Consider the following 288358-nt stretch of genomic DNA (forward strand, 5'->3'; position numbering starts at 1 on the left):
TGTTTTGATGCAAGATATCTTTACCTGGGTAGCCTGCCAGGCAGCCACAGGAGCTGATCCACTCTGTCTTCCACTAAACAGAAAGATAATTTCCTACAGCAGTCATCCACAGAGTTAAGTACTTCCACATACACTCAACATTATTACAAAACTCCTTATTTGTCTTCAGCAATAGTTCATCTTTATATATGTTTCAGTGTTCTCTAGTCTCCTAAAAACAGGAATCTCAGTGGGGAGCAATGTGGGCTTTTCTTCATTTACTGCGCTTGTGAAATGCCCACTCTGATGCTGTGATAGGTCTACATAAGCATCACAAATAGAGCTTTGTAATTTTTCACTAAATGAAACTCTTCTTCTTGCCTTCCCAATATTTTTCTATTGATCTGAAAAATGCAATGTGGTTCAGTGTGGATTTTTAGGGATAAATGAAACTACGCTGAATGCATGCCCTCAGCTAAATCTCCTCACCATCTAACTGCTCAGGAAATTAGTATATTTCTATCCACAGCATCGAAGAACAGGTTTTCTGATGCAACTTGTTTGGAGGGTAAGATGACACTGCCAGGTCCTGGAATTCAAGGCATTGCTGGCTAGACAAGCTGTTGTTTCCTTTTTCCTCCCATACAGCGTTTACACAACTGTGACCCTTTTGTATTGCGACTAAAAAGTTTTCAAGAGTAACTTTCAGAAGTTAAGACAAGAGAGTGGAAAAACATACATGGGTTAAAACAGATCCCAGGTTTTAGACAACAAAGTAGCCCTCTGAAGGCGCTGGTCCTTGTAGGATCTGTTGTCAGCTGCAATTCCACCATGACACACCACTACAAAGGACCCTTCTTCCAAAAAGACAAACCATCTGTCCTGAGTCCCAGACCCAAGCCTCCCTTGCCTTGCTCTATTACAATGAAATCAAAGTCCCAATGTGATTTAGAAAAACAATTCCCAATGCAGGATTAGCAAGTGCTTTTGCAGTAGCAGTAAGCATTAAAAGGCTGGCTGGCATCCCATAGAGAATACCATTATTCAGCCTCGTTCAGCACAATTCTGCTTGTATAACACATACTCACAGAATTTTTGTTCCCACATTTCTTGACTATTGGCAACATTAGCATGAGAACAGGATCTCTGTCAGTTAGGACTGTACAAAAAAGTACAGATTTTCCTCGCAGGGCATCATGCTAGTATTGTCTTTGATTTTATTCTGATTTATTCTGTGTCTGCTCAAGCTTTGTTTTGAATTCCCAGTCAACTTCATTGAAATCAACCATGTCTACTAATATAGTGAAAATCCGCAAACAGTGCATTCCTTTTCATCTACTTTGCTTGAAAAAAAATGTTACAAAATTCCTGAAAGATCCTCCTGTCTTTCAAGAAAGGCCCATCAAATCAATTAGTGCCCATTGGCAAGCATCACCTGCCCAGAAAATAGGTGGAAGTTGATTTCTGTCCTGGGAGCCTTGAAAGGAAAGACAGAGCTCAGACTGTGAGCTTTGACTATCTATAATGACTGCAATAACAGCTCAGAAGCAGTCAGCTGACATTTTTGTTCACTCAAACGCAAAGCTTATCATTCTTGCCTGTTCATAAATATTCAGAAACAAGAACCATCAGGTAACATGGCAATCTCTGAATGCCAAATATCATATAATTCCTAGCTTTACGACACAATTATTGACATATATAATTCCTAGTTTTATGACACAGTTATTGACATATATCACTGCTTTATTGTACTTTCAAATAGTCATTTTTATTCAGATGAATGTAAATAGCTGTATGAACTCCACATTCCAGGTTCAGGCACATATCTGAGAATGCAGAAAATAAAAGCAAAGTCTAGTAATCAAAAAAGTTTTGGAAGGGAAGGCCTATCTACCCTAAACGAGGATTATCAAGGACTATCAATAGGATGTAACTTGTTCTGCTCTATTGCTTTCTATTCCCTTCTGACTTAAAAAAGATTTTTTGTGGTGTGGAATATTTTTTTTCAAATTTATTCTGTTTGCCAGTATTGGAACTTGTATCCTGGTCTATGACAGAGCTGAAATATTTTCTAAACATTGTTATTGGGGGTCACACAGCAAAAGAGGAAAGGAAATTTAAAACCCAATAGGTTTCAAAGCATCAAATGCACAAATTTATTTTTAAAAAAGACATATTTATTAGTTAATCTGGCTTTAAGGCACTGCAATGGAGACAACAATCCTGCAGTGAAACTACATCCAAACCAGGTGTGAATTCAGCACCTCACAAGAACTCCCTAGAGCCTCTGACTTGTGTTCTGCACCCTGGGGATGCTGGTGTGCCCACCAGATCCATGACTAAATAGTTAACAACATTGATTTGTCTGTTCTTTAGGACTGATGTCTGAGACTAGTCTGAAGATGGAAAAGCTCACTTTTATTCATAGAAAGGAGTTAACATCACAATTACAAATGCTGGTTTTGGTTCTGCTCTACATTCAAAGCCAGCTGACAAGTACAAGATGCATGAATTAAAAGAGAAGGAACAAACATTTCCTTAGGATATTGTGCTGTTCATGTTTTCCTAAAAACATACAGACCTCTGTTCATCTGCTCAGACAAATGAAAACCTCTTTCACAAAGAAAACATTCTTCTCTACAGAACATCTCATACATTCACTGTTGTACATTATATAAATATTTAGACCAATGTAAATAGCTATAATCACAACAAAGTTAAGTAACACATAGGGCACTCCAATGAGTTTACATAAGTAGACAAAGTTTTGACTATTCTTTTTATGTTTTGTACTAAACCCCTCAGGCTAGTTGCTTAAAAAGCTGGCATTTCTGAAGTTCACCAGATCTAGTGAAAAAATTCCTATACGAAAACAAAAATAAAACCATAAAAATCCTGGAGAAGTATCTCTCCATCATCTAAAAAGAAATCCTAAGAAAACAGTTTTTACTAACATATCCATACAACTTTGGAACACATAAAACTACATCCCTATATATAAGTTTCCTGAAGTGTTTGCTCAAACACAGGACAATGTTACAATCTTGTACTACTGATTTCACATTTATCCACAGCTGTGACACTCTTAATCAAAAAGTTTTTCAAAGAAAGTTATAACCACTCAGAAAGGGTTATAAAGAAAATTGAATGCATTGGGTGTCTTATTTAGCATTCCCTATGAACTAGATCTTCACCTCACAACAACAGGACTTCAATGTTTCTTATGAACAGGAAAATATGAAAAGCACAATGAGAAACTCAGCTTCCATTTCAAATGGATGAAGTCTGGGAAATCTATAGACAGAGAGGTCTTGTTTCCAAGATCCAATGACAGTCACTACAGAACCATTGCAATTACATAGATTTTCATTTCTCAGCAATAGCAAGGGTAAGGTGTTAGAAATTCTGTTACACCAACTGGCACGGTTGTATTTGAGTTTTTTTTTTTCCAGGGCCAGAGTTGCATATTTGCCTATTTAAAAATCTGAATTTCTGATTAAGCATGTCCACTTTGGCTGAAGTCTGCAGAGACACATTGAGTGGAATAGGCAATGTTGGATAAGTAAGGAATATGGTATTTTGTAAGACAAGGGAAGGAAAAAAAATATTATCTATGCCAAAAGTAAATTAAGGCAGAGGAGAGTCTCAAGTAAGAGATAAACTTGCTTTACCTATTAGGATATGGGACAGATTTGGAGCGGCCCACAATGAGATCACTACACAAGATACAAAAGTCAAGTACTACCACTTCATTTAGTTTAATGAAAACCTAATTGGTTTTGGATAAATATCACCTGGAGAAACACTTCAGGAATACTCAACCATCTGCAATGCTTTCTGGATATCACTTGCCTCCCCTTTTCTCCTTTTCTGTGCATTCACTGATACACTGCGTTACTCAAATATCTTTTCTAAGTAGTTTTTCAGATTTATTTTTTTTTATAACATGTTCAGCTTCACAAGCTAATGATTTTCTTTTGCCTTAGTGCAGGGTACTCCAAGACACAAATCCAAGACACAAAATTTAAATCCAAGACACAAATGCATCGCCCCTCCAGCACCCTGAATTGACTGTGTTGTGAGGAAGGGCAGAATATTGAGTGCAAACTACACCATCCCCCTTGAGTGTAAAAACAGCTTTGTGCCACCAGCAGCCATGGGAGGGAAGCTGAGGCAGAAAATGCCAATGATATCTCAGAGAAGACAATAGTTTAGTGAGGGTTTGGCTGGATTTCTGGAGATCCTGCAACTCCCAAATTGCATACAGGGTCAAAGTAATACTTTCAGGAATTTTTCTGGTTTCAAAAAGCACATTACCCATGTTCATTTTGTCTGTGAGACCCTCACCCATTTATAAAGCTTTCTACCTCATGAATGTCACAACATCTAATATTAGAATTTGTCAGAATGGCAGAAGTCTTTCACAAACAACTTAAAAAATAAGTAAAGGAATTTCTTCTACTGCATGACACTAGCCACATTTTGGAACTTCAAAGGATAAGGCTGTTTCTACCTCTATATGATTGTTGATTTTTGTGAAAGACAGTCTGTAGACAGTGTGATATATTTGATTATATTAGATAATATAATCAGAAAAAGTACATAAGGCTTTCAGCAACCAAAAGTCTAGTCTTCAAGTCTCCAATAGCAGCAGTTGCTAACAAAAATATAAATACCAGCTAATAACAACCTCATACAGGTCAACTAAAAAAAGTCATGGTCCAGACGATAGAACTGTGAAAGTTCTCAAACTATGGTGGCAAACACTGTCACAGGGAAAGTAACACACCCCATGTACAGGAGCTTTACAAGTATTTACCACGAGCACGTAATAATTGGCTGAATAATTTAATCACAAATATATTACTATCAAAATGTCAACAAATTTACTTTCATTACACAATTGTCTTTTCTGTACTATTCCATTAGCTAGGAGAAAACCAAGGTTTTAACAAAGCAGCATAAACACCACTAGGGTTAATTACAGCTTGATTCAGGATTGGCTTTTTTAATTGGATAACACAGATATGATTACAGTTGCAAGTTAAAACACAATCAACTGCATAAAATTAAGCAATGTTCAAAACTTCTTAAGTATTCTACCAGCAGACCATTATCAAATTTACTATCTAGTGAAGCATAGCCTAGTGGTCAGGATACATGATATATCAGCTTTACAACTTAAAAAAGTTGAGTGATTTCTGAATTTGGAGGTGGACAGTCAGGAGGTTAATAAAAAAATAACAAACATAATACAACGAATAAAGCACCTACACAAAGAAATGCATTTATGTGCACTACATCTAAACCCCTACATGTTTCCAAAATTAAGAGAACACAAAAATATTAGACAATTTCAAGAATAAAAAGAGGGGGAAAGAAAGTATTCTTAGTGAAAGTGTGTCTTTTAGTCCAAAGCTGCTTTGAGTCACTGATTGCTATTTTTACAAAGCTAATAAAATAATTACATGAAAATCACCTCTTGGAACCTCCCCTTTAGGTGAGGAGAAAGCCATTATTCTCTTCTTAGCCATGCATGATTGGACAGCATGCATACCTTCAGTCAACCAAACAACTCTACTTTTCAAGGCAGCTACTGCCTATGCATGTACTAGAAGCCTTGTCTGGCCTTTCAAGTACCCACCCATGTTTACCAGCCAACAGTTTCTGAAATCAAGATACAGCAAAGAGGGGATGTTTCCTACAACACCATGCTACAGGAATTTCACAATCTGCAAAGTCGAAAGAAAGGCTAACAACATGCTTATTCCTACAGGATTTTGAAAGCATAATGAATTACAAACAGGTTGAAAGCTCGTGGGTCAAAATTAAAGACAGAAGAACCAATGGGAACCTTGTGGTTGGCATATACTACAGGCCACCTGATCAAGGAGAGACAACTAATGAAGTCTTCTTCCTCCAGCTACAGGAGGCTTCATGTTCACAGGCTCTCATCCTACTCAGGGACTTCAACTACCCTGACGTGTGCTGGAAAAGTAGCACAGCAAGATGCAGGCAATACAGGAGTTTGCTGGAGTGCATTGAGGATAATTTCTTAGCCTAGTTGATAGAGACCCCCATCTGAAGAGGTACAATACTGGACCTGATAGTCACTAATAAAAGTGAACTCATCAGTGAAATTAGGATCGGAGGCGGATCACTAGTGGAGTTCAAGGTCCAGAGGGATATGGGACAGGTGACGTGTGTAGTCAGGGCACTAAATTTCAGGAAAGCAGACTTCCAGCTCTTCAAGGAATTACTTGGAAGGACCCCCTAGGACATGGTCCTCGGGGACAAGGAAGTGGAACAAAGCTGGCAAATATTTATTGATGCTTTCCATAAAGCACACGAGCGCTCAGTCCCCAAATGTAAGAAATCAGACAGGGAAGAGACCAGCATGGCTGAGTCAAGACCTGCTGGTCAAGAACAAGGGGGAACTGCACAGGCAGTGCAAGCAGGGACAGGGAACCTGGGAAGAGTATAGGGATGTTGCCTGGTTGTGTAGGGATGAGGTAAGGAAGGCCAAGGCGCAGCTGGAGCTGAACTTGGCAAGGGAAGTAAAGACTAACAAGAAGGGCTTCTACAGGTACGTCAATTAAAAGAGGAAGGCCAAGGAGTATGTATCCCCACTGATGACTGGAAATGGTGGCCTCATATCAACAGAAAAAGAGAAGGCTGAGATAATCAACTTTTTTGCCTCAGTCTTCATTGATAATTGCTCTCTTCACCCCTCCTGGGTCAATGGACAACAAGGTGGTGACCAGGGGGGATAAACCCCCTCCCACTATAGAGGAGGGTCAGGTTCGTGACCACCTGAGGAACCTGAACATACATAAGTCTATGGGACCTGATGAGATGCATCCCAAAGTCCTGAGGGAATTGGCTGATGTGGTTGCCAAGATATTTTCCATGATATTTGAAAAATAATGGCAATCGGGAGAAGTCCCTGGTGACTGGAAGAAGGGTAACATTGTGCCCATTTTTAAAAAGGGTAGAAACGATGACCCTGGGAACTACTGACGTGTCATCCTCACCTCTGTGTCTGGGAAGATCATGGAACAGATCCTCCTAGAAGCTATGCTAAACCATATGGAGGACAGGGAGGTGATTAGTGGCAGCCAGCATAGCTTCACCAGAGGGAAGTCCTGTATGACCAACCTAGTGACTTTCTATGATGGGGTAACCACAGCAGTGGACATGTGAAAACCTGTGCATGCAATCTATTTGGAATTCTGTAAAGCCTTTGACACGGTCCCCCACAACATCCTCCTCTCTAAATTAGAGAGGTATGGATTTGATGGGTGGACGGTATAGTAGATAAGAAGCTTGTTGGAGAAAGATATTCAGAGAGTAGTGGTCAATGGCTCAAAGTTCAGATGGAGATCTATGCCTAGTGGTGTCCCTCAGGGACCGTACTGGGACTGGTGCTGTTCAATATCTTCATCAATGATATTGACAGCAAGATTGAGTGCATCTCAGCAAGTTTGCAGATGACACCAAGCTGAATGGTGTGGTTGACACACCGGAAGGACTGGATGTCATCCAGAGGGACCTGGACAGGCTGGAGAAGTGGGACTGTGAGAACCTCATGAGGTTCAACAAGGCCAAGTTGGGTTGGGGCAATGGGGGATGATGTGATTGAGAGCAGCCCTGCTGAGAAGGACTTGGGGGTGCTGGTTGACAAGAAGCTTGATGTTAGCTGCAATGTGTGCCTGCATCCCAGAAGGCCAACCATATCTTGGGCTGCATCAAAAGAAGCGTGGTCATCAGGGTGAGGAAAGTGATTCTGCCCCTTTATTCCACTCTTGTAACACCTCATCTTGTGTATTGTGTCCAGTTCTGGAATCCTCAACATGAGAATGATATGGAGCTGAATGATATGGAACGGGTCCAGAGGAGGGCTACAAGGATGATCAGAGGGCTGGATTATCTCCTATACCAGGGAAGGCTGAGAGAGTTGGGCTTGTTCAGCCTGGAGAAGAGAAGGCTCAGAGGAGATCTTATAGCAGCATTCCAGTACCTGAAAGGGGCCTACAAGAAAGCTGGAGAGGGACTATTCATAAAGGCTTGTGGTGACAGGATGAGGGGGAACTGGTATAAAATGGAAGGGGGCAGATTTAGGCTTGATACAAGGAAGGCTTTCTTCACCATGAGAGTGGTGAGACAGGTGAACAGGTTGCCCAGGGAAGTTGTGGCTGCCCCATCCCTGGAAGTGTTCAAGGTCAGGTTGGATGGGACTTGGGCAGCCTGATCTAATGGGATGTCCCTGCCCATGGTAGGGGGGTTGGAACTGAATGATCTTTAACATCCCTTCAAACTCAAACCATTCTATGATTCTAATCTTTAGCTATGCAAAAACTAATTTCAGAGACAAAGATTCTAGTCATATCATCACAAGTATCCTCAAGAATTACTTACTTGCCACACTTTGCTCTAGTGGAAGAACACATACGCTACATGCCCAGAAGTAAGACTAGAGAAAATACAACCCTACAGGGACTGTGTAGTCCTCAGCCTAGGATACTTCTTTTTTCCGCAGGCAACAGGAAAGTTTTACTTACTTATCATCCAGCTTGTCAAAAAGAAGTTTAATCTCTCAACAGAGTCTCAGGTAGTCTGAAAATACTTTGACCTTTAAGTCTCTATCTTTAGTAGGCAAGGGTTAGAAATTTAACAAGAAAAGGCTCTGCCTGTATTAGTAAATCAAACATACCCAGGGACATAAATTAAATGTGCTAACTGTCATAAAAGAGCCTATACTTATGCTGGAAATTCCCTTTGCCTCCAAATACCACTAAACGTCTGTTGAGGATGGGCTTGCCCATGCTCAATTCAGAGCTGTGAGAGCAAATTTTAGCAAGACAGTGCTAATTATTAAGTGACAAAATCACACCAGTGAGTGGTCTGTCACTCTTCCAGCACAGACAATAAATCACACTTTATTGTAGCAAACACGGACCAAGTTAATTAGCTGACTACCTGGGGGATAGCTTCGTTGCAGGCACTGGTTCAGCAGCACTCAACGCTGAGGCAGTGTCAGACATGGAGAACCTACTCAGATGCCTCCAAGAGTATATGATGCATCAACTGAACTGCATTTCAGAACAATATTTCCATTTCAAGAACATCACTACATTACAAAGATCACAACACATGACCTGAGTGCTCAAAGTACAGAGCTCAGAGTGGAGGCCAACAAGCTGAATGCTTCGAGCACCAAGTTAAAGCTGAGAATATTAATTGTCCAGGTAGTCAATTACACTCTACTGTTACTCTATTAGAGCTTAACTCCATATTATTCTAAGACCTACATCCATCCAGCATAACACACAACCGAATGCCTAAACCCTCATCGGTGTCATTTTTCTGCTCCAAGACACACTGTTAACACCACACAGAAGTATGTCGCTTCAAAGTACAAAGTGCTAAACTTGTTACCAAACTCAGTCTCTGTTTTGATCACATCGACTGATACAACATCCCTTTTAGATCACCTTGCAAACATTTATATTTGCTTTTTTTGTTATGCAGCAGTTGCATTGCAGGTTATATTACAGTACATCCCAAGTATTAGACTGCGTTGCCTCTATGAATCAGGAAGGCTGCAGGTAATACTGTGTTTGGCCTAGCCTGGATATTTGACCTAACCTCTACTACTTTTTCTAGTGGGTTACAGACCTCAGCTGGTAGCACACACCTCAGTCAGAAAGGACAAGTAGCAGCAGCAGACACCTGCCACTGAAAACCTGTGCCTGTTGTCACAAGAATTTAACTAGACTTGTAGACAGAGCACAGAAAGACCTTTATGGCAAGCAAGAGCAGATGCATTGGTGTTCTGTTTGCAAGACCTCCCAGAAGAAAGTCATACCTATATTCATATGCATAAGATAAACTGAATGTAGTTCAACAAGGCTCTAGAAAAAGAGAAAACGTTAGAATAAACATTTTATTCACTCCAGATGATATCTTCCCACGTTGATTTGCCAAGTCAGCTCTATGGAAGAACTTCAGAAGTACTGCTCTATCTCACCATTCAAAAGGGGAGGCATGCCTTTATTCAGCAGCTAATAACACTTCTCCAGACCACCTCTGGAGTCCTGCAAATACCAAGGAAAGGAAGAACAAGTTAACATCTTAGGAGAAGTTCTACTGACTAAAGACAGACAAAAAAAGCTAGCAGCTAATAGCGATTCCCATGGATTAATTCAGTATCTTCTACCTCCCTTCACCAGCTGTAGGACAGCTCAAGCATCTTATTTCCTCATCCCTCTTCTGAAATAACAGCTATCTGGTGGCAGCTTCAGAAAGTGCATCTCAGCTAAGTCCTACCATCTAATCTTCATTTGGCCTGGCAAGGGCTTTAAGAGAAAAAGCAAGGAACATTAGTGCAAGCGCGTAGGCATCCAATAATATAGATACAAAGATGACTACAGCACAGAGAAAGGCTTGGACTTTACATGAAACTGACAGTCTCAGAAATTGTTCCCCACTGGGGCATCTTTTCTTAAAAGACACCCAGGGTACTTATACCTCCCTACTTGAAGGTAACACTAGGACCAGAGAACATACAACCACACATTGCAATGAGGGAGTCTTAACTGTTATGAAACATCGCTAGTAAGCTTTTAAAGCAGGAAAATCTCTCAACGTTCACAGAAAATAAGACAAAACCTTGAGCTGGCTTCTGTGTCCCTTTATTGCAAGAATCAAGGTTATCAGCAGTGTCATGGGCAATGTTTTTGAAACTTTTCAATTGATTCCCAAGGCAACCACATTTCACCCATTACAGACAGAACAATATTCTGCATTTTTCTCTTGGAAGGAATGAATTTACATGTTTTTATAAACACCTTCAGTGTTAAGTGTGAAAAAAATTGAAATTACAAGCTAGATCTGACCTTAAAACTAAGTGTCTCCTTCCACAGGATTTCAAATAAGAATGACACTGGTAAACAGAGAAGTCTGTATAGCAAAATTGATCTATCCAGGGACTAAAACTTGTTTTACAAGTTTCATTATTTCAACCAGAATAATATCACAGCCTATTACTAGTAGTATATACTAATATTGATGCAGTGATCTTCATCAGAATAAACAAAAAGAATGTATAGTGGCTTGTTCAGACTGACCCTGGTTGTCTAAGGCAAGGTGGGGATACAAAATTGCTCAAAAAAATATAAGAAACAGTTCAAATTTCTGAGCATAAACCTCAGCTTAAGAAATGATGCAGCATTTGATTTAACAGTAGCATTACCCAGTGATGGGGTTGTTAATTGATTAGTAATGTCACAATAATTAGTGGCATTATGTCAACAATGTTTGAAATTATTAGGGTGTTTTTAGGGGTTTTTTATTTGTTTGGTTTTCATTCTGGTTTTGAGTAAGAAGGGAATATCTTGTTGGCTTGATTTATGCATCTAACATGGTAACTACCAGGTACAATTTAATATCATGACAACAGATACACACTAATACTCATTACTCAAGAAAACACAACTCAGAGTTAAACATTACAAAATTTTTAAACAATAGAATTCATCTGTGATGTGTTTAACTTCAGACATAAATTTTATGTAGAGCAAAGTATTTCATAAGGTTAGCAAGACTGGATATCAAAGCCAAGAAACACATACTACATCTGCACCTTCAAGAAAGATGCAAAGTCAAGCATGTTCTTGATTTACTATTAACAGAAAAGTAGCGCATGATTATTAGCTGCCCATGCCTAAATACATATATATATGTGCATATATATAGTCATGACAGTCAGCAGAAACACTTCATCTTCCTTCAGATAGTGTATGTTGATGTGGGAAGTCCTGTCAAATAAAAAATTTTGCTTTAATTTATGTATTTTCCATAAAAATTAAGTTGAACACATGTCCTTCCACAAAACAGAGAAGGAAACAGAAGAATATGGGGATGAAGGTGTATTTATTTTTTAAAATTAAAACAAATCTCAGAACCAGTTTTGCAGGAGACTATTATACTTCAGTTTTCCACATGATGTAAATGAAAATGAAGCAATAACCAAGATAGCAGTGTTAATTGGAGTTTACTTGTTTGAAGTGTTGTGTAGCAGAGATTACCAGAGCTCATTTTACTTAAGGGCACTACTAAATATAAGTACTGCTTAAAAATAATTTTTAAAAAAATTTTACACATGGTTGTATGTGAACCTTGTCCTTCAACTGCTGGAATATATGCTCCTGTCACCCGAAGAAATATTACTCTCTTTCACAGTTCTAACCGAAAGCTTAAATGGTTGTGAAAGTGTGCTTATACTCCTGTAAAGCTAGAATAAACCTAAACTTGTGACAGAACTGTAAGAAGCAGCTTGGGTTTTGTGAGCAAATTACTACACATTTGGATGCTACAAAATGTAGCATTACTGCTGACAATGTGGACTTTGTGACAGGACTTGACAGATATATTTACTAAAGCAAAAATTTAAAATTGATAAAGAAACAGAGGAAGCATCTGCCATAAGAGAAAAGAATACTTGAGCTTGAAATATCACAGACTTTGCATCAGACTTGGTGAACTCCCCAGAGAGCAGCAACAGAAATAGTGATCCTTCCTGTCATGTCACTTGTACAAACACTAAGTCATCCAAACCCTGTGTAAAAAACAAAAAATAAATAGCCAAGTAAAACCTGAAGTTCAGGACTACAATGTCTATTCTTCCCTAACAAGAATGTGTGAAATTAACAACAAATGTAACATCTTTGGCCTATCAAACCACTCAGGTGAGAAATAGGGGTAAGAGGAGGGAAGTACTGCACAGAGTTGAAAAGAGTAGTTAGCAATGCAATGTTCTGGGTAGACATGAATCGTAGGATTAGAGTGAGAGAGGCAGGGGGCAAAGCCAAGAGGGGATGCTTTTTGATGTTCAGAAATGAAAGGCATGTGTCAAAAACCTTCATGAAATAAAACAAAAGAAACAAGAATGATTTAATTAATAAATGCACCTTTTTCAGCATCCCCAGTGCTGTTTCTTTTTGTCTTTCTGTTACCAGGGAGAGGAAAAAAAAGGCATGATGTTATACCAAGGAAAACCTTATAAAGGTTTTTGTGCAAAGTATAACACAAAGTGATCAGTCTTAGGAAGTATGGTGATTGCAGGTATTTAAAAGAAGTCATTTAATATTAATTACTAAATTTGGCTGGAACAGAAGATGAAGTGAGAAACCACCTGTAATTTGGCTGTGATTTTGTTTCATAAGAGGAAAGTAAGGAAAATAATTTCTATTCTAGTGAACAGGTGAGAATTCCATTTGCTCTATCCTTAGTCATGCACCTACTTGAAAGAAACAGAAGCATGGATACGTACAGTTTTCAGTACTCTGGCTTTCATTTGTCTTAAACCCTCCTTAACACTTACTATTTCAAGATAAAATAATTTAGAAGGAAAGAATTTTCAACAGTTCAAAGGGAACAAATGAAACTTAGAACTGTTCATTTACTGTTAAGGCAAGTTTTCTTAACTGCATTCAGCAGGAGAAAATGACAGCGCTAATAGCCAATCATCTGCTGCAGTGGTTGATCCAAGAAAGAACAAGGGATACTGGAACCTTCTATTCATTGTGCCTTCCAGAATGTGTTCCATTGCAGCACACAATGATTTTACTCAGAGGTTTGTTCACTGCTGGCAGGGCTATTTTGCACCCAAGAGTCTGCTGGAGTACTTAGTGCGGCATCTCCCTTTAGCCTGCTAACATAGGGCATGCCTAAAAATAACTCATAGATTCTGGATGGTCCAAGCACGTGGCCTTTGAACCCAAATTTTAGCAACCCAGATGCCCTTATGAGAAGATGACAAATTGCTAGCTACAAAAACAAACAGATAATACCCCTGAAATTCACATTTGTGTATCAAAGTCTTGTATTTTTCCAGATACAATTTAACTGTCAGGGAAAAGCCATCATTTGATAGAAGTAGAAAGAAAATTAGAAAGTTAACTTGATTACGGTCTTTTTCTTCCTATTGCCATAATTTTAGTTTTTAAGGTTTCTGGAGTACAAAAAGCGATCCAAGTGTCTGAAATTTAAAAGATAATAGAAGATAAAGCAAAGATACAGTTAAAAAAATGGCACAGTGATCTGATCAACAAATCTTAAAGAAAATAACAGGAAAAGGTCATTTAGGAACATAGATGTGCCCTACTGGGCTTTTTGGCTGTTATTTTGTTCAAATAGTGTGTTAACATTAAGTGTCTTTCAAATGATTCTTCAATTAAAAACATTTTTCTTCAGTTGTTATCTATTTTCCTGCACCTTCACACACTTATTCAATTTTTAATCTGATGAGCAAGATCAATTACAGCACATAATGTACTCACCTGTCAGAGATACAAAGTTGCTCTTCATTTTTGATTATCTTCTACTCTCTCTGGCCTTTTATCTCATTCTCCTTGCAAAGATCACATCTTTCTTATTAAGGGAGGCCAGTAGAAATACACCTGCAATCTGAGTAGCAAACTATTCTAGTTTATCTCATCCCTAGCCAATCCAGCCAGAGAAACGTGACTGATTTTTACCCTTTGTTACACCGATATATGTAGGAACTATAGAAACCAAGTTGGCCTTTGTCTTTTTAAGCTTATGTAAAATATTTACATCTAGATAAAAGATGTTTCTGACAACACAACAGCAGATGCCCTATCATTAACTGCACACACGCAACTTGTTCCCCTGGTAAAAACACCAGCGTGACAAAATTAAATCTCCAAGCAGATGGTTTGTGGGTAGTGATATCAGACTGAGTGCAAACATGGTTGAAACCAATGGCATGTTGTTCCGTATCACGGCTGATAAAACCCAATAATGAGTTGAGATCCTTTTGTTACTTGATTCCCTTTCTAAGCACTGTGCTATTCCCATGCCTACCAGCTGAAGTGATTCAACATGATCCATACTGAAATTAAGGAAAGAAAACCAAACTCTGAGGTAAGCAAGATAGTAAATGCATTTGGTAGGTCTGGATTTGAAAGAAAATTACAACACAATTCTTCTTTTAATGGAAAATTACTGGCAGCTTCAAACATGAAGATAGATCTTGTACAACTGTACTAATTCCATGGTCAATTTCCTTTCTGCTGGGATTCCAGAATATTTACTATTTATATTTTTTAGACTACACTCTTGCACACTTTTCTATTCCCACCTTTCCTTTCTACAATGTAGGATGAGTGCTGGGAGATGCAGAAGGAGAGAGCAGAACTTCATAAGCAGGTGCAACTTTCTACCATTATTACTGGTATTCCCGGTAAGGATACCATTCATTAGCTGCATGCATAATTGTCCATTTGCTGGTTTTTTACTTTTCATTATAAGGCAGGCACTGAATAATAGCTTCTGACTTTATGCAGATACTAGCTAAACAGAAAAATACTCAGAAGTGTTCCGACAATATTATTTAGGCTCTTTAGAAGTTGGGCAGTTGTATAAGAAAAGTCACTTTCTAAAATTACATTTCAGCACTTATGAATGTTTAGCAGTACTTTAAAAACAAGCTATTTGGCTTAATTATTTTGGCTTGCAGTATGTTCTTAGATTAAAATTTACATTTATTCTTTTACATAAGAAATGGCCAAAACTAGACTAAAGAAAGAAGTAATTGGCTACATATGTCAACAATAATTTCTGACAGCTCCCAAGAATTTTTCTCTGAATTTGAAGTCTATTCTTTTGAAGCCCATGTTCTTCAGTTGCACCTGCTTATGAAGTTCTGCTCTCTCCTTCTGCCTCTCCCAGCACTCATCCTACATTGTCTTCATTACCTAGACACAACCTAGCACTTTAGCAAGTAATGTTCTTACAAGACGGACAAATCTCCTCTAGCATCTTGCATTACCAGCCAAGAGATGGGGGCAGCTTGCCAAAAATCCTGTGCTTTTGTGGTAAAGTTTTTTTCACATCACTACATAACCCCTACCTGAGTACTCAAGTCAGCATGCTTAATATAGATGCAGATAAGTCTAAACAACTTCTAAACTACCTTAACGGACACTATTAAACAAATGTAGAATCGCAATTTAGTTATGTCTGATTTAGCAAATTGCACCAGTGGACAGAAGCTCAGTCACTCAGCATGTAACAAGGAGCCCACCATGCAGGAGTGCTTTGTGTTTATTTACTGAGTGTAGTTTGAGTAAGAAGGCTAAAAGCAGTCACTGAGTAGCTACCAAATGAGAGAGACTCCTGTCTCTGAAGTGCTAACACAACTTTTGCCTGTAGTTTAACAAACGCTCCAAACCAGCAGAGTTATTTAACGAGGCAATCACACATTCAACCTAAATATTTCTGCTCATTTCAGATTGAGCTTCCACTCTACCCTCCCTTCTATGCCAGAAGACCCATCGTGTGGGTGCATGGTAAGCCTGGATCAGGACCCTGATCCTACTTGATCGGTTTTAGCATGGATGAACTCAAACGTTTTCACAAATGCATGTGGAGAAGGCAGAGGAAACAGCAGAAACAAGAAACTAGGCAAGGGTAAGAAGGGTGACAAGTGTTATTGTTGGTTGTAAACTGTTATTTATCATTTTATGATACATCCTAAGTACAACCTAAAGGAAACTGCTCTTAAATCCAGTGCTCATTCTATCAAAGAATACAGTAGAGCACTCCACAAAATGAAGAAGCTGCACTCGAGGCTATAAGTAAGAAACTGTAGTATTTTAAAATTTGGACACCAGCCTCATAAGAGCCATGCAATGGAAACCTGGTCTTGTGCTAAAATAAGAGTACGATTTCCTTCTAATCTTACTTGCAAAGAGTTCAAAAGTGTGCTTATACTTTGAAGTGGGTGATTCAGTTATAGATATGAGTTTATTTCAACAAACACCCATGAAGCACAAGTGCAGCAAGACCATTCTCCAAATCTTATCAGCTAACAGAGAGAAGGAACAGAAAAAATAAAAAACTAAATTATTTTTCCTTTAATAAGGTAGGACTGCTCACTCTATAGATCAATACCGAGCCATGCCTTGTCTGGACTGCAAGAAATTACACAACAAAGAAAACTCTGGAACCTTTACATTTTACTTGTAAGAAAAAGAAATCTTGAAAATAAAGAAAATAATCCTGCTTCTTAAAAGTCATTATATTCTGACTTTGTGTTTAGAGTAACATTTTTCATGAAGTTAGAATACAGCAAGGTATGGCTTTTTGCTTGTTTATTTCACCTGTAATAAATTTAACAGACATACCGAGTTAATTTGTGTGGCCAAATATCATTTTGAACTAGCCTTGGCCAAAGGGTTGATGAACATGCTGTAAGAAGTAAAGCCCAGGGTCGTGTTTTGACTAATACAGACCAAGTCTTTCAATGTTTAGGTAATAGCCTTCTTTCTAAAGATCCAATTTTCAAGGCAGAAACTGAGAAACAATTCAGGGTATAATTAAAAGTGAAGCTTTTGAGAGATTTTATTTACACCTCCCTACAGAGCAGCTATAATGCTCTGCTACTCTGCAGTGTAGTTTTCTTCCCATCACATCGTGTCTGTGTGGCTCCTCATGGTCTGCAAAACTACAGTTGTTGGTTGTCTGTTATAGTAAACAACTTGGAGTCCTTCACACACTGGAACAGACAATTCTGTCCCTGAGACTTCCTTCAGGTTCACAGAGCGGAAAGTGGCCTAATATGAACATGAGGAGACAGTGGAGTAAAGAGATGTCTTTGCACAATATCAGCATGGCCTCAGATGGTAATAGGATAAATAAATTTTTAGGCTACATAAAAACACAGGATCCCATTCACATTCTTTTCACTTACATGTTGTCATTATTCATTAATAATTGTCAGGATATTAAGACAATGCATTATAGAAGCCAGAAATTCGACTGAGTACACTCATTACTGACAGAAAGGCACTATATTATGGAAAGCCCTTGTCTTTGAGCTTCTTATTAGGTACATCAGCTTCCCTTCTAAGAGCTTTCCATTAAGATTTGCATTCCTACCACTATCATCATCCGCCTTCTTAGGAACAATTTTATAATGGCAATTACATAATGTATGCATAATTTAGATCAAATGATAGTTGACCTAAAAAATTAAACTCGTTCATTGTAAATCTTTTCTGAACCAGAGCTAACTGTATTAATCACTAGTCAAAAAGCTCATGATTTTTTCTTCACCAAATTGCTTTGGTTATTTAACTGAAGTCAGGTTCAGTATTTTCAGTGAGGAATTAAGCTGAGTTTACTCAGAAAAATACTGCCATCAGAAAACATCTATCGATAACTGAAGCATATGAGATTAAGATCAATCAATACCCTTGTTATTTTTTCAAAGCTTACAAACTAGAAAACTTCAAGAAACATAGCAAAATTTGAGAATATTTAAGGAATGAGCATTTGGGGCCTGACTTGGAATACTTGTGGGTTTGGGTGGTTTGTTTGGGGGCTTGGTTTTTTTACCTTCTTCAAAACCCTTCTCTCCAGATCTTCTGAGCACTGTTCTGTAGTACATGTACATCAAAAAAGCATGACAGTATGAAAGTTGCCAGTTTCCAGCATAACATTCTCTACAGTATTATTTAAATACAGAGATATGAAGTACCTCTAGTCATAACAGAAATTCATTTTACCTAAAGAGCTTTAAATAAACATTTAGCAGACCATTTTAACATTCCACATATTTTATTGCATAATGGTACTAATTGCAGTACTACTTTCAGCACTTTCATTTGAATAACTTAACATCCTTCGCAGTTCTCTGAACTGTAACAATCTCAAAAGCCTCCAACATTTGACTGGAAGGAAACTTAATACACTTGTACAGGTGAGCAGCAACCCAAGTCAATTTTTTCTCATCTGAATGATGAGTATGGAAATACTAATTGGGATAGATACAAGCTGTAAGCTGGGTCAAACAATCTAACCATATGCTTTAACTCAGCATCCTATATTCTAAAAGCCATAACGTTGCAAAACCATGCATCTGACCTCTTGGGTACTGCAAACCAAGTGAGTTCAATACTTTTGACTGAATCAACCCTGCAACTCAAAGAGATGTTCAAGATAAACAATTTTTCAGAGGTTAGAGGAGTTTAAAGTGAAGATATCCAAAGTTAAGTCATTTCAATGCTTACTTACCTTCACTGTTAAATACATTGCTCATTTCTAGACTCAATTTGTCTCTGTTCACCTTTCAACAGCAGAACCTTACCACTTTCTGCTAAATTAAGAAAGCAGTCAGAAGACTCTTTCCCTGAAAAATATTTATATTGGAACAAGGTCATCTTTTAATCCTTTCAAATAATATATTTTAGCCTCTGTAAAAGGCATGCCACACTTTTATTCTTTTTTGTTCATGCCTTGCAGGTTGTTTCTGTCTTTTTTCTTCAGGCTCCTGATGACGCCACGCCTGTACAGCTAACATGATAGACTGTTTCATATTTCCAGGAGTACAAAATCAGGAGTTGCAACTTTTCCTTTCAGCAGTGGCTCAAAACAGGGAGCTAGTCCTTTTGAAGACTGACACGACTGGTGCAGGCTTGGGTGGTGCTGCTTTCAATTTTAATTATAAGAAACCAAAGAATAATAAGAAATTCTTTGGTTTAATTACAAGAAACCTGCTATAAGAAACCAAAACCACATTCACATGGGATGTCCCGCAGCAACTTCTCTGGATGGGTCCAACAAAGAGGTCTACACTTAATTATTGCTTTCCCAATTTTGCCTAGTGTTTCCAAGCCTTTCTAACATGAAATAATCCAAGAGCAAACACATTCAGCAGAAGCATTCGAGACCCCATAACTGCAGGACCTACTATAAAACCACATACGGAATGATTCCGTACTTAAAAATCACTTATGCATTCCATTATGCAAACATCTTTAATTGCTTAGCTTGGAGTGTTTCAACTGCATATTGAAACTTTTATTCAAAAGTCAGATGAGCTAAGTCATATCTTATGAGCACTTAAAACTATGTAACAATGATCTGATTAACAACGTTTACTTTCTATGAAGTATGCTGGCCAGAGTAATTATATTTCTTGAAAAAGTTATTAATAGAATTTTTTTGTACATCACTTCCTATCCAATGCCTTCCTAAATTTTTAAAAAAAGGATCAATTTTATTTTCTTTACGTCACAGAAATTTCCCCTGGAATTGAAAATTATGCTAAATGCAAACTTTAAAGAAGTCCTTGCCCCATTTCTTGGTGCACGTAAGTCTGACTCAAGCTATACTAAATAGAAACTATTTTAACATCCCTCCAAATTAATACTGAGGACAAATGCTTTGCTTAACGATTATAAAAATAAATTAAAAAAATCACATTACTCGTTTTCACTTTACCAACAGGTGACTTGACTTCTCTGAAAGGTGGTGTAGGACTGGAAGGTTTAGACAACTACTGTTCCATGAGGCCTGGTAAGCCATACAAGCAGTTTAAGTAGTTTGTTTATATGAATGATTATATTTTACTTCAGGCATTATCCAGACTGACCAGTGGGGAATGGCTAGGGTACTACTTCTCCCTTCCAGCTGTCATTAGGAAAAACCCAGTATTTGCCCCCAAACATACTATTAAGTCTTCACCTGGCCCATCATGAGGCATTGCAAAGTATTTGTAAGGCTTTATACACCATGACTTGATGAACACTGCATCTGAAACCAGCAAGGACTTTATTTAGAGAAAGAACCACAGAACAAATTGAATAGTTTTATTTTTATAAAAATTTATGCAATTGTTTTATCAGGTAGCTAATACCTTACTCCATTTTCAATTACTATTTATTATTATGTGAAATCTGATACCATATGGTAATTTCCTCATTCTGATACATGGAAGGCCTAGAAGGGTTGAAACACCTTATTAAGCAATAAAGAACAGGAGTCACAGTGGATCTGTTCAGTGATGAGGAGAACGCAGCTACCACAAGGGAAAAATAATAGGATATTTATTGAATATTGAATGTAATAGGACTACTTACATGCTGTATCTGAAAATATCAAAAAGAAATAGGAGGAAGGGTCCACTTTCAGAAGCATGTGTGCTTTTACCAAGGAAAAGCACTTATGCAGTACCAAACAAAAGGTCACGCTGCAGCTCTTCACAGGATATATCTTAGATGTCTGGGAATCCTATAGTTGAACTCTTTCAAAAATAAAATTCTGTTATGCAGGGTACCACATTGAGAGCCCTAACAAAATACAGGCTACAAACAGACAGCGTTTTAAGGAAGGAAAAAAGCTGTTTCTAAAGGAGAAAGCCTGTCATTTGTTTCCATGACTTCTGTTCTTAAATCAATCAAATATTTACTGCCTGTTGTATAATATTTCAAAACGAGAATCATATTGCTTTATCCCACAAAAGCTTAAAAATATATCTTCTAACACTGAAATGCAGATGCTTGATATAACTTAGAGCTATACAGATAACCATCATCCAGTAAAGACTTTCATAATTATCCCTAGTTAGTACTGAGATGATCCTGAGGGGATGGGACTGCCTTGCTTTAGACATTTCATAAGTATATTGATTAAATATTTTTGATCCAACTACTTACACAGCTTAGAAAATATGAGTACATGAAATTAAGTACTACCATCATAATACAGTATAGGAATAGAGGCAAGGCAAGATTTCTTAATTCAGACCAATCCTTTGAAAGATCCTGCCATTCAAGTGAAGCTTTTTCTTGGACATATCAAACATGCTAAATTTCATTTCTCCCCTTGTGATTTTTTAGGTACCCAAAACAGTTCAATAGCACCCAGAAGTAAACAATGTTTATACATCAAAACAAGATCTGCATGGTTTCTAAGGGAACTGAGAGAGAGTTAAGACTTTTTTTAAGGACTTGCAGTTATGAGGGGACAGATTCAGAAAAGAATGCCATAGTGGACTGAACTGTGCAACTTCTTGATCTTGGGAAAGATCCTGAATGAAATTGTCTTTATAGAAATGACAACTCTCAAAATAGCCAGTGTGGTCATTCCCTTGGCATCTCTGACTAGCTCCTAACTTTAATGTCATCTTGTTTCCTAGAAACTCTACCACAAATGGACGGGAAACATGAAGAGCCAGAACTCTACTGGTTCTCATGGGCAGGTCTTCTGGTCTTGTCACAGACGTGTCTTGATAGTTACTGTAAATTCTTCCCTGTCCTCACTGTTCCCATTTTGCTCTGAGAAACAGCTACTAAAAAGGTCTTCCCACTCTTTCAACATATTCAGACCCCCAAACTTAACACTGTTCTTCATTAATTCTTCCCCTGCTACTTTCATCTTTTTGCTATCATCACAACAGTGACACAAGCACCTCTTCCTACTGCATTTAAGTCACATCTTTGAAGGCCTATTGGTTTTGTTTCAAGCCATGTGTTAACCGCAAAATTGTTAGATGTTTTGTCTATAAAGAAATCCTGCAAAATGTTACAAGAGAATAATTTACTGCCTCCTGATCAGCAAGTAGATAACTATTTGTTAAGTAAAAAATTTTTCCCAAGTTTTTTCGTGCCGTTACCCTCATCACCTATACCCATCAGTTATTTTGCTTATCTCCCTGACTTGGAGGTTTTTGCTCTGCTCTTGCTATTCATATGCAGCTCTTCTCTGATGAGGCACTTCAGCTTGATGCTGCATTTTATTCAGCTACAATTTACAGGATTTAAGCTTCTGAATATCATTCCAGTAGCTGTGGCTTAAGAGATGCATTACTCATAATTCTTGAGAATAACACACAAACAAACCAGTCAGACCTTGAAATGAAAACTTATATAACTTAATCTTCTAGCTCCCTGCCTGTACATGTAGCACAGAAGTCTCATCAATGTGCAAGATATTATTTAGGTGAATGCTACTTGTGATTACGTTCTTTAGCATTAGATACTTTCTGAAACTTAGGAAAGACTGACAAAACTCCAAGACTAAAAATAAAACAATCCGCCTCCTGACTTCTGACTTACAAAGCAACACTATTTCAAACCTTTATGTCATGTTACTTCAGAAACTCATTACTGGCGTAATAGCCCAGGCATTAAGCTCTGAACCCAACTGTGCACGCGCTTTACCATATCATTGTCTTAGGTAATGGCATGAATCTCGATGCTCACTGCATCTGAGATCTTAAATCATTGTTCCAAACTCCAAATTTTCAGCCTACCTAATGTCAACTAACATCTTTCTAACATTAAGGAACTAAGAAACATGTAAAGGGGAAAGTAAATGGAAAAGTGTTAAATTCTATTAAAAATAGGGAAAGTCTTGAATGCAGTGAAATATCTTGGATTTAAGCACTGTGTCATCCGTCAGCTTACTTAGGAACACTGCATGCTCTCAGTTAAAGAACATGCAAACACTGAAACATCCTCAAATGTCCAAAGATTTCTACTTCAACTTCTACAATTAAAATAGCAGTATCCAAAAGCAACCTTCCTTAAAGGGCATCCATCCACAGTTTAGTAAAGGTTCAACTTAACAGATATATCCTAGCAAGCCTGAACATAGGCAGCCTTCTGTGCACAGCATCATGGGTTTTTTTTATTGTTTCTGTAAAGGCTAACCAAGAGAGATACTTCCAAAAACTGCAATTTGTTACTTTCATGCTTTAAAATCTGACCTGAGTTTCCATACAGCTGAGTTGATGTTTTTTCTCCAAACTAGTTTGAGACATTTGATATACCCTTATTTATAGTACAAGCCACCCTCATTGTCATGTTAAGTTACGTATGCTCACATTATAATAGAAATCCACTTGTACTGAAAATAAGCAGCATGTCCATTTCAAGAGGCTACTTGGAGACATTTAAGTAATGTTGTATCCCTGATCATTAGTAACAGATGTGATTCTTTGAACTACAATATAAAAAAGACTTCTGAGATAAACAGCAACTACACTCTGGCAGCTTAAGGAACATATTCAAAAGTCAGGCAAAGAGCATGCCAAACTTGCAACAACAGAAAAGGAAAAATGAACAATTTATAAGATTAAACTGGCAAACAGAATTTCATAGCAGAAATGTAAGACTAATACTGAATGTTATGTTTCAATTGTCATGCATACAGTATACTAAAGCAGAGGGTTAAGATGTGACTATAGCAACCATTGTTGCTATAAATGCAAGCAAGCACTTATATAATCTTTTTTCTGCAGTTTGATACAAAGATCTCAGAAAGGGTTTTTACTGGAACTGAGAATACTTATGAATTAGGATATTACCAAGCATTACATATTACATTAATGCTTCAAACTAGGAGTTATAAATCTTATTTGGATGAAAGCTAGGGATAGCTCTGTCTTGTTCCTCACCAAAAAGTCCCTATGTTCTTTGTTACCTTTCCAGAACACCTACCAGTAATTTGAGCTATAGGCTTGAGTTTAATGAATCCAGCTGTCTTTCACATTATACCAGCCCCTTCAAAAGTGAATGGCTTGAACGTCTCAAGAAGATGCACGTAGTCAGGAGCAAAATTGCTTTAAGTCACATCTAGAGCTCAAATGTAATAATATCAATTAAATCAGATGGATATTTATACAGGATAGTAGTAGCATCAACAGCAGGCTCTTGCCCTTTTCTCTGCTTTTCTTGGAAGAGACCAAGAGATGAGCAGAATCTTGAAGCATCATCAAATCAAACACAAGAATAATCGTGCAGCTCCTTCAGCTATCAGTAGCTTTCCATAGCACTGAATTAGAATAACATCAAAGATAGTTGCTCCTGCTGTGAACAGAGGAGGGCTGGTCAGTACCCTGAGCTAACATCTATTGTCACCACACTGGAGTGAGGGTGATATGCATCCAGTTCCCTCCCTCCCTAATGTAATTAAGATCCAACACAAAACAGAACACCCTGACAAATACAGAGTTCTGACATAAGAGTGGCTTACTACATTTTTAAATGCTCTTGAAAGAGCTTTGCAATCTCCAGAAGCAGTACCTGTTTGACAGAGAAAGAAGAGTGCAGGAAGCTGCCATTGTCAGGACATCAGGAGAAAAAGCTTTGAATTACAGATATCTCATTTGTCGTTTGAAAGACTGTGGGCAACTGAGGTTTTAGATTTTCCAAGGCACATCTCATGTGCTCCCAAACATGATGCCCACCATTTCAAAGTATAAATAAATAAGTATAAATAGGTGAATTTAAAGAAATTCTGAGCAGGTCACAGTTTGTCATCAACATTATTGGCATATCTGGCTCCAGAAAGCTAAAAACATAATATAACAGAAAGTTTAAAATTAAGCCCCGTTGGTGAGATTTTGTCCTCAGAAAGACAGCTTTTAATCAAGATAATTTCTAATGAATAATGGTTACTTGCACTTTATGGTTTAAGTCCACCTGTGGCCTATTTTAAGACTAGCTGTATGCTTATAGATGTTCCATTCTCAATCAGTCCTACGGTGTTGCTCTTATTAATTTATTTCTAATGGATTTTGTATGGGATTTACAAGAAGGAATTCATAAGAAACCCGCTCATATAATTGCACCTTTGTGCAAAACTCCTTAAGCTAGGTTTACCATTACCTGCTAGACTGTCAAAAAAAAGAAATATTTGATGAAGTCTTATTCTTTTGTAACTATAAAAAAAAATTTATATTCCCATGATACAAGAGATCACAATATTGAAAATATAGTCCCAGATGTTCAAAAGGATAGTGAAATAACAAAAACCACATTTTTTCTTGTAAGAAAAAAATAATTTGCAAAGATTGGCCTGAATTTAAATTGCACATAAAAATTAAGAAATCTGAGAAATGTTTGACACAGAAGATGTGTCAACCAAAACAAGCAACGTTTTTCTGATTTATGAAAACAGCGCAAAGCATTAAGAGCAAAGACACATTTTAACTTATGTCAGATAAGAAACTCTGTTCTATTCAATGTGTTTTTTCTGCCTTTGTAGTAGCTCACTGACCAAAACACCAAATGTTATTCTCATAAGACAGTCATCAATTAGAGAGAAATTCAATTTCCTTCGTTTTTTTTATCTTTTCTTCGATTTTAAGTATTTTCTGTACTATATTTACATATTAGCAGCTACTTTCAGAGACTGGCCACCACATGTTTCAGATACTCTTTCTTCCACTAGTAGTAACTAGATGAGCTTCCCTCATTATTAGTCTTCTGGAAGATATAGCAGTTTCCAATGTTCCTTAATTTGAACACAAGTTTGAGATAGGTAATAAATGAGCAGAACATAGGAAGAAGTATGGATTTTACAATTGTCTTTGGATTCTAGCTTTTTTATTAGCTCCTCGTAGAACTTCAAACATATTTTCTAAGTCCTACGTAGGTGGTAATTTTGAAAATTATTTTTTTCTGTTTAATTCTTTTTAATATGCCCACATATTTTATAATATCAATGGTAATGAAATTCTTTGATTCATTTAGGGAAAAAGTTTTTATCACTATGCTCAATATTCAAGAATAACAGAAGAATAATGAAGTAAATTATACACATACACAAAAAACACTAAGTTCCAAATAAGCAAAGTACAATCTAAATGCTGATTTTAGCTAGCATTTTGTAGACACTCTTCCAGTTAAAGAGTGAAGGAGCTGCCAAACCACTAGATTATATTGGGTGAAACTTAACCTTAAAATCACATATTTGTATGAAATTAAAAAAAAAAATATTCCCTTACTAGCAAGCAACTAAAAACACACCACAGCAGCATGTAAAATAGGAAACTTAAATCATGACAGAACGAAACCATACTTTGGGACAGAATCAGGTTAAAAAAAAAACAGCTCAAACGCTCAAAGTGGCTTTGGCTAGCATTTAAAGCCACACATTTGTTCTTGCTAACAAATTCACTTATACAGAAATAATAGAATTTCTATGTTTCATTTCTTATTAGGGTTCTATTGCAAGCTTCTGATGAAGAAGGATGAAGTTCAATTTCTGCAGTCATTTTGACCTACTTTCTGCTCTTAAGCTTTAATGGTTTCCAAACATCTAATCTAGTTTCCACTCCTCGTGATTTACTTGAATCTTTTATTATATGTTATTTCAACATACCCTACCTATTACTGCCATAGAGAGAAACATTCTAGTATAAAACCAACATTTTACTCATCGTCGGATAGAACTATATACTGCAGGAAGCCATCAACTCTTTCATAGAATCATAGAATAACCAGGTTGGAAGAGACCCACCGGATCATCGAGTCCAACCATTCCGATCAGTCACTAAACCATGCCCCTTAGCACCTTGCCCACCCATCCCTTAAACACCTCCAGGATAGGTGACTCAACCACCTCCCTGAGTAGCCTGTTCCAGTGCCCAATGACACTTTCTGTGAAAAATTTTTTCCTAATGTCAAGCCTAAATCTCCCCTGGTGGAGCTTGAGGCCATTCCCTCTTGTCCTGTCCCCTGTCAGTTGGGAGAAAAGGCCAGCACACTCCTCTCCACAACCTCCTTTCAGGTAGTTGTAGAGAGCAATGAGGTCTCCACTCAGCCTCCTCTTCTCAAGGCTAAATAACTCCAGCTCTCTCAGCTGTTTCTCATAAAGCCTGTTCTCCAGCCCCTTCACCAACTTCGTTGCTCTTCTCTGGACTCGCTCCAGAGCCTCAACATCCTTCTTGTGTTGAGGGGCCCAGAACTGAACACAGGATTCGAGGAGCGGTCTCAACAGTGCAGAACACAGAGGGAGAATAACCTCCCTGGACCTGCTGGTCACGCCGTTTCTGATACAAGCCAAGATGCCATTGGCCTTCTTGGCCACCTGGGCACACTGCTGGCTCATGTTCAGTCGCTGTCAACCAACACCCCCAGGTCCCTCTCCTTCTCTTTCTGTCCTCTTAAACTAATTGCCTGTGTAAACCCAAAAAAGCAGAATGGCTGTTGAGGAAGTCCAGCAGATGGTAAACCAATCAAAGAAACATTTAAAAGAAAGCAAAACAGGTGCCTTATCCCACCCACTATTTTGCAAAAAAAAAAAAAAAAAGAAGGACTAAGTACATATGAAAATTTTAACTTGATATTAAATCTTCTAGTTTTAAGGTTACCAGGAGCTTCTCAACAGTTCGTAAAAATATCTTTAAGAGTTAAATTTAAGTGAGTGCACTGATCTTTAAACAGTGTAAAGTACAATGATAAATATCTATGCTTTGTCCCACTGGACTCTGTAGGAAATGTTTTAGTATTCCTTCAATCATTATTGATATTAGATTTGGTTGATGTAGTCATAGCAGCTTAGATGAGTAGCTAAACAGAAAAGACCTTAATCACCATGAAAACATATTAAACATATGCCTGAAAAAGCAGTAATTTTCTTAAATTCAAGTGCTTATTAGCTCTTACTGTCATGGAAAGTACTAAATTGAAAAGTCATCGTACAATGAGTTCAGGTACTATATTTGTGTTGACTTCCACTGTCATTTTGCAGAAAAGCCTTACCATCACCATGGGTTTTATCAGATTCATTATACTAGGAATAACTAGCTTTACACATGTTTGGAAGAATTAACAAAATATCATCTTTCAGATATCCTACCTAAGGAACTATCCGTTTATATGTATGAAGTGATTCTATATATCTTAATAATCTGATGATAGGTAAAAATTATGCTTTCTTTTTTTTTTGCTGTACATGGAAACTCTAGCATTATCTAATTTGTATTATTATGTTAATATACTTTCCAAATATGTCAATAATTAAGTTAAATATTTCATTTGAACTATTTTGATTTTAACAGTCTCAACTCACAGAAGAACTGTTTTTCTCTTTATTTTTTTCTTTTCAATCCCATTACATAGAACAAATACGAAAAGTATAGATTTTCTTAGCAGTTACTTAAATTCGACCCAGGCATCCATAAATACACTTTTGTACTTTAAAATCGTCAGTAGCCTCTACAGCCTATTGTATTAAATCAGGATAAAATTTGACAGGACATAATGAAATAACTTTCTAAAAAAGCAATGTGTTCCTTTTTTCCTCCCCTCCAAATAAAGATGTTTAAAATTTCTTTCCTGAATGCTTCCCCTTCTGTGACAGAACAGCCCTCTTGGCTTTCTTTTAGACATACTTATCCTTTTGCTCTCTAGAGGAAAATCTGTAAAGAAACAATCTCAATCTATGATAGAAAATTTCATGTATTTAATTATTTAACAGGTCTTTAGGTGGTTTCATAGGAAGATGCAACAGATAAACCTCAGCATTTTCTTGTTTTGGCTGCTAGTGATGTAGCAGAGGATCCTGGTAAACAATATCCATATAGTCACTCAAGATGAGTATAATGCAGTCTGCCTTATGGGCACTGAAAGTCCTGTACCTATTACAAGAAGCAAGCTGCGCTACATTTTAGTATCAACATAATCCATCCATATATTTCTTTGTCCTCCTGTATAGCCTCACCAGATATAATTGTATCTAGTGGTCTCACTCGTCTTAAGCAAACACAGCTAGAAAAATGTTTTTTCACATTCCCTTGGAGACGCTGACAATGGTGATCTTGTCTGTGATACAACTAAAAGCAATATCGCTATGTTACTAGAATTTGGTTTGACACATTGTCAAACCAAACCAATATATGTAATTGGAACTCATGTGGCTAGCAGTTGAGGAAATACATACAACATGAAACAGCCACACTCAGAAAACTGAGTCAAAGTATCCAAAGACCCATCTTTTTCTTAAAGAGTTTAAACAGAGCATAGGGACTGCTCTCTTGTTGATTAAAAAAATATGCAGAAAATTGGGTTAGAAACATGTCAAACATGTCACAGCCAAGGGCTACAGTTGACCTGTGTCCTCAAAGCCAGTCTCTCTGCCTTTTTTTTTGCTGAGCATTTAAGGCAGTAAATAAGTTTACATTGAACAGCTGATAGACATACTGAACAATTTATTTCATAGAAATGCTGCCACTACCAATGAGTATTTTAGGTTTGTTCTAAACTCGAGAATATCTGTTCAGGAGTTTCAAATTACTCAAGTAATTGTACGTAGATATTCAAAGAGTGAAGTTAAAATTTTCAGGGTTTTACTCTTCTGGATTCCTGTATTTAACCTTTCAGTACAATTAGCTATTCCTGAAAAGCTTCTGCTAGAATCTGGAGTAAAGTTGCATCAAATTTAATTCTGAAAGGTTAAAAGGCAATATTACATTAAACAATGCCATTTCCTTTTTCTTTCAGTGCTAAGAAAAAGGTTTTCCTTACAAGTACAGGAAAATAAGTTGTTAAAACAACCAAGAAAGTGTCCTTCGAGAAAAATCCCGTTTTACCTTAATAGCTTCCCACTTCTCAACTTCATAAAGTAAAATCTTCTACATTAGATAAAACTTAATTTTGGTCCATTTTTATACATCAAGTTCCTAAGACTATTAGCAACCTTCCAATACCTGAAGGGAGCCTACAAGAAAGCTTGGGAAGGAACTGTTTACAAAGGCTTGTGGTGATAGGACTAGGGGCAATGGGTATAAACTGGAGAGGGGCAGATTTAGACTAGACATAAGGAGGAATTTCTTCACCATGAGGGTGGTGAGACACTGGCACAGGTCACCCAGGGAAGCTGTGGCTGCCCCATCTTTGGAGGTGTTCAAGGCCAGGTTGGATGGGGCCTTGGGCAGCCTGGTCTAGTGGGAGGTGTCCCTTACCTATGGCAGAGGGGTTGGAACTGAATGATCTTTAAGGTCCCTTCCAGCCCAAACTACTCTGTGATTGTATATAGAGAAAAAGTTGTATAGGAGTTTTATCCTAAGGTAGTAAAAGTAAGGAATGGGTGTTACTTTTGTAGCTAAACCTTTTGCTTTTGAGAATCTGATTTCATCGGTTAAGTTAGGATCACTGCAACAGGAAGACAGTTTGATCAGGAAATGAGAAAGCCCCTACAGACTACGAGGAGTGGTGTTCCTACCATGACTCAGGTAGCTAATACCACAGCCATCTGCTTTCAGACAAACCATATTCAAAGCTTCCTCACCTATACTAAAGCATTAGACCAAATTTTCCAATTCTGACACAATGAATTTCAAGCAGTTATTGAGCTCCCTTATATACTATTATGCAGGCTGAATAGTCTCACTCGGAGCCGTTGAAATTTTAAACATTAGTTGGATGGGCCCTTAGGCAGCCTGATCTAGTGGGAGGTATCCTTGCCCATTGCAAGAGGGTTAGAACTAGCCAATCGTTAAGGTCCCTTTCAACCCAAACCTTTCTATGATTTGCTTGATATTGATCCACTGAAGTGGCTTGTCATAACAAGAAAGCTTAGCCAGCTGTTGAACATGAAGGCTTTCCAAAACTTGCATCACCGTAACAGGCTGGTAAATACTACTCAACAGTAAAATTTCCTAACTGCAACAGAAAAAAAAAAGTATTCTGTCACAGGAAGTGTGAAAATAAAACTTCAACTAGGTTATAAACTCAAAATATTTTTCTAGATTATGACTATGTGAGTTTAAAGGAAACAAGGAAACAGACCCTCCTAAAGTTCTAAAGCACCACAATACCATCTTTTTTTCCCTTCAGCTCAACTTATATTTCATTACATATGGAAGATACTTCATGAAACTTCTTGGGTTATTTCAATCATTCATAAACACTTGCAAGAGATTTTAGTTAACTTTGCATGTAACTCGGGACAACAGGAACAAAGTTTTCAAAGGAAAACGTTGTGAAAAAAATAACTAAGTATCTCATCCATGTAAATTTATTGTTCAATTTAAAGTAAAAAGTAATGCTTTCATCCACTTGTAGTTGTTGTAGTTACCACAAACATACTTAAAGCTTCTACTAAGACAGAGGCCATTATTTCACTGAGGATACTGAGAGTTGCAAGAGGAACAACACACAGCCTTGGAAGTTGTTCCAGTGCACCTGTCATCCTGGGCATACCACATGCATCCAAATTATACCCACAGGCAGTAGCTCAACCTCTTCTCCCAGTGATTTTACTAGAAGTTGTAGCTCTGTAGAAAACTGAACTCCCTACTTAGTTAACCTAATCCTTGAAAAGTTTAGGTTAATATTAGATTAGACATCTTTTGGTGCAGTTCTAGCACGTCTTCTTTATCCAAATATGTAGGGCAAGAGTAGGTGGGGTAGCCCTCTTTGTAAGGGAGGACTTGGACACCATTGAGATGGATTGTGGTGATGAGGAGATTGAGTGCCTGTGGCTTAAAACCAGTGGAGCCCACCAGAAGGTAGATTTTGTGATGGGAGTCTGTTACAGACCACCCAGCCAAGGAGAAGCAGCTGATGAGCTCTTCTATAAACAGCTGCGGTCAATCTCTAGATCAATGCCTCTTGTTCTTGTGGGAGACTTCAATCTTCCTGATATCTGCTGGAAGCACAATAGAGCAAAAAGGAAGCAGTCTAGGAGGTTCCTGGAGTGCGTGGAAGACAACTTCCTTGCACAGCTGGTGAATAAACCAACAAGGGAAGGTGCCCTCCTGGACGTGCTGTTTGTGAACAGAGAAGGCCTTGTGGGGGATGTGGCAGTAGGTGGACGCCTAGGACAAAGTGATCATGAGATGATAGGGTTTTCTGTTCTAGGTGAAGTGAAGAGGGTGTTTAGCAGGACAGTAGCATTAAATTTCCAGAGGGCAGACTTCCAACTCTTCAAAAGGCTGGTTGGCAAAGTCTCATGGGAGAGAGTACTTAAGGGCAAGGGAGCCCATAAGGGCTGGGAGCTCTTCAAAAAGGAAATCCTAGCAGCTCAGGAGAAAGCCATTCCCATGTTCCATAAAAAAAGCCGGCAGGGGAGAAAACCAGCTTGGTTGAACAGAGAGATCTTGAGTGATATCAAGAAGAAGAGAAATGTTTATGGGCTCTGTAAGAGGGGACAGGCCTCTTGGGTGGACTACAGGAGGGAAGTGAGATTGTGTAGAGAAAAAATCAGAAGGCTGAGGGGAGACCTCATCGCTCTCTATAACTACCTGAAAGGAGGTTGTAGAGAGGAGGGTGCTGGCCTTTTCTCCCAAGTGACAGGGGACAGGACAAGAGGGAATGGCCTCAAACTCTGCCAGGGGAGATTTAGGCTGGACGTTAGGAAAAAATTCTTTACAGAAAGGGTCATTGGGCACTGGAACAGGCTGCCCAGGGAGGTGGTTGATTCACCTTCGCTGGAGGTGTTTAAGGGATGAGTGGACAAGGTGCTAAGGGGCATGATTTAGTGTTTGATAGGAATGGTTGGACTCGATGATCTGATGGGTCTCTTTCAACCTGGTGATTCTATGATTCTATGATCTCTCCCAGCAACATATTACATTTATTTGAAGGCCCACGCTTTCCTTCCATCTTTTTCTTAGTCAGCAAAACCTAGCATTTTCAGTATTTCCTCACAGCCTGTATTTTCTTGACCTCTAATCTGTCTCTTTGCTGCCAGCTGGACAGCAACCAGCTCACTTCCCTCAAAATGGAGTACTCAGAATTCGTGGTGAAACTGAGGTCTTACAAGCATCTGGTAAAATGCATGCTGATGTTATTTTATTCAAGATTGTCCATTTTTAAACACAATAGCAAAGCATTTTCTTTTGATGAAATGGCAAGATATTGAGTACTTGTGTAGCGTGTGATTTTGGACCAATCTGCAAGGCAATTACTGCTCATTCATGTTTGGAAACCTTTGCAATAATAATCGGACATCTGACCATTTTTTCCCAGATGGAAAGACTCAAACAAAATTCTCAAATACTTTCAGTGTACTGCTCATGGACAGGATTACTGCTACAGAGAACACTTGCGATAAATTAGAGAATGACTGGTTAACACAACAAACTGAAGACTTGTTAATGATTTCATAACGTTCCTCACAGAATCTAAGCTCTCATGAACAACCTGCTTCTGGGTTCACTTGAAGCTTTTGTAGGTCTCTTCACCGCACAACACTTCACTGCTCAGATAAACCTTCCACTAGCTTATTGGCAAGACCATAAGCACATTTTCTGAGAAACTTCTTAGATCTTGTATGATCTTAATTTATATTAGCAAGCATCTGAGACGCTCATTGATATTTACCCTCTAAAAAAAATACCAAAATCAAAAACTCTTGTGAAGGAGTTGTTAATATTTGAGGTTTTGTATTACTTTACTTGTTCTCCTCTTCAATGCAATTTGCAGAGGATGACTGAGCGAAACAAAATCTTTTGTTGAATCGTGTCCTTCTTGGCTAAATTATCCCTAACTCATAGAGAAGGGTTGTTCCAACAGATATATCACTGAAGCTATTGTGAAAAGTGTCAGAGTGACTTAACTAGGAAAAATACCCTGCAGTATTGAACTTCTTTCCTTCCCTATTTCCAGTTTTCTTCTTGCATTCTAAAACAACACTATCTTCTCCCTCTTCAGCTGTGGCCATCCTAGAGAAATGCTGCATCAGCCCAAAGAACACAGCAGCTTTCTGAACACTTTGCCCAGACTTGTCCTGCCATATCAATACATGTTTAATTTCATGGCATTCTTCTTCTTTACCAAGACTGTTCCTAGTAAACACCCAAGGCATAGTTTTTCTGCAACTTTTCTCTTTCTAATCAATTAAGACCACTGATATTTTAGAGATGGAACTTGAAAGTTTCTATGTGAACAGCACAGTCTATGTATTTATTCTCAAACAAAAAGAAAACCAAAAAAAAACCCAGAATGCTCTGTCGTAGACAGAAACACCTTGCCAAGACCACACAGTATGTCCGTGCCTGTAAAGCAGGCCAGCTTCATCAGCCTACTCCATTTAATGAGCGAAGCAGGGCCTGGTGGCAGGACCACCTGCCTTGTACTGCTGATTGGAATTAGGGCTGGATGCCGTACATCCGCAAACAATTACTTCTTTCATGTTTAAGAGCCTGGCTTATTAGAAAAAGCCCTCATTCCAGGCTGTTCAATGACAACCTTCGCAACTATTTATTTCACTTAACAAAACTATATGGTTGGTCTCTTCTGTTCATATCTTGAACAGCGTGCTGGATTTTCCCTCTTTTTAGTTAACAGCCCTTGCACTGGAGGTGAAAATGGAACATGGTCATCAACTCAAATAGACGCCCTGAATTTTTTCCTCTTATGAGGTTTTTGTTTAATTGTCCTTTCCTGCCATTACTCTGGGAATGAACATTGTCTCTTCCATAGTTATAGAAGTATAATAAGGATCAGTAAAATAGATACAAGTCCTTTCACATTTTTGAGCAGAAGTTGAGCTTCTTCAGGTAACTTCTCCACAAAGTTCACACTTTTTCCTTGCTAGTCAGATTACCTTATTTATAATAAATCCTTCCCTTATAATTTAGATTAATTCACAGAACACTGGAAACTTATTTCCCTTATAGTCCTCATTCATTACTGGTCGTACAATTGCCTACAGATATCAAATACAAATTCTAGGTTTTGGAAACTGAAGATTTAGGTCTAGGTGAACAGACAACTTGGACCTTACACAAATCATACAAAGTAAGAATGGGAGAGTAAGACATTTCTCATTCTGCAATGAGATGGCTGAATTTAATGACCCTGTTCTTATATTCCAGTGTAACAACTGCACAAAAAACTCCTAATACAACTACCTATGTGGGAAAACTGGAAAAAGTTGAAGTATAAAATTGTTCAGAGTGTAAAAGCCTCATTTACCTCAATAAGCACCCTCACAGATATTGTTTAGAGAAAGAGGGTGAACAATTTGAGTAGTTGTTCCCTCAGGTTTCCATCCAATCTTCACTCTAATCATTCTTAACTTGTTACTGATAGATTTTAACAATATAAGCCAAAGCTTAGACAAGAACTTTTCTGACACTATTTCTCTTTTACAGGAGAACTGATGACAATACAAAACTGACATAGTCTGCTTTTTTGCTTTTAATCAGATTCTGCTTCCTTTATAGCCTAATTTCCAGGATGATTTCAAGAGGAGACAAGTGGCATTAGACATTTTCTGCATCAATGATAATACACACTGTTGTCTTCACCTTAAGCCAATGTGACCCTGCAAGTGTAGTTCACTGTACCACAAACCTACCCCAACTTCCAGGCAACAAGCCCAGCAGTCACATGGCCCAGGCTGAATATGACTGCAGGTCTTGAGTCTCAATTTCTCTCACCAAGAACTTTAGAAGTAATTGAAAGGAATGGTTTCTGTGTTGATAGAAACAATTAAGAAGAAGAAACAAAAAAAAAATCCAATTTTTGTATTTAGATCTGTTTTGTCTCTATCTGAGGTTTGTTTTACAGTTACAAGTATCTTCCAAATGCCCTTCATCCTTTAAAATGTCTTACTTTGATCAGCAGAAAGGTTTTTAGCTTTAGATTATCGATTCCAGTTCACACAATACTTGAAGAACTACTCAGACTTAACACCCAGGAGACAGTACCACAGAAGAACTGTAAGTCTTTGTAGTACGGTTTTCCAGGTAGTGTTTCTTGTGTCAGCTAAACCACTGGATGTCTTTTCTTCTTCTTCTTTTAGAGTACATAACATTTGTCCTTGCAATATTTGAGGACATACTTATTCAGGGAAAAATGGTTAAGCACAAAAACACCAACTGAAGAACACTAGGAATATTTCTGTAATGAGTATAAATTGCCTTTCTTAGTACATCCCTTTTTCAAAATACTTAATTCTCTGTCAGTTACCACACTGTATGGAAGGAATTGTACTTTTTACTTGCAGAACACCTCTACGTACTGCAAAGACACTGCTGTCATTTGGTTAAGGTGGTATATTAACCATACTACAGTAAGCTTATTTTCATACAAAGGATGAGTATTTTTTTAATCTTGGACTACTACTAACATTTATCAGTTGGGATTATTATATTTTCCAGAGCCCAGTTTATCCTTTAACAGCTGTATACATATACCAGCTGCTTATCTTCCCTTTGTCCTTCTCCAGCTGCCATAGCAGCAGATGTCTGTTACTTAGTTTAAGACTGAAAAAAAAAAAATAAAATAACTCTCAAAAGAAATTGAGATTTCTTGGTAGCATTAGTATTTAAAAGATTGATTTAATCTTTCTATTTGATTGTTTCTGAAGCTAACACATATGTAATAAGAAAAAGTAAAAAATCCAGTTACTAATTGAATGTGTCTTCCATAGTAGTAGCAACTGGGGTTTGAGTATCTTCAACTAACAGGCTTAGAAATTGAACAAACTCAGATGGACTTTCCTAGGTTAACAAAATACACACCCCAAAAGAAACAAAACAGTCATTCCTGTTTTCTAAAAGTGGAGTTAATAGACACCATAAGTTCTAGCCCTTCCTTCAATCTCCTCGATATATTAAGTTGTCTAAACCAAGGAACGAATCCCAAGTGGGGCAAAGCATTTTGTGATTATTACTACCATATGCTTCTCAGACTTAAGCTGCAAGCCATAGAAGACAACTCTGCAGCTCGCACGGCTTCCTTCCCATCACTAAAAGCCATAACATCAATGTAGTTATAGAAAATATAAAATGCAATACATCAAACAAGTTAATTTAGTCAACTAAAAGAACTGCTTTAATCAAGCTTGGAAATGTTGCATCCAAAACAAACTATATTCAAACAATACTATAAGTTTGACTGTGTCAGGAGTACCTATTAATCATTTAATGAACACTTCAAAACTACAACTGTTTAACTTAGAGTGTGTGTTTCATCACGCATGTCATAATTCACAGGTCAGGTCAACAAGAAAAAGTGTTACCACAATTTAAAAAAAAAAAAACCTTCCATTTCAGGCTTTATATTTAAATATAGAACTTAAATTCCATATTAACGCAATGGCTAGTATGATTTCATAACACATTCATCTGCTATCTGAAGACACTAGTATGCATTCTTTTTTCATAAATCAAGTCAAGGGCATCTTTTCCTGCCAGTGAAAATACAAACACCATGATAAAAAGTGCAACCTACCATCATACTTTGATTCCTACAAAAAAAAAATAGTGTAAAAGTTAAGAAACCCCACTTCCTGCGACCTACTCAGAGATCCATTCTTAAGAAAAGACATTATGAAGAGTATGTAAACATTGTATAGACTTATCCTTCATACTTGAAGTCTTGTGGGAGGAGGAGGGAGGGAGGGAATAAAATAATACAGTACACTTTTAGACATGTACAGAGTGCAGAACTACTGCATTACAAGATCTGAACACTAGATTTTAATTAAATGGATGCTTTAATTCTATATTACATTTTATTGAGAAACTAGTAATAGTATAAAACTATTCTTTGCCTTGCTTTATAATATTTGTGGGTTTTTTTTTTAAACGTGATTATAAAGAAGAACAAAGAATGCTCTACATTCTCTAAAACAGTTCTCATTATAGGAGTGTAAGCATATGTGAAAAAGTGGACCAGCACAAGGAACGTCACATTAACAGAGGAAAAGGCAGAAATACAACTTTTCAATTGCTAGGGCCTTTTTTTTTCCCCTCTCTCAGCATATTGATAGGCAGCAATTACTACTTACACACTAATGAGTCAGTATTTAGAAGCAATTTACCTGGACAGTTAATGTGGTAATAAAGGGGTCATAGAGTAAGCATTCAAGATCTATCAATGAACCTAGTTTATCAGTAACAATTTTCCTAAAGTGGTTTAAGCAGACAGGCATTCCAGGCAAGCACTACATCTACAATTAATCTTGAACTTCTTTATAACTATGCTATAGACGTAATAAGTGCTAATTTCGGATGGTCATTTAAAATTCCTTTAATAACCAAAGAAAAAAAGATAAGTGTTTCCAAGGAATTGGTTACTTTATTCTAAAGTAACTCTGCCTGTAGGATCAGAATAATCCCATTTTTCGAATGTTTTTTCTACCAGTGAAGATAAAGGGCTTATAGACAGCTACCTCAGTGACACAAAGTCTGTTCTTCAGGATTACATTTGCCTTAACAGCAACTACCCTATACCAAAGCAAGTTGTTGAACTGGCAAGCCATGCCAGAAAAGCTTCTAGTTACAATTAGAGGTACTTGATCTTAATATCCTGGTCATGCGCTTGCACTATAGCCTGCTTAAATTCAAGCACCTCATCCTTTACTGAATCAGTGCATATTTACTTAAAATCTGTAAGGGAATGAAGCACTGTTGAATAGGTTTAAAGTATACCATGATCTTCAAGACATCCACATAGCTTTCCTTCCAGCCATAGCTCCCATATGCTATTCAATTAGTGCAACTTTCTGCTGAGGCGAGGGCTTACTCTTGTCCACAATTTTGTTTTGAAGGACAGTTGACTGAGATAACAGATGCTGCCAGAAACCTTGTTGCTAGAGAATGCAGCTTCGAGACCCTTGTCTGGAGCCCTTAGCATTCAACACAGTAAAGATAGCACTGGATTCAGTCAAAACTTTAGTCGTGCAAAAAAACCAGACTAGTGCGTGGTTAATGCTTCCCTCTTACAAGTCACTTCTAATACCATGAAATTACGTGAAGATATCTCACCCAGTGTTTCAGTACTGAGTCACGCATAATGACTGAAGTTTATTGCCAGAAATCTAGCAAGAAATACTAGCATTTAGCAAAAAGAGTCCTTGTTCAAGTGCCGACACTTCCAGCAACAGCTACTGCACTTGCAGCTGCTGTCTTTAGTGCATTGTGGTACAAGGAAGCTTGTCTGTTCAGCCACCTGTAGCATAACTGTTCAAAAATTGATTCTTCTGTTTTTTATCTCTAACGGGATAGTTGCTTTGTGTAGGTAAATAGCTAAAGGGAACATTTAACACTCATCTTCAATTCAATTTAATTCCTATACTAAATACTGTAATGATATTTTCATTGTAGCCATCATTTTTCAAATACACATAATTAATAATAAAAATTTACCTTTAGCACATAACTATTTGGCCAAATAGCAATCTTCCTGGAGAAGAGGAGGCTGAGGGGAGACCTCATCGCTCTCTATAACTACCTGAAAGGAGGTTGTAGAAAGGAGGGTGCTGGCCTCTTCTCCCAAGTGACAGGGGACAGGACGAGAGGGAATGGCCTCAAGCTCCGCCAGGGGAGGTTTAGGCTGGACGTTAGGAAAAAAATTCTTCACAGAAAGGGTCATTGGGCACTGGCAGAGGCTGCCCAGGGAGGTGGTTGAATCACCTTCCCTGGAGGTGTTTAAGGCACGGGTGGATGAGGTGCTAAGGGGCATGGTTTAGTGTTTGATAGGAATGGTTGGACTCGATGATCCAGTGGGTCTCTTCCAACCTGGTTATTCTATGATTCTATGATTCTATGATTCTATGATTAGTTGTTTTGGTTTTAAATCCAGTTATTTCACATCTGCATACACTTGATTTTTCAAAAGCAATTAAAGGACAACTGAAATCAATAAGATGTTTTTAGCATCACACAACAGTTTCATTTTCTCTGTTTTAAAGGTGTTATGATATTCCTTTTTCTATAGACATATATGAAGACAAAAGCACTTAGAAAAATCACAGAATCCTTTTCAACTACCTCAGAGAAAAACTGCCCCCAGCTCCTACTTGACTTAAAGCGAAAGCTCATAAGGCGAGATAGAACTGAAAAGAGTAATACAGCATAGAAGCACAGTGAGAACAGCAATTGGTAGTATCAGTGTTTAATTTAAATTTATTTATGGAGAAATGCAACTCTATGGTTCCTCTAGACTATAATTTTCTTGACATTTCGTCACATTTATTGCAGAAAAAGTGAGCATTTACTGTTGCTAAATGAGAGAGAGAAAATTTTTTCTTTGTCACTTTTAAGTCAAGATTAAATTCCTGTTATATATAGTGTGGCCAAAGATATGGGTACAACACCAAAGGTCTTTTATTCCTCATCCATCAAAGATGAGTGGAGTAATACTCATCATTCATGGTGAGGTTTGAAAATCCCATGTAACTCATTTTCAACTTTAGATAAAGTATAGAGAAAGTCAGATGCATGCATCCAAGAGCATAATTGCTATAACAACAATCAGCTATCTTCAAATAGCAAAGTTTTTTTCTCACACAGTAGTGCCTTATCAGTGAATATTTTTTAAACACACATTCTGCATATAACAAATAGCAACAAACTACTTGTGTTGCCATCAGTAGACTCACTTTGTTTACAACAAAAGGGGAGAGTTCCTTTCCTGCCCTTCATCAATCTTATAATTAAGTTACAAAGATTTTTACTATGGCTGTTTATTCCATAAACCTGTTGGGGAAAAAAAGCTGTAGTTTTCTTCTCAATACAGTATTTAGCACAAAGTGAAAGAGGAAAGTATCTAGGACAAGATATTGGTGATGAGAGAAATTCTAGGCAAGCCAGAAGTCATTTAGCCATCAGATTTCATGGAGAGGTCAGACTGCCAGAATGAAATGTAATTGGGAACAATTTATTTCTCATCTTTCCATTGGCTCTGCGGTAAGAGTGTACTTATATTGCAAGTGCACTAGGAAAGAACACAATGTGCCTTGAAAGAACAAAGAAACAACACAACTTGAACTTTGCTTTTCCTTACACGCTATCATTATCCTCACTTTTCACTTGGATTTTCTTCAATTCCATCCACTCTGATCAAGTCGACTATTCTACCTCATCACACATCAATTAAAAAAACAGAGGTACATTACTTCTAACTCTTAAATATTAGAAATATCTCATATCAAACTTAATATATTGTCAAGCTGTGCAAAAATAATACAGAAGACTGACAATCATTCATCTAAGATATCATAAAATTAAGGCAGAAAGCTAGGTAACTTCAAATATTGCAAGTGAGGAATTTCAAGGAATTTGGCATCTTCTTGCTTCAGCATAACCTAAATTTAGAATAGCAATAGGAATATGGAAATAAACAGAATTTGGCTCTCAGCAATAATAGATAAACGCTGCTACAAAAGGTAGTAAAATCATTTATTGACCAACCAATCTTTTTGGTTTTACTCTTCTGCCAAATATCATTAAGAAAAATCTTGCTACTCCTTTCAGACCCTAGGTCCTTCCTTCTCATTGGTTATATTAAGCACAAACAATAAAATTTATATTGCAACATCCACCTACTACTGCTATTTTACCCAGTATGTCTCTCCCTGCTGAGCTGTTGTACAGCAGGTTATTTTTTAACTGAACCTATTGCTAAGCAAAGACATTAAGGTATCATCAAAAACAACCACCTGTACTACTTCCAGGAATAAGAAGGACATTTAACATTGTATTGCTTATATTCCAGTCTGTAGGTTTTCGTCTGTATGTCATAGTTTTTGATTGGAAGGGTTGCCAAACAAACTCCATCATCGTGTCAGTATGCCTTCTGGGAAGCAAGATCAATAGTTTTATGCTGAGTTGCAGCATTTAGCACCTTGTAAAGCCTACTGCATGCACAGAGCCGGGTTATTGGTTGTTTTCTGCTTGAAGTGCTCCCTGACAATGATGCTTTGCAACCAGCAGAGGCTGGTTCCATTTTCACGAATCACCGGTAATTTAAATGAACATTTCATTAAGTGACAAGAATCTATGTTCCTAAGCACTACCCACTGTTGGCCAGAACAGGGGGGAACACTGCCACAACACACAGGCAGTTCTTTTTCTTCTTATTAAAAATAAGTATTTAGTATTATTCACTCACCAACCACTCACCATCCTTTGTCCATCACACACAGAGGATTCCAGGTATCCAGTAAACTTGAGTCAGTAAACATCTTCAGTACACCCAACATGACCTCCATGGGGCCTGTTATACATATAGTCATAACAATGCAAATCTTGTCCTGTGATAGGGTATTTTTCTCATGTTGTCTTCTCATCATGCTTCATATCCAAACTGCCAAGAAACAATGGCTTACAAGACTGTTTTTGAATGCTTTCACAGCAGGTCAGGTGGCACTTTTTTAAAGACGTCCAAGAGGACAGAAGGGTCAGAAGGCATGTGGCCTGCAGCACTTTTTTGTTCATGTTATTTATGGGATGTCTACTAAACTGTCTTACAACCTTGTTAATTTAGTTTATTGTTTCCTGTAATTTCACTGACTACGAGAGAAAGAAATAAATCTTTTAGTTAGAAATTTTCCAGAGGACAAATGCTTGCCTCAACATTTGATTCTTTAAAGAATATTTATAAAGAGTTCAGCAGAGCTTCAGTTCTGGCATACCTTTGGGGTGGTAAGTTTTAAAAAAAGATTAGACATTTCAACAATACCCAAGTTTTCCACAGCACTCATTACTTGGTTTCTTTCACAAATTTACCCAGTAGATTTACAAGTACAGAGGATTACCCTTGCCAATGTTTTTAGTCACAGGTCTAATTTTATTTAGGTTCCTACTTCATCTTCCCTTTCTCAAAAAAAAAGAATAGTGCGTTGGTATTGCAAATAGAAGTTACAGTAAGCAACAGGGCATGCTTACGTGGAGCCGCTACATAGTATTTGTACACATTTGAAAAACATCAATATGACTGGTCACAATTAACCTGTGCGCTTGCTTTTCTAGTTCTTTAATGCAGTAGGCAAAAATAAATATTTCAGCACGCCTTACATCACACTGACTGTTAGTCCATCTAAGTCACCATGAGCACCCTTTTGACTCACCACATGTTACAAAATTGCTTTAATAACAGAATACACACCCTACATCCTTAAACCCTTAGCGTACAAAGGAGGTTGATATGTAATGGCCTCTACCACCATGTAATTCCAGTTTTCCTATGTGCAGCTTGAGATGCAACATGACTGTGTCACAGCATAATATAAAACCAAGTGCTACGTACATAGTCATTGTCAACAGAAAACATACAACAGAATATTCCTCTTGAAGTTATATCTTTATTTTCTTGATTATATGGAACTCCACCGCAGCTAGCGGCTTCGAGTCGTATTGTTAAAATAGATAAATCATTGTTAGCCTTTACTTTCCCTTTCAGTTTTTTCTTTCCAAAACATCCTGCCCACTAGAATTAGAGATATTGATTAGACTCTTAGTATATTTCTTATGAATCTTTTTATTACAGATATTTTTTAGCTACCTGAATATCAATATAGCATTACTGTTTTATTAGGTTCCTGCAGGCTGAAATGCAGCATTTAACTTCTATCTGCAGACATGAATGTTAAAGCTGTGCAAATGTTAATAGCCTATGGCATTCCAGTAAACAATGCAATATATTAAACTGTTCCTTACTATTTTTTTTTTACTGGCCTTGTGAAATTTCGAGACCTTGCTACTGGCATCAGAGTAGCTGTCCAACCAAGCCAAAGATAATCACATCCTCACCTTCCAGCTTTACCTCTAATACAACGCTTGCAGCTGAGTGTGTGTTGAATCCATGCTGGTATCCCCTGACAGGGCATGCATCTTTGAAGATGAAACTTTTACAGTGATGTAATGACTCATGTGCAAGAGCATCAGGTAGCTAACAAAGAAGCTTGGCACGAAGTACGCCTCCTCTGCACTACAACAGTTTATTGAATTCTAAGATTACATCTAAAAGTCTGCATATCTCATTCTGACTGTTTCTAGCTATCGCCTCTGAATTCATTGTGCACTTAAGATTAGAATCTGTTTTAGTAGTAAGAACATGACATGTGTTCTTCCTCTGTATAGTTTTCCTCAAAAGTAAATGAACGGTTAATGCATGACTATTACACAGTGAATAATATTATAGAGAGAATCACGTACTCTAGCTTTTCAAGTTACATTCAGTTTAATCCTAGAAACCTGATGAAGATAAATATTCTTTTACCAGATGATTAAATATCACAAATAAAGTAATTCAAAAGAGTTTCCATTTCTTCATAATTTACCACTTTCTTTTTGCAGCTACCAGCACTGCAGAAGACTTCTTTATTTTTTAAGATTTGTAGTTACTTCTCTATTAAATGTCCAAAGCTAAAGCCAAGAAAACAAGTTAACTGCATCAAAGAGCTTTAACTTGTCACAGTTCCTACATGTCTCCTAGTAGCTAAAAGTAGAGCAATAGCAAGGTCAGTATTCTTTGTTACAAGTGTATGTCACCCAGGCTATAAATCACAATATAGCCTGAGACATTTACAAGGCTATTTAATGCTGTTCCTTTTAAATTGCTGATGTTTCCAGTACTGTATATGGCTGTAGTTTTCCATGTACTGCTTGTTTATTTTTAATTTTGCTGCTAGAGAGTAAATGCAAGGTGAACTTAATGACTCCATAATGTAATTTTACTACCATAAGCTGCAAGTCATTTGCATATCTTCAAGCTCTTCCATTTTATCTTCATCTAGTATTCATCAATATGTAATACACCTTTGCAAGATCTTCATTACTACTTAACTGTACAAACTTTCTTCATTAGGCTTTAAATAAGAGCTAAGTCTCTCAGTCATCTTAAAATTATTCATGTGATACATGGGATACTTAGTCTTACTCTTTTTCCCTTCTGATGAATTTGAAAAGCTTAGATTCCTTTTTGCACCTTAGATTAGCTTTCACTCTTAATTTCTTGCAGCATCTATCTTTTTCCTGGAAGACTCAACTGACTAGATTGCTTCCTCTCCCTTTTTCTTTTTTAACACGACAAGCATTTGTCAGAAGAATTCTGCGCGTTTCATCATAAAATCTAGGTATTATGTGCTAGGTAAACAATGAGCTTTCTAAAAGACATAGCAATGCCCAAACTGTATCAGAGATAGATCTCTCATTTAATTCCCATCTCACCACAGAGGTAACCTATCTTCTCACATTTAAGCTTAAAGATACTGTTATTGTCCTCTGTTTTCTGGGAAACAGAGGAAGTGTGGGAATTGTGTTAGGTACGAACTAGAATATAACCACCTCCTTAAACATTTTGTTTAGTAAAAGACTTATGATTCTATTCTTAGCTGGCAATTGATAGTTATAAACACAGCTTTTCTTGTATCTACAAACATCAATTATTTCAAATAAATTCTAGATGTCACAAAAATGCTTTGTTATTGGCAGGAAAGTGTCTCTTGAGCTGCACAGTGACAGCAGAGCCTTTGTCTATTCGTTACAGAATTTCACATCTGCTATCAGTGACTTGTATTGCAAACACCTTCCACTAATGCAGCTCATCTGAAGTTATACATGGTAGAAAGAGAAGGACTGATTCGCTTTCTACTTTTATGGTCAGGTCATTACTTCCTCTTACAATCTAGTTAATCTTTAACAAAGAGTTCTTACATAACAGTAAACAAATCTATCTGCAGGTCTGCCTATGCAGACAGGTGCAAATCTCCCAGGAATGCCAAGTACAATATATTCATCTTTCAGAGCAAAGGTTTCAACTGAATTTCTTCTTGCTGACCTATACTGCAAGTGGTTAAATAGTGGCACTCCTTTCATCAAAAGCTGAAAATGTTGTATCTTTAATTTTCTGCTAGACAAAAAAAGCAAGGGTAAAAAAACCCCAAATTTCCTCAAATCATTGTCTTTCTTCAACATAATTTTAGTACACTTCAATTTAAATTCTGGGTAAATAAGATGACAAATTCTTGTTTAACACTTTCTCTGAAGGAAATTATCAATCCATGTCAATCATTTTCAGGTGTTGAAAGACTAACTTCTGCTGACCAGAAAGTCCAAATGGAACATCCAATCAAAATGAAGCAGCCAGCTCAAGTGGCTAACATACATGAGCCAGTAGCTGTTTGGATACTATATGTAGTAATGCCCAAAAGCCCATATAGCCCCTACTTAAAATAAAATCAAAAAAAAAAAAGATTTCCTGCAAGAAGCAAAACTTTGTTACATTCACAAGTTTACTGAAGTTTACTGTTTAGGTCTCTTTGACCAGGAATCCCATGTTGTCTGCTGTTCTCAGAAGCGTGCCTTTGTACAGCAGCTTTATTTATTGCTTCTAAAATTTTAATTAACATTGGATTTGAATATTTAGCGTATTCAGTATCTACAGTAGTTTAGGCCAGAATTAATATGTTTTAGACTTATCTAATACATATGCTTATCTCCCTCCTTCTTCCCACCTCAGACATGACTATTTTAGACTCTGCTAGTACTCCTACTATTTCTGCTACTTTTCTTCTATACCTAATTACTGACTGCCAGAAGTAGTGTACAATTGAAATTATGAAAGCAATAAATTTTTCATAGAGATCAAAATTTATTATCTTGTGTTCTTGCATCCACCTGTGTATTCTTTTCGCATTTGCCATTTTGACTTGTATCCATCTCAATTCAAGAAAACTATGTCTGTGTGATCTACACTCATCAGAATTAGTTCATTTACAGCCTTAAGCACAGGCACTAGTTTATCCACCAATACTTTCTCAAGTCCATAGATAACCCACTGGATACTGTATGCTTTCAACCTTCAGCACTACATACTTTGAGCAAAGAAACAGAAATATCTTGAGAATTAGTCTAGATCAGTTTTCAGGTCTCATAACTTACAAAGTGCTATTGAGGCAGAAGATATTACAGCCTGTAATTCTACAACTGACAACTCCAAACAACAAGCAAGGTAACAGGGTGTTAAAATCTGGGGGTTTTTTGTAGGGAAGCAAAATTTTTGAGAATATTGCAGTGTTTAATTAAGCTCAGCTTGTAGTCTGAAAAGCAGTTGAAAGTACATAAAAATTTTGAAATAATGAAACCACCTAAAATAGTTCATGAAGAAATAAAAATCTAGCTGTGTTGGACTGCTTATGTCTTCTATTAGTGAGACTGCAATTGCTAAGATCTGAAAGTATATATGAAAAAAAAGAAAAAAAAACAACACACTAAATGGCTGAATTTTGATTGCTTTTTCCTTTTGGACCCAACACTTTGCAGATGTTAGTCATTTTTATAATGTGTCCAAATTACCTAGTTTCATCTAGCTATAAGTTGTATGCAATTCTTTTTCCTGTTCCTATACTTTCCGCAAAGCTATTTTTCTAAAGAAGCATCTCCTCTGTAATTTAGCAGAGTAAATGATCTAAATCAGCACATAATGTAGCTCATAGGGGAAAAAAAAGTAGAAAAATGCCGTAAGAACACCACTTGCTAATACTAACGATCTTGTTTTATGGCCAAAGTGAATGAAAACATCAGGAATTGCCTTTTAATCACATTCAACTGCTGCTCAAATTCACTGTTGTTGATAAATCTCTATCAAGCTTTTATTTAAGTGTGCACAGTTCCCGCTATCATTCAACCCCAATTATAACACCTGCACTGTTTAAAAGAAGACCCAGCAAAACCAGGAAATCCAAACTTCTTCATAATGTTTCGTTAAATTATTACTTAAACTAGTATTACTCATGGGTTACTGCTTCATGAAGACAGCAAATTAATTTTAGTTCCACTGCCCTGATTATCAGGGAATACTATAACAAGGCAGGTTTTAATTAAAATGTTAGGAAAAAAATAGGTACCATGGAACATACTAAGTGATTTTCTACATTGGCGAGAAATTTACCAACAATCAGTTTGTGGAATTCCTTACCCTAAGCAACATTTTCCTCTACAGATCCCCATCTGTCCCTCAAGTTTTTGGTGGGTTTGGGGTTTTTTTTTCTTTTTTTTTCTTTTTTTTTTTTTAATGTACCTTGTATTAAAGATACAATGAAAGCAAAAACAGCGATAAGTTATCAGGACAGGGTTTTTCTTCTTCTCCCCAAGTTACATTTAAATACACTCTCTAAAGCTGAAATACCATAAAACTCTATGTAGGACTCTGTTGCCAGTATATTTTGTTCATTAATAGTTCTAATATCCTTAGGTTTTCCTTTAAGATTAGGTTTGCCTCTATATTGCAGAACATTATTCATGAAGTCTGACCTGCAAAAAAGAAAAAAAAAAATCAAAATACTATTTCTTCATTCCTAACATGTCAGAAACGCATGTTTTTGAAAGGGCTTCTTTTCATTGGAGGTTTAATTTTGTAAATCAGTTTACTTTTGTGTTCTCTGATGATGGCTCAAATACAGATGATTGAGTAACTTGAAATGCTGGCAACAGCAGTGGGATGATCTGATAGCCCTACGATTTTTGTTAATTCAGAGTAACAATAGAGTTTTCACAAAAACTGAAGGTGTACATTTATTTCCATCAGTTCTTCCTGAGTAGAGCCAAAACCATTTTGTTGTACACTCTTAAATGAGCATGTTCCAAATCATTGCGTAATTTTACTTTCTTAGAAAGCTACAGTTTTCTGTATGAGGCAGCATTTTCAGTCATCTGAATTACAGTCAAACCAAAGTTTGCCAAAAAACAAGGTTAACTGGATTTTTGGCATATAAGCATGGGTGCAGCACTGAGAAGGCCACTAGCTTTCCAGCAAATTGCTGGCAGCTGATTACATGATCTTTACTTATAATGACACAAACTGAAGGCAGTTTTGTTTGGAGTATATTAAGATTTTTTTTTTAAGCTTATGCAGAACATGAAGACTTCAATTGCACTGTCTGGCTATTAACAACTCAATAGCGATTACCCAGAGTACTCCTTAGTGGTGCTTTTTGTTGTAAAAAGTCTCAGTCCTTTGATAGTTTGACTGCCTTTCTGCTTAACCTTACTATCCAGATGGATAGTATAGATGGAACACAGATCTTGCTGATTATTTTTAAAGCATTTCAAGTAATGAGATTAATCATGCTGTAATCCATATGCTATAGCTATTTTATACCTCTGAGTGTTGAACAGATAAAATTAAGAAGTGTGGAGAATTTTTGTTTTATAGACCCTTTCTTGTAATATCAGACTCTGAAATCTCAATATTTATATTTTAATCTTCCTACTAGTCATTCTCGTCTCTTCAATTCCATACTCCAAACAACTACAGTGACAAATATCCGCTCTTTTTCCCCTTAACTTATTACTGCAGTAGACATGGATAAACACAGTTTGTTACTGTCTTGGTCTTGGATAAAGAGAGCGAGTAATTACTTTCAAGAATCAAGCCTGGAGTGGTTTTTTTTCAGTACTAGTTGTAGGTTTGGGGTTTGGTGGGTTTTTTTGCAGGGGAGGGAGCAGGGCACAGGGCTGTTTGAAGCTATGTAAGATGCAGCAGGATATTAGAACTTCTATTTTTCTAATGCCTAAACATCCTGAACTTCAAACAAATACAGTAAGAACCAGAGACTTTTGGAAATATACATTAAATTACTATTTAAGTTTTCATCTATTTGCCTGCTTTCAATTTTGGCCTGAGTTGTCAGTGTGTAGGTTTTTATTAGATAAAATTACATTAGATTATTAGTTCTTTCTGAAAAAAATAGCCAATAACAAAAGAGATAGTATCAGGTGAGTATCATATCTTTGAGCCAAATGAACAATGATTATCTTTTATTCATCGGGGCAAGAGAGATTAATATCTCATATAATGCTACCCCTCACTCACCCCGCCATATCTAACTTCTCATAATTGTCCAATTCCTTCAATATAAACATGCATATTGGGATACGAATTTCTTTGGTTTAACTCTGCTGAGGCACAAAGGAAAATTAAAAATATACTTCGATCTTAGAGACACACTCAGAACCTTAATTTCAGATTGGATTTTGTCCAGCAAGAAAGCAATTCTTTCATTTGTCTCACCTAGGGAAATCTGTCCCCCCAGGGACCAAATCATTTTCTTAATTAGGTGAGCAGACAGCAGCCTTAAAACATTTCCCAATTATATCAGCAAAGATTTGGCTGTCCTGGAATGAGATTAAGAAGAAACATTAAAACAAAATACTTCTGATTAGAAGCCTCCCTTATAACAGTGTGATGAGGATGAGGCACAATTGCTGAACAACATGAGGTGACTCACAGAGCAAAAATAGCAGTTATCACTACATACTACCTTAATTTCTTGACTGAAGAGGCAGTTATGCCTGGCTTTTATTACTGCTGACAAATCAAGAGTCATGTCAACACTTATCACTTTTGAAGGTTGTCAAACATCTTTATGGTAAATTACTTGCCTCAAATGTCAATGTGAGTGAGCTCTAGAGTGACTCTGCATTACCCTCTTTATTGCAGGTCCTCCACTCTTCTACCCAGATGCTCTATCTTTTATATCCATGTTCTCCAAATGGAGGAGAAGATTTGAGACCTGTGCATCTCACACATACTGCAACTAGCATTCAAAATACCCTTGAGTTTGCTGAAAAACAGGCATTTTTTCCAGCATTTGACTATTCTACTTGGACTTCCTATTGCATTTCTGCTTGAATTAAACTTTAGGAAAGAACTGAAGAACATGGAATAGGAAAGCTAACCAGTAACAGTGAAGATTTTCACCCAAGGTGTTTTCCCCTCAGAGCAAGTAGCAGTTTTGAAAAAACAGTCAAAAGAATATAAGCATGAGAAAGCTTTAGCAATTCATCTCCAATGCTCCTATCACATAATTTACTAGTATCAATGGCCATTTTCTTGATCCACCTAGTATAGATGAGATTATATAAAAGATGTGACATGTAGATGCATTTCTTGCCATTGGATTACTAGATCTGACAAAAATTTACAGGAACTTATTCACATCTCTGAGCTATGAGGAAACCTCCATTCCTACTAAGATCTTGTATTTTCATAAGGTATAAACTTAACTAAACAAAACATTATTTACCACGCAGACATCAACAAATTTTTAGCAATGTGTTACAGCAGACAAGTATTCTGAAATCAATTAATTTTGTGTTATTCCTTGATCAGTAATTCGTCCTGGGAAAATTAACATTACTTGGATATGATTTATGCTTTAATGATAAGCAGAGGTACAGCACTTGTCTTTATTGAAGTAGGAAATTAATTTTCCCCCAAATATAAATAAGTCCACACTAGACAGGGCAGACTGAACAGTGTGTGTTGTTACCTGAGACGTAGTGGTAGGAAGAAGTACTGTATATTTTCCAACAGACTACACAGCTGAACATATAAACACAGAGCACTGCCCCTTTTAGATATTAAAAACCTAGGAAATTTTGTTTTTCTTGTAACACCAGAAAAGATCAGCAATGATGCTGGTTAGTATATCCCCTCCACCTTCTCATTAGAGATGTTCCCGTGCACAGGGACACATGCCACAAGATCCAAGAGGAAAAGTGACTTCACAAGCTATGGAAAACAGTTAAGCTAACTGTTATTGAATTCCTCATCTGACCACCCTAGAAGTTTACAAATTAAGTAAGTGAAAATTTAATATTTACATCCTCTCCTAAAACAAGGACCAAACATGTTGAGCAGGAAGTTGAGAAAAGAAGTCATCAAAAATGAACAATACCATGTGATGTACATGGTCCTACAGTCCTTCAGATTATTTTGGGAATAGATCAATAACGCATACAGATGCAGAAAAATGGCTCCATCAACAACATGCTATAGAAATACATCATACCCCTTTAGCTTCAGGTAGCTGGATAATCTGGAGCTGAAGTAGCTTCAAGCTGGACTGCTGACTATGTTATTCACTCATTTTAAAACAATATTTCAGCCTCTGGCCTGGACAGGCGCACACGCTCCTGGGTAGAAAACTGGTTGGATGGCCGGGCCCAGAGAGTGGTGGGAAATGGTGTGAAATCCAGCTGGAGGCCAGTGACAAGTGGGGTTCCCCAGGGCTCAGTGCTGGGTCCAGCCCTGTTCAATGTCTTTATCAATGACCTGGATGAAGGCATCGAGTGCATCCTTAGCAAGTTTGCAGGTGACACTAAGCTGGGTGGAAGTGTTGATCTGCTGGAGGGTAGGGAGGCTCTGCAAAGGGATCTGAACAGGCTGGACCGCTGGTCAGAGTCCAATGGCATGAGGTTTAACAAGGCCAAATGCCGGGTCCTGCACTTGGGGCACAACAACCCTGTGCAGTGCTACAGACTAGGAGAAGTCTGTCTAGAAAGCTGCCTGGAGGAGAGGGACCTGGGGGTGTTGGTTGACGGCCGACTGAACATGAGCCAGCAGTGTGCCCAGGTGGCCAAGAAGGCCAATGCCATCTGGTGAGACCACACCTCGAATCCTGTGTTCATTTCTGGGCCCCTCACCACAAGAAGGATGTTGAGGAGTCCAGAGAAGAGCAACAAAGTTGATGAGAGGGCTGGAGAACAGGCCTTATGAGGAACGACTGAGAGAGCTGGGGTTGTTTAGCCTGGAGAAGAGGAGGCTGAGGAGAGACCTCATTGCTCTCTATAACTACCTGAAAGGAGGTTGTAGAGAGGAGGGAGCTGGCCTCTTCTCCCAAGAGACGGGGGACAGGATGAGAGGGAATGGCCTCAAACTCTGCCAGGGGAGATTTAGGCTGGACGTTAGGAAAAAATTTTTCACAGAAAGGGTCATTGGGCGCTGGAACAGGCTACCCAGGGAGGTGGTTGAGTCACCTTCCCTGGAGGTGTTTTAGGCACGGGTGGACAAGGTGCTAAAGGGCACGGTTTAGTGTTTGATAGGAATGGTTGGACTCAATGATCCGATGGGTCTTTTCCAACCTGGTTATTCTATGATTCTATGAACAGTAAACCTCCTGTTACCAGTCAAAACAGCTATCTTCAAATCATAATCCATACATGATTATGATATTACTTCTGAAGATATCCTCTAATCAATTTTGTAGTCTTTAGGCTACAGGTCTATTTCAAATTTTCAATAGCACACATTTCGGCAAATATTTACTTTGAACTCTTATCTATACTTGTTTGTTCACTTTCAAAATAACTAAGGTGTTGTTAACAGATTTTTTTTATCCCTTGCCATGACTAAAAGGCTTCACTCTTATCGTAGGGCTCCAGCAAAACAAAAACTAAATAAAAAATATCTATCAAACTAATCAATTATTTCTTCTACTTATGAGAGTTCCCAACACCTACTGAATTACTATCACAGGGCCTCCTGAAAGCAGAAAAAGGGCACTCTTAAAAGCTAGCTAATGTAAGGCTTGACAATTAATCATAGCATTTTGTGGCCTTGGAAAAACTGTCTAAATCTCAGTATCTAACCATATTTCTAAAGCAAAGAATCTAGTAATGTATTCTAATGGAAAAAAATCCCGCATATATAAGCAGGATAAACAGCTATATAAGGAAAAGCATATAAGCAGTGGCTGTAGAAGCATATCAAAAAGAAACCTAACAGCAATCCTTTTTACTCCTCTTCAGAAAAAGATAGAAAAAGTATTAGATTCTAACTGGAAAAATAACCCCAAACACAACAATCTCCCACTCCCCAATTACAGTTAGATATTATAACACACCATCTGCCTGTTTCAAAATAGCAAACCATCAGTTGCTTCATTATTTGTCACTTATGGGATAAAATCCTAGCAGTTATTCCTACACATGTGATAATTTACACCAGTTAAGAGATTTCAAAAGAAGAGAAACTTACAATTAGGTCTTCCAATTGTTTGTTATTATGAATTCTTTCTTTTTTCCACTGCTGTACAAAACACAGATTGAAGAAAATTGAAGTCAATTAGAGCTTCTTGGCCAAAAGATATTTAAAAGTATAATCCATCTGCTTTCAAGGATGGAAAGTACACAGATAATCAGGTATCTATATGGCAGAACTTGAATATATTTTTTGTTCAAAACACATTGCAACATGACTGCTTAACTGGTTTATATTTTGTGAGTAATTTATTGTCCTCAATGTAACCATGCTGGCTATCACCAAAACAGTGATTTTGCACTTGTTACATTACACAAAAACACATAAGATCACTTTATCCCCATCAGACTTGTTCTTTCTTCATGGAATTTTATTATCTTGAAATTTTAAGAATATAAGGATGATAACTGCTGAAAAAGTTCACATACGAGCAACGACAACATCAGTTAAGTGACAACTTAACTTACAATGGAGTGGAAATTAAATAGCATGCTTGAGTGTTTCCTGCATCTATGGACACTAGTACCAAAAGCTGCTTTACTGGCATAATCAGTAAAGGCAAGTGTAGATGACATACTCTCCAAGTAATCCAAAATGAAACATGATCAGTATTCAGCAAACACTAAAAAGTTGGAATTCTTTAAGACAGCAAGAAGGAAGACATAGTAGCAAAGCTATATTCTGTAACACTTAGCACAATTACATGCAACTCAAGTTCAGACATAAATTAATCTTAGTTAAGAAGTTCAACTACATCCCTAGCAACAGAAGAAAAGTTTCTTATTTTTATATCACTATCATGAATTTCAGTTTTCAAGAAGAGATAGAAAAACAAGTTTTCTTTTTAATTGCTAAATTTGGATAGGACATCTTTATGGTCTTGTGCATCCACATTTTGCTCAAAAAAGGAAATTGGATTAGATGAAATGTGCTTCCAAGCAAAACAATGGAATGCCATGTACATTTACTTGATTTACTGCATGTCACAACACTAGATAAAAAACATGGTCCATTTTTCTTCATTTTAAGTTTTCCAATAAGTGGAAATATCTTCAACTCTCCAATAAAACCCTATATCAATTTAAAGTGCACTAGTGCGAGTTCTTAAAGGCATTATCTAACTACTCCAAAGAAGGTAGAGCAATGCTTAAATGCTCATTGTTTCTAACCCAAGATTGACCAAGAAATTTCTCATTCAAAAACATTAACTAAAAGGTTAAACAACTCAATCTTAAAAGACTTGCTTCCTTTTCAGATAGGAAGAGGTGAGTTGTTACCCAAGCACAGACTCTGGCTGTTGAACTTGCTTAATGTACTTGCAAGAAGCAGTGAAGCAGAGGAAGACAGCCGGCTGGATCACTAATGGTACACAGATCTACAGGCAACGAAGAGGACCAGGATGACTCAAAGATCATTGTAAGTCTACATGCTGGCAGCCTAGGATGGTGGGGTCAGAGGTATTGGAGGAAAGGCATATAGGTCAATAGCTCAGCAAGGACTGTCTCAGGCTTATGACAAAGCCACCAAGGCAATTTTACAAGCTGATAAGAGTCCCCCACAGATTGCTTTTTTATCTAACCAGCTTCTTGGAGACAGCACAGCAATTTGAATTCCAGGCTTTGTGAGCACATCACAGCATTTCCAGTCCCATTGATCCACTTCCTAACGGCTCTCAGCTTGACCTTTCGAACCACAGCACAGCAGCCAGTTTATATGGTGATTTTCTTGTCTCATTGGAAGACCTGTCTGCAATCAACACAAGCCAATGTAGAAATCATCTTCATTAAGATGAAAACCTTATTCTTGGCCTCAGTCTCCCTGATGGTAAGAAAGCACCGCTAAGAACTAATCTGCCTGCAGCTGAGACTATGCTCTCACCTCATCTGTACTGCAGAAACATGGTGGTGGGTACAATCTTAATGAAAGAGAGGTAACAGGGGGAAATAAAAACAAAAGCCAAGTCTTTCTTTCATTGCTTCTACCATGACATGACATGAGACGGTCCTCAGAGAGCTCAAACATAGCAAATAGCACAATGCAGCCTCAGTGCTGCAGTTTTATCCTCAGTAAATACACCTCAAGAACTGTATGAGTCACGGGTCATCCACCACTGACAGAGACTGGTCAAGGACAGCAGGTAACAATGACTGCAATACTACCATAAAAAGTGTTATACACAGAAATCCACAGGGTTCTCTGCCTTTCTAATTGAGCTTCTTAAGTGAGATTTATACCAGCTGAATTGTCACCCCTAGGAAACTGTGTGTATCATGCCATCTGGCTGGTGGTGGTCCTGGCCTCAAAACAGCTCTGTCTCAAGAACTACATAAGTACTGCCAGCGTGGACATGACAAAAAGCAATCTCATCTTTAGGGAGGTTTTTGTCCCTGACAGCTTATGCTTTATATGATCTACTATAGCTAAGTGCTAGGCAGCCACACAAGAGACCTTTGAATCTGGCTCTATAGAGCTGTACTTACTTTTAATACAACCTTCCCTTACTTTTAATACAACCTTCCCTTACTTTTCTGTTCACAGCCCTCTCCTTACTAGCACAACTGACCATGTACTATAGTTGATAAAAGGCCCATAACTGACACTTGTTTGTAGCTCTCCAGGTTGTTGGGAGGCTGCATAAAGCAACAGCTACTTCCTCTCACTGAAGTAAATGGCCATTTCTTGGAACTCCACAGCAGTGCCTCAGATAAGCTGAAAAAGATGTTCTATATTGTTTTCCATTTAAAAGTGATACTTTGTGTTTTGCTAAAGCTTCTCAAACACATAAAAAAAAATTAGTATGATGAATTTTGCCTAAATGGTAGTATTTTTAATGTGATTGCAAATCCAAAATGGCAACATAGATGTATTCTCGCCAATCACACAGCTGGGGGCACTTAAGATACCGTGAACAGAATAAAACTCAATAATTTGTATTAGCAGATCCTCTTAGACAAGGTATTAGTTTAAATATAGGCCACCTAATTTGAAATATATGAAGTGCTCTGTATCAGATGTTGATTAATTAATGATTTCTATTTTGTTTCATATAAACTTGCTTACTAATAGTTACTCTTCAGGTCTGCTGAAAATTTAAATCCTTGTGATCATTCCTAAAACACCAAAAGAAGTAACATAGTTCAAAGCCTCCACATCACTGTCCAGCTTCTGCCAAAAAAATTGTTCAAACCTAGTTTTATACGGCATTGAATACTGCGTACAGCAAACTAACAACTTGGTTGGAACAAAAGTCTAAACAATTCAAAGACTCAAGACTCAAAAAATATTTGACATACTGCAAGACAGAGAAACTCTTTATACCAATGTAGCATACCCAGAATGCGGTTGAAGTGCAGATTCCAATACATCTGTATATCCAAAGTTTATCAGTGTTTGTAAATTAATGTTTTACGCAAATTAATGAAGCACACTGGAAAAAAGTTATCTGCTGATTCCACTAAGAAGTCTACAATGTAACACTCATACTCTCAATTTTTGCTGTTATTTTTCAGTCCCCAGAGGTGTGTTCCTAAGATTTCCTCTCAATTTTTGTTTCTATCCTACCTAAACATTTGTCTATACGCACCACTGTTCAGTTTCAATACGGATGCAAGTCTACCAAAAGGATAAAGAATTTAAAAATGCACAAAATATTTTAATATGTAGCCAATGCCTCCATACAAATTAATTAATTCACAGAAAATAATCTTTGAACACTTTTTTTGGTTAAAACATTGAGAAGGACTGAATTGTTACTAAAAGCTGAAGAAATGGAAGAAGTTGGAGAAAAAAAACATGAATCCAACTGATTTGTAAGTTTAAAGACGATACACTTGAAATCTGAATTCTTGCCCAACTCAACCATCATGATCCTGTGGGATTTCCTGGAGAGGCTGGCAGAAGGAAAAAAAATTCATTATACTGAGCAGAAGAGAAGTCTTAATTTATTTTTTTAACATATCACAGAATCACAGAATAACCAGGTTGGAAGAGACCCACCGGATCACCGAGTCCAACCGTTCCTACCAAACACTAAACCATATCCCTCAGCATAAATATATAAATTTATATAAATATAAACCCATTCATATTATAATACATATTATATATTGTAACACATGTTTTTTTTCTTTTGGTTTTGCTTAAAGCCTGCTAAATTATCATCATGGTGGGGTAGAGTTGGTCCAAAAAAGTTTCTGATTTGGTTGTTCTCCTACTTTTTCTTCTTGAAAAAGTTTCTGAGCGAGTAGTCAGTCTGTAAGACACACAAGGCTGAAAGTCTGAATATTAGGTCCTTCATTAACTGTGCAACTCTTACCTATATTGTGTGACAAACTTATCAGATCAACTGAGTTCTTTCAGGTTACATCTCTACACTAAAAAATCCTCAACAATATTACCTTACGCCTAGTTATGTCACTCCATTTTGATAAGCAGAAAGAGGGAAAGACAACCATGCCCATTTAGAGTTATGATAGAAAATTAAGACTTTTATCATTACAAAATCTCATTGAAGTGATACCTTATATGATTTCATACAGTTCTTGAAACTATTATGCAATTATGCATTTACAATTTTTTAATTTACAATTAAATTTACAATTTACAATTTGCTGTACGCAGTATTCAATGCCTTATAAAACTAGGTTTGAACAATACAAAAATACATTTACAATTATGAATTTACAATTCATTGCCATATATTCCCACCTCAAACCCTCACCCGGAGAAAGTGCTTGACAACTGAAATGACAGCTCTTTAAGGAAATTATTAATACCGTGAACTCTGTGTACAAAGACAATGACATGACATTTAAAGAAAGCTTTTTCCTAGTGTAAAGCCTTAGAATGGCTAATATTTGAAGGGTACAAGTCTGGGAAGCAACCATACAGCCGTTTCTATCATGTCCAAATTTCATGAGTTCAGAGAGTCACATTAATTACTTCCTTTCAAAAGGAGAGTTTGCAGTCTGATCAAAGCTTTTTATCTTCTCCAGATCAGCACCAAGACAGTCATCCCCACAAAAGAAGATATACCCCCAGCATATAAATCCATTTCTATTCATGTACCATGTATTCTTTCCAAGCACTGCAAGTGTTGCTTGGGTTGACACCTCACACTTAATCTAAACCTTTGAAGCATCCTAATATAACATGATAGCTTCACCTAACTCAGCTGGATTAAATTTAAGTCTTTTGAGGAAAGCTCTTGAGGAAACCATGGTAGCATGAATATTTGAGATAAGTAAATAGAAGCTAACTTCTTTACCAAAAAGAGCAAATGTTTTTCAAAGAGACATAATTTGTTTATAATTTCCTAATCAATTCCACAACTAACTACGGTAACCATGAATTACGTTTTCCTTCTGTCTTTTGTGATCATACTTCAAATGGCAGCACAAACTAGCAAATGGAGGTGGCTACCTAACACTCGGGGTGTTAGGCTTGCACCACTCTTGTGTTTCAAAGGCTGTTTTGTTGGCTTATAATGCAGAATTTTAAATGAGAACAATGGCAGAGTGAGTTAGCTATTAAATTTACATTCTTTAGTACCAGTTCTCCAAGAAAAGGAGTTAATACGTGGGAAGCAGATGAGTGCAACCTGTGAATCCTGGATATAAATTCAAACACCTCTGTGACACCTCATGTTGACATGATAGTTCATTATTTTTCTCTCAAGTGACAAGCAATAGGACAAGACAGAATGGCCTCAAGTTGCACTAAGGGAGGTTCAAACTGGACATAAGGAAATATTTCTTCACCAAACGGGTTATCAGGCACTGAACAGTGCAGTGCCCAGGGAGATGGTTGTGTCATCATCCCTGGGGGTATTTAAAAGACAGGTAGAGACAGGTAGATTAAGTGCTCAGGGATATGGTTTAGTAATTGACAGGTATGGTTGAAATGTATGATCTCAAAGGTCTTTTCCAATCATGCGATGCTATAATTCTATAATTAATCCAACTGGTTAAAATTTTGAGCCGGTATCAAAGGTTTTGATTATTCTTTTTAAATATAGGCCTATAATTAGATTATTCTGCTCAGTTACAAAAGTAATACTACACAGAAATAGAAGCTTCTGTGCTTAGAAATCCACAGTCTTGTTTACAGTGCCATGCAGGACAGATTTCCCTATGACCTTCAATGCAGGATGCATTAACACACCACAAGCTTCGAGATATACACTAAGTTTCACAGAAATACAGGTATCAACATTCATTTCCTAATTATGATTCAGATACTTAATTCTAAGGGAACATATTCACTTAAGGGTAGATTAATTTCTTTTTCTTCACTTTATTCCAGTTCAACATGCATGCTGCTCATCCTCATTATGCCACCAACACACTTGCCATGAAAAAAGTGTACTTTCGTCTTGATAGGCTAAGCCATACATGCACCCTCATCACACACAGAGAAACTATCTGAAATTTACTCAATAAAGCATTAATTTAAGCTTGTGCCTCATTTGGATCATTGTTTTCCTGACTTGGTTTGGAAAGGAGAGGACAGTCGTAACCACAAGCTGAGAAGGAGCACCGATACTCTTGTTGCATACCATTCCTATCACATACCTGGACAGTCACTTCTTTTCCCAGCGATCAATAACCTGACATTTAGCCCATTCTCAGAGTACATTGGTACTGACATACACATCTTGGCCAATCTATTCTGGCCTAAAAAAGCATGTTTTCTATCCATCCTTTTTAAGGGCTTAGCTGTAGCTGTCATTTTGTCTCCGGTAATCCACATGAGGAATCAATGTTCCTGAACATCCATCTTGGAGCAGCAATGGATGTTACAAACCCATCTCCGCTACTGATAACAGCCTTTACATTTCTTTTCTTAATAAAAAGAAACAAGGTTTAGATAACAAATTTTTACTCTTTAGATCATGTCAGCAGTAGTATCTCTCAAAATTTTTACCATAAGATTTTTTAAAAAATCTCTTTTCAGTTTACAACACATACAGAGTTATTAAATTCTTCAAAGAGGAAAAAATGTCCATCAACTGAACAAGACCTACATTTTTTCTAATACTACTTTTGCTTATTCTTCAGGATTTGAACTGTCAGTGTTGTTTCGATGATCAAAAGTAAATATCTGCAATTGCTCAAAAATGCAGATTATAAGAAATATATTTTGCTACCCACATTCCTTCAGTAGCCCTAACCAATGATTCATTTTAATTTCTGTGCCAGACTCTTGCTTATAAATGCATTCAAATCTTTAAAACAAAAAGAAAAAAAAGGTAGGTAGAGCTTTTACTTCAAATCTTTGTGGAATTACATATTTCTCAGTTCTAATTTTGAAAGTGTCCCACTCAAAAATATACATAATATTTTTTAAACCCTCCACTCTTCAGAACTGAGTCAATGTTCATCAGCTAGCTCAGGTCAAACACTCAGTACGTCCAAGTGTCAGAATTGTATATTGTGAACAGAACAGCAGCTCCTTCCTATTTATGCAATTATGCAAGTCACATGTGGAATGGAAATCAAGCACTGAAACTCAAGTTTCAAGATAAGGTATTCTTGCCTTATTTTGTCTTCTATTCATTAGCACTGCATTCTGCCAACATTTGGCAGCTGGTATAAAAGGGTGGAAACACCTGTTTAGATCCTGCAGATGAAAGAATCTGTTTTGTCCTTTGGGGATTTTTTTATCTCTGCATTGTGACCCCAAAGCCACTCAAGCATAAATCATATGTTTCATTTCAAGGAACAGGTGTGACCCTGTAGCCTTCTCTCTTCAGGGACCACAGTGGACACAACAAGCACAGAAGCTTGACAAAGCTTTAAGATTTACTTCAAGGTTCCCTGAAGTTTTAAATAGGACTTTGAATAACAAACAGATGCATGCCTACTTTCCAAAGGCATACTGAGTTGACTTTTTTTCTTACTTTTCTTGATATCCAGGAGAGATTAATGGAAAAAAATACTTCCTACAAACCACAGTCAAAAACTCTAAAGAGCATTTAGATCCTTGCTATTATTTGGAGAACATCTTGTTTGAAGCACCAAAAATACTTCTTGGAGAGTCTCCTCTTATTTGTAAGTGGAATGCAAAGTCCTCAACTTGTCTGCAGCATTTGTTGCCAAGGAGACCTGGCTTTAAAAGGTAGACCTGAAAAGGTAATGATGAAAATATAAAGAACAAGTTACCTCAGTGTAACTCTGAGTTTACATTCTAAAAACATCTAGTTGAGCCACCTGGAGAACTGGCAGAGGAAAAAGGATCAGAGCAAAAAATCCAGAAAAGATGTTCATCTAAGTGTATTTGAAGCAGCAGTTTAGAATAAAACATATATTTCAAAAGATGGTTCCATGCAGTTTTTCAATAGAATTTAGCAGATAAGGTCTGGAAGAGGACACATGCCTGAAATGCATGTGAATCTAGTGCTTTTTGGCAGTCTAAAATATAGTCAAGTCTTTCCAAAAAGCTCTCAAGAAAATCCATACAAGTCTTTCTAGCAAGATTCTGATCATCCGTGCTGTGTCTGAAATATCTGCATCTTCCGAAGATAAGGCATGTTAACAAGTATACCTAAACCAGTCTGTTTTCAGAAAGTCTTTACTAGTATTGTCACTTTGCTTGGTCTTAGCTTGGGAAATGTAAAAGTTCGGTTTTTCTCCATCATTGAATAAACAACTTAAGATTTGAAGATTTCTAATATTTTACATATTTAATAACTGGGTCAGCTATACTATTCACACTCAATATAAGATATAAAAGATATTTCATTGCAAGCACATGACCTTTATCTCCATGAAGTATGAGATAGTGTGCCCTTTCACAGAGACTCCTGTAGAAGCAAGAAGAACATGCTTCCAGTACTGAAATAAGTACACATGTAAATTGCCAAACGGCTCCCAATGCCCCTTTCTAGTGAGCTCCAGATGTGAATAACGTGCTTCCACTCTGGGAGAAAAAGTTTAAAATCTAGGATTAACATCTACCACATAATGATAGTACGCATTCATGACTATGGATACAGAGATGTAACATGTAAAATATGTTGGCTTTTCATTTTTAAAGCTTCAGTACTTGTAAGTGAAAGAAATTTCTCCTGAGACTGAGAGAATGTGTATAAATAGTGGCTGCAGTCTCACCATGTGTCTTGCATTTCTTCCATAGTAGCAAGGGTGCATTTTAAGAAATAACTTAACAGCTGTTGCAGTCTCCCTATCTGGTTTCAAGATCCTTTGCTCCATTTCTGTCATTAAAACACCTATTTGTCTATTGTAAGCTACTTGCTTAACACACAGCATGCACAAGTTATCACAGACTGCATTGCACGCATGTGCTGTCACTTAAAAAATGTGTATTCATGTAGTTCATTGTAGCTTCTTCCCCTAGAGCTTGCATTCACTGTAATGAAAGCCATTGATTGACATCCATGCAAAGCACATGTATTTGTATACTTGCTGCATCTGCATGAAGACATATAACCATTAGCTACATTAAAACATCTGATCGTAAAATTTAGAGTAGTTTCTTTCCAAATTCTTCTTAATTGATATAAGGATGGAAAAGTCATTCATTCAGACAGACTTGTTTTCAAATGGAGTCTTATTAAAAAAAAAATCTTAGAAGTACATATGAAGAATTTTAGTGAGAAGTTAAAACTTCACCACCTTGACTAGAACCCCCAAAATGCTGTCTGTGAACACTCTCAGGGAAGTTGTTTTTGTGAAAGAGCCACCCATATGTCAAGGCAGAGCTTTACAATTTAAAGTCACACTTAGTCCTCTGATCACTTCCAGAAAGAGTGTTAGGAAAACAGAAAAAAACTTTGAAATCAGCCCTGATTTGAACAGGACTCTGGGCTAGAAGACCTCCAGAGATCCTTAAGTTACCATCTCCTTTTGCATTTCCAGTTTTGTGTATATTTGATACTTCTTCAGGTATCGGTAAATGGTAGTCCCAGGCACATTCTGGGAGACTCAAGCCTTTCTCCAGCTGTAGCTTTATGCCAAAATGAAGACATGTCTATTTCCCCAGTCAGTTTATTTGTTCTTTGGGAGGCTGCAGAGGGGTTCTCTAAATTTACCTCTTCACTAAAAGAAGACTTGTGCTTTCACTGTTCCCCTCTTACTGTGCAGCCCAGTTTATACAAAGAATGACCAAAGCCTATTTTGTGGAACACAGCCAAAATATCCTGTCAGCCATCTCTTCTAGATCCCTGTAGAAAAGACTCCTGTTGAAGTTACAGCTATTCTTACTGTACAACACATCCCTTAAACACATGAAAATGTCATTTACACCCTTTCAAACAGATGTCTATGGTGTTGAGAGCATACAGCAGGTTTAAAAGAATCAGGTTGTTTTAAAACCACATACCTGCCATCTCCTGGAAGAAAACATGCACTTCAGAACATCATCTTACTCTTAGTAGGCTGTACCATCATAAAAATCATGTGGCACAGCCAACATTCCCTTGATTGATTGATGCATGAGATATATTAATGAAAGCTATTTTCACTGAAAAACAAGGAAACCCCTGCTTGTCCTACTAAAAGCATCTCAGGATAGTTGTAAGACTCAGGTATGTTTAATATTCCTGCAAGTGACAACCTTAAGACCAGAGATATATAGAAGTGATAGAAGGAGTGAGAAGAAATGAGAGGAAAATTTACCCCCAGCTACCACTGCTTAACAGTGGAAGAACTGCAAGGCAGAGGTAAACTGACAGGACGTGATATCAGAATAAGCACTGTATGGGCAATGCAAGCATTTATGGTCAGGATAAAACAACATTATCTCTGGGAAGAGGACTTTTCCTACACTAGTCACACCCTCACCCCTCCACTGTTTCTTCCCCTGCATTAGTGCAGTCAGCTCTGGAGCACTGAAATAAATCATAGTATAAAAAGTTGTCCATGTTAAACAAAACACTCATCACAAACATTGACATGAACATGTAAGATGGATCCCGATTATTTCTTCATTTACCATGTAGGTGATCTTCCTGGTGTAAGAAAGAAAAGAGCAATAGGCTGAGGATTAGTGGCTGGCACAGTAGAGGGGGAGACTGTTCTTGCCCATTTAAATTACTGTTGCATTATTCTCTCACTTGTAAAGTGAATAGAATTATAATTACTGAATATGATTAAGGACATACTGGATTTTAATCCCTAGATACCTACTGAATTTTTTACAAATAAGTTAATTATAGGCCAATGGATGGGAGAAATACCAGAAACAAACAAAATGGAAAGCACTTGATGCCTAATGATATTCACAGAATCATAGAATCACTTGGTTTGAAAATACCTTTGAGATTGAGTCCAACCCTACCTGTCCACTATCATTGCTTCATTTCATTTTTTGTTTAATTCCGCTGTTCACATCTCAGGAGACAACCTGTATATCTTAATGGTAAGAGGACATACTGTAGCGTTTGCCACATTTATTTAGAATTATTCTTGTGCTTCGTAGCCTGGCCCTTAGCTACCTGCAACAGCACCAAACTGCTTTCCCTGTTCTCCTCTCACTGAACATTTCTTCACGCTTGTGAGATCCCACCTGGAGTACTACATTCATTTCTGGGGTCCCCAGTATAAGACAGACAGGAACCTGCTAGAATGGGTCCAGAGGAAGGTCACAAAAATGATTAGAGTGCTGTAACACCTCTTTTGTAAAGAGGATGACTGTTGTTTAGCTTGGATAAGAGGTAGCTCCAGATAAACACTATTACAGCCTCTCAGTATATAAAGGGATCTTATAACAAAGATGGAGAGACTTCTTCCCTGTAATAACAGGACAAGGGACAATGGTTTTAAAACTAAAAAAGGGAAGGTTGACCAGAGAAGTTGTGGATTCCCCATCACTGGAAGTGTTCATGGTCAGGTTGGACAAGGCTTTTAGCAATCTTATCTAGCAAAAGATGTCCTATATGATCTTTAAGGTCCCTCCTAGCACAAACCATTCTGTGATTCCAATGCGCTTCTTGATTTCAAAAGTAAATTTTGAATTGCCTTTGTCGGATGAGCAGATAAACACAATTCAATTTGCTTGTATGTTGGGTGTTTTGGTGACTGCCACCAGAAAAAATCTATCTAACAGTGCTTCACTGGATCATACTAATCTCATGATATGTAGAAGACTTCAGAGACTGGCCCAGAACAGAAACTGGCACAATGCAGTTCAACTGCTTCATTCTAACAGCCATCCTAATCACTTGGGCTATGTGCTCCTTCAGACAGAATAATCAGAAGGTATCTAACTTAAGATATTAGGCTTAGTTTAAAAGGAACACTTGGAGTAATTTAACCACAGGTCATCCAGGGTCTGCTGTCTTCCAAAACACTTCCTTGACCACTAACTATTTGTTCCCAACAGTTAATTTCCTCTTCTAACATGAAACTGCAGACAGCAATCAGGACCACAGGTGAACATAAGCATGCTCATCATATACTGATCCACAGCTCAACTTCATTAGCAATGTACAAACAACTGAGCTCTCAAACCCTTCATCATAAAACCAAGATTTGGGAACACAGAAGTGGGCATGTTATTATTAGAAACCCACTTTCAAAGATTTGGCTTAGACATCACCGCTTTATTTTAATCTAACAACTTTGACAAGTGCTACCTAATCCCACCAGCTAGAACTACTACACAAAATCCTTCAGTAACAGCTTTCCCATCCGACCCTGCTGTTTTTCTTTTCAATTTGCCTTCAAGGAAAGCTTCAATTAAAAGATTTATCATCTTTTAATCAAGCATAATAATTATGAAATATAATAGGCTACATGTTTATGAGTAATATGTAGGTTTATAGCACTATAATAAGCAGCTAGTAAACTACAGGAATGTTCAGCCAAGTCAAATGATCTGGCTGTGCCCGATTAGTCAAGGACCTATGTTAAGAACAAAAGAAGAATGGTATCTGAATATTAGACTTAAATTAGCAAGTTGCTACTTTCTCTCACATAGCAACAAAACATGAAAACATTACAAGGCAAATACCAGCCTGTGCATTATTAGCTCACAAGAATCATTCCATTCAGGCCCTCAGTGCATGGGATTATTCCGCATTTTAGAAGATATGGGGGAACATATATAACTGGAAGGCTACAGTAACTCCCAATTCACTGCAATCGCCTACAGCAAACCAGAAAATTCACAACAATGTCCACCAAAAACCCTTTCAAATGCAACCATTCCAATTTGCTCACTGAATTAATTCTGATAGTGGAACACAACACAGCTTTCTTTATGCCCTATATCAACTATATTGGCTATCATGCACAGAGAAAATTTTAAGATACAGCTTTTTATGAACCAGTATGCTGTCACATAGATTTATTGCTACATAGCAAAGTTTGACATTTTGCAAAAGCAAAAAGTTACCAGTTCCAACCATCTAAAGGAGTATCTACAAATGATGCTTCTAAGATCTTGATCTAATATCAGAGATCCTGATATAATTTAGTTTTCCACAATTTATAATAGACCTAATTAAGTACACATTTTAATGTCATGAAGACATGGGGGAAGAAAAAGCAGTAATTTAACTGTCAGATTAAGAAAGATTCAGTATTGTCTGAAAGAAAAAGTATTGAAGAGCAAAGCAAATTTGACAGCAGTGTCTGCGTTTCCAATGCAGGACTGTTGTGCATAGGCTACACCAAATGAATATGCTACAATGACTCATTCAAATTAGAGCAATCTGAACACTGTTCTGCTTTCTACTCATTAGTCAAGCTCAGATTAACAAGAACTTAGTATTTGAAGAGTTTCCACATTGCTATCAGACAGCTGGCACAAAGAATAAAAATATCTTTTATGAAATTTCAAGCACTGTTTAGTCAACTAAATCAAGTATATGATTTACAGCTCACATGTTCACTGTGAGGCCATAGTAACTCTTGTATTGAGACAAATTGAGCTTCTCTCCAATAGCAACGATCAACAAATTTTAAAAAAAATATTATCAGTAGACCATGTGTACGCAGAGTGTATATACACAGATTGATGCCAACCTTCCCTTCCAAGCAAATCGTTAACTAGTAGTAGCCTGAGTAAAGATACATACAAAACAGAAACATCTATACACCTGAACTCCACAAAGGTGTGCCATTCTAAATAATTTTTATGTTTGACTTTCACTTGATTCTATGATACCAATCGACCTTTTCTGCACCTTTTCAAAGTCTTCTCTTACTTGAAAAGATAGATCCAATGGGGGCCCATATCTACACAGTATTCAAGACCAGGGTACAGAATAAGAAACACAAGAAACTAAGTAGAAGATAATTTTATGCCTTCCCTTTTGATTCTAACATTCCATTTGTTTTCTTATTGACACTTCATCTAGATTTTTAGGGAATCCACAAAAACACCCAAGACTTTCCAAAGTAAGATGGCATCAAGTCATTTATATTTAATTCTACTTGCTTCCTTTGGCCCATTGCCTTTTTATTCTCCTTAACATGCCACTTGGCTTATATCGAACCCTACAATCACATTTGATCTATCATGGTAAGAAAACCAGTACTGTGAGTTCCCTCATAAAATGGCCAGAAACTTTCCCTGGATCAACTTCCTTTACAAAACTTCATTTTATGTGCTCATATCTAACCATTCTATTCTTCAATTTCTACTACTAAGTCTCACATAGCAGATCAGCCTCAGTTTTGTAGTTGTCTTGATCTTTCCATCTAGAACACTTTTAGTAAGTTGTGTTTATCTACAGCCTCCTACTTTTCTGGAATAAAAACTGCTTACGTATTAAGTTATATAAGACGCTGATTTCATATCTTCATATTACCTTTCAGTCTCTTACTCTACAGTTGCTAATATCAAACATTCAACTGCTCCAGGTTTTCCCATGCCAAAGAAAATATATCTAAATAAGTGAGTTTTATTTCAAGAACTCAGAAAATATCCAAAAGGCCCATTCACATCAAATAGTGTAACAGCAATTGGCACAAGGTGCAGTATAAGCCTGTATTTCAGCATTGCTATGAGAAATCTATAATTGTCGTGCAATGGCCTGCTCATGACAAATGTTCAAGTTTCTTCCCAACCACTGGAAACAGGATGCATTTACTGCTCTAATCAGCTGCTAGGAGGGTAAGCAACAGGCTTTGCTGAACTGAAGAAAATTATGCCAATTCACTAAAACCCAGCAGCAGCGAACGCTAATCCTATTATCAACATCTTGACAAAAATCAAATGAACAAGTGTACAATTATTTTAATTGTTTCCTTTCTCACATAAGAAATGTCAAAAGCTATTAGACCAAATCTATTTACAAAACATTTACTGAATTTATAAGATTTCGTATTCCCAAAAAACATCTGAGGATACAGCTACCACAGTCTTAGCTCTTGATAGGGGGCCTGATACAGCCTTTCAACCAGAATAACTTTCTGCTTATTAAAATAATTCTGTGAGACAGCAGACAGTTCAGTTCAAGCATTTTGCCAAGGATGGGATTTTAGAAGGCTCTGCTATTTACCTGGCTGTCACGGAGGTATTCAGCCTGCTTCCCCACACTGCTCTTCAATGACTCACCCCAGCCTTCGGAAGGTCTTTCTGGAAGCACTACAGTATTCATACCAACCTACCCACCAGCACCACCACATGTATCTGACACAGTGGTTACACTGCTTTCCAGCTTTGTTTCTAGAACCTAATACAGATTTAAGCAATGCTGTGCAGGACAAATACCAAAAGCTAATAACTTTAGAAGCTCACCTGAAAGGACAGAGGGCTTGAAAGCATACCTGGAACAGCAAGACCACATATTAATAATTTAAGTGCCTCTAGTCTGAAAGATTAAATTCATTCTACCCACGTTACATGTGGTCTGTCCTTTTTAATAGAGTACTGCGTGGTGAGAACATGCAAACTGGGAAGTGTCCAAGTACCCTTCGCAATGTGTTCAAGTTTGCATGATGGTAATATATTTTGAACTTCAAGTATGTGCTTAGGGTGTGGATAATGTAATAGATGAAAAAAGACATTAAAACCATAGATGACAATGATAGGAAAACTTGCACTTCTAGTTAAATATATAACATGCAGAAAAGGAAGCTGCCGAACAAAAGAACGCAATATTGTCACTTGTTTGCCATCGAAATTAAAGTTGCTATGTCTCGTACTACTTAGCTAATTTGAGACCATTTGAACTCTGTATAAGATAGACTCTTGTAGGAAGCAGACATACTGAAAGGTTCACCACCATATAAATCTGTGCTAATGGTTACTTACTAGGTAAACTGCCTATGCATTATGTTGGTGTCATTATGTCAATTTTTATTTACTAAAGTTTTACTATTGCTGCAGTTTTGAATTAAGATATCAGAGGAAGAGTAGAATATTTTCAAACACTGAAAGCACAAGAAATTTATTTTTTTTTCTTCTGTGACAGTAAGAACTAGCATTAGTTCTGTTTCATGTGTTGACTGGACGAGAGGAAGCAGTCTCAAAAACTGAGAGATTATCAACGCCACTCAAGTCAAATGAAAAAATTATGCATCAGGAAGGGTCTGCTTTGTTCAGACTTCCTGCCCAGCTCCTCTATCTGTGCAGTGAACCTGTTGTAGAATTCAGTCTTCTTTGGGCATCTTCTTTCACTATGTCTGGTGAATCTGACAGCCTCTTAGGACCTCCACACAAATTAAAAGTTCATCTGGAAGCTCTGACAGCACCTCCAAAAACCATATCACTGTTTTAGTTTTGAGAATTTTTATTGTTCTTGACAAAAAAAAACACTATTGCATACAGTGCACTGCTAATAAATAAGTGATTCTCTGGGACAGCATCACAGAGAACTCAAGCTGCTTTAGCCCTCAGTAGCAGGTGGGAAAACAGACCACTAAATCCACTAAACCAAATGTGTTGACAACCTCAGACACCATGCCGAGTGTCAGTGCCAAGTGGGAGAAAAAAGGGCTAATGTTCCTAAAGCAACCCTCATATGTCTGACTCAACCCTAAAAATTTACATTTTTGCCGCATAATTATCCTCATTGTATCCCTTGACACATTAGTAATAAACAGGAAACTTTTAGAGGTAACTAGTTTTAAAACCAACATAGAGGCTCCAAGACCTAAGATCAAAATTGAAGGCCTAAGAAACAAATTAGTATAGATAAACAGATTCCCTTGGAGCCAGGATAGACACCTCTTCAATTTCAAAGGGACTTCTATACTACTCTGTTTCTTATCCATCATACCCTACTGTATGTCTCACAGGTCAGCACTATACACTAGGAAAAAAAATTAAACTGCATCCTTATTTTTCAATTAACTTGCATTTTCAAAGACTATCATTATACCTGTTACCTTGGTATAATTGAGCAAATTAAGATTTAGAAAATATGGTGATTTGCTAATATTTATAAAAAGCATTTAAGAAATTCTCAGGCATATAATTTTGCAGGTACTTTTAAAAACCTGCAATTATTAACAACCGCGCAGTCTGTAGCACATTAATGACTTTTTTCTTAACTCTCACTCCTTACATAGAGCCTTAGATCTTTAAAGTTAAAATACCTAATAATACTAGTTTTACAGAAGTTTTAGAAGTATTACTGTAGACAGGAAGATAAGTAGTGCACAAAGACCCATGGGGGAAAGAACAAAGAAAAGATTTCAGAAAGAGATAAACTTGTTTTGAATGATTTATTGACTGATAGAAACAATTGTAGAATAGGCTGAATTAAAATGGCATTACCTACTGACTAATCCACAGCCTAGGTAGATGCATATGGATCTAAATATAGCTGAAGCTACCATGTATTGTGCTTCTGAGAAAAGCTATTGGGCAATAAATACATCTTACTGCAGTAAGGGAGTGTTTTGACTTACTACACTTCAGAAACAGAGAACTCTAATAAAGTATTCCCCCAGGACATAGTTACTTTCATCTACATGAAGTAGATAAATACAATTTCACAATCCATGTACAAATCTTGGATATTAATTTCTTCATTTGATTTGGCAATTTATACATATTAAGACATCAGAAAGTGCTATCAGATATAAGGCTTGGAACATAATCAGATTTAAGCAATTTTTATAGACAAAATTGAAGAACTGGCATAATTGGATATTACCTTGTAACTATTCTGTATTTAAGATTAAAATTATAATTCAAGAGTCACGACTGTTCAAAATTAGGGCCAGCAAGGGGAAGAGTACAGGTCACTAAGATCACCATTGTATCTACTAAATTTTGTTGCAGTATAAGAAACAAAGATTAATGTATCAAGATGCTACCTAAAATCAATACTCAGTGTCTTTATACCAGCAAAGAAAACATTTTCTTCCAGATTAATCACAATATTCAGAGTGTATACAAGCTAACAGTTAACTTTTCATAGAGTCACCTTCAATTGATATTTCTTAAATAGCATGTACTTCTATGCAGATTCAAAGCAGCTACTGAACTCTTCTGCATGTATACAATACTCAAGTAGAACAGAATTTTCAGCAGCCCCCACGCAATTCCATGTGTACTTAAAGCTTATAAAATCTGAAGAGTAATGAATACACTTTTTAGTCCTTTATGTGGGACACTCATATTAATGAAAATCACCTGTAGCTACTCTAGACACTTTACCTTATTCGATTTAAATACAAAATTGCAAGTGTACTTCTTTTCATTTACCTAAAATATGGTCTAGACATTAGGCCATTTAGGCTGGATATTAGGAAAAAATTCTTCACAGAAAGGGTCATTGGGCACTGGAACAGGCTGCCAAGGGAGGTGGTTGAGTTGCCTTCCCTGGTGACGTTTAAAGCACGGGTGGACAAGGTGCTAAGGGGCATGGTTTAGTGTTTGATAGGAATGGTTGGACTCGATGATTCGGTGGGTCTCTTCCAACCTGGTTATTCTATGATTCTATGATTATATCTCCTCCTTGAATCTCTTCCTATAGCACAGAAACACCGGAACTTGCTTTAAAAGTCAATTTATTGTGTGTTTGAAGATTTGCCAAGCTTTTAAAAGGGAGAAATGTTTCTAATTCAGAGATACAAATAAATGTGTAGGCTTTTTGTGCACTTGCCTTAAACTTTTCTCTCAAGATATAGGCCTGTTTAACACAATAATTATGGAAGACTTATGCAACTCCAAAGGCAAACAACAATGTAATAAAAATGTGTTTGCGTTAGACCAAGAAACGGGAGAGGACTTTTAATCTTACGGGTTCTGACCTTCACTATCTATTCTTGATTTTGCATTCCATTTGAGCCCTCTACACTTATATAAATAATATTATGGATTGATTTCATGCAGTAGAGTGTTGATGAGCCATCTTGTGTTGCAAAAGGCCTTCTGCACTTGCTCTAGACAGCCTATTATGGTGACAACCTAACATTTTTTAATTCATGACACAAGTAAGAGAAAGCTCAGTTCAAATTTTTACAGATCCGTGCCATTAGGCAACACATGATTAAGCAGTATATTCAGCCTGAAGAAGCCGTATGTTCACAAAAGCTCCCTGCAGATCTCAAAGCAACCAAACTTCTGTTGGAGTCTTAAGAAAAATCACATACCTGAAAAACACTGTAAAACTGACTTCATGCTTGAGTCTTCACATGTTAAAATATATTGTCCTCCCAAGCCTCCTGTTTGTATACTTGTAACTCAGATTCAGAACAGTGTTTAAGAAAAACAAAAGCAAGCGAAAGATGGGCTCTCAGAATTTATAATAAAGGACTTCATAAGGTTTCTAATAGGGAAACAAAAGAGCAAACTCCTTCAAGAAATTATCTCAAAAAAGGAAAAACAGAACTTAGAAAGACAATAAAGCAATGAACAACTAGGACACAAGTGCTCATTCCTCTACCGTGTGCTCCTGTGAAGATGCCAAAACATTTTGCTGAGGACATTCTGTTTCCTCAGCCAGGTCTTCCAGAATCTATACCTTAAAAACCAAGTTATCCTGCATTACTTCTTAAAAACTTTGAGGAAGTAAAATTTTGCAAGAAAATTGTGAAATAAGTATCCAAAATGTCTAAAACATTTTCCTTTTAGGATATAAAAGTCTTATACATACATGAAACTTATTACACGGGCTAAATACTATTTCTTTTGGGTTACTGATGAGATTTTTGGCAGTGTCATGGCATTATGGACATTGCGCAGCCTTCCTTGGCTATATTCCACATTTGATATTCTTACCAAAGTCAAAGAAGCACCAAAAACAGAATGTAAAACACAGCTGTACAATAACGAGCCACAGCACACACACATTACTGATAACAGGTAACAAGCCTACTCCCCTCTTTTTTCTGGGTTTGCATGCCCAACTGACACGCACTACATACTGAAGTTCAGTACGTACTGAAATTGGTCACCGACTACATGTTCCATTTTCTCTTTTTCTGGGGAATCTGGGAACTGTCCAATGAAAAGACAACCGATTGTCAGCGAAAACCCCACTGTGGGTATCTGCTATTATCTAATAACATGGATCAGGCAACAAGGAACAGGATGAAAAAAATACTTTGAAGTCCACAAAAAGGACAGGACTTCATTGTATTTTTTCCAACAGCAGATTTTTACTGCAGATCTCCTTCCAAGGAAAGGCCTTTTGGAAAGTAACGCTTTCCTTGTGTGAGGACGAGTACTGCATTCAAATCCATTATGACAGGGTTCTACTGTGGTGAGACCAAGTTGAAGATAAACATATTTTCGTACCTGCCTTGCGTTTATATTCCAGACAGTTCTTTCCATCACAGCCAACATGCACAAAAAGAACACACCAAGAGAAGACAACCACATGATGAGTCTACCCTTGGCTGCAAGGCAAGCCTGCAGTTCAGGGAGACCAAATAGTCAAAGATCCACTTTGTTTCAAAAGACATTATGTTCTAACGTGGCACATTCTTACCCACAAGGTATCAGACACTTAAAACTTGCTAGTGTGCAACAGAAAATGCCACCATGCACTCCATCAGGTGAATTAAGCAGCTGCAGAGTCACATGCAAACAGTAGCAGAGACACCTCCCTCTGCAAGTAAGGAGCAGCTTCTACTTGCACATAGCCAGCCAAGCCAAAGAATTGCTTACCCCTCCCCTCTAGTCATTCTTCATTGATCTTCAGCCCTGACCTTATGTTTGCTTTGAGTTCCTTCTCCTGCTGGTATTATTAGAAACATATGCTTAAAGCCCTTAGCCTCAAGAGTCTGAGGGACCAGAGCAGCTGCTTACACACAGGAGATTGTAGCACTCCCAAATAAACCACATTTCTTGTGACTAAAACCTTAAAGCCACTTGAAAATATTTTAGATTAAGCAGGAACATAGAATTCATAGTTTAAATGTGCATTAAAAAAAATATACAAATCATACTCAGAAAGAATGCATATAAGCTCACCTTTTGGGTATTTGCTGACACTCTGTCACAGAGGTAAAAAAGCATGGCAGTCCACAAGCACAGGAGAACTAGAAGACACAGGTGACTCCAGAACAAAACAGTACCATGATCAACATGGCATTATCCCAGTAAGTCTGAGCTGGGCAAGCAGAACAAGATAGATAGGAGTGGACTCCATCAGCAACCCAATAACAGGCAGATACAAGTAATCAGATCTGAAACCAATCCATTCTGCATTTCAAACATCCTACACGTGAACACATCACCTATTGTAATATTGTATAAGGACCAAAAGCTAAATCCTTTCTCCTTCTATGGTTCCAGCTTTGTATGTAAGTGAATCACCATTGCTTTCTTTTTTATTAATGTTGCTTTTCTTTCCTTCTTTTCCTGTTAGTATATCAAAAGCAGAATCTTCAAAAAGACAGCAGAGTTGAAAAAGACAAGATGTTTTAATACCCCAAATTCATTTTCATACATAAACTCTTTTTTTTAATGAAATCATCACTGTTTAGATATAGGGCCATTATTTTAAAATTGTCCCTTATGTGGGTAAAGGCAAGCCATTTGGGTGTAGTTGGCACTTCTCCAGGTATGTAAGGGCATCTAGCAACCTCTAGGATCTTCCTTGTTGAGATGCCTGTGTTTGTCTCAAACCACGGAGCTGTCTTTCCAGGCATAGAGATGGGGTGCACCATCTTGTTCTCTGGTGCCTTTCTCTGCCAGAGCTGGTCCCTGCCATCTGCCAGAGGAGAAATGAGATCCCACAGCCAGTGAAGGGGAGCAGAAGGGTCAAGTTTGGCTTCTGCTCAACACCCTAATTCTACATGTTGGAAGCACAAAGGGGACAGAGCTCTGCAGTCTGTGAGTCTGTGGCATGTGTGGTTATCCTAGGCAGGATAAAGCACAACAGCCCCCAGAGTGGGCATGCTTCTCCTGTTCTTTGAATTTCAGTTCTTGTCACCAAAATCCCTACAAAATGGGAGAGATTGGCTATCTTCTGCAGAACCATCCCTAAATTCCAAAAGTATCACTAATAAACAAGGCTTTAAGGACCCTCTCTCCCATTTTACGTGGGCTAGCCTTTCACCTGTGGTCTTTAGTGACATTTCATTTTATTCACAGTCAGACAGATGATAATTAAGTGTTTACCCAGAGCTTTATCAGAATGCTACGTGAGTAGACACTGATGGCTTCATGCATACAAAGTGCATCAATACCAACAGAAGCTCACGCAGTGATTTTGTACCAGCAACTGCACTGCACAGCAGATTGGTGCTGTGCTGCAATTTAACTACTTTCTATTTCATTAAGTACACAATCTGGCAAAACCCCACCCCACAGTTGCAACTGAAAATAAACGCCTTTCACACCTCATCTGTGGACAGCTTTTTGCTTGATCCCACACTTGTCCCTCTCCCATTCCTTCTGTATCTTTAAAATGTATGCAGCTCTCCATGACTGTGGAGGTAGGATGACAAACTATAGAGCGAATTTTATGCAGGATTTTTGAAAGCTTTCAGGTCACAAGTTATGAATGTTTTTGAAGCAGTTAGTCTACTTACTGTGATATGAGCTATCAGATGCCAAGAGTAGGGCAGTTTGCACAACTATCTGTGTGTGATAGGGGCTGTAAGTAGTGATGTAAGAGGGTTTTTAAAGAGCAAGGAAGTTTGACCTGTTCCTTGGTAGCTTCTTTTGATAGCTAGTACCTGTAGTGTGCTGCCTTTTTAATTAATAGCTTTCAGATTCTCCCTAATTCAGACAAGGTAAGAAATTATCTCAGTTCAAAGGATAAATTTTGTTAGGCAGGTAGAGTCTACATAGGTCTTTATATGCAAATAATTAAACAGAATTTCATATGGATTAGTTTGAAAATTATTGTTGAAGATACACCTGATTTTTAATTCTTTCTTTCTTTCCAATGATATTACTGGTTTTCTCCCCGAGTGTTCTTTGAGAATATAAATTACCTAGACATTCACTTCTCAGTCAGGCTGTCAAGCAGGGCATATTATCCAAGAACCATCAAATCCTTAATATCCTACCAAATTAAAATGTTAAATGTCTTTAAGCAGGAATCTTTGAAAACAAAACAGCTAACAGATTTCATTGAAGTTGAACTATAACGAGTAATTTCTTCATTGTAGTTTGCATGTCATGGAAAGGCAAATGGCTCAAACAAAATTTAAAATTCTACAGTCTAAAATTTCTCTAAAACCACAAATTGTTCATTTAATAAGTAACTTGTCTTATCCTTATCAATTTTCACATGCATATTGTTTGATATGTGTTGATCTGCAGTAGATTAAAAAATAAGTCCAGCATTCTCTTTCCTTGCATTAGAGAGAAGTACATAGGAATAAGTCATCTTTTTTTTTAATTATTTTTTAAAGCCAGCTACCAAACACAATGATGTTGGTATTTCCACATGTCTGTGTGTGAGTCAGCACGGTCAAGCTGTATGTCACTATCTGTAATGAACTTTCTCTAAACATAACAGTACAACCTGCTCATCATATCGCAAATTTGAACAGCCCTGAGGCATAGAGAAATTCATGACATCTATGTCAATTAAAATGTGCAGAGAGATTTAATATTGACAAATTTTCAGTACGTTTTGCCTGGACAAGGGCAGGAGTGGAAGCACAATTTATTACTTGCAAATTAGGGAGGCTGTATGTACCTTTTCAAGTACAGCAGATCAATCAAACCTATGAACAGCACCCCATCAGAGAAGTCCAAGACCAATGAACCTAATCCCTTTTACCTGTACTTGCCTGTCAATACTTTAGCAAAATTCCCTCAGTATCTCACTGTCAGTCATTAAACGCTTATCTGCTTCAGAAATTTCTGACACCTGGTCTTTTAGAAGATGTTAAGTCAGGAAATATTCAGTTACCTCTTGATTGCAATGTTTGTTGTAGTCATAGTGGTTGCATACTTGACATAGTGTTTGCAGTTGATACTCATCAGGCTAAAATTTTCCAAGAGAGGGTTAAAGGCTTAAAAAGTTACAAATTTAACATCTTAGTGAGGTGAAAGCAGGTATATGTTGAATAAGTAGATTTACTAGCTATAAAGAGGCCACAGATGCTGTTTTTCAGGACAGCCCCCTTAACTGTGCTGCCTTTAAGTGATTTTATATATTAGTTTCAATTCAAGTGTCTGCAAGGTAGTGGTGCATTTTGCAACATAAAAATTGAGATCAGTGCATATCTTAAACTCAGTAACTGTAGATCTTACAAATTGAAATTACTTGCTACTTACAGAATTGTTAAAGAACAGCCTACAGATACTTTACTCACAAACAGTTTTGAAAAGTCATCAGCAACTTTAGCTTGTTTTCCTTCTTCCCTCCAAAGTTATTGTCTTTTTCCTGAGAAAATGAAAAGTCATAGGAATCCAAAGCAAGCTAATTTCCTTTTCTACCCCAGCCTGTCTTTGTTTGTTTGTTTGTTTTTGTCACTAACTCATAAGAATGGAAATACACCTATTTTAACAATTGCATCGTTGTGGAATGCCTACATTTTCCTGCCTGAGTGTCGAACTTGCATGCACAAAAGCCACCTCAATCTCACTGTGCTTGACCAGTCCTGGGCCACAGGGCCATTAATACTTTCCCAGCCACAACTGAGAGTCAATGATCTTAAAGTAACTGGATATCCTGCTTTTTCAAAGCTGACCAGAGATATGAGAGGGAGGACTTGGCACAAAACTTTTGCTGCCTTGGGCAACAGACTGAGACTCCCACTTTGGGATATACTTTGTTTTACCGGGACTGTGACAACTTGCTCTTTCCCCATGGTCCACAGCAATCTTGAAAATGAGCCACTCTTCCCCTTTGGTTGTTTTCCAGCTAGATAGGTTTGCTTATCCCTATGCAGGCAGCCTGGGTGTAAAAGGAAAATGTCACTGTCATCTTCACACTCTACTCGTGGTCCATGTCTAAAGCAACTTAAACTGGCCAAACTATGAAATGCTCTTGAGTAGCATCTACATAGCCCCTTCCAGCATGGAAGACTGGGAGTTGCGGTTTGCAGACATCATCATTAAAGATAAAGCTCTTTTTGCAGCAGCAAGGGGGAAGCCTGCACTACTGTTGCACACGTTAGAGAATATGTAACATCTTCCCACTTCTCCTAAGTCCATTTTCATTTAGGAGTTTGCCAGCTTTGAATAAGTCTTTGCATAACTAAAAACTGAGCTGACTTTGTTTTTTCCCACCACAGACCAGCTGTAACTAAATCAGAGCTCAAAAGCTACAAAGAAGAGTAACTGAAGAGCAAGTGTTCTTGTAGGTTTCCTTAAGCGATGCTCTACAATTACTGCAGTCTTCAAAGTAACTGAGCTTTGATTTGAATTTCACTACGTCTAGGGGAGCTATCTGTAATACTAATAACTGAGATCTTAAAAATTACTTAGCACAGCTTTTTACGTCTTCCTTTAAATGCAGCCTACTGTAAAAAAAAAAAAAAGCATTAACAGTTAGGAATGCTTACCATCAAAAAAACTGACTTTTTTTGATCTGTTGCTGTTCTTACAGAGCAAGGTGATATTCAGTAATCGTGCAGGGAGAAAAGGGTTTAGGGCTGCCAATAGCATATTTTCTTCAGAGTGACAGAATATAGGCAGTCTAAGTAGGACTAGGTAAACACATAGGACAGCACTGTTAGTCCCCTTTGTTTCACTTAAAAAAAAAAAAAGCTCCAAATCTGTTAGCTATGATTAGCTGCAAGTATGATGCTGTGCAAGGAAATAGTAATTGCATAACTGTAATGCATTATATTTGATAGATGCAGCACTGCATGGAAAACTATTACAGACTTTGGTAGTTTCAGGATATGGCATAGAAGGGCAGTAAGTTCGATCCTGATACCAACGGTGTTCTTGTCTGGTTGAATCTTGAAATACCTTGCAAAAAAAATTTTGCAAAAAAAATGCTGGGTCCAGTCCCTCTAAGATGAAAAAGTAACTTATTTTAATGTTGTAGTAGACATAAGAATTATTATTTTAAGCGCAAAAAGGCTTTTAATACTTTGGGTTCCAGTGTTTTGTAAATACTATTCAGGTGCTTATTGAGAGCTGAGCCTACTAGTTTTCATAATAAACTGAATATGTCAGTGAATTTGGAACCTTTTAATCAAGGGTAGCATACATATATAAAAGAGTGAGTGCCTGAATATCTGCAGCCTCTGCTGTGAAAATAGTAAAGCTAATCGAAACAGTGCTAGCAGAACCAAACACTTCCCCACAAAGCTCTGTTCCAGCTGACAATAGGACTGAGAGGAATCCTGTTTTATATCCTAATATCTCTTCCAAGAGCAGAGGTAAAGCAGAAAAAAAGCAGCATTGAATACCCAGGCAATATATTTGCCAGCTAGGGCATGGGCACAACACACTCATATTGTGCGTTCCCCTCACTGAGAGAAAAGCAAGAACAAAGTTCCAGCTTAGGGTTGGTGCTACTGTACAAGCTTTAATTAATACATCTGATTGAGCATTTTGTTGTCCACAATAAAGTAAACTTCTTGTCTGCTTTCTCCTATCAGCTCAGTCTCTCTTTATTCAGGTTTCAAATTCAAAGGGCTTAATTCCCTTGACAAAGCTTAGTTATATCCTGCCAGTTGTTTTTTAAATCGGTGAGAAGCAATCAGAAAGTCTTGCAGATATGAAAAAAAACTCCTGGAATACAAGGTAAACTGTGAGATCTGATAAACTTCAGAAAACAATATTCAAATGAACCCACTTAGAGTTAACACTGGCAGTTTGCACCTTCTTTTCCCACTCTCAGCTGTATAGTCATTTAAATAGGGCATTTACTGAAATAGCTCAAACCTAAAGTTGTCATTGAAACGAGGAGGGACTGAGGGAAGCTGGATAACGGCACGGCACGTATTTTGGAAAACTATCTGACAAGATGGTTGCAATTTGTTCAGTCCTTCAGATGCAACTTTTACTAACGAAATAGAAAATAAATGCAGAAAAGCAGATTACCACCTCTAATTTCCCAGCCTTGAACAGCAAGCAGCTGAGCTGATCTATGGAAAACATACCCTATATTACTGTATTATACTTTCCAAGTCATAAACACAGTTTACAGCAGCTGTTATTTAAGCTCCTCAGAGCAAGCACAAAACTACAGATAAGATGCAAAATAACAGACTTCAATAATACACTAATTCACTTATATAAATGAAAGAATTTTTTTTTTTGTCTCATGACCACATCCATGGTAGAAAAGGGTCTGGTCTGAATTAGGGGAAATAATCTTCAGTGCCAGTACTGCAAACACTGTCAGGCAATATTTACTTTGTATAGATTAAAGGAACGGTGAAGAGATCATCTTAATTAAAGTGGCCAAGAAAGTTACTTATTTTTTCACTTCAGACTGGATACTTAGAGGAAATTTTCCAAAGATCAGCTGTAATAAAACTAATAAGTGTCCAAAAAATGGGACCATAGTGGCATCTGGCTCTTCCTTTTCACCAGAAATCCACAGTTCTCTTTCCCATGATTAGTTTATCTAAATACAGCAAACTATAAATCTTTATTTCCGATATATAGATAATCTCAGGAATGTCTCTTCAAGTCAATATTCTGTTGATGATTCCATTCATTCTGTTTCATTAACAAATGGGGGAAGTCTGTGCAGAATGTGAATATGACTGATCACTTATGAGAGTATTTTCTCAGTTTAAAAGGAAAGCTGTTTAAGTCAGGAAGGGAGATCCAGTTATTTTATCTAATTTTTGCCAAATAAGATGTGTCATATATTACTGCTTTTTCTAAAAAAAAGATCAGGTTCGTTTTTCAACATCTCTTAAGCTCCAGGACTTCAAATAATATTTTCTGTAGCATTCCAGAATTTGCATAAATTACAAATGGTCAAAATCATTTTATGGCTAAGAATTTATCAACCACTGCAAGGCTTAATGATTTCTAGTGGCTTACAAAAAAAACCTCAAACAGATAAGGACTTCATTGAGCACACAATCAAAATATTTATTTGAAATTACTTATTGAAGTTATATTGATTTTCCATTACATGCCAGTAAAAAGCATTATCCGTTTCTCAAATTTAACATAAATTTATCCCCTTTTCTTGACTTCTCAAAAGCTAGTTGTTCTTGTTCATTTTCTGTTACTATACTGGTTACTTTACTATTTTGATTCCATTATGCTTACAAGCAGTCACCAGCCATAAAGGGAGTTAGTATGATAAAGTAACAGAGGAATGAATATGTCAGAGAAAAAGGTAGAATTATACAAACGGAGACACTATAACTAACACAAGTCACTGTACCCCCACCTCTTTCCTAAAGGCTGCTAGGAGCCTCCCAGTTTTTACTGAGTTACCTTCAAAGTAATTACGTTCTGCATTACCTTAATTTTCATTTCCCTATCCCACCATGGCCCATCAAATAGAAAAATGAGTTCCTATGTGTCTTTTCTCTCAGACTTGACAGCTCAATATGTGGGGTTAGCCTTAAGCTAATGCTATAGTCACGGTGGGTTCTTCCTGCCACTGATACCCTGCACAGCTCCACACCCATTTAGCCCATCCCACCTGTGCTTCAGTTAATGTATTCTGTCCCTTCTGTGTCCTGTCTTTGGCAATGCCAGAAGAAATTTTTATTCTATAACAGTCAAGCCTTTTGTGTCATAACATGCTCACAAAAAAAATCAGTTGCAGCTCATCACAGTCCAGGCAATGATAAGTCATGGCATGCTGGCACTGAAGGTGCAGATGAAGACACAGCAGTCACCTCCTCTTCTCTTATTAGTTGAAACTTGCATTTTGCTTCATCAGGGTTGTAGATGGACATTCAATGAGAAAGCCCATCTTTCTGAAATACCTCTTTTAAAAACCCTTTTTAGCTTCCCCTGTACTCCAATAAATTTAAAATCGATGATCACTTTCCCCTCCATTTCAGTTAGATTAACCAGTTCTCTTCTGTATTTCAAGGTGCGATGGCTTCTCAATCTCAAATCTATACTGAGTTTTCTTAAATGCAAAAACTTTTTTTCTACCCTTGACAAGGATATATGTGGAACAAAGATATTTTCATTAAGGTAACATGAATGTCTTTACAAAATTCTAGGTGTTTACTTTAAAGTACCGCCTCTCAGCCTCCAGGTCAGCATTTAAGGGGTGATTTTTTTTCATTATTCTTATGGAAACTACATATGCATAATTAAACTGTTAAACCAATTATAATTTTAACGGATAGTTGTTAATCAACAGACATGGCAACACTAGCTTCCAAAAAATGTGTATGGCAAGAAAACAGAGTGCACTGTCTTATTCTGTCCGTCTACCATAAGCCTATACAAACACATTTACTCTAAGCAATATATAAGTGATGGTCTAATTCAACATCTTTGAGCCTGGTCTGTGCCCCAGATTAAGCCCTGGACTGAGTTTTGTAATGCCTTTGGAAACTCCCAAAGCTAAATTATTACTTGAATCTCTATGTCAATGCTCCTTCCATTTAGCCTTGAACAGCAATATTCAGTATCACAAAATTCAAAGTTTGTAGTTCTGCTACAAAAGAATGTTTTCATTGACAAGGGGTCACCCTGTCAGTCAATGCCACCTTCTATTTGAGTCTTGAACTGCAACTCCCCTTCAGAAATCTGTGATCCAATGTGCATCTCTCCAGATTTGCACTCCCAGCCGCTGGATGTTACTAAATACCAAGTGAATCCTTCACAAATCTCAAAAAAACCCTTCCAAGGATGAGTTACACTTCCTATGAAAAATCCCATCTGTTTTACGTCTACAATGGCTTGATGTAACTTTAGTTCCCACCTATATTTTCATCAATATTCAAGAGCCATCTAGTGAACACAGGATATCTCACCCTCACTTTCCTGCTGCTATAGTTGACAATATATTCAGATAGTTGAGGTAGGGGAAGGTCTTTTATAGGCAAACACGGGTATATAGGGCATTCTCATATGGACAGAGGAAAGCATAATATCTGGTGTTTAAATTTAAGCATCATTTCAGGCTATGTCAAGTACATGATAGAATTGCAAAAAGAGTGAGCAAGTACTATCTATGGGGTTTTGAAATGGAAATATAATCACAACTGAAAGTGCCAAGCAATATTTGTCTACAGCCAGAGATACCTCAGCCACAGACAAGTAGTCTTGCCAAGGTCCTTGAAAATAGGACATGTTGGCTCTAACAATTTGAAAGGGAAATCCAGATTAATATAAAGCTCTTTATCACTCTGTCTTTGTTCACAGTCAGTATAAATTCACAGCTTTTCAGCTTTTGTATTTATAGCACACAGGACTTTCACCACAAGAAGCAACTTCTTCCAGTTCTGCAAAGGTGTCTGAACTGTGATGTTTCTGTTATCTGTACAAGAATTCCTAACTTTGACAGGATTTTGAGTCCTGAAATAACTTGAATATGCTTCTCCATTGATTAAAACAGTTATCAGGTTGACATGGTACAGAAATAACAATGGAGAATGGAATATTTGGCCAAAATTCAGTTTGAATATTATTTTAATGCTCTTTATTGTATGCACACTTGCTCTCCATTTCCACCTAAGAATATCAAGGACTCTGAGTGCTAAATTACAAGCAGTTACCACGGTATCATGGCATGTCATCTCTTAAAACCAGCTAAAGTAAGATACTAGGGGATGGTCAGGGCTACGTTTTGTCCAATAACCAATTCTCCTGTGCATTCTGAGGGCACAAGTCAAAGTGCAATTTTGAGTGCCCTTGTGTCCTTTCAGTCATGTATAACAAAGCACATTTTTACAAGCTCTGTGACAGAAGGATCTCACAAATAGTTCTGAGCTGAGGTATGTTTGAAGTGGTCCTACAGCTCACCCAAAAATGAACTAGCATCTTTTCACTAGTTAGTGACCTGCTTTTGCTGTAGTACAGTTACTATACATACATTTAGTGGCTGGGTAACAGTGTGCCCATTGCTTTTCTGTTTTTTTAGGTACCAGATTTTGATACATTTCTGACAACCAATGTGAGTGTAGATAACGGGACTTAACACCATCTGTTCAGAACTGAGATTTTTGTCAGTAAAATATTTTTTTTGCATGCTGTACAGCTGATTCTTTCAATTTGATATCTCTAAGCTTTTGATAGTTCTCTTCAGCTTTAGCTATGGGCACACTCATGAGATGCAGGGTGACTCTGAAAGAAGCGGATCAACAGCTAATGACTGGCTTCAAGAAAAGACAAGACATTTCCACCCAGCTCAGCCAGTAGCTCTCTGCAGCTTCTATGAGTTACCAGTATCACCAGTCTCATCATCCCTGCTAGAAAATAACATCTAGAAGGTTCTCCAGCATTGCTTTATTTTATCTCCCCAAAAAGATGTTCAGAAAGTCATGATTTTCACACTATACTAGAAATTGCTTGTCAAATATTTAACTAACAGCATATACTCCCTAAAACTTATTATACAGGCTAAATAATTTAACAATGCATAGCACATATTTATTTTTCTCTTCTCCCCTTCCTTCTGATTTTAAGCATTTTGAGTTTGCAGGGACTGCTGTTTTGGTTTTGAAGCCTTTGAGAGGGGTAAACTTCTCAACAAGATTGCTTAAGCAGTATTGGCAATGCTTTGGTGCCAGAAAGAATGACAACCAGTCTATTTGAGCTTATCAGTTACTCAGATAGGTTAGTATAATACTTTTCTCTACCCAGCTGTAGAGCAACACACCAGGTGAACACCTGTCTTAAGAAAGAGTAAGATTAGAAAAATAAAAATCATGTATAGCTAGGTTGAGTCGTTACATTTAAATAATCGTGTCTAAAACACAATGCTTGCCATAAATAGACTGATGCTATCACCAGAGCTTGGAGAAAAAGATCCATATTTCCCTGAACAACAGAGATGATTAATCCCAAATTCTTTTTACAGGCATGTCCAGAGAAGTGAAACATTGCTATTTAGACCTTTGCCCGTGATTTATGCTACTTTTATTCTGACAGTATCAATCTTAGCTGGGTGGCAGAAGTTCTGCTGCTCTGCATGCTAACTTTCAGGGAACTGATAAAAATAATTTGTACCCCCAGACAATAAGAATTTTTCCTTGTTAGCTGCATTCCTGTTACAGTCCTAGTACTGTCCCACATGCTGTATGCTATGAGCATGTCTCCTGCTTTTCCCTAGGTCTAGGGTGGCACCATTGCCATAACTAGTTCCACTGTCATCATGCCTGGCTGGCATTGTCAAGGCATTTGGAGAATGAATTTCATACATTTCTGGTTTAGGCCATACGGTCAAGACAGAAAAGATAGATACCTAGAGATTTAAACCAGCAGAAGCCTGCTGGGTTGGTATTTACTGATCAAAAGAAACATTGCCTGAGGAATTTCCTCTGTCCAAAGATAAAAGGAATACAATACTTTCATGGTAAATTTGTCTGAATATGTTCAGTTACTGCTCTTCAGCCATGAAATAAGAAGCTGTTTGTAGAGATCATATTCCCAAACAAAGCGTACTATGGGAACAACCAGATGCTCAAAGGTAGTTAAGTAACACATCTTTATCGTAGCTGTAACAACATTCCCAACCAGAATACATTTTCACAGCTCCCTACACATGGATCTAGCTTCTGCAGCTATTTATCACTTGTTGGTCAAGCAAATGTGGCACGTCCCCTAGAATGCATATGCAAAAGTCATAGAATTGTAGGGTTTTGTTGCCTGTGCAATAGGTTGTTCAGTGGGTTTGCAAGGGATCCTCCCTTTTCAAGTACTGAAGCTGCAGCTGCTGTGAGGATTACAAAATCTTCAGTGGAAAGTAAACTCCTGGAGACAGTGCAAGTTTTTCTTTTACTGAATCCGAAAGACTTTTGAAAGCCTACGGACAAGTATGTCTTATACCAATGGCTTTTATACCAACATTTAAACAAAGAAACTTTATTTTTTTGTTGAGTATTTGCAACAGTTTGAGAACAACCGAGGACCATCTTTTGTTATCTTAGTGCCAAGTCTCTGCTGTGAACTCCTAGCAGCCCTTCCGAAAATCCCGTCAGTGAGAAAATCCAGCAGGCATTCAGCTCAGGAATGATTTGAGGGAATGAGCACCTGTCACTCGGCTTCACTGTTGTGACTCAGGGCTTTGCTTTGCTCCAGTATTTTCACGCGAAATATACATGTAGTCAGGTTCACAGCCTTTCAACCTCAGCGATGAGGCCAACTCCTCGAGTCATTTAAAATGTACCAGAGAACACAGAAGCACTACCACCCCTTGTAAGCTGGAGATTTTCTCAATTAATTTATGCTTCACCTCAGAACACTACATTTTCAGGTAAGCCAGTCGTACAGCAGAGGTGACATTTACCCGGTCATAACATTTTTTTTCTCTTTAAGATCACTCTGATTTTATGACCTTTTCATACCCCAGCTAGACACCTCAAGAGCTTGTCAGTGGTCATATCTTCCAGCCCTCCATCTTGCTAAGAGTCTATGGGTACTTGTTTCATCTAATATAGTTAAGGCTGTCAAACAGAAAAATGAATGTTTGTAGCAAGTTAAACGAAGAAAACCAATATGAATGACTCAGCTGTCAATGTGACTGCTGTATAATGTCATGGCAACCTAACTTACTTATTTTAAAGCTTTCATGGAGACCTAAAGAGGAACTCAAGCTCTGTTTAAAAAGAATGCTATCAACTGCAGTTAAGTACATTTAGACACTCTCCTTATATTCACTGCAATCTCTGATTTATCTGCTTACTTGAACTTCATGAGATCTAGGAGCAGCCTGCATTTGCACAGCAAAATAGACATAAAGAAGTTTGTTTTATAAACTGTCTTTCTTAATTCCCCCATTTCCAAACTTTCCTAAGTTTTACTCATTTCTTTTACCTTCCATCTTCTGATGTTTAGCTGAGACACATTAAACACAAACCAAGGATATTGTCCAAAAACCAAGCTTCCAGATGCCCAGCTGCAAATGCTATGCCTCTTGGGGTCTAGCTGAGCTCCGGTCTTTCTCGGTAGGTCCAGACCCACTGCCTAATAGGTCTCAACTGCTTCTATTGTGTTGGCAGCGAAATACTTATACATATTTTGCTGAGTTACAATTATTTTTATACATATGGCACATACTTTTGTGCAGTTTGCTCATTTGCACTGAGAAAACAAAAGTGAAAAACAATTTGGTCCTTGCCATAATCAGAAAGCTCATCAGCACTAGTCCTTGAAACCTCCTGATCATAAAAGCATGTGGTAAACCTTACCAAACCATTGCCTTCCAAGTATTTTGACCTAAATCGTAGAATACTATTTTAAGGTTTAGAAACTTCTAAAAATCTAAATTTTTAAACCTTTTGTGTGCATAAAGAAAGCAAGATGTATTGCATCGGGGGAATTAAACTCATCTCAGTAAGTACAAGTTATCCAGATGCTTGCAGTTGACATTCACTTATCTCCTTTAACTTCTCCTATCCCTTCAGAAAAAGTGCTTTGGCTTAAAAAATAATACAATACAATTAAAGCAAATCCTGAGACTGTAATTTCTAAAATGTGACTACTGTAGGAAGATGACCTGTTTGTTAGTAAAAAAACCAAACAAACTTGTCCAACAAAAAATTGATCACATTTAGGTTAAATGTGAACAAATTCCAGTCCTGCAAGCACTACAGTTCTACAGCTGAAAAACTATATTTAAGTTTTGTACTAGAACACACAGTGCCTGTTTCAGTATTTTCATGACCTTTTCTTGAATCCATAACTATCTTTTTTCTATTACTTCCATTCTGTTCTTGCCACAACTAATTTATTATACCCTAGATAATAACTCCACCCTCTGCCCTCCCACATGATACATTACCACCTTTGAGCTCACCCTTGCAGATCTGCAGGTGTGGATAGGACCGAAAAGAGTGAGCCCAATGCCTCCTGCATTACATGAAGAGCCTCCTGCGGCACATTACATGTGCCTCCTGCGGCACATGAAGAGCACAAAACCTGTGCACTTGTGTGAAGGACACAAACTGTAAATCTCCATAATCTGCTACTGAAAGTGATAGTGTCAGCAGATCCTTTCAAACCAAACTTTATTTAAGATTACACTAGAATCTAGACTGTGAATATCTCTGTGTTCTTTAGCAGAGGCTTGTTACCAAACACCATGTTTTATCAGGGCAGTTTTGCACAGCTCTTTGATGTAGATTACAGTGTTCTATAATACAGCAGATAGAGATTATGAAATCTATAGTATCAGTCTTCATTTCTTGTGTATACCCCTCCAGCCCTCTCAGAGATCCAAGTACAGTTATTTTTGCAAGTATCCCCTTAAAAGTTTTTTCTACTTACATTATATTTTTCTGCTGAATATCAAGTTGTTTTCCAACCATAGTACTCAGATTTTACTAAATAAAAAGTCCTAAAATCTCAGAGCAAGGATCTAGAAGTCTCTAGTTGACTGCAATTATTTTGTCATCTTTCCTTATTAAGAACAGCATAAATATGTCCTGAATCTCAGTATGGGTGACGGAGGGTGAAGGAAGCAATGGAAGCCACAATGCTACCATGTATGTTAGTTGAAAAAAATTAGTTCCTTCTACTATTGATTAGCAATAGTATTAATTAGCAGTTCCTTCACTCTCACTTGTGTTTTGCTAAAGAAATTGTCTTTGATATTGAACCAGAAAGAACTATATCTGACCAAGAGTATCTTGATTGAAGATGACTACCCCTTTCACTTTTTAGTATTTTGTAATTAGCAATTTCAAAGAATGCAGTTGCTGGATGTAAGGCACTACTTTTCTCGATTTTTCCTAATTACCATGAAAGCTATGGAAGTTGTACCATAGTTCTTAATCAGACTACAGCTTTCTCTTTCAGCACTCAAAAGCATTTCTCCAGTGAGCTAGATCAATTCGCTTCTCCAGTGGCTTTCGGGTTTTTCCTATTGAAAGAAGAAAATTTTTTTCATCCTTCTTTGTGATCAAAATTAAACCTGTCAAAATTTTAAGATTCGGAGTGACTTCATTTTTTAATTAAGACATTACACACAGGAGAGAAAGCTTTCCTTGGAAATATGGCTCAGTTGCTAACCCAACAGTGTGCCTGAGAGCTAATGAAGTGAAGGAGGTCATAGTTACATAGCCCAGTGACAAAACATCACTCCATTTAGGGCAATGTAGAGGGATGAAAAGGTTAGGATGACCTTTTCATCCCTTTCTTGCACCAGTCTTAGATAACCTTCCAAAATGAGAGTTGAAGCCTGTATTGCTTCCAAAAGGGATCAAACTGGAGGAAAAGCAGCAACCTTAAATGACTTCTTGTTGAAAAGGAGAAAGGTTATCAAACCGAAAGGTGGGAGGTTATTTACTTTTAGATTTGAAACAACACATATGTATTTGGTACAAAAGATACTTAGCATCAGATTCTCTCAAGAGTTTACTTAAGGTCCTTTTGATCAGATCAGGTATTTAACTTTACATTTACAACATAAGGTGTCTAATTAGTTGAGTTTTTTGCTAAGCATAACTAAGACTTCTTTACAAATAATTTTTTTGCTACCTAGTCACATTTCGAACATGTTAACACTAAATCCTGGCTGCTTTAAGCTTCGGGTTAGAGTAAGATGCAGTACAGGGTCTTGCCCTTTTCTGAAGGGGAAGAGGCAGAATATTGAATTGTAAATTGATAAAGAAGTAAGTATCAGAAACATTAAAGAAATTCTTTTTGAGTCCTTTGACACACCATAGAAATATTTCTTCATTGTGCCATCTTTGCTAGACATTATAGTTGACAAAAGTCAGGCCAGAAAGAAAGTGCATGAGAAAAGTGAAAATACAGACAAAACGCTTCATTTTTAGCACAGAGCTTTCAATGTAGTAAGTTGTGCGACAGCAAGCAACTTTGTTCACTATTTCATTTGTGAAGTTTCTTAAAAAAAACAATCTAATTGAACATCTCTGTAACTTGTCTTTTGCAGTTCTTTTGCTGCATGGACAATTTCAGTATGTTCATTTCCATTAATTAATGACAACATGGTTTTCAAATTGCAGACTGAGGACTAGTGTGTGATTAATCAGAATACATATAAGACATTTTGCTTCATTTAGACTATGCCTTAGGTATCACGTTCAAGAAAGGAAAGGGTGCTTGCTAATTCAGATTTAAGATAACTGTTTATTAACTGCTGTCACCATGAGACAGAGCAGAAGCTTTATTGGTTTTCTTGTAACTTAAATTTTCTAATGCATGTAATAGGGGAATTGTTTTTACTAAGTTTTTCATTTATGAAATATACTTGTTCCTTAGAAATACCAAAGAAGCTTCTTACATGGATAATAGTCTCAAAGTAATTGAAGTTGATAGAAGCCTATCAAAATTCATTTTCTAGTTAGATAGTATTTACTCAGGTCCTAAGGGCTTTCTAGTTCATTTTCTGTGTAATATTTTTGATCTGTGCTCTTATCATTTGGGAACATGTCTGAGCAGTCAGCTAAGAACACCTCTCATCAAAAGACTCACCTCATGTGGAAGCAGAACTGATTGATTATATTTTGCTGCTCATTCTGTTGCTCAGAAGAAAATGTGATGCATGACGTAGAAGATGCACCTTTTCAAGCTTCAGCAAACAATCATGAGAACATGAGAACAATTCATAGCTCAGACTCTCACTTACTAGTTTCTACCTGCGTTTCTTGATTTTGCTTCAGGAACTTAACAGTAAGTTTGCAAAGGAAAAAAATCTTTCTCTGTGTATATATTTCTTGACAGACCCCGCCAGTGGAGAGACTTCATATGGCAAATATTTCTGGAGATAAATAATTTAAACCCTATCCCTGTACAGGAAAACAGAAAGGAAGAGAAAAGTAGAAAAACTAGCTATGTAACTAAAGGAATATTTCCAAGAACAAGCAGAAAACATCAGTCCTGTGGCAGCAGTTTGCAGGGGGACTGACTGCCACTACAAACATTGGGAGCGTAAAACAGTTTTTCAGTAAAAATGCTGAAACTCTCCAGCAGAGCTTGTGGATTAACAAGCTGTTCTGGGACACCCCTCCACCACAACGAAGAGGCATGAGCTGCCTTGTTCTCACAGCTGGCTTTTGGCCAGGGGATCTGCAATCCTGCAAAAACTCATCTCCCAGAGAACATATCCCTTATCCCTGGCAGCTGCCCAAGGAATATGGTATCCTGCCATACCTCAGGATGAAATTATGCTCAGAGCAGCATGAGGGCTGGGCAACTGGTTCATCTGTGCCCTTGTTAGCTCCAGGAGCTCCAACAGACCTGGCAATACAACGCGGTTTTGATTAATGTTCATAAGATCCCTTTCTCAAGCAATTCTCTTGCGCCCATAGACAGCAAAGGTAGGTTTTCCCCACAGTGGAAACTGCAGTGAATGCTCACAGGATGGCAAACTGTGGTATCATTACCCCTGCTGCTCTAAAAAAAAAAAGCTCTCTAGTGCCAAATATGAGAAGTGATGTCTGCAGTACATAACTGAGTAGGGCTGGGGCCAAGAATGTAATTCCATTATCACTTGCGAGGTCCTGAGAGAGCTCCTATCCTTGCTCATCTCCAGCGTTATCAAGAACAGCCATTCAGAGATTTCAGTTAATTTAGGTAGGGTTGCCACTAGTTTTATAGTTACCAGACTGAGATGAGAAATTTCACCATCCTTCTAGTTTCCCTGTGGACTTGCAACACCTCAGATTTGAAATCTACTTTTGAAAAGGCCTGGTATTTGTACAAATTTCTTTGTTCAGTAATTTCTTGCTGCTGAAAAGAAGAATGAACTCTTAACTCAGGCTTTCTTTGGAAAGACACAGTCAAGCAAGTGACGATTTTGTTTCAGAGTGTTATTCATGCCCAGTCAGACACAAGGTCATTTTACTCTCTTAGTCTATTGCATGGATATACGGTTGCTTCCTGCAAGCAATTTATAAAAATAAAACAGGCCTGGTCCCCATTTGTTTACATAGTGACAATATCTTATAGCTATCTGTTTGCCTACCAGTTCAGAAATTCCTCCACTTGAAGTACCTCCATCTTGTACCACAGTCATTATTGGAATAAACCAAATCTGAAGATATACTTACACAAGGAATTAACTCACAGATTTCACATACAGCTGAATTGCAGAGAGGTCAAACTATTAGGAGCATACCTGAGAAAAATCATGTGCCACAAGGAAACTTACCATGGCTTCCATGACTAATAAATAAAGTTTCTCCAATACCTATATTTCTCCTGACAGGAACCAAGAAATTACAGAAATCCAAATCTCAACAGTTCTACTCTAGGATACCATTTAGGACACAAGGAGATCTGGGAATCTCTAGATAGGTAGTGAACATACACTACAGTTTAAAACATTGAAGGCATCATCTTTAGCCCTTTCAATTATATATGTGAGATTGTGCTTCTGAAAAAAACATACAATTTTCATAAGCCTAACTGTGGATGTTAGTCTGTGCCTAGTGATCTACAGACTCCACTAGAGCTGAGTTAGCAGAGATGAGTCAAGAGAGCATAAGAATGCAATCTGGATTCTAGTAGTTCGGAGCAAGGTTCCATTTCAGCTAGCATCTTCTCTAACAGTGGTTATATGTGGATACTAAAGCAATAAAAATACAAAGCAAGAACAAGAGAAGAGCAAGAACAAAAAAGAGCAAAAACAAGGATCAGAACTGTTTCATATTTAATTTACTTTGCTTGTCAATAAGCAACAACTGGAAGGAAACACTTCAGTAATTCCTTGCTGTGGATATTCCTGTAACTTCTACATAGTCCAAAGTTACTAAAGTTACTAACCATATGCATTATATATTTTTATCTGGTGAACTCATATCATTGGACGGTTTGGGTCATAAGGTCTCTGAAACATGTGATTATGCTGCAAGAGGTGGATATTTGGCTTCCACCTGGTGCGACATTTTCATCAAACAACTTCTTTCCTCACTTTACTTTGTTGAGCAGACATATTTTTTAATGAGGCATCCTTTACTCATTTCACGCTTAGGGCAGCAACATCTACCCCTATCTTTTAATATGCTGCTTTTATTTGCTTTTTACTCTAAGTCTGGATGCAACATCTCAATTTACCTGAACAGGGCAAATTTGTCTTATTCAACAAATACATACAAAGCTTAGAAGTTCTGAGCCTGTAATAAAAATGTTTTTTTCAGTTTAGATTTTCCCTCCATTGATGTTTGCAGTGAAAGTAGTTTTTAAAAAAATCTCTTTCTAGAGCTCCAGTTCAAACTTTAATATGTTATGCTGCAAATGCCAAAGATTTGTTATTACCATTGGAAAATTACCCCTTGATGAAAAAGTTTGATGTCTTCCCTCTAATTTTGTTTTCCTCTGTGCTCTGCCATAGGAGAACAAATAATGAGCAGGTACAGATGATTGAAGCATAGTACATTCCAAATAGGCATTCTACATAATACGTTTTATCTTAACCTTTTAGTCTAAAGCCTGTTCATGACGCTCTGGTTTTATGTTCATTAGTTCGTTCTATAAGTAATCTTTGTTAGAGAAATATAAGATGTAATTTAATGTGGTTTTATGTTCATTAGTTTGTTCTATAAGTAGTCTTTGTCAGAGCAATATAAAATATAATTTAATGTGTTTTGTCCGGTTGTAGTTCCATTGCAACTTGAAGACAATAGTTGCAATAGTCTCAAGACTTCTTTAGAAATCTAGTACCTTCTCATTCATAGACATAATAAAAAACCAAACAAACAAATAAAAAACCCACTTGAACATTAGATTGAGTTTTGAAACTATACTTACTTGAGTCTGTGGAGAGGAAAAAGAACAGTTGCTATATTACAAAAGAGTTTGTGATAACAGACTGCTATGGGTGACTTGAAAGCAGCCAACTTATGCTATCTGAAATAGAGGTGAATGTGCACAAATTTTTCCTCAGGCAATTCTAGCTATACCTCTTTTCTGTTAGTCTGAATAATTTCCTGTTTCTTTACTCTAAAAATTGTTCTTTCCTACAGTTGTAATGTGGTATCTTTTGTTAATAAAAAGAACTTTTTATTTGTCAGTTAGAACCAGGTTTCATTTTAAAACTGGAATATTCTGTCAACCACCACCACATTAAACAAACACACAACAAGCACAGTGGTCTAATAGGACAAAAATATGAAGATTTTAATTGGTATTTTTCTTCTGTCATTAGCAACTTTCTTGGGACCTGGTTTCCTGTAAGCCAGTATTATATTCACATCAATGGGCCTGATAGACTAAGTTCTAAATTGATATTAAGATTGCCAGACTAAATCAAGACAAAGATCTAGCATATGACACTGAACATTCAGCTCTAGAAAAACAGCGCAACAGTAACTAGCCTAGTTGTAAGATGTGCTGACAACTGTGCAACCTAGCTTATTAACTGGCAAAGGCAATTATTTTAAATGCTTCATATGGACAGTATTTTTTGGAAATCAAGACAACAGCCAGAACATGGCTAGTTTCTTAATTTTCACTGTCCAGATACTACTTTAAAGTCAATTGCTGATACTGGGTTTTTTCACTTAACTACATTAAGAAACAATCAAGAGTTAATTAAACCATTGACTTTTATTCATTGTCCACCACTATTTGAACTTTTAAAGCCATTATATTTACAAGTCACCATAGGATAAGATGAGGTTTCCTTGGCCCCTGGAGACCTCTTGACATGTTGCTTTTATCAGAAGGCACAAGACAACATCTACCTGGAAAAGTATTTTTCCATATCCTGGCATTTGATGCACCCACTCTCATAGTTTGGTGAGAAAACTCCTCTGCCTTGTCATTCTCTTTATTTTCTTAAATAACAAGCAGCCAAAGCAGTTTTCCTCAAAACTCGTGTTTCTCCAGAAAAAGCTCATGTAAATGATATGTATTTTGCTTGTCAGATTATGCCAGGTAACTTGACACCGGGCAAGCTTAAGGCTATGTTTATTCTAGGAAACAAGAGACTGAGCACTTGATCACAACTTGGAAACATTACAAAAGTTCCTCAAAGCACTTTTTCACTAAGGGGAATCCTAAATATATAGTCAATCTCTCACTCCAGCTATCATTTTCATTTGAGACATCTCCCTTAGTCATGGAAACAAATGACCAAGTCAGTTGGAGTCTTTCTTCAGAGGGCTGCTTTTAGAACAGGATCCCAGCTCCAGTTTTATAGCTCGCATTTGTCTGGGGCAATGGTTTCCATTGCTATAGAAGCAAACAAATTTTCAAATGCTGCTTGGCATTTGTTTGCATGCTAATGAATACTCTTAAAAGTTTGTCAGAGACTGACTCTCCTTTCATATACAGAGGGATGCTTGGCATCCTGCTACTTCTTCCCACGTTTACCTTCTTTTAGGAAGGCAGCTGATACTACAACATTGTGATACAATGTGCTGTTTTAATTAATGACCTGCAAGTTGCATGGTACATTTCTCACTGTACAGCAGATTCAGTTCTTTTGTCTACTGATTTTCACATAAACCAAACATACCAATGTAATAACTAAGATTTCACTTTAAAGATTATTGCATCAGAGACCTCATCCTAATTTTGCATTTCCTTTTCTGGCCTTAGGTCCTCTCTGTTTCTTTTAAAATTCCACTTCTTAACTGTTCATATAGCACTAGTAATTTTTCTCATTTACTTCTAAGTTGCAGTTGCCTAAAATATAACAACTTATTACTTCTCTGGAACCTTGTCCCCTTAATTTGTTTCTCATCCAGCTGAGAGAAAGGCTCAGAGCTCAGGGAAGTTGCTGTTCAATTAGCCTGCACCTGAGATTACAGGGGCCAAAGGTATGAAAGGCTTAACTTGTTTTGCAACTGCTTCCCTCATGTCCACAGCTTAACCTGAACTACCTTGAACTTTTCTCAGCTCCAGTCTGGTTATAAATTGTTGTAACCGTAGCTAAGAGGAGGTTTTGATTGAAAATCTCCCTTTTTGTTGGGCAACTGAACTATGTTAAATCTCCTTGAATTCTGTTTAGATCTTTTAACTAATAATGTTAAGTTTATTTTTTACAAGAACATTGAAATCATGATTTATTAATAGCATGATTTGGATTGCTTCAATCTTTTTGCAGCTGATTATATCTTTTATAGCTCTCTGGTTTTTAGGTACTCTATTCTGGGTGCTTTTAATAGATTACTAAATGGCATTGAAAATCTTGGTACTTCTGTAATATTTAGCAACAAGCAGATGAGTGAGTTAGAATTTTAAGCTAGAGAGCAAAATTTTATTTATTCCATTTGACAAAATTGCAGTTTGTAGGCATGATTTTCTTTCATTCCTCAGTTACGAAAGGGTGTATTTATTCAGCAGTAATCTCTTCAGATATTCAGTTCTCCAGGCTGATGTGCCAATCTTAAACAATAAATGGATAGCTATAGCAACAGATAGCGTACATACTACAGATCAGCCATGAGCAGCTTATTTTCATTGTGTCCAGTTTCATTAAGTATTGTGGGCGTAACCCATTAATGAATACATAGGAATTAATAGTAGATTTTAATGAATTTAGACCTTCACAGCTCTTAATAATAGGTATTAATGAACTTAGACCTTCAAGGCTTTTTAATGCTTCAACCTTTGACAGATTTTCATGTACCAAGAGCCCTACTGCTCTACAAGATGAAGGACCTCTGTAAGTGCAAAACAAGACATCTGGCATGTTACACCATCAGCATTTAATGAAATGAAGGCTAGGTGCCTCATGCAAGTCTAGCTGCTTTAGGAAGTATATTGTTCCTAAGGCATGTAGTCAAGGGCCATTGACAAGCAGTGGCTGATGCTTTCTAACCATCTGTCCTTCATCCTACAACCTACAGTGTTTTAAAGAAAATCTTGAACAACTAGCAGATAAAGCATATGCACCTCTGTTTGAGTTGTGAGAAGAGGAGGGAAAATGCAGAAGTTAATATTGTAGAGAAGCAAAATTAATATTAGAAGCCACAGTAGGAAAACAAAGTGGGGCTTTTTTCTATAACCTTGCACTTCCTTGGTGCTAAAGCACCGTTATAATCCTTCACTACAGGCCGAAGTTAACATAGTACAACAAGGCTTTTCTGAAAGTTTACAAGCTTTCTAAAGGGTCACCTTCTTAAAGTCATTCCATGGTGCTCTCAAGCATGAAAAGTACAGAACATAAAGGCTATAATATGAAGGTAATACTATAGAGGGAAAAGTACAGAACAGTCTTTTAAAGTAGTCTGGTTACACTAGAGTCACTGAACTAAAGGAAGACTTTTATTGAGGAATGGGCTGATATGAAGATTCTTAACTAAAATACTGCTATACTGTGCTCTGAGAGGAATTTTCTATTGCTTATTCTCTAGGAGTCTGAATATCAGTATTTCATTAACTAACATCTTTAAGCAGGCACTGCTTTCAGATGTTAGTATAATTAACCTAGTTCAGGAGGAAGCACAATTATGAAATTCAAATGGACTTCACAGTCCTCACTTATTAAATGCTCCTAGCTGAGGTAATACACTTACCATAATGTGAAGAAGACAAAATACATTTAGAAAGAGTTACCTATTTGTATTGAAATCAACATACCTGTGATTTCTGCTTTCCTGAAAGAATGCAGGACTATGCAGAACACAACAAAAATTGATGCAATAACAATCTGGTAATGCATTCAGAAGGAAAGATGAGAAAAGAATAATCCACTGAAATTCTAGGTCTCCAGAGATGAGAGCCAGTTCTTCAAAGTGGGAGTAATATGGCAGCAAACGCAAAATGTTTTTGTCTTCAGATTGAGGACTCACACATCTACTGATAAATGTTGGCAATAAAATAAGTATTTATACATGCATAGCACTGAAAATTCAAGTTGGAAAAGAGAAGTTAATTGAGTGAAGGTTTGGCAAGTTGAGTAAACCTGAAGGGACATCCACTTGATTAAGGCTGGGTAAACAGTTTTTATTTTGAAATTGAGCCAAAATTTAAAGGGAATTGGAAAGGAAATGGAATAAGATAACTATGCTTTAAAGTCCGGGCTAGAAGATCGCAAATATTTGCTTATTGAAAAGAAAGGAGAGCTGATATAAACATGAAACAAATAGATATGGTCAATGAGTTCACCTAAAGGTTCTTTGGGAAGAATTCAGAAAAGCAACCCAAGATTCTGAATAGACACACAGGTTGTCTGATTTTATCAGTTTTATGTTTCAATATTTCAGCAAGGTGAATTCATTGGGTGGCCTCGAGATGGAATGTTAATGGAAAAGCTCAGAAAAAAAAAAGTGAATAGCCATAAGCATAATTCTTCATAAAGCCACGCAATCCCCAAACTGCAGATTCAAAAATTCAGCCCTTGTAGTCTTGTGACAATTTATGTGCATCGATTAGGATCTTGACGGGTGATTGCAATTAAAGGAGTGACAGAGAACCAGAAACAGGATTTTTCTTTCAGTTTTTTTAAGATGTCTTTTCTGCTATATTATTAAATTTATTCCAGAGCTTCCATTTGGCATCTGCCCTCTAAATCAAAACATGCAGAAGTGATGGTTTGGCACCTTACTTAAAATGGGATAAAATGCTTACATGATGTCCTCAAATGACTCAAAAATTCAATGAAAAAGTAGTGGCTTCTATTTCCTTCTGTGGATTGCTGAGCAATGTAACTAACTTCTAAGCCTGTGAAAAAAGGCAGTGATAATGCTTTTTGAGATTGAGTAGCGAAGAAGTTGATTTCCTAGCAGGGAAGGTAAATAAATGCTTAGCAGAATCTATTAGATTTTCTTAACTGGGACAATGTACTCTTTTTTCCAGTGTCTAAGCAACAGATTATGATAAGTGTGTGAAAAGCATGATGAAAGATGAACGAAAGAACTCTTTATTCAATTCAGATGACTATGTTTGTGTATTAATGAAAAAAACAAATTAAAGTAGCAGCTGAAGTTGTGAATCAGGTTCCTGACTTGGAAGCAATTATAACTAGAGCTACAAGGAACTTATTCCTCTCCCATCTTGGAATTCTGTTTAGTTCTGCCATCACAAAACTTACAGTGATCAGTGTTTAGAACTATGCAATTTTAAATTGTTCTGGAATGGAAAATCTGTATTAAATTTTACCTTTAGGAAAAAAGAAATTGCAGAAGTCTGGAGCAAAATATGGGGAAAATCTAATGTAGAAATGAGATTACATCAAAGATTTTGAGGTTACACAAGATCACAGACTTTTTAGAAAAACATTTTAATAATGTTAGAAGGTTTTAGTGTAATTTTTTTTGTATGTGGGAAAACGAGAAAACCTTAGAAATAATTACAGTGAACTAGGTCTGTCAAATGAGTCAGAATAGTGAGATCACGTAAATCCTTCCCCAGTGGTGCTATAGATGTGCTCTTGCAGGGAATGTGCTGATCCAGAATCAAAAAAAAAAAGCTGTAGAAATTCTAGGACAAAATTACTTCTTTAACTTGACACTCCAATTTAAATCGTCCCTTCTAATGGAAAAATAGTTCTTTTAACTGGGCATGGGAGGAGTTCTCAGCCTTTCCCTAGCAAGGTTCAGATTCACAGAATCATAGAATGGTTTGGGTTGAAATGGACCTTAAAGGTCACCCAGTTCCAAACCCTGCTGCCATGGGCAGGGACACCTCCCACTGGATCAGGCTGCCTAAGGCCCCATCCAACCTGGCCTTGAACACCTCCAGGGATGGGGCAGCCACAGCTTCCCTGGGCAACCTGTGCCCGCGTACCACTACTCAAGAAGAATTTCTTCCCTACGTCTACTCTAAATCTTCCACCTCCAATTTATAGCCATTCCCCCTCATCCTATCACTCCATGACCTTGTGAAAAGTCCCTCCCCAGCTTTCTTGTAGCCCACTTCAGGTACTGGAAGTCGACTATAAGGTCTCCTTGGAGCCTTCTCTTCTCCAGACTAACAAGCCCTCCTCTCTCAGCCTGTCTTCATAGCAGAGGTGTTTCAGCCTTCTGATCATCTTTGTAGCCCTCCTCTGGACCCGTTCCAACAGTTACATATCTTTCTTATGCTGAGGACTCCAGAACTGGACACAATACTTCAGATGGGGTCTCAAAAGAGCTGAATAGTGGGGTAAAATAACCTCCCTTGACCTGCTGAGCATGCTTCTTTTGATGCAGCCTAGGATACAGTTGGCCTTCTGGGCTGCGAGTGCACATTGTCGGCTCATGTCAAACTTCTCATGAATGAGCACCCCCAAATCCTTTGTAGGACTGTTCTCAATCACATCATCCCTCAGCCTGTATTGAAATGGGGGTTGCCCCGACCCAGGTGTAGGACCTTGCACTTGGCCTTGTTGAACCTCATGAGGTTCACACAGGCTCACTTTTCCAGCTTGACTTGGTCCCTCTAGATTACATCCCGTCCTTCCTGTGTGACAGCTGCACCACTCAGCTTGGTGCCATCTGCAGACTTGCTGAGGGTGCACTTGATCTCACTGTCTACATAAATGATGAAGTATTAAACAGCACTGGTCCCAGTATGGACCCCTGAGGCACATCACTTATCACAGATCTCCATCTGGGCATCAAGCCGTTGACCACTACTCTCTATATTGATTGACAGATTGACAGATTGACAGATTATTTACAGTTTGGGAGAAAGAATGGGAATATTTTTCTGTTATTTCAACACTTAAAATCTCTTTCATACACCTTCCAGTTATGCACATAGGCTTAGAAAGCAAAGTAGCTCCTTATTCTTTTTCCCTTACACATGCTTTCAGCTATGTGGAGGGCTCAGGAAAACTGGCCAAATTGGTTGTTTATTTAATGGAACTAACACACTTCTAATTTGAGCAACAGAGCTGAGTCATGGCTCACATAACTGATTAGCTCTATTTCTCTCTTTGTTATTTACAACTCAGGAAAAAAGAAGCCCATGTGATGTTATTTCAAGTAACACCAATACTGAAGATCAGATATCTGATCAGTGGGGCTCCAGCAGCAGAAATACATTTGCTTGGAAAATTAAAGAGCTTACAGCTGTCACTGAAACAAGCTTATAAGAGTATTCTTATTAAATCTCTTCATAGGACTGAGGAGATAATAGGTTAGCTGTCTGCCTAAATTAAAATTCCTAAGTATGAAACCCAAGAATGAATCTCACCAGTAAATTCTGGATCGTTACTCCCAATCCATCAAAAACCCAAAGATCTGGAATAGTTACTTATCTGACTCATCTTAATTGTATGTCAATTATAGAATAAAATTTGAATGAAAAATGTTACTCTAAGGCTTGCTGAGCACCAGGCAAGCTATTATTTGATGTGCCACTGCACATACAGCCACAGTGTATTACAGACAGGGTAAGTACCTAGAGCTGAAGCGATGCAATATGCTCTCAGGTGATCCACAGAAATACCTCCTAGTCTTTAGTTTCACAATAACAGTGCAAGGAAATATAAATAAGTCAGGGTAAACTGTCTAGTTGCAGAGTTTACCTAGAAAATTTGTCTGAAATCATTTTAATAAATAGCATCTAGAATTGCAGAGCTGCACAAAATCTCCTGAGGTTAGGAGAGACTGCTCAGGCAGCTGAAAGGAAGTCGTGTCAAGATATTGCATCTCTCTCTCTTTCCATTTCTTCCCTGGATTTGTAAATGCAGGTACAAAAAAAAAATATGAGATAACATAATACGAAAGAGTTCTGGATGTGAAAGGTAGTGAGCCAGTCAAGGAAAGACTGCACCTGGATGCTGAGATTGTCTCCTGAGCTGCTGCACAAATGGTAAAAAACACATCAGACAGTCAATAAGTGTCAAGTTGTCTGCTTTTAAAATCTTTCACAGTTTTCACTGTTGGTGCCATTTGTAATGAGAATCTCTTGTATTGTGTCATGAGAAGAAAGGAGAAGACATCTCATGCTGTTCAAGATGAGCTATAAATGAATCAGGATTACAAATAAAGCTGGATGGCTTAAAGGTTTTGGTACCCATGCTGTGTATATCATACAGGAGGTGGCGAATGGGAAGGAACTCTTGGCTATATGCAGGCTCCTGACAATATCAAACAAGCCATGGCAAGGCTGCTATTAGCTGTACTGCACTGCAGCACATAATTGTCTTCACTTCTGGGACTGAAGCACTGCAGGTACTGTCAGCAGAACAACAGTATATGCAGAATAACCACTGTAGAGAAGAGCAAGCATTCCTATTGGGCTGGATTTTTGTTGTTTTCCAACTCAGATGAAAATTAACAGATTTCTAGCATTTTGTAGTACTGACTGGTATTAAGAGCATTACAAAAGATCCTGTTGCAATTATTTGAATATTAAGAGTGAATGGAGAGGGACATTTTAAAAAGAGACCTTAAAAGGAGATTCTCCTCCTCTCATGCCAGAGGTGAATGACTTGCATGAGAGACTACTCTTCAGTTTCTCCATGGAAAAGCACCTTGGTGCGCACATCACAGGGAGCCCTGGTGGACAGCCAGACATCATGCCCTTGGTTGCAGAGATTATCCATCCATTACTTGCCTATACACAATGGATATTATTAGTAGCCACCTACTATTAAAACCAGGCACATCACGAAAATGATCCAAGTACAGTACAAGTATAAAGGTGCCTAAATCAATAAGTGCAAGTTTGCTGCAATGCACTGTGGATCATTATACAAGGATTGCCAGGAATGTGTAAGTTAGCCAACACAAAATTAGCTGACTACTCCTCCAAAGATCGTTGCACACAGTGAAAGGGAGTGCTAAATAAAACAGTCGAGGTACTAACTTGTCATGCGTGCAATGCATACAGGCACCAAAAGTCAGTCAGGTGTGCCTAAATCCCAGAACTCTGCTCAGAAATCCCGGACACCGTTCTGACACATGGATTAGCAAACAAAAGGCATCAGAGAAGTCAAAGTTCAAAAGTGCATTTCCACATAGCTCTATATTGTGCTTGTCTGTACTTCTAGTTTGTTTCCTTTCATTACTCCAGCTTTTTTCCAAATTATAAATTTATAGCGAAGGTCATAGAAACTATTTTGATCCAAGATATCTTTTGATGCACTTCTATTCTATAAAGGTTTCTAGTTCCTTTACTCTCCCTATTGCTTTTTCTAACATGGATGAAAACAGTTATATTTTGTTTTCATTCTGAACAGGCCAGATTATCACAGCATCATTAAGGAGAAGAATACTTCAAACAACAAGTGACCTTTAATTTACCATGACTATCACAAAAAAATGATAGCAATGCAGATCATTTTTAAAACAATTCATCATTAAAATGTGTATACAGGACACGACCTTTCCCACTTGCAGGGTTTTGCAAGTAGATTCCATTTCTTTCCTTAAACACTTGGTAGTATGTTATTTATGGGATTTCTTAAAGCTCCACTATTAAGAAAATTAAAACATCTAAGTGAAGAACTATTAGATGATATGCAGGTAGCCTTTATCCAAGTTACTCTGCCCACATTCTTCTTTACCCCACTGCCAAATGCTGCAGATAGAGGAGACTGGACGAAGGGAGAGATTGAAGGTAACAAAAAATTATAACTAGCAGTGGACATTGGCAAGCATAAATAGAAATTGATTTTAAGATTTTCATTAAAAATTTAAGTTGAGTCAAGCCTGCTAATAGTCCTATAAAACGATAAACATCTCTGTTGTCAACTCTTTATAAGTTTCAGTTCTGTGCCTGCTGGCTTGGTCTAGAGTTATTTATATGTTAGAATTCACACTGAAGCCTCTTTTTCAATTCTTTACATGCACATTATTTGCTTGCTGCCAGTACTTTAATATTTTTATTGGTACATTTAATAGTTATAGGTTTTTAAATGAACAGTATCAAAATGTCTATTATAAACATTCTCCTTTTATCCTATGAGCACAGCATGAGGGCAGATCGTATTTCCACAAACTTTTAAAGGCGAGTAGGATCAATAGGAAATTCTGTGTTGGTTTCTTCTGCTCTCTCCTATATGACTATTTTTTACTGTCAGATGTTTCTAGCATTAACTTCTATCTTTACTACTAGTGCAAGTGAACCTGATCCTGCCCTTGGCTTTCTTATGTGAAGGCTACTCAGATTTTTCCAAATCCAGTTTAGTTGGCTTGGTGTGTATAGCAAGATCAATTTAAAGCCTCTTTATTTAACAAAAAGTTAACTATTTATGTTTATTTGACAGCATGGACATAAAGTGAAAGCAGGTGGAGCTTATTTCCAACATGTCCAGTATTCAGATTGTTTTCAGTTGCCAAAGTGAGTTTCATGAAAGGCCAGAGAGGCTATGAAGTGTCACAAAATGCTGCCTATGCTAGAATGGTCAAGCATCCATGACTGTAATGCAAAACCATAGCTTTCTGGTTTTTTCTTTTATTTGCTATCCCGATTCTTTAAACAAGTTCGTCACTCTGAATGACATGCAGTACTTTCTATGAAAAATACAGATTATAAGCCTAGTTTAAGCTTTTAAGCTTTTAATTGTCAATAAACAACTCTTGGCTCATTTGAATTTTTTGCTATGTTAGCAGTCTTTCCTTTACTTCCAAGTTTCACATGAGCTTACTGCTGATTCACAACTGCAGTCAACAGGGTAATTTTTGATACAGTGAATACAGAGAAATAACTTGGGGGTTTTACAAACAAGACTTCTTAAGACCTGCACCAGGATAATTTTCTAAAAGGGTTAGAGGGTTGCTGAGATCTGAAGACCTGAGCAGGTTGAGGAGGGGACTTCACATCCACAGGCAGTAGGAAGGTCATCTTTAGATTTATCACAGCAGGCTACCAGAAAACCTGATGACATCACTGAAATTCAATCTCAGTCAAAAGTTTTGTGTAAATTTTATATTGCAGTAAAATAGCCATGGAAAAATACCAGTGTCCATCAGACCAGCAAGCAGGCAAAAGGTCAGAAAATGATTCATCTGCTCACCAGACCCAAGGGTGAGACTCAGGTGAAGGTTTTGCTCACAATAGCAGAAAGACAATATTTTCTAATCTGTGTAATCAAGAATATAATCCTTTCTCTTTGCTAGTATAAAATGTGATTTTTTTCATGGTAAGCTTCTGTAAATGCATAACACAGACTAAAATAAAACTGACAGGAAATAAGCTTTCTCTGTTTTCCAGACACTGGAAAATGCAGACCCTCAAGGACTAGCAACTCAAAAAAATTAGAGGCTCTCAAAGGTTGGCCTGTCTCTTCAGAAAGGGACAAGAAACATTTTGAAATAAAGATTCATGAATAATTCTGATCTCCAGCTCAAGTACTTGTCATTTGAGGAAAATCTCAAACAGTAAGTATTACCATTCCTTCAGAAGAAACATATACTGCTCTTTAATTATCTTTTAGAGAATTATTCAAACAGTAATTGCTAAAACATTAATCTTTAAATTTTATGGGTCATTTAGGTACCACCTAAAGGACTGTCCACTAATACTTGCACTGAATATGTTTGTTATGTAACCAGGTGCATGGCTAAAAACACTTGCAATTGTCCTCCTCTTAGGTATCAAGACCATACTTGTGCACCTTATCAGATGCAGCCCAGTGCCTAAAACCCATTCAGGAAGACTGTATTTTAGGATTCAGATTTCACGTTTTAGATCTTTCCAGACATTTGTGTGACCCCAATCTTTTTGTTCAGTTGTTTCTTCATTAAAATCTTAAGACTTCCATTGAACGAGCAGAATAGAAATTGTAACTGAGGACTGTTAGCATAGCTGCAGGCAGAATTTTCTTCCGAAATGTGGGAGCAGAGGAGCAGATGTGTTGAGGGTGGGGGAAGTGTTCTTATGAACTGCACTGTATTTATGGATTAATTGATTGGTGGCTCCACCTTATAGTGTCAGAATGTATTTCTGGTAGCATTCCTCCTTTCAGCTCTACGCTAATAAACCCTCCTACTCCAAGTATACTTTATCTTGGGTTAGTTTATCAGCTTTACTAACTTCTGTCATCATAACAGCAGCCTGAAACTAGTGAGTTAGTGAGGAAGTATTTTCCAGCTATTAGCCTTCTGGGTCGCAAATTTATTTCCTTTACAGAGTCCAACGTAACATACACCTTAGACTGTGCTCAGTGAAGACAGGGTTTAGAGACTGGTTTTGAGGGTTTATTTTTTTAACTTGAAAAAGCACTTATTTCTCAAAGAAAGTAAAACATGAGTCAGGACTGACTGCTATTTATGATTTTAGGTAGCTGAGGTGCTAGTTTATGATAGTTGATGCTAGTTTAGGTTCATACGCATGACTATGAAAGTCCTTCTTGTGTATTCTCTCTACATCGAATTATGGAAACTAGATATCCAATCTTCCATTGGGATCAACTTCACCAGGTAGATGCCACTCATACACCTGCTGACAAGGTTTGCTTTTGCCCCTCAGCCTGTCTCTTTCTCCATCATCCCCTGTGGCAATGCACTACATAAAGGGATCCCTGGAGAGGCACAGGAAACAGTTCACCTTCCCAAGTCCCTAAAACACCTTCTTGTCTATACTATCAAATTGAAGACTGGTTATGAATTTGATCACTTATGTCAGGAAGTCTTCAGGCAGCTTCTGATATGAAATTGAAAGATGTCCCTCCTCCCTGCTTTGAACAAGGCAGAACACAAGCAAAGAGCAGTGGGATACTCTTGATGTATATGCCCCTGTCCTTCACCGGCCTGCTTCACAGGAGCTATGGGGTTGATCCTTGGAGTAATTTCATGCAGGAGGTTTGGGAATTAACATGGATGTACTCCTGACATGGAGGCAGTAACATTAGTTTGACCAACTTCATCAGTTTCTATTATATATTTACAATAAAAGTCCTAAACAAAATCTGAGAAGCCATCTGCCTGTCAGACAACTTGTATTTCAGCAACAAGCATTTATCTTTCCTCAACTCATCAAGGTCTTGGGAAGCAGAGTCATGCTCGATGCCATTAGCAAACATCCTGCAGGTTTAATCCATAAGTGTTTGCAGTGGGGCACTTTGAACTAAAGACTATGAAAATTCTTATGACGTTAAAAAGAGCTGCAACTTCTATATCATCTTAAGTCATGTTAATTTCAGCTCAAAAATCCTTATTCTGGTTAGTCCTTTTCTGGATTCCCACTAGGTTTTGCAGTATTTGTCCAACTCTCATGTTTCGAGCTGAATTTTATTATTCAAGCTTAGGTATTACCTGCCATAAGAAGGCTGGAGTCACAGCCCTGGTTCTACCAAATGTAAGCAGAAGTGCCGTAGTATTACCTGGGGTACTTTTATCATGTTCACAGTTTCACAAAAAGCAGATATTCTTTTCCTCATGCCTTTCAGTTGCAGAAAGAAAATAACAACAGCAAAAATTTCTTTTGCTTGGGACAAATGTTAGACAGTGACATCAATCAGAGAGTCAGATGGCTGCACCCTTGAAGATCCATATAGATTGTCCTTACCACTACATTTCAAGTAGTCAATTTTTTTTAAATAGTGACTTTCTAATGAGAAACAGCATGTAGCATTTTTAAGCTTGATTAGGCAAATTTAATTGGCTATAGTTAATGTAGTTGTGCAAAAGACAAATATTCAGCTTAAACTTGGTTCTTAATCTTTCAGTAATTTAGAGTAATTTAACTAACCATGAAGTCTTTAGCTTTTAATGGACTGTATTCCGTGTAACTTTCTCTCTTGTCTCTTCAGCTGTCTCTTAAACACTGTATACTCCCATTTCTGACAACAGTGATCCCTATTTTTCATGTCTCAGATCTCTCTATACCCCTTCCCCATATCTTGATGGTTTGGGTTCCTTTCCTATAAATCCCAGTATGAAACATATCTTTTATGACTGCCCAGCATTCTCTAGTTTAGAATTTTACTATTCTGGATTACAGGCACCTCAGATGTAATTAGTTTCTCAGCACATTACCAGTGCTTGCCCTGATATCTATCTCCTTCCCCTCCCTGTTCATTAAGCTGCTGCATTCCCATAGCTCCTTCCGCCACAGGGGTCAGCAGGAACAGGGTAATCAGAACAATTGAACATTATGCTATAGAGCTATGTCAGGATAACAGATCTGTTTGAAGAGTATTTTAATCATTCTAATCATCACTTTCCCTCCAGGAACTTATCTTCCTTTTACCTAAATTCATTCTGTTTCATTCCCAGTTTGGCAATCTTCAGAAGAGAGGTGGCAATTCAGCAGGGCACTCAACATTTAAATAGTCAGCTACAGGCATCTAACAATAAACAAGCAGCCTTAAGAGTAATTGTTTTCTTGCTAATTATTTCATAAATCTGTTCTAGCTGTTATGGCACACTTCTATAAATATTCACTCTGGCTACTCAATTCTAGTTCTTATTTCCTCTTAACAAATACTAGCTACTCTTGTCCTGTTCATGGCTCTCCTATTTTTATCTTACAAGCTTGTGTTAATTCTCACTTAATGGTTAAAGGTGCCTAAATGACTTCTGATGCCTGTAATTTCATTTTCTACTGTATTTTACCAAATGAACACTTCAGTCTATCAACTTACACTTCATATTGTTTGAAGTATGCAGTGTGGATGCTAAAGAACTAACAGCTGTCTGAAAAATGGGACCCTGGTTCAATCTATTCCATATATTTTAGCCCTAAACGCATACTAATTAAAACCAAATTTAAACCCACAGACTTTTGCTTCATTTACTGAATGCCATGTCCATGCCTATGGCATTTGAAAGTGTATCTCTAGCATTTGCAACTAAACAAACTAAAGTTGACTTTTGTAAGGGGCTGAAAGCTTCAGTTGGCTAGATGTGTCCCCATACCCTGAAATGGAGTGACTTTGCTAAAAGGTAAAAGTCCTCTAGATTTCCAGTGTTAAAAAACAACATAATTTTAATACTGACCATGCTTGATTTGGTTTGGTTTGGTTTTTTACTTTTGCAATTAACTAAGGAATAAGCAATACCAATATATGTTTACTGATTGGGAGTGGCAGCCAGGTTACTAGGTGATCTATCATCACTGATATGTTTTCTGTGGCCCCATTATTTTCAACCTGTTTCTTGTAAACCATGAGAAAAGTATGTTCTACAGAGTGTTCATCAGAAAATAAAACAGAACAAAAAACCAAAACAGGCTTTAAATTCAGCTTATGCTATCATACACCTAGGAAAGAAAATATTCCTATTCTCATTCTCATCTGTATTCTTTCTTGGGATGTATTTTTAAATGTGGCTGCGCATTAGAGACATATAATCCTATTATTTCTGCAAGGTTTCATTAGTATATGAAATAGAACTCCCAGGTGTCATGCCGGTCATCCCTATCCTTGTGTAAATGAGCAACCTTCTGAAGCAACAGTGCATAAGTTTCTGTAAATGAGGTTGAAGCCTCCTAACTGCAATATACAGTGCCATTATTGCTTCATTCTCTACAAGGAACACCTTTGGCAAATTCAAGAATTGTCTATAATAACCTTTGCTACAGCCAGGCTTTTCTCCTTTTATGTCATAATGGACTGAGACTACCAACTTACAACATTACCTATCAAGCAAGTATAAGGCCGTACTTTTTCTACTGTAAATTTTATTGCATTTTTATTATAGCAGTGTTGTGCAAAATATTCCACTTCTGTTTTCTATTAAAGATGCCTCCAAGCTTTGTCTTAGTGCATTTCATCACCTAGTCATTTTGCCAAATGTATTCATTATATATAATTACTAAATGTCCCATGACTGATCTTTGCAGAACGCACTTAGTTAACGCCCTCTGACATTTTTAACACTTTCAATTTTTTTTTCATCTTCTACTAATTTCTGTCTTTGCCTGCCCTGCACCTTTTTTTATTTTATTGATTTGCCTTTTTGCACAGCAATAACTTCCCTATGCTAACAAAAACCTGTATTCATTCCTTTATTACCGCAGCACAAAAATGGCTCAAAAAAAATTTCCTGTCAAGTGTCTGGTTTCATCGCTGATTTCTTACCCAGCTTGGAAAGACAATGGGTTATTTGGAAATATTCAGAGTTTTTAAACTTTACTGTTTCTTTAGAAAGAATTGCAGACTTTAGTCCTGAGAACAGCACTCAAAATTATCATAGAAGTATTTTCTAAAAAGAAGATTTTAATATGTCTTTCATACAAGACTTCACAAACAAGTCCTTAATTATTTGATCTTTGATGGTTGTGAAGAAAACCCTTCATGTAACTCAGCATCATCAAGGTTCTGTAAAAAAGCAAATTCTCCAAGCAAGCTACATGTTTCCTGAGAGAAATAACAAACATCCAACATTTTCTTTTCAAGTAGGCCAAGAAACTGTTTTGTGTCCTGTTTAGAGAGTTAACAGGAACTTGATAGGTCAATTTACAACTTCTGATGTGGATCACTATTTCAGTCTATAAAGGAAAGCATCCAGAGGAAAAACTTACTTGAGATTCCTGTGGGGTGTCATTGCATGGCAATTACCTGACACCTTAATGATTTCCATAGTCCAAGGCTATATGAACATTACTGACACCTTCATAGAGTCATCGAATCATAGAATGTTTTGGGTTGGAAGGGAACTTTAAGATCACCCAGTTCTGACCCCTTCGCCCCCCTAGGGAAGAGACACTTTCCCCTAGACCAGGTTGCTCGTAGCCTCATCTAGCCTGGTCATGAACCAGGCTGGATATCTTTAGCTCATATTTTTAGGTAACCACTAACAAACAAACACTTATTTTAAGCTACAAAAGCAGTTTAAATCACGAAGTTGCTGCTTTTTAAAAAACTATTCATTCTTTCAATCCATTACACTTCACATCTTGTCAAAAACAAGTGATGCTTAGTCAATCAAGGTGTATAAGTGTCTATGATAGTGTAAAGTTTCAAATACTGATTTTCTTGAAAGACTGACATCAGTTGTTTTTCTGGTATCAAATATTTGGCTATTATCAGAACTTTTTTTCCTTATTTGAGTTTCCTGTTTAATCCCAACCTACACCATGAGTTACCTTGCCTGTTTCCGCTAACTGAGGTAAAGTTTTGTGTACATTTGGTGTTTATTATAACATCAGTTCTAGGTATCCCTCATACAAATAGACCTCACCCACATGACATAGACACCTGTAAAGCAAAACAGTATTCTAAACTAGTTAACTGTTCAAATGTCACATAAAAATCAAGTAAGTGATTCCCATTGAATGAGAATTGTCGTGTTTTCCCTAAAATAAAGGGAAAAAGGAGTCCCATAAACATTTATCAGGACTCTGTAAATTTGGATACCATTTTAGAAGCTTGTGCTGTGGTTTGCAACTTCCTTTTCAGAATTTCCCTACCTGTCCCTTTGTAACCATTCCAAGGTTAATGGAAAATAGCCTAACTTGGAGCAAAAAGTTCCCTGTTCTTGACAGGAAACATGTTTCAATTTGAACTCATTCAACAGAAGTGAATCTATCAGAATTCTATATTCAGCATCTTGTATGAAGGACAAATGTGGAGCCACACATTTCCTACAGGAAGTACTGAAAGTATGAAGCAAAATAAGCATTTTCTCCCTATTACAGAATCACATACTGAATTCATTTACATGCTTTGTCTACAAGTATTTTACTTTATGGATTAAACATATCGCTGCATACCATGCAGTCTCTGTGTGTGATTAAACACCGAAGGTTTGCATTTCCAGTTCTTTTATCCTTTCCACTCTTAGGACTGCCCTTCTATTAATTTCTGCTTTTTCTTCATTTATAATGCATCCTGGAAAACCTGTTCAGCTAGTTTTTCAGTTTCTTCAGCTGACTAACTTTTTTGTTACTAAGCCAGGATCAAGCCTGCTTTCTGGCAACACTGTTCTGTCTTTGTGGTCATTATGGGATTGATTACACTTGAACTAACTGTAGAATAATGGTGGAATATGCACTGTTTGATGGTCGGATATCTAATAATGACTGCAACAAAGTTTTTACTATAGGATTTAGTTTTAGTTTTGCTTAATGGCATAAAAGCTAAAAACATATTTCTTTTTCCCCCATCAGAGCTTTTAGGTCTGCCAGAAGTTGCAGCTTATAAGTGTGCGTTGCTGCAGGTATGTCATTTTCAAGAGTTAAAATTTGGCAATTTAACTTTGACAAAAAAATCTTCTTTTGTTACCTGAAATCTAAAGTGTTTGTCCTCTCCTGCTCTGTTGCGTCCTTTAAAATATCGACAGTATGTTTTGCTTTTGCGCTTCAGGATTTTTGCACAAGGCTTCAGTTTTAACCTTACCCAGAATTTGCTTGTACAAAAAGTCCCATTTAAGTTTCCGACCTCCATGAAATGGGAGGGTAGTGTATGTTAATCTTTCAGTTTAAACTCTTTTACAACATTATGGCACATTTTTTGTGACATTTTGTTGGGCATTAAAGTATATAATTTTTCCCCTTACTGCCGTGGCAGCAGTTATTTTTTTCTTTTCTTAAGAAGCAGAAAAGCCAAACCATATGGTTCCTCTATTACTTCTAAAGATGCAATAATATAGAAGAAAATTCCAGTTTTTCTTGTCATTTGGGAGGAAGAAAGACTATTTGTTTCTGATACTTATTTTGTGGTTAAATTGTGATTTGTAATTGGAATATTGTCTCAAGCTATACCGGAAATATTAAATTGCAAAAATCTTGAATTCAAATATATCATAATGAACACAATAATTTCATTTTTTAGTTCATTCAGACATACTCTGTTTTGAGATGTTAACAAAGAAAATGTGAGGTATGTTGTTTGGGTACTGATCATCCATTCACCAATGCATCAGAATTTTTAATAAAATTTGAACAGATATGAACACATTTTGTTAATCATTAATACAGTCCTGTGCTAACTAGACTACAATATGACCAATAAGTCATGTTCATTTCAAAGGCTTTCTTTTTTTCTTTATCTACATGTCCATACTGCTGCTACTCAAATAATAAGTCCTACAAAAATTATACTTCTTAGTCTATAAGCCAAACATATCAGCAGCCTCCCCCTCACAACACAACTTTTCTTTTTTTTTAAAAAAAAGATGAAAATAATTCAAAACCAGCAAAACATGCATTAAGTATCTTGGCATTCAGTATTGCTACATCTTTGGTACCCACGTAATGACCCACAATATTGAACTCCCAGTGCTCAGTTGTGCAAGGTGTTCATCTCAAGGCCTGGCTCTCTGTCCAGCAGAGCTATGATTTTGAGTTTCCTTCTGAGTTCACTTAGATATATTTGTTTTGTTTACAGTACCCTGTGCAAATTACTTACATACATCAGTTGTATTGTGCCACAAAATACTTCCTTCAGGTTGCTTTTTAAACACACTGCCTGATTATTTAATTAGATGATCTGTGATTTTGGTATTTAACAAATAAATAAGCATCGAGTCCCAATTGTTTTTCTCCATTGTGTCTGTAATTTTACAGGTCAGAACTTCTATAGAGATAGAACAGAGACAACTGGTGGAGCACTGCAGAGGAAGAAATCCTGCTTGTCAATGCTAGATGTGTTAGAATACTTTAGCAGTTCTAAAGTTACATTGATTATGTCCTGCAGCATCAAATTTAGCACAGAAATGTAAAATATTTCAAATGGTAGTCACTTACAAAATCAAATTTGTCCACCGTACAGTCACTGCAAAGATTTATTTGTCTTTTTCTTGTACTGCAGGTTCTAGACCACTAACCCGATAGCTTTAGTGTGAAAACTAGCTCTTGACACATTCTAGAGGGTAAAAAAGAGCATGTAATTATTTATTTTTCCAAGACAAAAGTAGTAGTTACACTGCCAGGTTTCAAACACATGCACAGGAGACAATTTCCTTTGGTTTTCCCAAGGGAAAACAGTTGTAACAATTGTCTCTAAACTCATTTATGATGATGAACTACTGGATTTATTAGTATTTGCTTTTACTCACAGAGGTATTAAGTATTTATAGTCAGAAATCATTCCTTTTTTTGAAGTTGCTGAGTCGGTAGTTATCAAAATGAAGAGAGTCATTCATCTCTTGAAGTCATTGATTCAGATTTTTACTGGCTCAGGTGCTTGCCACACATCACATTCCTGATTTTTAACTTGCTTTACTACTAACAGATAAGAATGTGCTGTTTCGAGTTGTCAGGTCTCAAGGACAAGCTGGCATTTAAGGGCTGGTGACTCCTTTGCACACTTTGTGCCAGTCCTAGAAAGGCCTGCGAGCAAAGGAAAGATAAACTGCTACCTAACCAATGGTCCTTTAACTTATAGCAAAAGTGACTTTCACTACATCCAGAAGGAGAGTTGTGACTCTTCATAATTTAGCAGGGCTTGCATTTTAATCTGAATATATGAAACAAATTTGAGGCTCTGTTTTCTATTAAGATGCAGTGAAATGTATGGTTTTCTATGCTTGTGTTATTGTGTGGATTTGAACAGATCTTAGACAGCCACTATCTCTGTCCCCTTTGTGCCTCAGGGTTTATTAATTGTGAACAATGGGTCACTGTCTCTGAGAATGAAGAGAGGCTAATGCTTCCCAAGTACATTACTGCCTATTCATTTGCCCCTAGAATCGTTTGGCTGAATTTCATCTGTTCTTCCATCTGTGAAATCATCATTTAACTGACTAGTGATTATGCAGAGTTGCTTTTCAGTTATTCCTTACTGTTTAATAGCTGTGCTGTTTTTTAAAGATTACCTTATTTATACTATAGCTCAAATACTTGAATCAACTCTGGCTTCATTTATGTTGAACACTCCCCTTTTCCCATCTCTGAGTGGGATTGGTGGGAGTTCTAGAGTAACTGTAGTACCAGAAAGCACAGGGGATTTCTTTATGTCCCTGTATTCAGACCTGAAATGAGCAAGTTTAAGCTTGTTTCTTTACACCAAGGCCACCACTGTGGGTGTTGAACTATAAGTAAATCTGAACTAGGGTGGAGCAGAGTTGTACATAACAACAACTAAATTTTACATGGTTTCCATGTAATTTATCCATCATCCTTTTCTTCTTAATCACAGTGACCTTGCCTAGCCATAAAAAGCCTTAGATAAAATGAACTTAACATGAAATTACATTCTATCTAATACTATGGTTTGATGCTTACAAAAGTACCAAGACCACGCTGTGAAGTACATTTATTTACTACCTATATTAAAACCTCATCTGCACAGAATATTTTGTTGTGTTCATACTTAGGATGTATCATCATATTACCATGCTTTTGTCTTCTGTTGAAGCTAGTTGAAATCTGTTCTATCTTTTTTTGCTGAAACTAGCCTTTTGACAAATAATTACACTCCTCTATTAATAAAACTAATCTATTTTGCAGATGATTCCCTAGCAAACATAAAATTTAAAAAGCAAGTGAAGACCGTATTGCCCTGCTAGTCCTAGAACAGCCAGTATCAGGTTACTAAGCTGTTAACCATGACCAGCTTGTAACAGGTACATTGCATTCCTTAACTACAGCCTAACCTGAACCAACAATCCCTCCCTTATATTTGATAGTCACCTGTCTCTCGACTCATTTCCATCAGTAGCTTCAGGGTACCCTTTCTGCACAAACAAAGATGAGTAATGTCTTCTAAAGCTTTTTGGACACTGACAGGCAGATCTCTATTTTCCAGGTGTATGCTATTACTAAATAACAACAAAATCACAAAAAAAATTACTTGAAGTTGTATATATTTTATATTTTTCCTCATCACAGCTTACTCTTACATTTGAGAAGCATGATAAGAAACCAACTGCTTTCAATGTCTTTCAAACAAACGAGCCACAGTTCTCAACCCTGGAGAAAAAAAAAATCAAACCTCTCCATTCTGGGAGGAAGAAAGAGTCACTTTGTTCCCTGCCACAGGCTTTCCTGCCTAAATGGAATTTAGGTCTACACAGCAAAATCAAACAAAATCTGATTCCAGGAAATTTAGTTACATCTTATGCAACATTGGATCATTTCGTATGTCAGGCTTAGAAGTCACTGAGGATCCTGGGAACCCGCTCTGTGAACAGGCTCTGGTGCCTGCACTTCACAGTGAAATTACTATAGGGGTGGTGTAGCCATATACATATATATATATACACACACACAGAGTCCCTTTGTCTTCTGTTTAGGGAGACCATTAAGGGGTTTCTTCAAGAAGATATTAATACAGGCATTGACTTAACTAAGGTTTTGTTCAGAGGGGGTAAAATCTTCAAATAAAAAAAAATATTAAATCCTTCTTAAACTTCATAGTTGGAAAATGATTAAGATTTTGGTAAGAATAATGCACCCTTCTCCCTCAGGTAACTGGTAAACTGTTCCAAAATAATTTTATGGTGTTAAATTAATGTAGATATTCACAGACCAATCTTGAACTAAGCTATGTTTTAAAAATTGTCCTTGAATTTCAGACAGTCAGGTCAATGGTCAACTAGATTTAAAAATATTTACATATGTTTTATGCAACAAACCTGAAAAGGGACATATTTTTGCTTGTTTTACTGTAGTCCATTGTATGCCTGTGCAAAGTTGTTTTATATTATTAAATGCAAACAACAATATTGGTGGGCATGATACCTGACTAGCATAAGGGGCAAAATTAATTTTAGGGAGATTTCTGAGGCATATTACAAACTTACAAATGAAAGTTCATTTGTGTTGCTTACGGATCATACTTCTAAGACGCATGCAGATAAATGCAAAATACTCTGTAGCATACAGTGGTACAAGCTTATGTTTTCTTGTGCATAGACATTATCACAGAATCATAGAATCATAGAATAACCAGGTTGGAAGAGGCCCACCGGATCATCAAGTCCAACCATTCTTATCAAACACTAAACCATGCCCCTTAGCACCTCATCCACCTGTGCCTTAAACACCTCCAGGGAAGGTGAATCAACCACCTCCCTGGGCAGCCTGTTCCGGTGCCCAATGACCCTTTCTATGAAAAATTTTTTCCTAATGTCCAGCCTAAATCTCCCCTGGTGGAGCTTGAGGCCATTTCCTCTTGTCCTGTCCCTTGTCACTTGGGAGAAGAGGCCAGCACCCTCCTCTCTACAACCTCCTTTCAGGTAGTTATAGAGAGCAATGAGGTCTCCCCTCAGCCTCCTCTTCTCCAGGTTAAACAACCCCAGCTCTCTCAGCCGCTCCGCATAAGGCCTGTTCTCCAGCCCCTTCACCAGCTTTGTTGCTCTTCTCTGGACTCGCTCCAGAGCCTCAACATCCTTCTTGTGGTGAGGGGCCCAGAACTGAACACAGGATTCGAGGAGCGGTCTCACCAGTGCCGAGTACAGAGGGAGAATAACCTCCCTGGACCTGCTGGTCACACCATTTCTGATCCAAGCCAAGATGCCATTGGCCTTCTTGGCCACCTGGGCACACTGCTGGCTCATGTTCAGTTGCTGTCAACCAACACCCCCAGGTCCCTCTCCTCCAGGCAGCTTTCTAGACAGACTTCTCCTAGTCTGTAGCACTGCATAGGGTTGTGGTGCCCCAAGTGCAGGACCCGGCATTTGGCCTTGTTAAACCTCATGCCATTGGACTCTGCCCAGCAGTCCAGCCTGTTCAGATCCCTTTGCAGAGCCTCCCTACCCTCCGGCAGATCAACACTTCTACCCAGCTTAGTGTCGTCCACAAACTTGCTAAGGGTGCACTCGATGCCTTCACCCAGGTCATTGATAAAGACATTGAACAGGGCTGGACCCAGCACTGAGCCCTGGGGAACCCCACTTGTAACTGGCCTCCAGCTGGATTTCACACCATTTCCCACCCCTCCCTGGGCCCGGCCATCCAACTAGTTTTCCACCCAGGAGAGTGTGCGCCTGGCCAGGCCAGAGGCTGACAGTTTCCTAAGCAGAATGCTGTGAGAAACTCTGTCAAAGGCTTTACTGAAGTCCAGGAAGACCACATCCACAGCCTTTCCCTCATCCAGCACCCGAGTCACTTTATCATAGAAGGCGATCAAGTTGGTATGGCAAGACCTGCCTTTTGTGAACCCATGTTGACTGGGCCTGATCACCTGGTTCTCTTGCATGTGCTTCATGATAGCACTCAAGATCACCTGCTCCATGACTTTCCCTGGCACTGAGGTCAGACTGACAGGCCTGTAGTTTTCTGGATCCTCCCTGCGACCCTTCTTGTAGATGGGCACAACATCAGCCAGCCTCCAGTCCAGCGGAACTTCCCCAGTCTTCCAGGACTGTTGGAAGATGATGGAAAGGGGTTTGGCCAGCACATCCGCCAGCTCCTTCAACACCCCTGGGTGAATCCCATCCGGCCCCATAGGCTTGTGGGTGTCTAGTCAGGCTAGCAAGGCTCTGACCACCTCCTCTTGGATCATGGGAGCCTCATTTTGCTCCTTTAGCTCCTGGGTTTGTACACAGACGGAACGACTTTCTTTACAATTAAAGACTGAGGCAAAGAAGGCATTAAGTACCTCAGCCTTTTCCTCATCCCCTGTCACTGTTGTTCCTTCTGCGTCTAATAGGGACTGTATGGCCTCCTTAGTCCTCGTTTTATTATTTAGATATTTATAGAAAGATTTTTTGTTATCTTTCACAGACTTTGCCAATCTGATTTCTAGTTGAACCTTAGCCCTTCTGATTTTTTCTCTACACAATCTCACTTCCCTCCTGTAGTCCACCCAAGAGGCCTGTCCCCTCTTCTAGAGCCCATAAACATTTCTCTTCTTGATGTCTCTCAAGATTTCTCTGTTCAACCAAGCTGTTTCTTCCCCCTGCCGGCTTTTTTTTCTGGAGCATGGGGATGGCTTTCTCCTGAGCTGCTAGGATTTCCTTTTTGAAGAGCTCCCAGCCCTCATGGGCTCCCTTGCCCTTAAGTACTGTCTCCCACGAGACTTTGCCAACCAGCCTTATGACGCTGACCTTCATTTCATATTCACCAAGCCAGATCTCTAAGAAATCTCTCTTGGTAAATCAACAGGAAGGAGCCAAACAGGTTAAGCATACATCTTATCTTGATCAGCTGGGATCAAATCTTTACAGGATGAAATCCTCTGCTCATAAAGAGAGTTAGAATAAAACTGAATTTGATAAAACTTCATACCTATTAGTGAATCACAGTAAGAGTCAGTCAGCACCAGTGCGACCACAGGAGTCCACTTCATATTATCAGTACTAATTGGGTGTAATCAAAGTGTAATCTAAACTGTTCTCCTCTATAACACCCTCTCCTACCTCCATTAAATGAAATTCTAAAGCTCTTTTTGATGATGTAACTCTATCTGTCCTTACAGAGGTAAACTTATATGTTGAAGTTCAAGTTTTCTTAAATTAGCAGGCAAAGGACCCCAGCTTTTATTAAGGCTGTTCTCTTTATAAGTACAAGAGCACTATGAATAATTCTACAGATTCAGTCTTGGTTTTCCATTCAGCTTGACCTCATCTTTACTATTCTTGATTGACATCCAGGTATTTCTGATAACTGTGCTTTAATCAAAACTAGCTATCAACATTATGTATGCTACGGACCAACAATGTGAGCTGAAAGTGACCATTAAAAATATCGATACTAATGTAATTATCCTTGCCTCAATTATCATTGGGGCAGTTGATGGTTATGCTATAAGCATGTCACCAGTCTTGTGAAAAGAATGCAAGTAATGATAGTTCAGCTCCTACCATTGAGAAACAAGCTTCTCACCTGCTTTGAAAGAAGAAGCAGGGACTTTAAGGAGCTTTTTAGGTAGAGGTGTTTATTAATAGTGAAATCGCTTTTGTAGTGGGCTCCAAGATTGTTATAAAGTATATTTATTCTGCAGTTTGTGTCACATTACAGCTCAGCAGAAACACAGTGATTGATAAGTTAATCTCGCAGCCACCAACCATCAACCTCCCTTCAACTATCAAAACAAGTTTACCAGGGCTCCTCATCCTTCTCAAATAGACATAAATTGTTGTTTTGTCCTTCTGACGTCTTGCTAAAACTGCAGTAGGTTAGAAACCACCTGGTTACCCATGGTGTTTCAGAAAGGGTTTGGCAGGCTGAAGTTACCTTCTGTCTGCAGATCCTTTTTTGTCAATTTTTGTCAGTTTGTCTGCTGTGCTGTCCTCTGTTATCCCACGGGTGAAGCAAAGGGATGCATCCACTGACATGGACATGGTTTCAATAATCTGCCAGGTAAGCAGTGCAAATTTGCCTATCTGTTACTAAGAACATTTTTCTTTAGGATCTTTTAACCTGGAAATGCACAAAGTCTTCTCATAGTTCACATTTCTCATCACTAATTAAGGAAACAACATATATTACCGAATATTTATATATTATGATAAATGTATAGAGTGTTTTATTTGTAGGAGACATAAGAAAACCAAGGAGTTTCAAGTAAAAATCTCTAGTGTTCAGTTAAATGTCATACATTGCACCAAGTAAGGTAGTCAACTTTCAAATAAAACAAGCATTTTATCAAGAATAGTATTGTAATATCTCTTTCTGGCCATTATGAAAAAGTATTGAAGCTTGAGGTATCATACGAGCACTTTTAAAGTAATCAGCAATTAAATGTCGATAGAAAAATCCCTGCCAAACCCAGAAAAAAACCCCAAACACACAAAATATGTGCCTGCCTCCCTTTTTCTTCCTGTTTCTCCAGGAAATCCACTTTTTGTTTTTATCCCCTGACCTCTGCACAAAATATACATCTACCTCTGTAGGTCTGGCTTGGTACCTCTCTAGCCTTTTAATGGGGTGGTGAAATATGACGCCAGCTGTTGAAGTATAATATACACAGTTGCATTTTACAGTGAAAATGGTCACCATTTTCCCTTTAGCCAAATGAAGCTGTATTGATAGCAAAGTATGTGTACAGCCAATGTCAGCACGTGTGAGTTATCTGATGAACTCAAGCCGTAATCTCATTCATGAGGAATTGCTTGAAGACTTTAGGCAGCTGATAGAGCTGGAGTTGCAATGTTCTTTCTGTTATCTCAGGAGAGTTCTGAGGAGAAGAGTCTATACATCAGTTTTACATTAAGTACTTAATCTCTCATCCCAAAAGAACACCTGTATGGTTTTGTATTTCATTTCATACCATTTGCTTACATGCAACAATAAAAATTATCAGGTAAACTATTTATCCTTTTCTAATAGAAATTTTTTTCACTTCATTCTTTGCACTATAATATTGGTATGTGAATAAGAAACTTTGCCTTACATACCACCCCAGAAAAAGTGAACATTGAAGAAAAGTATTTGCCATGAGAGGAAAACAAATCAACATCTTTTCATCAAAAAGGCCTGTCACCGTGGTCTAGCTTTGTAAAGTTTACAAGAGTGAAAAAATAAGATTTTGGTGTTTAGGCTGCCAACCTAGTGCATCTCACTTTTCTGAAGAAAGAATGATAGGAAAATTAAATGAGCAGTCTTAAATCTTAATCCCTGAGAAACAAAAAAGAAAAAAAAAAAGAAAAAACAAGAAAAAAAAGAAAAAAAAAGAAAAAAGAAAAAGAAGGAAAGAATCCCATGCAAACTCTGCCAGAAATAAAATAACCTTATCCCAAATCTCTTCACCACAGCTTTAGTTTCAACGCTGAAGGTTTGAAACTTCTAGACCAAAGGAAACAAAGAACAAATTATTTTTATTATTGTTAAGGAAAATAACAAGAAGTCATCAACGTATTTCTGCCCTACTATATCTAAACAATCTTTTTGCACCTGCCCTCACTGAAAAAAAGGGATGTTCTTTTGTGTCTGATTTTTAGTGATACCGATACAACTTCCCAAAGCACGTCCTGGGATTCACTGTTGACACTAATGTCAGCTGACTTCTAATCAGAATAGGCAGTATTTTCAGAATGAAGTATGCACATATGCTTTTGCTTTGATTCCAGTGGAGGATAACACTTTCTTTTTTTTTCTTTCCAGCAAACAGCTATCTCACCAGAAGCTTTATTGTTCTTATAGGGAAAATTACAGAGCATAAGAAAATGTTTTAAGCATGTTAGAAGGAAATTAAATATAATTTCTTTATGGCAGTCTTTGAAATACACACCCCCACCCCCACCCCAAACACTTTCTTTACTTGGGGCCAAAACCTACATGTGTTTCTGATTCTGATAACATTATGGTCTGTTTGAAGGACGTATTTCCCAAACTAGCACATACCTTCCAAACAAATTAGGGCTGTGAACATAGGTTCTCACCACAAAATTTCAAAATATTTACACCTTGGAAGCCAAACTATGAAGTCAACTAATTCACCTCCAGTTTACATTACATGACTGTGTGAATAATAGGTGAAGCTGGAAAACTGTGTTACATTCCAGATTAATGCAGCAGTTAGAAACAATTCTGCAAATATAGCATCACTGAATCCTCTGCCAGTCATTTATGTTTTAGCTGATCTGGTTTTCTAGGGAAAGCAGTGATTTCATGTCTGCTATCTCCATCAGCCACCTCAGATGTGTCAGTCATTTGGGTGTCCTCAGGCTGGCTGGGTGCCCTGTGCAGGGTGCTGTGCTGCAGCGCCTCAGAGAGCGTCCCAGCATGGGGTGCCAGTGGCGATGGCAGGCAGCCCACCTCAGACACGGCAGCATAGGCTGGTCACTGCTGCCTGCATCATTAGCAAAACATCTTGGCCCCAGACCCCAGGATTCTCAATGATACACGAGAAAGTGCTTTGCAATTCTGATACTGGAATTTTCTGTTTGCCTGTAAAAATGAAATAGTGACTTGAACTTTATCTGAAATGCAGTATAAAGGTATTTTTCATAAATAAAATACACATTTATTTGAATTTTTTATAAACCAAAATATTAATGATGTACTTGGTTGGGTTTTTTTTAACAAATAGCTGAAAGCAATTCCCAGGAAAAGATAAACTTCTTCATCCCCAGTTACTGGTGGGAAAATAGTACAACAAAACCAACAGGGAATTCCGTGTTTCCCATAGTAAGCCAGCAGCATTATGCCAGTGATCTTCAGCTGTGGAATAAAGGATCATAAACTGCTACCTCTCAAAAACTAGCATATCAAATATTCACTAGTAAAGTACTTTACCTTTCAAATGTGCCATCCCTTTAATTTTGCTGGATTCAAACATGGCCAACTAGAGGTGAAAACTGCCTGAGTATAGGTATAAAAGGCAATGTGTCCTTTCATAGGAGAGAAACACAGATCATTTTAGCCAGTGTACACACTATATTCATTGACAGGACTGAAGAAAAAAAAACAAAAATAAAAATTAAGAAATTGAAAGAAGACAATTAAATCACAAAATAATATAGAATGAAAGATACCTTCACGAAAAAAACATTATAACTTTCTTGGAGAATGAGATGAAGGGCTAATTTATAACAAAATCTAGAACAGTGGGCAAACCTTAGTATCTAAAAATTGACCTTTTACATGGGACATTATTTGTAAGCAAGAAAGGTCTTCTGGATCCCTTTTTAATACCTGTAAGCGGAGCTGTGTCTCATTTTACTGGCATAAAGGACCTTGTTCCACCCTCATGCATGCAAATTTGCCTTCCCGTGTAGTAAGATGTGGCAAGTCGACATTGCAAGACTGAACCCCATCATATGGTACCTTTCAGCAGGGCATAGCTAAAACCAATGGAGAGACTGGGACAGACATCATGCCTGGATGCCCAGATTAGGAGCAGAAGAAGGTTGCATCTGTATGTATAGTTCTACGTGGAAATACTCAGAGAATACTTGTACATGTATTCAGAGACATAAGAGTATCAAAATCCCCTGTGATATGTCTGTGGAAAACCTTTCAATCTACAGTGAAATTATTCAACACAGAAAAAAAAATATTTCTTTACCGAAGCATGAACAGTTTTCCTTTGTTTACACTATTTTTCACCCATTTTATCCAAAATTACATGTGTTTGTGCAGAACAATGTTCCTTCAGGGGTATGAAGAAGTCCTTGGGAAGGAGGAGCTGCATGTCAATGGAGGTGGTGGGCAGAGAGGGAAAGGATACCTGGGCTTCAGACGGAAGCTGAGTGTGTGCTTTTGGGACAGACATAGCAGACAGGGCAGGGGGAGATGGAGAAGGAGGCTTTTCTCAGGGTGCAGTCCCAGAAATTACTCAACAGCAGCCAGATGAAGAAAAAACCTGGGCAGGCAGACCGACTCTTCAGCAATGTGGTGGGCACAAGTTGTCTGCCTCTTTCTTTTATTTCCCTGTTACCTTTCCTACTCACTCTGGGGTTTCTCTGTTTTTTAAATGAAATCCAGTTTTCTCATTCATGCTCTTGTCTGAGTTCATAAGTTGCCCTGGGCCTTCCATTGCACTAGGAGGAGAAGGATGAGCAAGATCCCTGTCAAAGGGTTGGCCAACATGGCAACCTGCTGCAGGATGGAGCTGGAATTGAGGATTTCTGGAAATAACAGGTTTCAGCATGGCTAACTTTTGCAGCCACCCCAGTCAGTGCTGCTGGTCTGTTTTCCCCGTCATACTAGCGAAATTTTCTTACTCATTTTCTTGTACTATGTAGGGGTCAAATGTGAATGCTGAGAGTTTACAGACCCTCCTTTTCAGATTTCTGATGCAATTGGTCTGAATAAGGAGAATATTACTCATGCCCACCCTATCCCAGCTGCAAGTTTTCATCTACTCACAGATCACTTAATGTTCTTTGTCTGAATATACACCGTGTAGAAATCTCCCAGGCAGATTAACAACCATGTTTTATTTTCCCAGGTTAACAATGTGGAAAGTAATTCTTACACAAATATCCTTCCCAAACTAGAAGAAGCAGAGTTCCCCACATTGACAAGATCTACATAGACCAAGTAAACAACACAGATCAGAAAGAAGTTTTAATGTCATTTATGCTGTCCAGTTCTATTTTGAAAAGATACTGACATATTAAAAGGGTCTGTCAGAATACACTGACAAGTGAAAATCTCATGTAATTGAATATCTCCATTTGAACTGCAGCTCTGTTTGCTTTTATCAGGACTGATTTATCAGTTCACATCAGAGAAGTCTCTGGTAGTCTTGGAATACTGGTTTGTCTTTTATTATCTGCATGAGTAAATATGGTATCTCACAAAATTCAAAATGAGAAAAGCATTTTACTACAGTACATCACCGATGACCTATCTGTTTACAGCAAGAGTGTGGCAAAGAGATTGCTCAACAAAAAGGACTCTACTAAGTAGACTTCATTTCAAATTTAGTTTAATGAAAACTATAACAAAATAACTTATATAAAAAGAATATGCAGTAGTCAGCACCATCTCCTGCCTTCTCCTGATGAGATGTATAACAGAGCATAATAATTTTCTTTAAACGGGATAAGAAGGGGATAAATTAGGAAGAAAGGTCTTTTTTTTTGGAGAACATGAAAAGAAAATGTCCATGCTGGCAGAACCTCTATTACTGTTTGCTTTCTTCTTCAGATCTCCTCAAGGTGATCCTCACTGTGAATCTTCATGATCTTTTGGACTTCTTCTGTGTTCCCACTAATGAATATTTAGAGCCACTTTACTTACTGAAGGCTGTGAGAACATTGGAAAGCCACCAGCTTGAGAGCTCATCAAGCATGCACAGGTTGAAATTTCAAGGAGACCAAAGAACTGCTAAAGGATGTAAAGAAAATCTTCCAATAATAGAAAGTAAAAAGTAAGCAAAAAAACCCCAACTTCCTGGTCCTTCAGCCAAGCGCAGTTGTGAAATAAATAGCCAAGGGAAACAATGGAGACTACACTGACAAGAAAAACTTAAAAGCAAGCTAAAGAGAACATGAGGGAATTTAATCCATTCTGTGTTTTTATTCATACTGTGCATGCTTATCTCCACAGTAATTTAGGTCAGCCTAGATCTACATTCAGAAAGTTCTGCTGATACCCTCCAGTCAATGTGGGAACCAGATACACAGTAGATGTCACGATGCCAGTAAAACCATTACTGTGTACAGTTGTTCCAAAGGAAAAGATCTTTGTATGAAGCAGGGGACTGTTAGAGAAATTTGACCAACAGTAATCACCTCTTATCTGTCTGATTTTGGTTTACATGAGAGGATCTGTCAACAGAGCTACATGACTGTCTGTACACAAGGCTTCACCAGCAGGCTCTTCCAAGTAGCTGAGATAACAGGTAGTAATGCTGACTCATGAATAAAACTCACAAGAAAGTAGATTGACTTGCCAGCACGGTACAGTTATTTGTGCACTAAATTCACTTTATTTGTTAACACAGTGGAAAAAGCATGTTTTGTTTTATGCAGTCCTGTAATACATCTTAGCAGAAGTGCAGTTTTGTTTTCTCCACATGAACAAATGCCAAGCCCTGGCATTTTAACATAATCATTTCTATCTAGTTGTGATTCTAGCAAGATTGGTGAATGCGTATATATTTTACACTTAAGCAATCAAACAGTGGTGAGAGCTTATGAACACAGTGACGAATTTATAGTCTAAAGCCAAGCTACGGCATATTAGTGTAACGAGAGTTCATAATTCTTTCTGCAGGCTAAGGAATGTCAATAGGCTGCTTCATAAAATAATGAATGTTTATAGTAATAATTTCATGGGTTGACTGCAATTTAATAGCCTTTATTTCCAATATAAGTTCATGAAGGATATCAGTGGTAAATGGATTCTTATGAAATATGTTCTGTCAGAATTACTATTAAGCTGTTGTTGATGTGTTTGTTGTATTTTTCACATGCTATTACTGCTCATGTGATGATCTGGTTTCATAAAACTTTATGCACCAATTAAAAACTGGACATTTGCAATGGCTTCAGTAAATATTCTTATCGATCACTTAGGAACTGGCATGACTCTGGTTTGCATCAGTTTTATGCTTGTCCAATCCAAATTACATCTGAGTGGCTTTTGAATTACATAGTACGAATCTATAGACACTTTGCATTCTTTCCCTCCATAGGCCTGTGTGAGTTTGTGGTGTTGGAAGGTGTCAGTTTCACTGCTCAAGGAATTAATTTCTTAGTTATCCAACAGGGATAAAGCAAGCAACAGCACCCTACACATAGGCCTGCCAATGTGTTTACCCTTGACCTGCCTCTAGGGTGGAGCAGGTAATGCATTCCCTCTGCTGTTGTCCCTTCAATAAGAACACCAAGAAGAGTGAAAATCAGTGCTATTAGCAATCTTCTGCTAAGAAACGGATCTCAGATTTTTAACTTGTGATTTGAACTAGTGACCTAAAGATGAAGACTTTGTATGCTTTTATTGAAAGTTTGAGATATCCAAGTTCAACATTTAAAATACCTACTTATTGTATATTGGGTACATCCAGGACACAGCAAATTTGGTGATAGAATCACGGATTTCTTTTCAGTAGCAAAGCTGACCAGACTGTTCTCCTTGTCTCTTGCTACTTCCTCCCTACATCCTGCTCTCTCCATTGTGTATCAAGAACTGCTTGTGCAGTGAACCACATTGAAAAATGGAGTGCCATGAAAAAATTATACAAGAGAAAGAGGTGAGAGCTGCTTAAGCTAGTGCTGATGCCAAAAGAAAAATATGTGCTACCACTTTCTTTGTTCAACCTCTACTAGTTCTGATGAAGCTGACCCTAAGTATTTATAAATTAACTATACTGGATAGTACAGAAATTATTTTTACATTCTCAAGCTTCCAGGATAAAGCTCTATAATGAAGAAACAAATCATTCTGCAACCGCCATAAAGAAAACTTCTGTATTCAAACCGCAAAAAACGAAACAATAAACTGTTAAATTGGTAGTGAGGAGGATGCAGGGATATATGGCAACAACAGCAGGAGACTGTCCTGAGTTCTGACTCAACTCTGTGTAATTTACAAGTGCTTCAAGTTTTCCTTTAAAATGGATGTGAAGAAAAAAATCACCTTTTGTTGTTAAGAAACTCTGAGCTCTGGAGGAGATGAAAGAAGTTATATAAGTTGAAATTACTGTGCTTATTTATATTAAGAAAACATCAGTTTTTCATTAAATGTTTTGCTTTGTTCAGAAGAATGAGATCCATATCTCGATGTATCAGACCTTATCCAGCCCACTCAAATGACCAGAATGTGTGATTCATTTGCTTTATGCAGCACCAGTAAGCTTTGCAATAGCTTTGTCTGTGCCCCATAGTAAGTGGGCTATGATCTCAAATTCTGGCAGCCTAGGGCATGATTCAAGCTTGGCTGGGGATCTTTATGAACGCATATGATATAGTCTTTTTGCTTCAGCAAAATGACTATAAAATGAAAAGGAAATGTCACATTTCCTTGAGTCAGTATTGAATTAAGACCTTAATTTGGCGTTAGGAAGTAGTGTGCTTTTGGAGGTGTCTTTCACAGAATAATAAAGTAATACCAGGAACCCAGCCACATAGACAGACTTTTTCTGCGGTGGTATTTTATCAGGAGTACATGTAGGGCTCATAACCCTTACTAGCTGCAAAGCAACATCATATATTTGTTTTCTTTTATAGAAACACCAAACACTGCAAAGTCTTATCTTAACTACTTTATCTTAATCCACTTGGAAAAAACAGGGTTTCTACACCTCCTGGCTGTAAAACTAACCAGCCTGCTAATTCTTACACAGTGTGCCTAACCAGTCTTTTGCTCAGTGTTTCAAAGGTTTATGTCTATTCTGTCTTGGTCTTTCCAAATTTTATTGTTCTGTCATCTACATTCCTATTGGCAAACCTTAGATTTGTTCCTCCTTTATCCACTGTGATGTAACACCATCCACTAACTGATTCAAATGTTAGCAAGCACTGTCAGATAAGGTCCTGTTTTCAGGGCAGCTGCTTCCAGGGCCAGTCCAGGAAAACTTACGGACTGCGCATTCCGAGTAGTCGCATGTTGATTACACATACATATTTTCATTTACTATTCAGCATCCTCTAACATGATGAACGGTAATATCACCAATGGTGAAAATGAGCTATACTTACTAGAATGGGGAGAAAAGTTTGAGAAATTTAAGAGAGAACTCCACACCAAACTGCTAAAGACAGTAGGAAGGAGAAAATAGTCTCAACCTGCTAGAAGTACGTTAGAACTTACTTTGTGACCTACCCCAGCCAGATGCTGATCTTGAACCTAGTGCATCAGAATAGCCTCAGTGCTGCTAACATCAGTTGCTCACAACTGAAAGGGATAAATCTGGTAACATTTTTCTAATTTAAGATGTGCCTGATGGGCTGGTGACAGAAAAGCAATTTAGAAGCAGGGTGGTAGCTCTGGATTACCTAGAAATCCAGGAATGGAGGGAGATGTTCTAAGAGGACAGACATGCCACACAAGGGAGTCTTGAGTAGAGAGTTGTAAAGCAGCCTGTATCTGACCTATAAATCTTTAATGCAACAAGTTTCTCAGGAAAAAAATCATATGAATATATTATCAGGTTTCATCTAGTGTTACTTCATTTCTCATTTTTCTGTTGTTTATGTTATAAAAGGTAGTAGATGTGCTTAGTATGATAACAAGAGTAATTAATGCCTACTTGTCATTTCCAATGACTTGCCTTTGGCATACAAAAGCACATCCTGTTCCACGAGTTCCAGCAAGTGTATACATTACCAAAGAGTTCACTATGGAAATCTTGTTCATCAGAGCAAATAATGTTTAGCTACTTAACACTTGCTGTGCAAGTTGTTGAGCTTGCCTGGTCTTCTATACTAAGCTCAAGAGAGATCTAAAATCCAGCCTAAACAAAGCTAAACACCTGCAAAATGTTCAGTGTCTGTTAAGTTGATGGTATTGATGTAGCCTCCACTTGACCCACTAGTGAAGTTATTTCAAAGTCATCAGAAGGATGGCACTCCTTAGTTTTCCTATTTCTACACATATGGCTGATGGCTTCCTTGAGATGCTTATACGATAGTTAACAAAACCATCCATGACAGGATTTTCTGATTTTTTCTTAACTGCATGTCTCACTTCTGAAGTTGGAGAAGTCATTTATACTTGTGATTTGAACCCAAGTATGGGAAATTAAGTTTGGCTGTGTCAGTAGTGATGTATGTCATCACAAAGGATTTCGAACATGAATTGCATCAGTGGTGAATATAAAAAAATCTTTCAAATGGGTGAATGGAGACCAAATATACAAAGGAATATTGCCATGCACCCTAGTTGCAGGGAGATCCAAGTCTGGAGTTATAAATGAAGGTCTGTATCAGTTGCAATCTGAAGTGGTTTCTGAACTGAATCCAAATCTGAGAGAAGGTCTCATCTTGTCCTCCCCCATGCCTACTTTCATGTTCGAAATTTAGTGATGTCTAAAAGTAGATGTTAGCATTATTGAACCCAAGGCAACATCCTGAATAGACTTCAGACTCTGAATCCTTACCCCAGAACAGGAGAGCCATGAATGCTGACTCTGTGTGCCACAAATACCACCAAGGTTGGTAGAAAAGTGGGATTGCTTCTATCAACCATGGGGCTCATTTATGGCAGTTTAAACTGATCATGAAACAGCCACATTTTTCTAAATTTAGTCTTCAGTAGCTGCAAAGTAAAATAATTTTATTGCATGAGCCAGGTAAATGGTTTGGTACTGAACTAAACAGCTGAGCTTTGGATCAAGACTATAAGTGTTGTTAAGAAATTGAGTTAACAAGTTTCAGTTCAACAGGGTAAAATAGGTATGAGAGAAAACACTTGAATGAATCCTAGAAAGAACCCTCTCCAAGGGCAGGAGCTGTAGGTCTTCACAGGCCAAGTGAACCACCAGGCAAGAAGTGTTAGCATCTCCTGCCCATGAGTGAAATTGCTGAATATGTTGACAGTTGTTAAGCACAGTTGCAAGTTGTGATGCTATTAAGTTGATCCTCTTCACCAAACCTTCTGGACACATTTTGGAGTAAAATTTAGACGTCCTTAGAAGACAAGCCTGGGGCTATCCGACGTGGTTAAAAATTGGTTTATAAGCACATGCACATGCCACTTCACTAGCTTGTCTTTCATTCTTACTGTTAGAAGGATCTTGTCAAATCAATACAATTCAAACATATCAGCTCACAGATTGTGAGGTTTATATTTTTATTAGGAATACATATATGTGCTCCTTTGTCCTCTCCTTAGCTCATTTTTTTCACAGTAGGAATTCTCAGCATATTTGGCGTGGAGGCACATCAGCACAGTGCCACCTCCTGTGAGCACCAAGGGGCTTTCCAAAATGAAGCTGATGAATCTGCAGGACATTTCCCAGACAGCCGTTTCCAAGAGCCTGCTTGCCCCAACTCCCCAGTTGCTGGAGCTGCCCATGCCAAGCAGCACAAGGCCCCTGCTGTGGCATCACGGTGGGCTGTGACACTGGACTGGGGAGGTCAGAGGGACAGGGGTAATTACTTATTAGCAGTAAGGGAAATACTCAGATTTCCACAACTTTGCAGCAACCCTTTGCCTTGGGGATGCCCTGTAGCAGTCACTGCACTGGAGGCCTAATTTATTGCCACCCTTAGGATAAGTATTTCTGCCATAAGAAAGATGTTTGCTTTCTGCACATCCCAAGAGAAAACAGAGAAGAAGGGCGCCAGCTTCATCTTTAGTCAGTTCTTTCTCATGTCACTGTACTAAGCGAGTGTTTCTCTGCTGAAATAGTCCTTGGGCACTTCTGAGAATTTCAGCCAGTCACTTCCCCATACTTTGCTGGGTCTTTTTGTTCACAGTCTGGTATTGCTGCCTCATTCTTTGTATTGTTTTCTGTGGTTAGTGGAAAAGGCATGTTACCCTGCAAGCTAAAGGTGGTGCAGGTTGTTCTCAACAACATCACTTTAACATTAAGTTATACACATTGAGGTTTTGTTATTTTGTTTTGAGCTGCAGGGAACTTTCCTAGTTTTGCTGCTGCTGCTGCTGCTACAAAGCATGCAGCTCTCTGGAATGGGCGGCTGCCTGCTAGAAGCTTGATTTCAGGAGATAGGAAATGGCATTTAACATTCAATCCAGTAAGAGTTTAAAATATACGGTGCTTCCTAGTCTCATTTTCACATACAGCTTTTCTTTTTTTATGCTTGCAGACTGAAGAAAAGGTTAAAATCAGACAACAGCAAGGCAAACATGTCGCTTCACTTGCCTGAATGCTGTATTATGCTTCCATCACTTAGAGCAGATATTTTTCTGTTGATTGACTCACATGAAGACCTACTAGAAAATAAATGACTGGCTTTTTTTTGATTGAAATTGTTGTCTTGTTTTTAGCCTTGTATTTTCCTTCTAACAGGCAAAGGAGGATAGGTGGAGGGAAATAAAAATGAAACAGAAAATGATGAATGACTTCTAAATGAGTTGCACGGGAAAGTTAGAAAGTTCCAAAAATAAGGGTACTGAATTAGGATCACATGTGTTAAGAAGTAAGGGTAACAGCATTAAAGCATGATGTAGATTAGAAGTTCACATTTCTCGGGTATAATACAAAGGAAATTATAAGTAAAACAAAGATTTGAAGGGGCAGCAATGTACATTAAATATAATACTGGTTTAAGAAAGAGAAAACGAATGGCTAGTCTGAGTTTGTTTGGACTGAGATAAAGAAAGAAAGAAAGTGGTTTCTTATTGTGGCATGCCTTCCACAGGAATGCAGAAAATTGAGGATCTGAAAAAGCTGCTACACTGATGACAAGAGAGGAGAATTAAAAAAAATTGTTGTATTCTACTTGCCTGTCCTTGCTACTGAATGTGTAAGTCCTAGCTGACCCCTTGAGAGCACAGGTCCGCTGCAACCATGAAAAGTGCTGGGGCAAAATAAGCCTGAGCTCTGAAAAAATATGCACTGCTCAGTGGGGCATATGCAAAACAATGTATCAGATCTTTCTTAAGTGAAGAAAAAACCAACGCTAGTCAGGGAAGGGAATGACTTTATTTTGTTGCTGGTTCATAGTTCTGTTTAATCTATGGTTAATGTAAAACCTTCAGATAATATTTTTAATAGGTACTTAAACGAAGGTTTTAAAGTCCCTTTTCAGCACAGAAAAGAAGGAAGCCCGGTTTTCAAAGGCTATGACTTCAGTGAGATTTATTGGTGCTCTGTCAGCTCCCAGCTAGCCACCAAAATATGGATTTAGGAGCCCAGCTGTAGGCAGCCAAGTCCAAAAAGTCTGGCCACAAAATCTACTGTTGGAGTCTGTGTGGCTGTATGCTTTAAGAGTTCAGAGCAAAGCTCTGGAGAAAAACACAATACAACACCTTTTTGTTTGCTGTTGAACTAGCTGGGCTGGCTTAGATGGTATTTTATGCATACATGATGCCACCACATTAGTGCGTGGGTGTGTAGCAAAACTCCGATTGTTCACAGTCCCTCTGAACAGCTGGGTCTCCTCTCACCCCTCACCAAGCCACCTTAAAACTTTGACTTGTTAAAAACCTAGGATGCATCTATTTCTGAGAAAACTAGTCACTACTGTGCTGTGGTTCAACCCCACCTGCTAGTCTCAGTTTAAAGGAGGCAATGCAGACCACTGAGCAATGACAGGTGGAGAAGACAAGCCTTGACCCAGTGTTTCCGGGTACAGAGCCCCATTCTCAACCCAGTCTGCTTCTCACATAGTTCTCATTTCCCTCTCCTCGTGTAAAGCCCATTGAGATGTGTCAGCAGGGAAGAGATAAACTTGTCCATAAAATGCAATGTGCCCTCTTGACTGCAAGATGGTCAAAATGACTTAATCACCACCCTTGCTTTGTATGGTGTCTAGCATAGGCAGACATGTTAGGGTGCAGGAGGAAGGAAAGAGGTGAAACAAAGTTTTCACCTGTTCGAAGTTTGTGCCACTGGAAAAACAATGTGTGACAAATCCTAGGATTGCTTACATAGCTTCTTTTTTATATACTCCCTTAAATATTCCTTTGTTTTTCTGTACATAGGTGAGGTACAAACACCTCAGAGAGAAAATTAAATGGTTATTTTGTTCCCTGAAATTCATTATATTTGCACTGTTCTCTGGAGAATAAAAGTTCTGGTAGGCATCCCTTCTAAGCAGAAGACAAAAGTCTTTTATAGTATTGAATCATTGACAAATTAAGTGAAAATATTTTAAAAAGCCCAAGAGAATGGAGGATGTATCATCTAATTCTTCTGAGACAAATGCAACTAATTTATTTTATCCCATTAAACTCTGGTTTGTTAAAAACCAAGGATGTGTCTATTTGTAAGATGATTTATGTTATCACTCCTTGTTGACTCATGACTTTTTCACATTATTGGCGCAAACCCCAAGTTGCAAAAAAGTTTGTGATGGTTTTTATGGCTGTTTCTAAGTTTTTTTCTGAAAGCAGTGTCCAGTACATCACTTTGTCATATTAGTCAGCCCCCAAATCATCCATGAACATCCATCACATTAAAGTCAACAGGAGGTGTGCTGAGAGATGAAAGCCAGAAAAAAAAAAAAAAAAATTGGACACTGGTAGACAAGGACCTACACAGACACTGTTATTCTCCGGCAAATTATGAGATCATAGCTTACTTGTAGGTTCCTAGCAACACTGAAAAGAACTCATGGGAGTTATGAAGCCAGTTGCAGAGCTGCTTTATTGAGCATGATGTATTTGATCAATGAAACGCTGGCAGCCTTCAATACTATGGAATACACTGGTGTTGCAGCATCTGGGCACACCTTCTTTAAAGGTCCAGATTAACATATTGCTTTTACATATCAGCATTTTAATATTTCTTGGGCTGGAGAAAGTGAAGAGCAGCAGAAAAAGAGAACAAAGAAGTCTGAAGAACAGATATAATTGTCCTGTAAATTACTGATAGAGGCTTTTGATAGACTCATTGTATCCACAAGTGCATTAAAAGCCATGATGAATATCCTTCAGTGTAACCAGCTGTAGGATGAATTTAAGTACCAGTTGAGCAGATGATTAGCCAGGAATCCCTGGATTAGCCCTGCCATTTACACGAGGCAATCCCTGAGGTCCACTTTGTAACTGTTTCTCATCATCCAAGGATTTCCTTTGGATTAATTAAAAGATTAATGTTTGAAATCCTTTGAATTTCCTTTCAGCAGCATGAGGAAGCAGTGAAGTTATTTGCCCAATTTAACATCTCCATTTTACTTCCCATCCTTATTTTAAAAGTGGTGATTTGGCAACAATGGATATTAATGACAGTTGTCCATCCTTCCCTGTTTTATCTGTGCTTTATCCCCATCTGCTGTTGTTATAATCATCTTTGTATTTAAATTTATGTAAGTACAGGTGCACATTGGACACTGTGTTGCTGTTCCTGACATGCAGCCTTTAAAACCCTCATTCCAGAGATGCTTCTTTTAAAATGCACAAGTGTGAACAACTTTCTTTTTACAAAGTCTTCCCTAGATACTTATATTCTACTCTCTCTCATAAATTTCTATCAGAGGATCTTTCAACAGTTAACTGCTTTAAAATCCTGCTATTGTCCATATCTGCCACAAATAGCTTAGGAAACTTTGAACCACAACCAGAGTCTTTTCACTGGATTATGCATTGCAAAAGGCTTTGAATTATTTTGTATGACTGGATCCCTTCTTTATAACAAGAAGATTATGGTATTAAACAATAAAGAATTTTTGCACTCATGAGGGTTCAGATCTTTTAATTAATTTGCTAAAAACTTCAGGATAGAAGGTTCTTGATAATTTTCTAGTGCACTTGATACCATAGTAACTGGTAAATTTCTGAATACTTTAAAAAATACTGTGCACAGCCCCTCTGTTACCCTAGGTAGCAAAACAAGTCCCACTCACTTATGTGCTTAGATACTGACTGCAGCATTGATGCTTGATAACTTGGCTACTAGGATTTTTTTAAAAAAAACAACTTGAAAATTGATACATTTTAGCACTAGTTATTTTTCTTTGTTACCGGCATTTACATATAGCTGGCTGTCTCGCAGTCTCCGTTTATTCATGGTTGTTTACCCATGGAGTGGGTAAATCAAGTGAAACTCACAGTGGTAGAAGAGGGTCCCCAGTGAGAAATCCATCACCTGGGAGGTTCTATAAGCACCAGACTGATGAAGTCTCGTTTTCTGTGAAGTGTTGTCTCATGGTTGACTGTCTTTGGCTTTTTCATTCTGAACTCAAGGTGAAATTTCTGCCATGGACAGAAATGAATCACACTCTCCACTGTGTGCATAGAAGCTTAAATGAATCATAGAATCATAGAATAACCAGGTTGGAAGAGACCCACCGGATCATCAAGTCCAACCATTCTTATCAAACACTAAACCATACCCCTTAGCACCTCTGTGCCTTAAACACCTCCAGGGAAGGTGAATCAACCACATCCCTGGGCAGCCTGTTGCAGGGCCCAATGACCCTTTCTGTGAAACATTTTTTCCTAATGTCCAGCCTAAATCTCCCCTGGCGGAGCTTGAGGCCATTCCCTCTTGTCCTGTCCCTTGTCACTTGGGAGAAGAGGCCAGCACCCTCCTCTCTACAACCTCCTTTCAGGTAGTTGTAGAGAGCAATAGGGTCTCCCCTCAGCCTCCTCTTCTCCAGGCTAAACAACCCCAGCTCTCTCAGCCGCTCCTCACAAGGCCTGTTCTCCAGCCCCTTCACCAGCTTGGTTGCTCTTCTCTGGACTCGCTCCAGAGCCTCAACATCTTTCTTGTGGTGAGGGGCCCAGAACTGAACACAGGATTCAAGGAGCGGTCTCACCAGTGCCGAGTACAGAGGGAGAATAACCTCCCTGGACCTGCTGGTCACACCGTTTCTGATACAAGCCAAGATGCCATTGGCCTTCTTGGCCACCTGGGCACACTGCTGGCTCATATTCAGTCGTTGTCAACCAACACCCCCAGGTCCCTCTCCTCCAGGCAGCTTTCTAGACAGACTTCTCCTAGTCTGTAGCACTGCATAGGGTTGTTGTGCCCCAAGTGCAGGACCCGGCATTTGGCCTTGTTAAACCTCATGCCATTGGACTCTGCCCAGTGGTCCAGCCTGTTCAGATCCCTTTGCAGAGCCTCCCTACCCTCCAGCAGATCCACACTTCCACCCAGCTTAGTGTCGTCCGCAAACTTGCTAAAATGGTAGCATAAAAAGCACAAAATGGGTCTTGCTCGCTTCTGTTACCACTTATTTTCTTTAATTTTGTAGGAATTGAGCTATCTTTTAAGCCTATCTCTCTCTATCAAAGATTATTGAAATTGGCTGACTACTTTAAATGTACTCAATGGAGGGAAAAATGCAGTGGGATTATATTATCCTGTTTCCATAGGAAACAGAGCTAAAAATTAAGTGGCGTATTTTATCCAAGTGGTGTAGATGAAATACGTTCCAGGAATATGACCCTGATGAGGTGAGGAATAGAAAGTGCTGGAGTTAGACCCGGTGCGAGTGAGGGGAGAGGAGGAATTCCACAATGGCCCATATAGGCAGGTTTGTATCCACCCACATGGCTAAGGGGAAGATTGCAGGTCTCTGAGGCTCAGGTGATCTTTGTGAGCCAAAGTTTCTGTCTTTTCCACATCACAAACTGTCAGAAGAGATATCAGAGGAAGAGTTAAAAGAGATCAAACAGGCAAATGAGGAATTGGTTGGGAGTGAATGCAATCAAGGACTGCTTATACAAAATGTGATTAGACTGGATAACTAGTAGTGGCAGGAAAAGATTTTTTTCACCAGGCATGAGACAGAATAAATGCAGTTGCCCTGCAAGAAAGCTGACTACTTCATTTATAACACCATTGATCTCCATTCATGACCCCTTGCCCCATAGGAGTTTTGGTCTGGTCTTCGCTTTAATGAATTTGACTCACACAGGACAGTAACCTGGAGAAATTTCTATTTACTTGTAGCAACTTGCTGTTACACTGGGCAATCTACATTGCCTCACAATGTCTTCTACTGTAATAGCCAGTGACCTTGGAATGATTTGAACTGTAAATAGCTTCTGGGGCTTATCAGACAAGGAACAGTGTGGAGAATAATAAAACTATTACTGTACTTGATACTCTGAGAACTCCAGGTTAGCCTCACCTCTACTGAGGCAACTACCTACCTTCTCATGAAAAACAAGAGCAGCTCCCTTGCCTGAGACAAGAATCCATGCTTTGGGAACAGATGGTGCTACTTCTTATGCCAAGCATTCTGCACTTCACTGTGTATTAAATTGGCCAGAGAAGACTGTAAGACCAGCTCTCAAATAAAACACATGAGCTGTGATTTGTGCACTGCTCACACTTAACCTCCATTTATTCACAGGACATTTTATGCTGTTAAGGAGTGGAATACACACACGACTGAGAATCAAATCCTCTGTGATTTTTTCCTCCAGCTGATTTGTTTTTAAATCTATTTCCATTTTGTTCCTGGATTCTTTTTTATTTAAATAATCTCTGGAATATCATGGCAATTGCTTTATTATGCCCCCAGTACAGATGGTGTCAGCGTCTAAAGCTGGTGGAGAGAAAGCACTACTGCTTTGACTTCATGTCTTTCTGGCGTCCCCTTGGGATCCCTCCTGTGACTTAGGTAGACATTCTTCATGATTTCTCCTAAAATAATGTCTTCAACACGAGCACGTCCACAGTTTCCAACAGAGTAGAAAGCAAACCTTGTAGCTTTCCCTCTACTCATCTCCTCAAAAGTAACCCAGTACGCTGGGACACCCCACATGTGTTACAACTATTTGGTGCTCTAAAGGAAGAAATTGAGACATTTAGATGCTCTGTATTTCTTAGGATTCAGCCTAGCTGCTACCATATTAATCTTCTCAATTTCAGTCACCTTGTCAGAACTGTAATATACCACAGCGTTACAATCCACCCAAAAAAAAGAGGTCAAACTGAGCTAATCTCTGTGAAGCTTCAGTTTTTTGAAAGAACAATTCCTGTTATTGATTTTGGCTATTTGATATTTTTCTGTTTTAGATACTGCTATGAAAGGAAAGTATGACCCAGAAACAGAAGTTTAAAGTACTTCACTAAGGCCTCAAGTACTAGACAAATGCAGTTATGCATAACCTGTAATCATAGTCTACAGGGGGGCCTACTCTATCTTCAGCTGTGAAAAACCACACACCGTGTTTCTTTGCAAATGCCTGCAATCGCAGTGGCAAGGCTCCTGAGAGAGGCGAGACAAACCACAGATGCTGCAGCTCCAGCCTGAGTGTTGATTGCCAAAAGATGGAAGCTGTTTAACAGACACTATGGCCTTTGACCACTTTTGTACTCACTTCCTAGGCTTCTCTTTTTTTTCCCCCCCTTTTTCCTTTTTTTCCTTTCTTTCCTTTAAATAAAAAGCAATTCTGCCTTACGTTGCATTAAATATTACATTTGTGTTTTCAGTTTGAAGCCTGATAACGAAACCCGTAACAAATAGACACATTTCTGGACAACTTAGTTCCTTAAGCAAAGGGATCCCAAGCCTACAAAGCTGAAAGTGGCTAAGCAAATGTTAAGTTGGAGAAGCTGTTTAGTGATCAAAGTCATATATTTACTAGCTGGTGGATGCTGCATAATCAAATAAGGTCTCTTACAGTTGGTTAGAAAATCACATTGGCAGGTGCATTTGAGGACCTGCAGAACAGGTTTATTTAAGACTCCACCGCCTCTGGAAACAGCACGCGGCAGTGGGAAGGGAACTAGCCTAGCCAGGAGGGAAGCAGTAGAAGCAGCAAGTGGAAGTCATGCTTAGTTCAGATTCATGACTATCCAGGAGACTTTGGGAAATCGACTGTTTTCTCCTTTTTTCAGGCTCTGACTAATGCAGAGACAGAGCATTGGACAACGTGTTTATTAAAAGGAAAAGCTATGTACTGAGATCCTGACATAGGCTTAGGCTTGCATGGTGAATCAAATGTTCCAAACAGGATAATCAGTTACTGTACAGTGGCAACGGGGGTGTCTCTTGCATAGGTGCTTGCACCAACATCTTTAGCTGGATCAGGAGAGATCTCTCAAACCGCTGTTTTGGTCAGTTCTTGCAATCCAGCTGGCCACAGTTCTAGCATACCTGTTATTTCCTCTACATTGAGAAAAGAAAGAATTGAGAGCATAACCTGGACTTCCATTATGCTGTAATTAAAAACATATTGACTCTTTCAATTCTTCGCAAGGCTGAAAGAAAACTCAAATTCGGTTTGATCTTTTTTTTTACTGGAAACACAATTTATTAGGATGAAGTTAACATCTTCACATTTGAGAATTACAGTAACCTATAAAATCTATTACTCTTGATACCCATATTTCATAATGGGTGCATTTCTAAAAAAAGCAATCCGGAAAATAGTCTGAAGAATGAAGGACAGTGGGGAGGAGAGGGAGAGGGAAGCAGGGAGAAGATAAGGGGGAAGATAGAAGTAAGAAGAGAGAAGGGTAAGGGAGAAGACGGAAGCAGGGAGAAGGGGGGGAGGGAGAGAAGGAAGGGGAGAGGAGGGAAAAGGAAAGGAGGGGAATGGAGAGCAAAAGACATTTGCTATATATTTCAATGTAGTATCATTTAAGAACAAAACTACACAGTTTCATACTGAAAGAGAATCTAAACTGACTTGACTAAATCAGTACCTAAATCCCTGACAGTACCTAAAACCCCAAATAGTAGAGCACCCACTGATCGATCCTGGTACTTTCTCTTCTTATGTGCTTGTATGTAAAACAATCATTAAAGGTTTTTATGGTAGTGCACTTACTTTTTTCTCTCCAAATGACATTTCCATGGTAATCTTTCTTATCTTCAAAGCTTTTATACTAGCTTTACAGGATTTCTACTATTCAACAGCAGTGTTCACCAAATGCTATCAACAATGCTATAACTCATCTGTAGATATTCCACTAAATGTTCTTTGTGACAGCCATCTTCTAACATGAGAAGAAACATGTAGTGACTGGGAAAATAACACGCATCTCTTCCCTTTGAACCAGATGCTGCAAACTCTTAAACAATTTCAACACTGACTGACTGACATAGTAATGTACAATACTTGGTTCCCTGTGGAAATCATCTGCAGTTTACAGAATCTGATAGCTTGTTTTAATATTAAAGTGGCTCAAGTAATAAAGATGTAGCCAAATAACACTCCATATTTCCAAATAATATGATTGCTTCTTATCAAAACAACATAAAATGTTTACTTTCAAAGCCTTAACAGGTATTCAGATAGCTTTGTCTTTTTACGTGAATGTTCATCAGAATATCCAGTAGCTTTCCTTGTAAATTAGTGATATTTTACCTTTGGTTAACAAGAAGTTATTAAAAAAGAAAAAATGCTGAACTCAAAATAAAAGCGAGACTAATTCCCTAGGGGAACACACATCAGTAAGAAGAATACTATGGCACTGGATGAAAAGATTCTTGATACAGTTCTTGGGTAGTAACTCCTCTCCATTCCTTCTTCCTGCAGCTGTCACCTTCTGTGCAGTGTGACGGTCTGTGTACTGTGTTTCATGAAGTTTCCCAGCTCATGACATAAGCTTCTTGTTTTCTCTTATTGATAACACCATATGATGTGATCTATGCACTTACTGAAAAAGAAAAATACTACAATGCTCATCTCACCTTAACTATCAGCAACATACAGCAACCATCACAGTCATACAAGAAAGAAAAACATTTGTCCAGAGATGACTTAATTACATTTAGCAATTGATTAAATCACTTTGAGTAACAAGATGAAGTTTACTGGAATGACCAAACATAGTATCAATAAAACACAGCAGACCTTACTGTGTATCTGAAAAGACACTTTTTATTATTTTAGTGTTTGTTTTCTATTCATAAACTTTTTCTTACAATCTGTTTGATGCTCAAGATTGATAGAAGTGAAGGAGATCAGTCTAAGCTAGTTATTTGTCTTAACCAACATTCTTTCACCAAGCTCTTAGTTTCTGCTTTTCTGTCCTTGTTATAACAAATGTCTTCACATCTGAAGTAATAAAATGCCATGCATTCCCATGGACAAAACCAGAGCTTAAAAAAAGCTCAGAAAAGATTTTGCACAGTTCACATGTCAAACTTGTACAAGCTCAAATTGCAACAGAAGACAAAGATCAGAAATTCCTAGAGGTCTGTACATATGCATTCACTAAAACGTCTGTAATTCTTAAGTAATATTGTACAATGCTGTACAGGCACAGAGGAAACAATGAGAAGTTTATAAAAGCCTCCTTTACTAGGAGTCTGAGAAGACAGAAACAAGCAAAGACAATGAGAAGCCTGCATGCAGATTCCACAGCTATTTCAGTCATGGGAATGCAAACATTGGTCAGTCATTTTTGAGTAACATGTAATGAAGTGACACATAACACAGAGACCTAGCACAAATCAGCATGGTATTATTAAACAGTACATGGATACTGGAAAAATTGAGAATTATATACAAATGTTACTAGGTGAAACTGAAATCTCAAATTATGTCAACATGATCTGCAGAAATAAATGTAAGTATGTATGTATGTGCAGCCTCCCTTCCCTTGACTTTTAGCACAGGAAAGCTTAAACCTGATTTTTTTTTTCTTATGCCCTTTTACTTGTACTTCTTCTTATACTGAGTCACTTTGTGCTCCCCCCGAATTCTCACAGAAAAGCAGAAAAGGAAGTTTCATCAAAAAATCCAGTGACATTAAACTGAATGGTGAACAGGAGTGATTTTCATCTTGCAAGGAACTTGCCTAAGAGGCATACTTTCCATAGGCACCAGTTCGGCAACATATTTCAAAAGGTAATCTATAATGTGTGTGTGTGATAGTGTCTTCTCCGTGACTGTATTGAGTTGAAGGAGTGCTTAAAAAATATGGTCTATTGTAGGGCTGAAGCCCTAGATCTCCCCAACATTTGCCAGGTTCCCAAATTTATGGCTCATAAGAGAGTTTTAAATAATGGAATCTTAAGCTTTGTCTCTGTTCTGGCCCTTGGGTGTTGGGCACCCCATCTTCCCTGCCGGCACGGCTGGATAAGGTAACCTGCTACAAACTCAAATGCTTCCATACCACAGGAAATACTGAAAATATTATTTGTGCTGCACACATGAGCTGCTTTGTACATTTCCTGGATCTCAGTGAATGGCAAGATAATGAAGTGTTTTTCTACAGAGTGCTTGAGTGGACTTATTCTGAAGTCCTGGACAGAACTGTGATATAAATGATGGTGATAGCAATGTAAATTACAGCCTGGATAGAACTTAAAATATCCAAGATAAAGATGATTATTTTTTATTGACAAAAAATATTTTAGTTTATTATTGACATGGCTTCAAAATTATATCAATGTGGTTTCGGAGGTATGATAAATATCAAGATTAACTCTAACACTGTGTCTGATGTCGGCAATGGCTTTATAGGTCTAGTTTTTTAGCACAATTGCGAAATGAACATAATGATTGAACTGCAATTCAGTATCTCATACATATCAGCATTAAGCCATACTAGACACTGAATTTCATTTTCAAAGTCGTAATTTTGTAAATGGCCACATACTATGTTACCATGAGAAACATAAATGTGACTTACAGTTTCGACATAGGTATTCTCCGTAACAATTCGGATTAAAACACTTTCTTATTTTCATTTATCATCACTGTGTAGAACTTTGCAATTCTGTATAGTAAGAAATAATTTTTAAAATTCAGGAGTTTTTTAATGAATATCAATAAAATAATAAATATTTTAGCTGCTATGCATGAGAAATAATGACCCAAATTGTATTGATGAAAATAAGCTTGTCAGATAATGCACGTAACAGAAGGATTTTAATATACCTCATCGTGATAGTTATTTAGCATGAATTCTAGGCAGAATGTGGCATCTGTTTAAACATCAGTATTCCCTCTCTGTTTTTTCTCGGGATTACCTTTTAGGTTTCAGAGTAAGCAGTGACCATAAGTAGTAATAGGACATAAAAAGTAGCTATAAAAACTCAGCTAAGATGTCATTCTGAGCCAGTATTCAATTAACTTTCAATCATGGTAACAGGAGGTCTTAAGTTGCCATACTCTCCAGACAAACCTATCCAAAGAACCCAAGCTTCTGGTCACCAGTGAACATATAAGTACCTAATAAATTAATTATAAGCACAAATATCAATATTCTGGTCAAATACTATTTTAGAAAAATAATTCTTTCCATTAAGTCTTCTCAAATTTGCCAGTGGGTTTTTAGTTTTCACTACCTGCTTTAAAATATCTCAACCATGACACCCTTTCCAACACCATAGTTTCAACTCTGTGAAGCTGATCTTATAACTTAGAAGATGACCACTGGGAAACTAGACACCTGTGAAACATCATCATTTTTTCTTGTTGACATGTTTTTAAACTATTATTTTGCTTTTTGCTATTCTCTTTTGTAGTTAGTTCTTCAACAGAAGATGGCTGCAGTTTATCAAAATATTAAGCCATAACATTGTTCATCTCAATATAAATCTTAATTGTGGTAAAATGGGAAAATATTCCCTTTCAGCAAATCCAGAAAAGATGTTAAAACAGTCAGTAAAGTCATTCAATACTGAATCACTACTGTTTGATATGGATACAAAATTTTCATAATATCCTGACAAGTGTTACATAGCTCAGGTTCAGGAACTACAACTCAGTGTCATGCCAGAAGTTTTTGTCTGGTACTAGGACAGAATCAGTAGCAGGTCAATAAAATGTTACTGCAATTGTATGTCAATGTGCATAGGTCTCCAAAATGCTAATCTCTTATGAATTTCATCCTCCAGCGGAACTAAATGGTTTGTCATGTAGATCAAAATATAGGGGTATGTTTTGTAAAATATTTCCCTAGTGAGGTGCCAGAAAACAGAGAAAAGACCATCCAGATTTCACATTTGAGATGGATGCCTCTGAAAGGAGAAAGTTTAGAGTGGAAAACGGGTTTGTTGCACCATTTTTATAATTAGCTAAGGACAAATTTCAAGGAAGTGTGATTTTAGACATGAATTTGTACACATGTATGATTATTTCCTCATACACACGGAGAGAATAGCAACATCACACACCATTTTACCAACATCTGAAGATACACAGTGAGCCTGACACCCATGAAGTTGTGTCATTTTAAAAGCTGCATATACATAGTTATATTTGGGATTCACGTCAGAGGAAACCTCAGCATGGAAAGAAGACTGGTAGTTATTAGAGCCTCCGAGGTGTCAACATCAGGCTTCAACAGCCAGCTCTTGTGTAGTCCATGAAACTGTTGGTCTTAATAGCCTCGCTGGATACTAATGGCATATATGGTCTAAAGGGAGAGCAAAATAAGAGAAAAAATTGACAGGAATCTAACTTCAGTTAAGTGGAAATAAGTAATCAAATCCAGAGCTTCAGAAAAGTAGGGTTAAAGCATTGCACATGCACCTGAGAACACAGGAGTCACTTCTGGCAATCAGTCGAGTTGGTACTCCACTACGGAGTTGCTCAAAGATTAGAAGCTGGGAACCAGATGCAATGAAATCCTGCACTTTCCCTTTTGCAGCTGTTCTGAGTCTGGGTTGGTTACATCCTTGGGGCCCACAACTGGCATTACAGCACAGTCAACAATGCATGTACCTAATAGTGACCAAAGAAGATTGTAACATAGTTAGTCAAAGAGTGTGCAATACATCTTCCCTTTAACTTACAAGGCACTTTGCTAGATTTCTGTTCAAGTATACTCACACACTTTTCAATATCCTTTCCACATCTGTGCAGAGGGCACCAAGCTTTTCTTTAGTCACATAAAGGCTGCATACAAAATGCATACTTAGTTCATTAGAAAAAGATATAAACTTCATATGACTTGTCTAAATTATCATGAGTCTTAGTCCAAAATATATTTGTAAGTTCTGGACTTCTCTTTCCCTCATTTATATCCCTATAATGCAAATGCCTATACCTAAGCCACTTAGCTCAGGCTTTCTAATTGTTCACAGTGAGAAGGAGACATTTTTAAGTGTATGTTCATCTACCCCACTTTAGGATGAGATGAATCAAATCACAGAAATGCCTTTGCATCCCTGCTGTCTATGAAAGAAATCCAGACTAGCAATAATTAATTGACTTTTCATCAGATTTTTAAATCGAAGAATGCCTTGTACAAGACACTTCCTCCAGGTGTCCATGGTGTCACCCTGAGCCTTGGAGTCTTTACGTACAATCCAGGTGACAATTTAGCAGCTTTAGTAGGGTTTTTCTTATCCTGTTGAGATTTTTTTTTTCCTGGAGGGTTATGTTGAAGGAGACACAACTCGCTACACTACTAAAATTTTTGAGAAGTTATCACCTGTTACATGACTTGAATGAAGCCATGTAATCTACTTTCAAGGGAGGCTGTCATAATATCCCAAAAGGAGCCCAGCCATTAAGATGCATATGCATTGCCAAGCACCTCTGCAAGGTTTCTTACTGGCAGATGGATACGCCGCAGGGATGCAGTCGATAGGTGGGCAAGCACAATTTTTCTAGCTCTGTGCTCTGTTTTGCCCCAGGAGGAAGAAGCTGTATAAACCATTCAAAAGCTGAAACCGGATCTGTTGTGTTGCTGAGGCACCATCCATTAATTAATCCAAGGATAGTGTCTAAGGCCTTCAGCTGACTGTGGAAATGGTCTGGAGCCAAAAGGAGAGAGGCATAAATGTATTTCATTTGCAAAAATCCGAAGCTGGTCCATAGAAGGTGCTACACTTTAGAACATATGAATTTATCATCCCCAGCTACAGCTGCAAATTCTGTGAATTACAGTAACCCTACATGGAGCTGAATAGTGCAAAAATCATTGTTCTATACTTTTTTTAAGTTAGTCCAGTGAATTTTACTCATATAAAATATCAGAAAGTTACACATTTCCAGCTACATAGATGTTTTAATATCAATAGTTGTCTACTCTGAATGAATCTGATTAACTGCCAGCTAAATTTTATACAAAGAGCAGCAAAGAAGTTCTTTTTGCTACCAGAAGAGCTGGTTTTGAATGTTCACATTCTTGTTTGAAGTGATCTACGGGTAGTCTGGAATCCTGTAACAGGAAGGATTTTGTAGAAAATAGCTGGCTGCCTGTTAGAGTAAAGAAGTAGCTGCAGCAGCAGTAAATCTCTGCCATACTTTTGCATAAAGGCATATCTAAGCAGGGAAACTAAGCACTATATTTTAGAAACATATGAGAAATGAAAGTGTCACAAGTGACAAAAAAAGGCTATTTCACCTGGGAAGGGAAACATATAAAATCAAAGGGGCCATGAAATTGGATTCTATGATACATTTCAAAATGGGGGAAAAAAACAGCAGATTAATGTTGTTTGTATATTTTCAGCAGTCCTGCAGTCACCTTGTGCTTAGCATTGGCCATGAAACGATGGCAGAATCAAACTTAGTAAATATTTATTTAGCTCCAAGGTATTAAGACTAATCCCCTCAGTTTTCCCCTCTGTTTTCCTTTCACACAAATGTAAAAAAGTTGGCACATGCAAACTTTAATTCACTAGTGATAACCCAAGGGGATATAAAGCCATTTCAACTTACAGAGGTACTTGCATAAGCATTTACGAAATCATTATATTTTTGCTGTAATATATGAGAAAAGGTTTAAACTTTGCAGTGTGGTGGCTTTTATGTTGGAACAGAGACCTCAACATTTCATGGGGAGAAATTTGTACTGAGGATTTCTGTGCTGCAAGCAGGAGCCAACAGACGCTTGGTGGGGTTTCACTGGATCAGCTTTACATCAGTTCAGAAAAAAATAAATGAAAGAACATGGTCTAAATCCTTTCTTTTTCTTTTGCATCAGCACAGCTTCTTTAATAGTTAACACTTGTACACTCTGGAATCGTGCCATGCATCTTAACTTTTCTTTGCCCAATTTATGAGGTATGCATGTTGCACTTCCATGCCAAAGCTCTGAAGTGGAGCTCTGGTGTGTTTCAAATATGTCTTCCAGATATCCACTTGTGAGTGCAACAAGCTTTCTGCTCCTGTAGTTGTCCCATTCTGCTATTTCAGCAGACCTGTAAGACTTGTGGAAATAAAGCAAGCCCACTCCTTTCCTTATATCTATCTATACAGGAGGTACTTAATCCAGTCTTCCAATGAGCTCTGTGGGCTCCTGATGAGGTCCTTACAGATTTTCCCTGCAAAGCTGCCTCATAATACCCTGTAGCTCTTTAAAAAGATGGAGTGAATTAAGCCAGGCCTCTTCAGAGCCCAGGTTCTCAGAACCTAGTTAAGTTAATCACGCATTTACAAGTGCTGTAGCCACCTTCACTTCATTGTGTTACCTGAGAACACAAAAACCCAATATTAATCTCATTGTGACACAGTTATATGGGGTTTTCCATCCAAAATGTAACCAGATCTAAATTGATGTGCATACACCGAGTTATTGACATCAACAGTCATTACTAATGCAGCAAAATAAATTATGATTCTTTTTAGTTAAATAATTACAATAAAAATAAGGTGAAAGAATCTTATGCTACGCTGGAATCTAAATGGACTTTTTCTGTGTATTTTTCATTAAAATGTTGCATTTTGTTCTCAGATTAGGTACCTCTAATTATTTTGTCTTTAAAAAACACAGACCACTCGTCAATGAAAAATGTTGTTTGAAAAGAAAAGCCAAAATGATTCATTTAAAAATGTCAAAATAAGCAGTTGGTGTTTCTGAAATGAAACATTTCAGGTCTTTTTATACTGCTTCCATATTTTTTCAGTCGTAATTATTTGCCAAATTACTCTCATTGGTGTGAACAATTTTGGTCACTTTAGAACCATACTTTTAGTGACTTTTTCAGTAATTGGAAAAAAAAAATTATCCATCCCTGCTGTTATAACAATAAAGGATGTAAAATTATTCACTGTAAAATGGAGCAGGAACAATAGACACAGTCATGACAGCTGAATAAGAAACAGTATTTCTGTTTCATGAAAGTAATCCAGTAGGCGTTTTCCGAGCCATCTACACTTAACAGTAGTAAGTGCTCTATAGATATATCTAAAATGAGGCCTTCCAGCACCTCACACAAAACATCTCTTCATCCTCCAAGTTGAGGTTCCTCTCTTGCCTGAGTTAGATTCTGCATTTGGGTCTCCAATTGGATATCAGCATTTTGGTGACTTTTTTCCTTACCAGTCCTTATGCCATCTTCCCTATCAAAGATATGCAATGCAGTAAACATAATTCAGTAAAGAGGGTTTTAAATGTTTCAGCTAATTTTCAGTCTTCTCACTCGCACCAGAAATTCCAGCTCTTTTTTAAACGGCTGATAGTGTCTTGTGAGTAAGTCTGATTTAAATTCACTTACGTCTTCTGATTAAAAAATAGTTTTGATGAAATTTCCCAACTCACTGTAATCAAGTCAGATTAGGGCTTCTATATTGCTAAAGTTCACTCACTGAACTCTACATGTATCAGGGATATTGCTTTGGTCACATCAGCCATGTAAAATAAAGTATATGCGTAAGTCTTTGAAGGATCAGGTCGCTCAGAAGACAAGTTGCATCTAATACACCTATTTAGATAAATATATCCATAGACAGGTAGATATATGCTACAAATTACAGTGATGACTGGGATACAAAAATAATTCTAGTTTGCTTATAAAACAAGAAATGTTCCTCTAGTAACATTTAACTAGAAAACCATAAATTACTGTATGTCTTCTGCCTCTGAGTCCTTAACTCTTAAAATACATACTTATGTATTACTGGTCAGGGACATAGAAAGATTTAATGGCATAAACTGCTGCCTGTAATGCACTGAAATTAAGGACTACAGCTTTTCTCCTCCTGGAAAGGAGCTGCGGAGTACATAATTTATACTATTTTCCACACATATGAGAGAGTGCAAAGTCTTTTCTTTGTCAACCGAACAGGCAGCGACATCACCAAAATCACCTTTTCTTCTCATACAACATACCAGAATGCCAAGACCCCAGTTCTTATGCAGCATTCACATCCTTTTACAAGTGAAATTGTTTGTCTCACATAAGCTGGTTTCCTTCCTTATTTATAAGATTATTAATATTAACAATAAGAATATAAGTAATTCTGATTTTGGAGAAGCTTTTTTATTCATCTGTCTTTCTAAGAGCATATGACCTTGATGAAGGCTTCGTATGGGAAACTGAAGTGATATTACCAACACAAGATGCAGCTAAAAATGGCTGTCAGAGTTTCGACTGAGTATTTTAGATGAATGTCAGCCAAGGATCCATGGAAAATTTGACAATAATTTGTGATACATTTTGTGCTATTGAAGCGTGACTATTTGCTATCCTGGTGAAAATGCTCTTGCTTCCTTATTGAAATTCTACATAGTTTGGGGGGCTAATTTTTATGTCGGCATTTATTCTTGAACACTCCCTCTCCTTGAAAAAATCTGTTAGAATAACTGCTTGTATAACCTTAACTATTTATGGAGTTTAGTTAAACTCCATGCTGGTAAAATCTTTCTAAATAAAGCATTGTACCATTATTCAGCTTGTGGAAAACCATCGTTTTCTTAAATGCTCAAAAGAGTCAGATATGAGCTAGCAGGAGTTAAGAATAATCAGGACTATGTTATTTCTCTGTATTTCCTATTTTTTTTATTGTGACTTTCATTCAACTGATTGCAAGCAGAGGAAAAATACAACTTTTAGATTAAAGAAGCTCTAAAACTAACATAATATGGACATTTTAGCTTGAAATGATTAATTTAAATCTCCAGCCTACACAAGGCTAACAGCAGAAATCTAGAGCCGAAATGTGGAGTCTTCTCTGAAAATGCAGCTCATGAACTGGATGTTGCCCTTCCTGGACCATGTGAAGTCATTTACACCACCAAATTATAAATATTAACTTTTTGTGTTCATGTAGCTATAAACAGGTAACAAATAAAGAGACTAGCAGAGAAATCATGCAGTTCCACAAGCTTGCTTATAGCCCTGCTGAAGCATGTGATAATGGGCCTGACAGCTTTCAATGCCCCAAAAGTGAATACAGCCACCATTGTGATGGTTCACGACTGGGCAACTCCAAGAGAAAAATCCGAAAAACAGGATTTGGCAGGTTGGCATCATTCTTTATGCTCATCAAGTTGTTTATAGAGCTTAGCCGAAGCAAAAAGTGAAACAGGATAGCAGCTGGTGCAAGAAGATCCTTAAACAACATTTGATAGACAATGTATGTGAGAGAAAGCATGGCTTTTTTGTTGAGGGAGGGAGAACAAAGACCTCAATTTATTCTTCTACCTATTAGACCTAGGATTACCACAGAAAACAAAGAAATAATGGCATTGTTCCTTCCAAGTGCAAAGCGTGACTGCCTGTGTTTCATTCTGCTCTATTCCTTCCACAGATTAAAGCCCAAGAGTTACAACTATGTTTTCACACCAAAATATAGATACATTAATAAATCAGCAAATAAAAATTATCATCTGCTGCAGGGCAGATGTTAACAAAACACTTGTAGTACAGAAGTAATACTGATATATAAAACATTTGCAAGCAACTCTAGGATTGGCAACAGTCAAAAGCCAAGAGGTTCCTATTTAATGCTGGTACTTTTCTCTAATTCAGATGTATTAAAAAAAGAGACACCATATGCTCAGGGGTGGGAACGGGGTGGATATACCAAAGCACATTATATAGAAACTATTATAAAATCTCTGTTGAAGAATTGATCCCAGATGATGTGTTGTTGAATGCATTTGGATGTAAATGAGCTGACAAAAAATAGATAATTAAATATATAATTAGGCCTTAGAGCTTGCTGTGTAAGGATAGTATTGAGGATGCAAGTAATTTTACTTTAGCAAGTGTGAGTTTTTTACTTTAGCAAGTGTGAGTTTGTGGGTAGGAGAAAAATATTTTACAGCCTTTGCTTCTCAAGGTACTTACACGTACATGCAACAGAGAGCAAGTTCTCTTTCTTTTAATTGGGTTCTACTCCAAGTTACACGTGTGATTTACCAGTTAAGCCTCTATTCTTCCTTGACTGTGTCTGCTAAAGGATGACATTGGAAGAGTGACAGGTGTTTCAGTATTGTATATGTCACATAAAATACTCCTTTAAATTGATTTGTTTTATGTAAGATGAAAAGAGGACTTTTGTATTTCCATTGCAGGGTGGCCTGTTTTTGGATTACTTAATCCTCTCTGAGGGGATTACTATAAATTAGGGGGAAAAATTCTCAGGCCCTGTGAACCCTTAAATAAGGTGTACCCTCACTCCCCTCCACCCCAACAAAAATAATATTACTCCAAACTTCGTTTCTGCAGAATCTAAAAACATCTGTGAGTTTGAGACAGTTTCCAGCAAATAGCAGAGAGTCTCATTCTGGAGGACTGAAACAACGAAACAGGAAATATTTCCAAAATGAAACATTGATACCTCACATTTTAAATTATGCTTTTGTTTAAAAGCTGACCTAATTTGAAGGGGTCAGAAATATTTATAAAAGCCAAAAACCGAGCAATACTTATATATTTTTTTTTGGCACAAATGAAATTACATTTTTCCAATATTTTGGCCGGAAGATCAAAGTAAAATAAAATCCACTATTCATGTGCCCTTAATCTACACAGATTCTTTCCTTGTTATGTAACAATTTTGATCATGAGGTTATTTCTAGGTAAAACAGTTACATAATTGCAATTTCAATATAGTTATTATCAATAACAGCACTCTTTTTCCTTAGAGGAGTAAGGGTATTCATTTCTTTATAAATGCAGCTTTCTCTTGTATATGGTAATAGTTGAAGTAGTGAAAGGTGTTTACATAGATGAAGACTTCAACTTCAGTAACGCTTTCCATGTGCATCAGTGTATTTCTCTTCATATAAAAACACACCTTGGCACAGGGCAATGAATGCTCAGGTTAAGACAGAACTTTACAGGTTTTCTGTATGCTTCTAACAGCACCTATTAAAAAGCTGTATAGAAATGAAGCACTCTTTGTGCACAAAGATTTGGTTTTAATGTTTAATAAGGTTCCTGCAGTTTACAAAATTTTTTTCAAAGGATCAAAAGCATGTAGGTGCATTCTTGGCTACCCTTTTCAGGCGAAAAGTAGAAGGGCAAATTCTGAATTCAATTATACACGTAAAAATATAAAAACAGTGGTCTAAAATTAATATGCATTCTTCTTTGCCACTCAAAGTTTTAAAAGCCTTATTCTGTAAGTGACTTAAAATGTGCTCAAAAATCCTAGAGACTGAAACCTTCATTTAGTTTCAGGCTGACAAAAATTTTTAAAGATATTAAAAAATGCAATAATAGAAACTGTAATGTAGCAGAAACCTACAGGAATAATAAGGAGATCTTTTCTTAGTGAACCACGGCATGTTTCAAGCTTACGCTGTTTTTTTTTTTAATTTGCAGAAGTTAATATGGTTTCAAGTACAAATGGTGACGTAAGCAGCAGGAATATAACATGTTACTGCAGTTATCTTGCATCTTTACCCTGATGCATCTTTCATATATTGCATATCCAAGCAGTATCCCTAAGACACAGGCAGGCATGATCTTTGGGTTTGTGCATTCTGCTCATTGTACTGTGTAAAACCTGATGCATTTAACAAACAACTTGCTGAGGAAAAGACAGTGGAAAAGAAGAATAGTCAAGTCATAAGATTACACCATTTACTTTAGTTAAAATCTCGCTGAGATGCGCTCATTTCTAAGGATAAGAGTAAGCACTTTCAAGGAAAACGAAAAGACTAAGGGAGGAGCAGTTGAGAAGATGAAGAGAGTAAGTCTGAGAATAAAAAACAGCAAGTTCCTCTGGGGAATTCTAAACCTGTTTCTTCTCCCATAATTCAGTGAAGCTGGTGTAGCAGTGCTGAGATCGAAAATGAATAAAGGTCCCTATTAAAATGAATGTTAAACTCCCTTCTCCTTGAATCGAGAAATAACCTCTTGCTGGGGCTGTGATCATGTCAGTGAATTGGGAAAATGAAAATATCATTGTGAAACATAGGTATAAACTATAAAAATGTGACCTCATTGGTATATGTTTGGGTTTTTTTTTCCCTGAAGTCATCTTTCTTCTTTTTGATCCTGTAGAAAAGCAGATTTATTTGCATTTTGTTTAGTCTTGAGAGAAACAACTACCAGGACAGCAAGAATCCTCTTACAGGAGTTAACGGAGAAGTATCCCTCTTCCACCACTATACCACACAGAGGCTGGATGAAGTGGCAGGTCAGTGTCTCTCTCTACGGCAGGGAAATCAGCCAGAGTGTGGAGGTGTGCCTGAGTGCATCTTTTTGGCCACTAGAGAGAGGCCACTTACCTTGGGCAGGAGAGGGATGTCCAATTAGCATCTAAGCGGAGTGTCTACACCCTCGGCTTCTGGCTAATAGTTTTGGCTAGGGAGCAGCCCAAAGGGAAGTGACGTGAAAAGAGAGATTTAGCATCCTCTCTCTGCTACACCACCTACTCCCCAGCTATAGATCCAGATACAGTCCTTCGGGTTACTTCCTCTCTTTCCAGCTGTACTACTGTACTCACGGTAAGAGCCCTCCCTTGCTTGTCTCTCTTTCCCCACTTCTCCACTTGTTTCCTTCACTTTTCTGTCTCTCACCTTCCTGTGCTCTCTTTCTGCTCATCTTAACTGTCTAATGCTTGTACCTAGAAAGGAGCGTGGTAGTTTTACCACAAAAGTACAAAACAAGCAAACTGTGTCCATACAGACACATACAAATCAAGAGTGTTTTGTACTAATTAATATAAAATATCACAATTCAATATAAGTATACATAAAGAGAGAGAAAGGCAAGAAAACAGGCATACAGGAGAGCTAGAAACTACAGTAAGGGGAAGCAGAGCAGAAAGAAAACAGAGGAAGCATTGTTTTGCAAATATTCTTGTGAGAGTGATCCTGAAGTTTCCTGTCCTCTTTCTCAATGACGTAAGTGGCAACCAGAGAGATCTAACTGGAAGCTGTATCATTTCCTCACCTATTATTTTGTCAGAAATGCATGAGGAATTTACTTAGTTGGCTGGGAGTCTAAAATCTCTTGGCTGAGACAACACAAATCTCAGTTGCTTTGTTGACTGGATACGTACTCCTGACCATGGGTAAGGAATAAAATGTTGTAACTGCATTACTCTTTTGTGGAAAAAAAACCCAACCAAAAAACAACAACAACAAAAAAAAAACCAAACCCAAACCAAAACATGAGCTCTGGGGCTTTTCTGAGACACATAAAAGTTCTTGCACATGTGAGAGCAGGGCCACTCTGTATGCAAGAGAACCAGTTTTTGAATTGTACTTTGCAGTGAAGAGGGAGTCAGTCACTCAGATTTCTCCTTAAAGGGATAGTCTTTGATTGAAACAAGCTTTAAGTGTGTCTTCTTCAATAAGGAAAGTACTGGGCAAATGGATTTTAAAAATATCATATATAATATGCCTGTATATATGTTATTCTTGGCTAAGCTTGTTTATGATTTGAATCAAAATACTATGATAGATCTTTCTATGACATGACAGCCCAGGTAAATTTGAATTATACTGTATGCAAAGAGCTGAAACTTTTCACTAAATTCTTAATCTCACTAATTTGTTAATAACAGTCATGGTTATAGAGCATCCTTGCCCTAAAAATACCCAAATGTATCCAACACTACTAAACCCATTAATTTACCAGTGACAAGCCAAACTCTGGGCATTGTAGAGTTCTGTCTGAATCCTTCCCAAACATATTCACAGACGATCAGAGCACCTAGTCCACTGCTGGGCGAGGAGACGCATACACATAAATATGCAGCCCATGTTCTTTGGTCCTGCTGGAACTGTTGTCAATGATGCCTGCTGCACAGCCTACAGAGATGCTTTTCCATGGCTTTCCAGACAAGGAGTTGGACAGGCAGCTTTCTCCATACCACACAGAAAATAGTAACTCTGGCTGCAGTTTTGCTGAGGCACACCCAGAGACACAATGATTCTGAGTCTGGCTGGAAGAACGATGCAGAAATGCAACCACCTCCTAGCAAATTGCAGAAACTCTGTGTAATATCAGGTTAAATATCTCACCCAGCTGGAAGTGCACAGAAAAAAAAGGCAGGTTTTGTTTGGGCGTGGTTTGGTGTGGGTTTATTTTGAAGGGTCATAATGGGTGGCAGTGGGTAAGCATCACCAAGGAGGCCCCATCCAATCCATTTGAATGGAAGCGAGAGTTTTCAGAAAAGCACATTGTTCTGCTACAAATCTATTTGCCGATTCCCACTGGAGTGAATAGCCTTTCACTTCAAATGTTATGCATATAAGTTAATTTCACACTGCTTCAGGACTTTGTTTTCAAATGACCAAAAGGGTTAAGAGCAGACAAGTAAATGCTTGCCAAACACCCCGGTCTAAAATTAAGAGTAAGGGCTTTTTCTTTCATGGGGGGGGAAGTGCGGGTGGACCGACAATGGCCAGAGAGAGAGGGAAATACGCACTGGAAATAAAGTACAGTCTTTTGTATTTCTACAGCTCAAAGATGATTTTGAACAGGATTGCAGCCAACTATAGAAAACCATCTTTTTATGGAAAAAAATATGCCAGTAACAACGGATTTACAAGAACTGAGACAGTGTGTCTTATACGCATTTATTCAATATTATGCAAGATTAATTGTTTGGAACGCCATGCCTTCAGGAGTGTTCTAAGCATTGGGGAGCCAAATTTAGCCTTGATAGCATGAAGTCAAATTTCCTTTTGTATCACAAAATCCCCAGGATGCCTGATTACAACAGTGCTGTATCTGGCACTGGAAGATGTTACCTACAGATTGGGCACAGTTCTGCTTAAATATGACAAACTGTGATTTACTTCCTTAGCATGTATGATTCAACAAACATGTTTTGGTGCTAGACCTTCAAAACATTTTATTTTAAACAGACTTAATGCGTTTTGTTGTTTTGGAATGAGAAGAAATGAAAATATTATGGCAGATGACAATTTGATTATAGTTGTCACAAATAGGATTTTAAGGGTTGCACTCTCAATTACACTATGGCCCCATTACGTTTCCTGCCCATCCTAAGAGTGTCTTAAACCTGCTGTAAATGTAATTACGAGATGTAATTTGCTTCGACTGTTAACTATAAAAGGGGATTTATCTATAGAAGATTTGTCTATACAGGGAAATGGAATAATTACACTCAACTAAAACATCTACCTGGAATGTTACATCAGCAAAGACATATCAGCATAAATTATTCTGCTACAATTATGCTCATCAGTTTTCCCATTTAAAAAAGGCTCTTAGCATAAATAAAAATTAGGCTCTAATGATTAATTCAGTATTATATTCATCCAGGTTTATTGGCATGGTGGAATATATTGGTTTCCACAGAATCAAAACAGCGAAGAGTCTAACCACAGAGTAGAGGACCAGGCTTTGGGAAACCCAATCCAGTAGGGACTCTTTTTCTTTTTTTAAACGAACTGTTGGCCAAATTTGTTTACACTCTTTTGGTCAAGTTGATGTGCACCGCCTAGGCAACCCTGAGCCCCAGCCCCAGAGCAAACAGGCATGAGAAGCATTTTTTCCTAGCTAAGGATTAGATTTTACGGTGTTAAATTGATTTCACAAAACTTTAAAGGGTCTTCCCATTGTGTCAGTTTGCGTACCAGACTGTCGATGAATGTTGAACGTCCAATCACGGTTAGCAGTTCGCCTCTAGTAACTCTTCGCCTGAGTTCTGTTCTGTTTCGCAGTTACAAATTAATGAGGCCAGTTAATTGGCAAACACTCAGTGCAGCTGAAGAGAGGATGAACATACTATTGTGACCATCTGATAAACTTAACCAAGCGTACCTTGGAGAGAAATCGCTGCTTATGCCCACTATTGAAGGAAATGATCAGATGTTACACCGTATTGCAGCAAATACGGGGCTTATATAGAACTTGATCCCCACAGACCTTTTCAGCAGCAGGTATGGCACATAGAGCTATTCAATATTTTCCTTGAAGTTTCGTTAAGGATAGCGCGTCTGATACGAAAAAGCTCACCTAGATCGTAAAGAACCAAGACTGTCAACCCAGTTCTTTCAAGCTTCGGCGTTTTGCTATTTAAAACCTAATTCAGGGATACACCCATTGACATCGTGCCTACAACGCTCACGTTCGGATCAGCGCTTAGAAGCCGTAAAGAAACCGCATTTCTCGGAAAAGTCACCTTAAATTTCGTGACCCGATTACAGCCCGCTCGGATTCTGGGCCAGCCCTCAGCTGGACTCCGGGGACCCCGGGCAGAGGCGCGAACCCCCGCCTCCGCCCCGAGCGGGGCCGCCTCCCTGCTTCGGCTGGGGCACCGCGGAAGCCGGGCAGGGGCTCGAGTGCCTCTCACGAGCGAGGAGCGGGCGGCGGCGGCAAACTTTGCCGGCGCTGAACCCTCGGGTCGGCGGCCGAGCCCGGCCCGGGAGGCGGCGGGGCGGGGACCGGCCCCTCAGGGGCGCGGGGGGCGCCCCCCGGCCGCGCGCGGGGCGGGGCGGGATGTACCAACAGCCCCCCTCCCCCCGGGGGAGGACAACGCGCCCACCCCCTCCCACCTCCTCTCCGCACCGCCCGCGTTGCCAAGGGGACACCCCCCTCCTCCCCGGGGGCGTGGGCGCGCCTGCGAGCCCACAGAACAAGGAGAGGCGGGGGGGGTGGGCGTGGACGACGCGACTCGTCCCGGGGCGGGTAGAGAGAAAGCAGGGGCGAGGGTCGCGACGGAGGCGCGCGCTCCCTCTCCGCCCCCCCTCCGCCCCCCCTCCCCGCGGCGGGGTGGTGCGGCCCGCTCCGCGGAGGGCGGGGAGCGTCGCGCGGCGCCTCCCCGCTCAGTGACACGCGCGCCCGGCGCGGGGAGGAGGAGGCGGCGGCGGGTCCGGCGGCGCGCGGGCACCGGTAACGGCCGGGGGAGCCGCAGCATGGCCGGGGCCGGAGCCGATCCCCTCCCTCCGCCGCCCCTTCCCGCCCGCCCGCAACTTCCCGCAGCAGGCGGCGGCGCCTCCACGCCGCGGCGGCGGGTCCGCCCGGCGGCGCCCCCGGGGCTGGGGCTGCTGGCGTTGGTTTTCTCCCTCTTCTGCTGCAGTAAGTCAAACTTTTTGGGTTTGGTTTTTTTTTGTTTTATTTTATTTTTTCCCCCCTCTGTTGTCTTGTGGAGAAGGAGGGAGGGAACCTCGAGCGCAGGGGGCACTCGATTGAGTTGGGGGAAACTTTTGTGTGCGTGTAGGGGGGGGGGGGATGTGTGTGGCGGCCAGGCGAGACGTGGCTGCGATCGCGGGAGCGAATGGGAGGGGGGTGGGGGGACGGCGACACCGGGGCCGGCACCGCTCTGGGGAGAGGGAAGGAGAGGGGGTGCTCTTTCTCTAGGAGTAACCATCCCCGCTCCGGATTTGCGCCGCCGCCGGGATACGCGTCCCCGTCTTTGTGCACCCCCCCCCATTTCCCTTTGCGGCCGCCTCCACCGGGACACGCTTGTCACCCCCTCCCGTTCCTCCTCGCCGCCACCCCCGGGACACGAGTGTGTCCCCCGCATTCCCCCTTTGTGGCTGTGTCCGCCCCCCCCCATTTCCCCATGCCACTGTCTCTACTGGGACTCGTATGTCGTCCCCCCCCCCCCTCCTCGTTCCCCCTTCGCGGTCGCTCCCGCCGCGTTATCCATGTCCTGTGCCCCCCCCTTCCCCTTCCCTCGGGCCGTTGGGGTCCGGTGGCCGCTGCGCGCGCCTGCCCCGGGGTAACTTTGTCCGCCCGTAGCGGGGTTGGAGTTGTTCCCCCCATTCCTCTTCCCCCCCACCCTCAGTCCCCGCCGCGGCGGGTTCTCCGCTGTAATTCCCGACCTGAACAACGGGCTTTGGGTTGTTGGCGGAAATTGCCGGCCGCCTCCCGGCCGCCCGCAGCCGCGGGGAAGGGCAGGAGGGTGGGTCTGGCCGCTCTCCGCGGGGGGAGAAGGGGTACGGGCTGCGCTCCTGGCGCTGTTCGCTTGCGTCGTTGTTTCTTCTCCGTCAGGGTGAAGTCGGTGCCCGGTTACTGTGCGGTTAGGAGTTCGGCTCGCTCGTCTCTTCGCGCGGGGATAGATGCGGCTGCTCTCGTTCCCCGCTCCTCGTCCTGAGCAGCATTGCGGTGCGGGGCCCCCGCGGGGCTTGGCGTGACCGCTCCTAGGGAAATACCGGCACCGCCACCCCCCCCTTCGCTTTTTCCTGTGGAAAATAAGCAAGAGAGGAAGCATTTGGAAACTAAAACAGAGCAGATTTGTTTTGTTTTGTTGTTTGTTAGTTTGGGTTTTTTTAAATTGTACGCAGTGCGATGCGTTTAATGTCATTTTTACAGCAGTGGAAGATGGGGCCGGGAGGGGGGAACCTGGGCAAGAGCGCATCAGAAGCCGTCATCCTACTGTTGTATTCCCAATGCAGTAATGAATAGTTGGCAAGAATATTTTATTATAGGATAAACCGTGTCCTTTACCTCTTGAAGGAAAGAGGAGCAAGTTAGAGGATGTAGTCTCTGGGGCTTCATGTGATAAAAATACCGAGGAACTTGGACGCTGTGCCATCATAAAGCACTTGTATAGTATCTGAGAAAGGATTTTTCAGGGAGGGAGTTGAGGCACTGCTGCTGTAAGAATGTGCTCTTGCATGTAATAGTCTCCCCCCTCTGGCAATAAGGTAGCTTTCAGAAAAGACGATTATTACTAATTTAAGCTTTAACACACGCATTTGCCGAAGGAGAACCCTGAGAAATGTTCTAGATATCCATAAAGAAAGGCTTCTGTGAGAAAGGCAGAAGAGTGGACCTTTATGTAGGTGAGATTTACTTTGAAGAAGGCAGAGTAGTTCACCATCATTGCTTGTTCAGGTGATGGAACCTGTTACTATTTGAATTTACTGGGAGCTAATGCGCTTGCAAACATTTTGTTGAGAGGGCGTATTTTGTCCTAGTCAAGTTGAGTAGTAACTGCAGTACTTCTTAGTGGTACTAGGTGATTGTCTCCTTAGCCAGAGCTTACTGGAGTGCTTCTTTAGAGAAGATAAACTATATGTTATTGAAGTGGTGTTAAAGTTGAAATAGCTCACACAGATTTTTTTTTTTTGTGTGTTTCATAGGGTATGTCCTGTTTACAGGGTTAAGTAAATTGACAGATCTACTTGGCTGAATGTTTTTTAAGAAGTGGTATAGAGCTGTTCTTCTTCCTCTTAAAAATACATTTAACAGCTTAATTTCCCATGCTTAAAACCTTGGCGCTTTTAGTTGATAACTAACACTTATTAGACAGTATTTGGCTTTATTTGTGGAGAAACGACTTTTTCAGTATTTAGAAGGTGCCACATTTCAAAACAATTAGTCTTGATGACTTAGCTTTCACAGGGCTGGCAAACTTCTTGCACTAGCAGTTCCTCCGCCGCCGCCGCCCCCCCCCCCCCCCCCCCCCCCCCCCTTTGTTTACGGCGATTTCTCCTCTTTTGCAATTAAAAAAGGTGAAGTTGCAGACTTGACCTAACCTTGCCAATCTATTTTTTCATGTAAATGTGAAGATAATAGTGACAATGAAGTTAAGAGCATCCCCACATCCTGTGTGAAATGACTTACTATTTTAGTCTTGATGAGGGCAATTCGGATGTCAGTTTTCCCAGATTCCTTTTGTCATATGTGAACTTGACTGATAATACTTAAGAAGTTCTGCCAAAATTGGGAATGTTGTGTTGTGATAAAGTTCTTTCTCAAACACCAAGTTTTGAAGTTTAATCTGTGGGTAGAAAGCGAGTCTTAAGATACTAGTGACTTTTTTGATTGTGAAGTAAGAAGCAGGGAGAGATGTTTTTTTCATCAATATCTTTTTAGATTACATTTTTTACCTCCCTGACATTTCCCATTTGTTTTCCTTATCTCTGTAACTGTCACAGGTGAGTGTGAGGGGAGAAATAATATGATGAGTGTAGCTTTCAAGAGTGCTTGTAAATACATTTTGAACATGATTAGGTATTGATAGAACCTGAAACTGACGACTACTTTTGGTCACTGTTCTTCCTACTGGTCAGTCAATCTTGACAATGCTAGCAAAAAGAAGAATTAAAAATAAAACACCCCCAGTTTATGGGTGTTTTGAGTAAAAATAGACCTGCTTTAATAAATAGTGCTTCTTTTAGGAAAGTGAGACTATTGGATTCAACTTATATGTACAAATGATTCTCCTACTTCTCAGTCAAACTGTGTGGTATAATGAAGTATGTACTAAATTTACATAACAGTATTTAGTATTGCTTTGAACTAGGAGATGTATGGCATTTGTAAGAAACATCATCAAAACCTTTTGTCTATAAAGTAACTTAGTATATAAGTTTTTCAGCTGTGCTATGTATGAATTCCTGGTAATTTAAACACCACTTTAGTTTATACACAGTGATAATTTTTTTGCAAAGTGTTTTGGAATGTAACTGAACTAAAAATAAGCAAAAGTTCTTAAGTAAGGTGGATGGGAAGGAAAAACGTACAAGATGCTTTTTTTCAGGGACTTCGATAAGGAAATACGTAATTTTTTTTTCAATTTGACTTGTTGGTTGTGTTAAACTTTACAGAAAGTCTAGAAAAAGTAGTGTTTGAGGGGCATGCATTTGAAATTCCCATTGTTGTTTTCTTAAAGCAGCCTAGAATACAGAGTTCAAGTCTGTAGTGGAGCTGGAAGGGTTGTATTGTAAGGGTTTGGATAAATTCGAGTATACAGTGTGATATGTACAAAAATGGAGTTGCAGATTAAAAAAAAGGGGAAATTTCCAAGTAACTGTTGATTAGAACAATCTACTAGAAATGGTCTTGGATTTTCAGGTTAAGTCATGACAAAAGTATGAAGTCAAGCAACCCAGTTTACTACCTTGGAAATGTGAAAGTGTAGTAGAGTGTTCAAAAAAACAACAATGTATTTTTACTCATCATATGTAAAAGGCAATGATAATAGTATAGAAATATGTTTATTTTTGAAAATGGTATGGAGAGAAATGGACTTTTTAAAAAGATGTGAGGTAAGCCAATAGTAAGAGGAGGAATAGGAATACCGTAAAAGGTATTTGAAAAGCTGGAGAGAATGAAATGTTGGTAAACTATGTAGTAGGTTAGGCAGTGTATGAAACTGCTGAGTGAAGGAACAGCAGCTGTGCTGGCAGGAATAATAACAGAGTAGCTTCAAATAGAGGGGGGGTTAAACTTGAATTGTTCTGTAATTAGAAAAAAAAAATCAGGTCACAAATTTGTTGTGCCCATATTTCAGCATAACTCAATGTAACGTGCAGTGTGCTGTTTTGGAACAGTTCTTAGCTCAGTTTCCTTGTGGTAGGTCTGTTGTGTTCAAGATCACTGTTACTCTGAGGTACTCATATGATATAAATACAGAAGAAGGCAATATAGTTGTCAGCATTTTAATAAAATATTTTTTATAGACTTGTAATTCTTGACTACTACTTAAATTTTATACAAGACAGTTTAAATTTATCTGTGGTGTTGCATAGAAATAGTACAAATTGGAGCTGTTCTGAAAGTAGTTATAAAGTTTGCCTGGACATGCTGAAAGGAGGTTAAAGTAATCATAAATTTTAGTGTGAATGAAAAGTGAGGATGCCAACTAACACTTTGGTTTCTGATGTGCAAGAACTCCTATATATATATATATGGAAGCAAACGGTATCATTATTTAAGTTGTGAAGATCTGAGTACTTTGATTGTAATAAAAGAATTGTGAAGGTTTAGCCACTTATGCTACCTAAAGGTTTAACAGTCTCTTGATTTAAACAATGTATTTCTCTTGCTGTCTTAAATAACTTAATCTTATGTCATGGAATATGAAGGTAGCTTGTTATAGAACAAAAGAAGCCTCTAAGAGGATTCATTTATTGTGAGATTACAGAATTAAATAACTTGTTTAGAAATATGGTCAGATCTACATTGTTTTCTTTGCCGCTTGCCTTATACAGTATTGCTGGCAGGATGATATTGGGAAACAAAGGGGTGTTCAGTAGCAGGAGAAGGAAAAATATGTTGCCTTTACACAGCTTCTGTACCAGCCTATTACCCTTCAGGTGGTGGTGGTAGAGCTTTTGAGGTATGCAAAATCACAGATGTAAATTAATCTGCTGGGTAATGGGAACATGAACTAGGGGTATATTGTTTCAGTAAGCAGTGTGTGTGGAGGGTAATGAGTAGCACTTGTGGATCTCAAAGAAAAATTGAGTTAGAAGGTGTAGAATTGAAAGTGTAAATCTCAGTTTTAAGAAGAGGGGAAAACCCCCAAACCAGTAGTGGATGGCAGTAGGGTAATAGAAACAGAAAACCTGATGTACAAGCTGGTAGGAGGTAATCTTGCTAAGTGACAGCTACTTGTGATGCTGTTAGTAAATATCATTCTTTTTTAATGTTGATTCAGTTATCTGTTGAAGAGCAATAAACTTGAAGAGTATTGCTTTCCATCCTGTGCTACGCCAGATTGTTGCTGTGGAGGTAGGTTGACTTGCTGTCCTGTGGTTGAATGCAGTTTTGTCCGAAGTTCTTTATCAGAATGTAGGACTATAGATTGGTGATAAGTCTGCAAAGTGAGAGCACTGAGATTGCTTATGTTACTCTGGGGACCTGGTACATTGCCTCTTAAAGATGAGCTGTGTGATGACATTGTTGTTCTAGCGCTGTTTGGTTTTGTACTTGGGTTACTTGTTTCCATCTCTGAATGTGTTGTATTGAATCAGGATTATTTGAACTTTTTTTATTATTTTTTTTTATTCTCTTGACCACTATACTGACTGGTATATAAAATGTAATGTTGAAGTTCCTGTGAGGGGTTTCTTTAGGGACCTGGTAATTGGATTTTAACTGAATGGCTAGATTTTCTTAGTTATGTGAAAAGTAGCCTTAGGTGCAGTTATTTAACTGCTATTATTTTGTTATGCCATGTGTTAGTTGTTTGGGGAGGTGTGTATGATCTTTAAAGGTGCCTTCTAACCTAAATTGTTTTATGGTTCTGTGTAGGGTTTTGTATGGGTTTTCTTGGTAGTGTTAGTCTATCCAAAACAAGATTTTTGACAAGTACTTTATTTGAAGGATAGGTGCATTAAATGCCTAAGAGACCATAACTACTTGAAATGCAGTAAAGTATTTTTGATAGGATGGAGGTGATGATATTTGTTTTGTGTAAGCTTCATGTAAGAGCTTTAAAGGTTCAGTGGAGAGTGTTCTGCCTTACAGAAAGAGGTGAGGACTATAGGACTTAATGGAACTGTTAGTGAAAGTTCGCTTGTTGATTATTTTTTGAGAGTTACTCTACAGCTGCCTTTTCAAAGCCTTCAGAGGCATGGCTCACCCGTGATAAACTTCTGTGGCTGCAAATAAGTTTAAAACTAAAGTAAGTGAAACAGAGTTGTGGTATCTCCACAATTCCAGACTGCTCTGAAAAAAGGCCCTGAATTGAATTCTGTGAGTTCACAGGACAAGACAGCGGACAAAAAAGAACAGGGAGTGTTACTAAACTTGAAGAATTTTAATGAGGTTTCCTAAGATGTCTTTGTACCCAGATTGAGGTATAGTGTATGTAAATGGATTATTGAATGGGTAGAAAAATTGTGTGTACTGCTGGACTTCGAAGGTTCTGCTCCACTGTGCAAAGTCTACCTGGAGGACTGTTGCTGGTGGCATACCTTAGGTAACAGTGCAGAGGCGTTTTGTCTGCATTTCAACCCCTCTTCCAATTCAGTAATGCACTTGGAGCAAGTTTGTGGATGCTACCAGTTTGTGAGGGGCAATTGATATGTTGGAGACTAGGGCTAGTCGAGTGAGGCATCTGAGACTTAAGAAATAGCTGGCAGAAACCTCATGAAGTCAATAAAAGTAAATGCCAAATCTTTCTGAACTCTATGCATAGTATACATGCCATGCTAACTGGTGAAAAGCAGCTTTACAGGAAAGAACATTGTGTCCTTGTGGGTCAATATATGCCTTTGTGGTGTAAAAGGTGAAGAGCGCACTGGGCATAGTCAGTGAGTTGAAGGAGGCAATTATTTGCTACTACTGGGACCTTGTGAGACTGCACCTGAAGTACTGTGCCCAGTTTTGTGATCTCAAGTACAAGGCAGATGCAGAGCTGTCTGTAGAAGGTATCCACTAAGATATGGAGTCAGCAGCACAAAATGTGTGGAAGAAGGACTGAAAAGTGAATTGGTTCAACTTTCAGAAAAGGAAGTTGAAAGCAGAGGATCCTATTTGCTGGCTCTGCCTGTTTAATGGGAGATGAGAGAGAAAATTAAGACAGGTTCTCCTTTGATATGCATGGGAAAAGTATAAGAGGCAAGAGACAAACCTTACAGCAAGGGTAAGTTTAATAACATGTTAGCAATACATGTTCCCACACAGAGAGTGAAGCACTGAAATGGTTGTGGAATCTCTGTCCTTGAAACTGTTGAGAATCTGACTATGGTATGACCCTGAGCAACCTGATCTAGCTTCAAAGTTGGCCTTGCTTTCAGCTGGGGGTCAGATTGGATAGACTGAAAGGGAGTTCTGGAGGTTAAGTGAGCTGTTTTTATGCGTGAGTAGGCAGGAGCTAGTATGCTATAGTAGCTGTACCTCATAGAAAAGTAGAAGTGGTTGGAAGTCTTTTTGTACTGAGATTAAAATGCCCGAGAAAAGTCTGAAATGATTTTCCTATCAAGGAATCTGACTGCTAAAAGCTTTCTTGAAATTTGGATCTCCTGAGGTAAACTTTTAGAGAATCTCTTAACAGACGATATGCAGGCAAGTCTTTCTTTACTTCAATGAATAGCAAGTAAAACCTGTCCGTTAGAGCACAGAGCTGAGTGGCAGTCCAGCAAGTACTGAAAATGTAGTTTGGTAGTAAATAGTGCAGCTGTTATACAGTATTACTATGCTTGGCTATTGGTTATCTGGACTTACTCTCCTGATGCAGTTCCTGGACTTAAAGGGTTAACTTCCTTGAATAGCTTGCAATGGAGGGTGGACTTGAGAGCTAAAAAAAAAAAAGCCAGCAGTGTCACCAATGCAGGGGACAGCAGGCAACTGCACTGTAAAGTCACTCGCTGGATCTTGTAATGGACAGCTGAGATTTAGGCTTCGTATTTTATTATGATTTGCTGCTCCTGACAAAATGTATTAATTTTATATTTTATAGTGTGACTGCAGTTGTTAAATACTGGCAGATAACGTTCAAATTTTACAAGTAAGTGAAAATGTGAAGTTAATGTCTAATTGCTTTCCTCAACTTAGACTTTGCTACTTTAGTGGAAAGCACAACCTCCCTTTTCCTCCTTCAGACTTGAGTTCTTCCTACAATAGGTGGCATGAGGAGAGACAACATCTAAAAAGTGGAGTAATGGTCTGCTTAAAGGAGTTGGGGCCTTCCTAGGCAATGAAGGCCTTGTTCTTTCATCTAGGACATCATGTGTGTCTGTTCCTAACCAGTTATTAATGCTTTTCTAATTTCAGTGTAGGAGTTAACAGTTGTGGGGATAGGGAATGATGAATGCTTACAGCTGTTGCTATATACTTAACAGAATTTCATGTTTTTTCTTATATTTTGTTTCACAGAAAACAAACCACCCATAACAGACTCCCAAAATCCCAATACATGATTGCTTATTTTGGGAAAATCAGATTTTCCTCTTGTGTAGAATTTTTTGTTAGCTTATCTTTGAGCTTTCTGTAAGGACTGTGTACACTTCTAGGAAACTTAACTTAAACGTGATCACTTTTTGTTAGACCTTCTGCTGGAAGTCGAACAGTAATTATGAAATCCAGAAATTGATGGTTAATTGTTTCTCGGAGTTGATAGATTAAGGTAAACTTAAAACTATATTGTTGTTAATGTAAGGAGAAGTGGAGTCTGACAAATATAGTGCAGAATTCCACACATAGGTGTGGAAAAAGTAAGTTGCTGTATAACAAGATCATTAAGTGCTGCTGTAGTACTGCACGTGCCTATAAATAATGACATAGAAATATGCTAATTTTGCTCAACTTGAGTTGACTATCATTCCAACAAGTGTGCCGTACAGTTTTGTAGTTAAATAGTTATATAAAATTTTAATGGTCAGCCAGAATCTGGCTGCAGTTTGCATTGCAGTTTGCTTGTGCTGGCTAGTGTAAATACTAGGAAATGCTTGAAGGATCAGGTGTTATTTTATGGTCACTAAGACTTCAGCAGTTACAGCCCAGCCCAACTACTTTAACACAATGTTATTTACTTGAAGGTGTTTGTTGTAGGATTTCCTGAACTGCATTGTAGGGTTATAACTTTGCTAGGCAGTGAAATGTACTACTTGATACTGGGAAAGATCAATTTTTTTTGTTTCTGGACCTTTATGTAATGTTCTAATTGAACTAATAGCAGAAGGACTTGCTTATGAAGATGCTTCAGTCAGCTATTGCTTTTGGTAACATGCACGACCAATTTTGTTTTGCTAATTGTGTGTTGTGCATTCAGCAGTATCTAGTAGGCCTATCAGTATAGTGGTACTTCAGCTATCTTTAAGAAAGGTGTGAACTTCGACAGAGTACGTTTTTTTTTCTATATAAGAAATCTTATTAGCTCATTGGTTTCTAGCTGGTATTTGTACTGCTGGAGGAGTAACTAAAATTTTACCTAGTAACTAAAATTACAGGTTTAGCACTTTCAGATATCAGATGGAAGACATTAATATTGCTTGGTGGTTTCATTATATATTTGAATCTAATTCTGGGCATCTTAGTAGTCTCCTGTTTTGTGTGAGGAACCTAGGACTGATGGAAAGAAGGGGAGGGTGGCGGTTATCAGGTGGAGTTTCTAGTGAGGGTTTGAGGCCACCCCATCTACTGACCTGAAATCCTCACCCCTTTCAGGGCCAGTAGATCCAGGATGTTATGGAGAAACTACATCTTTTTCTTTTTTTTTTTTGACTGCTGTGTTTTCTGTATATCCATATGGTCACCAGTAATTCTGTCAACGGCAACCCTGAATGTTAGGAAGAGTGACTAAAGAACTCTTGAAGGCAAAGGTGAAGGACGTGAATGTAAGCTCACAACCTAGGTGCCTGTCCCAGCAAGGAAGGAAGACTTGCATAGGAGTGAATGCACCTGGTTGCTGTTGAAGGTAGGGCTCTGACCACTGAGCTGTCTTTTGAGGCACAAGAACTTCTGAGCCAGAGTCAAGGTCTGTCTGGCAAAGATGATAATTTCTTTTCCAATATTAGCATTTTCTTGTGAGGAGGGCTTTAAAATAGGGATGTTGGGGTGTTCTCACATTTTTCCTCTTCCTGAAGAGGTGAGGAGCAATAGGGAAGTGTCCAAGGGGTGACATGATGTGAGAGCTTTTTTCTCCTCCCATTGTAAAGGCAGCACAAATGAGAACTGTGCACAACTACAGACTTACCACCTCGTTGGAATTCTGGCAGTGTGGTGGGATAGTTTGTTCGACTGGAGTAGGGCAATTTACTGGATTCATGGCTTTCGGGATAGGCAAGCTGGGAAGGTGAGAAATGTAGTGCTCCACAGAAGAATGCACAGAACGCATGGAGCTTGGCCACTGGGTGGGTGACGAGCCTGTTAAAAGATTACGGGTAATGTTAAGAGGACAGACCAAAACAAGTGACACCATTAAGTTTCAGCTACTGTCTGCCTGATTATAAAGTATGTGAAGCCTCTAGGCTTCTGGAAGAAGCCTCAAGATTACAGGCTATGGTGTTTGTGGCAGGTTTCAGCCACCTTGTCATCAACTGAAAGAGCATCCAGGAGTTATCCGGGGTACGTTCAAGACAATTTGTTGATGCAGGTGATTGTGGGCTGACTAGGGAAGATTCTGTAGTTGATCTCCTAAGCATTAACAAAGAAAACCTGGTTGAAGATAAAACAATCAGTGGCATTGTTGGCTGAAGTAACAGAGATTGGAATTTGAAATACTGAGAAAAGTGGTCAGGACTGAGTAATAGAATCATAACCTCAGACTGTGGAAGAAAAAATTGACTTTGTTCCACAATATGCTAGTAATGTCTTCATGGGGAAACTCTTCTGGTGGGCAGATGAGCTGAGGAAAATGAATGATCTTCAAGAGAAACATCTTCAAACAACAATACATGTCCCCTGCAGTGTGCAGGAAGTTGAACAGTTCTGGCAGAAGGTCAGCATGGAAGAATGAGGAATTGCTCATGAAGCATTAAATATAGATAGGAAACCTGTGGAAGGTTGAAGCAGAAGGAATATGGAGACAATATCTCACAGTGTGGATGAAGAGCTGCGAAAGCTCAAGCTCTTTTGCACCTGGAACAAGTAAAGAATGTTTAACATGACAGGAAAGGCTGCTGTGACTGTCAGCAAAACGAAAACTAAAGGAAATGTGTGTCCATTGCTCAGTGGGGAGGAGATGTTGTGAAGGAGGGCATGAAAAAAGATGACATCCAATATCCTGTGTTTGCTTTGACTTGCGGTGGTAAGGTGTTCCCTGTGGTTTCCTAGATCCTTGAGTCTACAAACAAAATCTGTGATGTAGCACAACCTGCAGGAGAGAAAGATGCAGTTGATAATACTTAAGCCATTGGACATATTCAAGACCATGGACCAAAAAAGATGCTTCTGAGGGTACCATGTTGGCTGATGCCATGTTCTGTCACCTTTGAAAAGCCATCATGGCCGGGAGAGGTTCCTGATGAGTGGAAAAAGGCAGACTTCAAGTCCAGGTTTAAGAAAGGGGGATCCAGGAAACAGCCTGGTCAAGTTCACCTCGGTCCTTAGAAAGATAATGGGGCAAATCTTCCTCTGGGGATCCTCCAGGCACATGAAGGGCAAAAGCGGGTGTTTGGGACTGGCTTGAAGAGTGGAATTCAGTTTTAGGAAGGCCAGCTGGTGGCTAATTGTCAATTCATACTGAGGCAAATACAGTTTTTTCTCTTTGAAGGCAGAATATAGTTCACTCAGTAAGCTTGTGGATTATACCAAATAGGTACAGTTGATAAACTAGGAAGCAGGACTTGCTACTTTAAGGGACCTCAGCATGCTGGAGGAACAGGCTGTCTGGAACTTTATGGAGTTACACAGTGGCAAGCGTCAAGTCGCACATCTGCATTGGAATTATCCCATGGAACAGTGAAGGCTGTGGTCCAGTAGGCTGGAGGGCAGCTTGGCAGCCACAGCTGTGGGGTTCTGGTGAACAACAAATTGAACATGTATCAAGCAGTTTGCCATTGCAGCCAAAAAAAGATGAAATCATCCTAGGTTATTTAAGCATGACAGCAAGTTGAGGGAAGGGTGTGTGAGAAGAAGCTGCAAGATGAGCCTGGATAAGGGAAGACTGAGAGGAAGGAGCCTTTATTGCTACCTGATGGGAGCCTGGCAAGTGGGTAGAGCAAGGCTTTCTTCAGAGGTTTGGCTCAAAGGGAATAGGAACTGACTGGAGTGTGAGGAATTCAAAGTCAACTTAAGGAAAAAATACTCCTCTGAGAGGTTGATATGACACTGGAGCAGATCTCCAAAGTGTTTGAGGAATCAATTTCATTCTGTGGCAGTATTCAGAACCTGATTGGATGAAGCTCCATGCAGTATGATATAGCTGGTCCTACTCTGAGCAGGTCTCGGTGGCCTGTAGAGGTCCCTTACCTCTTGCCTGCCTGAAATCATTGTTCTCTAAATCAATATTGAAGTGTGTTTGTCTTTGCCAATGAGAAATGCATTATGAGGAAACCTGTAACTAGGAGTTCACTTTTGTTGGTGGTAATGGGTAGGTGTCTTGGTTGGAAATGATAAATATAGCTTATATCTGTGTTGGAGATGAACTTGTTGAATGCTTTGGAGACATCACAGGCTTTCTGTGAATGCATTTGCTTTGTGAATTAGTACTGATAAATGTCATTTCTGGAACCTGAGCATTCTGAATGCCTGGGTCTGGCAGAAGTCAGAATGATTAAGTGAAGAATGTCTTGCTGCTTATAACTTATACTCTAGGATAGGCATGAGGTTTCTTGGTAATATCACAAGATACACATTGCAATTACCCTTGTGATGAATATATCAATGTCTATATCTATTGCTGTGGGGCAGAATACTGGTTTTCTACCTTATAATGAAAGTAGACATCAAGGACAAAAGTAATGATGGAACAAGCTGAAGTGTAGATAAATGTTCAGTGAGACACATGAGGCCCACTTTGTGGAGAGTATGACTAAACCTTATGTATATGTATGTTTGCCTCTGAGCTAACTGGCTGTGTACTTGGGAGCAAGTCCTTGGGTATGTGATGATCAGTTGCATTAATTATCTCCTGTGTTAGTTATCCTTAAAAGGGTGTGGGTGGGCAAATCAGGTGTTGGAGTAAGAGCAAAACAGAACATACTGTGCTAACATGCAAGTAGTTTGCTTACCTGTTATTCAAATACTCTGTTCTGTTTTGGCTCCTTGATCTTAAAAGCAAACAAAAAATCCTGAAAAATGATAAGGTTGAAGTAGGTTAAGAAGAGGGCAGCAAGGATCAAAGGTATGAAACAGGGTTTACTGAAGTCAGCTAAGACTTCTCAGTTAGGAAAAGAGGCAGTTTTGGGGGAGAAGGGGAAGAGAAGGAGGAATATAGTGGGATCTTTGAAGTGATGAGTGATGTCAATGATGTGTATACAGATTAACTCTCATGGGTTGGTGCAAGAACCAGGTGCTTATCAAAATGAAGCTAAAAGGAGGCAAGTTGCAAGCAAAGAAGGTATTTTTACAACTCATGGCAAGATTGCTGGCACTCCTTGCCAATAGGAGATGTACTTAACTGAGGGCTGAGCCGACAGGTCAGATCAGGCTTGGGACAGCTGAAATTATTAGGGGTAAGTTTTTGTCCTGACAAATGGCCTCTGACCCTGCACGTTATTGCCTGTATTTCTGCATGTGGCTACTCTTAGCAATTTTTTTCTTGCTGGAAAAGCAAATCCTTGTAATCATAAAAAATACTGTTAGGTTTCCAGGTGATGGAGAAGTGTATGTGGATTGCAGGTAGGGAACTGCTGTCTTGATCCAAACCGTGTTCCTTTGTTGAAGCATTTTGTGCAAGAGTTATTGAAGGGGGAAGCTACAGGGGTAGTATCAGTCATTAACACCTCCCACTCCTCCTAAAGTCTACAATAACTTATGTAAAATGTCCAAGTCACAAATACATTTTCTAGCCAAATAAGTATCTTTTGATGCCTTTTTATTTATACAGTCAATTATATAGGCAAACCTGCTGACTCAAATGCTGCTCTTGCCTGAAGGAAAAACCTTACAGTAAGCCTTGCCTACACTGCCTTGTCCTTCAATGGAACAGTTGAAAGTCTCACATACGGTTCTGAATGTGGTAGAATAATGATGATTAATAGCAGCTTGGATGTCTGTTGTGCTTATCACAGAAGTTTGTACTGTGAACTGGAAGCTGTGTTCTCAGCCTTTCACTCTTAAGGGGAAAGAAGACTATCTTTGACATAGATCTTTCATGAAGGAAGCTGCACAAACAAGTTATGAACTAGGTAGTGTACTGTTTTGTAGCATGTCCTCTTATGTTGGCATCTGCTTTGGACTTCAAGTGTAATGATGCCTGCTTTGGAACTCGTAGACTTGGCTGTGAAAAGAATACTGGAACTGGGAAATTCTAAGAATTAATTGATGTCTGGGAAGTGGTAAATTTTGTGTAATCTGTGTAACTGTCTCTTTGTACCATGGAAGACACTTGGTAGTAGTGCTGGGGCTGACTTAAAGCCAAATTAAGTTCTGCATACTTGATTTATGGAAGGTGGAAGAGGCAAAGTGTTAGCTGACTATAACTAAGTGATTATGTGTTGCTGTATATTTCTGAGTGGAATTTCTTTCATCACCTCAAATTCACAGCCCTGCAAGTAAATGAAGAAATGGAGCTTTTAAAAGAAATTTTGAGGAAGCAACACTAATCTTAAGTCTATCGTTATGTCTGAGTTATCAGGTTATAACATAACTTATTAATGAACATACTTGGAATGAGTTACTTGGCTAAAACTGAAGGCTGTTATTTCAGAGTCTTACTTCTAGTTGAGAATGAGAAAACTAAGTCTCTAAGGAGTGACTTGGGTATGTCATAGTGACTCAGTTGAGGACCTTCTGTTGCCAATAGAGATTTTGTTCGTATTCGTATGTACATCTTTGAAGAGTTAAAATTTTTTAAAAAATATGTGACAAAAGCTCAGTATTTTCTTGAGGATACAAGAAATAGGTAACAGAAGACTGACATCTGCTGTGTGCTGTCTGTCCTTCTGACAATGAGGAAAACCTTTACTGAAGAGAGTTTCTGGAAAGAATGCAAGTAAAAGCAAATTGTGGAAAACATGTAAGAAAACAGCTACCTAATTGATCAGCTTAAATGTAACATTCAAGTTAAAGCCCAAATGCAGTAGACCTGCAGATGAAAAAAAAAAAAGTAGATTAAAGTGTTCTGTCTTAAGTAAATATGTGCTAGCTAAAAGCACTGGTGCTCTTGAACACGAATTTTGGTTTCATAATTATTTTTAAGTGCCACTGGGCATTACAATTGAGCTTGCCATCCTAGATGTCTTCTGAGTTAACTTCTTTTTGGTTTTGGTAATTCCTTCTTGTATAACTGTTAGTTCCTTGATTTGTAAAGCGAGTGAGGATAGCCTTGAAAGACAGGTGGAATAAGTGTAAATCAGCAGGTGTTGCTAGCAAGAGGACTAAAAATGAGAGTACTTCTGTAAGCTATGTAGGCTGAAGTCTTCGTGAGAATAATGAGGTCTGGGTAGAGCCAATGTTGGTGAGAGAGCAGGAGGTCTAAGTATGAAATGAGATAGTTGCAAATAAGCTCCTGAAAGGAGAGCTTGTAATTGACTCCATCATGGACTCCATCCATGTGTGTCATATCAGGTAATAAGAATTTGAAGGAAGGCAAAATTATTACTTGGCTAAAAATGTCTGTTAAAAATCTCGTAGCTGGCAAAATCATTGAATGACAGATCATGTCTCTACCCTAGTGCAGGATTAGCTTAGGTTAGTTTGGGTGTTTGGAGGTTGGGGTTTTTTTTGTATGACTAAACATCAGACTTTTCTAAAGGTTGTGGAGTCTTACCGTTTTGGCCAAAGTATTACTTTGAGTAGTGTCAAAGGTTTTCTTAGTTTCAGTGAGTTTTGTTGCTTGATTCTGTGGTGGGGTGGTTTTGTTACTTCAGTTTATCTCCTTCCTTACCTCCACAGGCCTACTCAACAGTGTAGGCATTCTCCTTTTGCAGTGTGTGTACTTAGGCCCTTCATTGGGTTGCCTTCTTTAAGAACAGTGATCAGTCCTTCCAGTCTTTCATTGTAGGACGTTTTCTAGGCCATGAGCACCCTTGTTTGCTTTCAGACTCTCTAGGTGGCTAATACCTGAAGCATGATGTTCAAGCTGAACGACTGCAGATGGACCCTCTCTGATGCTGACTAGAGCAATGTATTTCTACAGTAGCATATTCTAGAATGGCACTTCTGAATTCTTGAAACGCAATCACCATATATGTAGACTTTCTGTAGTTTTCAGAATAATTGTTGCTCTCTAACCAGTTATTTAACATCTTGTGTCTGTTGCTTATACTAGTTCCTACTGACTACTATTCTAGTTTGGACCCATTCACAGAATCACAGAATCACAGAATAACCAGGTTGGAAGAGACCCACCGGATCACCGAGTCCAACCGTTCCTACCAAACACTAAACCATATCCCTCAGCACCTCGTCCACCCGTGCCTTAAACACCTCCAGGGAAGGTGACTCAACCACCTCCCTGGGCAGCCTGTTCCAGTGCCCAATGACCCTTTCTGTAAAGAATTTTTTCCTAACGTCTAGCCTAAACCTCCCCTGTCGGAGCTTGAGGCCATTCCCTCTTGTCCTGTCCCCTGTCACTTGGGAGAAGAGGCCAGCACCCTCCTCTCTACAACCTCCTTTCAGGTAGTTGTAGAGAGCAATGAGGTCACCCCTCAGCCTCCTCTTCTCCAGGCTAAACAACCCCAGCTCTCTCAGCCGCTCCTCATAAGGCCTGTTCTCCAGCCCTTTCACCAGCTTTGTTGCTCTTCTCTGGACTCTCTCCAGAGCCTCAACATCCTTCTTGTGGTGAGGGGCCCAGAACTGAACACAGTATTCGAGGAGCGGTCTCACCAGTGCCGAGTACAGAGGGAGGATAACCTCCCTGGACCTGCTGGTCACGCCGTTTCTGATACAAGCCAAGATGCCATTGGCCTTCTTGGCCACCTGGGCACACTGCTGGCTCATATTCAGTCGGCTGTCAACCAACACCCCCAGGTCCCTCTCCTCCAGGCAGCTTTCTAGACAGACTTCTCCCAGTCTGTAGCACTGCATAGGGTTGTTGTGCCCCAAGTGAAGGACCCGGCATTTGGCCTTGTTAAACCTCATGCCATTGGACTCTGCCCAGCGGTCCAGCCTGTTCAGATCCCTTTGCAGAGCCTCCCGACCCTCCAGCAGATCGACACTTCCACCCAGCTTAGTGTCGTCCGCAAACTTGCTAAGGGTGCATTCGATGCCTTCATCCAGGTCATTGATGAAGACATTGAACAGGGCTGGACCCAGCACTGAGCCCTGGGGAACCCCACTTGTCACTGGCCTCCAGCTGGATTTCACACCATTTACCACCACTCTCTGGGCCCGGCCATCCAACCAGTTTTCCACCCAGGAGAGTGTGCGCCTGTCCAGCCCAGAGGCTGACAGTTTCTCAAGCAGAACGCTGTGGGAAACTGTGTCAAAGGCTTTGCTGAAGTCCAGGAAGACCACATCCACAGCCTTTCCCTCATCCAGCAGCCGAGTCACTTTGTCATAGAAGGCGATCAGGTTAGTCTGGCAAGACCTGCCTTTTGTGAACCCATGTTGACTGGGCCTGATCACCCGGTTCTCTTGCATGTGCTTCATGATAGCACTCAAGATCACCTGTTCCATGACTTTCCCTGGCACTGAGGTCAGACTGACAGGCCTGTAGTTTCCTGGGTCCTCCCTGCGGCCCTTTTTGTAGATGGGCACAACATCAGCCAGCCTCCAGTCCAGTGGGACTTCCCCAGTCTTCCAGGACTGTTGGAAGATGATGGAAAGGGGTTTGGCCAGCACATCCGCCAGCTCCTTCAGTACCCTAGGGTGAATCCCGTCCAGCCCCATAGACTTGTGACTGTCCAGTCGGGCTAGCAAGGCTCTGACCACCTCCTCTTGGATCATGGGAGCCTCATTATGCTCCTCTAGCTCCTGGGTTTGTACACAGGCGGAACGACCCTCCTTACGACTAAAGACTGAGGCAAAGAAGGCATTAAGTACCTCAGCCTTTTCCTCATCCCCTGTTACTGTTGTCCCTTCTGTGTCCAATAGGGACTGTATGGTCTCCCTAGTCCGCCTTTTATTATTTATATATTTGTAGAAAGATTTTTTGTTATCTTTCACTGACTTGGCCAATCCAATTTCTAGCTGAGCCTTAGCCCTTCTGATTTTTTCCCTACACAATCTCACTTCCCTCCTGTAGTCCACCCAAGAGGCCTGTCCCTTCTTCCAGAGGCCATAAACATTTCTTTTCTTCTTGATATCCCTCAAGATCTCTCTATTCAACCAAGCTGGCTTTCTCCCCTGCCGGCTTTTTTTCCGGACCACGGGGATGGCTTTCTCCTGAGCTGCTAGGACCACCCCTTTGAAGAGCTCCCAGCCCTCCTGGGCTCCCTTGCCCTTGAGTACTGTCTCCCATGAGACTTCACCAGCCAGCCTGCTGAAGAGATAAAAGTCTGCCCTCTGGAAATTTAATGTTACCGTCTTGCTAACCACCCTCTTCACTTCACCTAGAACAGAAAATTTTATAATCTCATGGTCACTTAGTCCTAGGCGTCCACCTACCGCCACATCCCCTACAAGGCCTTCTCTGTTCACCAACAGGAGGTCCAGGAGGGCACCTTCCCTGGTTGGTTCATTCACCAACTGTGCAAGGAAGTTATCTCCCACGCACTCCAGGAACCTCCTAGACTGCTTCCTTTCTGCTGTGTTGTACACCCAGCAGATATCAGGCAGATTGAAGTCTCCCACTAGAGATTAACCCCAGCTGTTTATAGAAGAGCTCATCAGCTGCTTCTCCTTGGTTGGGTGGTCTGTAACAGACTCCCATCACAAAATCTACCTTCTGGTGGGCTCCTCTGATTTTGACCCACAGGCACTCAACCTCCTCATCTCCACAATCCATCTCAGTGATGTCCAAGTCCTCCCTTACAAAGAGGGCAAAAACTTGAATTCAAATTCAAACTTGAAGCTTTTTCAGGCTGACTGAGAAAGATTTGTGGTGTATAACTTCGCTTGTCTTTCTGTATCTAATGCAGTTAGTTGGCAGCCCCACCAAGACAGAGAACGTAAGTGCGAATCCCCCTTTTGATCTCCCACTATTTCTGCTGTGTGTTTTGGTTATGTGTTTAAACTGGATGCCACATAGGACTTCAGCCTTTTTATCCAGGGTAATTTGTCAGAACTATTGACTCATCTTCGGTATTTCAGAAGATTTTGAAGATCTTTTGGGCTTTGTAATACACTTCCCATTTAAAGGTTTGAGTTACATGAATAACTACTTTTTTTGGACCCCTTTTTCTGTTTGTGTACTTATACCTATTGCTCTGGTACTTGGGGATTAAAATGTACTTAAATGGCAATGTGAAGCTTTTTGTGATGTTTAGGTAGAGGAAGTGCTGTATATTTCTCTGGGTAACTTTTGAACTACTTGTTTAGTCCTACAACTATTTTTTGAGAGAGTGGGACTGGAGATAAGATGTTCTCCTCCAGCACTGCTTTTGAGCCTGACCCCTTTGTTGGAAAAAGAGTAGCTAGTCGTCTTCTTTCCTTTTAAAGAGGGTGGGATTGGGATGTTTGCCTGGTTAAACAGAGCTTGGAATGTTCATTGCGGAAGAACTTCCAGCTGCCTCATAGCTTGCCTCACTTATTAGTTCAACATGTCTCATAAACATCTGAATGCTTAGTATCAGGATAAACACAAGTGCCTTAATTTGCTATGTATTAACACACATAGAAGATTGTAAAGTAAGAACACATAAAACAAACACTGATGCTAATATGGTGTAATTTGAAATTTCAGATTAAATTTTGAAGTTTGTGGGACTTTGTAAACATTTTTGTGTAGTTAGATTTAAAGCTTTAGCCTTGTAACAGTGGCTTTCTGAGAGTGTCGCAATTCAATTTGAATCTTGATTATTTTTTTTTTAAACTCCTTTATAATGCCTTAGGGTGTTTTTAGTTTCCTGTTGCTAGATAGTAAAGGTTTGTGTGTCATGGTAGAGAAGCGCAGTATGCAGGGGCACTGTCTCTGCCCTGTGTGGAGGTAGTTCTACAAGAGAATTGCCAATTAACTTATGAACAAAATGGTGTTATGAAGTAAGAATAATGACTCACAACCATGGCTGGCTTCAAGTGCAGAGATGCAGAGCCTTTTGGAAGCTCTAGCTCATGATTGTACTCATAACTGACTTAACTAATTTAATTTTTTTTGCTTTGTGTTGCATTAGAGTAAATTACCTGTTTGTAACCTGTTTCCTTGCTTTTATTTTTCATGAAGACATCAATCCTGCTGAGGTTATTTTGTCCACTAATGCATTATATGGCCTTTTAACAAGCAGTATGAATCTCCTCTCTGTAAGCTCTCCTGATGCTGTCTTGTCAATTGTAGCTCTAGCCCTCACCACAAATATCAGTATTCTTGGTATGTCTAGATAGACATGTTGATTCAGCAACTAGAAGAAGATAATTGACTGTCCTGTCAGCTATAGGAAATGAAGGAGTTGAGTGACATGAGCTTCTTGGTGTGCTGGTGTGGCATGTTGTCAGCTCTACTCTTGCAAATAGCCAGTGGAGGTTCAAAGTGCTTAAAAACTCTACAGAACATTCTATGATAAAACTTAACAAAGCACTTGTCTGTCTTGAGTTTGATGTTTTCATTAGAACCCCTGCTTCAGCAACAGTTAACTTTTGATGGAGATAGTACTGAAATTAAGAGACTGAGCTTTTCATTCATTCTAAAACTCAACCAGTTCTTGTGGCCAGTGTCTTCAATTTCTAGGTTGATTGAAAAAAATTACCTTGGTGTGACTATTTTTTTCCTCTTTTCCCCACAATTTTCAACTAGAAGTCATGCTCCCCCTAATATATCTTTTGTAAGCTTACAGGCACACCTAAAGGAGAGCTGCCTGCTTGTTAGATGAAGTTAAGACTTGAACCTAGTTCTGGTCCATTTGTAGGTATAGAAGGCTAGCTTTCAGAAGGTAAGAGAGAGATTTCCAAGTGATGAGTGTACTTAATCTGCAATGATGGTATGTCAGTGTAATGGGAGAAATCTAGGCATATGTCATTATTTAAACAATGTCATAATGTTCCTAGTTTACTTTTGGTATCAGGTAAAGGTGACCTAAAAGATTGAGTCCCTTGAGTGTTAATAAAATGAAAAAGCATGCTGAGATAGGCAGCAAATATAGAGAAGGGCTAAGATGATTTCTGTAGTCTCTGCTTCAGACTATCAATTGCTATGCCTCACTTAAGGAAAGTGTTTTGCCTTCCGGTAGGCTTTTGTATGGCTATTACACTGCTGAGAGACCACTGAACAAGGTTTAAAGAATTGCTCTTTTAAGATGATAATTTTATACCTGTGGTTTGCTTTTTTTTTCTGAAGGAAAAAGCAAGTGCTGTATAAAAAACAAAACTTGAAGCCAATGTTATGCCCTATTTCTGCTCCCAGCCAACTTCCCTCAAATGTTTAATTGACAAACTCTACTTTAAGTGAGGATTTTGATAAAGCAGATCTTCAAGTGAGAAAACATGAGATTATAGTAGTATCTTTTTGATGTAACTGTAGTGTTTTCCCAAGTACTTGCTTAACAATTCCACTTGGAAGCTAACGTTGAAGCATTTTGTACTGCTTAATCTTGACTCTTCTGTTTCTTGCTTCTGATTTTTTTTTTTGACACAGTAATATATATGATCATGCTATGGTACTCAAAAGACGCAGTAACTTCTTCACACTAATTTAAGCATACATTTTTATAAAGCCTCAAGTTGAGGTTTCAGGCTTGTTTTATGCAGTGTCCTTAAATGATTGGATACTCGAAACAAATCTTTAAATGACACTAATCTGTGCAGCTGTGCTCACGTTGCCTCTGTTGCATTGCTGCTTGTGATAGACTGAGCAGTGAATGAGTGAATTCAGAAGGCTAAATTGGGAAGAAAACAAGTTTTTGTAGGTTTGTCCCTGTTAGTTACCTGATGAATGCTGGTGCAGGAGAGGGAGGACTGGAAGAATGAGCCTAAGCTTTCCAACCTCAGCTAAAATTCAGCTGACCTAAAAGTAGTGCTTAGCTTGATCATTAGAGTGGTTCGTGGGAAGTTCTGCTGCCAAAGCAAGTTGTTGTCACCAAAATGGGATATTGTTGTTCTGCTCTGCTCTGTTCCTTGCATTTGTGTGCTGTGGCCAGATACACCCACGAGCAGATTAACTTGCTGATTTCAGAAAAAACTCAGGATTTGTGCTCCTTTGTAGTTTGTTTTTTTCAGGACAGGTTTTCTGTCCTGTGGAAGCAGTTGACAGCTAGTGCAAAATAAGTGACTAGAAAGCATCTGGCCTGTCTTGCCAGTGGTGTGCTGTTAAGCAGGTGGTGGTTTATAACGAGTAACAAAATAGATTGCTTTTGTAATGAGGCTTCTGAATGGCTGTTCCATCTAGGAAATCTCTAAATCTGTAGTTTTATTTCAACAAAAAACAAGGCTGGAAGTGTGAAGGCTACTCATTTTGTAGTGTGGGTACTTTGTTGCATTAAAAAGTGCATTGTACTTTCAAGACCCAGTATTTCCTCAGCATTTTGTTTAAGCTGGTGAGAGAAGCTTGATTAAGAATTACTGGTGAACTGCTGTTATTGTGGTCAATATGTACTAGCTCCTAGTTCTGTGACTTCTAAATGCTAGAAGTGAGGTTTGTCTAGTCTTCAAACTGCTTTTTGACAAGTCAAGTGAGAATTGTAAGTCCCTTGCTGTTCTGAATAATGTTCTTGAAATGGTCTGAAACTGGAGAGCTAGTGTACACAATTTAAACCTGGTAAAAACTTCATTTGAAAAAAATGATTAAAGTAGTGTTCATATGAAGTGAAATGGTAGCTTTTACAGTTTGGACTGAGATACATTTACAGTACTGGGCCTTGAAATCTGATCTGATGGGTGGGGAAAATGAAGAGATTCTGCAGTTCATTTTGGGGAGGGCTCAAAAGGGCCAAACCCAGGCTCCTCTGGAAGGTGTTTTACCAAAGTTGCTAGAACAAGAAGCTTGTGCTTTGTCTTGTTGCACTCTCAAATGAGATATTTCAAAACTGAACAATCTACTAATTTTATCTAAGACTTTAACTTAGAGCAATCTTGTGGTAGTAATAAGTGTGGAGCCATGAATACTATGTGAGTGCTTTTTTAGAAGTCCTCTCAGCTGTTAGAATTGGAGACGGACGGAGCTGTTGCAGTTTGAGAAGCTGAGATGTGGACTGTCAGTGTCTGCATGCCACTAAGTGTTTTGTCCAATAGATTGAAGGTCTTATTAGCACTTTAGGAAATAGAATGGCAAATAGGTGTATCCTGTAGATCAACTAGGAGTATTCACTTGCCTAACTTTTTAGCTTTAGGTGTGAGGTAGTTTTCTGATAGTCTTGGATGTGAAGTATTACTGGCATGGATTGTACCATTGTGAGATTAGAAAAATCAGTTAGTGCATAGGGACTTACCTAAAATTGAAGCATCCAAAGGTACTGGGCATGGCAATACCAGGCTGCATATGAAACAGCACTGGGCAGTCTCTTGATGATCAAAACAAAGTAAATGCAATCTGACCAGATGTATGAACTGTTCCATTCAAGGAGGAAGTCTGACTGGTGCAGACAAGTGCTTCTAAAACATTTGTATAGAGTGAATGATATGGTTAGGTGCAAAGCTTTGAAACGGATGAGATAGGGTGCCAAATCACAATGATAGTCAAGTGATTATTGTAATCTGCCAGTAAAAGTCATCTGACAGTATCTTCAGTTAATCAGGTTATGTGAGAACCTAATTCCTTAATTCACAGACGCGGTGGAATATATGACCTGCCAGAGCACACATGATTGAGGAAATAAGAGGGAAGACATAAGCAATCTTTTCTGTCTACCAAGAGAACCAAATGAAAAGGGAAAAAAATCCTCAAAAACTTTGTTAAATTTAAAAAAATTGTAAGAGAACTTCATGATGCTCTTTGTGCCTTGAAGTTACAAGATAAGGTCTTTGTTAGTAAGTGAATACAAATTGTTTCCTTAAGAGATGTTGAGAATGGTGATAAACAAGATCTTCCATGTTTTGAAAATGTGAAAAAAGGTCAGATTTCAGTGTTAGACAGCAAGAGAAGAAGAGCTAGGCTTTATTAAAACAGTAAATATGTCCTATATACTGGTACCTTGAATCACTTAAGAGGATGAATAACATGGCCTTGAAGTGTTTTGTTCTTCAGAATCTTGGGCATTGTAAGCCTCTAAAGCTTTGTTTTGGCGTAGATGCATAGCTGTTACTCGTTGTTCAAGTAGTATACAATCTTTAAACAAAATACCAGCTCTGGAGTGGAAGTAGCTATGTCAAAGGAAATACCTATCTTAGAGTTACGAGTCTTGGAGAGCACTTATTATCAGCATAGTAATTAACTTGCTAGTTTCAACTGTTTGCTTGATTGCTCAGCAATCCAAAGAAGTTAAATAATAACTGGCTAAAGATTTATAACAGGTATGCTAATGCAATTAAAAGATGTCATGGTTCTTACTTGAGCTTTATTTTAAAAACTTGGAACACTTTAGAGTATGTCTACTGCTATATAGGCTATATGTAAGTTCAAGTTAAACAATTATCATATATTAATTGATTTTTTGGAGTCTGAACCATTTTATGATTCTATAAACATGTAAAATTCTGTGTAATGATCAGTTAGCTCCATTTCCTTTACTGGAGAAGGTGTATGAACAATAAGGTATAACTGATTAATGTTCTGTAGCTGTAGGCATGTGTCTGTATACAAATGAGACCTCCTCAGTCCTACCTTTAAGTCTTGAAAGTAACGAGTTAGACTTGTGAAAATAGTCATGCAATTCATGTGAGAATGCATTGTTCTCATGGCACAAATAAGCAATTAGAAGTATTATTTGTAGGAAAAAATATTTTATTTTCTCATCTTCAAAAAAGGGGTAACTGCTAGTTGAATACCGACTTCTTAAATGTACTCTGGTCATCTTCAGATGGCTGAAGGCTCTGATTATTGAAAGTAAAATTGTCAAAAAAAACAAACCAGGAAATAAACCAGATTGTGTAGGATGACTTTCCAATTCAGTTTACATTACCAGGAGTCTGAACTTCTTTTGTGTAAGTTGACTTAGAATGCTTTTCTGTACTAATTTTTTTTGAAGTTAGATACACCTGGTAAATATGTTAAGGCTCAGTACAGGTTGAGATGCGGTGGGTTGCAGTACTGTAGACTGCTTATCTCTGAACAAAAATGTGGTTTTCATTACTTAAATGACATTACAGAATAGGTAGGTATATTCTGTACATTCTGAAATAATACATTGCAGACATGTAACTTGTAAGCTTTATTTAGATATCAAGTAGAAAGCAATAGTTATAGTCTTGAATGTAGCAGTGGCATGTAGAGACCAAGTTTGGGCAGAATTCCTGACATTTCAGTTAGCGTTCAAATAGTTGCATTCTTTCCAATGTCTGTCTCAATACGTATTAGTTTGAGGCATGAGAAGACTAGACAAGGTGTTCTTTTATTACTCATGGATTAGTTATGGTCCATATTCTCTATATGAAACTCAGTTACTCAGGTTTTTGATTTTTCTGGCTACTGTTCTGGCTCACCAGCCCTTCTTGGTGACTGGCATATCAACAGTCTTGGTGTAAAGTTGTGGCTTAGATTAACTTGTGCAACTGAATGTTTTTATACTGTTGGCATTAGTCACTAGTTTTATACTAAAAGAAATCCATATCTGAATCATTAAATCACTTGTTTAGAAGACTTCATTGACTTAGTTATGGTTTGAATACTGACAAATCAATTGATGGGAAATTGAAAGCTTTCAATGATGGACTCTCGTACATAAAGGCATATTGAGAACTCTTCCTGAACATGTGATTTCTTTTATGGAAATTTGTTGATTGAAAGGCCGGTTAATGTCTCCAGTTGAATGACTTCTTTGTGAAAATGGCCCTCGTAAAATTTAGGCTTGAATCTTGATCCATGGGTGAACTTTCTCAGTAACAGCACGAGTTCTCATCTGGTAACTGGAGAGTATCAGAGTAGTCGAAATGGCTCTGATGAAATGGCAGTAAAGGGAGATAGTGTGGACTAAGACTTTGATTCTTTTTCATCATGTGTACTCCAAGTGAATGAATGATTGAAGTTCCTGGAGCATCTGTTTGGCAAAAGAAATCATGAACCTGTGGTTTAATGAAATGCTTTGTCCTGATGAATTTCCGTTCTTGGAAAGAGGTGGTGTAAAATACTGGGCTCAGAATGTGGTTGCTGCTGTGGAAGCTATTTTAGATGTTAAATGGAAATACATTGCATCTTAAGCAGATGCTGAATATACTTGCCCTTGCATATTTATTTATTAATGCAGAGGGAAGGTCTAGTGTGGAGGCACCACATTACAGTGTGGCAGAAAGGTTGCATATGTATGATGGTACACATCTGTATTGGAAACTAGGTTACCAAAGCTGAAATTAACTTTTTAGATTGACTGACACTGTTAATATGGAGTAGTTTTTGAGGTGTGAGCAGTTTTCTTGGGTAGTATGGTGTTTGGTTTTTGGTTTTGTTTTTTTTTTTTTAATTGTTGCTTAGCTTTTAAAGTAGTTACTGGTGTACTATGTGGTAGATGTTTCACTTATGAGTTTCTCCTTAAGTTATCTTTATGAGAAGTTTTATCATTTGAAAGCAGAAATAAATGCAGTAGTTCAGCTTGCTTTTTTACCTGATGATCTGATCAGTAATCAGACTGCTGAAGTACCATGTCTGATTATTGATTGGGGTTTTTTTTTCAGTAAATCTGAATGCATGCAATGCTCATATTTAAGTTCTCGAAAGATTGATACACCAGTTGCACAATTATCAGGTCATTTTTATAGAAAACTGTGTATTACTGTTCTCTGAAAAATGGTTGATCAACACCTAGCTTTGTTTCTGCTTAAAGCATGCTTTTGTAGTGTTTCTGCACTGCTCTGAACTGGCTAGAATATAGTTCAGAAGACAATAGCAATTCTCTTTGAAAAAGGCAAGCTAATTACTGAAGAAGGTAAGACTTAGAGGCACAACTTTCTTGTGTACCAGCTAATCATTGCTTTGTTTTTAGGTGCCTTAGCTGGACCAGTTGTTGATCCACATGTGACAGCAGTTTGGGGAAAGAAGGTTGCACTGAAATGCATAATTGATGTAAATGAAACAATAACACAAGTTTCTTGGGAGAAGGTACATGGTAAAAATTCGAAGACTATTGCTGTTCATCATCCTGAATATGGAATATCCGTTCAAGGAGAGTACCAAGAAAGAGTGTCATTTAAAAACTACTCGCTTACTGATGCAACAATCATCTTAAAAAATGTAAGCTTTTCAGATGCAGGAGAATATATTTGCAAGGCAGTTACATTCCCACTTGGAAATACACAGTCATCAACAACTGTAACTGTACTAGGTAAGTCAACTTCTTTTTGAAAGGAGATTGGATTTATAGCGTATCAAACTTCTTAGTGAAACTATGCAGACCTCATTAATATGTTGTATTTTACCTTTTAACCCAAGGACAATACCAAAAATGTATTTGCCAGTCTGTAATATTGGTCTCCTTACTAATGTCATTGAGGAGACTCATTTTGGTTCTTGTTTGTTTAGGACTTGCTGTTTGATTATCCAGGTATCAAAAAAAAAAAAAAAAGCAGATCCTATTTGGCATTGGGCTAATATAAATATTTGGACAGTGTTTTAGAACTTTAGACCTGGCTGTGCTGATACTAGGCACCTCTGTGTATGTGTGTGTGTGTATGCATGCTGAGAAGCCACCAAACACAGCTTTGGCTTCCACCTTGCCTAAATTTCTTCATAAATTTGTTGTTAGTATGATAAGTCGATGTAGCTGCTTGGGGCTGGTCACATGAACTGTTTTTTGCACAGTAGGAGTTGAAAACAAAACTGCCTAGACTATACAGGGAGTTGTGGGAAGAGGCAATTTAAACCCTTTACTGATTGTGGGTAGTTATAATGTGAAGCTCAAATAAACTCAGGTTTTTGCAAACTATTTTTGTCTGTCTTGTTGAGTCTTCAGTATTGCTGTTGTAAAGGACTAGTGCTGAAGCACAGGTAGACTTGAGTGGTAGGGCAGTATGAGTTACAATTGTCTTGAAATTTGGAGAATCTATTGACTTGCCCTCTCCTTACAGCATTATAACTTATTATAATAGAGTAAGTTGACTTCCTTATCCCATGCAAGTAGCCAAATAATATTTTCTGCAGCTGAGGTGAGCCTTGATGAGTCTGCTTTTGTAAACAAATGTCCTTTTTAGGATCTTGGTCTTGGATTTCCACAGTAGTAGAATAATATGTGGGATTGAGATGCCTGTACCACAGGATGTAAGCTGTTTTTCACCACAAGGTGGGGCAAAATAAATGCATCAAAACAAGTGGCTTAATCCGATTTGAAACAAGTGACTTAAAGAAGTTGTCTATGATTTACAAAGCATGTAGCCTTGTGGCCATTTTCCACTCACTTTCTCTGTACTACAAGTTGCTGTTGTAGCAGTCTTTTTTTTTTCCTTTTTTTTTTTTTGGCTTTAGGTTTCAGCTGTTTTGCTTCATCAATATGCTATGGGAGGTTCTTATTGCTGCCCCTTACCTGTTCTACTCAGTCCATATTTCCAAGATATTTTTTTCAGATCACTTAGGGAGCTGTCCATTTTGTCTGTCAAATTTTTAGGTTTATGGAGAGCATGAGGAGGAACTTGGAAGGCAAATGTATGGTATGTGTTTATTATTCTACATTTGAAAAAGTAGGACCACAACTTGCTTGGTAAGATACGTATTATCAAAAATTGTGATTGGAATAGATAAAGAAGTATTTGTCATTTATATAGTGGTCCTGATAAGTTTTTTTTTTTTCGTAGTTGATGTAGATGGTTGATAGTTGTAAGCCTCTCAGTAACTTGGTATCAACTTCTGAATTGCAAAACCCAACTACTACTTGCAAAGATGGCTTTTTGTCCTAGTTTGCAGAGGCTTGGCTTATATGTACAGCTGAGTAGCCAACCTTGCATTGTTCTGTGGCTTCAGCAGAGCATTTTCTGTCCTTCTGAAAACTTTGGTACTCTAACGTCTAGGCTTACACAGTAAAAATAGTGGGGAAGTAATGGTATTCAGAATATGCATGTAACATCTATGCAGTATGCGTAAGGCTTTAGAGTTTCAGGGTCTTAAGGCATGGAATGGCTCCAATCAAAACTTAAAATGTGATATAACTTAAGATAAGCTTAAGATATATGGATTCTCCTACAGTTGTAAAAACTCTCCCTTAAGTGAGGAGAGCAAAGTTCATGCCCTGGGGTGGAAACTGTTTCCAGTCAAGCAGTATTGTCTTTTTCCTAGTCCTTCACTGTTCCTATTGAACAAAGAATTAGGTTCGTTCCTGTGTGTAGTGGACATACTTCATTAAATCATGTAGTAAATGCTTGTATACTATAAGGTAGCCATACTGAAGACAAATAGAAGAAAAGAGAACTACAGGATAAAATGTCCTCTATTTTTCCCCACAGTCCATTGATCTTGTAAGACCGTATTTAGAACCTCTATTTTATGCTACATAAGTTTTAACAGACCCAGGATGCTTTACTTTGCTCATTCTCAGTTTGCTTTGCTTAGTGCTTTGTATTGTCTTAAGGAAATGCACTGTAAAAGAAGAGATTAAGACAGGGAAAATATGAAAGTTCTTTTAGGGTCAGTTGTATTGATCTTGTCTAAAACTTTGATTCTTTAAACTTGCATTGTTAAATGAAAGTGAAAGAAATGTAAGAACTGTATGTCAAGCTATTTACTTAAGATGCTGACGAAACTGGCCAAAATGAGTTTGAAGGCAGAAGAGATGGTGTGTGGCAGGGTAGCTTGCAGAGCTAATGTAACTTGATGTTACTATCTTGAATGCTGTACATGACTGTTTTAAGTAACAGGTTGACTTTGACTCTTTTTGGTTTTGCTAAGCTGGATTTCTCAGCATAGATATTGGTAAAGTAGATCTTGCCAATGCTATATGTGAAGGACAAGCTACACCAATAAGAATAGCAAAGGCAGACAGAAGTCTTGTCTCCAGTAGATACCAGACACACTAATGTAGAAACTCTTACAATAAGGAATTGGAGGAAGATGTATGTCATGTGTTATGGAAAATGTATACTGTCAGACAGATCAAATAAGGTCATGGTGCTTGAAAAGTGCTGGTTGATAAGATGTACACATTCTTCTTGTACCACACGATATTCTGGCCTGAGAGTAGGTATCAGGCAGATAATAAATTAGTAAACTCACTGGTCCTCAAGAAAAAAAAATCAATAATGAAGGCTTAATTGATGTGCAGGATAAGTTACACAGAAATACAAGGCTGCTGGTTTTGAGGGGAGAGAAAACAAAAAGTAGAAATACTATTTTGGCAAGACGTTATTCAAGTAAAGGTCAGTTGCGATGAAGGGGCTGGCAATTCCCAGTGTCATGCTGTTGCCAAGGAGTTAGTGAACTTAATGGTAAGTGGAAATAATACTGTTTGTGTTGTCATCATGCCAATTTCATCCAGACCTCCTTTGCACAGTGGCAGGAGAAAACTAGTTTTATAACTAGTGGAAGTAGATGAAGAAGGCCTGTGAAGTACATAATATGAAGAAGAAACTTTGAGGCCTAGAAACTTAATGCAATAGGATATCAGGCTCTTTATTTTCTGGATGCTTTATTAGGTGGTTGTTCTATAAAGAAATGTAAGGATGTGAGTAGCAGAAGATTCATGACTATCCATGTGAATGTAAGGCGAAGCCTAAGGTAAATTTAAATTAGTGGTCGTTAATCAGTAAAGGGTTAGCACAGGTGTGCGTATTAGTTGAGACTTCCTAAACAGCTGCACGTCCAACTTTTATACTCGAGCCACTGTGCCTTATACCTCGAATGTAATTCCTGCCATAATTGCTATTGCTTTGAATCAGCACAACTAATCTACTCCAAGATATATGAATGAGATAACCTGTTAGTGCTGACCTTTTAATAACCTCTTCCCATTCATTCAGTGTATCTAGGCAGTTAATTGCAATCTTATGAGAAACTAGGCTTTTTAAATTACCGTATATCCTGTTCAAGGGCTACTATCACTTAATACTTGAAGACATATTTTCTAGAAGCAAAGTAAGTGAAGTAGCGTACTGGTGGTATGCTTTGCGACTGGACATTTCTGCCACTTTAGTTAAGACCTCTTGTTGACTTGGGTGTCTTTTCCCAAGGGGGTTTTAGAAAAAGTCTGGTGTTGTGTACTTTTTTTTTTTTTAGGAAAATTCAAAGGAATAGAATATAGGAAACCTATTTACAGCAGGGTCTATCAGTTCTGGCATGACAAGCTAATGAGGAGCAGCTAATTTGTTTTCTCTGTGATGATCTGGTGGGGGAACATGTAGCAAGATATGCTTTCATCTTGTAAGGCACTAATGGTTAATTTGGATGTTTACTTCTGAGTTTCAGTAATACTATAGAAACTATTGAAAATGTTACTGCTAGTGATTTGGGGGAACAAGGCAGTAATGTTTTTAAATGAGGGAAACCAAATTGTGGGTCAGATAGAGCTATATAGATGTCAAGTTCTCATACTAGGTTTTAAAGGCTTTTTTCAGATTATAAACTGCTTCTTAAGTACATCAGTTCAAATATCCAAGCTTATTGCAGAAAGCTTTACTTGCTGCTACTGCTGGAGAGCAGGGAATCAAATTTTGAAAGAAGCTCTGTTAAGAGATGCTTCAAGGTCTAGAAGAGACAATGCAGGACTTGGTAGAAAAACCCTGCTGTTAATATGTTGATAGTAGGGTCACTAAAAAAATCACAGAGGGTAGTTAGGAAAACAAAGCAGAAAATGATCCACTCCTGGTATCTGCACGAAGAAACAACTTTTGTTTTGGTGATAAGGTATATTCTTTAAGCACTTCTAAGCATAGAACAGAAACCACATTTTTATGAGATTATCCATTTAGTTAACTGCGTTTCCTTTTAGTGTAACTGATCAAATAACAAATGACCCTCTTTGGACATAAGCAGTGTTAGATTGAGCAGAAAACAATCAAAAACTGATTCTGGTACTGAATTTGCTCAGGCTGAAAATATTTGTTACCTAGTTTTCCCTTGAAAATATAGGTAGCTGGAGAAGTTTCTTTCCAGGTACACTGAACCCTCCTATGTTTCATCTCAAGATATGTGGGTCAGCTTCAACTTCTTGGAAAGAGTTAGTGAACTGAACTCCTCTCTACAGGATACTAAAAGGCACCTAAGTTGTTTTGTCTCTGCATTATAATTAGTTGAGGTCTGGCTCACTGAGGAGAATTTCGAAGTATTATGGCATGTAGTGATGGCTTCAGAGAACTGATAGCCTCATTAGATCAAAATATGAGCATGACATAAATGGCTAGTCTGCTACTAGGAAACACGTAGTCTTGAAGACAGAAATATGCTGTCTTAGAAAGCAAACCCTTGATTTGTATCTGGAGCATCAGATGGTATTTCTGACTTAAGCTGCAGCTAGTGGATGGCTTGTACACAGCTAAAACAGATCTCTTGAATAAAAAGGAAATTTCTATAAAAGCTTTTTGGTCTATGGCCATCAGCAGTACAGTTGTACATCTGGAACTTGACTTTATTTTAGAAGAAAGTGTGTTCTTTCAGCCTCTAAAATTTTGGGGGTAACCAGTGGGTTCACAGGAAGTTCTGATCCTTCTAATTGCAAATTTCCTGAGTCGTGGACATAGTATTGAGTTTGATATACTATTTATTTGTATATCAGAAGGACATAATTTGTTATTTTTAAAGTGTTAAATGTATTTGTACACGTTACATTTTTGTATCTAATGTATGTGTATGCATAATAAATATACTTTTTCAGGGGCTAACTGTCTTTTTCAGCATGAAATATATAAACTCTTAATGTAGGGTGTTAAAACACTGAATTAAGTAGTTTTGAAATGACACAGACTGACAGTGTGAATTAATACTTGAAATGCATTATGCTTGAAAATGCTGCAGAACTTAAGCTTTTAAAAAAAAAAAATATCATGGTATAGTTCCAACCTAACATCTTAAATTGCCTGTTGTCAGACCCTGCAACTGAAGCAATGTAGTTGGTGTTTTGAACCTAACCATGTTGGAATTACCTGTCAGTGCAGTGAATACTGTGAATGAGCAACACGTAAGTGAACAGAGATAAACAGTATCAGCCAGCCAGAGTTTTGTAGAACTATTGTCTCTGATAGATGAAATGATCGCATTTCTAGGATATCTGATTAGAGTGGGCTTCTGCAAATTAATTAGTTCTTCTGTGACTTTTATATAGTAACTGTTTTGAGAATGTGGAGTCTGTCTTGTTTAAATATAATTTTTTTTTGCCTCCATAGTCGAACCTGTTGTGAGCTTAATGAAAGGACCAAACCCTCTAATAGATGGTGCAAATAGGACTATAGCAGCCACTTGTACAGCGGCCACTGGAAAACCTGCTGCAGAGATTGACTGGGAAGGAGGTCTTGGTGAAATGGAATCAAGCTCTATGTTGTTTCCAAATGAAACGGTGACAGTTGTAAGTCAGTATATGATTGTCCCTACACGTTTTGCAAGAGGAAGACGCATAACTTGTATTGTGAGACACCCTGCTTTGGAAAAGGAGATAAGATACACTCATGTATTGGACATACAGTGTGAGTATTCTATAAGGTAGTTACTACTAGGTATATATCTTATAACCACTCCCTTTATTGGTGTACACTTGCCATAGGAAAGAAATGAACACCCACTGCTTAAGGGAAAAAAAAAGGGAAACTAAAACCATATAGGAAGGCTTGCAATAATAGGTAGGTCAGGCAGGAGTAGGAACATGAGTTCACTGTATTTAAAAACAAAAAAGATAAAATCTAGTCACAAAGTTTAGAAAACCATTACGTTTCTACTATCTCAGTTAGCTGTTACCTCAGGTAAATATCCTTCATTTTTATATTAAATATTGAAGAGATTATAGACAAAATAACCAACTTTGTTCATGCATAACCTGTTTAGTACCTTAAAATTTCAGGTGTGTTAAAGAATTGTGATGAAGATTCATGTTTGAGATCACAAGTAGGTGTTCTGGGGGTCAGTATGTTTGTTGTCAAATTACTAAGCTTTTTCCACTGTAATTTGCGTAAGGTAACAAGAACATAATATATACCTAACACTTGTTATTCAGCTTCAGATTGCTAATCAAAGTCAAACCTGTATTGAGCTTACTTGACAAATTTATGGCTTTAAAACATATGAAAATGAAGTGAGATGGCTTACAATGCTGCCTAGCTAAAATAAATCATGTCAATTTAGCTTTAGGCTTGTGATGGTTTGGGTTTTTATGTTTTTGGGTTTTTTTAATTAGACAATACCTATGTGACCAAAACAAGTTATTTTCAGGTTGTTCCTTTGGTTTCCTGTCTCAGCTGTGTGCTGCTTTAAAGTTCTTAAGTTATGGAAGTCTGTCAATTCAATTAGAAGAAACGTAGAGGCTGGAAGAAGTTAACTTTGCTGTTTTGGTTTGACTAGAATTTCTTCTGGTTTTGCCTTTGTTCTGTAAGCTAAACAATCCCTTGGGCAGTGATTCCAAATAATTGCCTTTGATACAGGCAGTTATCTAGAGTGAAGTGCCTTTGGTGCAGGAATGATAGTAAAGATTACTTGTTCCTGTTGTTGTCTTAGAATGAATGAGAGAATGGAGTGAAATGAAAGAGGAAGTTGGTCTCTAACTTATTTTACACTAAGGCATGTTTCAGAACTTGTAAAACAATTGTATAGGAAGCAACATAGCAGCAAGTGAGAAGCAGACACTTTGTCTATGTTTCCTAGTCTACTTTCAGTCTTACTTTATGCTTATGGCTTTTGCAGCTACGCCTCCATCTCTGCTGTAGAAGCTTAGACCAAATCATAGTTGTTCTTCTGTTCTTTAGGTTCTGAATATTTCAGCTAAGTGTCTCCGGCTTATCTGAAGTGACTTCCTTGGTTTTTAAAGCCATAACAATATCTATCTACATTATAATGTCAGTGGTTAACTCTTAGACTTAAACTCTTCAACAAGTGGCATCTGAACTTTTTGATTTCCTGATTGCCTGGCTTCTCAAAAAGCTGCTTCTGATCCTTTTCTGTATCTTGTTAATGAGAATTATCTCTATATTACTATTCCTCACTTCCAACAAAACATTGAACTGATGCTTTTCTTCTGAAGTCCTTTCACTTCCCTGAAGTGCTGTGTGTTTGCCTAAAGCACAGTGAGGCAACTGCACAGATTAAAGCAACTTTGCTGTTCTTGATGTAACCCAGTGCTGCATAGTATGCTGTAGCTTGGTATAGTATTGGTGTTCGCTTTGTATTTTGTTATTGTTTTTAATTCAAAAATGAAATAAATAAAAGCAATAAACAAGAAAAGAACGCTTCTGCTCCACTGAGCTGACTATTACCCACAGTTCATGTTTGAAAGAAAATATTGTTGATAGGTGAAATCTTTTTTTGTCAGATGCCCCAGAAGTTTCAGTAACTGGCTATGATGGGAACTGGTTCATTGGAAGAGAGAACGTTCAGCTCAGATGTAATGCTGATGCAAATCCATTACCTATGGAATTTATGTGGACCAGGTAAATATTTATAAAAAGGGGCTTGCCACATGATTTAAGTGGTATAATCTCTTAGTTTACTTTAAACACTTGTCTTGATAACAAGGAGCATATGACTTGCATTGGGTTGTAATGGTATTATCCAGCCTTTTATAAGGAGGATATAAGATGTCTGTATCTATGGATATAGATGAGTGGGTTTTTTGTAAATTTACAAGCCTGAATAGTTCGTCATTACTCTTGGGTTAACTTTGCAGTTACATAATAAAGTAGACAAAACTGTTTATGTTACAGTATATAAAGCAAAGCCCAATAAATCTATTAGGGATCCAACTATTTCAGTAGTTCAGTATTATTATTTCTTAACGTGGATCTTAAATACTTGAACAGACTTTTCTGTATTTGAATTTTAAAATCTGCAAGTTGCAGTTGAGATGGGAAATACGACATTCTGTAATTCAGTAAGTAGTGTCTTTCAAAAGTGCTCAAGTAGTTGCCAAGACAGTTAAGCGTGGTGTTTTATGTAATGATGGAAACTTGGTCTTGAGCATGTCTCCAGTAAGGAAAAGAAACAAACAAAAATACTTAGCTATATTTCATAAATTTATAGATTGGGTGGGCCATAGTCAAATTTACTGCTTTGCCTTTGGAGCCGTGGATATCCTCTTTAGAAGACATAGATGACAACAAAAGCAAACATAGGTCAAAATCTCTTCTGTGAAGGAAAAAAAAAAAAACAAACACAAAAACAGAAGAACAACAAATAAACCCCTCCTATTGAAAATTGGTTTGTTGCATGTAGAAACAAAGGAAATAACTTTCTGAAGGAGTAAATTTGTGTGGCTATGTTGTGGTGCTTCTGTTTGCAAAATCACAGAAACATTTACTGGTGTGAAGCTGTAATCTATTTCCCCATCTTCTCTATGGTAGATATCATTTAGTGTATAGGAAATAGGTTTGAAAATGTTGTGTTGGTAAGTTGCTTCGTGGCAGTTCCAGAGGAAAACAAAATGTTATTGTAACTGACTAAATCCTACAAGCAGCTGTTGAAATGTTAAGTCAGTATTGCAGCAAACTCTAGTTAGAATGGCATTGCAACACTTAAATAGGTTTAGTAAAATGTATACTTTACCTATATGCTACAGTACGCTGCCATCCTGTTCCCATGCTTAAATCAAATTCTGTGTGATTATATATTTCAACACATAAATTCCTGTGTTTAAAAAAGCATGTCAGGTTCCCAACAGCAATACTGCTTGTTTACTTGGATTAATCGACTTCTCAGTTCTTTGATTTGAATTTGAGATGTATGCAAGAACTAATTGATACAAACTCTGTTTCAGTTTCCAGAAGAAACATACATATTAAAATATAATTAAGGCATTTCAAGGTTCAGAGATCACTTCTGAACTTCTAGAGATTAAATCTGAAACAAATAAGACAAGAAAAATTTCATTTTATGGAATAAAACTAACATACCTTTTATTTGAGCAACAACAGAACCCATCCAAGAATCTGTAGTACTCAATGAGGAACTTAAAGCCAGGGAGGAAGTCTATGCAAAAGGATAGCTTGAGTGTTTAGGAAGTAGAAACTTGCTCTATTGAAATCGTGTAGTATCTTACTGGTTTCAAATTATAATAGCTTCTATATCCACCACACCAAAAATTCTTCATCCCTTGGAAGCCAAGAGGACATTGTGTTTGCTAGAATAGTAATATTTTTGTGGTCAACAATATTAAATATTGCGTGTATGAGAATTTTATTAAATAGAAATTTCAAACTAACTGAATGTTTTAACATGTTTTTTGAAGTATTTCTGGTACTACATGTTATGAAGTATTTGCTTGACCTCTTAAACTTTATATGGCTGAAGGAATTCTGGGTAATAACCATTGTCAGCAAAGTGGTGGGAATGTTATCTGGAACATAAATTTGTTGGAGACAATGTTTACTGTGAACTGAGTACCTATTTTAGTGTCAGGTGTGGCTTTTTTCTTTCCATACTAATTATACATGCTGTATACTTCCAAGATACTGAGACTTGGTGATCATGTTTGGATATTGGTAAGTCCTGCTTAGCTGTTACTAGACACTTCGATAAAAACAAAATGGGGTACAGTGGTATAAGATTACACAGGTGTTTAATGGGCAGTGACCAGCTTTGTTGAAATAGTTCCAGTGCCTCTGCCCTTCCCTCTTTTTTTGTTGTGCTGACACAGTTGTTAACGGTAATCACATGCAGAATGCTACAGGGAAATGCTAGATGTTGAAAAGCTAGTTGATTGGAAATTCATTTTTTAACTAGTTGTTTCCCTAAAAGTATTGCCAAGTGCTAAATTCCATTTTGGTGATATAATTTAGACGGAAAAGTGATGGGGGATGAGAAAAGGCAGGCTGAGAGGGGAAAAATCAGTTTGAACTCTTACTCAGAAATCGTAGTTAAAAAGTTCCATGAACTGTCTTTTGACAGAAATATTAACTCTAGCTCATTTGAATGCAAGAGACCAGGCAGATAATCCTGACAAAAGTATAAGTGCATCCTATTTTGACTTTTAGCTTATAGAGGTTGTTTTAGATTGTTCCTCCAACTTAGTTTGAATTAATGTTATAGTTGTAATGTTCATTGGTAGACAGCTTGCTAGTGCCAGCGGGTTTGGCATTTAAAGGACCTGGCATGTAAGTTAAATACTAAATATTCAGGTGGACACAGAATATCCAGTGCAAGTATTTAACTTATGTCAGAGCCCAGTGAAATGTTAATTCTCTGTAATTGCAAATATTTTAAACTAGTTGTATTTAGACTTCAGTCATAAAGATTCACAATTGAAATATAACGAGCTGTTTTGTTGTAGGTTGGATGGACAGTGGCCTGAAGGATTGCTATCTGTTAACAATACTCTGCAGTTCAGCAGTCCATTGACTTACAACTACACAGGGACTTATATCTGTAAGGTGACAAATGCGCTTGGTCAGAGAAGTGATCAGAAGACTATCTACATATTGGGTAAGTCGTACTTCTCAGCAAAGGCAATATATTAATATGGAATATTTTTTTCAGTGGGTGTTTGAAATGGCAGAGACCCAGTTGCAATGAAATATTTATGCCTCTTAATTGTGCGGAAAGTTACCAAAAGTATACAGCTGCAATAAAACTTGGGATTGAACTGACTCTTCAATAACGGCAATGTGCAGTGGAAGTTAAGAATGATATAGTTCCCAGAGTGCTTCTGAGGTTGTTACTTTCTCTTGGTAGATGAACTCTTTTTTTTTTTTTTTTTCCCCCCCCACCTGCATTTAGCAAGACATATAGAATCAAAGAATGGAAGAATGGTTTGGGTTGGAAAGGTCAAGATTCTCCAGTTCCAACCCCCCTGCCATGGGCAGGGACACCTTCCACTAGATCAGGTTGCTTGAAGCCTCATTCAGCCTGGCTTTGAATACTTCTAGGGCTGGGGCATCCACAACTTCTCTGGGCAACCTGTTCTAGTGCCTCACCACCCTCGGAGTAAAAAGTTTCTTCCTAATGTCTCGTATAAATCTCCTCTCTTTCAGCTTAAAACCATTACCCCTCATTCTATCACTATACTCCCTCATAAAGAGTCCCTCCCCAGCTTTCCTGCAGGCCCCTTTTAAGTACTGGAACGCTGCTATGAGGTCTTCCTAGAGCCTTCTCTTCTCTGGGCTCAACAAGACCAACTCTCTCAGCCTGTCCTCGTATGGGAGGTGCTCCAGTGCTCTTATTTTTGTGGCCCTGCTGGACTCACTCCAACAGATCCATGTCCTTCCTGTGCTGAGGACTCGAGAACTGAACGCAGTACTCCAGGTGAGGTCTCATGAGGACAGAGTAGAGGGAGAGAATCACTTCCCTTGACCTGCTGGTCACGCTTTATTTGATGAAGCCAAGGATGCGATTGGCTTTCTGGGCCGCAAGTGCATATTACTAGCTCATGTAGAGTTTTCATCCACCAGTACTTCTAGCTCCTTTTCGGGGCTGCTCTGTCTATTCTCTAGTCAGCCTGTATTTGTGTTTGGGATTGCCCTGACCCACATGCAGGGCGTTGCACTTCTTGAACTTGGTGAGGTTACATGAAGTTACATGAGTCAATACACAGTATTGTCATAAACAGTACCTTGCCTGTCATAAGTTGAGAAAATGTATATTGTGGGGAGGGGGAAACAGCTACGTTTAGAAAAGTCAAAGATGTTCTGCTCTATGCAAGTTAGAGTTACATTCTAAACGTGTGCATTGTACTCCAGTTAGTTCTTGTGTCCTTTTCTCAGGATACAGATAACCAGTAAGCGTATAGTTAATTATCTCATGCAGAACTCTTGCTGATCTGCCTAGTATAATATGGCAAATTTGTTTGCCTTTTTAGCACCATTGTTGGGAAAACATCCTTGTATTTGTTAAAACATGTAGTTAATGTTTTGCTTTGACACCTTATTTGTGAAAGAACAGCCTGACTTAGGACAGATGTGAATACAAGTGTAGAAAAGCTCTCTTAATTTCCGTAATGGATTAGCTAAATTACCTAATACTTAGCTTGTTCAGTAGGTGATAATATATTATTATTTTTAAAGGAAAACAATACAGACATGAAAATTAATGCTTCATTCTATTGTATGGCATTGCTGGTCTTCAGTAAGTTCTTGATATAAGTAATTCCATGATGTGAATTAAATGTCAGAGTGCATGTTGCCCAGTTACAGGATACAAACATAGGTGACTTATTCATAATGTTTTAAAACTAAATATGAACGTTTAAGGACCGAGATGAAAATGAAAAGACTAGAACTGAGGATACAGGATGTTTCAAGCAACATCTGTCACAAATCACATTTGATATTTGTCTACATCTTTAGAACAAAGGATGTTGCTTCAGTCAGACTGACATAACTGCACTGGCCATAATTATGCAGGCCATGGTGGAAAACTTAAGTCCTAACTAACTTGCTGGGTAATGGGCTAGTGAGCTGGAAACTTTTAAATAGCGAAAACTTTATGTAATTTAAGTTGCTTACAAATAGTTCCACTGTCTCGAAACTATTTAGAAAACTTACATGCAGTGAATTATTATGGAAGTCATGTCTGGCAAGTTGCGTTTGGATGCTTGGCCCTAATGCTTCCTTTATGGAGGAGAACTCATGACTCTAGTAGTCTGAAAACAGTCTGTCACATTGTAAGAAGTATCAAGTAAAAAACCCACAATATTATCATTAAATAGGATGAAGTATTCTTCTTGAATGTAACATGCAAATACACTTGAACTGTATTGCTGGTTTTTTAGCATAGAATAAGGCTGAGAACAGAGCTAACTCTAAGGTGGGGAAAAGTTGGGTTTTTTCAAGTCCACCAGTTTTCAGGTTTTCAATTCTATGCATGTATATATGTAATTGGTCTTTGGTGTGGACTGATGGATACTGCTAGCATGTTTGCTAATGTTCAGCTTTGCTCAGCAGCTTCTTTTTGCTGCAGTAGGTTTATTGCAATAGCAAAACGTAGCTGTTTTTTGGGGAGTGCCAAAACTGAATTTCAGCTAATTGGAGGTCGATCATACAGGATCATGGCTCCACAAGTTATGTGCACCATTAAAAACAAGTACTGTAGCTAATACAAAATCAATTTTTCAGAAACTTCATGCTAATCTTATCTGTAGCATGACCAATGTGTAAGAAAATACAAGTGATTTTTAGGAAGCTTAGAATAAATTCCATGTTGTATCATGACAACTAATGCTCAGGCAAGTTGTATACATCACTTTAATGCCAAGACAAGCATCCAACGCTCTGCTTTAGATATATTAAAGATGATTATTACAAACTGATTAAAAGCACTGTTTATTAAGTTCTAGTATATAGGAGACTTGATTAAAATGAGATGAGCTAATCATGAAGTGTAACACTTGTATTGTTTTCAGAAAAAATATTGAGCATTTTTATCATAACTCTTAAGAATAATTTCAGTGTGACTGGCTCTTTTAATAATTGAAATGTCCTTGTAATGATGCAGGATATGTAAGTAGCTGTGAAATAGCAAAAATGTTCGTCTCACACAATATTAATTCAGTTTACTCGACAGAGGGAGCACAGGTATTCATGTCAGGAGTACAGAAAATAAGACTGAAGCAGTAAACTTGAAGTGAAACTGCTTGCTACCTTAGTATTTGACTTAAGAGTGGATATTATCTAATAACAGTGAACATGGAGTACTGTAGACCAATCATTTAATTAGTTTCTTTTTCTATCTTAACTGTTTTCTACTGTATAAAACTTGCAAAAACAAGGTGAAACTTGGAAGCACACAGACAAAGCTGTGTGGCGACACAATTCTTCATATTTCAGTTATGAAGCTGTCAAAGAGGATTTGTGAAGTTAAATGTTTCTGAACAGTCATAATGCTGGTAGTTTTAAGGCTTTTTAACTCCTGGAAAAAAATAACTTAAATTGAAATGTGCTGTAGGATTGGAATGTAAGCTGTAATACTTATGGTCTTAATATGCACTGTTAGAAAATAAAGCTGAACTTTTAATCTGCTGTGTTTATAACCTTTATGTTAATACTTTTGAAGTGGTATTGAGAAATATGAGAGAAGTAGTTGACAGGGACTGATTCACTAGCTGTTACATAGAGGACATGATACATCTTACGTGGATAGGGAAATACTAAAACAGTTTTTGAAGCTTGAGGTGTTAATGTTGATTTTAAGGCACAGGTATTTTCTCTATTTCTTAATTCTTCAGTGTTGTAAAGCTAGGGCTGGTTTGTGTAGTTGTCCAGCTAAAGCAAGTCTTGTTCCTCATGGTGTTCAGTGTTGTTGAAGTTTGTGACTTAGTCATAGAGCAACAGATTTTCCAAAACAAACTGTCAGATTGATGCATAAAGCACTCGAACCTGTAATACAGTTTTACTCATTTTTTTACACAAGGAATTGAACTTCGTTTTTCTTGATTTTTGTATTCCCTCACATTCATACTGATTACTGAGGCTCCCCCTTTTTTTAATTCAATTTGGAAGAGAGGCGATCTGTGAAACTGTCAGATGGGGATGTATTTGCTTCCTTTGTCATCTTTTAAAGTGACTGCCTTTGGAAGCGACTACGTTTTGTTAGAAGTAAGGCCAGCCTTTGTCAGCCAGCAATCCTAGCAGTTCTAGGAAGATGTGACTTGTAAGTACAGTCACCTTGCTGAATAGTGGATATCGCTGGAGTTAATATAGCATAGGCTGATAATTGGTTTTGCTTTTGTTTCTTTATATATCGACTTCTCTTCTGAGAGAGCACTGTTAATACAGACACTCTTGTATTATCTAAAGTATATTGTAGAAAGGTTATTTTAGTGCTGTCTAGAAAAGCAGATCCCAGGATATCCTGTCTGTTAACTTGTATGCTGCCTGATACACCAAGCTTTGAACTTTCAACATTGTTCCTGAATATTCCTTGCAAGTTTGAGGTTACAGTAATGCTAACAGTTACTCTCTTGTGTCCCAAAGAAATGCCAAAATGTTCCACTTGATACGTGGAAATCCAAGTCAGAAATGGCGAAAGTATACTAAGCTTTGAAAATGGATGATTGACTATGATGAAAGAAATAGTAGCATCAGGCTGATCTCAATCGTTGCATGTATCATGATGCCAAAACTGGGGGTGGGGGGTGGAAACAAAAACTGAAGATAATTCCAAGAAAAATGTTGAACTTCAGTGCACATAAAATACTTTGTGGGGAGAAGGTTCTACAGTGTCCTTACCCACTACTTGACCTAGAATGGGAATGCAAGGAGAAACAATGATGAAGTTAGAAGTCATTTAATGTCAGACATTGATAAAGTCTTCTATTTTGGAAAGGCTACTTTCACTGCTGTTATATTTGCAACAAACTTTTCAGCAGTTCAAAGGTAGGGAGGTGTTATTGTAATGCCCAGCTACACAGAGGTATCAATTACTTTGCTTTTACTTACTTAACAGCTTGAAATTTGACAAGAACAGCAGGTGACGAAGCAGCGGTAAATGCCTCTGCAGAAACATATATCTAATACTTATATAGGCAGAGACTTTACACACTGTAAAATGAGAACTGCAAAGAGATTTTGTAATTTGTGCAAAGCAAAGATGTGTCCTGGGTATGTGGACTAGGATGTACTTTGGGGAAATGAGAGGAAAGATAGTGTTGGGAGATGTGGTACAAATCATGTAGTTGGATGTCTCTATATAACTTAGCTTGGGCAGATAAGTTTCTACAATTCAGTTGTTCGTATTGCAGGAGCTAGGAAAACCCTATCAATGATCGTAAATTACAGGAAAATTAAAAATCATAGAATCACCGGGTTGGAAAAGACCCACCGGATCATTGAGTTCAACCATTCCTATCCATCACTAAACCATGTCCCTCAGCACCTCATCCACCTGTGCCTTAAACACCTCCAGGGAGGGTGACTAAGCCACCTCCCTGGGCAGCCTGTTCCAGTGCCCAATGACCCTTTCCGTGAAAAAATTTTTCCTAACGTCAGACTGAAGCTGTTGAAAGTTTGTACTGACTTCCATGGGATACATCTGGAAAATGAGTAATAAAGAGAAAACGAAGCATACTGTACAAGGATGATGGTGCTTTCTTTGAGAAGGTATTAGACCATCATTTGAAGTATAAAAGCAAGTCTTGCTCTTCTTGGTAGAAAAATACCAAAGCTTTGAAACAAATCAGGAAAATTTGGCTTCATTTATATATGGAGGGGACTGATAGGTTTGCTCTTTTGTACTGGAAAACAGGTTTTTACTTTCTTTAGTTTTGTCCCCTGTCCTGTTTTTAATGAGGATAGTAGCTATGTAATAGAAGAAATTTTTTGTGGCTTTTCACTTGTCCTCATGATTACTACAGGGTGTGTGTAATAAGGATTTGAACAGGGCACAGAACCTAGTAATCATAGAATCACCAGTTTGGAAAAGACCCACTGGATCATTGAGTGCAACCATTCCTATCAATCACTAAACCATGCCCCTCAGCACCTCATCCACCTGTCCCTTAAACATCTCCAGGAAAGGTGAATCAACCACCTCCCTGGGCAGCCTGTTCCAGTGTCAGTGACCCTTTCCATGAAAAATTTTTTCCTAATGTCCAGCCTGAACCTCCCCTGGCGGAGCTTGAGGCCCAATTCCCTCTTGTCTTGTCCCCTGGCACTTGGGAGAAGAGGCCAGCTCCCTCCTCTCTACAACCTCCTTTCAGGTAGTTGTAGAGAGCAATGAGGTCTCCCCTCAGCCTCCTCTTCTCCAGGCTAAACAACCCCAGGTCTCTCAGCCGCTCCTCATAAGGCCTGTTCTCCAGCCCTTTCACCAGCTTGGTTGCTCTTCTCTAGACTCACTCTAAAGCTTCAACACCCTTCTTGTGAGGGGCTCAAAACTGAACACAGTATTTGAGGAGCAGTCTCATCAGTGCCAAGTACAGAAGAAGAATCACCTCCCTGGACCTGCTGGCCACGCCATTTCTGATACAAGCCAAGATGCCCTTGGCCTTCTTGGCCACCTGGGCACACTGCTGGCTCAAGTTCAGTCGCTGTCAACCAACACCCCCAGGTCCCTCTCCTCCAGGCAGCTTTCCAGCCAGACTTCTCCTAGTCTGTAGCACTGCATCGGGTTGTGCTGCAAGTGAAGGACCCGGCATTTGCCCTTGTTAAACCTCATGCCATTGGACTCTGCCCAGTGGTCCAGCCCGTTCAGATCCCTTTGCAGAGCCTCCCTACCCTCCAGCAGATCAACAGTTCCACCCAGCTTAGTGTCATTCGCAAACTTGCTAAGGGTGCACTCAATGCCTTCATCCAGGTCATTGATAAAGACATTGAACAGGGCTGGACCCAGCACTGAGCCCTGGGGAACCCCGCTTGTAACTGGCCTCCAGCTGGATTTAACTCCATTTACCACCACTCTCTGGGCCCTTCCCAAAGCATGCGCCTGTCCAGGCCAGAGGCTGACGGTTTCTGAAGCAGAATGCTGTGAGAAACTGTGTCAAAGGCTTTACTGAAGTCCAGGAAGACCACATCCACAGCCTTTCCCTCATCCAGCACCCGAGTCACTTTATCATAGAAGGCGATCAAGTTAGTCTGGCAAGACCTGCCTTTTGTGAACCCGTGTTGACTGGGCCTGATCACCCGGTTCTCTTGCATGTGCTTCATGATGGCACTCAGGATCACCTGCTCCATGACTTCCCCTGGCACTGAGGTCAGACTGACAGGCCTGTAGTTTTCTCGGTCCTCCCTGCGACCCTTCTTGTAGATGGGTGCAACATCAGCCAGCCTCCAGTCCAGTGGAGCTTCCCCAGTCTTCCAGGACTGCTGGAAGATGATGGAAAAAGGTTTGGCAAGTACGTCTGCCAGCTCCTTTAGTACTCTTGAGTGGATCCCATCTGGCCCCATAGACTTGTGGGTGTCGAGCTGGGCAAACAGGTCTCTAACGGCCTCATCGTGGGAGCTTTGTTCTGTTCCTCTAACTCCTGAGTTTGTACACAGAGGGAACAACTTTCTTTACAATTAAAGACTGAGTCAGAGAGGGTATAAGTACCTCAGCTTTGTCTTCATCCCCTGTCACTGTTGTTCCTTCTGCATCCAATAGGGACTGAATAGTCTCCCTATTCCTCCTTTTATTGTTAATGTATTTAAAGGAAGATTTTTTTTTTATTATCTTTCACAGACTTTGCCAATCTGATTTCTAGTTGGGCCTTAGCCCTCCTGATTTTTTTCCCAGCATGATCTCACTTCCTTCCTGTAGTCCACCCACAATGCCTGTCCCTTCTTCCAAAGCTCATAGACATTTCTCTTCTTTTTGATGTCTCTCAAGATCTCCCTGCTCAACCAAGCTGGGTTTTTAGTAAGAGAGTAAGAGACAAAAATGGAAATCAAGTTGCATTTAACTTAAACTCAAATATTTTTCAGAATTTCTGCTACTTTTTGTTCCCTGGGCAGTGTGGATACTTGATTTGTTGTAGTTTGTGCAACAACACTAATGTACATCAGTGAAAGATATGAGAGCTGTTCAACATTAGGTTATAAGTAGAACGTTAAAGAAAATCACTAGGAAATGTATGCTATTGAATAAAGTGCAGTTTGAAACAATTATCTTAAAATGATGCATGTAATGTTTTATGGAAATCGTTGAACTCAAAGCAACAAGTGTCAGTGATGTGAAATGTTATAATCAAACAGCTTGTTGATATAAAAGAATGTACACTTTCATACCAATAGACAAGAGGCGTTTTAATTTGAAGATAGCATTTGAGATATGATTTGCAAGCAAAATGTTACGGAGTAGATGTAAGGGACTAGCATTCTTGGTCCTAATGCTGTTTTATGTTTGGGAAACTTGCTTGATGCTGAAACTAAAAAAAAATAAGTGTAGTATTGCATTCAGAAAGCTTTGGGTGATGTCACAGGTTTACTTACATGTTCTTATTAATGACCTTGTAAACATGGAGGGATGGTTTTAGTTCTGTCATTGTTCAAAAATAAAAGTTGCTGACAAAAACTGACAGTAGAAGTATTCATGGTTATGTGTTCTAGGAATACATATAAATGCTTAGTTGATACTACATTTGCAATGAATTCAAGATTAATATTTTAATTGGCACTTGTAGATAATGGAGCTGAACTGCTTGGAAACTGTTGAGTGAAACAAGTTTTGAAAGGAAATTTCTGTAAAATATTGGTCTTCTAATATGTTGGTAATAGTGTAATTGCCTCTATTTCGTGTGTGATGGCTAAACTTGCAAGGAATCAAATATTACATACTTGTGAATCTGTATTTTGCATTGTGGATGTGGAAGATGAGACTTAAGACCTCAATATTGGAAGGAAATAGATGAACAATTACCAAGCCAGTTTGAAAAAAACCCCAAAGTTTATTATATTACTGGTGTTGTCTGAAATAGTATTTAACGCTAACAAATCTCGTGTCTAAAGCAAGTCTTCAAGAAAGAGAGGTTTGAATTTAATTTCTTGACCTATGGATTTGTGGGGCAGGGGAATCCTAGTAAACTTGTATTCTTTAATCTCTACTTCTTTGTTAAATTATTAAAACTCCTTTTAAATCAGTTTTTACTAAAATCATAATCTGAATTACTCGTTTTCATTTTGGTAGTGCATCTTCCTTGTTTGGTTCCCTGTCTTCTGTCATTAATTTCATTTATGTATAGCTCCCTAACAAATCACCATTTGTACATGAACAAGTAATATAATGACGTACTTTGAAAAGTCTGTTTAAAATTTTACTTATGCCAAGCTTAAAATGTTGCATTCAGCAGTGAGGTGCAGTGTGAAGTATGATTTGTAGTGATCATGACAAATGTGGCAATTCTGTCTGAAATAAGAATTGTATGGCCATCTCTGAGCAGTAAGATAAAAAAAATCATATTTATGGATCTGTCAGGTAGTTTCATGAATCATGCTTATGAGCATTTAACTAAATAACACGACATAATGAGATACTTAGCTGTTCATGTAATATTCTCTCTAAAAGATTCAAGCTGTAATAACATGCTTAGATTTTTTTTCCCTTACTGATATTTAAAATAACCTTGCATTGGGCAAGGCGAAACTATTTTACTCAGTACAGTGCAGAAATAGAATCCGGAGTTACATGTAACATTGCAGTTGACTGAGATAATCTCAGGAGGCGTTTTCAATCTCATCAGCCCATCACATACAAATGCACATATCTCCAGCAGACGTAAAGAACAAAGGAAAAAGCTGAGTGCTGGAGAAGCTTGGTATCTGTCAACTTCCTATTGCTTGCATAAACTGACATGCAATCAGTTGATATTTTGTATTGAGATACGAATATGGAATTTTTTTATGCATGAAGGATCAAATTGCTTTCATAGATGCATAGATATCATTTTTACTTCAACTGTTCCATTTTTTTTACTTAAAAAATCTGAAAGCTCCTTGTTCAGCGTAAGTGTTATTTTGAAATCAATACATGCCATTTTTAACTATGCTTCTTTTGCTAATCTCAGGGTAAAGCTGAGTAAGTTGTATTAATGCAACAAACATTTTTGGAGAGAATAGTTTTAAAATCAGTAGATCATGTGCTGCTGACTGAGCACATAATTCAGTTTTTCATTCTTATACTCAGTGCCATGAACAATTTCTGAAGTGGGAATTTAAGGTGGAATGATTAACTCTGTGGCATAATCAATTAATTAATTTGATCCAGTATTGCTAACTGCTGGCTGGAAAGATAGGAAAAACTCAAGATGTTCTCTAATAGACAGCATTGTCCCATGAGGGAGGTAAATAATGAAATGTGAACAATGAACATCTGAGCAGAAAAGTTGTATCTCCTTACTTTGGGGAGGGCAAGATTGCTACCTAAAAATTATTTTTATTTTCTCCCCATATGTCATAACCTGCTGCTGCATAGCTCAAACCTAAATGTAATGAAGCTGGTTCAAAGCCTGTGGAAAGTGCAAGACTTCTTGTGGTGCCATGAGCTTGAGAATGAAAAACTCTTCTTGTAGAACATACTCATCAACTTTGCTTTCTTATAAACCCTTAACTGATTTAGCTTGCATTGACATTCTTTGCCTTTTCTGTGTCTTGTCTACTTCTTTGCTCTTTCCATTAGATCCTCCTACTACTACCACTCGACTGCCCACCGTTCCCTGGCATCCTTCGACTGATGGCATCACAGGTTTAGCAACAGAACCTAGAATAATAGATTTCGCAACATCAACCTTGCCAGCAATGCAGGAAGACACTTGGGGTACTGTCATCGGTAGTGCGGTGGGGGGGGCTCTCTTCCTCATTCTTGTCAGTGTTCTTGTTGGAATTATTTGCTATAGGAGAAGACGGACGTTCCGTGGTGACTACTTTGCTAAGAACTACATTCCACCATCAGATATGCAAAAAGAATCTCAAATAGATGTTCTTCAGTCAGATGACGTGGATTCTTATCCTGACAGTCTAAAAAAAGAAATAAAGCATCCAATGGACATCTTAATATCTAAAGATTATTTAGAAGACCCTGAAAAAGCAGAGTGGAACAATATAGACAATATTAACAGGTACCAGGAACGTTATGAAAGACCAATGGATTACTATGAAGGTGGAACACTGGGAATGAAGTATATGGGTGGTGAATGTTACGATGACAATGAAGAAGACTTTGTTTCTCACATAGATGGTTCAGTAATATCTCGGAGGGAGTGGTATGTGTAGTAACCACTGAAAACTAAATGTGTATCTATGGTTCATTTCATTGGCTGATCACTTTCAGATTGTTTATGCTTACAGAAGAGGAGGAATAAACTTTTTGAAACTGATTTTTTTTGAAGGTTTTTATATGGTGACTTGATGAACAGCAATGTTGAATCTCGGGAAAATATATTTGAGTTGCTTTTTTCCCCAATGCTGTACTACTGTTTAAGATTTGAGGTTTAATGCAGAGTGCTTACATTTGTCTGTGTTGGAGGTGAAAAAAAGCTAAATTAAAGTTGCCATTCAAGAGTCTTTAACAATAAAAAGTGGTTATCTTGGCTCTAATTTCATAAGTTTACCTAAGGCAGTGATCATATGTAATATTTCAGGTCATGTAATTCACAGATTAATAGTAGGTGAATTACTCCATCCATGGTAAACTTAATGCTTCTTTATAGCAACCACTTTACCATTTAAAATTAGTTATAGCAGAATCAAAGCTTTATTTTTACTTTTTTCTGCACAAAACCGAATACCTCTTAGCATTTTAATGAGCCTTCTTGTAACTATGTACTTGAAAGAAGTCGTTGCACTGGAACTAACTTATGAACAAAATTTTGAGGAGTAACTGAACAGGTCAAAGGCTTGTCTGTGAATAAGATGAAAAATTACTTTTTATAGTTATTGATTTCTAAAGCTTATTCTAGTGTGTATATATATACATACAGTAAGGCATTTTGTTAGGCCTGTAATTGGCAGGATGTCAAAACTCATTAACGAATATGAGACTCCTTGCAAGTACACAGGGTACAATTTTACAGACCTGTTTCTAAGGCTTTTTGGGAATCTTGCCGTTGAATTTGAAAGCTGGAGAATTGGACAAAACTAAGAAGAAAAGTTTAATAGGTTTTGGAGGTGGAGACTGATATGAATTTGCTTTTTTTTTTCCCAGGTACCTATAAACATTAAGCATACTAAGATGTCAAAGAGTTTGCTAGAATTCTTATGACCAGAAGTTAAAACAGCGGTTTTACGTTGCTTCTGAATAAGTTACAATGCTTGCTTTGAAGAGGGTAACTAGAATTTCAGATTATTAGTGAAGTGGACATTTTCATTGCTACTTCATACAAAGAAAACACTTTCCGACAGTGCAACTGTAGAATCTATGGAAAAGCTAAAATGTGCAGTCTCTGCACTGCAGTGGATTTGTTTTCCCTGCAAATATTTACTGATTTCACAATACGTTCTGTTCTTTAAAATGATGTTGTATGTATTATATGTAGGACATTTTGTTTGACATCTGAAGTTCTAGTTTGTTTTGGGCAAGTTCACCGAACTGGTTCTCCTGAGTATGTAGGGAGGAATGAAATAACTTTGGATGATCTGCAGAACAATGATAAACTTATAATTAGAGTAGTAGGTCCTTTGAAGTGCCATTTTTAAGTATTTAGCTCAAAAATGAAGCTGATAAGGCTATTGGTTTGGTATTTTAAACCTGAAAAGAGAAAAATCTCTGCCACCTTTTTAAATAGGCTGTATAATTACAGCTGGTTCTTGAGCATTTATTCTGGAACTTCTTTTCTGTCTTCATGATCTTTGGTAGCTTACAGCATTTAGAGCTTCACAAATAGTTGTATTGAGCGTTGTAGACAATACACTGATTGCATATGACTGCATGTCTTCAAAAAAGATTAGGACAACAGCTTTATTTGAAATTCTAATGGAAAAACATCCCTCAAAAACTTAAGTTCATGTTTGGATTAATGGAGTATTGATAAATCGTTAACCAAAGTCTCAAACAATAGCAAATGATATTGTGTGTTTCTAGAGTGCACATACAGGGAAAGGAGTTGAATTTCTAGCAGAAGGTTCTGATCCAAATTATTTCTGGAATAAAGAGACCGTACCTCTCTTCAAATAATAAATACTTAATATGTCATCTTTAAAAGATGGTGTTACTTAGAAATAAACAACCATAAACCTGTTTTCCACATGGGATATCTTGCTTTTGTCTCTGTGGACTTTTCGGTTTGGTTTTTTTTTTAATATATATATATATTTAATTTCTATGGGTTAAGAAGTTGAAATGTTTTGGAGTTGAAGTTGATACTAGGGATAGGGTTTACGCGTGTTGCATTGTTTTGTACAATGTCTGCTGTAAAAAGAATTGATTGTAAGTACAAATGGCTGTTGTGTGAATAAACTTTTTGTTACATTCTGGAACATAGGTAGTATTCAAAAAATGTTTGACAGGTACATTCTTAAAACTGAAGATGAGAAAGCATAATAAAACCAGAGTCTGGGTAGAGGGAACTGAAGTGTTTAAGATGGGCTTTTTAGCATTTCCTCTTGCAGACACTAAGCTTATGAAACAGGTATTTACTTATGAAGAGTGTGAACCTTGAGAGTGATAAATATGAATGGTTGCTTTCCAAACAGCATGACTTTAAGCACAGCTGATACGTTGCCTAGGATTTGCATATTTTTTTTTAAAAAAAAAATATGGTTTTTTTTCAGTTGCGGTAGATCTGCTTCATCCATATTTCTTGGAATGAATCAATTCCCATCTATTTCTGACCAACTGGTGGTTCAAACTCTGTGTAGCTGGCAGCATATAATTTAGGTGCTCTCTGGCTTGTTTACCTGGTATGGTAGTCTGGGTTTCTGATCATTGCTCTGGTCAGATTGATAGAATTTTTGTGCTGCTTTTTTTGCCAAGCAAATGAAGTAAATCCTGTGGTAATTTTGCTTCAATTCAGTTCCTGTATGTTACTACAGTTGCTGGGATATTCCTTTTCTTCCCCCCTGGTGTTCATAGGTAAATGTGTGGCTGTTGCCATCTTACCCAGAATGGGATTCAGTGGCTAAACTTTCAGTGAAAGTGCAATGCTTTATGATGTTTCAATATTTTAGAACAGAATTTACCAGAAAAAAAGGGCGCTGTGAGGTTAGTGCAGTATGAAACAGTCAAACTCTTCTGATGGATTTGTAATCACAAGACCGAAAGAATCTTCATAAATTCCAGACCTAATAATGTATTTTATTTACCAGCAACTTTTTCACTTAAATAGGAGGGTGTGCAGCATAACTAAGCAGAGTAATATGCACTGGTTAAAAGAGAATTCCACTGATTCACGTGCCCGTTCTTCAGGGAAAAATGGCCATTATGGTTCTTCAGTATATAGACCAGTACTGACAGATAAATGAAGCGTATGCCAAGACAGCTGTTTTGTTAAACAGAACAATCATCGCTGAAGGTGTGGTATGTTACACTGATCTCATGGAGTGAATTAGCTTCTTGCAAGTTGATAATATGTGACTTTATCCTTTAAAGTTAAGCAAGTCATAAAAATTGCTTATTTCAGTTTTGCTCAGTGTACCTCAAGCCTACCTACATGAGTAATCCCAGGGAAATATTGCTATTAGGTTTTTGATATGCTGTGAGGTGACAGAGATCGCCTTACTAGGTTGGAAATAAGGTGATAGGAGTGGTACCAAAATGAGAATGAGGAAAAAAAAAAAAGCCATTGTCCAGATTTTTAGCATACAGGCAGAATAGCATTAGTACTCTCAGTAATTGATAAAACAGATTGGATAGTTATTGTAGCCTTTTGACCTAAGACTAGAATATATTGCTGGAGAAGCTCCTAAAATTTCTCTGGTAAGAGATTAAATATAACATCTTTGTGTGTGTTTGGATAAATGCTGCATGTAATCATTTCTGAAGGCAAATAGCTGAAGTGAACTGCATTAGGAATGCAAGTATAGAGCTGTATTAGTTTTCAATTCTTTTGCTGTTATCTTTCTGATCCAGTAATTAGTTTAAGTCAGAGCATTATTTCTGTATGCTACAAATGTTTACAGCTAGAAGTTTTAATGAAGCTAATATGAATTACTACAGTTGCGTGAATTAAAAGCCTTTTTTTGTTGATATTGAATTTTAAGTACACTAACAGGTTTCACAGCTTTGAGATGTAAAACTTTTTGAAATCCTAGCATAGTGAAATGGATAATCTTTAAAGACTAAAAGGTGTATTAATTCAGTAAGAGTTGTTAAGCATCAGATTTGGTAATGCTGAAGTCAAAATGGTTTGTTTGTTTATTTGCTTTTTAAAAAACAAAAAATCCTAACAAACAGCTTTTCTCCTCTTGTTAAAAATGACTTTTATAAAAATGACTGTTTCATGTAGCCGAAGTGTGAAGTCCTAGAAATAATAGATGGTCTTAGGTTTGCTTTGATAAGTGTAAGCAGAGCATTAGTGAGTGAATTTGTTGCTCCTCCTAGTATCTTTTTTCCCCTGTTTTGAAGTTTCCCCTTTTCCTTTCGGTAGACTTCAGTGGCTTTAAAGAAGGATTTCCATTGAAGCCAGAGTTGTCTAGTCATTTGAATTAATGCATTGTTTGCTCATTTAAGTGCAAAGCATGTGTTTCTGTAACTTCATCTTGCGTTGGAATAGAAAATAAAAGCCTACAGCTAGTATTTATTAAAAGTAGTGAATGAAATTATTGAAATTAAATGAATTATTTGTGAGCTTCCTTAATTCAACCAGTTTTTTAGTTGGGTGACCAGAGTCAGAACTGCAAGAGTGCTAGTGCAGGAGGAGGCTTTCAGTTTGGTCGTGGAAGGAAGAAACATTCCTCAGAGCAACGCTGAAATAACTTATCTGAGTATTGAAAGGATGTGAGCTTCTTAAAGTTGTAATCTATACTATCAATTGCAGATGTGCCATTTAAGCAGACATCATCTGTTGCTGTAGCAGGGGCTGTAATTGGAGCAGTCCTTGCTCTGTTTATCATTACCATCTTTGTGACAGTGCTGCTGACTCCAAGGAAGAAAAGGCCATCCTATCTTGACAAAGTGTGAGTATGTGTTGGATTTTTTTAATTGAAAGCAGTGTGCAGAAAGCAAGAATTTAAATGTCTGTTTCTTTAGCAGCTGTTCAGCTGTCATAATTCCAGAGTTGTATTTTCAGAGTAAACAAATGTAAAATCACTTGCCTTCCTGAAAAAGAAATGAGGAAGCTAGAATGATTTCACAAGCAGTATAATTCTTTACCTCTTCAAAAATTTTGGGTTTTATAAAAGAAAACTGCTCATCAGTTGAACTGGTAGGTGGGAAGGTCCATATTAACTGATGCCACAGACAACTGGTTTATCGTAACTGTAGGTCTGACATGAGAGCGAATTGACCATGCTCTGTAGAAGTTAAAGTCCCCGAAGATTTATCCCAAGATGTGAGCTCAGCGATGACTGACTTCATGTGCTTCCTGGTATATTCATTGTTTCTTCAAGTCTCTGGCAGAGACATGCTGTTTACTTTTTTAAGCATCCAATATGGTAAAACAAAAACAAGCAAACAAAATTCTGAAAAGATTTTGTCAGTTGAAGTGGATGATGTCTAGACCCTGTTTGGAACACATAAGAAGTGATGATGGCTTTGAATATCTTTAAATAAGTCTTCTCACATATGCCATATACAGTTTACTCTTAAACTGAATGAGAAATGAAAACGTCTGTCATGTCTGCATAAACTTAATGAGGAGTAGAATGAGATAACCTAAAACTTTTAGCATAAAATAAGTTTAAGCATTTGAATGTCTTGAGCTATCAGTATGAGTCAAATATTTTCTTACAATGGAATAATTTCTAACATGCTTAGAAATACTGTTTTCTTGTTTATTTTGCTTAAATCCCGTAGCTGGTGCGTGTTTATATGAATAGTCTTAAACATTTTAATTCCTTTATAAACATTTGCTTTCACTGAGAAAGTTACAGTAGAGAAGTCTTGCATGTAATAATTGGTTGTAAGGCTTTTTCAAAGGCAGGCTGTGGTAGTAAATGTTGTTCAACCTGCATCTCATTACTTAGAAATGATAATGAGTACTGGTTGCCTCCAGTCCGATGTAGATGGAGGGGGAGTGTGGGGTGAGGAGCAAGTTTTGTCTGCTAACACCTTACAGAATAAAAAATTGCAGGCATTGCTTTTCCACAAGAAGTCTGGCTGAATTATTGCAAGCAGTGAGTTTCCTGATGCATACATGGAATATTGTAATGTAAAAGTATGTGTCCAAGTGTGAGTGTTGGGTGACTTGGCAGTTAAAATAAATAATATGAGTATTCAATTGGACTTCACAAATGTGGCATGTATTATTTCATTTTTCTTTACTACAGGATTGATCTTCCACCCACTCACAAACCAACCTCATGTGAGGAGGGAGCATTGTCTGTACCACAGAAAGAAGCTATGCTTCATGTAAGTGTTTATGTATTAATTGAGGTAGGAGAAGTGTTAACTTTCTCTTGTTATGTTAATTTGGTCTGACTTTGCTTTCCTGGTCATGTATGGAGTTTTTCAGTTATTGATTCACAACTGAGACTTTTCCCTACGTTTCTGGTATCTGAAGTGTTTGTCGTTGATGTTAAGACATCCTTAAGGATCAGGAAACTGGTAGATAGATCCTTTTTACTTCTCTAGCAGTGACAGACTCTAGTGCTCTTGAAGTAGAAAAAGATAGTTTAAGTTCTGTGGTTATTTAAGAGTACTTACATAGCTTTATAAAACATGCCCTTCTTGGCTACAGCATGGCTTCGCACTGGATTGGGCTGCTTATGAAACTCTAGGTGAATTCAGAAGGCTGCTTTTGCAGTAGGCAGCACAGAAGAGACCTGTTTATAGGAGACAGCTTAAGTTAGTGGCTGTGATTACACTTCATGTAATAGGCTAGCTTGTTCATGAACATTATAGATCCTCACTGTAGCCCCTAAAGTGTGATGGGTTTTGTATAAATGAAGTCATTCAGTCTCATCTTTAGACTTTGGATTTCAGCTTACGTTGAAGGATACCCATCAGTATTAATGAGCATTAGATTGTAATTGTTCTTAATGGGGTTTTTTTGTTGCATCTTCAGTACTTTGTATAAATACTGTGATTCTGATCTCTGATGTGCTGAATTATAAGACCGTTAAGTCAGGCAATCATTTGTAACAAGTACTGTTTTTCCTGTACTCTGATGTACTTTCGCAGTTCTAAGGACCTATAAAATCCTTTTATTTTCTGATAGAGGGGTGCCCTAGGAAAAAGTATCTTCACTCATCTTCAAAGACAGATTCTGGTGAAATAGCACTGAAAATATGCTTCTAGATTTTCTTCATGTGATATCTGGTGAGCTTTAGTAACCAGCAATGTTTCTGATAAAAGCTTTCCTCTTTCTCATGGGAGTAATACATGAAAATAATATTGTATATTGCAAATATTACTTCGAGCAATACTTGCTAATATTGTTGCTGAATGAAGCAAGAAACTTTTGATGGTTATAACATTATGAAGATATTGAACTTTTTGCCAAATGATTGTTTTATGTGTTTTTGCCTTCTGATCTTGATGGTGGTCTAACACTTGGAAGAAGAAACAATGCTTTTCTGGGCTGACTGTGTAGTAACACTTTGTTCTGTCATTACAATATTCAACAAATGCAATATTGATGAATCATGCTTCTGCCAATGTATTCGTATGCTTGATGTCTTAGAGAATCAGAAGATAGGGACTGTTATTTGTGCATCTGTTGTGCTGCTAGACAGCAAAATGACAACAAAAGGAAATTCAAGTATTTATTCTTTACTGGGATATCCTTTATTTCAGAACTAAGAAAAGCTGAAATTGACTGTAGGCTTCAAACATAACAAGTTTTAATCGAAGTGTTTTGGAAATATAGCCCTTAAAAAGACTGAATCAAATACTCAGTCCCCTCAAGCGGGATAAATAGAGTTTAAGTTACTTTGGGAAATGGAGGAGAGTTCTTTTCCAGGCTAGATATTAACTATACATTATTTAAAAATGATGGATGTTGGCATAACATTGTCACTTTACCTGTTCTTTTTCTCTTTCGTGGAACTTATAAACTGAAAAGAATTGAAGCTGGACGCTGAGTTTTCGTTTAGCTGATACTACCTGTAATCAACATGTACTAGGTTATGCCTGAGGCAAGAGCTTTATCTGATAGAAATAAGTGTCAAAATACTAACTGTAGCAAGATGTGATTTGGTTGCATTGTTTTGGTATAATAAGTCAACACTTGAATAGCTGTAAAGAGGTTAAAGAAGCAAGCAACATGATAAAATAATTGAGGTTATTTCTAGCTTGACAGATGCTTCTGAAGGAGAGCGGAGAAAAATGTTGTTTTGTATAGTTCAGTGCATGAATGTTCAGAGTTCTTCAGAAATTAACAGGGCTTTCTTATAGCAGGAGAAATAAAAGCAGAGAAGGGAAATAACTGCTCAGTAGGTAATTCTTGCTGTGAGAATACTGACTTCAGACTTGCAAGTTGAAAGGATACTTCACGTAATTAACTAAGCAATTCTGTCAAACGCTAGAACTCCAATGGTAATATTTGTACTTGAATTCAAAACAGGCAAGAAGACAGTGAAATTGCATTAGCACAGTTAAAAGCGTATTACACCACTTACTAAATGATGATATTTCTGGATCAGATTTGAAGAGATCACCTGCAGTACTCTAAAACCTAGTACAATATTGGTTCCTTTATAGGTTATGGCTCTCTTGCATTGATATTTTCCTAATGGTCTCCATACAGGTGGGATCACTTCTTCCTTGATGAAATAGCAAGCATTATTGTTATAATTTGCCTCAGATTGAAGAAGTGTTTAGGCAAACAAGATTGAATTGAAGGAAGCACAAAATGTACACTGGTAAACTCATCTATATTGATAAAGGATCTTACAACTGGGGAAAAAACTCCACATTAACCAGATAGGGACTGGAGCACAAGGTTTTTATCAGTGGTTGCTTTTGTAATGGAATTTCTAAATCGGAAAGGATGAGAAAATGTAAGATCAAGTTGTTGATTAAATAATTGGCTTAGGCTCTTAAAGGACTGTTTGAGAAGGAACATGTTTTAAGTAAAAGTTGGTGAAACTGCAGAATGTAAAGGTGAGACAATGCAAACTATTCTAAGTATTCAAGTACAAACCCCTAGACATACTGTGTCCTGCATGGAAATCCTGTCACATTCTTTGACAGAACCTGGTGATTTTGGTTCTGTCACTTGGTCCATGGCAGTAAAAGGTTCAACTCCTTTCTATAGCAAAGGTATGGTGATTTTGTGCCATATGAGATGATTTCCTTTGTCTCTGGTTTCAATTGAGTAAATGACCCACTGGAATATTTTGCCCACAGAACACCAGCCTTTTGTGATGATACAGGTGTTCTTGTTCCCCATGTGCGTGTTGCCACCTTGTGTGGTGGATTCACGCTCAAGTGTGAACGAGCATTGTGGTAAACTGTGTGTTCTCAGAGTTGGTCTGCAGGTTGTGTTCTGAGACTTAAGAAGCAAAAGCAATATGACTCAAAGCGGGGCGGGGGGGGAACACTTGTAAATGACATTACAAGACTGAAGATGTGACAAAGAAGAGTTGGACGAATAGGCCTGTGAAGATGGTGGGAAAAACTGCTGGAGGAGTGGAGAAAGTAGAAAACGGTCATTTTTTTTGACTTGTTTCACAATAGACATGCAGGTCACGTTGAAAGTTAAATAACTCAAAGTTGCTTCAGAGCTTGCTCTAAATAATACTTGTAGAAAAGTAAAAAGTTAAGGGAAAAGGACGAGCATCGCTGAAGGTAAGAACATAGGTGTATGACCACTGCAGATGTTTCCTACCTGCATGAGTACTTGCTGGATGGTGGTGGGGTTTCTGCTGTAAGACTAGGAACTTTGTGTTGTTGCTACCTCTGTGAGGCTGTTGGGAAAAGCAGGAATTACAAAACAAACAAATACACAGTTCTACCAAAGCTGTTGCTTTAGCCCATTTTGCCACTATCCTATTAGCTAAATGTGGCGTAAAGGGAAGAACTTAATTAGGAGTGATGATGCTATAGTGTAAGCTGCATCCTAAATCATAATTCTCTGGTAGCATTGCTTGATACGATTTAAAATGATCATTCTTTAACTCAAGTAGTTGATGATTAACTGCATATTTTGAAAACAGCTCATTTCACTAACATTCCATCATAATGATGACAGTAGATTTTTGAAAGTAAAGGGAGGTTTAGAATCAACTGTGTTAAGTAATTCAAACTGTAATCAATATATTTTAAAGCTCTATCTAATCTAAAAATTGTATTGTTAGCAAGTTTTTTGAAGTAAACTAATGCTCAAGTAAGAACTACTGTTGCAAGTTAAAAGTTTGTCCAAAACGTACGCTAATACATCTGAGATAGAATATCATGTATCACTGGTATAGCTCTGAAAGCTGCTTGAAATATAAAGGGATAAGTGAGCAGGCCAGTGGAATTGGGCAGTGGAAATTTCTTACCACATACCTCATTGCTGTATAGTTTTTTTCTCTTTTAAAACTAATGTTAAAGGGTAAAAAAAGAATTGCGATATTTAGATACTCTCCACCACTTCAGATAGTTTAAAACCATACATGCCTAACAAATAACCAAGTTCCTTGCTCTTGTAAATAATGTGTGCAAGTCTACTTTTTAACATAAGCTGTGTAATCAGTAGATAGAGCCTGGGAAAGGGGCAAGGAAAGCATTTCTGTAATGTGTTTATAAATATACGCAGAATTTTAAGTTGTGTTTTAATTAATGGTTTTGTAAATAAGCTGATTGAATTTTAGTTTAGCTGTTTGGTCTGTTTGGAAGGTTCTTGTATTGTCTGTCCTCTTCATGAATACAGTGATCTGGTCTTGTTTTGTGCTTTGATTGGTTCTTCAGAGGAAAATCAGAGAGGCAGTTCCAGGTCTGGGCTCTTTGGCTTGTTTCAAATTCTAACACATTTTCCATGTTTAAGATGTGTATGTAGGATCAGTGTTGTAACTACTAACAGCTCGGAAGTATTGAGCAACTTCATGTATGCAGACAGATGTTGAAAATAATGACCTTTTTGACTTGAGTAGTGATAAAAGTTATATCCAACTATTATTTGTCTGGGTGAGTTTCTTATGAACTGTACATGACATAGCTTGTTTTTTAATTTGTTCTGATATCACAGAATCACAGAATAACCAGGTTGGAAGAGACCCACCGGATCATCGAGTCCAACTGTTCCCATCAAACACTAAACCATATCCCTCAGCACCTCATCCACCCGTGCCTTAAACACCTCCAGGGAAGGTGAATCAACCACCTCCCTGGGCAGCCTGTTCCAGTGCCCAATGACCCTTTCTGTAAAGAATTTTTTCCTAACGTCTAGCCTAAACCTCCCCTGTCGGAGCTTGAGGCCATTGCCTCTTGTCCTGTCCCCTGTCACTTGGGAGAAGAGGCCAGCACCCTCCTCTCTACAACCTCCTTTCAGGTAGTTGTAGAGAGCAATGAGGTCTCCCCTCAGCCTCCTCTTCTCCAGGCTAAACAACCCCAGCTCTCTCAGCCGCTCCTTATAAGGCCTGTTCTCCAGCCCTTTCACCAGCTTGGTTGCTCTTCTCTGGACTCTCTCCAGAGCCTCAACATCCTTCTTATGGTGAGGGGCCCAGAACTGAACACAGTATTCGAGGAGTGGTCTCACCAGTGCCGAGTACAGAGGGAGAATAACCTCCCTGGACCTGCCGATCACGCCGTTTCTGATACAAGCCAAGATGCCATTGGCCTTCTTGGCCACCTGGGCACACTGCTGGCTCATGTTCAGTCGCTGTCAACCAACACCCCCAGGTCCCTCTCCTCCAGGCAGCTTTCTAGACAGACTTCTCCTAGTCTGTAGCACTGCATAGGGTTGTTGTGCCCCAAGTGCAGGACCCGGCATTAAATATATGAACCCTGTTACAGAAATGAACTTTTCTGAATGTGACGTTTCTTTGCTAGCGTCCATCAATGATTTTGCTTCATGCTGTTGCTATTATTGCAGTGCAATTGCCCTGTCTTTGAGGCAATTACAGGCACCATATGTTCATCCACTTTCCATTTTGTCATATAATCTTAACAGCTGCTAAGACTGTATTCTGCTCATCCATAAAGCTTCACCTTTCAAGTCAGCACTGATATCTCTTAGGCTAGTGACTGTCTAATGTCAAGGTGCAGGTTTGTTCCTTGTGGCTGTACCCTGAGCTGGTTGTCTTCAGCTGCTGTGATGTTATGTCAGCTTGTTGTCTACTTGGTCACCTTGAGGTTGCTGATGGCAAAGCCAAGGTAAAACTGTGAAATTGGCTAGTGACAAGACTAGGGATAAAACAAGCAGTATTAAGCTGCAGAGTTGTCTGTTTTCCAAATAGATCTGATAACTACTCTTTGAAGTCTCCCTATACTCAGCCCAGCTATATATAGTTGTATGTTATTATGAAAAAAACTCCTTTTACTTATCTGCTTTACATAACATAAACAGGAATTACTTGCTTTCTAGAAGTCTTATCTTCTCCAAACCAATCCCAGAGTTTAGTAGAGGGTTCATTCTTTGTTTAGAAAGAAGGTGACTAAGGAAGGGGTATGTTTTGGAGGTCGTCTTCTTAACAGAGTAAGCTTTAAGTTGAGAGGGAAACAAATTCTTAATTGAGAAATGCTACTAGTGAATCATGAGTCAAGCAGTAAAAGTTCGAAGATCCTGCTCAAGAGAGACCTTGGCAAAATCTAGATGGCTCTTTTCTCCCATTGGGTCAGCGTGGTGAATTACTTAAACATCTACTTCAGTTGTTGAGCAGCAGCTGAATTTAGCACCGCTGGTGCCTTTTGAGATTGGACCAAATGCACTCTTTCAAGCACTGAAAATATCAGAAGTATGCAGGGCACTTTAACGGTGTTTATCATGATGGGTATATGAGTAATGACTCAAGGAATCAATTGGCCGTTCTGAAAGAAATATTTAAGGATGTGATGCTCTTCCTACCAAGTGAAGGACCATTTTGAAGAACAGAAATCTACTTTGAGTAGTATCTTCAAACATTCAGATGCTGTTAGGCAAGACGTAAGTATGGGTGATACTACTTCAACAAACATCTGGGTAAACTCTGATAGAAGTTCCTTCTTTTGCTGTATTTTTCTAGCTTGTTTCCAAATGCACAGTAAGTATGCTTATTTACATGGCAATAGTGCTGGCTTTGTAACAAAAATATCTGTCAATAAATGTCACTTCTTCTGTACTTGCATGCTAACTACACATTAAGTATAGATAAGCTGCATGTAGCCCATTTTTCTTAAATGGGTGCTATGAACAATATTGCCATCTGGTATTATTTCTTAACTAGCTAGGCTGAAGTCATCTAATTTTATGAAGCATTTGAACATGTATTTGGTTGCCATTAACATATAAGGCTTATACTTCTCATCAGTATTGGGAGTGCTAATAATAGCCAACTGTTCCAGAAGTAATATAGCTACAAGAAAGCAAAGATTTCTATGATGCTGTTTTCTATCTAGAATTTTTGTCTTCATTCTTTAATATGTATATACTCTAATGGACAGGATTAACGTTGGTGTTATTTAAATCTTTAATGTACTTGTAATTTTATTTATATGTTTGCCCTTTCAAATGGAGGGCTAACAGGAGCACTTCTGACGGGTCAAAGCATAGTCACAGTCATGCTGTTGGAAATGTTGGTGTTTGCTGTGTGTGTTCAAGCTCAATGCACTAGTTTGTAAAGCCATCGCAAAGCTCTAGTACATATGGGAACAGTTTTCTTCTGAAATGTAAGAGATACAGGTAGGGCAATGACCATCTGCTCCCTGAGAATCTGGTTTTATTAAGGAGTCTCTGTGAGACTTGACTGAAGAGTTATGTGATAGAAACACCTCTCTAACACACTAGATCACTGTCATCTTTAAAACATTTTTTGTTACTGTAATAGCTATGTGGCAGTAATGGGTTTTGAAGCTTAGTGTTAAGCAGACCATGAAACTATTGATCTTGGTAGTGGGATTGTTCTTTAGGAACCAGTAAAGACTATACTGCAGAATGAAGTCATTTTCTAAGGCTGCTTTTGTAAGGAAGAGAAGGAATTGGGTAGTGGGACCCAGCTGGACGTTAAGTTGGGTTTTTTTCCCATTCTAGCATAGCAAATGTTCCAAAGGACTGATGGGCTTAATGAATCAAGCAATGGACTCCTATTTGAGTTGCAGAAGAATTTACTGCTGTATATGATTATGTTTTCAATAGCAAGCCATGCTGAACAGTAGGACTGGATGTCGAGTTGACATTGAGGTGTAGTGTTATGTGATACATGTTTGGGAGAGCTTTCATTGCTATTAGCTCTTCTTCTGTTCTGTCCTTTGAATAGGATGGTAATTAGTTCCTTGTGCACGTTTATCAGGTCCTGCTAGACTTCTGAACTAGTATTTTTGAGAGATTATACTTCGGGGAACAGATTTTAGACCTCACAGGATAAGTTAGTGATAAAACATCTAGCCATTGTGGACTGTCAGTTGGAAAATCAGTCAGCAAAAAAACTTAGAGACAAGTTGTAAATATACCTATGCTGCTTTAGTTAATTAGGGAAAAATAAAATTATTTTAACTGCACTGAAAGGCATTTTCTTGTTTGTTTTGTGTAATGTCATTAGAAGCTTTTAATTCTTCAGTCGTAAGTACTTTCTTTAATTATTTTAAATGAAGAAACAAACGTACTCCCTTCTACTCTCAGTAGTGCACAAGTAAATTCTTTTTCAGTTAAATACTTCTATACAAAATCTGGTTTATCCATAAGATGCTCGTGAAAACTTTATACCTCATAACTGATTTTGGATTTTACTTCGCGTTTAACCTGTGGCTTATCTAGAATCAATGTAATGTTAAATTAAAGCTTTTTCATCGTAAGCATGCTTATGCTTAGATTAAAAAAGTCAAAATTAAATGTGTAAATAACACTTCATAAATTGACAATAGCATCTTCTTCCTGTCAGGCGTTAGTTCATAAGTAGTATTCTAAATGGCAGTCAGTTAAAACACTTCACAAGGCAGAGTGTGTTTCGTGATGGCTAGCATCTTAGTATAAACCAAACCTGTTGTGCAGTGTTGAATTTTGACTTGTTTCCACTGTAACATTTATTCTTTCAGAAAGAACATTTCGCTTTACAAAGCCAGTACAGAGAGAAAGATGTTGGAAACCTACAGCACATGGTAAATAATGAGACCACTTGAATTCCTGATTAAATCTTTGATTTCATCTTGTTCTTTAAAATAAGATAAGGATATTTTTCGTGAAGGAGAAAATATTTACCCATCCTAGTCAATAACTGTTGGATGTGTAGTTTTGCTATCCATGGAGTAGAAAGTATCAATATCATTTTAATATCCTGTATTTCCTAGGTAGTTTTGCTGACTAATACACATACATAAAGGCAGTTTTTACCTTTTAGTTGTAAAAGCACAAGAGTGCTGAAAGAAACTTTCATAGTAGGTGATTTGCTTTTTAGATTTCTTGAGCCTTAAAATATAACTTCTTTGAAACAAACGTTTAACTCTGAGTAGTTACTAACACTTCTGTCATGTCTGTTAGTGATTGGATTTTAAGTTTGTTTCTTGAGTCACAGGACTGTGGAAATCATTCACCTTTTAGTTTGCATTAAGCTTTAACAGGAATAGGAATTGCAGGTTCTATACAGGTTCTGTGGAACTGATTACTTCTTGTGTGTGTTTAGCAAGCTGTGAATGGAAGGCATCTTACTTGTGAAGCTGAAGAACCACAGGAGCAAGATAGTCTTCAGCATATGTATCCAGTTTATCAACAAACATACTACAAAAATTGGAGCAGCAGATACCCGCAAAACTCAGGACATGGAACAGTCTACATCAATCCAAGGGAACATTATGTATGATTCTATACCTAGATGTCTTTAAGTTCTAAGATATGAGCATTTTAATATCTGTTGACTGTATAACCAATATGTCTTCTTGACTGTTGTCTCTAAAATAGTGGGTCTTTTTTTCCTGTGGGATGTAATTGCATGGAGAACTTTATATAAGTAAACCCTATGGCATATAAGGCTTAACTTGCTTCTAGCTTTTTATATGTATTTGGGTTTGTAGTTATATCAACCTGCCAGTAGAGGAAAGCCATTTAGCTTTATTAATGTTCATAGAAGTGAGATGTATAATGTAGATGAATTGGTTGACACGTGCCAAAATGTAGTTCTCTCCCTGAATGGATATTTTACCGTAGAGTTACCTATGTAAAAGTGAGCAAATATGAGGAAGACAACTGAATCCCTGGTAACATAAGCAGTTTTGGACTGAGAGAAAGTTTTTTGCATATTAGAAGACTTGGGATAATTATCATTTTGACTGGCCTTAGCTATTGATTTTTCAACTAGCTCTACCTCTCCCAGTCAAATGAGCAACTATGCTACCTCTCAAACTTGTTGTTTTATAAAATCTGATGTGTCTTCCCACCTTGTAACAAATGAAGGAATTTCCTTACATCAGAAACTCTTTGCTTTATATTGATTCTGGATCCTAGCTGATGGTTTCCCATTAGGTCTGTATGGAACTTAGCTGCAGGAAGTAGGTGACTAGACAGCCAAAACTTCCTGAAAGCATCTGTGTAGCAGCATCTTATCTACAGATTGCTGTTTAGCTACTTTCCCAAGTATGATTCCCATGTTATATTGTTTGCCTTGCATAGTAATAAATAAATTTCAAGTTCTTTGATGTCTTCTCGGTTTCCAATAAAACCAGCTATGGTGTTTTCTTAAATCTTAGAAAGAGAAGGAAAGCCTCAGTAGGCTTCAAATACTATTTTACAGAGCTGTCCTTCAGTCTTAACTAGTGTTGTCCTCTAATCTTAGCTGGAGAATGTCCTGATTTTACCAGCATTTAAAATACTCCACGTGAAATATGACGTGTGGAGTAGTGATTGAAATACATACTCAGGATCTTTTTAGAAGAGCAAGTTTTTTCCTGGAGTAAAAAAATAAATGTCTGGCAAGTAAAAAAAAAAAAAAGTATTAGTGCTGAAAGGAATTCACAGGACAACCTTAAAATGTTTTAAGACAGCAGGAAATAAAACACTGACTAAAATTTGCTGGAGAAATATAACTTGTGTGTTCTGTACACGTAAGTATGGAATAATGGTATTTCAGTCAGATGACCTTAAAGTATTGAGAATAATGGTTTTGCTATACTAAACTAATTAATGATACAGAATTAAACATTACTTCTGCAGTATTAGTGTTTTTCTTTGTAGATGTTTGGATTTTTTAGACAGGGAGGAGTCATACCTGTAGAAGCACTGGGATTGAAAGCTAGTATAGTTGTGTGCTGCAGGCAGGATAGTATTATAAAACCTACTTTCATCTCCATCATAGTAAAGTCAATGAGATCCCTATCCATAATAGGCTAGGTAAATATTTCTAGTTTGTTGCAGGTGGCAGCTAGAAAATTATGGCTTGGGTGCCTGTGTTCTGGACATTGTACAAGCAGACATTAACTGTTCTCTTGCCAAGCAACTTCATTATATGATGTGGATGAACTTGACAGCTGAGAGAATGGCAAATAAAAAGATTGGAGAGAACCTGTTTCTCAGGAGCTTTCTCTGAACTACTGTCGGTTTGCATTTCTTTTAGAGACTGAGCACATTCATGTAAACTGAGCAATGCTGTTTTCAATTTTAAAGCCTCTTGCTGTATTTGAGACCTAAAGAAGGACTTGTGCCTCAAACATTTCTTTTCTGATAATATCAGTTTAAGCGGCTACCTCTTTCCACAAGCATTGCCTCATGTATCATTATATTACTGCAGGTCTAAAAAAACATCAGCTGGCAGAACACGAAAAGAAAATGTCTTGGTCAGATGTTAAAGCAAGTAGAATGACAGAATGTTGAGATGAACTATACTGCTTGAGAAGTTAACTAGTATCACTGAGCAAAATTTAATACAAAAATTATTTGGTTATACATTATAGAGTGGTTCAAAACAGTGTTAGTGATAGTGCTTCCACTACATTCATTAGGACAAGGTGATATTGAATAGGTGATCATTTCAGTTCCTGTTATCTTGGTAGATGATGTAAAACCTAATTACTTTGGGTTCAGACCACTTCTACAGATTTTTATTCTTATTTGCCGATTTATTTTTGTTTGAAGAGTTGAAACTTTGGGGGAAGGAGGGAGGAAGGAAGAATGCTATCAACAAAGCGAAAATTGCTTTTTTTGGATTTGTAAAAATAGCTTAAAGAATGTAGTCCAACTAACTACAGGAAGCTTGAATTGCAAGCGATCCATCAGCACTTAAGTTTGTCCTAGAATCATTAGGGAACTATGTTATCATGGTTATTAACTGTGAGAAATGGATTTTTTTGTGATCTGTTCAGGGACATTTACAGTGTTAGGGTTTTTTGACATGTTACTTGTAGTTATAAGCCTGGCTAGATTTTGGGGGAAAGGTTTTGGCACAAAATCTTCTGAATAGAACAGGAAAGCATCTGCTGATTAGGATTTCCCACAGAAATGAGTGCAGATATAGAAGTAAATTTGATTTTTTTAAGATGTAGAGAATGTCCTTTTTATTTTTGTACATCTTGAAATATTTGTATTTGTATATTGATTTGAATAAAAACAATCAAAGTAGAAACTTCTCCTATGTCCTTTAGATTTATTGCTTAAGCAGTGGAAAATGCATCCTCTTTATTGGTGACATGTTTCTTCCTCTCTGATTGTGTGTGCAAAGCATGTTTTTTTTTCTGACAGTAGCAATTTGAATGAATTTTTTTGAACCAGTATCAGTGCTGTTCGATGCTGAAATGAGATGTCCTTTCAACCTTTGTTTCAGTTAAAGGGTGTGTAATACTTCTCAAAAATTCAGCGCTTGTATAAACTGAACATCCCTAATCACTGTTTGGGGAGGCAAGTGTGGAAGATAAGAGTAGGAATTGATGTCTCTAGCTTTGATAAATATAAATTGCCCCTCAAGTATGTTTAAATTCTACAGGCTAGTCTATAGATAATACAGGGGGTTTTATATCCAGAATGTTTTCGGATGTAATACAAAAGGAAAAATTTGAGACGTAGTAACTAAAAGGGAAACAGTTAAGAGATTATTGAAGGACTACTGCTCTTAGGTCACAAAATTATCTGAGGTATCAGGTATCCAGTTCCAGAAAAGTCCTGGAGAGTGGAGGGAAGATTTTCATGTTCGAAGTTCTTAAATTCATCTGCTTTCTAGCACTATTACTGCTAATGCCTTCTTGAGTGATATGAATCTGAGTGCAGAATGCTGTTATGTTGTATAGATAAGTGCTTAAATAATATAGTAACTTCTTTGATGCCGCAGACTTAAAGTTAATCTTTCGATCTGAACCACTGTGATGTTTGAAGGCTCTACGTATGAGTGCTGTAGTAGTGGGTAGTAACAGAGCAGGTGGAATTGTTTTGACGGCTTAGGTCACTTCAAAGATTACTGGGACAGCCGAAGTTCCAGGCAAAAAAATATAATGACCTTGGTTCCTAAATGCTCTGTTGCCTGGTGAGAGATGGCCTAGAGTTTATCTACTTGTAGTCCATGTCGAGAGTGTTGGAAGACCGAGTTTGGCTTTTGGAAATGTTTCATTCCAGTAGCAAACCTAATGCTTCATTGCTTTCGTAAACATTATAATACATCTTACCCATGAAATCAAAGCATGTTTGAGATTAATCAAGTTCGTCTGTGTTTTTAACGGTGTTTCAAAGCTATATTAACTGGTTTTATGCAGTTGGTGGTGTAGGTCGTTTGAAAACTGGGGAAACAGAACCACCTACTATGTTATGGAAAGACATGTATGACCTGGTGACTTTTTGTGAACATGGCTAAAGATATCTGTCTGAATGAAATGCTGCAAGGTTGTAAAAGGTATGGGAAACTACCAAGGTGATAGCTGCTGCTAAAAAGCAAAAACTGAAGAGTGATTGTCTCCCAACAGGATAACACATAATAAATCCTTGTTTATTCCAAAAATTACTACACAGGGGTGACTTTGTTAAGAAAGGATCCAATTGTGGAGTGCTTTGTCGAAGAACTTCAGCTTTTGTAATTTAGGTGAATTTTAGGGTATGCTGTTCACTGTTCTGCTTCCAGTATCACTGGCTGCTTTGAAAAGTAGAGACCTATGATTTGATCATTAATCAAAAACTTACAAAGGAGCATATCTGCCAAAATACTGGTTCAAAATTCTGGTAAACCTCAGAGTTCCTTTCTGACAGGAAGTAAAGATTTCATGTTTCTGTATTTATTGAAGAGCATATCATTGTTCTTGGTCATTAGCTTAATACCTTTAGCTGAATGATAATGAAAATGCACAAAAAATAGGTTGTGAATATTAAGTTTCACATTGTCTGCATAATTATTACTAAGTAGAGATGTGCTAGGCATTTTGATCTGCATTGACAACCCCTCAGTGCAGCTTTTCCTAGTCTTGTTTTGTGATATTACTTAAATTCATTTTGTGTGGTATCTAAATGTAGATCCTTCAATTGCCAGTAGAAAATAAATTTTTATTTAAGAGCCTACACAAACTGATTCTTCTGCCTTTTGTATGACTAGTAATCAAGACTGTACAATTGGAATTAAGCTCACTATTTTGAGACCAAGTTGGAGACAAATTAGACTCCAGCTTGCTCATGGCTTAGATTAATTAGAATTTACTATGCAGGGCTACACACAGAATGCATAGAGTATGTTAAATATATTTAAAAAATCAATTTAACTTGATGGAGTTTAACTGTAGATTTATTATCTTCCAACTTGAAATGTACTTTCCCAGCTGGGATAAATTATAACTATAGTCTGACAATGATTTACAGGAAATAACTTTTTTTAAATGCTGATTGCTAGAGGAAGAAGTTAAAATATTTGCTGTTGATCCACACCCAAATTAGTTCCCATTCTAGTACAACTTTATTGGGCTCTGAGGTGTCATGGTGCTTGTGACAGTGTATCAGATACTCGCAATGCTCTTAATGTAACAACATATTAGATATTCTTCTTAAATCCTTGCCTGCCACTTTTCAGTCCAATGCCATGTCTAAATGCTCAGAAGTAACTTCAGTTTTGCATCTATATGGAAATAATAATCTGGCTGTGTCACTTATGGGTTGTGAGCAAAGTGTTAAGATGCTATAAAGAATTCAACTGCCCTTTTTCAGTTGTTCTTTTCTGATGTTCCATTTTATTTGTTTATTACTGTCTTGGATCTCTGAAACCTTGCTTCTAGTGGTCTTGCTGCATTAGATCCTGTCTCTAGGGATGTTGTATTTGCAGCTTCAATCTTCCTGACACTTTATCTTGTCTGTTGCACTAAGAAGTTCCTTATAATTCTCTGTATGACTTGAGATTTTCTCTGCTCGAACAGCTCCTTTGTTGACAGCAAAATATTTTGGGAGGGTATTTGTTTATGTACACCATTCAGCTTGTAACAAACTTCAGAAACTGAAGTTTTTCTTGCTGATTTATGGCATAGTGCAGTGCTGCCGTGTACCGATAAAAAGTGCTTGAATTGTACTGGTTGCCTACTGGCTGGTCAGGGGAGAGACAAACACCTATTAAAAGTTTACATATGCTCTGTCCTGTCACCATACTATATTCTGTTTGTAAGGAAAAAGTCCACACACCTACATAACTTTTATGAACTACTGTAGTAATTTTGGAATAATTACTTTTCAGTGGTATTTCTGATAAAAGCTAAATTTCTTGTCTAGTATGATAGTTAAGAACAGAGCAATTGGATTTCTTCTCTTTGACTAAGTTGACTCTTCAAAGACCAGACTTCATCTACTGATGTGACTGCTCTTGTTACGCATAAAAATTAGAGCTTGTCTGAGTTTAGTCCTACAACTAATAAAATTCATTAATACTTTGACATGAATTGAGAAAGAGAACTTCCTGCAGGCAAACAAAATACCTCTGTGTTGATCCAGGTATCTTAAAAATACTTATGTTGTGGTTAACCTTAACCAACGCAGCTACTCACTTGCCTCCCACACAACCCCCCTCACCCACAGTGGGAAGGGAAGGACAATGAAAAAGAAGTAAAACCTTGTGCGTTGAGATAAAGACCATTTAATAAGATAGAAAAAGGGAGAGAGAATAATAACAATAGAATATATAGAACAAAATACACACAATACAATTGCTCATCACCAGTGACTGATGTCCAACCTGTCCTTGAGGAGCTATCACCCCACTCCACCTCTTCAGCCAGCTTTCTTTCCTCCAGTTTAGATACTGAGCATGGTGTTATGGAATATCCCTTTGGCCAGTTTCAGTCAGCTGTTTTGACTGTGTTCCCTCCCAGCTTCTTGAGCACCTGCTCAGTGCTAGAGCATGGGAAGCTGAAAAGTCCTTGATTTGGTATAAACACTGCTTAGTGACCACTAAAAACATCTGTGTGTTATCAACATTTTCATATTGAATTTGAAACAGAGCACTATGCCAGCTGCTAGGAAGAAAACTAATTCTATCTCTGCTGAAACCAGGACAACTGGATAGTGTCATTTGTAGAATGGTTCATCTGGGTAGGCTAAGCAAATGGACAAAAGACTTCAGGAGGGTGCCTGAGGAAGACTTGCATGATTTCTGGGTGCAGTGCTTCATTGCTAGTGTTTGTGGCTTAAATTAATGTGCCACTTACTGTCAGCTGGATCGGTTTCCTTTGGCCAGGAATATTGTTAGAAGTCCTGGATTAGTAACAAATATTGGATAAGGCAAAAGATCTCTCGAGTTTGGATGTGTGTTGTGTTGCCACTTCAAGCGCTTTTTAAATTGGCTACTAATAAATTGAGTCTTAAGAGGCCCACTGTCTTTATCTAAAAAGTTAAGTAGGTGCCCTGGAAATTGGGATTTCTTTCTGGCTGGACTCAATGCTTTAAGCCATATAGTACAGAAGTATCTACATATAACAAAGTTGAACAGTCTCTAACTTTCAAGAGTTGGTGTGGCCATTATCAAAGCTTGTGTCTGGAGAGAAAGCTGACTTTCCACAGTCTCTTGCTGGGGGAGCCTTCATTTGATCGGCCTGCAAAACCCTAGTGTCCTCTGACGATGTCCACTGAATAGACCAGCCTTTACATAAAGCAGAACTTGGAAGTTCTTCTGCATGCTTGCTACAACATGGATTTGCCACATTTCTATCCTTTGAAAAGGAGCTTTACAGTTTTGTAATATGTTTCGTTCAATTCCATTCAAGGTTATAAAGTTGAAGTAATTTATACTGAGAAGGTTTCAGACAACTTAAACCTCCTTCTTTCTTTTATTTTTGCGGCTTGTCTGACTTGATCTCTTCCCTTCACCTTTGCTCCTTCTACATCTATCATGTTCTTCCTTGCTAGTCATCTCCTATAATTTTTCTTTTTCTCCCTTCCCCTGCAGAGAGGCAACAGTCTCTCTATTTTACCTTCCATATGGGGACAGGCTGAGAGAGTTTGGCTTGTTCAGCCTGGAGAAGGCTTCAAGGAGATCTTAAAACAACCTTCCAGTACCTGAAAGGGGCTACAAGAAAGCTGGAGAGAGACTGTTCATAAAGGCTTGTGATGATAGGACTAGGGACAATGGGTATAAACTGGAGAGGGGCAGATTTAGACTAGATGTAAGGAAGAATTTCTTCACAGTGAGAGTGGTGAGACATCGGAACAGGTTGCCAAGGGAAGTTGTGGCTGCCCCATCCCTGGAGGTGTTCACGGCCAGGTTGGATGGGACCTTGGGTAACCTGATCCAGTGGGACATGTGTCTGCTTATGACAGGTGGGTTGGAACTGGATGATCTTTAAGGTCGCTTCCAACCCAAACTACTCTACGAGTCTATGATTTTATATTTGTGGTGAAGTATCTTCCACCAATATACCTGATTAGGGTTTTATTCATAGAATCATTAGTTTGGAGAAGACCTTTGAGATCATGAACTCCAACCATACCTGTCCACTACTAAGTCATAACCCCAGGAACCTCCTCTACCTGACTTCTAAACGTTGCCAGGGATGGTGACTCAACCACCTTCCTGGGCAGCCTGTTCCAGTGCTTGATAACCTTTTCTGTGATGCAGCTCAAGGCCATTCCCTCTCGTCCTATCGCCTATTATTATGGAGATGATGTCTAATGCATTTTTAAGATGGAGAATAGGTTTTGCCTTATGCCATTGTTTGTCTCTTATCTTTCTGCTTTGGCTTCTTGGGACACTGTTAAGGGATTTTTAACAGTGTGGAAATGGTTAAGATTCAATGGTGCATGATTTTTTTTTCCTCTTTCATGTTCAGTAATGGCATGAGCGGTGCATTATATGTGGTGTTTGTGTATTATGTGTGAGAAATTTTCAAAGTGGCAAACGGGAAACTTGTCAATAATAGCTGTCCTTATAGCTGAGTGAAAAAGATGCAGCATTGCAAATGTCTAAATCACTTTACTTTAAACTGATAGATCGCATAGTAAGCTGGGAGGAGGAAAAAAAGGGAAATGTTGAAAGGACTGTAATATCTTGGAGTAAACAATCCTCTGCTTATATAAGAAGGCAGTATCATTTGGACTGCTGGTTTTTGGAGGCAGGGTACCTAGTGAGGTACTATGCTCAGTAGTGGGATTTCATGACAAAATACCTTGATCTCCTAAAAGCAGAAGTGCCTCTAGCACAATCAAGTAGTGTTACTAATCAACAAGAAAGAAAATAGTATTCTCTGCCAAAGCAGTAACTAACTTTTCAGTTTTCTGAAACCATTTTAAATAAACCAAAGGTGACAGTTGTCGAGAAAGCTTATCTGTTTCCAATGTCTCCTAATAGCAGGAAATCCACTTAGTTTTGATGTTGATGCTACTTAGCTGAATGTTGTAGGCTATAGTAGGGTATACCAAAGCTGCAGTTTAGAGGCAAAGTGAGAGATTGAGAATTGTCACTTTCAAATGTGTTACTATGAAATCACATCAAAGTTTCACCATCTGTTCAAGGTTGGATCTGTATGCAGATTAAATAGCTGTATAACTCCCCTAGTCCATCAAAAGATTCGTCTAGAAAGCTGAAGATAATTGAATTTCTAGTGTCACTCACCAGGCTTGAGTGCATGATTTGCACAGCAGGCGTAATTGACCCCATGGATTTCTGTGTGAAATAAAATGCCTAGCGGATACTTGTCTCTGAAAGTGTTTATTATACAGTAAGTGGTTACGTTACTGTAATGGGAAGTAACTCAATAATTTTGAATTAACTAAGAAAATCAGTTCTCTTTTAAAAAGACTAAAGGGAGTGGAAGAAACTGCTGTCAAGATCCCAGAACACAAAGTGGCAGCTTAAAGTGGAAAACAAATTACAACTGAATAATCATAGCAAGTAGTGACATTGGCTTCTCTTGTGATGGAAGCTTTAGGTTTCAGATAAAAAATATTCTCTTGCAAGAATATAAATGATCTTTTGCTAGTTTTTGTTTGAAAAAGTCATCAGCCTTTTGTGTCTAAAGACAAAGCCTTTTGTGGGAGGTGGAGACACAGATGGAGATGAATGGATGCTGAAGATGCTCAATGTACCTTTGACTTCCATCTCGCTCACTTAACTGTTTCTCTGCTAGGCAGCTGAGTAACTTAAGCAGAATGACTTATGTAATTCAGAGTCTCTTGACATCAGGAATTGTAGTTGGTACCGTATTTAATTCTGGACTTTCTTTGCCTGTCCCTGTGCCCTTTCCCTTTGCACTAAACAAATGAGGCTAAAGGGAATAGTGGCTGAGGACTACAGGACACCAGAACAGCACTAACTCTCTCTCAGGGTAGCTTCAGTTCTGTTTTAAAGAGCTTGCATCTCAGGCTGATTAGTATCAGGAAATTAAATTAAAATATAATCTGTCTCTCTAAAAGATGTTCCTGAATCCACTGAAAAGTGTTAAATAACTGTCTTCAATACTGAATGTTCCCATAAATAAAGTAACAGGATAATATGGTCTCTCAGATATATATATGTATTTCTTTAAGTGTGTTGGGCTCTAATACCAGCGTAAGCACACGCTTGTTTTGTAAATACTGAAGATCGAAAAGTTCCGTATCTTTATACGGACTCATGGGCCAGCAAAGCTAGCTTTTCTGTGAAGCTGGAATTCCAGAAAATCGTCATTCGAAGTCAACTGGCGAAGGGGTAAAACATGGAATTCAACTTAAGTTAAAATGTATGTAACTCTGAGTAGTTGATACATAATACAGGTGAGCTTATTTGCTTTGCTGTTTGGATTTACTATACATAGTCCCCAAATTGAAGTCTTAGTTAGACAAAAAGTATCAAAAGTGGATTTTTACATGTTTTCCTCTTCAAATCACTTTGTTACTGAAATGCTTTTTGTTCACAAGATATGTTGAGTGAACGTATGGGGCTCATTGCTATAACTGCATAATATCATTTATTTATCTTCAATTAGAATTACAAATATCAGAACAAAGTTATGTTATCTTTCCCAGTAGGCGTGTACAGGTAGTTACAAAAGTCAGTTTACAGTTATTGCCAGGTCTGTGGCTAATACTGCTGCCATCATTAGGTTTGTGATTGCCTGGTATAACTACTGCGTAGTTTTCCATTTGTGCGGTCAGTTGTAAGGTATATAGGAATACAAAATATGACCATCATGATGCAGTGCTACTATGCCCTTTCGCATGAATTTTGTCTCTTTGAGCATAGTTTTTTCCTAGCTTTTTCCTGTCTGAGAGTATGCTGCATGTACTGTGAAGTCGTTTAGACCAAACTGAAACTCCTTTATTTCTGAAATTGTAAACCTTTGGGGGAAAAAAAAAAACAAACCCCACAGATGAAATTCTAATTTGAGCTGATCTTGAACTTTTTCAAAAGAACCTAGGCTTCCTTTTCACCTTTGGGAAGTCTAAGGATGCACAGTTTTATTGTGAAGCATTGTAGCATCTCGGGGTCTTGTCCAATTTCTGCATATCATATCACAGGGGAAAAAAGTCCTGTAAGGGATGCAAGCTTTAGTTTTATTTCTGTACTGCTTCAAGTTTGTACTTTTCTTTAGTATCCTCCCTCAATCATGTTATTGACTTCACTAGCCGTGTCTGAGAAGTGTGCTCAGCTGTGACGTTTCGTAATAAGTCAGAAATTTCCCTATGTTTGCATCAGTGGGTTTTTGGCTGATAAATGAAATGTAATAGCTTATCCAGAGAACTGGTCTTTCTGTAGTTGTACATCTGTTAATAATGCTGCTGCTTTCCATTTTATTTTTGTGAGGGCATCTGCAAGGATGAGCTGAGGAAAGAAAACAACCCTTTTGCATCAGGACAGGACATATTCAGCAGCTGAAAATAATATTGCTACAGACTCCTTATGTGTCGAGACACATTCACCTGTGTGTTGTCATCTGTGACAGGTATAGTAGTTGCGAGGGAGCCCTGTAAGCTTCTCTGTACGAAGTTGATAGGATAACAGGTGGTTTGTTAGTATGTCGCTGGCATGTGCCATACTGAATGCATATTATTCATCCCACAAGCTTCTGCTAAACACTGAGATGGGCTTTCTTATCAGTCCTGAGACTACTCCTGTGCTTTTGGAGCTAGTCATAATGGATGTGAATGTAATTAAAGCGCTACTTCTTTTGCAGTTACCTGCTGTCCCAAGTGACTAAAAATGCCCAGAATACTTCAGGAATTGCTCCAAAAATAATGAAGATTGTGTTGGTGTGCACAGGAAAACCTCACAGGATGCTCTTCTCAGAATTACATTAGATGCCAAAATAGCTTCTGGAGACTGAACTGATAGACTCATGGGGAGGTTTTGGAGGGGAAAAAGAAATGTAATACTTCAGTTCTGATGCTTTGCTTTTTTTCATTTTGGCAATCTGGAATATTTTGTCAGCTCTAGTCACTGCAAGAGACTTGGCAACCACTGTCTTGTGTTGGGAGAGGCAAGACTAGATAGAGTATTCCACGTTTGGGGCTTCACAAGTGCAAAGAGAGGCAAGTTATCATTTCCCTTGACCTGCTGACTATGCTTTTACTAATATGGTCGAGTAGGCAGTTGGCCTTCATTGCTGCAAGGGTACGCTGCTGACTCATGTCCAAGTTATTCACCAGGGCTCTCGGATACTTTTATGCAGGGGCCAACATTTGCTCTCTTCTTTTTTAGTTCCTCTGGGGTTTTTTTAACATATAGATCAAGTTAAGCTTCTCTGAGGAACTGAATCCTGATATATACTTGATTTTATAGATATGTGTTCTGTTGCCGGGGGTTAGCCCCTTCTGGCAACAAAGAACCGTGTGGCCGTATGCTCACACATACCTACACCTGCTCCCTGCCCAGTAGGATGGGGTGGAGAATTGGAAACAAATGAGGTAAAACTCTTGGGTTGGAATAAAAACAGTTTAACAGGACAGCAAAAAGGGAGAAAAAAGATATACTAAGTGAATGATACACAGCACAGACTGCTTACTGCCCAGAAAACGGATGTGCCCTGTGCTCCTGATCTGGAGTCCCAAGTAGTGCACCCTAGCCCCCAACTGCACCCCAAGTCGTGGATTAAATTAACTCCATGCACATTTTAGAGGGATGGCCCATGAACTTAAGGGAATGATAGCTGTATGTGTATATTGATATCTGTATGAGTCTTCTGTGGTGTTTTCTGCAAGAGGCTCCAGGTAGGGCCGTTCTCTCCCACAACAGTGTTAGAGCATGTTTTTAACAATTTGTCCTGCCCAGACTGGCACAAGGGATATTGCGTGGACTGTTTCCTGCTTATTAATTCAAAAGGTTGTCACTGGGGTTGGGGTGTAGCCCCAGTGCCTGTCACCAGCGTGGGCGTAGCTGCGGTGGCTGCCTGTTTTCCCCTCTCTTTCCCCAGAGGATGCTGCATGATATTGAGCAGTATTTGGTAGATACTGGCCAGGGCCCAGCACAATGCAGTAGTTTCTGCCTCTTTGGAATAACTGCAGCATTTTCATTTCAAATACTCTATCCCTTCATCGGGGTCTTGTAGTTGTTTGGGAGTCAAGTTCCAAACCACTGGGGGTAAGAGAGTCTCTAGATACCTGCTCGTGTTCTCCCGCGTGCCAGGCCACCCATACTATCCAGACTTGGTGTAGGTTTCTGGGTGATATTCTTAAAAAAAAATTTTTGTAACCCTGAACAAGACCAGAGACACGCTCAGGAGATGTAGCAGTAAGAGCATCCTCGCCTGAACACTGAAAGGATGTTCAAAATTCTCCAAAGCTGTTATAACCAACCTGAGGAAGAAATGGTGGGGGAAAAGATCCTGTGCTGTCTGCCCCATAGATTGTGTGAGATTATTAACAGATTCTGAGAGATGGTAGGCAAGATACAGCAATGACAACAATGCCACGTACAAATAGCAGCCTAACCACATTGCTAATGATGTTCTCACATCATAAGTTGATATTATGAAAGATAGCAGCATGATAATCTTGCTACATTTCTTAGAGGTGTTAAACAGCATCACAAGGATTATATACTGCGTACAAGGAATTGCAACCATGTGAACAAACAGAACAACATTGTGACCAGAGACTATTTAACTAATATAACAAATGCTTAAACCAAATTTGTTTTAACGCGTTCTAGTCAGATCTGTCAGCCCAACCCTTTCTGCCATATGTTGGGTGCCAAAAAGGACTGCTGTCATCTAGCCCCAGCTGAAAACGAAGCATGAGGCTGCCCACTCCCTCCTTCCCCTCTCAGTGGGATGGAAGTCAGAAACAAAGGATGTAAAACTCTTGGGTTGAGAAAAAAACGGTTTACCAGGACAGCAAAGGAGGAGAAAAACAGTAAGCACATTTGCAATAAAAAGATATTCAAAGGGAATGATACACAGTGCAAGCCACTGACCACCTGGGAAACCGATGCCCTGTGTGCTCCTGATGCAGAATCCTGCACCATGAACCTCATCACAACCAAAAACCAAGCTGCCACCTGTGCTGCCAACCTCACTCCTCCCCCACCAACTACCCCTCTTATATAGTGAGCATCGTGTCATGGTGTCAAACATTTCTTTGGCCAGTTTGGGTCACTATCGAGAACAACTGTGTGTATAGTTGTGATGGGTAGTGGTCACTAAACTTTGACTTTAATGAAAATATTGAGTGTCTTATAAGGTGAAAATTTGCTTTGAGGGTTTGGCCACTCTGTGGGTTTGTGGTTTATTTTTTTGTTCATACTTTGGTGCCTTGGTGATGAATCAAAAGTTATCTGCAAAACAGACAGTTGTGGTAGGTGCAGCTTAAGATGAGCTCAGTCTCTTAATAGTACCTTTAACACTACTTGCACCTCTCCAGAGGCCTGCTCCAGCTAAAACATTTTTTTAAAAGAAAAAAATGCAAACAACTAGTTATTTGTAGGTAGAAAAGGAGCAATGAAGCAGTCCTATTTTATTCTTCTAGTTTCTTCATAAATTTTGGTGTACTGACAGAATCACTTTAGTGAATCATCACATGGCATGGGTTGTTGTAATGTGTAGATTCATAACGCCATGATGTCTACTAAAGGTGATTTATGAATCTAACTGGTCTTTTGCCTTCATCACAGGCTTTATTTGGGTAATTAATTTGTAAGTAAGACTTTTTATGTGACTTTTCCCATTTTTCCCAAGCTTGGTAGGCATCTAAAACACCTTGTACAATCAAATGATCTGTCACGCTGCTGTAGTGCAATTTGCTTGAAAATGTTTGTGTTCAGATCTGGAAGGGGGAAGTATTTGAAAGGCAAAGCAGCCTGACACAGTGAACTCCATCTGCTATCCTGCAATTATCTTCTCTATTGGCAGAACTTGAATGTAATCTGGTTTAGGTTCAGATATCAGTGAGTTTTGCTCTCACAGTCACTGATGCACCCAGATTCAAGGTTTATTGGAAAAGGAAGTCATGTTGGTCAGGGGTTGTGAGTGAAATGTGAAATTGCTTGCTGTTTGTCAGAATACGATGTACCTCTTTATATGTGCCAAGTCTACTTAGGAAAAAAAAAACCAAAACCCAACAACATGCTGTCTACATACACCCCCATAATCCACTCCCTGAAAATAACCCCAGACAGCAGCATGATGGGTTGGGTAACAAATTATATAGCTTCAGAAGTAATTGTCAAGAAGGAGCTGTGATACACTTCAGAACTACATAATTTAAAACTGTGCATTTCATTCTTTTCTTAGCTGTTGCTCCACTCTACAGGTTCTGAAGACACAGGATTTCATCTTCTGCTTTCTTGACCAGCAAGGGAAGATAAACGTTCTAAAGCATTAGTGGCTCAGTCTGAAGTAGGCATTTCAATCCCATTTGTAATGCCAGCTGTGGAAGTTGGCTGTCCCCAGACTTTACTAAGGCTGCCTAAAACTAACAGTGCAGACAGGCTTGTAAATGATGTGATGAGCAGTGAAAGAGGGATGAGGATTAGCTTTGTATTTCTAGGTAAACATCCTAATATCCAAGCAGACTTCTGTTGGAAACTCATATGCCATTTATGAACCTGAGTAAAAAATTGTCTGAATTCACAGCAGCAAATTAAAGCATGTCTGCTGAATTACCTAAGCTATAAAGAAATTATAGATAACACAGGCTACATGTTGCTTTAGGTTTAACAGATCTTATGCTAGGTGCCTCAAGTCTTGCTTGTTTGCAACTTTGAATTTCTTCCATACTTCTAGATACTTTTTCTGTAGAAAATGTACTTACATAGTGGCCACGCTTCCCAGAGACCTAAAATGTTTTCATCTTTATGTTTTAGACAATCAGTAGATTGAAAGCCTGGAAGATGAACCACTTCTCTGGTTTGACAAATGCTTGAACTCTGAGATGCTGGTGACTGAGGGAGGTGGGTGAATGAAAAATGTGCCAATGAAATCTGGGACAGATGGAGTGTTTAAGAACTTAGGTGTAAGGATAGTAGTACACACCAGGCTGTGAAAGTCAGTTTCTCTCTGTCACATGTAGTTGCTCTTATATTTGGTTTCACAGACTGGCATTGCTTCTTATGTAAAGCTGCTGTTTGTTACCCATCTGATAGATCTGCTGGCTAGGGACCTCCTGATTCCCAGCTTACAGGTGAGTCCATACTGTTGGTAAATCCATACTGTTTACTCTTGAGATGAGTTGTCTTCAGTTTTTCCTTTCTGGTGTCATGGTTATTGCCTCTTAGGGCATTTGTACACAGCAACTGTATTTCTCCCTTGCCCTTCACTGGGCTGAGTTAAAAAAAGTTGAGCTCTCTCTGGTGACACTACCTAACTATTGGAGGTAACCACCTAAGAGACAAATAGTTCCTGAGCTTTTCTCTGTCTGGCTTTGTTGTGAACACTTGCTGCTCAGGCTTTCAAATGTCATATGAAATACTCCATCAAACCTCACATATAACATCTGTGTTTTAGTTACTTATTTACTAAATTGCAGGAGAAGGTTTTTTTCTATTCAGACACATGGGAAACAGCATGGGGTTCCTTAGCTGCATGTGGTTCCTCTGCCACCTGTGGTGGCATTGTAAGTGTTCCCAGCGGCTGACAGAGTAATTAACATATCTCAAATTATTAGAAATGCCATTTTTGTAGGAGGAGGATACATAATACGAGTAGTGAGGCATTAGGATGAAATTAATTCCATGAGAATGGTCAGGAAGTCCTGCAGAGCAGACCTCTAGTGCCCTTGAAATCCTACCAATTAGTACCATGAACTCTCTGAGCACTGCTAGGGTTGCTGGCTGGTAAGCTGTTAGCTGAACAGAACACCTTAACGTCAGGCATTACTGGAACTATTGCCTCTTTGCTCCCACTCCACGTTCTTCTGTGGCCTACACAAGGGACCTGCTGTCTGGGGGTTAGTTAATGAGTTGTACTTCTTTTAAAGCCTGATGATTTCTGCATCTGAAAGAGATACTTCATGTTCACTGGCAACAGGGAGGGGAAGCTGGCAGTTGTAACAGCAATGGTAACAGCAATGACGTCTTTGGACGAGTCTTTACTTCAACCACATGCAGCAGAAGCTGCAACCCTGCTGTTTTACTGTAATTTGTTTAGACAGCTCCGCTGTTAACAGTGCACAGAGGGACCACATGTGAGCTCCCCATCCCAGCCTTTTGCGCAGTAGCAGTGCATCAGTGAAGATCCAGGGGTTAACCTGGCCTGCAAGGGTCTGTAGGGTTTCTGCGGCACCTCCCCTGCCAGGGCAAGAGAGGAGCCACAAGGCTAAGGATCAGTCTGAAATAGGAAGCTTTGCTCTGGAGATGTGTTTTTTAATACAAATAAAGAGGCTTTTGCTAGATCGAAGAGAGAATCCATCACCCTCATTAAAATTTCTTGTGGGCAGAAAGCAAGGTTTCTATCCCTAATCTAGTTAATTTTTCAAAGCAGAAAAGATTTGGTAGGGGATGTTGAGAGCCAAACTAGAACAGACTGAGTAGCCATTATTAATCCCCGTGTTGAAACACCCCCATACAATGCAGGCTAAAGTTGCTTGAAGTTAAAGGTTTGGGATTGCCTTTATTTGACTCCAAAGTAAATATTCTCATTTTTGAGGGTTTTTTGTGTTCTTGCAAAAGAGCAATAGGTCCCTGATTCATTGAAAAATGAAGAAATACTGGCAATTTACAAGTTTTTCAACACTAATAACTCTTTCCAGCCCAGGTACAGTTATGGTAATACTGTCTGATTTTGCTTTTATGTTTCCTGGGAAGCGTGTATTGCTCTGCAGCTCCAAAGTGTCAACATTTCACTGCTGGGCAAGTTATTACACATCCTGAATGTGCTTCACCAAATATACAGACTGCCTTAGAATCTTGCAACATAGGAATCAGTCCAAAGCCTTGGTGCTATTTCTTATTATTACTACAAAGGTGCCGGAGGCATGATTGAGCCAGGCAATGGTGAAAATATAAAATGAGTCCTGCAGTAATATGGCAAGAAATAAATGGCACCTCCTCATTAGCCCAGCTCCCTTTATGTGAGGATGGAACCTGAAATGTTATAAAGCCCACACCTTTTCTTTTGGCTGCTTTTCTAATACATCTGAAATAATGAGTCAACACATGACTAATCAGCTGTAAGCCCCCTAGCAGAGAGCCAGCTAAACGCTGGGCAATGCTAAAACTGCCAGTCGTTGAAGCACAGCAGAAGTTAAACAAACAGCTACTGTCTCATAGGATTTGCAGCGTGAGCGCTCTTGCTGCTGGTGTTGCCAGCTATGCTGAAATGTGAGGGTTTGTAGGTTTCTTCTCTTTCTGCAACTAAACTCCACAAGTCAGTGTCGCCATGGAGAAATGCCACATAATCATCAAGGGCAAATGATGAACTAATTAATTGTAGAAATCCAACTGCAATAGTGTTAATACTCCTGGGATATAAACAGTTACCATTAAATTCTAATAGCCACTTTCAGGGAAGCCGTATTTCATTTGCCAGAAAGCAGTGCTGGCTGATGAACTATGACACATGAAAGTCTAGGTAGTGGTGGATGCATAACCAAGGATGTGGATGCTCAGCTACTTTTGAGTGAACACGCACATCCAATTTCTACTTTCTTAGGAAAGTTGACAGAAGGTCCTTTTATACCCAGAAACATACTCACACTTGACAACTGAAGACATGTAAAAACTTGGGTTTGTTTGCCATTTTATTATTGGTCTAAACATGATACGCCAATGAAAGGAAATTGCTGATTACCATAGGATATCTATGTAACTGTTCTCTCTCTTTCTTGTTTTACCCTATTTGGTTTGGGCTAGGAAAATAGTCCTGTCTTCCTGTCCTAAGCCGCTTGCTGAAGAACATTATTATGAACCAGCATGTAATACACTTAAATATAAGTGTTACTTTACCAGAAGTGCTGAAAAATAGATAGTTCACAAAATGTGTAAAGAAGTTAAATTTGTTTGGGGAACTGGATGTAAAGTGTGAATTCTAAGGAATTTAAATCTTGCTGGCATGAAGACACTGATCAGTCTCATGTCAAAGGCACATCAAAAATCTCAAAGGGCTGGAGAAAGAAGTAAAAGGTCAATTTACTTGCAATTTGAAAAGGAATCTTGGGTTGTTAAGGAAAGCAGTTAGCCATGAGAAACGCCCTGCCTTACTCCATGATGACTGAAGGAAGAGGAAAAGGGGTGATGCCACAAACAGCATATGGGCTAATATGTCAGAGGGGAACCTGGACATCCTTTCCATGTATTCTGTGCAGCTCAGAACAGTGCAGAAAAGGGCAGAGAGCATTTCTTTACCTGATGTTCAAAATTCCTTTGAAGGGAATACCTGGGCTTTTTTAGAAGTATGGAAGGATATCTCCTTTCTGGATATAAATCTAAAGTGGCACATGTTGTGCTTGTCCAGGCCTGGTTTAATCCCCTGCATCCCTATTACTGCACCTCAGTAAGAGATGTCAGTCTGTAGTTACAGTGGAGCCTGAATTGGCAGTGAGGAAGAATAATAAAGAAAATGTCAACTAGTCAGAAGACCTATGAGCCTCTTCGCTGTGCCATATCATGTTGAGCGGAACACTCGTAAGGTTCTCGCAAGCCCTGGGTAAACTGAGTATTTAACCAGATGCATTTGGTACTTGACAATTTGAGCTTCATTTTCAGTTCAAAGGTGGATTTGTAGATGCCTAATGAGATCTGTCTGATTTTCAGCTGCATGTACCATTACAAACAGTGCTGACCTGTCTCAGCTTTCTGATAGCTGTAAGAAGAAAAGCAGTGTGCTAATAAAGGGGCTGGGTGCAAGGAGGGTGCTGGAAGGGAAGCTGGCTGCTGTGGGCTGGAATTTGCTATAAGCATACAGCAGAGCATGCTGTGAGCAGACATTGGACCATGGGGCAGAGGATGTCCTCTTGACTAACATCTCTAGAAGGTACCTTGATTAGCCAATTGATTTAGAGGAAGTATATTCAACAGACAGGGCTAGTCTGCTATGTGTTGACATTGCTAGGCTGCAGTTGTGAGCCCAGGATTAAGTGCACACAGACTGACTCACTTTAAATTGCAAACATGTTGTGCTTCTGCCCCTATCTGCAGTGGGAAGACCTGCTTGTTGTTGCAGTGAAGTTACTGGGCTAGATTAACCAGCAGTTTGAACTGGTAAGGCAAATGCTGCTTTGTCAAGACTGTCATACCAATCCTTGAAAAACTAGTTGGTTTGTAGAACTAAGGGGTCATGTGAGAAGAGCTGGCATTTGTAGAGCAGTAGACCTTCCTAATTGTAGGTCATCTTACTTCTAATAAATCACTTTGAGATTGAAAAAAAAGAACAGATTACTCTTTCTCGTAGTTGTCTGCTTTTTTTGCCCACTTGTAGCAGTGCCAAAGGGGAATTAATTTACATGGGATTCCTGTCCTTCTGTAGCAATAGGCTTAGATACCGTAGTATCCATTCCTGGTACAACACAGAGAAGACTGGTGCTTGGAAAGGAGTGAAAAACTAGTGGAGTCATTGAAACACTTTGAGGGTGTTTTGGTCACGGACAATATTTGAATGCAGATGAGTAAGCAGAAGAAGAAATCTGCAAGAGGCTGCTGCTTGTGGTTAAAGAAAAGGAAAAAAAGCCAAGTTAGCATAGAAATGAAAATTAATAATTAGAAGGAAAGGAGGAAACTAAAGTTGCACCTGTGCTAAACAGTGAATTGGTAGAGTCAAGTGCTTCTATTGACTATGAAATAAATAAATCTGAGTTCCAACTAAGGTAGTGTTGGAAAACATGTATCCAGAGGCTAATACAGCATTTGCGCTGCCAGAATAGCTCTGTTGGATTCAAAGCTAGGAATTAGCTGCCCTAGGTGAACTCCACATAGAGAATAGCAATAGAAATGCTGAACACATCAGTCATAGGGTGTCACATGGTAATACAGTAACCAAGGGAGGCTACAGTCACTTATGTTGTCTGGCCTGACAAGACTGAGAGGTTTGTGCAACTACAAGTTCCTGAGGTTAAAACAAGTTCATCAGCACCTCACTGCACACCAGAGAGACCTTCTGGAGACTTTCCCTCTCCTATTCTGTGTCACACCATGTCTCAGAGCAGTCCAGGCAGCTAGCAGGCTCACAGAAATCTTTCATGGGAACTGGATGCCCTCTAGTATGCTTTAAATCTGACCTTGAATTATATATTGCTCTTCAAACTTTGTTCTCTGCACGTGCTAGATTTGCACAACCAGGCAGAAAAAACTGAAAAGACTCATGGGCTGGTTTGTGTTAGCAGAAATAAATTCTTCACAGGAAGAGGTGGAATCAAAGATATTAAGGTAAAGATGTGTTTTGCCCTGTTAATAGATGATTTATTTTGGTTCTTGACATAACTTTCATAGTCAAGTAACATCTTTAATTCAGGTATAATTGACTTCTCACTCCTCATGAAAAGCAAGAATGTTTCTTCAACAGAGAAGAGAAAGATACTGAAATCTGTCTCTATGATGGTGAGGGTTTCTGAGTTCTGAAGCTCACCCATTATTACATCTATTCTGTTTCCAGTTTCTGCATATTTATGACAAGATACCCTCATGTCATTTGATTGTGGGATACAGAAGTTGGTTGGGTTTTTTTTTTTCATTTTAAAAGATGCTTTTTTTTCTAATATAGAATTTTTTGCATCAAGTGCAATTGTGATCAACTCCATGGGAATACTCAGAACTTAAGTTTGTTCTCCAGTGTTTTTACTTCAAGTAAACAGCTTAGGCCAAAGTTAAAGCTAACAGGTTTATCTCTCTCTGTAACTAAGCAGCTCATCCTAGATTATTTCACTCTCCTGCTCTAACACTCCTGCCACTTTCCCTGTCCCAGCAAAAAAAGACAAGCAAACTTAATCAGGTTATAGCCCTGCCAGTCCAACTGCCAGACCTCAATCCCTTGCCACAATAAGCTATAAACTTTTCCCTTCCTCTCTGGTGACAGCACAATATGAAACCATAGGTTTAACTCAACTGTATAATGGCTGGTTTTGGAAAGTGACTGTACCAGTCTCCCAGCTGCTTGCTTCCACTGCTCATCAAATCCAGCTCTTCATCTTATCTTGCTGTGAAGAAACTGAGAGATGAGTCAATTCCAGTCTAACCACAGTTAGTTTTGGGGGGTGAGGGTGTTGTTTTTTGAGTGGATCAAAGATTTGCATTGCAACCATCTGACTGCTCAATCCAGTCAATGGGAAACAGTGGGAGTATTTAGGTAGGAATGGGTATAGCAGGGGAGCCAGAGCATCCCTGTGGCTGTAGCTTCCTGCTTGGCTGGGTTAGACATGTTCAGTCTGAAATCTCTATTGAAACTTAAAACCTTGTAATCACTTGAAAATTAAAAGATGTACTTAGTAAAGTCTTTTTAGTAGGATAGATGCAGAAACTTCATTGGTGCTACCTGACAAAGACCATCCACAAATTATCCCTCATTGGTTTGACTGGGTATCAGTATCTTTCTTCTGGGGAGACCAGTAATTACTGAGAGAGGAACAGAGTATGAGTTTGAGTAAGAAAGTTAATCTAATTGGCTAATCTTGTGAAGCTTTTTGAAATTCTTTCAGCTAGAATTTGAAAATGCTCTGTACTTCAGTAGTCCTTTGGAGGGCTAAAAGTGGTTCCACTTCTCAAAATGAACAACTTCATCAATATAATAATTTGTTTGGATTTGTGTTGCTGTACCCCAGAGGAGATTCTGGCCAGAAAATGCAAGGGCTTGTACTAAGTGTGATCAGAATAGACTGTACACAATGCACAGACAGATGGAAGCAATACAATGAAACGGGAAGAAAAAGGAAGTTTCTGTAGGCACTTCTGAACCTTTTCAGATATTTGGGTTCACTTCCTCACAGGGGGTCAGTGACAGGAAAGTTAAGTACGTGTCAGTGACTGAAATTTATTCCCCATGAATAGGTTGTTAAAAGTTCACTGGAAATAACACAAAAGCTCTTTACAGAACAATAGTGACGCCAGATGAAGTATTCTGCTGCATAGATGTCAGGTTGGAACATAAGCCTGCTACCTGTGTTGTTTTGATTTAAAATTTCTTTCCCTACCAAGGAAACAAATCTATTAACTTGATTTGTTTAGACTTGAATCTATAACAGTTATTATCTCTTCTAAAGCTTAGCAGAACGATCTCCTCCAAACTCAGGAGAAGCCAGTATGTGATTGCAGTTGTACAGAACACAAGGGACCCCGTGGCAACAGCACAACGTTTTAGGAATGTGATCATGCAGCCCTGCAGCTGAAGAGCTACTTTTTGTCAACAGTACTGAAACACAAGGTAACCACTGCAATCCTTGCAGGAATCATTGGCTGCTGGCATAGTTGTCCTCCAGAAAGTTTTCCTTTAATCTCCAGTGAGCCTTTTTCTTTCATAATAAAATAAATCTTAGCTGAACAGCACATTTACCATGTCTCCTACTGAATTATTTATTCACTTCCAGCACTTAACTTGCTCATCTGAAATCCTGTGCTGTTGTGTGTTCATCAGGGAAGTCCAAGCAACTTCTTGGAAAAGCAGCATGAATCCTGCTGTCCAGTGCTGTACTACTACGAGGTTGTCCCAGCAATTTTTGGACTAAAGCCTGAACCTGCTTTCTACTTTTCTGCTTGTTTATGACTTGATAAAGGTTCATTTACTGACATTCTGGCTGGATTTTTCTTTATTCATTTAAACACTATCTGAACAGCCCAAGGACCTGTTCAAGAATTTGCCATTTGTCAATACTAATGTGATGTATTTTCCCTGCACATCAACCGTGTCCATTCTGTTCTTTTCTCTAAGTCAGCATGTGGGAAGGAGGAACAAATTTTCCATAGTGTATAAGTATGTCCCAGAGATCAGTCTCAGCCTCTCACAGGAGTGACATTACAGTGTAAGTCCCTTAAGAAGATGTCCTGATGATCTAATAAGTGGTGTGGCATACTCTGTACTCCTGTGTTTTGTGGCGAGGTAAGTCCTTGATTGAGCTGTACCTTTTTCATTTCCCTGCTCTAAGTTGTATAGTATCATAAAAGATTCGAGTAAAAAAAAAGAGCTTAAATGGTGTAGTTTGAAAGGGCAGAGGAAAAAAAAAAACCAACAAACCCACAACAGGCTCCACGTTGTGTGCTGTCACTTGAGCGTGACTGGTCATTGCAGGCATTCAAAACTCATGTGGGCTCAGGGCAGCGGTCTAGGAAGGTTGATCTGCAGACTGACAACCCACATTGATGTGGAGGCTGTGGGTAGCCCAGTGGTGTCCTGGTATCGTCGGATGCCAGGGACACCTCTAGATGAAATTAATACCATGTGAGCTGGCGAACAGCAATTTCTGATCCATGAGTAGGAGCCAAAAGGAGGGCATTTATAATCAACGCTGTCAAATGTGAACTGTTGAAGGATGAGATAATTCAGATTCCCTACAGCTTTTTTGAATGCTTCCTGCCTTGTTGGGAAAGGTGATACCATCAATTAAACTTCACTGGCACTCTGAAGGTACTGCTTGGTACGCTGGGCTTGCAGACAGAAATTTCTTTGTAAAGATACTGATTTCATTCCCATTTAAGTAATCTTTTTCTGGAAAGACTGTAGGGTGATATATTTTTCTTTTCATTGAGCTAAAAATTATTCCCTGGTAGAAATGGAAATGAAGAATAATTACATTGATATAAAACTATCTCAAACTAGCTTCTCCTTGGAGTTGGCAACCTTTTCGGTGTGCCAGACAAAATTTGGCAAGGCAAATGGTTATGACGTGAAGCTTGCCCATAAACAACACTGGAAGTTGGAAGATTGCCTCTCAGGGGCAATATGCCACTCAGCTACTGACGAGCAGAGCATTGCCTCTAAAAGAGGGCAGGACTCCTGGCTAACCTAAGTTCAGAGCATGCCCAAAGCTGGAGGCTGCTGCCTCTCCCCAAATGCCATGGCTTCTACTGGTGTATACACAGGCGTCGCTCCAGTCTTCTCACAGGCTATGTTGGACAGACACGCCAGAGGCAGCAAAGTCCAGAGATTGATTTCACTCATGTCTGTTGTGAAGATATATCAGTAACAAATTGCAGTGTAGATGGACTTGTCAAAAATGCAGGTCTCGGAGCTCATACGTGTCGTTGCCTGTGTGGCTGCGAAGTCATAGGGATGATTAAAGAAACTACTTGGGGAACTGTTGCTCAGGCTGGCATGAATTTTTCTGTTAAACCTTCAAATTAATTTTTGGGAGAAAGGTAAGATTTTCAGTTAGTGTAAATAATCATACGGAAATCATAACACCTAATTCCAAAGGCTAGACATGTATTAAAAGGGATGAATCATTGTGTTTGGCTTCTTAAAAATGATTGTTTTAATACTCAGCATGTATTGACATAATCTCCAGGAAGTTTTCCAGCAGTGTTTTATGTCTAGCATTTTTGGATCAATAACACAAAATTAGAAAGGGCAAAGCTTTTTCTCCAGTGGCTACTGCTGACTGGCTCAAAAAGGATTCTAGTCAACTACTTTTATTCAGAAGCAATTGTCTCTGCTTGTAAAATGCTGATTAGCTATAATAATATGCTGCCGACAATTGATGGGTCATGCCTATAGTCAGATCAAGAGGTCTGAACAACAAATCTAAATATAACAAATATAAAGAAAATGGAGAATCTGAAGTCTATTACCAAGGGCACTGCTAGCACAGCTATTGGAATATATGGAGGCATATAATAAAAATTATTTACAGTATGAAAATGTAAGTAAAAACCTATTGTTACCCCTTGCAGTGACTGATTTGACAAATAACATGGAAACTTCTTATTCTTTTACCTGTACAATGCACACTACTGCCAGGGTGCTTATTGCACATGAAGTTTTATTTTTGCTGTGGCAGGTCAGATCGGATTCTTAAAAATCGGTTGACATCTTCCCCTTTTCTAATTTTTTTCCATTGCTAGAGGGGGCATGAAGGCTCTTTCCTGAGAAATTTCAAACTCAAAGCATGCATGATGGTGTCTGGTGTAGAGCCAAAGCATTTTAGAGGAAGACTTGTTGGTTTTGGCATGGTTTAGATGTTCAAAACAGGTGCTGCATCTGGACAGTGGTTCTCTACAGAGTAGCAGAGGGGCAAGGGCTAGGTATACAGATGTCTTAGTCAGCTGTTGAAGGGCACCCTCAGGTGTACAGGCTGCTGATGGATCTATTGCATACCACCTGAGAGCCTCTAGCTATAATGGAAGAAAGAAGTGCCAGCTGCAAAAATTCAAGCAAGAAGCCTGGAAGAAATTGTAAATTGGTTAAGAGAAGAGGAACACCTGAGCTGCTGGGCCACTTGCTAGATATAGAGGGGTGGGTGGGGCCCGGAATGACTGTAACTGGCATTAGTCATGTATTTGTGGGTGCAGGAGACTAGGACGTGGAAATTCACAGCTTCCTCTAACAAAACCTTTATTTGCCAACCTGACCAAACATTAGGGGAATCATATGGAATATGTAAACTCTGTGAAAGTGCTGTATCTATTCACTTTGGTTTATTTACTGTTATTTTCAGTTGCAGGAGTTGTATGGATCTAGATGATGCTTTGCTGTCAGTTCTTTTATGTTTTACAGAAAACCTAAGTGCTTCATATGCAAACCTTTTCTTGAGATTCAGAGTGACTAAATGGCCCTTAAAGTGAATTGCATAATTCCTTTGAGTTGCCACTGTCTGTCAATCCTGAGCATCATTGCAGTAGAGATAACGTTCTATGTGGTGTATGAATACTGAAGAGAAATCTCATTTTCAGGAATTCCCGTTTCTTTTTAAGAGAAGGTCTCCTTTGTTTTGTATGATGATTTACCAACCTTTAATGTGTGAGTATGTTTTTTGAGGCTTTTTGTACCCTGCTTTTTAAAAATAATAATAAAAAAATCACAGCTGCTGAAATCATAAGGTATTCATATTGGACTCACTTAAATTTGCATCTTCTACAAGTTTTCCAGTCGTATTGTTTTGATACATTAGGAGTCCCCTTTAGATCCTTGTCAACAAAAGATATCATGTGGGTTACAGCTCTGTTCTCAAGTCATGCCTTCAGCTTTCAAGTTCTGTCCTTTATTCATTGTGCCAGCTACTCTGCTGATAGTTGTGTGTTATAGTGGGAGGAGGGGAAGCACCAGGAATAACCTGTGTGCCCTGCAGCTGTAGTGAATTTCACAAGGCACAGAGCCATGTAATTTCTTCCATTCCACATTCTTGAAGGGGATGCCTGTATCTAACAGTTTTGTAACACACAATAAAGTGATGCAAGTTAGATTCCATGTATAATTTAGAGCTTTACAAAGTATATGAGAAGTGCAGGAGAGAAAATAATTAGGACTTTGCAAAATATGATAGAATTCCTTTGAAAAGTATATCTGAAACTGTCTCAGCAAGTAAAAATGTTGCCAAACAGTACCTTCTTGGTTTCATGGAATAACTTTTCTGTGAACATGTGTTAGCTCAGGTTATCTAGCATGAGACCAGAGTTTGTGCATCTCGTATCAGAGAGGGCTTAAAGAAGGCACTCTGCTTTAAGAAAATATGCCAAATTAAGTGTTTGAAGGAACAATGATTCTTTCAGCTCTAGAAGAAAGATCTGTGTCATGATAAGCTTCTTTTAGAGAATGAGACTTACCTGAATTTGAGCCTCCATTTTCACTTCTGGAGAGTGGTATTCTTTCCTCAGCTATAGCAGCTGAAGAATTTGGGCAGGATTCCAGATGAATCAGAAGCCTGAAGTGAGCTATTTCCAGAAAGAATTTGTCTCCGTGTACTGGCTGCTACATAGGAGCTTGACTCAGTTACTTGTCTGTGGGTGCTCTGGAGGATGTAACCGAGTACAATTAGCTGGCTCTGGTGCTCAGAGTCGGTCACTTCTGAAAGACAGGGCAGATTCTCTAAAGAATGTGTGGCCCCAGTATAGCTGGTGAATGATGTAATAAAAAATTGCTACATTTTACTGTAAACAGCAAATGAAACAGGCCCCTAGGCACTAAAGCAATGGGAGGTTTCCTTGCTAAGCCTGCTGATTACATCCTAACTAAGTCAATGGTTTATTGTAGCTATTTCATAGCATGTTGTACAAGCCACTGGGTTATATGAGGGAGATGAGGAACGATGACAACTTTTACCAGGTTGTCTTAGACTGTGGAGGAATTACTTTGGATGTCACAAGAAGCTAAAGGTTCAAAGGACTTGTGGTTGGAGAAAAGTGCGAGAATTTCAACACCAGAACTCCACTGAAGGGAAAGAAAACGTGATCATGGGATAGCCCTGTGCCTTAGTAGGTCAGAAACATATTGGTTTGATATAAACGATGTTTCATTTTGTAGATAGAAAGAAGAAAAATTAGTGCTGAACTACTTGATTTGAATGTTACATTCAGTGCACATATCACCTTGTATAAAGAAATAAAGGAAGATGTTAAGGCAATAAAGCAAATGTTAATCATAATTTTCTTTCTTGGATCACTGTTAAGCAGCTGTCTTATTCATTGCTTCATTTCCACTAGGGGCCAATGAATTGGAATTACAGTACTTTTATAGCTGCATCTGCCTGAGCCCACGTTGGAAATGTTAGCTCAATAGCAGGAAGCCACTCTAAAACACTCTGCCTCGCTTGTCCCCAGCTCAGCACAACCAACGTGAGGAGGAAGCAAGGATTTTTCTCTCAGATCAACTGAAAAAAAGACTAGGACTGTTGTTGCATTTCAGGCAGATGGGTCATGCAGCATGGACTCAGGACCTCATGGCATGTAGTGGATTGCAGCTTGGCTGCAGTCCTGGAGGGTGAATATTGTCTGGGGCCAGGAGGAGTGTCTACATTGCCTAACTGGAAACTAAAGATCAAACTGTCTCATAAGGTTTCTGTTGTTTGCTTTTTCCAGCTGGGCTGTTTACACTAAGATCTCTTCTTTAGTATTGCAACATGTGCAAGTTTCCTCCATTACTTTCCTCCTCCAACTCTATGAATCAGCAAAGACTTGAATAAAAATGAAAAACTAATTAATTTGGCATATACTTAAAGGCTCTTCAGTTGAAGAAGGAATGGAAGTGCATGTTCAAATGTGAGTAATCCTGCTTTTTGTCCTTTTCAGCAGCGGATGTTGTCAGCCTTGTGCTACGTCTGTGCCTGAAGCATGGAAAAAAAAGCATAGTCTAAGCATAAGGCCATACTAGCCAGGGAAGTTATTGGTTGATATATGGGCCTCCGAAGATTCCTGGGTTGAGGTTCAGGGTGGCTTCAATTACTACTGGAAATTTCATGACATGCTTTATTTTTTTTGGCTTCTGGATCACGAGCTTACACCATTGCATGTAAACCAGGCATGCAGACTGGTGTTCTCACGCTCATTGTAAACGGTATTTTGTACAGAAGACTATGGGATTAGTATGTCAGGTATAAGGGAGGCTTAGCTAATTAGTTGTGTTGAAGAGCTTTCCAGCTACTCCCTGAATTCTTTGGAGGAAAATAAATTATGCAAAACATCTCAAGGACAATCAGTGAATGTCAATTGTAGCATACTTGGCAATCCAGCCATCTTATGCCATAGGCCAAATATGACATTTGCACATCTTCTGGACATAGTTGATGACTACAAGTCCACAGAAATGAGGACAGGCTTTCCTGTGCTACTGTGCATAAATAGGCTGAAATGACTGATCCTGTTGGAAAGGTGGACAGCAAGATTACCATGAGCCAATGATGCTTTCTCATGGCAAATGCAGCCAATGGCATCCTGAGCTGCATAAAGAGGAGTGTTGCCAGAAGGTTGAGGTAGGTGATCCTTTCCTTCTACTCAGCGCTGACAAGACTGGGTCCAGTGCTGGACCTTCCAGTAGAAGACAGATGTGAACATGCTGGAGAGAGTCCAGAAAAAGGCCACAGAGATGACTAAAGGGCTCGGAGCATTTTTCATACAACAAAAGCTTTAACTCGTCAATGTGTGTAACTATCTGATGAGCAGAGTGAATATGACAGAGCCAAACTCTTCCTGGTGGTGCCAGGAAGAACTCCTGGCAGAACAAGAGGCAGTGGACCCAAACTGAAACAAAGAAAATTCCATCCAACTCCTTAAGAAAACACTCTTCTACTGTGTTGATGACTTACTACTGCCACAGGTGGCCCGGAGAGGTTGTGGAGTCACCATTCTTGAAGGTAGTAGAAGCCTGACTAGACGCAATCCTTTGCAACCTGCTGTTGCTGGCTCTGCTTGAGCAGGGGTTGGACTAGATGATCTGCAGAGTCTCCTTCCCACATCAACAGTTCTGTGAAAACAGAGTTGGCTTGTGTCTGACATGGAGGCCTGAATGAGGACAATTTCATTCCAGTGGAATTTGGGTTAAGCTGAAAAGGCTTAACTCAAAGCAGAGCTCAAAACTATTCTGGTTTTGTGAATATGTACAACAGTAGAGGATCTCCTTACAATGTTCAGTGTCCTACAAGCTGCACTCTGGGTGATGGTTGACATAATAAGGTTATAGCACTGCAGACAGAACAACAGAATAGTAGGGGTTGAAAGGGACTTCTGGACATCACCTAGTCCAACCTTGCTGCTAAAGCAAGTTCACCTACCGTAGGTTGCAAAGGAACACATCCAGATGGGTTTTGAATATCTTCAGAGGAGGCGACTCCACAACGTCCCTGGGCAGCCTGTTCCAGTGCTCTGTCACCCTCACAGTAAAGAAGCTTTTCCTCATGTTGAGGTGGAACTCCCAGTGCTCTGGTGTGTGCCTGTTGCCCCTTGACCCTGCTGGACACAGTAGGCTGTGTTCTTCAATGGCTTTCTTCTTTCCTTGGAGGTCTCAAAAAATAGCTGTAGGCTATTGCTTGCTTTCACAAACTGGACTTTTCTGGATTGCAACAAATATTCTGCTGTGCCGGCTTTTCAATACTTAGTAAGGGACCGTTTTGCCTGAAAACATGGCTTCTTTCTCTCCCAGAAGGTGGTAACATCTGCTTCTCTAAACTACAGTATTCGTGGAAGGAAAGCTTATTTAATCTCATTTATGCTGTCAGGACCTGATTGACTTTTTCACAGCCTAGTAGATTAAGATCCACTATATTCAATCTCTGTGAAAGCCAGTTAGTCTAGTCAAAAGAGAGAAAAATCTGCAAATGCATTGCAGGCTTATTGTATTCAGGAGATGAAAATGGACCAACAGCTTCACCTCCTACTCATACTTGAAGATGGACATTGAGAGGATGCTCAAGAAGAAGCATTTTAATGATTTGGCTGCAAGTTGTGTTAAGAAGGGCTGCAACAAGGTGACAAGACTTATGTAGATGAACATTGTCATAATGAGCACAAATGATAAATGCATCAATAAACTTTTAAGATCTTGAATCCAGCCATCAGCAGGAGAAAAGAATGCATAACTGGCTAACTAGCAAGTGTAATAGGTGCACAGCCAAGAATAGCATACTACTGACTGTCTTGTACTTGGGGTTTCTAGAACACCTGCTTTTGAGGAGTTGCACAATTTCCCCATTTCCAGCTGCTAAACTCACAACCTCCATCACTTTCAATCTGATCTATGTTTGTAGAAACAAAACCAAACACAATGATCCTTTGGAGCAAAAGTCACTAGTTAAGAAACATGGTGCATTCACATCCATTTATAGCTGTATGTGAGGTGGCTGGGATTTTTGTCCTAAATCATCTTTTCATTACCTTCCAAGCATTTGATTTGCCTGTGAAGAGATGTAATTGGTCTTAACGGGACTGGAAGCAGCATAGAGAACTGCACAGTACTTTTCAGTGGCTGCAACTGTGCACAAAGCTTGAGGACACTGAAACTTGAGTTTTGATGCTTTGGGAAGAGTGAGAACTTTTGGTCATTATAGCCCTGTAACCTGCTTACTTTGTAAGCTTAATCCCTTTATAAGATCCAGGGATTGACTCTTATTAGACTTTGCCTGATTCTTATTAGGCTTTGCCTCATTCTGTCTTAGCCAGCCTAGAGCTTTTTGTTTGCTTAGCTACAACAGCAATTTATTTTTTTTCATGACGAGGAGGCTATTTCCTGATTTGTTTTGCTCTTGCTTCATTTTGTATAAGCATGTGGAATTACATAATTTTCTGTAGGCAACTGCAAAAAGTAATCGTTAGAATGAAATATTTAGGGCCATAGTGTAAGGTAATGTAGGCATTGTGTGACAGTAGACACCAAAGAAGTCACAGGATCTGGGGTAGAGGAGTAGAGGCATGGTATGATAATGGAAGAGGCAAAAGATAATACTCAGTGGCCTCAGGGCTATCAACCACTCAACCATGCTCAGTTAAAGAACTGCAGAGCTTAACAAAACCAGTTTTAGTGGCAACAAAGAGAAAAGAAACGGGTATCTGAGAGAGAGTTTCTTACCTATAGTAAAATCTGGATGTAATTTCAAGTTGCACATGAGTGAAGAAAGATTTATGTGTAAAATAGTGCAAGAAAATGTATAAAAATACTGAAATGTGTGCCTTGGAGGGGGCATACTCCTCAGCAAAGTAGAGGAAGAAACCCTGTTATGAACGTGATCCTTCTAGCAAAGGACTGGGGATGCTAGCAACTTGTTGCAATCCCAGTCCCCTCTCCTTCCCCGACCCAAGCTGATTCTTAAGCCTGAGTTACTGTCACACTTGAAAGCCAGAAAGGCCGGGTAAGGGAGTGTGTAACACCAGAGAATGCTTTTTTTATAGTAATCTTTGACTGTATTACTGAACTGTGTGTTGTATTGTTTAGATAATTAGGACTGTGAAGGTTAGTATCATTGTAACTGCACTGTAATAACAGTTTATTGTATTTCACTTAGGCTGTTAAGATTTTAATTAGTCTAACAATAAATTCTTGCCTTCCCAAATGAAGCATTTCCCCTTTTGCCCATAATAAGGCTTTGATTGTAGTAACTTGTCATGTAGGTACTACAATAATTGAAGAATGATGAGTGTGTTCACAGAGAACAAACAAAGGACTGTGCTGATAAACTGAAAGAAATCACAGAGCGAAGTAGACAAAACCAGAATGATCCTCATCCTGATAACTAATGATTGAATACTTGCACTGTATTACTTATGTTATTTTATCAGTCTCCTGAGAAACCCAGTGGGAGATGTTCCTGATGATGTATGGAAAAAGCAAAAAAAAAAAAAAAAAAATCTGTCTGAAATTTCCTGCATTAGGTAGAGCAGGGATATGATGAGGAGAAAAAATTGTTCAGTTGAGATAGCTTGCGTAATTTGAGCCAATTTCTGCTCTTACTTTAGTTCATAGCTGATTTACTTCATACTGTTCTCAGGGAGGGGAAGCACTAAAGGTCTGATTCTTTAATGTTCCCAGTGTATCCTTGGTATTTTTTTTTCCAGCTAGGTAATTTTAGCAATCTGGTGGAATTGGGAAAATTGCTATGAACTTGGCATCAACAAGAGCCAGCTACAAATTTTATTAAAACCAACTGACAGATTTAGGTGCAACACTGTAATAAGACAGTAAGAAGATGCGAAGGAGACTCAATCCAGCACAGTCCATATTTTCTGACCATGACAAGTACTCCATCTCCAGACCATGATTTTTCCTCATGAAAGCATTATTGTAAACAGTTTGCAGTAGCTGTGGTTTTTAGGACAATTTAAGTCATAGGCATCTGTCTTTACCTGATGCTGGCACCTGAAATTCTGAGTAAACAATTATGTCAATTTATAGCTACGAATTGTGATGACTAGTAAGCAGCAAAGCCTGTTGTGTTACTTGGATGTAATATAATGCCTGAGGTTTCTCAGAAGAGCTAGTTTATGCTTTAAAGCTTCACTAGCTTTCAGTGAGGCACTTAATGGAAAATGAAGGTTGTTACTTAAGGACAAAGGGAGCAAAGGGTTGCTCGATTACCTTGCAGATATTTGGAAATGAATTTTTTCTTATGTTCTCAATATCTTTTCTTGAATTTGGGGAGTGTTTTTTCAATAGGGTATAAATTTTAAAACAAACAAACAAACAAAAACCAAACTAACAGGGCCAAAGTAAACAACTGAAGGCTAATAAGAATGTATTTGCTGGCAAGTGAAAAAGGTACATTTGGGACTAACTTGCATAAACACGTGAACACTTTCTTGCTGCTTGTAATTAAATGAAATACATTTAATGTTGTCTCTCTGAAGATCTTGGCATTTTTTAAAAGTTTTAAGCAAAAACTAAGGGGGCTTTCTTCTTCCTCATGGTAACATGGAGGAAGAAAACTTTTTTTTTTCTGTGTGTATAATAATTCCAGTTTCTTTTGAAATGGATTGGGGGGGAGAGAAATAATAAATTATTTGATTTGCTCAAGATTTCTTTTTCTGTGTTCACCTCCAAGAAAATATTTTCCGTGTTACCAGTGATGGAAACCACACAGCAGTGCAGTTGTTTTCACAGCTTCGAGCTCTCAGTAAAGGTTAGCAACACTAGAAGCATAACAACAAGCTGTGACCTAGCTGCTAAGCAAGAAGAGAAATGAGGCTGGAAATAGTACAAAAAGCTCCCGTGGCTCTTCCACAGCATGCCAGCATTCAGGGGGCAAATGTGCATCATGTACTTCGTAAGCATCGCTTCAGACCTTACCTTGGTGCTGCCCTGGGAGGCTTGTGCTTGGAATGTCAGCAGTCACTTCTTGAGCAATGCACCAGGCAAGGTGCAAAGTACCCAGCTGCTGCTCTTGGACAAGCAACCCGTGCCACTTGGAGTGTGGTGCTCAGCTGTCCTATGGTGGGCAGTGGTTTATTTTCAGGTTGTGCGTCAGGCTGAGGTGAGAGGTGCTGCAGGGCAGCATCTCTGGGCTTTTCCCACAGTATCATCTTGAGCCAGGAGCCCATAGCACAGGGGAAGGATGAGCTGTAAGAGGAGGAACTAGTGTATAGCAGCTCCAAGTGCTGCACTGGGCCTGTCTCTTTGGTGAGCCAGTGGGAGCAAGGCCAAGAGCCCCTCCTGACCGCAGTGGCAGCCCCTGAGCTTGAGGGAGGGCAAAGAGACCCTTGGAGCATTGCTTCCCTCAGAATGAGGGATGCCGGCGTGCTTCTGTATGCTGAGTCTGCAAAACAGAGCAACCTTGGCTTCAATATAACATTTGCATTGCAAATAAAATATGGTATATGGTATGTAGTAATAATGGTGATCAGTACAAAAGCCTAGCAAACACCCTTGTGCCGTGACGGAGCTCTGCATCGTGCAGCATCCAACACCCTGCATGCTGGAATGACGTGGACTCCACTGACACAGTGGAGACTTGCTCAAATCAGGCTCTGTTCTTGGAACAGAAAGGCTCCTAGGATATGAAATCTTCCTCTTTGCCTACAAAGCAGGCATTTACCTGAAGCAAGAAGTATTAGATCTGATCTAGCAGCAGGAGGTGGTACCCTCTTGTGCTGCACTGCAAAAATTATTGTTTAGTGTGTGTGGAGGGCAGGCAAACCTGCTTTGCTGACTGGTAACAACATAGAAAACACGCACTTCCTTTTACCTTACACTGAGCTCCATGACATAGAGGGTTGCATTTTTTTTATTTGTTTGTTTTTTCCCCCTACTGCAGAGATGAACTCTCGGATTGAAAATGTGGCATTAAGTGTGTGCTGCTCTTCACCTATGAAATGAGATGCCAACCTCAAAGTCTGGGGTGAGATGATCTACAGAGTGGCCTTCTCATGAATTTTCTTTAATCTAGAAAAGAACTTTTCTCTTCCAGTGATGCATCTGTTTCACATTCCAAAGTTGACAGCCAGGCTGATCAAGTGCATTATTTGGTGCTACAGGAATGCAGTTTAAGAAAAAAGGGAGTTTATAAATGATTATTAATCCCTCAGCATCCACAGTTAAAGGTAGGTGGTAATTTGGCTCCTCCACTGTATGAATTATTCATAGATTTTTTAGAATTTATAGGTAGACTTTGAATGATTCTTCTGCACCCAGATGAGATGAACGAGTGAAACAAACATAAAAAACAAGAAACGAAAAACATGACTCTGCTCCAAAATGAAAATTCAAAAAGTACCTCTTCATAATGATTTTTGGGTTTATATCTTAAAGTTTTGAGTCATGATAATTTGTCTAGTGGATTTGAGCAAGGGGAAAGGTTTTAACATAATGAAGAAACATTTTTGAAATATATAAAGGAAAATTTAGCAGAAATAAATTAACTCAATACTACTTGGAGGCTGGCTTAACATAGATATCTATTCCTTCTGTGGACAGTTTCTTGGAGAGAAGGGGGTTGGTTAGGCATAAAGTATAGCATTAAGTCTTCAGCCTTGGAGGTATCATCGATTTAGTTAGAAATGATGACTGATTATGTTCTAATGATGTTTTGGAAGACATGAAATGAAGTGCATTCCACTATGAGGATGACCCTGGGTTTTAAATTCTAGCAGATGAGAGTTACTGCGCACATCAGTGAGGGGACAGAGGGAAACTGGCATACTGTGCCAGTGCAATCACTGTGAAAGCTGTCTCATCTATTTGAGTTGGGAAGCAGATTCTGCAAGAGGACAGAGGAAGCTGTAACTAAGGGGTGGGTGGGAATAGATTAACAGAATTGCTTTCACTGTTCTTCATAGAAGTGGCTTTGGTATTTTTAAACCTCCTGGTCTTTTTTTTCTGAGAAGATGGATCATGTGAGGTATCTATTATGCTCTTTGTCCATTTTTTTCATGATTCATTCCTTCTGGTCTGTGATACATGGGTAGTTTGGTTATCTACAGTTCAATTGCTGCGCCTCCTGCTAATACTGTTGTGTTGCTGTAAGCAAATCTGCCTTGCTTAGCAGCTCTGTGGCTGCCCCTCTTTCCCACCTCATTTTCTGAAGATAAAGATGCCAAATAAACAACATTTGTGATTCCTGGAGACCTCTGGGGATGTGTTAAATCAGAGATATGCTTGAAGACATGGATTTCCTTTCAAAATAGTTGCTGAACACAGTGTTAAAAAATCAGATGTACATCTTAAAACTCCATCCCAACAGTATGACAGACAGTGGGAACAAAATCTGGGAAGTCTTCACTGTTGGAAGTCATCTCTCTCTAACTCAAAGAGATAGCATAATGTATCAGTTTGTAGAAATACTAAGGATCCTTTTAAAGTGTGAGGATAAGAGCTTTTTAATCTACCTCTTCACAGTGAAAGATCTATTTCAGGTTATGCAGATCCATTGTGTCTTCACTTGCACTAATTACAACAAAAGTCCAAAACTCAGAAGTATAACTGGAATTATTATCCATAAAAATCTTTGATGTTAGCTCACCTGTCTGCTTACAGAAGATAAGGATCTATTGGAGTGAACCTTCAAGAAGAAAATGAGAGCACAAGGTCTGGAAAACTTGTGGTCACCCACAAACACTTCACAGGACAGCCTGACAGAGAAGGTAGTAGTAATCTTCAAATATGTAAAAGGATATTGCCATATAAAGGAATATATAATTTTTTTTCTTCTTGCCCTTGGTGGGTAAATAGAAGCATATACTGCAACACAGGGCGTTTAGAATGGACTCGAGTAAAGCTTGTTAAAGACAAAGACAGTGAAGCCTCAGTGAAAGTGGTGCGCAGTGGCACAGCTTTGGAGTCTACATTAATGAAAGTTCAAAAACAAGCCAGGAAGGAGCCTGTCTGAAATAGCTATGATTAATAGGTGTTATTCACTCTGCCTTGGTGCCTTCAGTCCCTTCTTAAAATTTGATATGATGTTTCAGTGTTCCATATAATGTATTTTTCTGTTAGAAGATTGTTAGTAAATTGTGTGTGCTCGACCACAGTAATTTGTCAGTAAATTACCCTTCCATGTTCTGTTAGTAATGGTATTATGCAGATCTAATAGGTGAAGGCCATAATACAGGCTGGGAGTTTTAGCAGGCTCTAAAAGCCTGTAGGAAGTCCTCATGCTAGCAAACCTACAGCCTGAATAATAACCAGATGGGAAGCATGAGGTGAAGCATAATAATTTTTGCAGAAGGCCACATTTTCCTTAAAAAGACATAACCTGAAAGATATCTTTTTAGTCCAGGTATCAATTTGCTGTTTATAAGTGGAAGGAACTTCTAGGAAGGCTGGAGATGGCAGGTTTTACAGGGTTTCTTTCTGTTTAGTGATGGATTATAGCTTAAATATCTTTGCAAATTTGAGCTCATAAATTATCTGTTGAAAGAGATGAGAGAAAGGAGGTTTTGATTGTAGCATGTGAGAAAGACAAAAATGCAACTTGGCCATATGGGCTTTGTGCTGGCATGTGGTTTGGCTCTGTGGGAGGCAACATTCTCTAGCCTGTCGAAACTCAGCATACAGTAAAAAGTTCTGATGTAACTGATATTCTTTTTATAAGTGATCAATTTATCTGGAGCCCAAGCCTTTAAACCTGGCTGACAGGAAAATGCTTTACTGAGACTTAACCCACAGACAAACATCACTGGAGTTTCAAGCATTTCTGATATCTCTAAGGGATTTGGATTTCCCTTATAGTACCTTAATTATAAAATCTGTACTTTTAGGACTGCTCTTACTTAAATACGCTTGTTTGGTTTCTTCCTGGCATATGGATTTCCCAACTCCAGCCAGCACTGGCTAGCCAGAGGAGTTCCCTGGAAACTGAAAATCATTTAGATAGTGTATTTTACCATATGCTTTAACTCTTTGTATACCACTGCATATATCAGTTGATTGATTTGAATCTATTAAGTGGCAATATCAAATGTAGTTGGAGTCAGTGATCCTTACTGTGTCCCTCCCAACTTGGGATGTTCTATAATACTATCATCTTCTACACAGAAAGATCAATAACAAGGATGACGCTTAAAAGCTGGGCTCCCAGCTCCTGCTCTTATATGCCCTGTCGCTGCTTGAGACTCCAGCTCAGGGAGCTAGGATGAAAATTGAGACAGCCTTTAACAGGAGGTATTTGCCTAATTTGCAAGCCCTTACAGAGCCGCCAAAGCAGCACTTAGAGGAAAGTAAAAAAATGCAGCCTGTACTTGAGATAAAGACTGCAGCTAGAATCAAATGCTCATAGTGTCTTCCTTTGGCACGGTTTCCTCTGTGCTGGCACAAACATCCGATGAACAAATGTCTCTAATCCCAGGGGGGATATTTCCATCCCATCTGGTGCAGCTCCACAGCCTTAACTGTGAAAAAAGGGAGTAAAGATTTCCGAGTAGAGATGACCTTGCCCATGAAGCATTCTTGTTAACTCAGTTTACTTGTCTTGTTGCACTTTCAGCAAAGACTAACCTCTGAAACACATTTTTATTAAGTCAGGCCTTATGAAGGAATAAAAAATGTGGTTTTGAACAAATGTCATTGGGGATTAGCTACTTGTCAGAAGATGGAGAGTCTTGTCTGCTGCTTCTTTTGGTTCCCCTTCCTCACCAATCTAGAAGTTGTATGAAGTAGTGATGAAAATACTGATTTAAGTCCATCTTAGCAGGACAACTATAGTGGTTTTGTATTCTCATCGATATATTGCTGATGAAAGAAGTAGTTGTCGTTCATGGTTGGGCATGCATGCTGAAGCCTTGGCCTGAAAGCTTTTTGTTCTTGCTTTAAACATGGTGAAGGGAACAGAAGATGGGAAAACTAAAGTAGATTTGATTGCAGCAGAGCTGTGTGGCTTCATTGCTTTGATTTTTTCCCACAAATTGACCAAAATGGAAATGAAAACAGCCTGTTGTTTCCTAATGTGGTCAATAAATCTGCCAGAATTTTCTTTGAAGTTTCAGATTTTGGGTACTGGATACACACAGAAGTCCTGAGGTCAGTCATTCTTGTGTAATATTTCCTCTCTCTAATCCTGCAGTGAAAAATAATAACAATAGCAAAAAAAAAAAGAAATCTAGAATTCAGCACTGTTTTGAAAGCTTTTCCGTTAGCTTTGAGTAGGATACTAATTGGAGAGATTTGACAGCTCTTAGGCATTCATCACTGGTGCTTGCTCTTACTTTAGATGTTTAATCTAGTTGCAAAATAATTCTTCATGTTATTGTAATAATTGCCATTAATAGCCCAGTAAGGTAGTTGTCCTTTGGCATTACGTTAGGGTGAAAATGATAGTAAGATTGCTCTTGTCTGAAGACTTAGAAATCTAGAGAACATCAGATTAGGGGTGGATGGGAAGGTGGTGAGGAAGTGGAATAGCAGAAACAAGACACATTGACAGGCCTCTTGGGGTGTTTGCAGTTGGGGTTTATGCAATAGGCTTATGCAATTTAGCTGTACTTATTTATAGAGGAAGAAAACAAGGTGTCAGATGCAAAAGAAATAATCGGGAGGATGAGGAAGATCAGGGCAGAAGAGTGTGAAATGATAGACGGTTGAGAACATTTTGGAAGCAGAACAAAGCCACGTGCTGAAAGTGATATCATTTGTGGCTCATGTGACAGCAGAGCAAAAACTACTTTTCCATGAGTAGGCTGGCCAATTCAGCCAGATTAATAAGTTATCTCCATTAAGGTGTGATGCTTCAGACGATGAAATGGGCTTCCTGAAGAAGTAGCTGTCTGCCTTTCCACTGATTGTTTGCTCCTGATACAGTGACCTGGTAGAAGGCAGAGAAAGTGGCAGTGACCTTGCTCTGAGGGTGCAGTAGCAGAACTGCCCCAATGTGACTGGGGCCCTGAGCTGGGGGCAGTCACGGAGTCCTTTAACAGCCCCAGGGCTGGTCAGGAAGGCTGGTCAGGGCAGCAGGGCACAAGGGAAGACATAAATATTTGTCCCTGGACCTGAAAAGTCCAGGGGGCTGGATGGAGGAGGAGAGCTGGCATATGGAAGAAAGGTAGATCACGGAAAATAATGCTTGTTAATGCCTCTGGGACATGACAGGATCGACCCTACCTTGTGCTAGAAAGATTTGAAAGAGAGTGAGACTTCTAGCATTGAGTGTGACCCAGAGCTGCCCAGTAGGTTGTCTTCCTTTTTTCTGAGGCTAGCTCTTCCTCAGCTTTTCCCCTGATGCTGCCTAAATTGCAAACAATTTCAAGAAGCCAAGTCCAGGATGTGGTTATGAATAGAAAAGTACAGGGAGTGTGTGTGTGCCAAAGACAGATGCTACCATGCCAGACAACTGCTGCTGCAGCTGGATGTGAATGTAACTGAGCAACAGAAACTGGAGAGGTAAGGTCAGCAAGTCACTGGGTCATTTTGCTCTCAGGATTTCCTTACTTATACTTGTTTCTCTGCCAGTCTTCAGCCTTCTTGGGCAGGGATTGACTGCCATGGCCTTTGAGTCAGCAGATGCAGTTTCTAGCTTGGGACACTTACATGGCTTTGTTTTAAAGAAGGATCAATCCAAACGAGACAATAATGCCTTTATTTGGCTGTTAAGTTTGTGAATGATGGGAAGTCAATAGTTTTGATTCAAAAATTATTCCAGGCCTTGATAAAACATGGTAATGCATCACTTCATGATGCTCTGGAACACAGTAAGAATTTAGTGTGAGTTTAATATGATCTTTTTCTGCCCGAACAAATACTAACAGTTTGCTCTTGGGCATGTGTAATTCGCTTCTATATAATTTCTCTTTCTTTGCTTCTGCCCCACTCTACTTCATGTCAAGCATCCCTTGATGAAAATGAGCGCTTATTGAAACAAAAATCTGATCAGGAATGTAACTCCTTAAAGAATAAGACTTTATGCTATGGAAGAAATTTTTCAGCAAATCAAAGCAATGGCCTGTGTAATTGCCAAGTCAATCAAGTCATGAAGCAGAAAGTAAAGGCTTTGATTTCTGCTGCTCCTATTCACAAGTACACAATGGGCTGTCATTGCCTCAGTTCCTTCAGTTCCTATCCTTCAAACTTCTTGAGCTACCATTCTTTTGGTGATTCATACATTTAGAAATAAACTTGCAATAGAGCATTAATATATATTTTGAAATCACAATCATCAATTGTTCAGATAAAAAAGTAAGATTTTAAAGGAACAAAAATTTTCCCTCCTGGACATCTGGCAAAAGATTCTTGGTGTATCTTTGCAGGCTTTGATATTTAATCATTAAATGAGGTACACTTTTGGTTTCTTTTCACTCTTTTTTCCCCTATTGAGACAGTCAATCTTATCAGTGGATTTCTCTAGGTTACCAGGGACACATTCAGAGAGAGGACAGTTTTTAAAGGAAATCTATATATAAAATACGCTGTTAGTGGCTAATCTTTGACATTCAGATAAACATAATTTGCAGAATCTATCTTCACCTTTACAGTTATTCCTTTTATTTTATTTTGTTGTTGTTGTTCTTGTGAAAGCAAAATATGACAAATTGGTCAGTGATCCAAAACTAACACAAGTCAGCAGAAAAAAAGGCAATAACTACCGCTTGAATACTGTGGTCTGTTTTAGCCCCAGCTAAGTTTTTAAGGAGTGATGTGAAAAGTCTTTAACACAGTCATGTTTTGTGATAGGAAATCAGCTCCTGAGCAATGTCACAGAGTAGGTAAAGACACTTTTTAGTGACTAGCAAAGTAAACCTTCATGTTGATGACTTGACAGCTTATTACCCCAGACTTTGGAAGGGGTAATGCTACAAATCTTTGATCCCTCTCTGATTAAAAATTGAGAATTCCCACTGTCAGTCTTGGACCTTACTAAACAATCTAAGGGAAGAAGTTTACTTTCTTTTGCTATTTTTTCAAGGGATAAGGAGGGAGTCACTGCAGTTCAAATGAGTTTTGAAAGCTGTAGATTTTGATTGTCTGGACCAGAGGGTCTGGACTAAAGCAGGAAGCCTGCAATGGTGCTGCCGCAGGGATATTATACCCATTACACAAAATCACACAGAGAAAGGTTGAGGTTGGAAGGGTCCTCTGGAGACCACTTAGTCCAGTCCTCTGCTCAAGCAGGGTCAGCTAGAGCAGGTTGTGTAGGGCAGTGACTCCAAGGATGGACACCCCAGTGTTTCCCTGGGGAACACACTTCAGTGTTTGACCACCCTCATGGTAAATGAACTTTATTTCTTCTGTTCAAATGTAATCTCCTGTATTTCAGTTTGCACTTCTGGCTTCTTGGTGACAAATCTTGGCAAAATACTTACATGTTCTGATGCAACTGCTGAAGCTAATCTTAGATTTTTTTTTTATTAAGTCCTATTTGTTTTAAAAATACTTTTTTTTAAACTACTAATCTTTCATTTGGTTGCTGGGCATGCTGGTTCCAGTTGTTCTTTGAATCTACAGTCCTGCAACTATAAATTTCCCTTGTTTTGCTGGAATTTCTTGAGGTAAAGGCCATAGGGTACCTGAAACTGTGAAACTTACTTTTTCCATGTACATGCAGCAGAATCTGAAGGCCTGAGGGCTGCTGATGACTTGGTAGCACGTAGGAAATAGCTTTCTCAGTTAAACTCACTAAAGCTCCTTCTTTACTACTGTGTTGCTTCTTGGCTTATGTTTTTACTTTCTATTTTCATTAGTGTTTCTCCCTTTATGTTCCTTGTGCTTTGACCTTTTCATATGACCATCCATTATTTTCTTCAGACTAGAGGAGATTTTCGTTCTCACTAGCACTGTGGGGTGCACCTTTAAATTTTCCATATGTGACCATATATATTTTGAGAAGACTTCTAACAATGCAGCCTTTGAAGGTTGAACATTCCAGGGAACTTATTCTCATGGGGAAAAAAAATAATCCAGTTTTTAAAAGGTACCTGGAAAAGTCCTACTTTTCCTCTTAAGAGCTTTTGGAAAACAGTTGTCTTCTTTTGGAATGTGATGAAAAATATTTTCTTATTTAGATTTTTAGGTTTTGTCAGAGTAATCCTGCAATGTGCTAAATATTTCTAGAAATGTGAGAACAGATTCAACCCTTATTCTAGGAATTACCTCATGTTTAATGGAAAAGTACATATTAATTTAAAAAACAAACCCTTGCAGAAACCAGGAGGGTTGCTGCCTTGACTTTATATCCTTTACAATTCTAATTACAAATTTGATCCACCACTCTGAATTGAAAAAAAATACTAATCAGTTACCCAGTTACCTTGGTTCTATATTTGTATTTTCTAGAAATGCCATTTCTTTATGCATAAAAGAAGAAAAAAATAAACCAACAAACTTTTTTTGTGACTTAACTAGTGTTTCCCCATCTGTGCTTTGTTTACATACTCCCTTTGTGGCGAAACTGAAGTCACAATCCAAATGCCTGGCAACAGAAGCAATGGGCTTGGTATTTATATTAGAACTGTAACACATGGACATCTGTTCTCTCTACATTTTAAAAGATATTGCTTCCAAAGTCTAATATTTGGCTTTTTCAGCTGTGGTCTGTTGCTGTTAGATGAAGTTGGTGGGAGCCTAAGAAAAGACTCCACTGTGGCAGAGATGTCTCCATCCAGCCCCAGGGCTGAGGCAGCACTGGGCTGTCCTGGTTAGTGCTGGGGTAGAGCTGAGTGACTCAGAAACCTCTTTCAAGTTTGTTGCTGATTTGCTGAGAGAGCTCAAGGTAATCCCTTCCTTCTGCCTCTGTTTCCTTACATATAAAATTAGTGTATTGAAACTAATTTAATTTAATCAAATATGTTGAGGTCTACTAAAAGAAAGATGTCAGAGCTATTCATTGGTAATATATACACATATAAAAGATAGAGAACACAAGTAATTTTGATAGTAGAGAACAATAATGTCAGGGATGATCCATTAAGCCAGAGACTATTGTGCCCCCCTAATATGTGTCAATGTATCATGAAGATAATTATTTGCTTCTAGATTTAGAATGAGATTTTTGTGGCAGTCTGTCTTCTGTTCAAAAGCAGTTTTGAATGATCAGGGAGGCTGGCATATCTGCACCTTGCCTTTTCCTTTTAGAGCTTAGTGTCTGTTATCACAAAACATTGATGCCTTGTGCTAAAGGTCTTCATAGGAGTAAAGTCTTCCTGATACTTGGTTCAGCTCCTAAACACATATACAGCTGAATTAGAGAGTTGCAGGTGTGGACGTTGCACTGGCTCTTATCTTTCTTCCTAAAAAAAAAAAAATACTTCAAAGGATTGAACCCTGAAATGTACTGATAAAAATGCTGTATAGTTGATGCAAGATGAGATGGAAATAGCTTGTGGCTGCCGCTGAAACTCTATTGCTTGCCCCTAGAGAAAACAGAGCAGAGATAAGCCTGTTCTTTTGCTAAACAGGCGTTGGATAGTTTACTCATACATTTATCCGAGCATAGTGGACTTAATTACTCAGATGCAAAACAAAAGTCATGAGAGAAACCTTCACCTAGAATGTTTGATAAGGCACAAAAGCCAAACTGCAGCCAAACATGGCACCCTGTTTCTGCTCTGCCACAGACTGCAGACTGATTTTAGCTTCTAGAGGATTTTTTGTGGCACTTGTCCTTAGGTAAGGGCATTTTTCAAGGGATAGGCTGAGGGGTAAAAGGCAGCAGGAGGAAGATGGGAAGAATGTTTCATCCTTATTTCTTCTCACAATTATTTTTGTTTTCAAATGCCAACTACAACAATGTTAAGGATTGTGATGCCAGGTTATTTGTCTAGCATGGGTTAGCTTGCACTACTTGTATTCCTTGCCTCCTACCTGTAGCACTGCATATTTCCATCACCTCTGCAGTACTGCCTGTCTAAAACGAGAAGCTGTCAATCTTAAATGAGCTCTGTGTCAATGCACTAAGCATGGGGGGTGAGAGTGGCAGAATTATATCTATGCACTGAGAGGTGGGAAAGTTAAACTGTTCTTGTATTGTAAAGCTTGCTTGCAACACTCAGGCAACAGTACAAACAGGAAAGGAAAATGCTACATGAATAGTGAAGAAAGGAATTTCACCATGGCTATGATTCAAAGATAACCCTGACCTGAAATGTTTGAGAACTGACTCATGGATCTGTGGCTCTTAAATCACTGGACAAACAACAACAGAAAAAAAAAAGAGTTAGAGACTCAGACTGCTTTGTGAGAGGTTGTTGAAATCCTTGATGTGCTGCTTTTCACCTTGGAAAAGCTTCCTCTCTCCAACCCCCTCACTCCCCACCCGTGTATACACCTACACCAGCTGGTAACAATTGCCTGAACTGGAGATGCGCCTCACGGTCCTTTATCCAGTTCAGAGGTTGTTGATCCCTCACTGAATGTCCTAGAAATTTGATCAGACAATGCAACAATGCACCAAGGTAGCAAAATGGTCCCTTCCCAGCTCAGAGCCCTGGGGGAGAAGGAAGCAATGCTGATGAATCAAGATACTGTAATCATCTGCAGGGTTTGAGTGACAGTCCTAGCTACAGCTCCCTTGTCAAGGGGAGACCTCAAGGCATATCCTTTTCAGTATGCAGGAGAAGGGCTTCCATGTTTCCCATCGAGTCCTCTAAAACCTGACTGAAGAGGGGAGAAAGGGCATCAGGCATCAATTACTTCCCATTCCTTTCTTTAGTAAATAATGTTCATGGCATTTTAATTGCATTCTATGGATTAAAATCATGAACATGGGAACAGAACATTTTATTTCAGTGCAAACAAAGCTAACTTGTTTGTCTCCATTTTTATTTTTTTTAAGGGCAAACCGATAATCATTATAATTAGGTCAAAACAATCTTTTCCCTTAAGTTAGTAACCAAGCTGAGAAATCAATTATTTTTGTAGCCCTATTTCGTATCAGTGGTACAGTTGGTGTCAAGCTATTTCAGTTCAATTTCATTAGAGGAGTGTGCAGTCCTTAGCCATGTTAGTCTTGAGTCTGATTGCTGATTTTTAAGCTTCTTTTGTAATTGGCAAAACTCTGAGGAAAAAGATTATGACAGAAGTTTGCAATAATTTGTTTGCAGACAGCTAAACAAATCACCTCTTGTAATAGGTAAAGCTTGTGATGATAAAGAAATTTAAAATGGTGAGTGGAAACTGTAGATTGGCTCACTCAGAAGCTGAACAATTTAATGAAACAGCTACTTTAGAACTCTGTCTACAAAGGCCTGGACTAAAGCTGTCATAGTAAATGCGCACGCATTGATGGTCTTGGTGAAATTAATTTTGTTTCTTTGTAGGATTGTGTATCTGATGAACAAAAGAAATTGAACTGATATAGTTTGCCTGGGTTTCTCCAAGACATTTGGCTGTAGATGCCATATGACATCTGATTTTTGTCTTAAAAAAAAAAAACCCGAAACAAAAATAACCTACTTAGGTCATATAAGATGTTACCAGACAACAGATAAACTCTGGTCTGTTTACTGGTATATCTCAACATACTTGTCAATGGGGGGACATTTGTGAGTTCTTAATAATGGACATTTTCCTGATTCAGTGTTGCAGAGTGTTTTGGACATTTTAGTGATTATTTGAAATGTGAGGCAATATATAACTTGTAAACAACAGTCTGTGTAGCAAACATTAACGATAAGGTTACTGAGGCACTAATCGAGATTGTCTACTTGTATATCTGTGCTCCAGTGATGTGCCTCTTGATTTAGCCAGAAGCTGGTCATATATACATGTGAGAACCAAAAGCAAGGGTTTGCTTAAAAGTTTAACTGCCTTGGAAAGCTGTTGGCTGGAAGATAGAGGGAGCTTGGAAAGTGCTGTCCTAGCTGGAGCTCTCAAGGAATGTCTGTGGCAACTAGAGGCCAGCAGAATTTATAAGAAGAAAGAGAAGCATTGAGGAAAACAGTGCAGCCTTCTAAAAAATATGTGAAGATTTTTTGCCCTGCTACCCAGCCTGTGGTTCAGCATTTTGGTTGTATAGGACAGCCCAACAGAGCTCTAGATAATTTAGGGTGCCATAACATTCTTCCCAATGAGACTTGACAAGTATTTCAGTGCCATTTTTGGAAGCAGAGTGCAGCAAAATCCAGTGGTTGAAGGTCCCTTCACTTTGCGGTTGCAAGTGGAGCAGACTTTTATGTATTGCACTTTGGCATACCTTTACCTGTTGAATCACTTCATTAAGGTAAGGGTCAGGGCTCTGTGGCTCAGGGTTTCAAAAGCTTACCTTCAGGAGCTAATTCTCCAGTGCAGATCTTTCTCTGAAACACTATGAATTTGCTGTGGCTGGAGATGGGATGCTGTAGAGATAAATAGTGGCTTCAAATGGGAGAGCATCCCTTCCCCTCAGTTCTGCAGCTGTATGAAGAATGAGGTGCAGCTTGGGGACTGTGCATCAGACTGAGAGACTAGGGCTAGGAAGGGCTAGGATGGCCTGACAGTGATCTTTGGGGTTATTGATTTCTTCTACAACGTGGTATGAATCCTGCACTGGGGGATAGATGAACATGGTTGACCTATTCTGCTTTCTGCCATTGTTGGCCCTGTACCATGTCCTGTCTTTGCCGCTGACCTCCAGTAAATCAGTCTTAGGGACTAACTTATTATTTCAGTCCTCTTCCCCTTCTCACATGAAAAAAAGTTCTGGAAAGCTAGCCTGTGTTTTCTCATCAGGAGTCATTATAGTGTAGGTGTCTCTTGGGGGATATAAAGAATAGGGAAGAGTTACAGATTTCCCTTCCACACAACTTTCTGGAATATTTTGGCATTGTTTTTCCAACATATGCTTGGTTTACAAATAATGTGTCTGCTTAGTGGGAAGAATTCCTTACGTAATTTTCTTGTGACATCTGAGATCAGAAGTCGGCTCTTTTCATCTCCAAAGCCCCTGCAAATGCCTAAGCTGAAGGGAAATTCTTACATTTTCTGCAAGCAGGAGACTTTCTAGGCAGACAAGAGACAGAAGGAAAGATGACACTGCTTTGTTTAAAAATGTGTGGTAAGTTTGGAGACTTTTTTCTTTGCTCTCTTCTCTCCTTCCCTTCCAATATAAAGAAACAAATGTTCCATGAGATAGGATGATTACAGAAGGCTGAAAGATCAGGCAAATCTAAGTCTGTTTCTTTCAAGAAGCAGAATTTTAGCCATTAGAACATTTATTTGAAGTCGCAGCTGCACACCTTTCTACTGCTTCCTTTCAGCAGCTGCTGTAGTTAGGTTATTTCTGTAAACTGCCTGCTAATTTTCTACAGTACAACTATGACTTGCTTGATAGAAAATATTGTTTAGAGGGATATGACCTCTCTGAAGCTGGCAACTGCAATTTAGAACGAGTCTGTTGTTGTGGCGCATGAAGTATATCCTAGTCCATTAAGGTCAAATGAATTTGGTACTTGCTCACAGGGGCAGCATCTGCAGCCAAAAGTATTTAACCTGATTAACTGCTTTTTTAGAATCTTCTGCTTGAATTGCTAACCTTCAAATAAGTCACCCCTTGGGAGATCATTGAAGGCACAGCCACTTGTCTCAAAATCCAGCCACTTGATCTGTATTGAACTTGATGAGCAAATATTTAAATGATGATTGAGACACTAATTAAATGTTGTGCCTGGATCCTGGTTCAGGATTGAAAGGGAAGACTAAATTATTTAATGACAATATGGGGAATTACAGGTCCTGATCTTCATCAGACTTGTAAGAAAGAGGGGTTTGTTCAGATGTTTCAAATCTATCTGCTGCTACCTACTTCTCTGACTATCTTAATTGTTCCCCTGGTTTTACCAGGACACTGCTAGGAGCCCACTCATCAGAGTTTCCTAGTGAGTGTCAGGATATTATATTTCTCTGGTGAGCAAAAGAGAAGTGTGGTACTTTGGTTTTGTTTTGCGCTTTCTTGTTGTTCTCATTGCGCAATCTTGACACTATTAAACCACTTGTAAATTCATTTGCCTTTGAAAAAACATGATCTGATTCCTGACTACAATTGAGTTGCTTAACTTTATATGTCAAATTCTTCCCTCTTTCCTTCATTTCCGTTCCTAATGAATTAGTTGCTTCTTCCTACATTTCTCACCCTGCCTTTTATTGCTCTTCATTTACATCCCTGTGTTTCCACTCTTTTTCCCTACAGACACACTTATGACATCTGCTAAGGTAGTTAGGGTATTAGACCTTACCAAAATGTCTCAAGCTCTTTAGTAAGTTGCATATAATTCTGTTCTCAAATGAGAATAGGTGACTCTTCTGCCCAAATTAGTCACGTATAAATGCTACTCTGTCCAGGAATCAGAGAAATGAGAATCATGCTTGGCACTTCCACAAGGATCTTGGAGGCAGGCAAAAATTTCATCATCTCCAGTGATTTGAACCCTGTGCAGAACAGATTTGTTCAACAGGGCCTGCACAATACTTATGTGCTTTGTACAGTGCCAGTTTTGCTTCTACCTTTCTCATCCCTTCAGCACTGACAGCATGCAGCAGATCCATTTCCTTCACTGGGGGGAGTCAGGAACTGCTACGGGAACAGATGCTAGGGAAGCAGATGGGGCAAGAGTTGATTTGGAGCAATGACAATTCCGTAACCTTTCAGCGTGAGCCTGAGATTGCAGCTTTCCCTGGTATTGCCTAGCAGAAGGCAACTCCAGGCGCAGGTGAAAAGTGCAAGTTTAGCACTGCGCTCAAGCAGTGGCAGCTGGCAGCTGGGCTACTTGAGTGTGGCATGTTGGCCCTGTAAAGGCAGTTTGTGTTGGAGCAGGGCTTTTTATGTTTCGTGTTATACAGCAGCCCTTATTCCAGCGAGCACCTCAGGCTCTTTAAACAGTTTAGCCAGCAAGGCTTATCAGTCAAGAGGCAGCTCCTGGTGTGGAACATAATGGAGCTTGTCTCCATTTCCAAAGGGGCAAAAGCAGTCAGGGTTTTTGTTCCTGTTTCTCTTTTGTCAGGGGGCAGATGGATGTGTGATGTTTGCGTTTGTGTTTTTGAACCCTTGATTGCTACGACTTGCAAATATATACTCTACATGGTCTAGAGGAGTCATGAAACCAGTCTAAGGAAGTAAGTCTTCAGTAGCCAATATAACCGTATTTTTTCAGCAGAGTGCAATCCTATTTAAATGTACTCAATTGAAAATGGGGTTTTAAAGCATTTAAGAAGGCTACAGGGAGTCCTTTCTTTCAAAGCAGGCATTAAAAAATTCCCTGTGTTGTTTCTTCATGACACTTTACAAAAGCTTAATTATGGCGATCTACAGGGCTCAGGCTGAATAAGTGCTTCTTAGATCACATATTTATACTTCCTTTTGATTGATAAACAAGGAAATTGTGAAGATTGAGCAGTACCCTGCCTTTTATTTAAAAATGTACTGCAGACTTGGCCAAGTGACCATCAAAATAATTTATATTTTCTCAATCTGATCTTTACCTTGGAATGTTTTAGGTAATGGCATTTCCTCTCCTGAAGACAAACAACAGCTAATATGGAATCTGAATCAAAAGCAAGTACATTTTTGTGTGTATGGTTTATTTAGCAAGGAGTCAGTGATAACATATTAGGATATACCTGAAGATGATTGGTCCCATTGTGATGAGAAGCCTTAAGACCAACGGCATGGATATGATGGGACTGGAACTAAAATGAAATGTAATTGTATGTTTAATGCGATTGTTCACAGAGGTCCCAGGCATTTTCTTTATTAAGTGACTATCACAAGAACAAAAATAGATTATTTCGTACAGCAGATATTGGTTTGTTATATTACTCTTCAGAGTAAGATTTTACCTTGTGTTCCAGAACCACATGAATGGTAGTAAAGGGAAACTGAGAGCTTCCTGATGCTCTTTTTACACTTGCCAGTGTATCCCCTTTTTCCTCCATTCATTCAAAAACCAAAGTTAAACTAAACAAAAACCCCATTGGATACTTAGCTTGAAATGCTTTTCTGTATAAGTGTTTAGACTAAGCCAGAAACCCTTTCTAGGATGCTGTGCGTTGGGTGGCTTGGAATAAAAATGCTGTCCAGCTGATCGCTTATGCCAGTGGTACTTGTAGTCTGTATCAAAATCCAGTTTTTTCATGGTGCTAAGTGGATTACAAAATGTGTCTGCATGTGTTACAAGCTTTTAAGCTACACTTGCGAAGCATGATTAAGGTCTCTCACTACAGGAAGCTGTTCTGTCAGCTGGGTCATGGCTGGGGATGCTGTGTTTTTCTGTGGTGGACTGAGGCCAGGCTCCTCTAAGGAGGTGTGGCCAGAGCAGATCTTTGCTGCCCACTGCAGCCATCAATGTCTGCATTGTGACACCTGTCATCAGCCAACTTGGAAACAGTCTCCAGGATGGGTGAGCAGTTTGGGGAATTATTACAATATTACAGTATCTGGCACTGTCACACATTATTCACTGTTAATTTACAGCTTAAAAAAATCTTCATCTATTGCTTGAAAAACAGGCTGATATCAGCTGATAAAACTCAGCTGTGTCATTCTGAGAAGACCAATCTCATCGAGAAAAATTGTGGAGGAGCAGGAACGGGTCAGCAGTTGGCTTTTCGGAGAAGAAATGTCAAAGCCTGTAAATACATTTCCTTACATCACGAGTGCTAGGAGACAAAGATGAAAAACAGCTGTTAGGTTAGAAGCAACCTTTAAAGATGAAATGCTGGCTGTCAGAAGAGGCGAGGAAGCAATGCCAAGGTCCAGAACACCTTTAGGTTCTGCAACAACTGCAACCATCTGAAACCTCCTGTTATCAGTCACTCCTGCTCAAACTGCTCTTAATCAGCAGGTAACTAAAATGCAAGCACTTCCTCTCTCAAACAAGAGAATCACTCTCTGAAAGTTCACTGGGCATGTATTCTTCCAGGACTGCTTCACTCTTTTGTGAAGATGCTTGGTGAGCAGCTCAACATGCTGGCAGGACATATCAGCCGGGCATTTACTCTCACAAGTGCTGCCTGCTCTTTTGCAGTCCTTGCTTCACTGAAGTCATCATCATCTTCCTCCTTGATCTGGTTAGCTCCCCGGTGTTGAACTTGTCTGGTCTCTTAGGAGGGTACTGGTTTGCTGAGCTGTTTGGCTAACATCAGGGAAGTGAATATATTTATCTGGGTAGTGGACACATACATTTAAGGGGCACTGCTGTGTGCCCTGTTGTGTGGTGTTATTTCATACCACACGTGTGCCTCCAGGGCCCTGGCTGTGCAGTTGACACAACCCTCGGGCATTAAACAGCTGGAGCAATTGCTGCAGAAGGTTTAGTGAGAAAACACTTAGTAGCCAAAGTCACAGACTGAATTGAGATATTGTGGGGGAGGCAGCTATTACATTCCATCTCTTTTGAAAAAAAAAAAAAAAAAGTGTTCTGAGACTTGCAAGCTAGTGTGTTGTGCTAGTTACTGGATTTAAGACTGCTGACTGCCAGGCAGCGAAGGTCACTGTGTGTTTCCTCTTTAAGGCAAGTTGCTGCTGTTTATATTAACAAGGGAGCAGCAGCGCTGGCTAACTCCCGGAATGTTAACCCATGTCTCTCCTGGGGAACAGGTCTCCAATGGCCTCCCTTAGGACCTTTATGCAAGCTAGAGAGTTGTAGATCATGTTGACGTCAAGCCCAATCGGAGCTTCCTTGTCAGGATGCGTTAGGGCAACTGCCTGCAATTTGTGTGACAGTGCTCATCTCTGCCAATAAACTACTTTTTCTCTCCATTGTGCTGTATCTGCCGTCTGCAGTGCTACTGGGAAAGCTGCCAGTGAGAGAAACTGTGCACACAAAGGTAGCTGGGTGGCACCTCTTGTAATCTGTGCCCTGCACAGTGTATTGATAGGCTTTGTGGATGGGTTCCAGGGGGTGAACACGAACATCATGTAAGAAAGCATGACATTTTAATCAGAGACAGGTTTAACTGTTGGGAACGGCTGGGGTAATGTTTACTTAAGAAAAAGAAAATTGCACATCCCCCACCTCCCCATATGCTGGTTATTGCTTAGGAGCTATATGTATTTAAATGCAGGATACAAATGGGTAGCTTGTTACAGGACTGAGAGCACTTCCATTTAAACCTCTAGTAAGCCAAAGCAGTGATAGAAGTTAGATGCTGACGTGAGGTTTTTGCAAACACAGGTGCATGTACCATAGCTAAGCAGTGCAGCCAGCTCAAGGCAGCACCATTCCCACCTGCAGCACCACTCCTGCCAGCTGTAAAATCACTTGGCTCACAGGATAGAAAGGTGTTCATGCTGCAGGAGATAGGGGTGGCAAGGAGCAAGAGAGATTTAAAAGGAGGATGTGACTGCAATTTTCTCTGTCTTTGCAAGGCTATGTAGTTATGAGAAACACAGAGCTCTTATGGGGTTGATGTGCCAGCTTGCCCTGCAAACATCACAAGCAAGGGTTGACAAATGGCCACTCCAAAAACACTGGGGAAGGTTATCCTCCTCCTCGGCCTGTAACATGCCGTGTAGCTGAGGATTTTAGCCTTCCTGTGGTAAAATCTTGGGGTTCCTAGAAGAGCTCAGTTAACCTTGAAATTCTGAATAGTAGATTACTTTCTACCTGCAAAGTAGAAAGCACCGTTTATTCACAGGCACGGATGGTGCTGATTCTGGTCCAGAGGTACACTTGAAAGGACATTGTCTGCTTTTTGTGGGAATTTAACTAAACGGCAGCTTCTGAAATGCCAAAAGCGAGAGAATCGCAAAATTATTCCCAAAGCACTGCGTGCCTCCTAATTGCTGGATGTCTTGTTTTGTGAAAAGAGGGAATTGAAACAGTTCACACAAGCATGCATGCTTAAGGACTTCTCTTCTGGGGAATAAAATTGCCTTTCTTCTCTTGCTTTTGGATGCTTAAAATGAGGAAAGCAACAACTTGAAGCTGTGAGAAAGGAAAACCAGTTGATGTTACCCTGGTATCTGATGATGAAAGGTACGCCCCACATCTGCTGTGCCCTGAGAAGGTCAGCAACTGTTTCCCGAGTGAACAGCATTAACTTCAGAGCTGGAAATGTGCCTTCACTCCCAGCGTGGCTGTGCAGACTAGGGGCTGCCTGCCTTTAGAGAGCAGGCGATTTAAATTTTTCCAGTAGAAACGGGGCAGCTTAACCAGTTATCCTCTACCAATAAAAAGAAGCAAGTAGATGAGTCTTGGAGAATGATTATTCCCTGGGACAGTGACATGGCTGACTTGTATTTTCTTGTGAAGAACCACAGTGGTCTACAGCTATTAAGTAGTAGTGCTTTACGAAATACATGGCCAGCTTTACCATTCAGCTTCCTTCCATTTATTTAAAAGTCCATGATTTTGTTCTGACTACTATTTTTCAAATGCAGAAAATAACAGAAGCTAAGAGAAAAACTATTTGTTCTTTACATTCAGTTACCATTTTCCTGTGTCCATTTTAATACTCAAAATGTGCTGGCTGCTGGCTGGCATTTCTATCATGTTGGAGAGCCTATATTCCTCTCATGTTTCTAATGAGGCACTAAGTATAGAGAACACAAATGACAAGGAAAAAAAGCTACATTTTTTTAATGACCAAAATCATATATATTTTAAAGCTTTAGCCTAAGGTTATAGCACAACAAAGCAGGCAAAGTCTCTTTCATCTGCAGTTTACTTGGAAACTAGGACCAAATTTCTGTCTCCCCAGGTGACAGAAAACAGCAGAGAGTCTCCAGTACAAAAGCAAAGATCCAGTTGTGTACCATCCGGCACTGTAGAGTCAATGTGAGTTATTTTGAAAGAATCAAGGGATATTGTTCTTTATAGGAGCAAAACAGATAAGGGGAAGGCAGTCAGAGAGCCAATGAGACAAAAGAAAATGAAAATGAAGGAAGTATTAAAATGACTCAATACTGTGAAGCTATTAGAAGAAAGTGTTACTATATCTAATGTGGGAGAACTTAGTTGGGACATACATAATATTTCCCTCCACATTACTAAACCAAGGGTTACGCTGTCTTTACCATGAGAAATTACGAACAGCGTCCACTCTTCTAAGATTTTAACATACATGACACATTTTGTATGAATTTTTGCCAGAACTCTAAGGCAATTTTCTGAGGTAAGAATTATTTTTTAACACCTACAAATTGCACTTTTGTGAGGAGCTGTACTGAGGAAATGATAGGCCAGATGTTGGCTGGGCAAGCTGGTACATCGAGGCTGTGCGACTGACAAATGAGATTTCTGACAAGGAGAGGTGTAGAGAAAAAAAGTGAAGAGACCAAAGTTCAATGCCTGATGATTCTAACAGACTGGTGAAATTGCAGGCTGTCATCGGGAAAATCCTGTTTCTGAGATGCAAAGGGACAGGGGACACTGACGTGAAAATGCCAGCAAGAGTCAGCTTCTGAATTATGTTGTTATGTGTAAATAGGCTTTATCAGGTCTTGGCAAAGGGTTGCAAGTAGACATTTTAGGAAGCTCACTGTTACAGTAGCATTTAGAGGCATCTTCAGGACCCATTATACTAATTGCAGCTTTCACAAGCAGCATATTGAAGGTATTGTGTATGTATAAATATATGCATATATATTTGGTAAGGCCCTCTGAGAACCATAAAATCAATTTGGAGAGATGAACAGTGAGAAAGGTAATAAAAATAAATGGCTCATTTTCCATCTGGGGAGTTGCATTTAAGAAAAATGAAACGCTTATCTAAAGCTTCAGGGAAAGCATGACAAAAGCTGGAAAAGGTTTCTTGTCCCTTGCCCCTGTATCCTGCATATTTTACCAGAAGATGTTATTGAAAACCTTCAGTTGCCAAGAATGCGTGCAGTTTTCAGTGTTTTTCCTGTGCTTTCCTGTGCATGGCAGAGTTGCTATATGATGATGGAGCTGGAGCAGCCCAAAGGCTGTTTGTATTGACTGGACACATGGTCTTGGCACATGAATTTGTTCTTTGGAATTGAACTTCCATTAAGCTAATTCACACTGGAGTACAAAAAATGGAACAAAACTGAATCTGAGGAAGATGAAACTGTTAAGAGATTTGGTGCTACTGGGACTGTCAGTCAAATGTTTTCTGCAGTAAAGTCGCAAATGTTACCTGAATGCTGAATACACTGAAAGCACTGATCACAGAGATGATGAACTTCTCTGTTTTGTTGCAACTCTGATCTGATAGTGGGTAGTTCATATTTGTTTCAATACTTAAACACTTCTCTGTGAACTAGCAATGAAATGAACTATCCAAGATGCTTTTGATAACTTCCAGACAGGCCACGGTAATGTACATTTCAGCTATAGATGTATACTCGGATATTAAGCAGTGCTTTTCAGTGATAGCGTGGTAGATTTAGTCTTTATTTAAGTAATGCCTTAGACTATGATTTCTTACATATTTTCATGTCTACCTTTGATCTGAAATGCGTTAATCTAATGAGTGGGTAGAGAAAATGGTTACTATGGGAACAACGTCTTTCTCTGACTTACTGCCCCAGTTGGCTGCTCTGGCAATTGAAGCACGCTGCAAAATAGAGTGAGGCCACCAGAGACAAATGTGGGTTTCAGTCTTAGAGGGAGATTTTGAGGTCGGCTTTGGGGTACGGAGGATAACAGCAGACCTCTGGGAGCTGTATCATGCATTTAAAGCAAAACAAGAGGAGGAGGAGGGAACTGTGATCCAATTGATAAGGAAAAACTCTAACAATGTTAGAGGCATCTGGTAGGAAAGAGAAAAAGGCTTTACTGCTATATCTTGGGGTGTAATTGATAAATGAATAAGGACAGCTGTTAAAACTTCAGTGTTTTTAATCTGTTCTGGTGATCATTAATAAGTTACTTTATCTTTAAATGGTTATTTGAGCTGCATTTGCTTCCTGTTTTCTGATATAAACTCACAGAAGAAGCCATCAGTATTGCAAACATGGGTTTGTCTTCCTTTGACCTGGAGAGCAGTGATACCTGCAGTGATGGCTGGTGACTTCTGGGGATGTGCTGTTGGCTGGGAAGCAGTATCCCATATTAGTATTGTTTCCTCTGTTCACACCTCCCTAAAAAGTCCCACACAATATGAAGCATGTGTAGAAGAAAAAGCTAAATTCCTTACTAATGCTTCTGTAATTAAAGGGAGAACTTTCTCTGAGTGGAAATGTTTTAATCCTCTTACTTAATTCCTCTCTTTAGCCTACTGCCTGGGCTAGACAAAGGGAAAAACAGATGGCCTTCCTACCTCCCTTCAGCTTAGTAACTCAGCAAAATGTGAGCATTGGGTGGGTGCTTTCCCCAGCTTCAATATTTATAGGTGAGCACGTAATATTTCCTTTGAGCAATTAGTTTCTCTGACACCTTCATTCCTTACTATGTAATATGTGTCATTTATTCTGCCTACTCACTCAGGAAAAAAGCTATACAATTTATGTGGTTAAATCAAATCAGAATTGAAGAAATTTGATTTATTTTTTAAACAATGAAAAGGAATTAAAGAACAATCAGTGAAATACATGTTCAGGATCAACATCAACAATGTAAACCACAATACTAGACATAAACAAAACATTAACAAATGCCTATGACTTTCTGGATTTCTGAGTTTTGGCTGCTGTTCTGCTACCACTCCCTCAGTCCAATGTTTCTCTCCACAATCACAATTTTTTGTACCTTTTTATTTCTTTTCAAGCTCACTCCTGCATACAAAGTCTCCGAGTACTTCTTTGCTTGCTGTGTAATCCAGCCAATGGTCAACATAAGGAAGCTTCATAGAATAGTTCGGGTTGGAAGGGACCTTAAAGATCATCTAGTTCCAACCCTCCTGCCATGGGCAGGGGCACCTCCCACCAGACCAGGCTGCCCAAGGCACCATCCAATCTGGCCTTGAACACCTCCAGAGATAAGGCAGCCACAATTTCCCTAGGCAATCTGTTCCAGTGCCTCACCACTCTCATAGTGTAGAAATTCCTCCTTATAATCCTCACCATTGGTAATTTCCAGTGCCATCCCAGGCAGGATGCCCTCTTAGACAGCTGTGGGTCTTGCACTGACCACTGGGTTATGCTGGAGATGCTCTCCTGGCTGCTGTTGTCCAGGAAGGATCACCTGGGTGCTGTGTGGATCCCCCATGCCTGCCCTCAGACTGGTGAGTGCCCTACTTTTGTCACTGAGGCCGTGCTGCTCCGACTACTGCCTGCGGCTGTGGCGCTTGGATTTCTCTGCTTTCCAAGTCTTCATTCGGTGCCCCTACAACCTGAGCTTCATCTCTCTGGTGCTGCTTATGAAGTTTAATGTTCTCCTTATTACTTGACTCATTTATTTGCTAATTCTGTGTGTGTGTCTCTCTACTGAAAACCTGAGGAGCTTTCAACACACCTGCTCATGAGTGCCCAGCTGAGGTGGGCTAAACTGCTTTTTCACATGTGTGTGTGAGGGGCAGAGGTCTCTTTCTATCTTTTGTGCCACAGTCACATCACAAAGCTAGGTAGGATAGCACTGTGCCTAAATAGGTTGAAGCAAGGATTTAAAACCACCGAGGCTGTCTTTCTTCCACTATTGAGCCTCACTGACGAAAATAACAGCAGTATCTAAAGCACCCTGAGCCTGATGTGTTGCAATACTTGCTTTCTCAAGCTGCACAGGTGTACATTTCTCAAGCTGTACAGGTGTACAGCTGCACATTTCCCTACCCACTTCTGGCAATGGTTTCTCTCCATCTCTGGCATGTTCCCAGGCTCTTCTCCAGGGAGCTTTCAATGGTACAAAGATGTCAATAACACAAATAATTAACGTCAAGTGGTTGTCATGTCTAAGTAGAAATGTATAACACATGTAAATCCTTATCAATTAATTACATGCCACTCTGAAATTTGAACAATAAGCAAATTAGGAGGGGTTATATGGTGATAATGATCAATGTTTATTTTTCCAGGGGAATGCTGAGAAACAAAACAAGTTTGGCACAGCTGAGTGCTTACTGCAGTTTCTTTATCTCCTACCTTCTTCTGAAAACTGACTTTTAAAATATTTGACAGCTTTGGGGTATAACACTTACTCTACAGAAAGCAGAGGTGCACCATCATGATATATAAAGAAGAATCTTTTAATGTATTTGTATTAAATATAAAAAAAAGCAGTTCTATAGAAAAGCAGCAAGTGTTGTATCTCAACATAAAGACAGATTTTTCTTATATCCTGATGCAAATGCTTGCTATTTATCTTTCATGTCCTTGCATCTGCTGTGCCTAGTCCAATCCAATCTGCTCTCAGACCATTTCAGCATCTTCTGAATAAGGTGGAAGGCCAGGGACCTCATCCTGGAACACATGGACTTTAAAGAGTGGGAGTAGCAAACAAGATGCATCTTATGAAGTCTCCAACACCACCAGGCCAAAAAGAGCCCATGAAAAATATCTCTTTCATATAACCATAGTGATATCTGTGGGATGGGAGCTGTTGTATTTCTTTCCTATGAGATTTGCAAGTTGGATATCTGATAGCATCAACTTTTTTGTTTTCTATGTTTCAAAAAAATTTTTGCTAATGGGACAGTAGAGGAAAGAGCTACAAAAATAAACAAAAAAGCTTTAGAAAGGCCTTGATATGTAAATAATCTCTGTAAAATGAGCAAGGAAGAGAAAAATAGGGGAACATACTAACATATTATTAACTTCGGAATAACGCAGGATTGTTTAATCTGGTGCAGAAAGTTTTCAATACAACTTTTTTTTTTTTTTTTTACTCTCACACTCAACCTGGCCTAAATCCAGGCTGTTGCCAATACCAGTTCTTGTCTCTCTTTCCTGTGGCTTTCCAGCCAGTAGGTCTAGAATCAGACAAGAGTGCAGTGAAAACAACCTTCTTTCTGTTGCCAGTTTTTCAGAGCAGAAGGTGACCATGAATGCCAGTGGAGTTATGGGGGTGCAGGGCTGATGTGGTGCAAGAAGCTAGAAGGGAGCTGGTGAAGGCATCGGCAGGGAGACCCTGGGCTTAGGGAACCCAGTGACTGCTCCGTGCTGGATCCAGAGGTGCATGACCTGAACGTGAGCCCTTATCTAACAGTGAGTATCACTTTTTAAGAGTAGGAAGAAGTAGCTGGGGAAGACCAGCTTCTCACCTCCAGGACCTCTCAGGACCAGGTATGTGAGTGCCTCCCTGGAGGGAAATACCCAGAGAGAAGCTGTCCAAGTTTAGTAGCTAAGGAGAAAGGAGGTGATGAGGGATGGGATCCTGCCCAGGGATGAAGATGAGAAAGCATGTGAAATAGAATGTTGAAGCATGCACATCCCATTGTAAGGAATGGGGCTTTGTGAGAGGAGGAGCTGGGAATTGCCTCAGATTTTCCCACACATCTTCCCCCTATTCTTCCCTTTAACTTCCTAACTTCTACAAAGGATGGAGGATGTGGAAGACATCCAGGTATGACCTTTTCTTGGCTGGCATCATTGTGGGAAGCTGATGGCTGCATACCTCTGATCTAGTAGAAGAAAAATACGAAGGAAGAACAGGAGGAAGAAACAAAACAAAATATCTAAAAGTGGTTACAAGTTAAGGAGCCTGATAGATGCAGGTGAACTGAAATTAGCTCTATTGCTATGAAAGTAAGAAAAGGTCTCTGGAGCAAGCTTCTTCATTTTGGTCATGCTGGATATGCTTCCAGACAAGCAGCACAATTTATCAGGCACAACCATTTCTCACAGATTACTCTGCAGAGTCCCTTTGGATGCTGAGAAACTGAACAGTTGTTCTGCAGTCTCTGGTGGAGTAGCCAATATTGTCAAAACATGGTAAGCTACAGTGATTCCTACAATTACTCATGACTGATGTATCACTCAATTGTAGGAATTCAGTTTAAATATTTTTTTTCAACTGCCTTGCTCCCTAATTGATTTTTTTTGAATGCTGAATCCTAAACCAGATTACAGTCATTATATCTGCATGCTTTTTAATCATTCTACTGCATAATTACTGTTGCTGCTGTTGTCTTCTGGATTACACTGTTTCTTTATTAGCAGCTCTTATTGCCAGAAGCTTTAAACATTTAATAATCTGTCAAGGTGGTAAATTGTTTTTTTTCTACTTGAAGACATTTTCAGTGATATCTTCAAGCACCTGGCTTGGTCAGAGGCTGTAATATTCACTTATATCTGTCTGCTTGGTCTCCTATTATTTTTAATTACCTTCTTCTGGATAAAAACAATTATTCATTCATCATATAGAAAATGGTCACATGGAACTGTATAATGCAGTAGGAAAATGGACCCTCCAGAAACAGTGATGAGTCAATGGCCAAAGATGACACACAGCCAAAACTTCATATGTCGGCACTAGCAAAAGAGCCTTATTGCAACCTGATACAGCATTCACAGTAAATGCAGGCTGTTGTGGTTTCCATCACCACACAGAGGGATTATGCTACTACGACTTCTTTTTAATGTTTTTTGAGGGTTTTCTTTCAAGGTCCTTGCAGAAATACAACCATCCTTCTGCAGCTCCTGTAGGCATTCCAGCTCTGGAGCAGCTTGCCTTTCTCAAATGCTAGATGAAGCCAGACAATTTGTGGGCAGTATTTTGTCTGTGTAAAAGGTTGTCGGATCTCAGTTCTCACTCCCCGAGAGTCCTGCAAGGCTCTTCCCTAGCTGCTGGTGTGTCCATCAGCCTTTGGTCATCACCGATGGGTAAGACTACCGACTGATGGCATTTTGCAGCGTTGATGGGCAGCAGTCTCTTCTGGGGCTAGAGCCGTGAGCTGCAGCCCCACACAGCTCACACGGAGCACAAAGCCAGGACATCCTGTCTCCCACCAGGACTAGGTGCTGGTGGCCCTGCAAC

General features: G+C 38.6%; 1 protein-coding gene across 1 annotated transcript; it reads left to right on the top strand.

Annotated features, from left to right (window-relative positions):
- Window positions 1-7604: 7604 nt before the first annotated feature.
- NECTIN3 (nectin cell adhesion molecule 3) lies at window positions 7605-228619 on the top strand. Its single transcript, XM_069852476.1, has 12 exons — window positions 7605-7753; window positions 151944-152135; window positions 159144-160129; window positions 187438-187776; window positions 193751-194047; window positions 195880-195997; window positions 198832-198983; window positions 214873-215011; window positions 216323-216404; window positions 225147-225209; window positions 225731-225901; window positions 227275-228619. Exons 1-12 carry the CDS (start codon window positions 7605-7607, stop codon window positions 227428-227430), a joined length of 2844 nt encoding a protein of 947 aa, XP_069708577.1. The 3' UTR covers window positions 227431-228619.
- The last annotated feature ends 59739 nt before the right edge of the window (window positions 228620-288358 follow it).

The sequence above is a fragment of the Phaenicophaeus curvirostris genome, chromosome 1 (assembly GCF_032191515.1).
Source record: "Phaenicophaeus curvirostris isolate KB17595 chromosome 1, BPBGC_Pcur_1.0, whole genome shotgun sequence".
Lineage (NCBI taxonomy): Eukaryota > Metazoa > Chordata > Aves > Cuculiformes > Cuculidae > Phaenicophaeus > Phaenicophaeus curvirostris.

Excerpts from the sequence above, each read along its gene's own strand:
- NECTIN3 (XM_069852476.1), top strand. The coding sequence starts at position 7,605 with ATGGGGGATGATGTGATTGAGAGCAGCCCTGCTGAGAAGGACTTGGGG. Across the intron at positions 7,754-151,943 it reads AAAGAAGCGTGGTCATCAGG|CTATAAACAGGTAACAAATA; the intron begins GTGAGGAAAGTG and ends GTGTTCATGTAG. Across the intron at positions 216,405-225,146 it reads AGAAAGAAGCTATGCTTCAT|AAAGAACATTTCGCTTTACA; the intron begins GTAAGTGTTTAT and ends TTATTCTTTCAG.